The sequence below is a fragment of the Antechinus flavipes genome, chromosome 2 (assembly GCF_016432865.1).
Source record: "Antechinus flavipes isolate AdamAnt ecotype Samford, QLD, Australia chromosome 2, AdamAnt_v2, whole genome shotgun sequence".
In the NCBI taxonomy this organism is placed as follows: domain Eukaryota; kingdom Metazoa; phylum Chordata; class Mammalia; order Dasyuromorphia; family Dasyuridae; genus Antechinus; species Antechinus flavipes.
The window spans coordinates 315,771,562-316,059,919 of NC_067399.1; the positions used below are offsets into that span (position 1 = coordinate 315,771,562).

At 37.7% G+C, this 288,358-nt stretch overlaps 3 protein-coding genes across 11 annotated transcripts; 1 reads left to right on the plus strand and 2 right to left on the minus strand.

Moving 5' to 3' along the window:
• The first annotated feature begins 47,475 nt into the window (after window positions 1-47,475).
• ANGEL1 (angel homolog 1) lies at window positions 47,476-164,489 on the plus strand. 7 transcript variants are annotated; one of them, XM_051977533.1, is made up of 12 exons: window positions 47,476-47,634; window positions 78,369-78,471; window positions 144,758-144,872; window positions 151,893-152,480; window positions 153,961-154,187; window positions 154,687-154,756; window positions 155,190-155,623; window positions 158,883-159,009; window positions 159,334-159,444; window positions 160,562-160,631; window positions 161,094-161,266; window positions 162,256-164,489. In XM_051977533.1, the coding sequence occupies exons 3-12, from the start codon at window positions 144,770-144,772 to the stop codon at window positions 162,414-162,416; spliced, it is 2,064 nt and encodes a 687-aa protein (XP_051833493.1). In that variant the 5' UTR covers window positions 47,476-47,634; window positions 78,369-78,471; window positions 144,758-144,769; the 3' UTR covers window positions 162,417-164,489. The 7 variants fall into 7 exon arrangements, with proteins under 7 accessions (XP_051833493.1, XP_051833492.1, XP_051833491.1 ...); XM_051977532.1 differs by lacking the exon at window positions 47,476-47,634 and adding an exon at window positions 50,333-50,719; XM_051977531.1 differs by lacking the exons at window positions 47,476-47,634; window positions 78,369-78,471 and adding an exon at window positions 138,152-138,718.
• LRRC74A (leucine rich repeat containing 74A) lies at window positions 73,339-138,015 on the minus strand. Its single transcript, XM_051977538.1, has 14 exons — window positions 137,658-138,015; window positions 134,902-135,030; window positions 128,669-128,844; window positions 123,490-123,597; window positions 122,753-122,849; window positions 122,047-122,096; window positions 121,068-121,149; window positions 120,898-120,983; window positions 119,693-119,887; window positions 116,154-116,249; window positions 109,150-109,290; window positions 84,247-84,354; window positions 78,296-78,381; window positions 73,339-73,515 (listed from the first exon to the last, which is right to left on the minus strand). Exons 1-14 carry the CDS (start codon window positions 137,698-137,700, stop codon window positions 73,485-73,487), a joined length of 1,428 nt encoding a protein of 475 aa, XP_051833498.1. The 5' UTR covers window positions 137,701-138,015; the 3' UTR covers window positions 73,339-73,484.
• VASH1 (vasohibin 1) lies at window positions 164,114-198,870 on the minus strand. Of its 3 annotated transcripts, none has more exons than XR_007950623.1 (8): window positions 197,013-198,870; window positions 188,727-188,815; window positions 187,168-187,224; window positions 184,755-184,829; window positions 183,006-183,387; window positions 180,073-180,185; window positions 172,990-173,136; window positions 164,114-164,617 (listed from the first exon to the last, which is right to left on the minus strand). XR_007950623.1 is itself a non-coding variant. In XM_051977539.1 (7 exons), the coding sequence occupies exons 1-7, from the start codon at window positions 197,295-197,297 to the stop codon at window positions 173,064-173,066; spliced, it is 1,074 nt and encodes a 357-aa protein (XP_051833499.1). In that variant the 5' UTR covers window positions 197,298-198,870; the 3' UTR covers window positions 168,379-173,063. The 3 variants fall into 3 exon arrangements, 1 of the variants encoding a protein (XP_051833499.1); XR_007950624.1 differs by lacking the exon at window positions 164,114-164,617 and adding an exon at window positions 168,379-172,900; XM_051977539.1 differs by lacking the exon at window positions 164,114-164,617 and having other exon boundaries at window positions 168,379-173,136.
• Between the last annotated feature and the right edge of the window lie 89,488 nt (window positions 198,871-288,358).

Sequence of the window (288,358 nt, forward strand, 5' to 3'; positions counted from 1 at the left end):
GGGTTTCTAATCACTGCCAAAGGGATCAATGACATAAAAAGAGTAAGAACCCCTAGTTTTGAGAGACCAGCAATCATGCCCTGGGCAGAATAAACCTTCCCATGACCGATTTTAAATCAATGTTTCTAGGTTTAGAAGCACTGACTCCTTCTTCCCAGCAATCCCTTTACACACATATTCTCACAGATACAAAGACAAAGACTTGTGTGTACACACATGTACACACAGAGAGGTCACTAATAACTAACCATCCTCAGGATTCTTTACTTTGCAAGCAGCTAGAAGCAAGGTGTGGGATTTAGAAGGAGACAGATTAAGTTTATTTTAGGCAAGGGAAAATGTTCTAACAGATTTGTTTCAAAGTGGAATGAACTGTGTTAGGAGCTAGTGGGTCTCCCCTCAGTGGAAGTCTTCATGCAAAGACTGTATGGTTATATGACAACAATACTGCAGAGGGATGCTATGCTCAGGTACTGATGGATGCGATGACCTCTGAGGACGTTTCTGGCTCTGAAATTTTCTGAAAGCTTCACTGGGTGCTGACAATAGAATTCAGTCTCTACTTTGGATGAGAGGATGAGGGAAAGGGACTTTGGCAGGTGAATTTTCTTAATTATTCTGCAAAGTTGAGCTCATTTTGTATAATTTTGTAGCCCTGAGTGGTGTTGGGAAAATGGCATTTGCATTGTGAAAGTAGTCAGAGTGGGAGTTGTCTGTTACTGAGGAAAGCTGAGGCTGGTGGAGTGCTTGAATTGGGAGTTCTGAGCTGCAGTATGTCTAAAGGGATTGGATGTCTTTCATTTCCGAGCTGGGCAATCTTGAATAAGTCACTTCAAATTATCACAGGAATATATATTTGAACTGGAAGACAACTTAGAAGTCACTGAACTCCATCCTTTCACTTTACAGATAAGCAAAATGAGGCTCACAGAAGGGAAATAACTTCCCAAGGTCATATAAGGCATAAGTGACAGGTGAAATTTGCATCTAGTTACTCTTATTCCAAATCCAATACCTGTTTTACAATGCTCACCTCTCTGAGTCTCAGTTTTCTTATCTATAAAATGATGAAATATTCTCTCCTAGATTTAATATAAAAATGTCCAGAGTGAATGTCCAACATTCTCCTCCCTCTCCTATTTCTGGTTCTCAGGCATGCCTGTTTTTGGCAAAAAAGAGGATCAGTTTGAATTTTAATTAGTACTTGGTTTAGTGTGGGGTGAGCATTCTCTCCCTTCCCCTTTTGGAACAGGCAGGAGGGATATATTTTGTTTTTATTCCTTGACTAAAATAGTGCTAAGGAATAATAATATTTGTAACACTATATCTTTTATTCATTATCTCTCTTTGTGGCACTGAAATGAGTTTTATGGTCCCATTCCCATTCATCCTCATAGTTCTATAAGGAACTGGAAAGAAACTGTATTGACTAACCTGTGTTGCCAATGGGGAAACTGAGGAATAGGTAGGGGAGATTTATTTATTCATGTTCATGAGAGAGCCAAGAAATAGCTGAGTTGGGAGAAAGACCTAGATCTCTATTCACTGTTAGACTTCTTGCTATCTTTCTGCATCCCATGTGGTGTGAAAAAAGGGTGGGGGGTGGTGGTAATGGTGAGGAGGCTGAGACAGGGAACGAATGGATGGGGGAGGGAGAAGGAAAAGGGAAACGAATCTGGTTTCCATGACAACCACACATGTGAACCAGCTGCTGTCACCATGGAAACAGGAGGAAACTGCTCAGAGGCAGGAGAAGCTGTCCCAGGGGAGAAACAATTTTGACAAAAATACCCTTTGATAAAAATAAAAAAGAAATAATGAAAGCCACTTTCTCTGGGACTTGGGGGCACAGCTGAGTGAGGTGACAAAATGATGGGGACCTGGGCTGGGCTATCCAGTCTATCCCAATCTCTTTCAGCTTCTCCTTGTCATTTTATGAGTATATTTCAGAGAATTACAGACCTGTGCTATTTTCGATCTGGAAGGGACTTTAGAGACCATCTAGTCCAACCCCACTGATTTTACATGTCAGGAAACTGAGGTCAAGAAAAATGAAGTGACTTACATAAGATCACATAATGAGTCACTGATAAGAGAACCTGGGTTTCTATCTAGTGATAGAAGTATTTAGTTTCATGGAAAATGGGAAGGAAAATGCTGGGTCATATTGGTAACCAGGGATAGACAATCAGATTTTCTAATTTGTACATCTGCTTGTTGAAAGCTAGGTGGATAGGAAGGAAGCACGAAGCACAGAGCTGGAGAATAAAAGGAGGGGAGAAGTCAGATTCCAATTCATGTTTGCCAAAGGAACCAATCTTTAGCATTTTTTTCCTGAATACTTGTCCAGTTGAACATTTTCTTTTGTGTGGGTGCTGGCTTTCTTTGTCTCTCTTTGTCTGTCTCTGAATCTGTCTCTGTCTCTTTCTATCTCTCTCTGTTGTTCTGTCCTTATCCTTGTCTCTCTGTATGTCTTTGCCTCTGTGAATGTCTGTCTGTCTCTTGTTCAGATCACTTAGGATAGAAAGTCAAATCATGAACAAGCATTTATTAAGTGCCTACTATGTTCCAAGCAGTGTGCTAAGTGCTGGGGATACAAAGAAAGGTAAAAGACAATTTCTGAGAAAGACAACTTGCAAATAACTATGTATAAACAAGCTAGATGCAGACTGAATTGGAGATAATCAAGAGAGAAAGCATAAAAGTTAAGGGGGATTTCTCAGAGAAAGTGAGATTTTTAGCTGGTACTTGAAGGAAGCTGGGAATCCAAGAGATGGAGGTGAAAAGGGAAAGGATTTCAGGCATGAGGGATAGTCAGTGAAAATATCTAGTTAGGACATAGTATCTTGTTCAAGAAACAGCAAGGAGGTCAATGTCACTGCATCAAAGAACTTAAGCATAGGGTATAAGGTCTAAGAAGACTGGAAAGGTTGAATGGGGGGCAGATTATGAAAGGCTTTGAACACTAAAGAGAGGATTTTATATTTGATTCTGGAGGTCATAGATTATCGTTGGGGCTCACTGAGTATGAGGGTGACATGGTTGGATGTGCATTTTAAAATGCATAAAATAAAATACATGGGTTTACAAAGTAAACCAAAGGTTAGTGAAATTAAAGGTGTACTTTTTTTTTTAACCATCTAAGTTCAAAGACTCACTGGAATCTATCCACAAATCTAGACTCCCTATTATGAACTTCTTGACTAATTAGAGCATAGTATATAAGGAGATAGGGCTGCCAAGCAGGACATAGATAATCAATATCTTGTCTTATGGCGTAAGGTTTCAGAGAGGGCAAGTAGGACTAGGAGGAAGAGGTAGGCACTGTAGACCTAGGGAAAGATCAAGAAGATCATTTAGGCATCAGAAGCCCAGTCCAAGAGACTGAGAATGAAGGGAATAAAGTATCAAGGACCTAGAGAAATGGTCTGGGAAATTAGGAGTCAGGAACTATTACCAGAAAATCTGGGTAATGAGAATATGATCTAAGCAAGGACTCTGGGTAATAGGCACAGGTATCAGTAATAAAAGGCAGCTAAGTAATAAAAAAAAAGCTCCAATGGTTAGAGTACCAGATTGGAAGATCTGAGTTCAAATTCAGCCTTAGACACTTACTAGGTGTGTGACCTGCACAAGTCAGCCTCTATTTGCCTCAGTTCCTCATCTGCAAAACAGGAACATACTAGGGAAGGGAATGGCAAAGTGCTTCAATGAATTTGCCAAAAAAAAAAAACAAAAAACAAAAAACAAAAAACAAAAAACCAACCCATGGACTCGGTAAAAATACTGAGTCAAAGCTGCTCACTTGTCTCCTGTCCAGGCAAGGGTGGCTAGAATGACAGAAATGTAATTCTTGAAAACCTCATGGCATCTTTTATACAATCTTCAGGGAAGAGGATAGAGGGCAGGGAATGGGAATCCAACCTGTTAATTCCAAGGAAAAACCCTTTGCTTCCATGTAGCTCTCCCAGGGAACCAAGAAGACTATGCAAGTATGTACAAAAAGGGAAGTTAAGGCATTGCAATAACAACGTGATTTGCCCAGGATTTTCCTTTTTTTCTTCCAAAGTTCCCTGAGACTTGATGCTAAGAGAAGGAGAGGGAGGTGACCTTGAAACAAAAAGGACACAGTGCTAGAGAACAGAAGGTATTTCACATAAGCGAAGGCTTCTGCTGCCTCTTGTATGGTGGACTCCCTTACAGTACAGGACATGCTATATGTAGCAAAGAATGATGCAAGGGAGATGGTACAAAACAGACATTTTGTAACAGTGACTGCAATGACTAAGATATTGGATTTCAGTTTTCTGTCTTGGGTTATGTGTGGCCTCAGTCTCTTTAGCATCTCCATGGGATGCTGGAAGTATGAGGGGCTGGAAGGCTGGAAAGCTTCCATTAGCTTCCTTGCTTGGAGCTGGGGTATAGGGTGATGGGTAGGTGGGTGAGGTTGCTGGCCCAGCTGGCATTTCTCAAATCCCTCTCTCCATCACTCTTGTCAGCTGCCCCTCGCTGCCACGGCTTCCTCTCTCCCCTCCTCCCCTCATCCTCCAAGGCAGCTAACACATGTGCTGTTACCATGGAAACCATGTGAATTCCATTCTCAAGCTATCCACATTGCTATGCTCGACAACTGAAAGGGGTGGGAGTGGGGGATTGGAGATACAATAGGCAGCAATAACACCTGTGTGGAGAGAGCTTTCGTTACCCACCTCTCCTAAAGCAGGCAGTCTTCTGTTCTTTAACCCCAGAATCCTTTTTGTTTCTCAGAAAGCCTCCTTCTCTCAATTTTCCACCCCTCCCCTGCCATTTAAAAATTCCTTTTTGTTTGTGGTCACAGGACAATAAACCATCAACTTGCCCCTAAACACTGGAATCATCCGTAGAACAAAAGATTATCTCATATATACATCTCTGGGTGGTACCAACTATGGAGATTTGCTGGATTATACAAAGTAATGGGGGAGGGCAGTGTGGGTATTGCAAAGGAGATGGGATGGGGAGAAAGGAGATTTTTTTGTTCTCTGTAACCCAAAATGCTATAACAGTCCTAGAAATGATGCTGATAGTTCATAGTAAGGAGACTGACTTGGGCAATTTTATGTTGTCCTCAGGGACCTTGAGATCTAAATTTCACTTTGGCATAACAGTGGCTGACTCTGGTGAGTAAGTAAAATAAGAATTATTATCATTAACCCATGTTTTCATATACTTTATCTTCACAGAAATGCTATAAAGTAAGTACTATTATCATACTCATTTCTCAGGTAACAAAACTGAGGCTGATCAAAGTTTAAATGATTTTTCTAGGATCAGATAGTAAGTGTATAAGGGATGATCTGGACTCAGGTTTTTCTGACTTAATGTTTAAATACCATTCTATTCTCTATAACATCTACCAAATTAACCAGTGAATTTAAAATAGGGAATTTGAAAACTGCCTTAATTGCTCTCTTTCAACAAATTCCCTAGTCCATCATGCTCATTCTTCAGTCTTGACCTTCTATTCCTCTTTCCCCCCATTTATTTCTTCTTCTTGGACACCAAATTATATCCACTCAAGCACCACTTCCTCCATAAAGTATTCTTCAGCTATTTCACTTTCATCAATCTATACAATCACAGAAATTCCTTTTTAGTCAACAGATTTGGGGTCAAATCCAGGCAAGTCACATCTCTCTGAACCTCAGTTTCCTCATTTATAAAAAGAAGTAGTTAGACTAGATGATCTCTTTCTACTACCAGCTTTTTGTCTACAACAGTCTACCTTAAATTCATAATCAATAAATATTAAAAGATATTATGTCAGCAACAATATATGTAAAGTTCTTTATAAACCTTAAAGAATGCTAGGTATGTTTGTGTTGCTTTAAAGATATTGTGTATCTTTTTTTTTTTTTTTACTCACCAACTCTTTACAATTTATTAAAGTACCTTCCTCACAATCCTGTAAGATAGGCAGTATAAATGTGAGTATAATTATTTTACTGGTGAAGAAACTGAGCCTGAAGAGCTTTGACCTTTCTCCTCTACTCCAGTTCCATAACCCCAACTATTTGCTGGATATTTTTACTTAGAAGCCCCATTGGCAATTCCAACTTATCATGTCTAAAACATAACTTATTATAACACATATACACCTATCCATTCACTCATCTTTTCTCCAAACTCATGAGAGCACCACCATCTTTCCAATTAACCAGGTTCACAACTGTGTTGATATCTTTTACTCTCCCATCTTCTTCACACTGCATTGTGTTATTGCCAGATCTTGAACATTTTTCTTTTCTATCAAGTCCTCATCACTTCTCATCAAAATTACAGCAAGAGTCTCCTAATAGATCTTTCTGCATCCAGCTTCTCCCCCTCTCCAAATAATCTCATAGCTGCCAAATTGATGTTCCCAAAACTTAAGTCTGCCATGTCATCCCTCCAAGCTCAAAAACTTTTGGCAGCTCTGTATTTCCTACAATGTCATGACTCATTATCAAAGTTTTGTGCTCACAAAGACTGGACTCAATATAATAGTCCTTTTTGATTCATACCTTCACTGAAGATTTCCTCTGGGAACATCAATCAATAAAAAATTCATTACCTGTTATGAGCCAGGAACTGTGCTAAGTATTGCAAATGCAAAAAGAGGCAAAATACAATCTCTGCCTTCCAGGAGGTTACAATCTAATAGGAGAGACAATATACACGCAAATGCATGTAAAGCAAGCTATATACAGAATAAATAAAAATAATTAAGGGAAGGCATGAGAATTTAAGAAGGCTTGGAGAATTTGTTTCATGTCTAAAACAGACCAATGGTTTGGGCCTGTCTGGATAAAATCTAGATAAAGAAATTCACTTTATCAAAACATCAGATTAATCCAACAGAAAATACAAAGGATTTATATCTGAGTTTACAAACTGTTAAAAAAAAAAAAAAAAAGAAAACTCCAACTGCACTAATACATTGTTGGTGGAACAGTGAATGGATCCAACCATTCTGGAGAACAATTTGGAACTATGCTCAAAAAGTTATCAAACTGCATATTCTTTGAAACAGCAGTGTTTCTTTTGGGTTTATATCCCAAAAAGATCTTAAAGGAAGGAAAGGGACCCATATGTGCAAAAATGTTTGTGGCAGCCCTTTTTTGGAGTGGCCAGAAACTGGAAACTGAATGGATGCCCATCAATTGGAGAATGGCTGAGTAAATTATGATATATAAATGTTATGGAATATTATTGTTCTATAAGAAATGATCATCAGGATGATGCAGAAAGGCCTGGAGAGATTTACATGAACTGATACTGAGTGAAATGAGCAGAACCAGATCATTGTACCGGCAACAACAAACTTATATGGCAATCAATTCTGAGGGACATAATTCTTGTCAACAATGAGATGATTTCAACCAGTTCCAATTGTTCAGTGATGAAGAGAATCAGCTACACCCAGAGAGAGAACTATGGGAAATGAGTGTGCTTCACAACATAGCATTTTCACTCTTTTTGTTGTTATTTGCTTGTATTTTATTTTGCTTCTCTCTCTCTGTTATTAGGTTGATTTGATTTTTCTTGTGCGACATGATAATGGTATAAATATGCACACATATATTGAATTTAACATATATTCCTACCATGTATAACATATATTGGACCTTGCCATCTAAGGGAGGGTATGGGGGAAGGGGAGGAAAATTGAAACACAAGGGCTTGTGTTGCCCTTGCAAGGGCTAATGTTGAAGAATTGTCCATATATATGTTTTGAAAAATGAAAAGCTTTAATAAAGAAAAAAAAAAAACAACTCCAATAAAACAAAAGTCAAACAATGCTGTATCACCTCCTATGGGACTTTGCTAGAGACCTATAAGATCTTGACCAAGGAACAGCTTCTCTGGACTTCAGTTTCCCCATTTGTAAAATGGGAAGGTGAGTTGGATGTCCTCCAAGTTGTCTTCCAGCTCTTGGTCCATGATCTGATGACATCTAAATCCTATACCCTCTAAGTCTGTCTTCTTACAAATATGGTTTCCTTGACTTGTAGTACAACCTTATATCCTAGTCAATGTCATTCAACATGCATGTGCTTGAAATATGCTATGAGAGAATGAAAAGCATTTGCTCAACATCATGTGGCAAGCATCGTGCTATATTCTGAGGATACAAATACAAGTGAACAAGACATCCCCTCCCCTCAAGGAGTTTACATCCTAATAGAAGTTAACACAGAGAAGGAGGACATGACCCCCTTTTCTCACACTCTGCCTTCTAGTCATACTGAGCTTGCCATCCATCTCTTGCCTTTATGCATTTTGTAGAGACTATCTTTCCTTCTTGAAATCCAATCCACTCTCATTTCATAATCCTTAATCAGATTCAATTCATTTCAACAAATCATCCCAGCTCAAGGACTGCCCCTCAACAAACCTCTCTGTGATCTCTTTCCATGCCCCAGTTTTTACTTATCTCTTCCTCTTGAAATCAGCTTGACCTTGTTTATCTGTGTTTTATGTTGTCTGTCATCTGCTTTCTATCATTCCCCTAACTCTGAACATGACAGTACAGTAGAAGCTCCCTGAGGATAGGGAATATTATGCTTTTGTCCTTTCAAACTCCAGTTCTATGGAGTGATTCACTGAGACTTGATATTTGAATCAGAAAGCCCTAGTTTTATGTCCTTTGTCTAATATACTTAGTCATTTTGGGGGTTCCTGATTGACCCAGAGTGAATGTGTAGGTAAAAGAGGTCATTCTTTGCCTCAATTCTTATCTACCTTTAATTGCTGATTGGGCGTGGCCCCAGCCAAATTGAGACCCATTAAAGACCTTAGTTTAAAAGAGCCAAGGTCTGGAACCGATTCTTTGTCCTTTACCATTCATCCTCATCTATAGCTTGTCACTGAACTCAGATAGCTCTGTAAGAGAAAGCGAAGCTGATGATTTTGCACAGCCCTACCTTATTTCATTTCAGTTTACATGGCATCACCTCCCTGATGTCGTGGTCCTTTTCAAAAATAAAAGATAAACAACAATAACAAATAACAATAACATTATCTATATGATCCTGTGCAAATCAGGCAGTCTTTAAAGCTATAATTTGCAGAAAAATGTAGATTCTCAACTACTTTGGTAGATGAAATTTCTTTATTGGAATTTTCCAATATTAATGAAAACATGGGGACAGTTTAACAGATGAGGAAACTGAAGCTAAGAGAGTTTTCATGACTTGCCTAGAGTCACACAGTCTTCCTGGATTCCTGACTCCGAGCTTTGTGCTCCATTCCTTGTGACACCAGCTACCTGTAATAGGTACTTTAATTCAACTCCCTTTTATTATGAAGAAAATCTTCTTGGCTCTAAACTCTTTGTACCATTCACTTGGCACATACTTTTGCTTTGTATTGTTCTTTAACTATTCCATCTGCTGGTATCCCCAGTGGACAGTATGTACCTTAGGGATTTCATACATACTGTTTTTTTTTTTTTTTAAATTTCTGATAGTACTGAACTCACTTTTGAAGATGTAATTAGTAACTCAGATCATCTTTTGATTTCTCAGTTTCATCTGTAAAATAAGGTTTGGGTAGATAAGGTGATCTACAAAGTTCTTTCCAGTCCTAAAATTCTATGATTCTATTCTTGGTATGGAGTAAATACTTGTAGAGTTGATACCAGGTGCATCAAATAGAAGGGCCATAAGTACATTTGCATATGTTTTGCATGTATGGTAATTTTCTCACACTTACCTTTCTCAGGCAATTTTCCCGGTTATTATTGCTGCCTTGCAGCCTGCTATTTCTCTCCATGTTCCCTTTCTCCTAAAGGATGTCATTCATCTCGATTGCTCACATCCAGAATTCAAAGCAAAAAGAAAAGGAGGAAGCCCAAATAGTCAGGCTTTTGGTGAAAATTCCAGACTGGATCTGTTCTGGGATGTCTAAAGACTGATTCTAGAAAACTAGATCCAGTTGTAATCTAGAAAGCATTGATTTAGGATAATTTAGCAGTTTTTATGACTCAGTTTTCCATCATTAAACCAAGTTCTTTGAATTTATGGGTTAGGGCCTTTACAATTGTATTGTTCTTAGAACTTAACTCAGTGTTCAGCATCCAGTAGATACTTAAACATTTGTTGTTATGATTCACATTTCCTTGGGGGGAGATACATCGGGAAGACTAAGAGGCTCCATAGTATAGTAGAAAGAGCCTGCTTCTGAAATTTGAACACATGCCCTGTTATATACTAGCTAAGTGACCTTGAGTGAGTCAGACCTATTTGGACCTCAATTTCCTCATTTGTAAATTGAGGAAATTGGATCCAGGGACCATTCTTGACTATAAATTCCATGAGCTATAGCATCTAGGACTTATCAAAGAGCTCAACTTCCGGGCTCCTCCTGATCATTCTTTGTTCTCTTTGTTTCCTTCTTCCTTGTGTGCTCCCGTGGCAAGATTGCTGGATTTGGAAATAGCAGAATTTGGCTCAAATCTTGGCTTCATCATTTATATCTTATGAGACCTTGGACAAACCATATCATATTTGAATCGGAGCCCTGCCCCTCAGTACCTGTAGGACCTTATGCAAGGTTAACTTCTACAGACCTCAGTTTTCTCATTTGTAAAATGAAGAAATTATACTAGATGGTGGATAAAGGTCCCTTCTGGCTCTAAATCTGTGATCCTTTAAAAAGCACAGAACCAGGATGGAGAGGGTTAGGAAGCTGAGCACAAACAGGTAGAATTGCTACTGAAGGATGACCTTGACCTGGTTTCTTTGCCTGCATACTAAACCTGCATTCAGTCTCAAGAGGAGGGCTGCCTCCTTCCAAGAGAAGGAGGTGGGGAGAGGGGAGATTAAGCAGAGAAGAAAAAAAGAAAGGATGAGAAGGGCAAATAAAAAGGCTTTACTGAGAGGATGAAAGAAGAAAGAGAGAGTATGTGCTGGGGGGAAGGGAGGAGGAAAGGGTGGGGAGAGGCGGAAGGGAAGAGAGAAAGAGGAACAAAGAGAGAGCTTCAGCAGATGCAGCAGCAGCAGCATCTTGAGTGAAGGGATCAGTGAAAGATGAATGAATGAACAAATGAATGAACAAGTGAATGAGCTCTGGTGACTCAGCGTCTAATGCTTTCCCTTCCCCACCATTAAATCCTTTATTGCTCAGCCCAGCTTCCACATGACACCAGTGGGGGAGGGGATAGAAGTGGCCGATTGCTGGGGGACTCTGGTTCCCCCTGTCCCTAAGCAACCTTTCTTTAAAGCCCCTGACCAAATCTTTACCCAGAAATGCTTTCTCTACTTTCCCTCAGATTGCTCCCTGCTGAGCCTCTTGGGCGAGATTTGGGGACTAGCAGAGGAGCAGTCTGTGACTAACCCTGATCACTTGTCTCTTTCCAGACCCCTCATTCCTACCCTGTTTGTAATGGATGATAATAATAAAAATAACAAAAAGAATCAGAACCTATCTCTTCCCCACTGTTAGATTTTGTGCTTTGCTACATATAACCAACCACCTACAGACTGCAAATGTAACCAAGGGCAGGAGCAAGTATGTATTTATATACCTGCCTGATATAGAATGAAAGTCAGGAATCCTAGGGACAATTGTGTGTTGGATATGAAGCAACTCTTCTGAGCTCATTCATCCAACTCATATTACCCTTTCCTGTCTGACAGTTCTTCCTGGATGAAAAGGCATTTTCCTTAGAGAACGACCCCACCCTTACTTATGGTGACCTGAAAGTTCCATTTCCCAGATGCCTTTTGCAGTCTTAAGCAAAGATAAGTGGCTTGAGAAAAATGTATCGGGGCAACTTTTATCCTGGAAGAGGCAGGGTGGTAGGAGCATTGGATTTAGGGCCCATATCCTATCTGTGATACTCACAACTTATATGACCTTAGACAAGTCACTCTGTGCCTCAGTTTCCTCATCAATAAAGTGAAGTTATATTTGATAGCTTCTAAATTCCCTTTCAGTTCTCAATCTATCTCAATATATAATCCTATCATCTATATCTTCTTCTTTTTTTTTTTTTTTTTGCTGAGGCAATTGGGGTCAATTGACTTGCCCTGAGTCACACTGTTAGGAAGTGTTAAGTGTCTGAGGTCACATTTGAACTCACGTCCTCCTGACTTCAGGGCTAGTGTTCCATACTAGTTGCCCCTATCATCTATACTTCTAATAAAATATTTCATTGTTATAAGAAATTTGCAATAAGGAAGTTCTCCCTGACTATACCATATGGTGGTATCTATCTTTATCTATCTATCTATCTATCTATCTATCTTTTTTTAATCCATCCTTTTATAATCTTTGTTGACGTTATTCTATCATTTTTCAGTTATGTCTCTTTGAGACCCCTTTTGAGATTTTCTTGATAGATGAGTATAAAAATATACATTCATATATAATATATAAATATATTGTTATTGTTGAATCATGTCTTTATAATCTCATTTGGAGTTTTCTTAGCAAAGATACTGAAATGGTTTTCCATTTCCTTTTCCAGGTTATTTTCCGGATGAGGAAATTAAGGCAAATCAGGTTAAGTGATCTGTTCATAGTCATACAGCTAGTAAGTGTCTGAAGTAGAATTTGAACACAGGTCTTCCTAACCATGTCTACCACACTACATAGCTGTCTCATAATCTCTCTACTTATTTATACTTTTCATTTATCACATATTTACCTATGTTTCTCTTTCACTCTCGCCAATCTTGCTACCTATCCCTTTATCTATCCATCCATCACCTATCTATAGTTATATGTATATGTATATTTATGTGTTGGGTAGTTAGAAGGCACAATGGATAGACTGCCAGGCCTGGAATCAGGAAGATCTGAGTTCAAATCAGTCTTCAGACAATTATTAGCTCTGTGATCCTGGCCAAGTCACTTAGCCCTGTTTGCCTCAATTTCTTCATCTGGTAAATGAGCTGGAGAAGAAAACCATCCATATCTTTGCCAAGAAAAATCCAAATGAGACCATGAAGGGTTGAAAATGACTCAACAATAACAACAACATATTTATGTATTACATATAAATGTATATTTTATACTCAGTTTTTCTCATATTAAAACTTTGAGATAAACAAGACATTACAGATAAAAGGAACAACCTGAGGAAGCAAATGTTTTAGGATTACAAGATTAGGGCTAGAAAAGAATTTAGACATCATATGGAGAGACTGACTACCTCATATTTACAAATGAGGAAACTGAGGCTTTGAAATATTTCAACTTGTTAGAGATTAGTCATGACAATAAGTATCAGAGAAAGAATTTGAAACTGGGGAGTGTACAATAGGGGGGGAAAAAGCTGTTTTGGGAGCCTTACGGATTGAGTTTATAATCCTGCTTCTGTCATTTACTTTCCTAGCTTTTGTGAAGCATAGTTCCTCATCTGTAGGATAAGGGTCCTAGATGAAATGACTTCAAAATTCCCTTCTATTCATAAATCAATGATTTTATGATCCTCTAACTTCAAAGCTAGACCCCTCCATTACATCACACTGGCCTTAGGTTACTCAGATAGTTAGTGGTAGATCTACAACTGGGATTCAAGTCTTCTAATACTCAATTCAGAGCTTCTTTATTAAATCCCTTAGTAGGGTATCAGGCAGAACGTGAGCTTCTACTAAGTCAATGCAAGCTTCTTTTTTCCTCTTTTCATCATAATCTCCAGAGGCACCGTATTGTCATTCTGGTTGGGGAGAGTCTCCCCCTCTCTCCTGAAGAAACTTATCAGCTGGGAAAGCAGTCAGGCTCCACTGGGCTGAAACTACGCCCAGCTTAGGTCACAAGGAGTGTGGTCTCTGGGGATGTTGCCTAGATCACAAAAGCTATTGTCTTGAGGGATGCCAGGAGGTTTCTTGGAGACTTATTTTTGTGCCTGGGGCAAGTTCATTGAAGGGATCAAGGGAGTTCTGGGAATGAGAGAGGAGGCAGTGACGGTATAGTCTCCAAACTAGCAAGAATGTGTCCCAGGGGCAAGGAGGACCAGGGACCAAACTGATAATAGGACCAATGGGTTGTCTGTGTATAAGGAAAGAGCGATAGCTTAGATGAGATTTCTTTGACACTTCTCCCTTCTTCATTTTCTCAACCTTGTACCCCTTTCCCATCACATACATGCTAGAGGTTCATTCTGTATGAGATGACTTTTGGTTTCAATCCTTCTGAGCTACATCCTGTGAGAATAAAATTATTTACCCTGCTGTATTTTTATTTTATTATTATTATTATTTTTTTTTTTTTGCTTTCCTACCTGACCCTTCCCCCATTTTCTGGCCTAGATTCTTCCCTGCAATGGAGAGGCTTTCTGATTTTCATGTTTTCTGGTACTTAGAGAAGGTTATACAAACCCCAACTTACATGGAGTGGCAGGCATCCATATGCCCTCTTATGTGCAAAGATTCAAAACAAGAAGTCACTACTTCTACTCAAGACTAACCCCAAGACCCTGGATCCTGTCTAGCCACCACCCCTCCCCCTGGATGTTCTGCTGAAGGTGGTACTAATGCTATCCTCCTAAACCCTGCTACTACCATCCTTTCTGGTCCTTTTCTCCCCAAATTAATAAGGAAGGGCTTCTATTTACTTGGCATGGGGAATCCTGTGACTTTGCCCTGTCAATTTTGCTCTTGTCTCAGGTTACATGTGTGCTTTTGGACAAGGGTTACCCTGGACCATACCCCTACCTCCCTCTGCCCAGACGACAGTTTTGTTTCCCCAGGGAGTTGATGATGCTGAAGTGGAGACAGGCCTCTGGTTGCTATGGTAATGTTCCTCTCATGTGCTTCTGGGATTGTAGGACTAGGAAAGCAGTGTGTGTGTGTGTGTGTGTGTGTGTGTGTGTGTGTGTGTGTGTGTGTGTGTGGAGCTAGGGGAAAGTTGTTGAGTGAATGAAAGGAGAAATGCAGGGGAAGGTATATAGTAGTTTCTAGGGATGCAGAAAAGCATACATGAGAGGAAGTTATTTAGAGGTCAAAAATGAGGGTCAATACCCTGCCCCCACATGAAGAGAGCCTATGGGAAGCTCCAAATTCACGGGATTTCATATCCTCATAGGATTTTAATTGATGTCAATTTATTCCCAGGGTTCCTTTGGGCAGGTTTTGAGACTGGAAAATTCCTCCTCCCTTTCCCACCCTTGAGCTTTCTCTCTGTCTCTGGTGATGGTTTTGGTGGAAGAGATGCTGGCAAAAGAAGGGGCAATGGATTTATACAGAAACCATTTTGGAAAGTTGCCTTTTTTATTTTTATTTTTTTAGCTCCCAACTGTCCTTCATGATCTAATGACTAAAAACATCTTTTACTTGGTGACCAAACCTTAGATCAAGTGTCCTCTGTACTTCAGAAGGCTGGCTGTCAGACAGCAGACTTGGGGACTGTCACCAGCTCTTGCCCAGTTTTGTAACAAAGCTTCAGAGCTTGCCCATATCCCAGATGAGGATAAATTCTGAAGAAAGTCAGCTGCCAATCTTCACTGGTAGACAGAGAGCCTCCCTTCCCTCCCCCATTTAATGAATATGGAGTGGTTGATTGGTGGGGTAAACTCCTCTCCAAACTCCATCCTCTTCTTTCGATCTCTTAGGTACTGAGGGACAGCCTATGCCTTTAGTCTTCTTGCCTGCAAAAATCTAAAAGACTCACCTTCAGTTCTCTAAAGTTGTGACCCCAGAATCAATTGCTGGCATTTTCTCAGGACATCATGATGATTATTTTGTTATTGAGGTCAGGATCTGTTTCAATTTTGTCTTTATATTTTCAGCATTTCACACAGTGCTTGGCACAATGTAGGCAATTACAAAATGTCAAATAATTGGTTTGCCTTTCCCGATTCCACCCCTCTTGCCCGCTCTTCCATTCCCCCCTTCCTTTGTTCTTCCTTCCTTCTTCCCACCCTCTCATCCTCCCTCCCTTCCTTTTTTCCTTCCTTCCCCTTCCTTCTTTCTCCTTCCTTCCTTTTTTCTTTTCTCCTTTTCTTCCTTCTTTTTTTTGGGAAGGGATATAGCTAATGTGGGAATTTGTTTTTGCATGGTTATACATATTTGTAATGGTTTGTTTTTCTGGCCTTCTCAATGGGTAAGGGTAAGGGGGTGGAAGAGAATTCAGAACTGAATGCAAAATAAAATTGAATTTTAAAAGTATTTAAAAATGAAATGCTTGGTTTGGTGAGTTCTTCTGTCCCTGTGGAGATGCTGCCTTATGGAAGAGTTTATTGAGCAGATCTCTAATTCAGATTGTGGGTCTTCCCCACATCCTGTACCAATTTTGTTTGCTGTACTAGGATCATTCTATACTCCAATTCAGAAAATGGAAGGAAGCTCAGAGATCATTTTGTCCAACTCCCTAAAAGGAAGGACTCATGCCACTAAGATGGTGCAGAATAAAGAACAATGAATGGATTTGTAGAAGAGGACCTGGCTTTTAAATCCTGCTCTGCTGTGTACTTTGTGTGATCTTAGATAAACAATTATATTTTTTCTGGGTCTCAGTTTCCTCATCTGTAAAACAAAAGGAGGGTATTGAGCTAGAGTTCTTTCTAGCTTGAAATCTATGACCCTAATGCAAATTAGCTTTAGCTTGAGGAGAGTGGAACAGAAAGAAAGATTCAGGGAGAAACCGAAAGGCTCAGAGCTCTGAGGGAAGACCAGAGGAAAAAATAAGGGAGAAGATTTGGTGATGAGGGAGAGAATGAAGGAATCCTTGAGGGAAGGAGTGAGGCTGGTGGTGTGGGAAAGGGAGGTGGTCTAGAGCTCTGGAAAGAGAAACCCTAGGGAAGACAGGCTGCATATTTCCCCCCAAATCTTCCCCAGGGCTCCTGCTGTGCTCCCCAGTCAGAGAAAAGGCCCCCTCTGCTCAATACAACATGATCTGTAATTTCCGGCAGACATTTGAGGTCCCTGACATCTGCATAATGTGTGCCAGTCTCTTAGCAACAGGGAACAGCTGTCTGGCATTTCCAAGATTAAACTGTAACTATACACGGCCCTTGCCAGGGGGATGGGGAGGGGGGAGGGGGATAAACAGTGCCTCCTGGCATTTTCAAACTCATTTAGCTTTTATTCATTTCCTGCTCCCAGTAATGAGGCCAGGGATTCAGGCTGCTGCTGAGATAGCAGATTGTTCTTCAGTTAGATCTGCTCAGTTCTAGCATGACTCGGTGCTGCCAGGACGAGGGGTGGGCGGCGGGAAGGGATGGAGCAGGGTAGCTCAGGGCAGTATGTGTGTCTGTGTGTGTTTAAGGGGGCTGGGGGGGAAGGGGAAGGAAGGACCGAACAGGTTATGCTGTGAGTGCCAGAGAGGAACGATGCTGTGTGACCTTGTGCAAAACATTCAACTCCCCTCATCTCAATGTCTTTGAAGTGATGGAGCTGGACCAGACGGCCTTGAGAGGCCCTTCTAAACTCCACATCCCCAAATCTAGGATAGCTGTTGTCCTCAGGAAACCATTCTCGCCACCGCCCTTCCCCAAGCCCTTCGACAAGTTCGCTTCTGTCTGTGCAGCCAGAGTCTGCACGACCGGGTCCCCTGTGAACCATTTTTAGAGCCTTCCCCAGCTCCCTGTCCGTGGGGCTCTGGGCTGAAGCCCGCAGTCACCTCCCCTCTGTAGGACTGAAGCCTATGGATGCCTCTCCCTGGCCCTTCCAGGATGCCCCGCAGCGGATGGGAAGTGAGTAAGAGGACCTCTTTTAGAATTTTGGCTTTGCTGCTTAAGCCTGTCTGACCAAATTCCTTCACCTCCCTCCGTTTGTAAGAAGAGGGGCTCGGATTAGTTGACCTGGAGAGTCCTTTCTAATCCTAAGATTATGCTTGTATGAACTTGGTCCTCTTCCCAGGTTCTCTGGGCCTGCTTGGATACCCGGCAACTCCAACTTCCCGGCCCCTCTTTGCCTCGTCTCCTGCCATCTGGCTATGGCTCCCCAACTCATGAACACGGTGTTTTGGTTTTGCAGTTAAAGGGAAAAGTATGTGTGTGGGGGAGGTGGGGAGTAGGGGGAGCGTTGGTTAGGGCTGGGATGGATCGGGAGGGAAAAACCCTCCGTCTTGGCCTTTGGTCCCAGTCGCCTGCGCTCGCCAAGGCCGGCAGGATCCAGGAATCCATCAGCGGGTGCCAGCCCCAACGCACTGACCCAACGGAGCCAGCCAGAACTGGGGCTGGAGCCCTTCCCGGGGAGGAGAAAGCAGAGGGCTTCAGGCAGCCAGCGAGCTATTGCTGCCGCCGCCGCTGCTGCTCCTGCTGCTGACTCATCATCGATCCCAGCTGGAGAACACTTTTTCTGGGGATAGCTGTAGCTAAGATTCCTCGGAGATGACTGATTGCTTGTGGAGCCGAGGGAAAGCGCTTTTGCAGATTGCACACAAACGGGCTTGCACTTAGGTGGGAATGCTTGCCTTCCCCATCCCTGCCCTCACAGTGCAGGGAGCAAGGACCCCGAAGAGTCACCAGTGCCTGGTCTCATTCAGAGCTGAGACCTCAAGGAGCCGGAGATGCTTCCAGGGCATCACGCTGCTCCAAGCTCAAGTCCCCAGGTGGCCCTGAAACATGACTGGCCTCTCTCCCCGCTTTTCCTTCCCTCCTCAGCCTCTCAGTTCCCTTCATTCTGTCTAATGACCTAATCTGCCCCGTCCCTGAGCCTGGCCAACTTTTTAATGTCTACTTCTGACCACAGAACTGGGAGCCCGGCTCGGACTCGGGCTGCTTTGGGGGCTCCTAGCCAGAGACAGGCTTTAGCTTTTGTGCCTCTGTTTCCCCATCTGTCAGAGGGGAAATAACAAAGCTGCCCCCCCTGCCTGGAGAGGCCCCTGCTGTGAGGATCAATGAGTTCCTGTTTGGAAAGTACTGGGGCCTTTCTCGGATTGGCGCTGAGGGTTAGGCTGTTGACATTATTCTGGGAATGTTTGTTATTTTGCTGTCTATGTGCCCAGAGCTCTTGGCACCAGACGAGTATGAGCCTTTAGCACTGAGGCTCAGGAAGAGGGGGAAGGGCTCATGGCTTCTATTGTCTGTCCAGTCAGTGACCTAAGTCACACTGCCCTCTCATCACCTCAGTTTACCTATTTGTTTGATGGAGGTGAAAATCCTTGGGAATGGGAGCACACTCACTTATGAAAGGACGGGACTAGGAAGGGACGTGTGAACCAGGCCCTTTTATTTGTCACGAGTTCTCTGGGGTGGTGGGCGGGCTGCCACCACTGATCCCAGGTTCTTCTCTCCCTCTGGCCCCTGTACTAGCACCAGTTCAAGCACCTCTCAGTCACCAGCTCATTTCCGGACCAGGTTCCATGACTACTGCAGATCAGGCCTAAGATTTGCTTTGGCTAATACCTCCGGTCTTCTCCCATCCTCTAGACTTTGGAGGAAGGGATCTGGCCAGTCTAAATCCTGGCTGACTTGATTTGGCAGCTTGCAGTAGCTCTTTTACCTATTCTTCCTACCTTAAAGGGTTAAGGGATCCAGCAGAAACAAAACAGAACAAAACAAACTCCCTAACACCAAACTTGGTGAGGGACTCAATTAACCCAGCTGTACAATGAAGAAGCTGGATTACAGGTTCTCTAAGATCCCTTGCATACAACCTATGAAAAAACTACATACAAATGTTCAGAAGGTGATGGAATCATAGTTTTTAGGAACCAGAGGGATGTAAGAGATTTTTTAACTCCTCACTTCACAGATGAACTTACTAAAAACCTGTTCAAGGTCAATTAGTGGTAAATGAGAGAGCTTGGATTTGAACCAAGATTTTTTTTTTAAATTTTAAAACCCAGCACCCTTTCCAAGATACTGTGTTCTTCTATTGGTCCAGACTTGTAATGTCATCAATAAGATATGAAACTACCTATTGATATGGGTAGCCATCCATTTATGGCCTATATTCTTAGAGTTGGCTGGAGCCTTGAGAGATTAAAAATATTTGTCACTGATAAGACTCAGACCCATGTTTTCCTGGCATTCCTATATATAGTCATGCTGCTTCTCATTTGACCTTGGTTTGTAGAACAAGGTCATATTTCATTTTGATGTATGTCAGCTTAAAGACTAGAAGCTCCTAGAAGGTAAGAATTGTACTAACTGTAGTTAGTTTACAAATGAGTATTACCTCCAAAGCATTTAGGTCAGTTAATTATATATTATGCTTAACTATTCTTAACAGGAAACATTTGAACTCTGCCAGGTTAGAGCACTAAATTTCCTTTTCTGATACTTATTTCTATGCCAGGATTCTTGTTGTATGTCATTTTTTAGTCATTTCTAACTTTTTGTGATCCTAGATGGGGCTTTCTTCACAAAGATACCAGAGTAGTTTGCCATTTCCTTCTCCAGTTCATTTTACAGGTGAGAAAACTGTGATAAACAGGGTTAAATGACTTGCTCAAGGTCACACAGCTTTTAAGTGTCAGTGGCCATTTTTGAACCTGTGAAGATGAGTCTTTCTGACTTCAGATCTGGCACTCTATCTACTTTGTTTCCTAGCTGCCCTCTAGGGTTCCTTACTTCCAGCCAATGAACAGAGTCCTTCAGCAAAGCAAATTATCCTCATTCTATTTTTACCAACAGCTGGTGACAAAATTTCCCATTGCTGGCAAGGTCCAGGCTCATCCATGTTCATTTTAACTCTTGTTAAATGTTTCAAAGGAATTAGAAAGAGAGACTGTCATTTTCCTTTGAACTTTGAGAAGAGTTCTCTAGAGAGAAAGCTGGGAGAGTAGATTCTAAGGAAGAGTACTTTGGCTTAGGCTACCGTGAAGGGTGAATCCCTTAGTGAAAGGCAGTGCATTTCCATACAGTGAATTCCAAATGACAGGGAACAGAAATACTTCATGTCTGAGGCTGGCACACATGCATGGGGGCTTCCATTAGAGTGACATTACCATCCTCCCCAGTCATGGAGAATGAAAGACTGGGTTGCAAATACTACACAAATTCCATTTTAAATGAGTCTCAGTTCTTTACTAGAAAGTGAGGGGGTTGATCTAGGAGGCCCTTTAGGCCAGTTCTAGTTCCAGCTCTATGATATCCCAGAGATTTGGCACATTGGTGAAATCACAGCCACCATAATATGTTTTTAAAATGATACTCATCATATGACCTTGGATAAGTGACTTTTCTGTCCTCAATTACCTCATTCCTATAAAATGAGGCACTTGGACTAAATGGATGCTGAAATAATTTATGAATCTATGATTTGAATTACCCTAAGCAGTCACAAGTTGTCACATTGTTATTATTTTTTAATTTATTATATTTTAAATATTATTTATTATCTACATTATTCAATTATTTTCAAATTTTATATTTTATTTTCCCCAGTTACATGTAAAATAATTTTTAACATTTGTTTTCAAAAACTTTGAATTCCAAATTTTCTCCCGTCTTCCCCCTCACCTCATTGAGAAGGCACATGTGAGGTTATGCAAAACATTTCCATAAAAGTCATGTTATGTCACAACATTCTTAAATCCAAACCTCCTAAGTGTCATACACAGACACACCGACACACAGACACACCCACCAATGCAAGGTTTCAGATACGGTGCCTCAATTTTTTAGGTCAGTAATGTCTCATAGGTTGAGATGGGTAGAGAGAAAACAGCAACATAATAGAAAACAATGTGAAAAAAAGAGGAGGACTTGTATTATCTTGTACTGTTCTAGAATTGTTATGTTATCTCTCTCAGTACATTGTAAGCTCTTTGAGGTCAGGGACTGTGACTATGTTTTTGATGCTTCTCCCACAAAGACAGATATTGAGCATAGTCGATGCTAAAGAAATGTATAATATGAAATAGATAATTTGTATAGCTAAAACAGGTGGGTGATTATTTCTAAAGAGACATATTGTCTGTTTGCAGGGGGATAGACTGGCTGACTTCTCAAGAGCCCTTCTATTCCTAGAACTTCGGGTATTAGTTCTGACCTCAGCTCTTAGAGGTACCACTGAGATAGGGTGGAGCAGAAAAACATCTCCCTCCTATCCCTAATGTTTCCTTAGCATCTACCCTGGCCCATACACAGTCTGGTATAGTGAAAATAGCCCTGGCTTGGAGGTCAGGAGACCTTATTCTAGTTCCAGTATTGCCCCTAGCTAGTTGTGTGAATTTGGCAGGATATATCCCTTTTATGCATTGGTTTCCTCATTTATAAGGTAATAGAACTGGGCTTCAAAGGCCCCTTCCAATCTTAACCTGCTCTGGTACTAAGTTTTTTTGTCAGTAGTCAAATTTCACTTAAAAGCAAATGCATAGAAGCACATAGTCTGCAACAGAAAATCCAATAGTATTGGATTTACCCTCTTTGTATACAGAGAAAGAATAATTACAATCTAAAGAATGAAACTCACTTCTGCAGACCAACCCTCCTCTCACATCAGAGTCTTTTATCCACCATTATTATCTAAGTCAATTCCTATAAGTTTGTGCTCTGTGTGTGTGTGTCTCTCTCTCTCTCTGTCTCTCTTTCTCTCTTTCTCTCTCTTTCTCTCTGTCTCACCCCTCTCCCCTCTCCCCCCCCCAACACATATAATGCTCACATTGCTTTCCACCCTTGTTATGGCTGATGATGTACTCAGAACATCTCTTCCTCTGGGTTTTCTAGCTCTTTCAGTTTCTGCCTTTTCCTCTTCAGCTGCTTTTCCTACACAGAGGAGTTTCTTGCCTTTCCTCCCTTCCCCACCCATTTTCTTAGAAAGGAAAGACCATGTTCCCTTAGCAGGAACTCACCCACATCCCCACACTGGTCAGGTGATGAGAAGGGATTCTCAGAATAGTCCTACATAAAGAATGGATGGACCTTATTAATGGGCCCATATATTAACCCTCTATACTTTCTCTTCCCAGAAGCTAAAAGGATTGGGGCTTGGAGAAATCAGAAGGGCTAGAAGAGAAAGGAGTGAATGAAAACAGTGGCGTGAAAACTGAATTGGTTTCCTTGGAAGTGAGAGGACTTAAAAAGTAGAAATAGGTACTCAACCAAGCTAGAGGTAAAAAAAGCAAGCTATCAATCATTCCTTCATTTTGAATTGCCTTTCCAATACTAAGGGAAGGGAAAGGTTTCAAGGTGAAAGTCTGGAACTGGTTGCTAGAGGAAACATGGGGAAAAAAATAAAATCTGCCCCCTGAACAAAAGGAAGGAGAAGAGATGACAATATGAAAAACTAAGATAGGTAACATCTCCTTCAACAGGTCAAACTATTGCTGAAATCATCAGACAATATTTCTCATCCCAGTATTTATGCACATTCCCCCTTCCTTTCTCCTCCCCCCGCAATACAAGTCCTACTCTCCATAAGCTTACGTCATTTTAAAAAATTCCTTTGTCTTAACAAAAAATAACAACTCACATTTATATGGTGCTTTGCAGAATACTTTTTTCAGAACAGTTCTGAGTATTATCATGGAATGATATAGTAAGAGGACCCATGCTGGAATTCTGGCTTGTCTATTTATTACCTGTGTGATGTGGGGAAAATGATTCCTCTTCCCTCTCTGGATAGATCTCAGCTTTTTTGACTGTAATATGCAGTCCCTTTGAGTTAAAAAATCTTATGATCCAGGTAGCTAGTAACTGTTACCTCCATTTCATAGAGAAAGAAGCTAAGACTCAGAACAGTTAACCATCTTGCTCAGGGGAAATGTGTGTAAATGATAGAACCAACAGTTGGATCCAAATATTCTGCTTTTTCTACTACATTGACCTTTTGGCAATCAGGATTAGGACCGTATAGTCTATTCCTTCCTTCTTCCCTCTCTCCCTTCCTTCCTCACTCCCTCCCTCCCCTCCTTCCTCTCTCCTTCCCTCCCTCCCTTTTTCCTTCCTTCCTTCCTCCCTCCTTCCCTTTTTTCTTCCTTCCTTCCTTCCTTCCTCCCTCCTTCCCTTTTTTCTTCCTTCCTTCCTTCCTTCCTTCCTTCCTTCCTTCCTTCCTTCCTTCCTTCCTTCCTTCCTTTCTTCCTTCCTTCCTTCCTTCCTTCCTTCCTTTCTTCCTTCCTTCCTTCCTTCCTTCCTTCCTTCCTTCCTTCCTTCCTTCCTTCCTTCCTTCCTTCCTTCCTTCTTTCCTACTTCCCTCCCTCCCTTCCTTCCTTCTTTCCCTGTCTATTTATCTATTTCATCATATTAAGGTTTAGAATAGAAAAGGACTTTAGTGGCCATCTAGTCCAAGTCCCTCTTTTTTATGGATTAGGAAACTGAGGTCAAGAGGATTGCACTATGGCCAGTGGCACAACTGGAATTCCAATCCAGTTCTTTATACCCAATGTGCTTTGTACTTTGCACTTCATTTTCTGTATCTGTCGGTTTCTCCTCTGCTTTCCTATCTGCTAGCACTGGGGAGGAAATCCCACTGAAGTCTGTAGTGAAGGAGACCCAGAAGAAGCTATACTTGGATAGGCTGATAGAGGAGCAGAGCAGGAAGGGTGGGAGCAGATCCTCCCCTGGGGAGGAAATAGGAGCACGAGCTCTAGTCTCTGAAGGGGTAAGATTGGGTGAGAGAGCCCGCTTAGACAGCTGAGGAGGAGGTGGATGACTGGGGCATTCTGGGGCCACATTATCCTCATGTTCCCCTACCCTTTTAAGCAAGGTACTTCATTATGAAGTGAGGCACCTGGTTAATTTTAGAGACATGTCTTAGGATGTAGGCTAACTTCCAGTTCATGTAGATAAGGCCTCATTGCTGTCCTAGAGATGTTTTTCTGCCTGGACACCAGCCCCCAATAAAAGGGGCCTTTCAGCTTTGCAGACTGAAAACCTGCACCCCCCAATAGCCCTTCCTTCAGATTCACACTGACACCCAGTGGACATGAACAGCATCACAAGGAAACATTTTCCTCCCCCCACTATCTTTTGGGATGCCCCTACTCAAGCTTCTGAGTTGTTTTCCTTGGAGAAGTGAGGGTGAATGCTGTTAAAAGCCAGAGAAGTATTTCAAGCTCCTCTACGGTTAAAAGTCATTTGATACCCACATTTCTAGAGCCTATTGACAAAGGAAGCAGAGAAAGACTTGGGGAGAGGGGGAAATGGGGAGGGGGAGAAGAAATCTTGTGGAATAAAAAGAGTTTTAGCAATCTTTTTATTTTACATTTAAGGAAACTCAGGCTCAAAGAATTTTGATGATGTTTTCAAAAACAGATCCTAGAACCTAGGATTATTTAGATCTGGAAGAGATCTTTGAAGTCATTTTGCTTAGGCGTCTCCAAAGCAGAAATATTACCTGACTCTAAGGTGGAAGGTGTTACCAACCAATAGGAGACTGGGAAAACAGGTCATCTCCCACCCTTGATGTGATAATTAAGTGTGGAATTTGTTTGTAGTCCGACCACACCCTATTTTATCTTCCCAATATTCCACCATTCATTTCCTTCCATCTGTTACACAATTTACAGACTCTTCATTTCCAATCCTGGTATAGACTTCAGATCTATTATAATCTAAACTGATCATCATCCAAAGCAGGTGTGCAGGTTCCCCAGCTAACCTCAGGGCTACAGTAGATATCCCTTCATTTTGGATGGGAAAGAGTGAGTCATATAGGATATGCTGGCTTGGATGGATTATTGTCTAGATAATTACATCTTTCTCCCTAAATTTCCTATTATTGTTGAGGGTCTCAGCTTATATCTAGTCACTTGATCTTCAGACTCTTAATGTTATCATTGGCTCTCTGGGCTTCCCTATCATACATATCCAACCAATTGCCATTTTTTGTCATTTCTTCTTCCCCATCTGTGTCCTTTCCTACTCATAATCCCCCTCTCTATCTTTAGTCCTTTCAGTGGGTCTTGGAAATAGCCTTATAATCAACTCCTTCTCCGAATGGCCAATCTGATCGCCAAATGTGATATTTTTCTAACCACAGATCTGGCAATATCATTATCCTACTCAATAAACTTCCATAACTCCCTGTTGATTCTAGGATCAAATATTATTTCATCCTTATCTTATCCTTTTTCATTTCTATTTTTGTTTAAGTTTTGTAATATGCATAATTATCAGGACAAGAATACATGTATACAATTTATAACTAAGTAAATATACATATAATAGAGGTTTATGCTCAATTTATTTTGTTGTTAGTAGTACAGATTTTAAAAAGTTTGGAGACTGCTCATGCAGTCCAGTGCCTTGGAAAAGACTAAGGTGAGTTTTTATCATATCGGATTCTGAACCTACCCTGGTTACATTTTAGTCATTTCTAAAAGATGGTGCCTGTATCCCAACTTCCTACTTACCTTTCACTCACCAGAATTCAAAATCCATCCCCTACATACCTTAGGCTATGATTGGTAAGCTTTCATCTTATCTTCTCTGGTCTAGAACCTACCACAATACTTTTAGATCATCTTCAAGTCATATCTCCTGGCACTTAACCACACTTTCCTTTATATGTATTTTCTTCCTTATTAGAATTGTTTCTTGAGATCAGGGTCTGTCTTCCTTGCTTGTATTTATGTACCCAGGGTTAAGCACAGTGTCTTGCACCTTATAAGGGCTCAAAAATTTCTCATCCATTTATTCATGCACTCCATGGTCATGTATTCCTCCTTGCTGTTTCTGGAACACAGCACTCTATTCCCTGTTTCTATATATCTGTGTACTGGCTGACCTCAATGCTTGGAACATTCTTTCTCACTTTTGCCTTTTAGAATCCTTCATTTCATTTGAGAGAGTTTAAGGGCCTGTGTGAAATCTGTCCTGATTCCCAAAGCTATTTTCGCCTTTCTTCTTCAAATTACTTTAAATTTATTCTGTCATGTGTATGGTATATACCTATATAGGTACAAGAGAAGTTGCATGGCTAGAATGGATAGAAAATTTACTTTGGAGCTAGGAAGTCCTGGATTCAAGTCTTGTCACTGATGGCTCTTGGCTATATGATGCTAGGTGAGTCCCTTGACCTTTTAGTGCCCTAGAAGACTTTCTAAAACTGTAATTTACAGAGTGGATGCCCACCTGCATTGAATTCTTTATATTAAGGAAATTACAGGTGCATTCCCTCTTCCCCTTATGTTGTCCTCTTTTGTATGTTGTCAAATTTTTTTTGAGAGGAGGGACCATTTTCCTTTGATTTTCCTTTGATCTCTGTATCCCTAGTTTCTAATACAGTTGTAGTATATTTTTTGTGGTTGATGATGATTGCATAGGAAGTTCTTAATAAATTCTTGTTGATTGATTGATTGGTAGATTCATAAATTCATACACTGCTTCACAACAAATTGGGCCATCCCATCAAGAAAGACAGAGATATATATCTACATCTATCTATCTATCTATCTAGATATATATCTATCTGCCCATCTGTCTATTTATCTATCTGTCTATATATCTATATCTATCTGTCTGTCTAGATAAATCTATCTTTCTATCTATCTATCTATCTATCTATCTATCTATCTATCTATCTATCTATCTATCTATCTATCTATCTATCTATCTATCTATCTAGATATAGAGGGGAATGTAAGGCTGTTTACTCCCTGATAATGAACATAAAGCTTAGTCAGCACTTCTATCCCATCAGGGCATTCACAAAAAACCCAGGCTAAGCAGGGGATTCCTTAGTCAATGGCTTTCAGTGCCACCTGGTGGTTAAAACTGTTGAGTTCACCAAGGTCTTTTTTCCTTTTAACGTTGGCCCATAATACCCAATTCAACATATACATGTTCAATTTCTGTTTTTAACTGGCTGAGATCAATACTAGGTATCATTACTATGGTATACTCCATTCTAATTTCTTTTTGGAAACGGATTTCATAAGGTACTAACAGCAAGTCCTGAGAATCTATTACCATTATTCAAATGGTACCAAAGTAGGCTTTTGCCATCTTTGTGACAATTAGACATTTGCCTCTGTCACAGTCTAAGGCACTGGTTTTGGCATCTAAAATGGGCACTGCAGAAGAAGTAGATCATCCACACAATGCTGAAAGCAACAAGCCTTTGTTTCATGTGTTTTAAAGGAAGGTATAGCATTTAGAATAGTGGACCAGTGGATAGATGCTGGGCCTGGAATCAGGAAGCTCATCTTTAGATTTCAGATCTAGCCTCAGACAATCACTAACTTTGTGATCCTAGGTAAGTCACTTAACCCTGTGAACCTCAGTTTCTCATCTGTAAAATAATCTGGAGAAGGAAATGGCAAATTACTCAAGTATCTCTGCTAAGAAAACCCCAAATGTGGACACAAAGTATTAAACATGACTGAAAAATAACTAAATAAGAACAAAAATATAACAACTAGAAACACTTATAGATGGGAGTCCTCATAGAGAAGAGCTTTAGGGTAACTTTTTCTTTTTGAACTATGATATCAGCAGGTATTTTCAAAATGTGACAGGAATAAATACAACAAAAGATGTCTCCAAAATCTTTGGTTTGATCTTTAGGTGATGGGTGTTGTCCAGTGTAGAGCTGTGTGGAAGGCACTAAGCCCAGAAAACCATTGTCACCCAATCATTGAGTATAATATAAGACTTAGATGGAGGAAAAGAGAGGATTGGAAAGAGGACCAGGGATAAAGATTGTAGAAACATGTAAAGTTCTTGTCTGAAAAATTTAGAACCAAGCAAAGGTTCTAATTATTCTGCTAAATCTCCTTATTAAAGCTATGGTTAATTCACTAAGTGTGACATATGGATTGATTGTATAACTCTGCTTTAAATATTGTTCTACTAATAATTTCTGCTCCGTCATTTTCTTCATCATCCTCAACATGAGGATTTAAAATTAGAAGGGATCATGAACATAATTTACAGCAATACCCCTTTATTTATTTATTTTTTTACAATAGAGGAAACTGATAACAACATAAATTAAGTGACTTTCTCAAGATCTCAGAGACACACAAAGTTGAGATTTGAAACTAATTCTAATTCTAGTTCCTCTAAAGTGAAACTCCCAATTCCTCTTCAATGCAGCACATTTTTTCATGCATTTATAATATTGTATAATATAGATATCTATGATGCTATTTTATTTCTCCAATACAATGTAAGATCTTTGATTAGGATATCAATAAAATAGGTTCTTTTCTCTTTTTTATAGAGGCATCTACATGGTCCAGTGGATAGTGCTGGACCTGGAGTTGGAAAAAATATGAATTCACCTCATACATTTACTAGCCTTAGTGATTCTGGGCAAACTACTTAAACTTCTGTTTCCCTCATTTTCTTCTTCTGTAAAATGGAGGTAATAATAACACCTTTCTTTCAGGATTTTTGCCTTAAAGTGCTTATTATTATTATTATATGTTTTCCAATAGTGATCTATGACTTTGGATTCAATTACTGTTTCTACTTAGATAATACCTTACTTTATATATTTGGCTCTAAACTCTCTTCAGCAGTACTCCAGTTTCATATCATCACCTTCCTTTAGGACATCACAGATACAACATGCCCCAAATGTAACTTACTGTCTTCCTCTTTAAATCTGCCCATCCTCCACACTTCATTTCTGTTGAGATCGCCAACATCCTCCTTGGTCACCAGTTTGTAACTTCTGAGTCACCCTTTACTCTTTTTTCTGCCTCATTACCCAGTCAATCAGTTGCCAAGTTCATCATCTGTACTTTGACAACCTCTATCAATATAGGACAAGCTATATTTCATTCTACATCTCTCAAACCTTTCTCTCCACTGATATTCCTACCAACCTAGCTCAAGTTGTGATTAGAACTTTCTTAGACTAATCTAATAGCCTCCTTATTGGTCTCTTAGCTCTCTCTCTTTCTCTCTCTCTCTCTCTCTCTCTCTCTCTCTCTCTCTCTCTCTCTCTTATATTAGGCAATGGGTATGTCCTTGCCACTCTTTTTTCAAAATGCTTCACTATTCCTCAATTTGGCATTTGAAACACTCACAATTTGATTCCAATTTACCTTTCTAGTCTGTATCATATTATTCCCCTAAACACATTCCAAGAAAACAAGCCTACTTGGATTTCACCAAAGTCTTCTCTGATCTCGGTATTTTTTTCAATGGTTATTGCATGCACTCCCTTCTCATCTCTGCCTTTTTATAAGTTAGTCAAGAAACATTTATTATGCACCAGCACTGTGCTAAGTACTGGGATTACAAATATGAAAAATAAAGATTGCCTTAAGGACCTTATAATCTGATGATGGAAGATGACACTTGATAGGAAGATAGGAAAAGGGAGGGAAGAAGGAGAGAGAGGGGAGTAGAAAGGAAGGTGGAAGACAGGGGACTGAAGGATAAGTCCAAAGAAGTGATGCAGACAGAATGAGAAAAGAAGAGATGATTGTCTGGAGTCCTTCCTTAAATGAATATTTTGGGAGGAGCTCTCAATTCCATCCTCCAATCAGAGAATTATCTTCCTTCAAGGCTCGACTCAGATGCCTTTCCTATATAAAGTCTTCTCTGATTCCTCTTCCATTTATTAATATTCTCTCCTTCCTAAAATTACCTGATATTATCTGTTTAAGGATAAACTTAGAGAAGTTTAGAGAAGCAGTGAGTAGTAAAAAAAAGCTCTGGGTTTGGAATTGGCAAGATCTGTGTTCAAATTCCATCTTAGACATTAACTATCTCTATAACCCCATAAATCATTTAATAGTTAAGTCTGTGTTAGGCAATTCTCTGGGTCTTAGTTTTGGCTGTTTAAGCACAAAATAGGCACCTATTTGCACAAAACAGATAACATGACCAATATCTGTGATACTCTATAATTGTATCATATGGTTTAAAATAGTAGATAGAGAAATAACCTCAAAGCTAGGAAAACCTGAGTTCCATTTTTTTTTCTCCATCACATACTCTTTGTGGAATCCCGCACCTTCACTTCATTTTTAGTTGCTCTTGGCAATGTAAGATGCAGAGAACATCCTGACCTAAACTTACATATGGAATTTGACAAGTCTAGTCCCTATCACTATTTTTAGACAATGATATTGCCCAAAACTAGCAGTATGATTTTGGGCAAGTCACATCACCATCCTAGTCAGGCAAGACTCTGAATGACAAGGGCTGAGACATCTTTCAATGCTTTATTCATAGTAGATGCATTTTATTGAATGAATGGTGAATGAACGAATGATTCCAGTGAGATGAAGATGGCATTTTTCAGTGATTAGTGTTCATATAAGGGAGGATCTTCTGTAAAAAGGAGAAGTATTTGTACACTCTTATATAGATGAAAAGCCTAAATCAGAGAGTAGTAACATTACTTGTCCAAGGACATATTGCTGCCTAGAGATGATGGTGCTGAAATTTCTTCATAAGCTACTCTGAGGGGCACTGAATTCAAAGTAACCTCCCAGACCACCTTCAGTTGATCTCGCACACCCACTTAAATTTTCCCCATAGTTCCCAGTCTCCTCCTGATCCTGCCTTATTTTAAACCAACTGTAGGGTTAAAAAGGCAATAGAGATGATCATGTTGTATTTTATAATTGTATTTAAATAGCTCCATCTCCCTTTCCCTGAAGATTTTTCTTCTCAACTTTGCATGACCCCAGTGAAGACACACTTGCAATATATTTTGAAATATATTTACTTCATAGAAACAAAAATATAATAAAACTTTTGAAAGACTAGAAACTCATGCATGAAGTGAAGTTTGAATTCTCAACTTCAAAGTAGTTGCAGTGTTTCTGGTCAAGTTCTGAGGTCTTTATTTTCTCCAATAGACTGTTCATGTCCAGAAATTATTTGCAAAGGAGATTTAACAGAAACTCCCCATATTCCTCATATTAAAGTCATAAAGAGAGAAAAGAGATAGTCTTGTCCCATGGTGAATGTTAACCACCTTATCCCCTACTCCTGCAGAACTGCAGTTGCTTCCTGGACAATACCCTGTTCAGACAAATATCCTTTATCCCCAAAAGTCCTTCTGGTGGAAATGGCTCTTAGATGATTCCTACTTGACCATGAGCTTCCTTCTCCCATTCAACACATTTCACCTCTAGGGTCTCATGAATGTAGGTAGAAATTTTTCTATCCATGCTGCATTTCAAACTGGTTTTCTAGATGACTTCATTTTCAGTTTCTCCTATAAGCACTCTATTCTCTTTTTAAAATTCTCCAATACAATTTGACATTGCATAATCTTGGTCTTTATATTAATTCCTTGAGGTTTCTCAAGTCACAAATATTCTCCATTTGTTTACTGTCTTCCAGGTGGGGAAAAGAGGAGAATGCTGAAGAAAAGACAAACCTGGCAAAGTAGGCATTGGAACTATAAACTGGAAAGTTGGATCCAATGTGGATGCAATGCAAAGAACCTTGGATTTGGAGTCAGAAAGAGAAAGGGAAAGAGAATATCTATACAACACTTACTATGTGCCAGATACTGTGTTAAGTAATTTTTTAAAATTATGAACATTATTTCATTTTATCCTCACAACAACCTTATGAAACAGATTTTCATATTATTCCATTTTACAATTGAAGAAAGTAAGGCAAATAGAGGTAAAGTTACTCAGGGTCAAATAGCTAGTAAGTGTGTGAGATGAATTTTAATTCAGGTCTTCCTGGTTCCAGGTCTAGGAAACTTACATTTTAAAATTATTATTATAGCAAAAAGCTATAAATGTATTTATAGTTATATAAATATATTTTGTAAACAAAAAATTTACAAAACATATGCATGGGTAATTTTTCAGCATTGATCCTTGCAAAACCTTCTGTTCCAAATTTTCCCCTCCTTCTCCCTAAATGGCAGGTAGTCCACTACATGTTAAATATGTTAAATTATATATTAAATCCAACACATGTATACGTATTTAGACAGTTATCTTGCTGCACAAGAAAAATCAGATCTAGAAAGAAAAAAAAACCTGAGAAGGAAAACAAAAATGCAAGCAAACAATAATAGAAAGAGTGAAAATATTATGCTGTAGTCCACACTCAGTTCCCATGATCCTCTCTCTGGAAGTAGATGGCCCTCTTCATTACTAAATAATTGGATCTGATTTGAATCATCTCATTGTTGAAGAGAGTCACGTCCATCAGAGTTGATCATCATATAGTCTTGTTGCTGTGTATAATGATCTGGCTCTGCTCATTTCACTTAGCATCAGTTCATGTAAGTCTCTCCAGAACTCTCTGAATTTATTCTTCTGATCATTTCTTATAGAACAATAACATTCCATAATATTCATATACCACAATTTATTCAGCCATTCTCCAATTGATGGGCATCCACCCAGTTTCCAGTTTCTAGCCATTATAAAGATAGCTGCCACAAACATTTTTGCACATGTGGATCCCTTTCCCTCCTTTAAGATCTCTTTGGGATATAAGCCCAGTAGTGACACTGCTGGGTCAAAGGGTGTGCACAGTTTGATAACTTTTTGAACATAGTTCCAAACTGCTCTCCAGACTTGTTGGATTTGTTCACAATTCCACCAACAATGTATCAGTGTCCCAGTTTTCCCACATCCCCTCCAACAATAGTCTTTGTCTTTTCCTGTCATCTTAGCCAATCTAAGAAGTGTGTAGTGGTATCTCAGAGTTGTCTTAATTTGCATTTCTCTGATCAATAGAGATTTGGAGCACCCTTTCATATGACTAGAAATAGTTTCAATTTCTTTATCTGAAAATTGTCTGTTCATATCCTTTGACCATTTATCAATTGGAGAATGGCTTGATTTCTTATAAATTTGAATCAATTCTCTATATATTTTAGAAGTGAGGCCTTTATCAGAACCTTTGAGTGTAAAAATGTTTTCCCAGTTTATTGCTTTTCTTCTAATTTTGTCTGCATTAGTTTTGTTTGTATAAAACCTTTTTAACTTAACATAATCAAACTTTTCTATTTTGTGATCAATAATGATCTCTAGTTCTTCTTTGGTCACAAATTCCTTCTTCCTCTATAGGTCTAAAAGGTAAACTATCCTATGTGTTTCTAATTTATTTATAATCTCATTCTTTATGCCTAGATCACGAACCCATTTTGACCTTATCTTGGTATATGATTTTGAGTGTGGGTCAGTATCTAGTTTCTGCCATACTAGTTTCCAATTTTCCCAGTAGTTTTTGTCAAATAGTTCTTACCCCAAAACCTGGGGTCTTTGGGTTTGTCAAACACTAGATTGCTATAGTCATTTACTGTTTTGTCCTGTGAACATAACCTATTCCACTGATCAACTACTCTATTTCTTAGCCAATATCAAATGATTTGATGATCGCTGCTTTATAATATAGTTTTAGATCAGGTACAGCTAGGCCACCTTCACTTTTTTTTTTTTTCTATTAATTCCCTTGAAATTCTTGACCTTTTGTTTTCTAGATCAGTAAAATAGGGAAACTTATATTTTAATCCTACTCTGCAACATCCATCCCTGCAAAGCCCTGTGTTCCAAATTTTTCCCTCCCTTTCCCCCACCCCTTACCACACAGCAAAAAATCCAATATATGTTAAATGTGAAATTCTTCTACAAATATTTCTACAAATATCACGCTGTGCACGAAAAATCAGATCAAAAAGAAAAAAATAAGAAAGAAAACAAAATGCAAGCAAACAATAAAAAAGTGAAAATACTATGTTGTGATCTATCCTCAACCCCCACAGTCCTCTCTCTGGGTGCAGATGGCTCTTTCCATCACAGCACCACTGGAACTGGACTGAATTACCTCACTGTTGAGAAGAGCCACATCCATCAGAATTGATCATCATATAGTCTTGTTATTGCCATGTACAATGAAATCCTGGTTCTGCTCACTTCATTCAGCATCAGTTCATTTAAGTCTCTCCAGACCTCTCTGAAACCATCCTTCTGATCACTTCTTACAGAACAATAACATTCCATAACATTCATATGCCAATAATTTATTCAGCCATTCTCCAATTGATGGGCATCCACTCAGTTTCCAGTTCCTTGCCACTACAAAAAGGGCTGCCACAAACATTTTTGTACATGTGGGTCCCTTTAAGATCTTTTTGGGATAAAGACCCAGTAGAGACACTGCTAATTCAAAGGGTAGGCACAGTTTCATAGTCCTTTGGGCATAGTTCCAAATTGCTCTCCAGAATGGCTGAATCAGTTCACAACTCTACCAACAATGGTATTAATGTCTCAATTTTCTCACATCTCCCCCAACATTCATCATTATTTTTTTCTGTCATCTTAGCCAAACTGAAGGTGTGTAGTGGGTACTTCAGAATTGTCTTAATTTGCATCTCTTTGATCAATAGTGATTTAGAGCATTTTTTCATACAAGTAAAAATTGTTTTAATTTCATCTTAAAATTGCCTGTCATATACTTTGACCATGTATCAGTTGGAAAATAGCTTGTATTTTTTGTTTGATTCTGGAGGTATAAGCAAGAAGTATACACCACTATATTTTCTGCACTGTGTTAATTGTCCTAATTTAATGTGTTAACCTTGTATTGGTGAGAAAGTATGTGAACTGATGCAGAATGAAGCCAATAGAATCAGGGAATTAATACACTATAATGATGCAAATGGAAAGAATAAAATAGTGGAACTGAGTGGTGGGTGATCATAATAAGCAAGTTTAATTCTGGAAAAGAGATGAGAAAATCTACCTCTCCCCTCTCTCCTCTTTGCAGAGATAGAGAACTAGTAGAGAGTTGCATAAATTGTCAGTTGATATGTTTTGTTGGTTTTGCTGAATTGTTTTTTCCCTCTGTTCTTTTAAAATTTTTACTGCAAAAAATAGCTTACTGGGTAGGAGAGGAGGGGGAAGAGGGATTTATTTGGAAACAAAAGTGATATAAATCAAAATACAGCAATAACAATTTTTTCAAAAATTTATCATATTTCATCTTGTACAAAACCTATGTCTTGGACATAGGTTACTAATTATATCAAGTTACTTCAGACAGTGTGTTTTGTGTCTCTAACTATTAAACTCCCAAGTTTTTTCTTTTTATTTCCCATCCCCTATCCAACATCCTTCTTCTTCCACGAGTATTCTGTAGGTTTTCCTGGTTTGATGTTTGGACTACTTAAAGGGTGCCTTGATGAGAAGAACTGTCATCTTCATCTCAGTGGAGTTATTCATTCATTTACCATTCATTCATTCAATAAATTGCATCTACTGTGTGTTATCACATTGTACTATGCCTTGGCCCTTGTCATTCAGAATCTTTCCTAGGGGTGGGCTCAAAGTCAAATCATAGGGAAATCCCCTATCTACTTGGAAATGATGATGACAGTAGGTTGGCCAGAAACCATGGCAACCAGTTAGGGAGGGGAAGGCAAGCCCACCAGAAACCTTTGCTATGACGCATGGGTGACCAATCAAGATACCATAGCAACTATTGAGGGTGCATGGAATCATTGTGGTTGCCAGGACCCACAGTTCACAGAGCAGACTGGGGATAGACTCCACAAACTAAGCCTAGCAGAAAAAGGACCACAGAGCAAATGAGAGCTCTTTTGAGAGATCTTTTATCCAGTGAGAACTGACAATAAGAAAGGATTCTTGCCTACTCTTCCCACTTAAATATTAACTATTAAAATATATATATTTTTAAGGACTGAGGATATGAAGAAAAATAAAATGTGAATTATACCTTCAAGGACCTTAGTGATATCATATATGACCTCACTTCCTCTCCTACCCAGGGCTCTTTTTTTTTTTTAATAATTATAACTTTTTATTGACAGAGTCCATGCCTGGGTAATTTTTTACATTATCCCTTGCATTCACTTCTGTTCCGACTTTTCCCCTCCCTCTCTCCACCCCCTCCCCCAGATGGCAAGCAGTCCTTTACATGTTAAATATGTCATAGTATATCCTAGATACGATATATGTGTGCAGAACTGAACAGTTCTCTTGTTGCACAGAGAGAATTGGATTCAGAAGGTAAAAATAACCTGGGAAGAAAAACATCATTGTTTTTGTACATCATTGATCAATAGATCTTCTCTTTATCGAAGAGATCCACTTCCATCAGAATACATTCTCATACAGTATCCTTGTTGATGTATATAATGATCTCCTGGTCCTGCTCATTTCACTTAGCATCAGTTCATGTAAGTCTCGCCAGTCCTCTCTGTATTCATCCTACTGGTCATTTCTTACAGAACAATAATATTCCATAACGTTCATATACCACAATTTAGCCAACCATTCTCCAGTTGATGGGCATCCATTCATTTTCCAGTTTCTAGCCACTACAAACAGGGCTGTCACAAACATTTTGCTACATACAGGTCCCTTTTCCTTCTTTAGTATCTCTTTGGGGTATAAGCCCAGTAGTAGCACTACTGGATCAAAGGGTATGCACAGTTTGATAACTTTTTGTACCCAGGGACTCTTGACCCAAACTTTCTGTAGTTGAACTTGAGTGTTGACTCTAAAAATCAATTCCCCACTTTCTTTTTCTATTTCTCCCAATGGGAAAATCTCTAAAATCAAGATTAAATATACTTTACACCACTGTTTTATCCAAATATGTTTATAACATAGAATTATAGATAAAGAGTTGGAAGGATTCTTAGAGCCCTTATTTTAGTTCCCTCCTCAATCCTTTTTATAACTAAAAAAAACAGACAGATAGATTCAGTGCCCTGCCCAGGGTCACACAGCTACTAGTATCTGAGGCTGTATTTGAACTCAGGTCTTCCTGATTCTAGGCTCAATTCCCTATTTGTTGGGTCATACTTTGAGCGGGCTGAATGGTATTCTCTATTCATTTGAACCTGGATTGCCTGAACAACTCAGAGCAATAGCAAATGTGAGTGGGTGGGTGGTGTTTGGGTTGGCATGATTCAGATCCTATGGCATGGCTTTAATTTTTCAGCTGTCTTCTTTTCCAAGAAAGAGATTGTTGAGAAAGTCTTCTCTCGATGGGAGGCAAGAATCTGAACATTCATCCTTTAAAAGATTGAATAAAAAAAGAAAAACACCAAATAATACAAGCATTTCTACATACAAAGTAGAACAAAAAAGAGGATTGTATATGAAACTGTGAATCTCTACTACATTTTGCCTTTTCCTTTAAGGATAATGGAGATGGGGGAAAATATTGACTTCAGAAGGCCCATTCCTTAGAATATGTACACTATTTTCTGCTTGGTTTCAAGCAGAGGTGTGCTGGAGTCAGCTCATACCAATTTTTGGAGGTGATTGCTAAATTTTCAGTGTGACAGTAATAGCAATGATCAACTCTGAATGATTTACCTATTCTCAGCAATACAAGGATCTAAGACAATTCTAAAAGACTCATGTTGTAAAATGCAATCCGCCTCCAGAGAAAGAACTGATGAACTAGGAATATAGATGAAAGAATTCTCTTTCACTTTTTTTTTAAGTGTTTTTTGGGTTTTTTTTTTTGTCTATGACTTCTTTCACAACATAATTAATATGGAAATATGTTTTGCATGATTGCACATGTATAAACTATATCAAATTGCTTTACTGTTTCAGGAAGAAAATTTGGAACTCAAAATTTTTAAAATGAATGTTAAAAATTGTCTTTATGTGTAATTGGATATGTTCAATTGGTGTGTTCAATTATATCTCAAAACTCAGCAAATGCTACAAATTGGGGCCTGATTTATTGTTTTGTTTATTGTTTAGACTTAGGAAAGTGATGAACTTGTTATAATACACATTAAATTTAAGAATGTGTTTTATTTATGTGTTCCCCCCCACATCCTCAGACAGTTACTTATTAAACATTTACCAGCAAACTCTTAGTATCAACCTATATAGATGCTTAGTAAAATGCTTTTAGAGATTCATGAAGGAAGGATTCTTTTCCTCTCTGATACAGAGCATGTACAGATATTTTGTATTTCTTATCAATTTATTGTAGTACTGGAAAGCCTTTCAGTTGGTTGCTGAGTGGGAACTCAGTGATGATGAGGGAGATGAGAATTGCTAAAGACTTCTACATTAGGAAGAGGATTTGTGGTCTCCATTCACCTGGGCATCATGTTGTTGCAAATATATGGTGCCTATGTGATTTCTTTTTGTTGCATTTATTCTTTTCTGATCTTGGGTGAATGAATGAGCAAGAAGGAACAGAACAGATTATAACTTTGGGAGCTTTGGAAGTTTGGAAGAACCACCAGAAGCCCAGCAATCGGAATTCCAAGCAGTTGAGTAGTGACAGTAGCTGAACCCAGAGAAAATGAGCCCTGTGGAGAAAGCTACTTGACTCAGCACAGCAAAGGACCAGATGGTCGGTCAATACATTTACCCTGTTCTATAAGTCACAGAAGTTCTCATTCATTTATTGACTATGCTATACCCAGAAATAAATTTAGTTGGGGGAAATATTCTTTTTTAAGTGTGAGTATACTCTCCAGAGAAAGAAGTGTTTCTAGTTAAGAAGTTTATATACTTCAGTTCTTGCTATATCTTGTTAGTAAATATTCTTTTGTAAAATTGGTATTAACTGGTTAATTGATATTGAGGATACTTCAATTAGTCAGAGTGACAGAGGGGCTTAAATCCCCAGTGATGGACAGCTGAGGAAGCTGGAGAACAATATTAAAAAGGGGAAACAAAGCCAAGATGTCCAAGTACAAGAAATCAACATAACTGAACTCTCACCCACAATTCTTCAAACAAATCTATAAAATGAACCAGATAGAATCCTGATGGATAAATCCAGAAAAAGTTACAGTAAGTCCTTTGTCTGGCTCAATTCAGCATCGAGAGACAGATGGAAAGGTTTGTTGATATATAAGAGACAAGGTCAGGCAGGAGCATTGCAAAATATATAGATTAGACCTCAAATTTACAGGAGGGTTTCACTTCAAGTATTTAGCCTAGGCTACAGAAAAATAATCAGAACCAAAAGGAAACTTACAGTTCTGCCATTTTGAATCAACAGAGCTTTCCAACTAGTTGATGGGGATGGAATCTAGTGGCATTTTGTATTATTAGCACAGAGCCAAACACAGATCAAGAACTTGCAGAACTCAGACTAGGGGGACAGTAATCAAACTTTCCCTTGGATTAGACCCCGTTTGGAACACTGAAAGCTTTCAGATTCTCAGTCTGTGCTTAAGATCCTGGAATAACACAACATTCAGTAGGGCCAACCCAGACCTTTGCTCCAAAATTGTGGCAGAGTCCAAGCTTAACATCAAGTCCAAAGTTAAGAAGTGGGCTGGAAGAATGAGTAAAGCAACAAAGAATCCCACCATAATGAGTTATTATGGTGGCAGGACTCACAAGAGACAAACTCTGAAAGGAATGACTCCAAAACATATACAAGCATTGCTTCAGAGAAAAACATAGCTTGGGCACAAACTCAACTAGAATTTTTGGAAGATATGAATGAAGCAAGAGTTTTAAAAAGAGTTAAAAAGCTTTTATAAATGGAGTAAGAGCGCTTGGAGAAAATTGGAAAAGAATTAAGAACTATGAAAGAAAGAATTGGAAAGGGAATTAACAGAGCTTGGCAAAAGAGGTATAAAACCTTGCCCAAGCAACAAACTCCCTGAAAATTTAAATGGGCCAAATAGAAGCCAATGATTTCATGAAGTAATAAGAAAGATCAAAATAAGGAAAGAAATCCCCAACCAGTGAGGGTTACTCCTGGGAAATTGAGGGGAAAGGAATGGTTACTTTGGGGACCTGACTTGTTAGTGTAGGTTTGGGTTGAAAAGAGTAAGTGTAGAATATATACACTATGTCAATATATAGGAAATTCAACATGTAACTTTCTTTTAAAAAATTTATTATAGCTTTTTATTTACAAAATATATGCATGGATAATTTTTCAGCATTGACAATTGCAAAACTTTTTATTCCAACTTTTCCCCTCCTTCCCTCTACCTCTTCCCCCAGATGGCAGGTTGACCAATACATGTTAAATATGTTAAAGTAACATGTCACTTTCAAAACTGTCCTGTTAACCTGTGTTTCCTTCTGGTTCTCTTTTAAGCATTTAGAAAAAGTATATTCTAGAAGACAAAAAGATCAAGAATATCAAGGGAATTAATGAAAAAAATGCAAAAGAAGTTGGCCTAGCTGTACCAGATCTAAAATTATATTATATAGAGGTAATCATCAAAACTATTTGGTACTGGGTAAGAAATAGATTAAGTATCCAAAACATTAGTAAATGACTATAGTAATCTACTGTTTAGTAAACCTGAAAACTCTGGCTTCTGAGAGTAGAGTTCACTACTTGACAAAAACTGCTGAGAAAATATGGCAGAAACTAGGCATACACTAACATCATATCCTAAGAAAAAGTCAAAATGGGTACATGATTTAGATATAAAGAGTGATACTATATGCAAAGCAGGAGAGCAAGAAATAGTTTACTTGTCAGATCTATGGAGAAGGGGAGATTTATGAACAAACAGGAGCTAGAGAACGTAAGACAGAAAGAAATCTTGTTTTGTATTATGAAATGTAAAATGGATAATTTTGGTTACATTAAATTAAAAAGATTTTGCACAAAGTCAATGCAACAAGATTAGAAGGAAAGCAGAAAGATGGGAAAAACTTTTACAGCCAGTGTTTCTGATAAAAGCCTCATTTCCAAAATATATAGAGAACTGAGTCAATTTTTTAAGAATACAATTCATTTCCTAATTGATAAATGGTCAAAAGATATGAACAGGCAGTTTTCAGATGGAGAACTTAAAGCTATCTGTAGTTGTATGAAAAAAGTTCTAACTCACTATTGATTAAAAAATGAAAATTAAAGCAACTTTGAGAAACTACCTCTACCTATCAGATTGTCTAGTATGACAAAAAAGGAAAATGATAAATATTGTAGATGTGTGAAAATTGAGACATCAATACATTGTTGGTGGAGTTGTAAACTGATTTGACTATTCTGGAAACCAGTTTAGAATTCTGCCTAAAGGACAATCAAACGGTCCATACTCTTTGATCTAGTAATGTCATTACTAAATTTGTATCCCAAAGAAATCACCAAAAAAGAGGGAAAGGACCTATGTGTACAAAATTATTTATAGCAGCTTTTTATGTGGTGGTAAAGATTTGGAAATTGAGGGAAGGCCCATTAACTGGAAAATGCTGAACAAGTTGTGGTATGCGAATGTAATAGACTACCATTGTGCAATAAGAAATGATGAGTATGCATGTATTCAGAAAAATTTGGAAAGACTTACACGAACTGATATTAAGTGAAGTTAGCAGAACCAGGAGAATATCATATATAGTAACAACATCATTGTGCAACAGTCAACTTTGATAGACTTGGCTCTTCTCAAGAAGATGAAGATGCAAGACAATTCCAAAATGCTCATGATGGAAAATGCTATCTCCATCCAAGAAAAACTATGAATTCTGAATGCAGATCGAAGCATATTATTTTTACTTTTTTTTGTTTTTCATGATTTTTTTTCCCTCTTTTTTTTCTTTTTTTTTTCACAGCATGACTTTATGTGGAGATATATTTAACATGATTGCACATGTATAACCTATATCAGATTTCTTGCTATCTTGGACAGGGAGAGAGGAGAGAGAGAGGGAGAAAGATTTGGAATTCAAAATATTATAAAAATGAATGTTAAAAACTATCTTCACATGTAATTAGAAAAATAAAAATGCTATTTATCAAAAAAAGGAAAATGTATCAATGACTTTTAGCAACCCTGTTGCTAAATCTCCTCTTTCTTCTATTTTCCTCTCTCTTTACTTTTAAATAAAAAAATTAATTGAATAAAATAAATAAAAAATTAAACTAAAAAATAAAAAGAAAAACTTTGTAATAAATATGTATAGACAAGCCAAAGCAATTTCCCCACTATACTTGAACAATTGAATCCTGGAATTCTTTAATTTGGGAGGTAGCTTCTACAGATCTCATTTCATCTTTACAACAACCCTGGGATATAGGTGCCATTTATTATTCAAATTTACAGATTAGAGAACTGAATCAGACAGAAGTTACAAATTTTTTTCAAAATCACAGCTAATAAATATACAATACTCCCTAATACTAGGTCTCATTTTCTTTCCTCTGTACTCCCTATCTATCTCAGCAGTTCTTTTCAGAGTATCCAAATTCAGATAAAACATCCACTGGTTCCACTTCCTATTATGGAAACTTATTCAGTCTCTATTAAGGCAGAATGAAATTATGGTCTGCATTAGTAGGAATATCCATTCTTGTGGAACCAGATTCCTGAAGAATCAAATTTCTGACAAGAGACATGTATAATCTTTGCATCAGCATGGCTAGGATTTTAAAAACTTGGAAGTGAGCTGGAATGTTTCTATTAAACAATTCCTCCATGGAGGAATCGAAGAATATGAGGCAAGAGGATCTGCATTCAAATCCTCCCTCAGATATTCTCTAGTTGTGTGGCACTGGGCAAGTTAATTTCTTTTTCCGACAAAATGAGGGCATCTGGGATTCGTGATCTTCAAGGTTTTTTTCCAGCTCCAAATCTATGCTCCTGTGATAGGGTCTCTTCTAGCACTCAGTGTAATGATGAATGAAAAATTATTTATCAAGCATTTACTCTGTGCCAACCACTAGATCACAATGAAATGGTCTGTGTGATGTCGGTCAAGTCAATGAACATTTTTGAGCTTCAGTTTTCCCAATTATAAAATGAATTCTTTCTTTTATAATTGTTAATTCATTTCTATTTTTTTTTTTCATCCAGATATAACATGGATTAGATGATCTCTAAAGCATTGGCCAGCTCTAGCCTTCAGTGATAATTTAGAATCCCCAAAGCTGATGGAGGGAATTCTCATAGATGATGCAAAAAGGCTTTCCCAGTACTCCTTCATCTTAGTGCCTTCCTTCTAATGATTATCTCCATTTTATCCTGTATATATTTTATTCACACATAACTGCTTGTATATTGTCTCCTCAAATGAACGGTGAACTCCTTGAGAGCAGGGACTGTTTTGTTTTGTTTTTGTTTATTTGTACCTCCAGTGCTTAGCACAGTGCCTGATACATAGTAGGTACTTAAATATTTATTGACTTGATTTGACTAAAGAATAACAAGTGAGGGAAACTAGAGAAAAAAAAATCTGGGTTTGATGAAAAGATCCTAATTAGCCCTGTTTCTTCATAACATCTTTAGCAAGTCAGTTCTTCCTAAGCCTCAGTTTCCTTATCTGCTAAATAAGGAGGCTGAGAGCTGATTCAGGTCAATTCCAATGGTCTTGTGATGGAGAGAACCATCTGCACCTGAAGAGAAGACTGTGGGAACTGAGTGTGGATCACAACATAGCATTTCCCATTTTTTGTTGTTGCTTGCATTTTGTTTTCTTTCTCATTTTTTCTTTTTTGATTTGATTTTTCTTGTGCAGCATAATAAATGTGGATATATAAATATAAATATAAATATATATATACATATATATATATATGAGAATTGCACATGTATAACATATATTGGATTACTTGTTGTTTAGAGGAGGGATGAAGAGAAGGGAGAGAGAAAAAAAATTTGAAACACAAGATTTTGCAAGGGTGAATATTGAAAAGTATCCATGCATATGTTTTGAATATAAAAAGCTTTAAAATAAAAAAAAAAGATTAAGAGGCTGAACTAGGAGCTCTCTATGATCAAAATTTCTTGTTCAGTTGTGTCTGTCTCCTTGTGATCTCTTTTGGAGTTTTCTTGGCAATAACACTGGAGTAGTTTGACATTTCTTTTTCCAGCTCATTTTACAGATGAAGAAACTGAGGCAAATAGTATAAAATGACTTGCTCAGAGTCACATAGGTAGTAAATGTCTAAAAATGGATTTAAATTCAGGATCTTCTTTAACTTTAGGTCTGGTGCTCTGTACACTGTGGCTACCCTGGTCAAAATCTATATTCCTATTAAATTATCCCATAAGTACAGATTGTATGGGACAGTCTTTTCGGAACTCCAAAACTGGACTTTCTGAAGCTGCTCTTGAATAATAACTTTGTTATTCATTGCCTGTGAGACTTAGGGTAAGTATTAAGACTCTGTGGGTCTTAATTTTTTCATTTATGAAATGAAAGATTTCAGATTAACCAAGCTCTAAGATTCTTCCCAGCTCTTCTGTTTTTGATCCATAGCTTCTCATCCAACTCATTGGAGGTTTGTGTTCTTAGTCTGGGCTTCAAGCAGCAAAAGCAGCAGTTTTCAGAGTACCCAGGCTGGGTATCACAGGGTGTTCATCTTTTTACTGACAAGGTAGTTCGTGCTATTGCTAATCTTCTTTATGTCCCACTATACATTTGCAGACACAATCCCCTCCTCACCAAAATTTTACCCAGAACCAAACAGCAGAGGCCAAAGTGATCACAAGCAGTTGATGTCATGGGGACCTAAGCCAGGGGCTGGGTGAAAAAGGGTGAGTTAGGAAAAAAGGTGTTGGCAAACCATTTTTCTGCAGAGAACAGAGCTAGCACTGAGCCTGTCCCCAGAGAGCAGCAGGGGGAATTTGGGAATGATTGAGGGGCTAGAGGAGGAGATCTGTAGCCACTGTCTTCCATGTTACCTCAAATCATCTCTAGCTGTTCCCCATTGATGATCTGAACTTTGTCCTGGATCCCATAGTCCTGAAAGGTCAGCTTTTTTCCTATCTTTTCAGGGCCTGAGTCTCTATGATTCAAAACATGCCATTCTCACCTCTTTCCCCTTCTCTGCTTTCCTCCTTCCTCCTCCCCATTGACTCCAGGATAAGGATTATTTTACTTGCTTGTATACATGCTCTCAGTGCTTGGTACAATGCCTAGTCCATAAGGGGGACAGCTAAGTGGTGCTAGATCAGGAAGACCTGAGTTCAAATGTGCCTTAGATAACTTACCAGCCGTGTGATGCTAGACAAGTCACTTCACTCTTTTTGTCTCAGTTTTCTCATCTATAAAATGAGTTGGAGAAGAAAATGGCAAACCACACCAGTAGCCTTGCCAAGAAAACCCCAAATGGGGTCATCAAGAGTTGGACATGTATGACTGAAAAAGGATTGAAGAACAATACATAATAAGAGCTTAATAAGTACTTCTACCTACCTCCTTATTTACTGATCTCTCTCTGTCTCTGTCTTTGTCTCTGGGAATCACAGAGATTCCCTGTCTCTCCTTCTCTCCTTCTCTCCCTCTCCCTCTCCCTCTCCCTCTTTTTCTTCTTCTTCCTTTCCCTCTCCCTTTCTCTCTCTCTCTCTCTCTCTCTCTCTCTCTCTCTCTCTCTCTCTTCTCTCTCTCTCTCTTTCTCTCTCTCTCCTCTCTCTGTTTCTGTCTCTTGTGTAAGTCATAAAAACCCTTTCCAAGGTTCTAATCCAATGCATGGTATGTAAGTAACCCTGGGCTCCAGAAGGCTATACCAGTGGAAAATAAATTCTGGCCTATTCTGGTAAACTTGAAGTACAACCTTAGAGTGTAACTCCAGTAACAGATGGAATCCATTTTCCACAGACCAACTTGGCTAATAATAGAGAGAGGTACATCACCCATTGGCTGACCACCTGATGAGGAATATTTTGGGCCATTACAACACATGAAACAAAGAGAAAAGCACATGAGACTGCAGATCTCTATTACATAAAACTTGTTTTTCTTTTTAAGTATATTATAAGATCCACTTGTAAGATCTGTCTTGATTATTTGGCCTTCTTAATGACCTATCTTTTATTCTTTTCTCTCCATTAAAAAAAAAAGAGGCCTAATGACTCTACCTTCCTTCCTTCCTTCTTTCCTTCTTTCCTTCCTTCCTTCCTTCCTTCCTTCCTTTCTTCCTTTTTTCCTTTTCTCTTGTTCTCTCTCTCTCTCTCTCTCTCTCTCTCTCTCTCTCTCTCTCTCTCTCTCTCTCTCTTCCTCTCTGTCTCTCTCTCTCTCTCTTTTTCTCTTTCCTTCCCTTTTTTTTTTAACCTGGTACATAATAAGTGCTTAATAGATTCCTATTGACGGATTGACTTTTCATTGGGTACTCATATTTACATAGTACTTTCAAGTTGACAGAAAACTTTATATAGATTATTTTATTTGATCTTCATGTAAATTCTATGAAATAGTAATTGGAAGGACTAAACCTGTGATTTCAATGGCCTAGGAAATTCCTACATAAGGAAACTCTAATAATTCAGCACCTCTGTAGTTGAACTCATATTCCTCTATTTCACTAGCTTGCTAGAATAATTATTACTTCCATTTTATTGATAAAGAAACTGAGACTCAGAGAGGGCAATTGCTAAAATTCACACAGATAAGCAGTCCTTTTCCCTCCACATTACTCTGATTTTCTCTCTGTGGGTTAATATAATGTTTAGGATGGGAGTGGGGTGAAATTAGCAACAGCAAATGTTATGAAAAAGTCTACTTGTTACTACACAGACACAAAGTAGTCTATTGCTTTCTTTTCAAGGTTCTTGAAAAGTATCATCTATCCTGGCTACAATTTCAAGTCTTGTCCTTGGGAGTTGTCCATTACTTCAGTGTATCCCACTAACTATTCCACAACTTGTTACATGAACTCAGATGAGATTTCATCCTCCCTGCAGCACCCTACTGTCCCAAGATAAATAAAATCAACTATGTAATCTGGCTTTCAAGCCTGGAATATTTTGCACAAGTCTTTCTTAATTGGTGGCGAGAATGCGAAGAGATGACTCAATGCATCAAGTCTCTGTAGAGTGGAATTGGTGGGAGAGCTCTGGAGAAGAGAAACATTCTTCTTCATTATTCTTTTAAGAGGATGCACATGGTTTCAGATTTTCTTCAGAATGGACTCCAGTGAGGAAAAAGACAAAAAAAGCTTTCAGAAGTGGCAAACATGTAAGGGATGTTGATGTCTTATCATGTTCCCGATTTCCAGCCTGCCTCCGTAGAGAATTTGAGAATTTCTCCTTTGGTGAGATTGGAGTCTCTCTTGGTTAAATGGGAGCTTCTTTTGCTCTCATCTAAAGAACTCATTCACTTATATATTTTATGATATACTCTAATCTGTAGTACTTCTTCAATTTCTCTTTATTTGATTTGATAAATGGTCTAATTCAATATTTGTGATCTTCTTTTGTGTAGCATTAAATGGAAGAGTCAAGTGAGTAGGTATAAACTTGGGGATACTCTCTTCCCTTAAAAGTGTAGTGGCCAGAAGGATGTCTTGAGCTTAAAATTGTGTTTTTCGACTAGGTATTTTTAGGGGAACAGATGAATATAGTTTTAATATGGTAAGCATCTTTTTCAGAGGAGAACTTTTTGTTACCTTTAGCAAGAATCAGTCTTCTTTGAAGAGAATTGGGAAATATTTCTGAGGTATTTATCCATGACAACCTCTCATATTTCACCTGTTTATATATGTTTAGACATCCCATGCATGTATATATAGAATATGTGTGTATATAATATATATATACTCTATGTGGGCAACACAGAGCTTACCTGTACATCCAATACTCCTTGAAAAGAATAAGAGGTGAAGCTCACTTTAGGCAGAGGACAGGAGGAACTGGAGAGATAAGAAAAGCATGGCAGAAAAAGAGGTAACATTTAATATTCAAAATAAATGAAGGCCCAGGAAAGGGAGGGAAGGTATGAAGGTGTCATTTTGTTAATGATTCCTGATCACAGACAATAGGGAGGTACTAGTTAAGAATTTTAATCAAAAATGATTCTGGAGAAAACCAAAGGAGTGTAATGGAGTGACAAGAATATTGGAGCTGGCTTCAAATTCCAGTCAAGATACGATCTGTGTGACCTAGGGAAAAATCAATTAATGCTCTAATCTGCACTTTTTTCATCTGTAGAATAAATGGGTTTATAGGATGAAGAACTAGAAAATTTTTTAGCAATTTCAGTCCAACCAACTTATTTTATAGATGAAGAAAGCTTGGTCATAAAATAAAAATAAAATAAAACTAGGATCTGAATCAAGATCCTTTAAGTATGCAATTCATTAATGATCTTTTCACTATGCCATACTGATAAAGATTATGTTAAATTCTATTGAGCTCTTTCTAAGGTAGGACTTGTAGAACTCAGGATTACTTTTTGCTCTGGTAACTGACTATCCTGTGGAGTAGGGAATCAATAGGGAGAATTTTCAAAGAGAAGAGTTTCAAGAAATTTTCTTCATCTTGATGGTGACATCTTGATCTTGTTGGCTTAAACCTCTTTCCATCATGTTTTCCCAGCAAATAGATACAGAACCATGGAACTCCAGTGATGGGTGAGATCCAATTCTCCACACACCCACCTATGTCAGTATAGCAGCTGAGAGGGAAGAACTGGGTTACGATCCAGGAATTGGATCATCCTGAATGGATGTTCTTAGTATTTCTGAACATCAAGGTTCTGTTTCTGTGAACTTGGAAATAGGGAGAAGTATGGGAGACTGTTTAAAGAATTCCAACAACTTTTGTAATGTTACTTCCATTCTAGAGCTTTGGTATATCCTCAGATAATCTTTCTGGCCTTTCCATTTAATATCCCAGTTTTCCAGAGTCCTAGACCTGCCAGAGTTCATTGCTGAGGGACTTTAGTGATGACTTAGATGAGTGTGAAAGCAATAGTCTTTTTTTCTATTTCCTTTATTAAGGAAAGGTTCAGAAAGAAAACTTCATAGCTTAAATAGAGATAGCCAAGGAAATGAGAGGCAGAAAGAATCATGGCAGGACATTAGGTAGTCCAACGAACCCCTCATACTATGGCCGTGACTGACACCTTTGAAGGATGAGACCATCAACTTTGACATACTGGGGACAGGATTGCTACATCCCAAATAGGGAGAGGACTCCAAATTAAAATTTGAATATTGACTCAGACACATTGGAAACAGAATTATTGCTCCTACATTAGGGAAGACTCAGAGAAGAGATCCATACCTAATGCTATTATTTGAAAACTTTCAGCCTGACAGTTTTCAGGGCATGGTAGGATACAATGGTTTAGGATTCTTTGAGTCCCTGATGCCCCAAGACAGCTGGGGTTGGAGTTTGTCAAAGCAGCTCCAAAATCAGAGCTGCTTAGACGTTTTGTAGGGATAGGAGGGGTTTTCTATTCAAATGTGTCTGATTGATTTCCAATCTTTGTATGGAACTCTCTTGGCAGGGAAGCACCCATCAGCTAAAAAACTATAAGTTTCAAATCTGGGAGCTTGCAGGAAAAATCCAAATATTGGGAGAGTAGGCCTAGAAAAGCAGGAGGATTAAGGAAGCATCCAGAAGGAGGTGGGAGAATGACTATAGAATCGCAACAACAACTAGCATTTAAATAACACCCTAAGATTTGCAAAGCACTTTAAAAACATCTCATTTTCTTCTCACAACAACTCTGGAAGTTAGGTACTATCACTGTCCCATTTAACAGATAAAGAAACTGAGGGGCAGCTGTCATTAAGTCACTATAGGATAGAAAAAGACTGGGCCAGTAAAAAACAGAATTCTGTCTATCCTATGACATAATTTTTATACCCTCAGTTTCCGTACTGATTCTTAGTGATCCTTCTTTTTCTGTGTTCCTATAGTCTTTTTTATTCCCTTTAAGACTGAACTGATTTCTGTTCATTGCATTGTGGGCTTCTCTCCAAGGTCTTGTGGATGTCCCAGGGTCGAGCAGGAAGCGTCTAAGTTGGGGGAGGTGGCAGGAGAGTCACAGTTGTCTCCTCCCAAAGCCAATGCCAACGTCTTTGCAGGAACATAGTCTGCCCCACAGCTAATAAGTGACCACCACCTACTGGATGCACCAATACCAGAGATGCTGTCTCCATGGCAACTGATACCTTTTTCTCATATGCTTCCTCCCTTTTTCTTTTCCGAACCCGAGTGTTAAAGGAACAGAAACACTGAATCTGGACTTTGGAGTGGCAGGTTTCCCTCCCCCAAGCTGGTGCCAGCAAGAAAGAGACAATACCACACCCTGGGTATGTTTCAAATTGAATTCACTACCAAACAGACTGAGAAAGCGATTAGACTATGAAATGACTGGAAGCTCCAGTCTCTTATGACTCTTTAGAGAATTCATTTTTTTTAACACCTTTGTACTAGTCACTGCTTGGGAGTGACAGGTTGTCAGAGCCTGTCATGATGTGGGTAATGATGTGGGTGAGAGAGACAAGCAGACCAACAATCAGATCTAGAGCCATAGGCACGTATATGCGTGCGTGGGTGTGTGTGCATTCATGGATGTGTGTGTATGTGTGTGTGTGTGTGTGTGTGTGTGTGTGTGTGTGTTCTTATGCAATTAGAGTAGATTTACAAAGTGTTAGGAGTTGACTCTTATCATATTGATTTCTATGTCTGGGGAGAGTGCTTGATTTGGACAAGAGGCTTGGAGAACATTAAAAAGTGAAAGAATCAAAGCCTGCGATACTGGTGGGAGAAGTACAAATTCAGGGAGATATTCATGCATTCAATTGTTCAGTGCTTACTGAATGTAGGACATTGAATGTAAAGTTTAGAATAAGTCACCGTCATTGCCTTCATGATCTTTGTGATTGAATAGGTCACTGAGACAAAAAAAAAAAAACAACAGATGATGCGAAGGCCCCATGGTGGGGTGGATGAGCATAGTCTGGAAACCTAGTGGAGCCAGTCCCCTACAGAAACAGGAAAGTTTGGAAGAGGAACGGGTTTGGAGAGAGAGGGAAAGATCATGAGTTACAGTCAGGTTCAACAATGGACTGAGTATCAGAATTGGACTCAAGAACACCTGAGTTCCAATCCTGTCTTAGACCTCATTAGCTGTGTGATCTTAAGAAAGTCATCTTCATATCTAAATTGGTGATAATGGTAGTAGCCGTTTCACAGGATTTCTATAAGAAAAAAAAAAGAAGTATGTATGAATTATAATCCATAAACCTTAAAGCACTATGTAAATACTGTCATTATCATTATTATATTAAGTGCTTTACACTAAAATATTATATTTGTTGTGGTTCAGTTATGTCCAACTCTTAGTGAGTGCATTTGGGTTTTCTTGGCAGAGATGCTGCAGTGCTTTGCCATTTCCTTCTCCAACTCACTTTACAGATGAGGAAACTGAAGCAAACAGGTTGAAGTGACTTGCCCAGGGACACAGGGCTAGTAAGTGTCTAAGGCTGGAATAGAATTTATGTTTTTCAGGGATTTCAAAAATTCAAATTCAAAACAAATGATTTGCAAGGTTGAAAGGACAAAATTATTATTGATAGCTGTGGTCAAGGAAGGCTTCAGGGAGGAGTGGACATTTGAAAAGGGCTTTAAAGAATTAACTTTTGATAAGTAAAGCAAGGCATATAAATGGTAGGATGCATGTATCTTTGAGGACACAGGTAAGTGGCTTAGTTTGGCTGGTGTGTAGAATAGCATAGATGGGAATAATATAGGTCCAAAATTGTAGGGTGACACCAGGTAAATGAGTATGCCAGATAAAGGAGTATAGACTTTGCTTGGTAGGCAAGAAAGAGAAATTGAAGATTTTTGGACACAGGAATGCTATAACCCAGGATGATAAAGTTAACAACAGATGCTTTTATTTCTTTATTGCTTATTTTAAATAATCTATTACTTGGATATTTTAGATCCCTCAAGAATTTCTGCTGCCTAAATGCTTCAGTGGTCCCCTTTTACCTACAGGATAAAGGAGCAGAATCACTGTAGAGACAATTCAATCGTTTCAGTCACAACCAACTCTTTGTGACACATTTGGGGTGTTTTCTTGGCAAAGATACTTGACTGCTTTGGTATTTCCTTCTCCAGCTTATTTTCTAGATGAAGAAAATGAGGTAAACTTGGTTAAGTGACTTCCCCAGGATTACATAGCTAGTGAGCGTCTGAGGTCACATTTGAACTCATTTGAACACATTTGAAGGATGAATCTTTCTGATTCCAAGTCTTGGGCTCTCTCCACTATGCCCTCTAGCAGGGGGGAAATATGACATAAAAAAAGGAAGCTCAGAGTGGATGAAGGGGGAGGTAAGAAGAAGAAGAGTGGGAGTACAATAAAGGAGTGATTTTGGTGCTTGGGTTCCAGGAATAAGTAACTAATGAGAGGAAGAGATTGCAAATGTAGAGGGATCTTTCACAGTAAGACGGCTTCTGGGATATCCAATGTCCCTCAGTGTGGCATCTATATGTTAAAGACTACTTTTTTGGGTCCAGTTACTTAATTGTTCTACAATCTCTATGAGAAGTTAAAAGGGACTAGATGCAAGAAATATTATAGATGTAGAAATGGCAAGATTGGATGTGTGGGGTCAGAGAGAATGAGAAGATGAGAATAGTAATGAAATTACAAATTTGAAAGATTTGAAAAATGGTGGTAACCTCCTTCTTTCCTCAGGATATGATTACATGACCATAACAGCCTGTGATTATGACCTCTTTTCATACACCTTTTAGTCCATTGTTTCCCATTTTCTTCAGAAGATTGTCCTCTTTACCATTCTCTACTCCAATCTTTACTCTCTCTTTATCCACTTCCTTCACATATGCCCAAGTCTTCTCATTCTTAAAAAAGGCCTAAACTAGATGATACTGTCCCCTCAATTTATTGTTCTATATCTCTTCTCTCTTTTCCTGTCACATTCCTTGAAAAAGCTGTTAACTCCTTCTCTCTTCTCACTCTTAAGCAATCTGTCTTTCAACTTCATCTCTTAACTGAAATTGTTCTTTCTATAGCTACCAAGAAACTCTTAATAGCCAATTCTGATCATCTCTTTTGAGTCTATTCTTTTTCACTTCTCTGCCACATTTAACACCATTGCACATCGTTTCCTCTGGGGTATCCTCTCCTCACCAGGTTTTTGTGAAAATACTCTTTCCTGGTTTTCTTCCTACCAATTTGACAACTCCTTCTGAACCCATTTGCTGGCTCATCAGACATTTCATTCTCTCATTTGTGAGTGTTAACAGAAAGCTCTGTCTGAAGATTTCTTGTTTTTTTCCTCCCTCTTTTTTAATGATCTCATTGGCTCTCATGGGTTTGTTGATCATCTCTTTATTTAGACAATTAGCATGTGTATTCACATATATATTTATAGGCACATGCACAAATATACACACATATTTTTACCTACATATACACATACCTATATATATATACACACATACACCTGTATAGATGTATAAATACACACACGTACACACACACATATATGTATAGACCTATGTATTTTTATACTTATATATATAAATGTATATATATAAATAAATATAAATACACACACACACACATACACTCAATTCATTATTCTCTGCTGAACTCTAGTTTGGCATCAGCATCTGCCTATTGGTCATTTCAAATCAGTTGTGCCAGACACATTTCAAATTTATTATGTCTAAAATAATAATAGCTAATATTTATGTAGCATTTTAAGTTTTGTTGCTTTTTAATTTTTCCAGCTCATTTGGAGTTTTCTTGTTTGCTATTTCCTTCTCCATCTCCTTTTCCAGGAGAGGAAACTGAGGCAAATAGTTAAGTGACTTGTCCAGGGTGATCCAACTAGTAATTATCTGATGCTTGATTTGAACTCAGGAAGATGGAGTCTTACTGGGCATCTATTCACTTCACTATCCATCTGTTTACTTTAAGGTTTACAAAGTGCTTTATCTATATTATCTCATTCTTATTCCCACACAAGGAAAGGTTTTGATAAGTGAAGTTATTTGCCCAGAGTCACACAGCTCAAAAGGCTCTGAGATAGGATTAGAACTTAGGTCTTTACTTCCTAGCTCTTGATCCATTGTGACCTCTATTTAAAATTCATTATATTTTCCCCCAAACCCAACACTCTTCTAAATTTATCTGTCTCTGAATGGACTTTTAATATACTTTGAGACTCAGTCTCAGCATTATCTTGAACTTTTCATTCTCTGTGACTATCTCATTAGTTGAAATATCTTGCTGTTCCTAATTCTACACATCTTGTGCATCTGACCCCTTCTCCCTACTCAGACAGCCACTATCTGGAGTATTATAGTAGCTTCTGAATTGGGCACCCTGCCTTTCGTATCTCTCAATTCCAATTCAGTCTCCACAGAGCTTCAAATGTTATTTTCTTGAACCAACAGATGTGACCATATCATTCTCTTATTAAATAAACTCTGGGGTTCCTTTCTCTCCCTCCCTCCAGGATAAAATGTAAACTGATCAAATGAAATAATCATATGTAAAATGCTTTGCAAACTTCAAAGACCTATATAAATGTCAGGTAAATGTTAGCTATTATTATAAATTCCCCTCTGGCTTTTAAAACTATTACTCAATCTGTCCTCAATCTATCTTTTTAACCTGGTTGATCATTACTTCTTTTTTTGTAATCTAAGGGACTGCCAACATTTTCTTTTTTTTTTTTTTTTTTCCATATATGGTATTCCATCTCTGCCTTCAAAGCTTTTGTACTGGGCTCTCCTCATCTCACAAAATCTCCCATTTCTTTCTTTCTTTTTTCTTTTTTTGCTGAGGCAGTTGGGGTTAAGTGATTTTCCCTGGGTCATACAGCTAGGAAGTGTTTAAGTGTCTGAGACTATATTTGAACTCAAGTCCTCCCGACTTCAGGGCTGATGCTTTATCCACTGCACCACCTAGCTGCTCCTTCCATTTTTTTTTTTTTTAAAGGCAACTAAAGGACTATCTTTTACATACAGAGTAGGTGGGAAATAATCTGAAAGGAAAAGGCATTAGCAGCCTGAGGGTTGGGAAGGAACAACCAGAAAAAATGCAGAAGATGCAGAAAGAAGTTGAGCTGAGTTTTGAAGGAATTCTGGAAAATTAAGAGGTAGAGCATTCTGGACACTGGAGATATCCAAAGTGAAGGTAAAGATATGAGAGATTGTAAGATCATCTTGAGTAAGCAGCAAGTATGCCAATGGAATGCCATGAGAGAGAGAAAATGTAAGAGAACAGAAAAGTCAGAATAGTCTTCAAGAAATGTTGAATGAAACTGGATTTTTCAGATGTAAGAGTTAGTATGGGGGCCATCTAGGTGATGTAGTGGATATAATGCTGGTTCTGAAATCAAGAAGAATCATCTTTGTGAGTTCAAATCCAGCCTCAGTCACTTATTATCTGTGTGACCCTGGGCAAATAACTTAACCGCATTTGCCTCAATTTGCCAGTAAAATGAGCTGAAGAACTATACCAGTACCTTTCCTAAGAAAATTCCAAATGGGGTCCCCAAAAGTCAGATACAACTGAATATAAAGTATTATTATCATAATAGACATTATAGATAAGCTTCTTGTACTTAGCAAACAGATGGAAAAATGGAATTTGAGTGATTAGAGAGGAGATTTTTAAGATATACAGATGCTTTTGAGACAGTGGTAAGTCTAGAATTAACAGAGATGTTTTTAATTTCCCTCTGAGAAGCTCTAGTGAGGGGTTAGGGGGAGGTATTGAAGGGGATTGGTGGGAAGAGCTCACAAGGAATTCTTATTTAGTCATTTAGAATGTGTAGAATCCAATGAAGAAAGATTGTGGTGTTGCTCTCTGAGGAGGCCAAAATGATGAGGGTAACAGTTCATATAAAGACATTCCTTAAAAAATGAGTGGGAAGGCCATGGATCAGACCACCTAAAGAGTAGAGGGCAGGACAAGGAAAGCAAATGGATGACTATTTTGCTTCCCTCTACCTTCCCCACTCCCTTTCCCCATGGCTGACTCTGGCCTTGCCTAATTTGCACCAAGTTTATCCTATGAATCTGTTAAGATTCCTATAGGTTCTGGCTAAGGTTCCTACTCTAGAATCTGGTTTTTAAAAATCCAATGGAATTTGGAAGTTTTTTTTAGCCAATGGTAATAGGAACAAATAGAGTAAGGGGTGTGCAGAGAGGTTTTTCTAGATACACCTCCATCTAACCCCCATCTCACCCCTTCATGATATCCCATTTTCCAAAATCACATCTATTCTCACCACTCTGGGATGTTTATATCGCTGAGAATTTCATGCCTAGATTTGTGTTCACAGAGGTATCTTGGTAATTTTTCAGGACTGCAATGATGGGATAAACCGACCTTTTTCATCTTTAAGTAGAATAAAAGGGAGTACCAATTACTTATAGGATCTAGAAGGCCATCTAGTCCAATCTCCTAATTTTATAGATGAAGAGACTGAACTCCAGGGAAGTTAAGGTACTTGCCCAAGATCACACAGGTAATGAGTTTTAGAGGGAAGATATGAATCAGGTCTTTTGATTCTGGAGCTAATGTATTTTCTATCTCAGTTTCTTAAACTGTAAAATGGAGATAATAATAATATTTGCCCCTCAGGATTGTTGTGAAGATCAGCACTTAGCACAGTGCCTGCCATATTTTTTCTCTTCCTTCTACCTTCCTTTCCCTTCCTTTCTTTCCTCTCTTCTTCCTCCTTCTTTCTCCTTTTCCTTCCTTCTCTCCCTCCCTCTTTCCTTCCTTCTTCTCTCCCTCCTTTCCTTCCTTCCTTCCTTCCTTCCTTCCTTCCTTCCTTCCTTCCTTCCTTCCTTCCTTCCTTCCTTCCTTCCTTCCTTCCTTCCCTCATATTCTCTCGTGCTCTCTCTCTCTCTCTCATGTTATTATTTGCTTGGTATCATTTATATATATTTGAAGAGGATGTGGGATGGCAGTAGAAAACTTGCAGTTATGTTTAACATCATGATCTACAAAGAGCAAAGGGTCATTGTTGCTTCATTACTTTGTAAAGACCATGAATAAATTCCTCTTTAGTTCTCCCTTTCTATCCTCTTACAGTGGAGTCACTGAGCAGAGGGAGAAGAAAGGGCTGTTAGGGTGTTGAGGAATAACTGGAATAGTTGTTGGTGGCAAGTTGGGGATGTTTTGGATGAGAAAAGAAAAGACTGATGGTTGTCTTCAAGTGTTTGAAGGAGCATCATGCAGAAAAGGGATTGTGGTTGTTTTGCTTGACCCCAAAGAGCAGAACTAATTAGAAATAATAGGCAGAAATTGAAGAGAGAGAGAGGTTTCCATTGGGTGGACAAAAATATATCCTAACTTTTTTTTTGTTTCCCCTAAGGCTGGATCAGGAATTTCATTTGTAGAAAATAGAGATTTCTTTTATGTCTCCTGGATTATTCTGGAGGTCTGATGTTTCATTTTATGGATGCCATCTCAGCATGGTATTGTTAAACACATTTTAAAAATACACAAGATTGCAAAGGAAATTAAATATATTGAAATATAGGTATAAAATATATTTTAAAAAAATTTCCTAATCCCAGGTTAAGAACTTATGCTTTAGCGTGCTCCTGGTATGGATATTCCCTCTAATTATCTAGATCTTCTCTCATCTGTAATTTAAAGTTACATAGAGGGGCAATGAAATGATTCAGTAAATAGAACACTGGCCCTGGGATCAGGAGAACCTGAATTTAAATCTGTTCTCAAACACTTACTAGCTATGTGATCCTGGACAAGTCACTTAATTCTATTTGCCTCAGTTGTAAAATGAGTTGGAGAAGAAAATGACAAACTACTTCAATACCTTTGCCAGGAAAACCCCAAATGGGGTCACGGAGTATGGGACATCTCTGAAAATCACTAAATAAAAACAAAAATGAAATGAGTTGCCTGCAGAAGTAGTTACTTCCCACTTCCTAGAGGTCATAGGGATTTATATTTAGAAGAGACCTTATTGATTAAATAGTTTCACTATTTCATTTTATAGATAAGGAAACCAATATACAGAGACATTAAGTTACTTGTTCAACGTCAAAAATGATAGAGTTGGGGAAAAAAACAAAGGCAGCTGGGTGGACTTGGTGGATTAGAGTATTGGCCTGGAGTTAGTTCAAGTTGTATTTTTTTTCATTATTGGCATGCAATATAAATAGGATGAGGATCAAAGGACCTTTCTCCTTTCCTCCTCCTCCTTCTTTCACTCCTTATGTGGTATCAGGGTACAAATGAAAAATAGAATTTGGATTTACTGAATTTGGTGACTTAGAGAGCCACCTGGAGGCTGTCAAACTTTAAATCCAACCTGCCTGATCCTTCTCAAGCTCTATCCATTTTATGAATTAAAGAAAGGCAAGTGACACTGATATCCCACTCACTGGATAATAGGAACACCGATAATCTGTGGAAGATGAAGACAGATAGTAGCTAGATACCCAGATAGCTAGGAAGATAGAGTCCTTCCTTCCCAGGAGAGTTTAGCCCCTAAAATCTAGTGTGTCTAGCTTGGGAATCATCAACCTCCGTGGCACCTAAGGGGGAGACAATAGGGAAGGAAAAGCAGCAATTTATGCAATAGGTAGAAAAGGAAGGGAGAAGAAAGAGAATGTAGGAAAGGAAAGAAAGAGCAGGAGTTTAGGGGAAAAGAGGTTTGTATGATGGAGAATGATAGGGAGAAGGTGACAATTTATTTTCTCTGGTGTGACAGTCACAGCCAAATTATCATTGTTAAGTCCTGATGGGACTGATCACAGCTGTTTCAGGAGCTGCTTTTGTTTAAGGGCTGAACATAAGGGCGTGGTGAATTCAGCATGTATCATCTGAACAGAACCAATTATTACATTTTCAGCATGAGCATTCACACCTCAGAAACTGGCAAAAGTTACATTTGAGGTTTGATTTATTGTTTTGATGATTGTTAAGAATTAAAGTATTGGAGAAAATGTTAATAATGCAGATTAAACTTAAAAGTATGTTGTGCCTACGTTTTTCCCCTCAGAAAGCTGGTTGTTAAACATATACTGCCTAGACATCAGGGCTGGTCACATATAAAACATTGGAGTAGTGGATTTTTTTCTTCCTTCTCTCTCTCTCTCTCTCTCTCTCTCTCTCTCTCTCTCTCTCTCTCTCTCTTTCTCTCTGTGTGTGTTTCTCTCTCTCTCTCTGTCTCTCTTTTTCTCTCTCTCTCTCTCTCTTTCTCTGTCTCTCTCTCTCTGTTTCTCTCTCTCTCTCTCTTTTTCTCTCTCTCTCTCTCTCTGTCTCTCTCTCTCTCTGTCTCTCTCTCTCTCCCTGTCTCTCATCTTTCCTCTAAATCATCTCTCCCCTTTCACCTAGTGGGAGAGGGAAAAAAAAAAAAAACTTCATCTCTGAAGTATCAGCTAATCTCTCTCAGGAGCCCAAGGGATTAGTTTTGAGCAAGCCCCCAAATCTTCAAGTCTTTGAGGAATAGCAGGCAGCTATTTAGTGACAATGCTGTCTGCTTGGGGACTTTAAATTCAGAATTCCTGCAGCAAGATGGAATAGCAAGAATACCAGACTTTAAGCAGGAGAGTTGAATTCTGAAACCTTGTTCTACCATGAATTTGCTACGTGACCTTAGACAAAACAGTTCTCCTCTTTGGGTCTCAGATTTGTTCTCTGTAAAGCTGTGGGGGTTTGGGGGTTGAACTAGATGGTGTCTCACCTCCTTCCAGCTCTGACAGCCTCCTCGGAGCTGGCCTGCTGGACAGATCCTTTCTGTGCTGGAAGTCTCCCACATCCAACTAAGAATCCCTTTCTACCTCTATGTGCGCTAAATATGCAACAAGCAGCGTTCTAATCTGGCCCTGGGGCCTCCGCCCTGGCTCCTCTCATGAAGAGCCTGTGTGAAACTGGAGCTTACGAGAGCCCTGGCCCCGGCCCCTCAGCCCCTTGGCCCCCATCCTCAGCCTGCTCATTTCCCGGCATCTCCTTGCAGGGAGCTGGGCCCCTTGCCCTGCTCCAGACGGCCTCTGCCCTGGGCCAAGAGAAAGAGCAGCGGGGGAGGCATCCGCTGGAACAGGCTCAGGGAGCTGGCCCCAAAGCAAGGGGGATGTGGGAATAAGACAGGAGCCAGAGCTGGCTCCAGCCAAGGCAAACTGGCCCGAGCAGGAGAGGGAAAACAAAGCAAGACAAAACCCAAACATTCCTGAGGAATTTCTGAATTAAAAGCTGGAAACAGCGGGCCAGATTTAGTCTGGGGACTATGATGCCAGATCTCCAGCCAAAGCTCTTTTACAGAGCCTGTCTCTGTGCTCTAAGGTCTGGGACTCTTTTCCTTCTCCTTCCCTCTTGGTCCCCCTCCTTCTTGTCCCTCCCTTCCCTTCCCCCTCAACATTGGTCAATGGTACTTTCTCTGTCTCCCCCTCCTCTCCATAGACGTGACTATTAGATCGGGAAAGAAGCTAAATGATGTTTTGGTTCAATTCCTCCTTGCTTTTTGAATTAAGGAAACTGAGGCTCCTTCCCTCCCTTCCCCTCTTTAAAACCCTCTCCTCTCCTCTATATCCAGATCTCTCCCTTCCCGGCTAGTTAAAGGGGAATGTATCTGTTATCCTCTCCCCTCCTTCAGCAACACAGGTTGTCCCAGATCCAAAGTTGTGAGGAGCTGGCAGCTTCTCCGCCCTCCTGGGGCCCAGTCATCCCCATCTTGCTCCCCCAGGGAAGCAGCTTCCTTGGATCTGAGAATTATTTAGTAAACAATCCCAGAATGTCTGTTTGTCACAGGATGTGGTCATCTTTAGACTTGGCCTCCCTCTTTCCATATTCCCCATCACCAGGCAATAAAATGTAAGTCTGTCCTTGGCTGTTGAAGGGACTCAAGCAGATAACCCTGCATCATCTTGGGGGTAACCCTGCCTCCTAATGATTACATAATCTTCCCTGGAAATGTGTGGTGACTCAAATGGTTTTTTCCAGACTTCACTAGCATTTATATGTCATATTAAGGTTTTTAAAACCCTTTGGCCTTGTTATCTCACTTGATTCTCACCACAATCCTTTGGGGAAGGTGCTATTTTACATTTTACAGATGAAGAAGCTGAAACAGGCAGAGTTAAGTGACTTGTCAGCGGTCACTCATATAGTAGCACTTGAGACAGAATTCAAAGTTCAGTCTTCTACTCCAAGTCCAACACTATGCATTATCACTTAGCTGCCTCTCTGAGAAATGAAGGTAGCATGTGAGCCCCTTTCACGCATGGAATAGTTAGAGCTGGAGGGAATCTTAGAGTTTACATACATACACACATTACAGAGAGAGAGAGAGAGAGAGAGAGAGAGAGAGAGAGAGAGAGACAGATAGACAGACAGACAGACACACACACACAGAGAAGTCCCATTTTACACATAAAGAAACTGAGATGTTGTAAGTGTGTATGTTTACCTAGGTAGTAAGTAGGAAAGGCAAGATTTGGATTCATATCTTTTGATTTCAAATTCTTTTTTTTTTTTTTTTGGTCATGACATCATACTGCTTTTACAAAAGGACCAGAATGATATAAATACTGTGGACAGAAAAGATTTGTGTTAGAGACATCACTGTCCCTGTGTCATGGTATCTTTCTTTAGCCAGAAACTATCAAAAAACATCAAATGCTCCAACTGGATTTGGGGGAGGAAGAGTAGGTCCAAGAAGGGGGGAATTCCTTTAATTCTGGCTCAGAGTTAGCCCTTTCCATCTGTTCTTCATTAACATCCTTCCATCTGCTGAGAAAAAAGGTGGAGGGTGTGGAAGGGAATGATTGCAGACCCATGGTCCCTAAGCTCAGGGAGTTCACTCAGACTGGTTTTCCTTGAATCTAGATCAGACCCCTCCAACAAGTTGGGAGGAGGTTATTTTTCTTCTTGGCTGTGCAGCTGGCTCAAGTCAGGAGTAGCATTAGGTTACTATGCTTTGGAAAACTGAAGAGAGAGAGTCAGAGAGAGAGACATTAAGACAGAGATAGGGAAACAGAAGAGGAGAGACAGACAGAGAGAAACATACAGACAGATGAAACATACAGAAACATACAGAGAGATGAAGAGAGAGCAGGAGCCAGAACTGGCAGGGCCAGGATACCAAGGAACTTTGTCTAATTGGAGATCTGCCCTAGAGAGCAGTTGGTAATGGGATGAAGAGGTTATGCTTAACACAGTGACTAGAAGTCTTCCCCCTCACTTTTTATAGGCTGAGTCTTTGGGTCTTTAGAGAAGGCAATCATGAAGGGAAGCCAGGAGGACATAGCATAGGACTGTAGTGGGAGTGATGAAGACCCAATTTTAAATTCTGCCTGAGACAATTACCAGCTGTGTGATGCAGGGCAAGTTGCTTAACCTCTCTAAATCTCAATTTCCTCATTTGCACCTGTCTTAAAGGATTATTGTGAGGATCAAATACATACATATAGAATTTGCATATATCATTATATATGTATTCATATGTACAAATATATTATGTGAGTTATTATAATTAATATAGTTGTGTCTGGGCCCAGCTCCCTGCACTGGTAGGTCAAGTCAAATTCTATGAGACATCTTCCTGAAGACAGCTTGGGTCTAGCTCCATTCTGAAGATGAGGTTCCATTCACAAATGGAACCTCCGTATTTGGAAAGCACTTTAGAGATCATCTAATCCAATGCAGAGCTCAGCCTCAGTTCTTGCTTGTTACTATCCCAACAACCCATCCTGCTTTTGTATAGTTTTAATGCTTAAGAAGTTTTTTTCAAACATCAAGTCTAAATTTATCTCTTTGCAAGTTCCATCCATAGTTCCTGGTTCTGTCCACTGGGATTAACTTTAGCAAGCCCAATCATTCTTCCACCCAATAGTTTTACATAGACTTTAAGTCAGCCATCCTCCTGGGTCTTCTCTTCTTCTGGCGAAACATCCTCAGTTCCATCAGTAGATCCTCAAACAACACGAAGGCAAGTCTTCTTGTTTTGTGAACCCTGAACTCCTCTTAGCTGCCACTAAGATTATGCCTTATGCTTTGAGCCTCATCCTCTTCAGGATTCTCTGCTGCTCTCTACTTACCATCAATTATAGTGACTAGTAAGTAATGACTGGAAAGCCTCTTCCTAGCAAGCAAAAGCTAATGCTCTGTTAGCACGTAGCCCAGAACTATGGGTTAGCATAGCTAGTCAGGAAGTCAAGAAAACTCACAAGAATGCTCCAGATTAGTATTAACTATATTTTTTGATTACTATTCCAAGTGCTAATCTGAAGTCTTTAGCCCCAACCAGTTATCTGACTTGAAATAGGATAGTTTCTTTCTTTCTTTCTTTTTTTCTTTCTTTTTTTCTTTCTTTCTTTCTTTCTTTCTTTCTTTCTTTCTTTCTTTCTTTCTTTCTTTCTTTCTTTCTTTCTTTCTTTCTTTTTTTTTTTGTAATTGTTGAGTCATTTCAATTATGTCTGACTCTCCATGACCCCATTTGATGTTTTCTTGACAGAGATACTGGAACGGTTTGCCATTTCTCCTCCAGCTCATTTTATAGATGAGGAAACTGAGGAAAATAGGGCTAAGTGACTTGCTCAGGGTCACCCAGTAAGTGTCTGAAGTCAGATTTGAACTCAGGTTCTCCTGGTTCCAACCCTGGGGCTCCACTTACTGTGCCATCTTGCTGCTCCATAGTTCCTCTTAACTCCTGTTAAATCCCTGATTATTAATCTGCATCCCCCAAACCCACTTCAGAGTTTTCACTTAACAAAACTTCACAAGAGTGATAGGGATATTGGGGCAACAAGGGTCTCCTCAGCTCCAGTAATTTTCCCTGATTGGCATGTAAATAAATTTATGGGCCCAAACAAAAGGTCTAGGTAAAATTAGCAGGGCTATTACCCTTTGTCCTCATTTGACTTTCTTGTTTTTATTATGTGCTTCTGCTTACAACAGAATCACTGACTTGCAAGGTTCGTTGGTTTCCTTACACAAGAAAAGTGAGACAATCTTTGAGGAAGTAATGGTTTAGTTGGAAAATTGGACACGTGCAACATCCATATTTGATAGATATCCATATCCATTGATGGATAAATGGCTAGACAGATAGAGGGAATATTTATTAAGGTTTTACTATGTGAAGCAACTAGGTGGTACAGCATTGGGCTGGGAAGTGAGAAAACTCACCGCCATGAATTCAAATCTGGCCTCAGACTTTCTAGCTGTGTGATCCTGGGCAAATCACTTAACCCTATTTGCCTCTGGAGAAGGAAATGGCAAACCAGTCTAGTACTGTTGCCAAGAAAACCCCAAACAGGATCACGGAAAATGGACGTGACTGAATTTTAATATGACTGGTATTTCCTGCAGGCAGTATGCTAAACACTGGAAATATAACTAAGCAAAAAGAAAGACAAATCATGCTCTCAAAGAGTTTTAATTCCATTCTAGCCAAGGAAGACAGTACATAAAAGCTGAAAAGGGAGGAAGGAGTGGGAAAGGTAGCCATCATGAAGTAAGGGAGAGAGATGGCCTGAGCGTCTACATTTGAAGAGCAAGTTGGCTAGTATGAGTGCTTCTTCAAATGGAGTTTTGGAGAGGAACTTGTCAATCAGAGGAAGAGGTTATAGGTATGGGATATTGAAGAAAGCCAAGGAGTTGAAGTAAAGAGATGGTTTAGGATATCATGAGCTTGTCTAGGTTTAACTGAGGCAGCATCAAATAAGAATTAAGTGAGCAAAACTGGTAGCAAGTCATTTCTTTTTCCTGGGTCTCCATTTCTTGACACATACAATTATTCAACTTTCATTAGTTGATAAGCATTACTAATTAGAACTTTAAGATCCTTTCCAGGTCTGAATTTCATGATCCTAAGTAAAGTCCTAAAGTAAAGGATTTCTGGGGATAATATTATCCCACAAAGCCCTCTCTACCCTTATTCTCATTCTCACATGGGCAGTAGAAATGGATTTGGTCAAGCCTCCAAATCTGTCTAATGTCCCAGATTTTCATTCTTATACATATTTCTGGACTGGATGTAGGTGCATCTTCAAAACATTATATTTGAAGAGTCTGCATTTAAGACATACAAAAATTATTCGGGAGGATCCAACATTTTGTTCTGAAGTCTTTTTATAGCATACAAGTTCCTTGAAGGCAGGGGTTCACTTCATTTTTGTCTTTAAATTTCTGCTGTCCAGCACAGTGTTTGGCAAATAGTGAGTGCTTAATAAGTATTTATTGATTGATTTATTTTTTGGCTTCCTTTTCTGTGTCTAAAGAGCTAGGTGTAAGGAAAGAAAATAGATTAAGGATGTTTGTACTAAACAATTAAACACAGATACTAGTGGTTCAAAGGAGCTGTATTCAGTTCTCTCTCTTCCTTTAGGAAGAGGCCCTTTTGAAGAGAATTAGCCTCAAGGAATGGTTCTTTTTTAGGGGTAATAGGATTTAGCATGGGAAGGGATTTCAGAGATTATCTAGTACAAACCCTTTATTTTATTTTTAAAAAATATGTTTTATTGATAACTTTTGTTTTTATATTACAATCATATTCAGATGTACTATCCCTTGCCTATCACAAAATGAATCTTTTTATTGATATAAAGCAAAATAGTTAAACAAAAGCAATTGTACTGTCAGATAGTGATCATGTCTGAAAGCGTATGAAATATTCTTCACCTGTAGTCCTCCACCTCTTTACTAGAGGGAAAGATGATTTTTAAATTTCTTTTCTAAGTCTAAGATTGGTCATTATAATTTCTCAGCATTAAGTTTTAAGGGTTTGATGCCCTTTTTGTTTACATTATTTATTTTGTTTTATTTTTTATTATATTCATCATTATTTTGTCATCATTATTTATATTATTTTCTTGATTCTAGTTTTTTCACTGTATCAATTCATATAAATATTTATATTTCTCTGATTCTTTATGTTCATAATTTCTTATAGAACTCCAGTATTCCATTATAGTTATAAGGCACCCACCCATTTTTTATCCTATTTTTTGTTGCTAACACAAAAATGCCACACATATTTTTGTTACATATGAGACAAATCTCTAATTTTGAATATGAAGAAATAGCGGTCCAGGGAAGTAAATTATTTGCCCATAGTCACACATTTAATAAGCAACAGAATAAGGATTAAATCTTTTTTCTCTCCAGTACAATTTTGTTTTGCCACCAGCAATCCTTCCTGAATCTATTAGTGGGCATAGTGGGTAAAGCATTGAATTTGGAGTCAGGAAAACCTGAGCTCAAATCCTCAGACACTTCCTTCCTTTTCTCTTCCTTCCTTCCTTTCTTCCTTCCTTCCTTCCTTCCTTCCTTCCTCCCTCCCTCCCTCCCTCCTCCCTCCCTCCCTCCCTCCCTCCCTTCCTTCCTTCCTTCCTTCCTTCCTTCCTTCTTCCTTCCTTCCTTCCTCCCTGCCTTTCTTCTTGCCTTCCTTTTCTTTCTTTTTTTCTCTTTCTTTCATTTTCATTTTTGTAGTACCTTATTTATTTTTTACATGTCACTTAGCCTCTCTCAGTCTCAGTTTCCTCAGTTGTTGAATGAGGGGGTTAGATTTTATTATCTCTAAGGTTTCTTCCAGCTCTAATAATAGTAATTAGTATAGCATTTTAAGATATGCAAAACATTTTAAAATGTTGTCTTTTGATTCACCCAACAGCCTTGAGAGCTAGGTGCAATTATGAACTTCATTTTTAAAAATTTATTTTTTATTAAATCTTTTTATTTTCAAAACATATGCATGGATAATTTTTCAACATTGATCCTTGGAAAACCTTGTGTTCCAAATTTTCTCCCTTTTCCCTCCACCTTCTCTCATAGATGGCAAGTAATCTGTTATATGTTAAACATGTTAAAATATGTTAAATCAAACATATGTATATATAGTTATACGATTATATTGCTGCACAAGAAAAATCAGATATAATCTTCATTTTCAGATGAGGAAACTGAGGTAGAAAAATGTTAAATGACTTGTTTGGGATCACACAGCTGGTAAGTGTCTGATTCTACATTTTAACTCAGATCTTCTTGACTCTAAGATTCAGTGCACTATTACTCAGAAAGCTTCCTCCAAGCCTCTGAGCTGTGGTAGAGCACCTCTCTGTCCCAAAGCCTGCCATTTGGCTCTATTTTCAAGACACTTAAAATTATTTCATTTGGGAGAGCTGGTTTTGGTCCTGTTTGTAATTCCTTTCAAGACAATGTAGATTTGGTATAGCATGAGCTATCAGGGACTTGTGAGAGCAGACCTCCCTCTGCTGGAAAAACTGGAGAAGAGGTAGGAGCAGATCAGCCTAGTCTGGTGGTCTCTTAGAGACGAGTTGGTGGAGAGCTCCTCCTGGCTCTTTCCATAAGATTTCTTCCAAATATAATTTCTTTGATTCTGTTGCTCTTTCTCCAGGCCTCAATTTCTCTTCTTATAAAGTGAAGAAATTATTGGACTACATTGATGCCTTCTATGATTTTAGACATTTGCTTAAACGTGTCAGTTTCTCCACATGTTTGAACAAATGTCTAAAATCATTTTTTTTTTTACTTTCAGTTTTCTATAAAAAAGGAAGTTGCCCTAGATGACTGCTAAGATCCATTTCAACTCAAAATTCAGCATGTATTTATGCATCTTGAAGATGTATTTGCATGCAAAAATTCATCCATTCAATAAACATTTATTAATAAATTATGGTGTAGTGAGAGAGCAATGGTGCAAGTGTGAATTGGGAGTCCAAGTATTGGGTCTGGAATCAATAAAGACCTCAGGCACTAGTTATATGACTGTAATCAAGTCACTTAAGGTCTCAAAGCTTCAGACAATGCTAGAGATTTGGGAGCCATCTCTAGGGAAACAGTTCTTCCTGAAACATAGACCTTTGATATATACTATGGGCCAAGTCAAATAAGAAGTATTTCTTAAGTACTTGTTTTGTAGCAGGCACTATGCTGATACATATAAAGAAAGGGGGAAAACAATAGTCCTTGTCCTCAAGAAGCTCACAATTGAATGAGGGAAACAACATAAAAACAACTACACATAAACAAAATAGTGAAAGACTAAGTTGTAGATAATAACAGACAGAAGACACTAGCATTAAAGAGAATTAGGAAGGATTTTAATTGACTGCTGATCCAGGGCTGAAAGTTTCTATAAAAGGTTTGAGCAGATGATTTCTGTCTCTGTCTCTGTGTCTCTGTCTGTCTATATCTCTGTCTCTGTCTTGGTCTATGTCTCTCTGTCCCTCCCCCGCCCTTCCCCTGCCCCTTCCCTTCCTCTCTGTCTGTCTCTTTCTCTTTCCTTCTTTCCTTTTTGTTTCCATCTCTTATTCTCCTTCTCTTCTCTCTCATTCTCTGCTTTCTCATTCTCTTCTGTCCCTCCCTCCCCCCTCTCTTTCTCCCTCTCCCTCTTTCCTTCTCTCTTCCTCTCCCTTCTCTCTGTCTTCCTCTCCCCAATCCATACCTACCTCCGCAGTGATTTTCAAATGATGAGGAGGAATTGCTTTGGAAGTTCAGGAGTAGGAAGTGCTTTGGTCCCTATGTCTTACCTGGCTAGCATGTGTCCATGAATGGCACCTCTGTTTTTTTTTTTTTTTTTTTTTTTCCTCTGCTTGATTTTAAGTAACCCTGTTCTGGAGATAAAACAGATAAGATCACTTCCTGGTATATCACTACCTGATAAACCTTGAAAAAATCAGGAGAGTCATCTTGAGTCTGGAGTCAGCAGTACAATTAACTTGGTGGCCAAAGAAGCTGAATCTAGTGAGTACTCAGCCCTGAAGAGTGACCTGCTTGATCTAGGTCAGCAAGGAGTCTATCCTGAGCATTGGAATGATTCATCTACTGGGTATATATCTAGAAGTCAGCTTGGTGGGAGCTCTGTGAAAGGAGAAAAGAGCCCTCCAGCCAGGAACTATCCCACTTCCTCTCTCTGGGTGATGGTGGTATAGAGGATTATTTCATAATAATTTATTTTGAGTTCACTCTTCCCAGAACTAAGTGCATATCTCCACAGCTTGAAGAATATTGTTGTAAGAACTTTGCTATACTTTCTTGATAAATACCTCTTTATATAAAAGCTAATTGATGCTTATTGGCTAATTGATGTTTAGGACATGTTAACTGACTAGATGTTATTGGAGAATACCCTGGTTGGGGGACTCCGGGTCACATACTATTACGTTATATTATTAGGAGTTAGGAATTCTTAGACTTCAGAGGGGGAGAAGTAGTAGCTGTTCCCTGGGGATCCAGCCAGCTAGGGGAGTTGGCAAAGTGAATTCAGAAATGGCTGACTGAGTCTCAGTTTCTTCAACTATGATTTTGGATCAATCTTTATTTTCTCTAAGAAGCGACTATCTTTGACCCTGAACTTTCTTCTAATAACTTCATTCCCTCTAGCCAGTCTAAGTTTATGGAGGAAACTCACCATTCCCTACTATTGTCTTCCAGGTCCCACTGATGGTCTACGCTTTGTACTGTCATCTTGTCTTAGTGTGTAACTCACACATGATGCTTCATTTTCTCACTCTGCTTTTTCATTGGTCGGTCTCTGTGCTTCATGGTCCTCCATGTTGGAATGCTTTCCCTCCTCACCTCCAAGTTCTGTTTTTCCTGGCTTTCTTCAAGAAAAATCCAAGCCCCGTCTTCAAAAAGCCATTCTTTTCCTTGCTCCTCGTGCCTGTTCCTTGGGATTACCCACTCTGTCTACAGCTTAGTGTAGGTACTTGTCTACTGTCTCCTCTGTTAGAATTGAAGCTCTCTGAGGTCGGGGAACGCGTTGTTGCCTTTTTCAAAGCAGCCGGCAATCTGCGTAGTATTTGGTACACATTTAAGCCTCAATGAGCGCTTCTTGACTTGACTCGACTTCCCCTTAATGACTTTTCCAAGCTCTAGTTTCCAAAATCTTCAGTTCCTGAATTCTGTTGATATTTTTTTCCTTCTCCAGTAGGGAGATCTCTGGCCTCTCGGACTGGCTGGGTTGGGACGATAGGGATGAATAATTCTGGAGCTAAGCGGACCAAGAAGCTGTTCCAGCATTTCTGGAATTAAATTTCACAGAAGCTTCCCAATCATGGAGAATAGACTCCTATCAATGATAGAAGTGAAAAGAAAGGGGAAAAAAATAGACCCACACCCTCTAGAGAACTCAGAAATCATTCCGACAGAAGTAAAAACTCAGGGAAACTTCTGTCATCAGATTACTTCTCTGCCAACCTTAATCAGCCTGGACTTTTGAAGCTGCCCTGACACCTAGTGGCCACGGTGTGGAATTACCTTATGTTGGGTAAAGAATCTAGAAAGCAGAATCTGAATTGGGAAAGTTCTGTATTAGAGGGGTCTTGTACAACCTCAAAGAGAATAGGAGAAATGATGGAAGCACGGCAAGCAACGAGGAGATGCTTTCTGGAAGTATACAGGCTAGTGTTCAGTCACTTCGGTCATGTCCCGTTCTTCCTGACCTCATTTGGGGTTTCCTTGGCAAAGACACTGGAATGGTCGCCATTTCCTTCTCCAGGACATTTTACAGATGAGGAAACTGAGGCAACCAGGGTAAATGGCTTGCCCGGATCACACAGTTAATAAGTGTCTGAGGTCAGATTTGAACTCGGAAAGTGTACTTTTCTTGCCTCCAGGCCCCGCACTCTGTATAGTGCACGTGTTAGGCTCATAGAGAAGCTACTTTTAAGAGTTCCAGACGTGGCCAGGAGAGCACCGGGTCTGCTCTCAGCAAGCCCGTCATTCAGTCAGGCGGGGATGGAGTTCACATTGACAGAACAGCACTATCAAGAGCCCAAGCGAAGTACAGGCGACCCCTTTTGTCCCCCCTGCTATGGGTCATCTCTTGATAAAGGGCTAGTTCTTTGCCATTTCTTTCTCTTAGTGCCCTTTCCAAGCTTTATCTTTTCCAGTTCCATGCTTTATAGAATTCACTACAATCACAATAACGTTTGTAAACACTTGAAACAAATGAATAAGAATAGTAAGAGGCAATTTGGAGAGAAAAGTTGATGGAAACGTATTCTTAGACTTGAAAATATAGAAAAAATTATTAATCAGCCAATCAATCAACTATGAATTAATTAATATGTAATAATTACAATATAATACACATAATTAATGGCTAAATCAAATAATCCACAAGATTTATTAAATGCTTAACCATTCAATCTATCAAAACTACCTGGGATAGGGGAAGAAGCAAGGGTAGCTCTGGGTATAGAGTGCTGGATCTGGCATCAGGAAGACCTGAAATCAAATTCAGCCTCAGACCCTGACTAGTTGTGTGACACTGGGCAAGTCACATAATCTCAGTTTGCCTTAATTCATTGGAAAAGAATTCATGAATAGTATGGGAATTCTATGATCTGTGGGATCATGAAGACAGACACAATAGAGCAACAAATGGGGGAGGGAGGAACAAAGTAACAGACCAATGAAACAGAAGTTTTATTTATTATTATTTAGAAGAGACACAGCAGACAACCACTCAAATGTATGTAAAATATTGTTGATAAACCAGAGAATAAAAACTTGATAAAAGGATTTATTACTTAATAAGTATATTTAGAAAATTGGCTGGCAATCCAATAGGAAAGAGATTAAGATTCTCTATTTAAACCACATTCACTCGAGTGAATTTGAGTTGAATGATTTTTTGAGTAAGGATTTTTTTAGTCTTTGTCCCCAGATGTCCACCATGGTCCTGAGTACATAGTATGTCTTATGTTAAAAGTTGCTTCTGTTTTTCATTAGGAAGTACCTAGTAATGCACTGGGCAGCTGGGTGGTTCAGTTGGTAGAGACTAGTAACCATAGGCATATTCTCTATCCATTTCCTTTCCTAACCATCATAAGATTTTTGAGACCCACCCCCCAATTTCCCAGAAGTTAATTAATTCATTTTTATTAGCTAAGATATTAAAAATCCTTCACAGAATGTTAGCAACATAAGAGAACAAGCATTTATTAATTAAGCACATACTAAGAGCTTTATAATTATTCTCTCTCTCTCTCTTTTTTTTTTTTGGCTGAGGCAATTGGGGTTAAGTGACTTGCCCCAGGTCACACAGCTAGGAAGTGTTAAGTGTCTGAGACCAGATTGGACTTCAAATCCTCCTGACTTCAGGGCTGGTGCTTATTATTATCTCATTTGATTTTTACAACCACCCTGAGAGGTAAGGGCTATTATTACCGGCATTCTACATTTGGGGAAACTGAGACAGTTTAAGTGATTTGCTCAGGGTTATATAAGAATTATTAACAATAATACCTATACAGCACCTACTATATGCCAGGGACTGTGCTAAATCCTTTACAATTATTATTTTATTTGATCCTCACAACAATCCTGAGAGGTAAGTGCTTTTATTATCCCCATTTTACAGATGAAAAAATTGAAGCAAACAGAGATTAAAGGATATTCTAGGGTCACACAGCAAGTAGCCAGCTGAGGCTTGAGATGAATAGCCTTTCTGATTTCAAGCCCAGGGGAGCCACCTAGCTTCCTTGAGGAGCCTTAGAGATCTCCTAGATTAATCACTTCCCTTGAAGGATGAAGAAACATGTTAAGAAACAAACTAAAGCCTGGGAGGTGACGTGATTTTCTCCTGTGGTGAATGGCAGAAATGGGACTAGATCCTTCATCTCCCAGTTCCTATTCTGTTCTCTTCACACTGTCCTGTGCTGTCTCAATGCCATTCTCTTAAATTACTCAGAGAATCAGGCCTGGATTTATAATTGGTCATACTGGCTTGCTCTCTAAAATCCATTCATCTTCTTATCCTATTGAGAATCCAACAACTACCCTCCACTGTAATAACTTCCTCCTCCTCTTTGACCTTCCAGCAGCAGAAATTCACCCCCAACTTTGGGCCTAATTGTCCCTTGGCTGGCTGTTTCTGCTTGAGACTGTTCATAGCTGCTGAAGAGCAAACCACCAGCAACCCAGACACAAGACGAAACTCAGTGTATTATTTCCTCATTCCAAGATTCTGCCTTTTCAGTGACTGTCCATAAGGTTGTCTACAAGGTTTTAGTCTAAATTTCCTTGGTTTCTTGCTTCCTCTTAATTTTTTCTCCATAGTGTGGCTTCTCATCTCATTGGGGCTTTGGCTGTTCTTCAAACGCACTGTTTTAAAAGGAAGAAAACAATAATGAATGGTGGGTACTCCCAGAATAATTGATGATAATTATAACAGATTTTAAATAATTAAAAAACCAGGTTTTAAATAATCATATTGCTTTTTGGTCAACTCTTTGAGATAGCTACTGAGAGAAAGACACTGAAGACACTTGCCCTGAAAAAAAATCAAATAAGCCCATAGTTCTTGCTGAGGATCTAAAGAAAATGTTGAAATTGAGAAATGTCACAAGTCAGTTGTTACCTTAATAATTAGAGTTGCTTCACGCCAGAGAGATGTCCTTTGGGACGCCAGTCCAGAACGTGGTACTGCAGGAGACTATAAGAGCAGGGACTGGTTCATTTTTGTTTTTGCATTCTCAGCACTATGTGCATTTGTACATTTCAGTCATGCCTGACTTCGGTGTTTTCTTGGCAAAGATACTAGAGTAATTTGCCATTTCCTTCTCCAGCTCATTTGCCAAAGGAAAAAACTAAGGCAAACAGAGTTAGTTAAATGACTTGCTCAGGGTCACACAGCTCATATGTGACTGAGGCCAAATTTGAACTCAGGTCTCCCTAACTCCTATCACTGCACCATCTAGTAGCCACCATGCACATAATAGGTACTTAATAAATGCTTGCTTGTTGACTTCTAGACACTAATCAGATCATTAAAGATTTTTCTCCCCAAAATAGGTTATAATAAAAATCTAAGCCCAAGGCCCATACTGTTACATCAAGGCTACAGTAGGCTTAGCTAAATTATAATCGTAATATAAAAGTTAGCATTTACATAGTTTTTTTTTTCTCAAGTGGGCCATAGCTATCAGCACTTTTAATTCTCACATCCCTGCAGGGACCCTTTAACTCTCCCATTCCTACTATGATTTTCTAATCATGAGGGCTACTTCCATCAGTGCCTATGTTGCCTGATTGTAAACTAACAGATACATAATTTTTTTCTTTGTATTTTTCCCCAAATATATGCAAAGTTTTCAACATTCAGCTTTGAAAAACCTTGTGTTTCAGATTTTTTTCTTCCACTTCTCCCTTCTCTTCCTCCCCAAGACAGCAAGCAATCTGATGTAGGTTAAATGTGTGCAGTACTTCTAAACATATTTCCATATTCATCATGTTGAACAAAAAAAAAAAAAAATCAGAGCAAAAGGGAAAAAACGCGAGAAAGGAAAAAAATAAGCAAACAAACAAACAACAAAAACCACAAAAAAGTGAAAATACTATGTTTTGATCCACATTTATAGTTGTTTCTTTGGATATGGATGGCACTTTCCATCACAATTCTCTTGGAATTTCCTTGAATCATCTCATTGAAGAGAGCCATGTCCACCAGAATTGATCATTATATAATCTTCTTGTTTCTGTATACAAAGATCTCCTGGTACTGCTCATTTCACTCAGCATCAGTTCATGCAAGTCTCTCCAGGCCTCTCTGAAATCATCCTGCTGATCATTTCTTATAGAACAAAAATATTCCATAACATTCATGTACCATAACTTATTCAGCCATTGTCCAACTGATGGGCATCCACTCAATTTCCAGTTTCTGGCCACTACAGAAAAGGGCTGCCACAAACATTTTTGCACATGTAGGTCGTTTTCCCTCCTTTAAGATCTCTTTGGGATATAAGCCCAGTAGAAACACTGCTGGACCAAAGGGTATGCACAGTTTGATAAATTTTTGAGTATAGTTCCAAATTGCTCTCCAGAATGGTAGAATCAGTTCACAATTTCAATAATGCATTAGTGTGCCAATTTTACCACATCTCCTACATTTATCATTATCTTTTCCTGTTATGTTAGTCAATCTGAGAGGTGGGAGGGGTACCTCAGAGTTGTCTTAATTTGCATTTCTCTAATCAATAGTGGTTTAAAGCATTTTTTCATATAACTAGAAATGGCTTTAATTTTGTCTGCAAATTGTCTGTTCATATCCTTTGACCATTTATCTTTTTTTTTTAATTTTTATTTAATAATTACTTTATATTGACAGAATCCATGCCAGGGTAATTTTTTTTTTTTACAACATTATCCTTTGCACTCGTTTCTGTTCCAATTTTTTTCCCCTCCCTCCCTCCACCCCCTCCCCTAGATGGCAAGCAGTCCTTTATATGTTTGATATGTTGCTGTATATCCTAGATACAATATATGTTTGCAGAACCGAACAGTTCTCTTGTTGCATAGGGAGAACTGGATTCAGCAGGTATAAATAACCCGGGAAGAAAAACAAAAATGCAGATAGATCACATTCGTTTCCCAGTGTTCTTTCTTTGGGTGTAGCTGCTTTTGTCCGCTTTGACCATTTATCAATTGGTTGTATACTTATACATTTGAGTTGATTCTCTATTTTAGAAATAACCCTTTATCAAAAACAATAGGTATGTCATAAAGAGAGTTTCAGGAGACCCAGAGAAATTAAATGACTACCACAGTTACACAGTTGGTTAAAAGTCAGAAGAGAGATTGATGACTCCAAATCTAGCTGATAATGATTTATTATCATTTATTGTACCGACTGCTAGTGGGGCAGCCCCAGGGAATGTCTACTCTTTTCTTTGAAAATCAGGGACATGATTGGAATTTGTCAAGTCAGCAAGCATCTTCTGCTAGCCTTATTTCTCCTCTTAGAGCTAACATGGGATAACAGTATGATACCAGCTTTGGTATAAAAGATTGGTCCAATTATCAGTTCTGCTATCTTGATAATGATAGCACCTACCATTTATATCTAACACTTCCTATGTACTAGGAACGGTTCTAAATGCCTTACAAATATTATCTCATTTGATCCTTATAATAATTTTTTGGAGGGGGTTTGATACTATAATTATCCCCATTTTCCAAATGAGGAAACTGAGGCAAACAGAGTTTTAAGTGCCATGCACAGGATCACACAACTAATAAGTATCTGTGGCCAAATTTGAATTCAGGTCTTCCTGACCCCAGGTCCTGTGTTTTAACCACTGCACTGCCTAGCTGCTGATACCTTAGCCCCTATCACTTATTATTTATATGACCATGGATAAGTATCTTAATTTCTCCAAAGCTTAATTTTCTCAGTAATGAAACAAACACATTGGATTAGAGGCTTCTCAAGTACTTTTTTGTTTTAAATCTATGATTTTAGGATCCCAGGAAAAGCACTCAGGTGAGATTTTCATATTTTGCTTTGTTAGAAGAATGAGAAGGATAGAGGATAGAAGAAATTATAAGAAAGGGGAAAATGTGAGGGATCTGGAAATACACATCAAGAAAGACATCTTGTATATCTTCTGCATCAGGAGTGAGCTGTTTAATTACTGGCTCTCCAAAAAGACAACTTTTAAGTTTAATTATTAATACTTTCTTCATCACTTTCTTAGGTCTAGGCAATAAAAATCCCCAATAAATCAAGTCTTTGTACTATTTGTACTTTTGTACTATTTGTACTACTATTGTAATATTTATACTTTTTTGTACTATTTGCTGATTTCTGAGATAAAAATGCTCACACTGAAAATTTAACAATCCACTTTGGTAAAAGCTGACTCCAGTACAGCCAGCCTCTGGGAGTATGCTTCTGGTCCTTGGTATCCTTGGGCATACAGTATACAGTGCTAAGGCAACTGTTGTGGTTAATACATTCTCTGGTCTTGTGTAAGAGAGTGGCCAGACTTTTATTTTGGCAAAAGAAAAAACTCTAATAATAATAATTCATATTTAGTTAGTGTTTTAAGGTTTATCAAGTACTTTCCTCATAATTAATATGTGAATTAGTAAGTGAATATATTGTTATTCCCATCTTGCAAATGCTTGAGGTTATCTCAAACAATTGGTGGATAGAGATCTGTTTTCAGGGTCAGGAAGACTTGGATTTGATCCTGCCTCTGATATATATTGATTATGTGACTGGACAGGTTACTTATTCTCTCAGACATTCTGTAAATTACAGGACATTTTCCAGTCTGCACTGGTAAAGAGAATTCCTCCCATTAGGATTTCTCTCTCTTTCTTCCCCTCCCTTCTTCCCTCTCTCCCTTTCTCTCTCTCTCTCCCTTCTCTTCCCCCACCCACCTCTCTCTTTTCTCTCTCTCTCTCTCTCTCTCTCTCTCTCTCTCTCTCTCTCTCTCTCTCTCTCTCTCTGTCTCTTTCCTCCTGTCTTTTCTCTTTTTCTTTTTTCTCTCTGCCTCTTTTCTTTTTATCTTTGTTTCTTTTATCTCTCCATCTCTTCTCTCTCTCTTTTCCTTTAGTGGTAAAGCACAAGAATGTATTTTTGTATCTAGGTCTTTGTTCTTTTTAAATTAAAAAAAGTCTTTTAAAAAAATTAACAAGTTTTTATTTTTTTTTTCATCCCTCCCACCTTCCTTAAAGAAATCCCCAGTGGAATTATAGTTCTTATCCTCATCATTATACCACAAATGAGGACATTTGAAGGTCACATTGCTTGAGATAAAATGGAATTAAATGATTTTTCCAAAATGGGCAATGGACACTGAAACAATATCAGTTCTCTGCTACTTGTGGGATAGACAGTGATCCATCCTATCAGGGACTTTGAAAAAGGCAGCTGGATCCTGGAGAGTGGGTGAGGTTGGCACTCCCAGGTAACAGAGTGAACAGAATTCTCAGTTCCCTTAGTTCTAATAAACCAGAACAATTTCTTCAGAGAGGAAATGGATAATCCCATATAACAAGCAGTTAGGAGTGGATGAAGAAGATCCCAGACACATGCCATATCACCAAGAGATCTCACTATCATAATAAGCCATAGAACAGGATTGAGGCTTACCTGTAGTCTACTGTCCCTGTTTCATATGGGTCTAGTGTCTTGATTAATTCCCTGATTTGTATTCTGTTCAAAGGAACCTTCTTTTGCTGCAGAAGTGGAAGGAAGAAGAAAGCTGTGTTAACCAAGTTCTCTAAACCCACCTGTGTTCTATCTTAAAGTCATATCTCACTGCTCAGGTAGGTTAACTTTCTTTGTTGAAATGGGAGTGAAAGGCTTGGAGGATACTGAAATTGGTGATCAATCTAAGGCAAAACTCATCATGGAATTGAGGGTCAAGAACAATCCTAAATTTCCTGTGTTTAATGGCCATGTCTATAATGGAGCAGTAAAGGAAAGGATCCAGAGGAATTAGTGGGTAAGTCCACAGAAGGCAAAATTCTAGGAAAGGTCAAATTTGTTTTCCATGTCCCGCTTCTGTCTCTTTTTAGAAATCCTTCAGTCCCTTTTCTTTTTCTCCTTTCCTTGCAGAAAGGGAGTCTCTTACTAGAGAAGTCCACCCCAGCTATCCCTTTCCTGACTTCTGTCTGCTTAGCCTTTATATCAAAACAAGATTTATCTTCCCTTTGGGCTGTGCTCTCAATGTGATGTTCAGGTTGATAAAAATTTGTGCTTTACCTGTTCAAATATTTATATTTTAATTGGATCTTCTTTATCTTGATCCAAAGAAATGATTAATAAGATAATTTAAGACATCAAGGCAGGGCTATTAGAATGTGTGTATATATTATATATACATACATATATTATATATAACATATGACATATAATATATTTTTGTCGTTTATTCATTTTAATCATGTCTGAGTCTTCGTGATGCATTTGAGGTTTCCTTGGCAAAGATACTGGAATGTTCTGCATTTCCTTCTCCAGCTCATTTTCAGATAAGGAAACTGAGGCAAACAGGATTAAATTACTTGCCCAGGGTCATATAGCTAATAGACATCTGAAGGCAGATTTAAAATCGCAAAAAATGGTCTTCCTGACTCCAGGCCTGGCACTACGCACTCCATCATCTAGTAGCGCCCCCCCTTTTTTTAATAACCTTTTATTGATAGAACTCATGCTAGGGTAATTTTTTTTACAACATTATCCCTTGCATTTACTTCTGTTCCGATTTTCCCCCTCCCTCCCTCCACCTCCTCTCCCAGATGGCAAGCGATCCTTTACATGTTGAATAGGTTACAGTATATCCTGGATACAATATACGTGTGCAGAACCGAACAGTTTTCTTGTTGCACAGGGAGAATTGAATTCAGAAGGTATAAATAATCCGGGAAGAAAAACAAAAATGCAAGCAGTTTATATTCATCTCCCAGTGTTCTTTCTTTGGGTGTAGCTGCTTCTGTCCATCTTTGATCAATTGAAACTGAATTAGCTCTCTTTATCGAAGAGATCCACTTCCATCAGAATACATCCTCAAACAGTATCATTGTTGAGGTATATAATGATCTCCTGGTTCTGCTCATTTCACTTAGCATCAGTTCATGTAAGTCTCGCCAGTCCTCTCTGTATTCATCCTGCTGGTCATTTCTTACTTACAGAACAATAATATTCCATAATGTTCATATACCACAATTTACTCAACCATTCTCCAATTGATGGGCATCCATTCATTTTCCAGCTTCTAGCCACTACAAACAGGGCTGCTACAAACATTTTGGCACATACAGGTCCCTTTCCCTTCTTTAGTATCTCTTTGGGGCATAAGCCCAGTAGAAACACTGCTGGATCAAAGGGTATGCACAGTTTGATAACTTTTTGAGCATAGTTCCAAATTGCTCTCCAGAATGGCTGGATGTGTTCACAATTCCACCAACAATGTATCAGTGTCCCTGTTTTCCCACATCCCCTCCAACATTCCACATTGTCTTTCCCTGTCACTCTAGCCAATCTGACAGGTGTGTAGTGGTATCTCAGAGTTGTCTTAATTTGCATTTCTCTGATTAATAATGATTTGGAGCATATTTTCACATGTCTATAAATAGTTTCAATTTCTTCGTCTGAGAATTGTCTGTTCATATCCTTTGACCATTTATCAATTGGAGAATGGTTTGATTTCTTATAAATTAGAGTCAATTCTCTATATATTTTGGAAATGAGGCCTTTATCAGAACTTTTGATTATAAAAATGTTTTCCCAGTTTATTGTTTCCCTTCTAATCTTGTCTGCATTTGTTTTGTTTGTACAAAAACTTTTCAATTTGATATAATCAAAATTTTCTATTTTGTGGTCAATAGTGATCTCTAGTTCTTTTTTGGTCATAAATTCCTCCCTCTTCCACAGGTCTGAGAGGTAAACTATCCTATGCTCTTCCAATTTATTTATAATCTCATTCTTTATGCCTAGGTCATGAACCCATTTTGACCTTATCTTGGTGTACGGTGTTAAGTGTGAGTCAATGCCTAGTTTCTGCCATACTAATTTCCAATTTTCCCAGCAATTTTTGTCAAATAGTGCATTATTATCCCAGAAACTGGGGTCTTTGGGTTTGTCAAACACTATATTATTAAAGTTATTGGCTGTTTTGTTCTTTGAACCTAACCTATTCCATTGATCAACTAGTCTATTTCTTAGTCAATACCAGATGGTTTTAGTAACTGCTGCTTTATAATATAATTTTAGATCTGGTACAGCTAGGCCACCTTCATTTGATTTTTTTTCATTAATTCCCTTGAAATTCTTGACCTTTTGTTTTTCCATATGAATTTTCTTGTTATTTTTTCTAGTTCATCAAAGTAGTTTTTTGGGAGTCTGATTGGTATAGTGCTAAATAAATAAATTAATTTAGGTAGTATTGTCATCTTTATTATATTTGCTCGCCCAATCCAAGAGCATTTAATATTTTTCCAGTTGGTTAGATCAGACTTAATTTGTGTGGAAAGTGTTTTGTAGTTTTGCTCATAAAGTTTCTGATTTTCCCTTGGCAGATAGATTCCTAAATATTTTATACAATCAGTAGTTACTTTAAATGGAATTTCTTTTTATAACTCTAACTGTTGGGTTTTGTTAGTGATATATAAGAATGCTGATGACTTATGTGGGTTTATTTTATACCCTGCTACTTTGCTGAAGGTGTGGATTATTTCTAATAACTTTTTAGTAGAGTCTCTGGGGTTCTCTAAGTATACCATCATATCATCAGCAAAGAGTGATAATTTGATTTCCTCATTGCCTATTCTTATTCCTTTAATCTCCTTCTCAACTCTTATTGCCAAAGCTAGCATTTCTAATACAATATTAAATAATAATGGTGATAGTGGGCAACCTTGTTTCACTTCTGATCTTATTGGGAATGGTTGTAGTTTATCCCTGTTACACATGATGCTTACTGTTGGTTTTAAATAGATGCTACTGATTATTTTAAGGAAAAGTCCATTTATTCCTATACTCTCAAGAGTTTTTAATAGGAATGGATGTTGGATTTTATCAAATGCTTTTTCTTTATCTATTGAGATGATCATATGGTTTTTGTTAATTTGATTATTAATACAGCCAATTATACTGATAGTTTCCCTAATATTGAACCAGCCCTGCATTCCTGGTATAAATCCTACTTGATCGTGGTGTATTATCCTGGGGATGATTTTCTGTAGTCTTTTTGCTAATATCTTATTTAAGATTTTAGCATCAATATTCATTAGGGAGATTGGTCTATAATTTTCTTTCTCTGTTTTCAACCCACCTGGTTTAGGTATCAGTACCATGTCTGTGTCATAAAAGGAATTTGGTAGGACTCCTTCATTCCCTATTTTTCAAATAGTTTATAAAGCATTGGGGCTAATTGTTCTTTGAATATTTGGTAGAATTCACATGTAAATCCATCTGGTCCCCGGGGATTTTTTTTTAGGGAATTGATTAATAACTTGTTCTATTTCTTTTTCTGAAATGGGACTATTTAAGCAATTTACTTCCTCCTCTGATAATCTGGGAAGCCTATATTTTTGGAGGTAGTCATCCATTTCGCTTACGTTATCAAATTCATTGGCATAAAGTTGGGCAAAGTAACCCCTTATTATTTCTTTAATTTCCTCTTCATCAGTGGAAAGGTCTCCTTTTTCATTTTTAAGACTGCTAATTTGATTTCCCTCTCTCCTTTTTCTAATCAGATTTACCAAAGGTTTATCGATTTTATTGTTTTTTTTTATAAAACCAACTCTTAGTTTTACTTATTAGTTCAATAGTATTTTTACTTTCTATATTATTAATTTCTCCTTTTAATTTTAGAATTTCAAGTTTAGTAATTGATTGGGGGTTTTAAATTTGGTCTTTTTCTAACTTTTTAAGTTGCAGGCCCAATTCATTGATCTTCTCTTTTTCTATTTTATTCAAGTAAGCCTCTAAGGATATAAAATTTCCCCTTATTACTGCTTTGGCTGCATCCCATAAATTTTGATATGATGTCTCACCGTTGTCATTATCTTGAGTGAAATTATTAATTGTGTCTATAATTTGCTGTTTCACCCAATCATTCTTTAAGATGAGATTATTTAGTTTCCAATTACTTTTTGGTCTATTTACACCTAACTTTTTGTTGAATGTTTTTTTTTTTTTAATTTAAATTTTATTTTATTTAATAATAACTTTGTATTGACAGAATCCATGCCAGGGTAATTTTTTACAACATTATCCCTTGCACTCGCTTATGTTTCATTTTTTCCCCTCCCTCCCTCCACCCCCCCCAAGATGGCAAGCAGTCCTATATATGTTAAATATGTTGCAGTATATCCTAGATACAATACATATTTGCAGAACCGAACAGTTCTCCTGTTGCACAGGGAGAATTGGATTCAGAAGGTAAAAATAACTCGGGAAGAAAATCAAAAATGCAAATAGTTCACATTCGTTTCCCAGTGTTCCTTCTCTGGGTGTAGCTGTCTCTGTCCATCATTTATCCATTGAAACTCAGTTAGGTCTCTTTGTCACAGAACTCCACTTCCATCAGAATACCTCCTCATACAATATCGTTGTCGAAGTGTATAATGATCTCCTGGTTCTGCTCATCTCACTTAGCATCAGTCCATGTAGGTCTCTCCAAGCCTCTCTGTATTCATCCTGCTGGTCATTCCTTACAGAGCAATAATATTCCATAACATTCATATACCACAATTTACCAAGCCATTCTCCAATTGATGGGCATCCATGTTGAATGTAGTTTTTATTGCATTGTGATCTGAAAAGAAAGCATTTACTATTTCTGCCTTCCTGCATTTAATTTTGAGGTCTTTATGTCCTAATATATGGTCAATTTTTGTGTAGGTTCCATGAACTGCTGAGAAGAAAGTATACTACTTTCTGTCACCATTCAGTTTTCTCCAGAGATCTATCATGCCTAATTTTTCTAATATTCTAGTTACCTCTTTAATTTCTTTCTTATTTGTTTGTGATTTGATTTATCTAAATCTGAGAGTGCAAGATTGAGATCTCCCACTATTATAGTTTTGCTGTCTATTTCTTCTCGCAACTCTCTTAACTTCTCTTTAAGGAAGTTAGATGCTATACCACTTGGTGCATATATGTTTAATACTGATATTGCTTCATTGTCTATAGTACCCTTAAGCAAGATATAGTTTCCTTCCTTATCTCTTTTAATTAGATCAATCTTTGCTTTTGCTTGATCTGAGATAAGGATAGTAGCCCTAATACATACTTACATATCCACATGTCAAGATATAGATATAGATACATATGTATATACATATAGAGTATGTATACTTATACAAAGAGTATATATATACATATATATACATGTATGCATATAACTATATATTTCACATTTGTGTAAATGAATAAAGTATTTGGCTTTGACTTATACACAAATATACAAATGTATGCATGTATAAATATACATGGGAGAAATATATAATATATATACACTTGTACACATACATATGTGTATTCACACACATAACACACACACACATCTATGGAAATCTACTGCATGAGAACCATACCACTGTCAAAGCTTTCCGAAATTCTGCCACAGGCATCTTCGTCATTCCAAGATGATCTATAGTCTTAAAGAATTCAAACATTGTAATCTTCTGCGACACCACATAAGCCTGAGAGAAGCAAGAGAAATCAAGAATGAAAACGCGATTATTGGAGAGAATCCATCTTAAGCTATTACTTCATCTTAGACTCGTCCCAACCTGGCATTTGGATTATTGAGTGACATACTGAGGCCGGGGTTTTGTAAAAGCTTTTCTTGAAATGGTAAGCTTCCACATGCCTTAATAAAATAATCAAGAATTATATAGTAGGAAAAGCACTGAAGAGTTTAGGGATCTGGGTCTAACACTCATTAATTAGCAGTGTGACTTTGGCAGAGTCATTTCACTTCAGTTTTGTCCTTTGTAAAATGGTTTAAGATTACCCCTGAGGTGTCTGTCTCTGAAAGTTCTGTGCAAATGTGATTCCACAGAGGGTTTATGCATGCATATTTTGGATTATTCTAAGGATTATCAAGAGATATAAAAGAAATATGAAAATAGTCCGCATTTAAACAGGGCTTTGAGGTTGCAAAGTGAATTATACACACCATCTCACTGAGCCTCGCAACAACTCCGTGGGATGGACGTTATTATTATCCCCATTTTTCAGAAAAGGAAATTGAATGCAGAGATGTTTAATAATTTGCCCAGTTACACAGCTAGTAGGAGTCATAAGTAAGTTATGAATCTGGGTCAGCTTCCTGTTACAGATTGCTTATAGGCTAGTTAGAAATAAGTATGTGCCTATGAAACAATTAGAAAACAACAATAGATATTATATACATAATACGTACATTGGATTTGCATGTATATATTCACACATACATATATAATACATATATACATACATACATGTATATGTATATGTATGAGAGAGGGAGAGAAAAAAGGAGACAGAGAAAGAGAAAGAGATAGTTGGAGAGAGAGGTAAAGAGAAGGATATAGACAGTGGGAGAAGAAGAGGGAAAAATGGAGAGAGGGAGAGAGACAAACAGGGACAGAGACAGAGATTACTGTGGGAAGGTACACTTGATATAGATACAAATGTGGAACAGGAGCAGAGGTTTATGGCCCTGACAATTTTACTTCATAGCTACGTTCTTGATTCCAGGCTTATTTGCACACTAATAAGGGAGCTAAACCTCCTCACAGCTCCCACCCTAATGCTGTGGGGTATTGTTGGGTATGGACTCATTGTTGGGGGAACTCAAAACTAACAACCAGGACCTAACTTTTAACACTAGTTAAAAGGATTAAAATCAACCAAAAAAGGGACTATAACCCAACTCAGAAAGTTGGCTGTTGGTAGGCACCAGGAGAAAAATGTTTTTAAAAAATCAGGCTTATTTTAGTCTAGGGACTTCTGTTGTTGGTCTTTCTGGGTCTGACAGCTCCCAGACTTCAGCAATGTACTAAAATAATTTACCAAGTGCTCTCTGTTTCTTTCTTTCTTTCTAGAATAAAGCATTAAATGTAAGATATAGGTAAGCTCAACAGAAATTAGGTGAGGGAGAAATCAAAGAAAGCTTTGTGGCTTAAATGGGATTTGAAATGGCTGTAGAAGGATGGGCTAAATTTTTATGGTAGAAAAGAGATACAAGGCTTCTCCAAACAGGGGAACATTTATTCTAAGCTTTAGGTTCCTTGGAACATAAGTGGGTATATCATGCCAGATCTAAATTCCAATCTATGAATAGATTCAAGGGAATGAAGAGATACTGACACAGATTTTTTTTTTAACAAAATGAAAGAGCAAGCCTGCAAGCACATGTTGATTTCCACCCCTGAGTGCTGTCTGTTGTTGATTAAAATACTTATTAGATACCTGTGATCTTAGATTTGCTGCAAGAGCAGCAATTTTAGAGATCGTCTATTCTTGTTCTTTCTCAAATTTACAAATAAGGAATCTGAAGCCTGAGAGGTTATTTGAGTTAAGTGCAACACTGTTAATAGGTTACCGAGCCAAGATTGAAATCCAACATTTAATCCAGTAGACCAGATGGCCCTGAATGTGGGATTTCTGGGTGGAGTTATATAAAGCCCAAATAGTTGTATTCCAGTCACAGTTAGTGCTGATCACCTGCACTCATAGACAGGATACTTTTGAATGCCTTCTATTGTTCTTCTCTCAAAACAACTTTAGCTTCCTAAGTATATTTTTTTGTATTCTTTTGCTCAGTCATTTTTCAGTTGCGCCTGACTCTTCATGACTCCATTTGGGGTTTTCTTGTCAGAGATACTGGAGTGGTTTGCCATTTGTTTTCTCCAGCTCGTTTTTCAGATGAGGAAAATAAGTTAAATCGGGTTACCTGACTTGCCCAGAATCACACAGCTACTAAGTGTCTGAGGCCAATTTTGAACTCAGGAAGATGAGTCTTCCTATACCAGGCCCAGCAATCTACCTACTTTACCACCAAGATGTCCTATATTTTGTTTAGGCTGATAACAAAATAAGATTTAATTCCTTATATGTATCAAATAAAGGGAGGGGGTGATGGGACATTTTGCTTGTACCCCAACCTTTGTATTTGCTATTTCTTTTGTGAATATATGCTTTGTGAATATATGGCAGATGTGGAATCAGGAAGATCTGGTCCTAATCTCTCTGACATTTGTTAGCTGCATGACCATGCATAGGTCACCTATACTTTCTGTGCCTCAGTTTGCTCAATAAAATGTGCCTTCAGTGAAATATCTTCCTTATGGGATTATTGCAAGGTTCCAGTGACATAATATATATGAAACACTTTTCAAAATTTAGAGTTTAAGTTTTTAAGTCCCAAATAAAATCCCACCTTCTACAGGAACTTTTTTCTAACTCCTTTTAATTCTAGTGCCTCCCTTCTGTAAATTATTTCCTATTTATCCAATGTATAGTTTGTCTATATTTATTTTTATGTTTCTCTCTTATTAGACTGTGAACTCTTTGAGAGTATAATAAATAAATATGTCAATTTCTAATTATAATTGTTAGATAATATACCAATATATGTAATGACCATAAATAAATGAATGAATAAAGCATTTATTAAGCACTTGCTACATTCAAAGTGCTGTGCTAGATGTTGGGGATATAAATAGAAATGCAACTTGGCCTGCTCTCCCTGCTCTCAGGAAGTTCCTGTTCTAATCAGAGAAATAGCACAAATGGAAGGTTTCAGCTGCAATTTGGATGGAAAGGTCCCATGGTCCCTATGGCACAATGGCAAAGCAGATGCTAATTTTTTTTTTGCCATTTTCACTGATAATATCATATCAATTTCTGGTTTTGAACTATTTGGTAGTTGCAAGAACTAGATCCACCAGGTGATAAGGTGGTGGCAAATTGTCCCCATACGATTTCCAGCCTGGGTGCCATAGATTGCTGGCCCCTAGTAGACAGTGTATGTCCAGCATTAGGGGGAAATAAAAATACAAAGAAGGAAAGTGGAGGAAAGAAACCATAGTTAACAAGAGAACCAGGAATGGATGAGAGCAGGAAAAAAAAAGAAAAAAAGAAGGGTGTTTATCTCTCAGTTGGCACATTAATTTTTCCTTGGTATAATGACAGTTTCTAAGGATTAAGTAAGACATTGTAAGATTCTGAATTGCTTTTCACCACAAAGCAAGATATTATGAGCAGAGTTTCTGTACCAAGAGTACATTTTGTTCCAATTTGAAAATTGGTAATCCCTGCCTGACAATTATTCATTCACAATGATATTTGATGGACTTGAGTATCTAATTCTCTAATCACACCAAATTAACTAGTCTACTTTTCACATGCAAAGGGCCAAGATATTCCTTCTTCTAAGACAGAAATATCTTCTCCAAAATACTTGCAAATGTCTTTCACTATAATAACCCAGAAAGAGCCTAGTTTCATAGGCCTGAAAAGTCTGAAGGATAATGAGGGACTTTAGTCTGAACATCACATGGTTTTTAGTACAAAGGTTGGTCTGGAGCATGGATGTCATAAATTCAATTTAACATTTCTTTCACTATGGGAAAAGTGATGAAATGTATAGATGGTGGGCCTCAGAATCAGGCAAACCTATTTTATGATATATATTGACTGTGTGATTTCTGGGCACTTACTAAGACTACTTACTAAGACTATAATCTGCAAATATCCAACTTACCCTGTTCTAGTGAAATCACAATTTCTATCTCTGAGAGGTATAAAACACTGGCCTAGGTCCCAGGGAAACAAAGGTTAAAAAACAAAAACAACAATGAACAAACAAAATCCTAGAAGCTTACTTTAGATGTTTAAGTTTTCTTATGTTGAAGTACAATGATAAGTAAATGTGTACAAGATGATACAAGGTAATTTAAAGAGGTATTAAGTATGAACATTAAGGGATGAGACAAAGCCTTTACATAGGAAACCTAAATTTTGTCTCAAAGGAATATGGACATTTTAAGAGGGAAAAGTGAAGAGAGGGCCAGGGATAGACTCTACAAAGACAAGACCTTAAATGTCACACACCTGGAACATTTAGTAAGCCTTTTTGATTGGAATGAAGAATGCAGGAAAGAGAGTACTATGACAGATTATAAAAGACTAAAGACTTTCTATTTCATCTTAGAGACAAGGAGCTACAAAAAATAAGCATTTATTAAATTTGTTGAATGCCTACTAAGTGCTAGGCATTATGCAAAGTACTTTACAAATATAATCTCAAGTAATCCTCAGCATTTATTCAGTACCTACTATGTGCCAGGCACTGTGGTAATAAGCATTGGGATTACAAAAAAGGCAAATGACAATTCTTGACTTCAGGGACCTTACAACCTAAGTCGACATGCCAACAAATATATAAAAAGCAAGCTTTATAAAGGATAAGTATGGAATAATTAATAGGGGGAAGGCACCAGAATTAAGAGGGATTGGTGAAAGATTCCTGTAGAAGGTGATTTTAGTTGGGACTTAAAGGAAATCAGGGAGGTCAGTAGTTGGAATAGATGAGGGAGAGTATTTCAGGCATGGAGGACAGGCAGAGAAAATGTTGAGGAATGAGAGATAGAATGTCTTATTTGTGAAACATCCAGGAGGCCAGTGTCTGAATCAGAGTACTTGTTGAGGATCAAGGTGTAAGAAGACTGGAAAGGTAGGAGAGGGTTAGATTATGAAGAACTATGAAGGCTGAACAGAGCATTTTGTATTTGATCCTGGAGGCAATAGGGAGCTGGCTGATTTATTCAGTACAGGGGTGATATGGTTGACTCTGTGCTTTAGAAAAATTACTTTACTGCTTCTTGTAAGATGGATACTGCTATATTACTATCATTTTATAGTTGAGGAAACTGAGGCAGATAGTGATTATTAAATGAATTACTTGAGATCCCATAGTTGAGTGTCTGAGATTAGATTTAATCCTGTCTTTCTGACTTCAGGCCCAGTGTTCTATCCACTATGCTACCTAACTTCCTCCAGAAATAGAGTGACATGGAACAGATATGTGTTTTAGTAATCTCAGTCTGGAAGCTGTGTAGATGATAAGTGGCAAAACTGGAAGGAGCCTTGAACCTAGCATTTGCAAATATTATTTCATTTGATCCTCATAACAACCCTGTGAGATAGAGACTATTATTCCTGTTTTACAGCTGTGGAAACTACTTGTCTGGATCACATAGTTTGTAAATGTATGAGGCTAGATTTGAATTCAGGTTTTTCTAATTTCTTAAATACTCTTATCCACTGGATTACCAGCTGTCCCTAAATTAAGAAGCTAAAGAAGGCCAGAAATCAATTCTTAGCATGTGTGAGCATATAAAAGAAGATGGATGGGAAAGATGAATCTGAGAGATTATCGTTAAATTCAATATACATTGATCAATCACCAACCAATGTGCAAAATAATAAATATTCCATTGAGCATTAAATGATGGTCTAAAGATATTTATGACAACTGTGAATCAGATAATCCCACAGAATGAAGCTTTTGGGTTGAAATGTAAAAGAATTGAGCTAATTAAAAATTGGACCTATTGAATGTTCTGATATGAAAATGAGGTGAGGAGGAAGAACTAAGGATCATTTTATCAGAAGTTTTGAAGTGATTTTTTTGTAAGACTGGTAAAATCTATATATTATATATGAGGTAGAATTTGGTTTACCATATCCCAGATAACAAACTTAGAGTTTATCCCATATTCTGGCATTGGGATGGAAAGATTTAAGTAATCCATAAAATTCCCATGACTCTTAGATAAAAACTGAACTAGCTTACTGATTTACTTTTTAGTAATGTCTTTCTGGGACAACCCAAGAAGACCCAAACAAAGACTCTAGGACAGAGGTTTGGCTCAAATGATTCCGGACTAGTCCCGAAAAACAAACAAACAAACATTCCGGCAAGCAGGGAGTGTGGGGCTAGCGGGGTTGGGACAGCATTGAGAGTACAAAGATTGTGTCCAGAAAGATTAACAGAATCTATTCCTGATAAGGAACACCAAGTCCAGCTGTGCTACTGAGAAGCCACCTTGGGTGAGAAGCAACCAGCACATGCCGGGAGAATGTAGAATCAGTGGTATAGGGACACTGCTGGCTGCACACCCTTGCAGGAGTGGAGAGCTTTTGGTTTGCGGTTCCAGGTCAGAGGGGAGAACTGAAGTGAAGCTAGAGGCACTATCCTCCCACCCCAGAACTAGAGGTGATTATACAAATAAGTTCTTCTTATTATTTTTTTATAATGAGCAGGCAAAAGAGAAAGAACCTGATTATAGAAAGTTACATAAGAATAGGAAAGACTATGATTCATCTTTAGAGGAGAATACTGAAGTTAAAAAAAAGCCTCTCGTATCCCAAAGAATAATGTTAAATGGTACCTGCTCTAAAAGAATTCATAGAAGAACTAAAAAAAAAGGAAAACATATAGAAATATCATAGTTAAATTTTAATCAGATCAAAGAAAAAATTTTACAAGCAACAACAACAATTCAAATATGCTGGAGTTACAATTAGAACTGCACAGAATTCATCATCAATTACAATAAAAGATTATGTGCTCTGTAATATATCAACAATCAAAAGAACTAGGGTTGTAACCAAAAATATTATAAACAGTAAAATTAAATATAATATTAAATGAAAAAATAGACATTCAGTGAATTGTCTGATTTTCAGGATTTTGTTTCAAACAGATCAGAATTCAATAGAAAATTTAACATATGAGAGCCAACATCAAATTTCAAGTACTCAATAAGGACAAACCGTTTATGTTTTATATGTTAAATATAATTCTTATGTCTAAGATTGTGATTAGTAATTGGGTAGTCCAAAATAAAGACTGGCATAGAGCAGAGTATGATGTGACTTTAAAAAGCAAAACTGTCTAGGAAAAGGTAAAAATAATAATTGTGCTATACAAATGAAATATGAGAGCAAGAAATGACATAGGAATTAGATGGGGGAAGAGAGGTGGTAGTTCTGAGAACTTACACGGGGAACAGGCTAAAGAAAGAACAATATATAATATATGTGTACATGCATGTATATACATATATATGTATAGGTATTTGTACATATGTAATATGTAAATGTGTGCATGTGTATACCAAGAAGGGCTAAGCATCTTCTAAAATCTATAAAGAAATAAGGGGGAAGGGAATAGGATAAGGTGGGGTATATTCTATTAATGGGAGCAAAATAAGGTGTATAGAGTAATAGGAAAGGAATAAAGAGGGAGGAAAAGGGTGAGGGGAGAAGGTAAGGGAGGGATCCAGAGGAGGGGTTGGGAGGGTGGTGATGGAAAGTTAAGTAATAGCAAAGCAAGTTAACAAGTAGAAATGAAGTAAAAGAGTTAGCAGGAATAGGAAATAAAGAGATAGACACAAACATAGTAATAATGATAAGGAGTAGAATTAATACACAAAAAAGTAAGTATAGTAATCAGTGATCTCAAAGTCAAACAAAAAAGATTCAATCGAGAGCTAAATTACATTATATGTCAGCCATATTAATATTGTTTCAGATGTATGTGCATGCATGTGTAGATTTGTATATATACACATGTGTTTATATGTATATATGTGTGCATGTGTATATGCACTTCCTGATGTTCTATTGAACACGTGACAGTGTTTTCGTTCTTTTTCTTTTTTTTAAATTTGTATTTGTTTTAAATAAAAAATTAAAAAAGAAAAACATGGAAAGACTTGAACTTATTACAGAAGATGCAATTCACTTTCAGAGAAATAGATGATAGAAAAAATATGCATAGTAAGGCCTTGACATATACATATGAATATATAGTTTATATATGTGCATGTTTATAGATATCTATATTTATGTGTATATACGTACATATATGTGTGTATCTCCATATTTAATTTGTCTTCTTTAGGGTGGTGAGAAAGGGAGAGGAAAAATATAAGCTAAAAAGTGCACAGCAGAGAATAAAAGAAAACCAACAAGAAAGCAAAGAAAAGCTGGGCGGTTTTGAAAACAATGTGTAGTATTTATTATATAAGTTTTCTTGAAATGGACATTTACTGTTTTATGTTAAATCCTCTCTTATGTCTGCTGTACACATGGCAATCTTTTTTTCTTTTCTCATTTTGTATTTAAGTGTAAAATAAAATTTAAAAATTCCTTAAGTACTCCCAATTAAAAGGCTAAAGTGGGCAGGTTCTGCTGCATAGGAGTGGGAGGAAGAAAGTGGTTATCAGGATTAGGATGGGAGTTATAGAAAATTTATAGAACAAAGGATTAGATTAGCCCTGTACTCCAGGGAATGTCTTAATGCATTTGTCATTAAAGGTGATAAAATCATCTTTAAATCATTTAATCTTTAAAATCATTAAAAATGATAACTTTATATCTGTTGACTCCACCCTTGAAAAGCCAATCCTTTGACTCGTCTTACTTGTGTCTTGGTAGATGCAAGTAGCATCACTTGCCCCAAAGGCTTTAGCATTACTTTCATAATTACTAGGAGCTATGTGATATGTAAATTTGTGAAGTCCTTATCTTGTTGTTTTGCCATCTGTTGCAAATCCTAAGCACAACTACAACTTTCTGTGCAGCTGAAGAATAATTGAACTCTACAAAGCCCAAGTCTTACATTTATTTGTGGGCTTGCCCATATAGCCTTAATAGAAATAATCTTGCCATATAATTGACAGAACTTGACTAAGTAATGGTCCATGCCACTTGGTTGCATCCCTGAGATATTGGTTCTGCTCATCTGCTCACCTCTTTTACCCTCACAGTTCTGTATTCTGCTTGTATAAGGTGGTACCATCTGTCCACCAGCAACACATAAGGCTACTTCTAATTGCTCTTATTGTGTCCAAAAGTCACAATGCCAGGCTTGGAAGGCACAGAGAGGGATGTTAGGGAATAAGAATGAAGACATTGAAAGGAAGAAAGAAAGAAGGGAAGGGGAGAGAAAAGAGAAAGAGAAAATGAGAGAGAGAGAGAGAGAGAGAGAGAGAGAGAAGGAGGGAAGGAGGGAGAGGGAGACATAGAGAGAGAAAAGAGAGACAGAGACAGAGAAAGAGAGACAGAGACAAAGATATAGAGACAGAGACAGAGAGAGACAGACAGAGAGAAAAGAGAGAGAAGGAGGGAAGGAGGGAGAGGGAGACAGAAAGAGAGAGAGAGAAACAGAAAGAGAAAGAAACAGAAAGAAAGACACAGAGAGAGAGAGAGAGAGAGAGAGAGAGAGAGAGAGAGAGAGAGAGAATTGTTCACTTGCTTTAAATCAATTTCTCATGGTGATGCTTCCCTATTCTTACAACTTCTGCAGAGATCCACCAACAAAGCATTATTATTTTCATGAAAATTATTTTCATGGGAACAAGCATAATCTTTCTTACCAGGAGTGGATGGGGAGATTTGTGGGTATGTACAGTGTTTCACCAGGAAAGGGCCTCTTCACTTTATGGTTCAAGTCCAAACTTGACCTGGGAATGACCAGGCATATATCTCTGGTCTTACCCAGCAGTTTGCAAATAAACAAAGTAAGAATGTCAGACTCCTACGTGAAAATGCATGGGTATTCTGAGCAACCAGATTGTAGCTATCAGACTAAAATCTGTAAGGATAACAGAGGAGTATGCCCAAGGAGTTTTAATGACTATAAGCAAACAGGAGATGATAAGTTTTGTATTTTAGCTGAAAAAACTGCCACCTCTATTGGTCTACCAGTCTCTAGCAAATATTTGTTAGATATATTCTCAAATTCAGAATGGAGGTCCTAAACAATAGAGCCTAGGTCTAGAGGGCAAAAGCCATTGGAGGCAGATTATCTGAATTAAAATCCCAACTTCTTGGAATTTATGATATTGGACAAGTGACTTCACTTTTCTCTAGGATTTAGCTTTCTCATTCAGTTCAACTTAAAAAACATTTTTAAAGATCTTATTAGGAACCAGATCTTAGTGGGGAAAAATTAAAAGAATTCCTGTTTTTAAGGAATTTATATTCTACAGTATGAAATATCATGTATGACAAATTAATACAAAATATATTGGAAATAAGTACAAAATAATTCGGGAGGGGATACTAACAACTGGTGAAATGATGAGAGGCTGGACTAAAGAGCTCCTTTCAAGCTTGAAATCTATGATTCTATGATACTTACAAAATCAGTTCACACTTTAAATTCAATGATTACTTAAGAGCAGGGAAAGAAAAGAAAAGTAGATAAATGTTGGGGTCTGGAAGAATTGGATATATCTAACGCATGGCCAAGGGCTCAGTGATAATTTAGACAGATTTTTGCCCTGAAGTATCTAAGTTCACTTTATGGGTTTTTCTTGGATCAACTAACATAACTCAAAGCACAATTAAGAACATCTTAGCGAGACCACAATCCAGGGTAGAATGACTAAACAGTATAATCAATTATAGGGAAATTTTCAGATGGATCACATTGAACAGAACTGAGGGAACATGAAATGTTATAGAGAGAAAGGAAGGTGTGAGATTTGCCATCTTCATATCATATCATCAGAACCTATGACAGGCAGGATGGTTCTGTGAGTAGAAAGCTGCCCTTGAAGCAAGGAAGACTTGAGTTCAAGTCCTTTGAACTTTGTTACATTGGCTACATCTCAAAGCTATAAGCATTTAACAGCATACACTGATAAGGAATTCCCTCTCCCAATACAACTGGTCTAGTCCTCATCTGCCTATACAGTTTTTAGTTATCTGCAATGTAGCTTCTTATCTTTAAGTGGATTCATAATTTATTGGGTGTCATAACTAAGAGAGTTTATTAATGAATCAGTGAAATTCAGGAAGGCCTTTAGAGATATCATAGTTGTCTGGCTTCAGCCACAGGACAGAGCCCTGGGACACTTGGCACAGACTTGGAGAAAAATATCAATGACTTGTTTACCAAATTTGTTAATAACACAAAACAAGAAAGGCATTACTGATATACAGGATCCAAATCATAATCTAAAAAGATTAATCTGAAATAATGAATATAACATAATAAGAGAGAATCAAAGAGTTTTAATGCAGAATTCTTCTCAAACTATAAATTAAAAAATGCAATTGCACAATTATAGGAAGGACATACCTGACTATACAGGAATTTATGTGAAAAATGACTAAGGTATGTTAGCTAGCTCCATGTATGAATGTGAGGAGACTGTAGGGAGAGAAGTACAAAAAACTGAATAAAGGAATTATAGTGTCCAAAATGAGGGAAATAATAATTCTGCTGCCTTCTATCTTGGTCAGTCTTTGAACATGATATTTGGTTCTGGGCATCAAATCTTATAAAAGACAATGGCAAACTGGAGTATATTTAGAAGATGTTGAATAAAATGGTGAGGGGTTTCAAAATCATGCCATTTATGGACTGATGGAAAGAAATGAGAATATTTATCCTAGAGAATAGTGGAGTTAGAGAGAAGGTAGTTATTGTCAACTCTTTTAAGGACTTCATATGGAAGAGAAATGATGCTTGTTGGGTCTGTCCCAATACATCAAGACTAAATAAGAGCAAAGAATTTAAATTGCAGAGAAGTATAATTTACCTTTATAAGAGAAAAAATTCTCTATCAGAGATATGAAAAAAAGTGAACTGAGCTACCATAGAAGAAAATAGGCTTCTTATTAGTAATCTTCAAACAAAGGCTAGATAACCAATTTGTGGGTGGGTTACATAATGGATTCTTTCTTCATGTTCTTTGAGGTCTCTCTCAACTAGAAGACTGATGATTCTGAATAGGGAATATGGAAGTATTGCTGTCCCAAAGTTGAAGGAGTTAGGGAGCTGGGTGGCAAGTTCCTCATTACCAGATGTGTTTAAACAGAATCTGGATGACATTTTGTTATCATAAAAGGATGCATCCATCTCATGTGGTCAGAGTATATGATTTTTAAAAGTTTTTTCAACTTTAAGATTCTTTGATACCACCTATCCTTTGTTTACTCCATTCTGTGCCATTCAATCTAATCAATCATCACGTCTTGTCCTTCTTCCATTTATTATTGTTGTTCAGTTATTTTTAATCATGTCTGACTCTTTGGGACTCCATTTGGGTTTTCTTGGTAAAGATAGTGGAGCAGTTCACCATTTCTTTCTCCAATTCATTTTCCAGATAGGGAAACTGAAGCAAACAGGTTTAAGTGACTTGTTCAGGGTTACACAGCCAGTAAATGTCTAAGACCAGATTTTAACTCAGGAAGATGTCTTCCTGACTCTAGGCCTGGCATTCTATCTATCACCAGACAGACTTGAATTCAAATCTAACCTTAGGTACATACTAATCATTCAAAATCATTCAAACACTATCTCCTAGGGTTGTTGTGAGGATCAAATGAGATAATATTTTTTAAGTGTTTAGCACAATATCTGGAACATAATAAGTGTTAATAAATGCTTTTTCCTTGTCCTTCTTTATGACCTTGGAATATATGCTTTCCCTCTATGAATATTTTTATTTCCTCATCTGTGATATGTGAGGATTAGACTAGATGATTTCTAATGCTTCTTCTGGCACTGAGTTCTATGAGACTATGATCCATTCACCCTATCCTCTCTATTTTTATTGCAAATAATCTTGTCATCATCTCACACCACATTATTTCAATACTTTCCAACCAATCTTGCCTTTACTTTTTCTTCTCTTTCACTCATCCTATGGTATCAAACTCAAATAAAAGCAGATCCCTCTGGATTACATATTGACTTAGAAAATCACAAATTAACACAATTTATATTTTACTGTATTTTAAACATTTTGTTAAATGTTTCATAGTTATACTTTAATTTGATTCTGTATACATACAGATGTTTTGCCAGGCCAAAGGACCATGAATTTGATATCATTCCAGATTAACCTTAACATTTTCTTTTGATTTGCTTTCCCTGCTAAAAATTAAAATAAAATTTTAGGGACTCTAGATAATCCAAAATTAGCAGATTTCCAGAGCTGCTTTTAAATACCCTGACTCTCTTGTGATGAAGAAAGCCATTTGCATCTAGAGAGAGAGGACAATGGGAACTGAATGTGGACCACAACATAGTAGTTTCACTCTTTTTGTTGTTGTTTGCTTACATTTTGTTTTCTTTCTCATTTTTCTTTTTGATCTGATTTTTCTTGGGCAACATGATATTTGTGTAAATATGTTTAGAGGAATTGCAAATGTTTAACATATATTGGATCATTTGCTGACTGGGGAAGGAGGAGGGAAAAATGAGAACACAGGGTTTTGCAGGGGTGAATGTCAAAAATTATCCATGTATATATTTTGAAAATAAAAATCTTTAAATTAAAACAAATACTCTGACCCTAAAATTGATTGGGGCAGTCACAGGCAGTTGCCACCCTCAGGGATATAGACTTGGCTTTCTGAGAAAAGCCTTACAAGCGGAGACTCATCTATGCTGGGAAGCTGATCAAGCATAGCCACAACAAATAGACACCCTGGAAAGGGGAAAAAATAAACGTAGTTCTGTTGATTGTTTCTCCACAGGTCAGCCTATCTGGAGAGACAGAAACATATTTTTATTAGGGAATATCTCCAGCAGATCATTAAAGTCACACCCTTTTCCAAGTCATGGAGGCTAGAATTAGAATAATTTTCTGAAAACATTTGAAACTGCAAAAAGCTTCACAATAGTGATCACTAAAAATTTCCAGTTATTTTTCTTTCTTAAAATTCCCAATACCTGCTCTGTCTCCAACACTCACATTTGCCCTAACTGTGGTACTTATTGAAACAATCATTATACCTCTGGCCATGGTGCTGATGTTAGCTTTCAAGAGTTCCAAAATCTAGTTGGAAATTGCCTTTCTGCTTTTATTTCCTATAATTGCACTACATAATTGGTTCTGTTCTAGTCTGCCCAATTTATTCACTGTAGTCCAGACACATGGGACACATTCCTGATTGCTAATGATGTTTCTCTTGCCAGAAAGGCACCCACCCATGTAGGTTCTTGATTTTCTCTAAAACACACAAACAAAACAAAACAAAAAGCCAAAATTCATTCTATGGCCCAGTTCAAAGAGCACTAGATTTGAAGTCAAATTCCCATATGTCAATATCTGGTTTTCTATTTAATACCTGTGTGATATTGGGTATCATTTTCCCTCTCTTGGCCTAAAAATGCTGAGGACCTGGGTTCAAATTATTACCTACCTGACTTGTGTCATCTTGGGTGAAACACTTCACTTGCTATGCCTCAGTTTCCTAATTTGTAATTAGGGGCTGGACTAGATAACTCTAAGGTTCTTTTCAATTCTGTAATACTACTATCTATTTTTGATGACTGAAAAGTCTGGATGTTTTCTAAGATCTCTATCACTTGTAGATTTTATGATCTTATAATTCTCATACCCTCTTCATAAAATCTTCTCTGATTACTGTAACCCATCATGAGTTCTCTGAATTCTATTTCCAAATTTTGGATCTATTGTTAGTCATTTATTACTTATTATGTACTAGTTTATTTTCTTGGTTACTGTGTATGATTTTTATCTCCACCTATGTTTTAAACATTAAAGAGCTAGAATAGTATCTTATATATTTTTTATTTTTTCCACACCTTGTACAACATCTCACCCATGATAATTAAGCAGTAAGGTTTTTACAGAATGGAATTCTCTTGCAAAATATTGATTCAAATCATTCTTTTGACAATTTCTAGTATACAATAGCAGGGGAATCATTTAAGTCAGTCTACTAGCATCTATAAAATGTATACTATATGCCAGGGACTATGCCAAGTGCTGTGGATACAAAGGTAAACAACAACAATATTAGCAGTAACATAATCAGCATCAATAATAGTCCCTGATATCAAAGAGCTCATGCAGAAAACCATATTCAAATAATTACACACAAATAAGTTTGTATATACATAGATACACATATGTGTATATATTGGGAATAGTCTCAGAAGAAAGCACTAAAATTAAGGAAGATTGGGGAAGGCTTCTTGCAGAATGTGTTTTAAGTTGAGATTTGAATCTGGGGAGGTAGGAGGTAGAAACAAGAAGAAAGAACCCCAGTTTCCTCAAGTATAAAATGGTGATAGTAATGCTTGTCCAATTTCCTTTAAAGTTTAGAGACTCAAATGGGATAATAATAATAATAATAATAATAATAATAATAATAATAATAATAATAAACATTTTTATAATACTTTAAAATTTTCAAAGTATTTTATCCTTATAAAAATTTTGGCAATGTAGGTGCTATTACTATCTCCCTTTATAGAAAAGGACAAGACATTAAGCGACTTGTCCAGGGTCTACATAGCTAATGTCTAAAGCTAGATTTGAGCTCAGGTCTTCCTGCTCTCATGTCCAGTGTCTTATTCATTATACTATATAGCTCTCTGCATAGTTGAATATAGTTGATCAATACAAAGTTTTTGGCAAATTTTTTCTTCACTTAATAGTATTTTCTTTTTTTAATTACAGGTAAAAATCTCTCTCTCTTTCTCTCTCTGTATGTGTGTGTGTGTGTGTGTGTGTGTGTGTGTGTATGTATGTATTTTGCTAAAAAAAAAAGTGGGGTTAAGTGACTTGCCTAGGTTCATACAGCTAGGAAGTGTTAAGTGTTTGAGGCCAGATTTGAACTCATATCATCCTGACTTCAGGGCTGGTGCTCTATCCACTGCACCACTATAGCTGCCCCAGTAAATATAGTTTTCAATATTGATTTTTGTAAAATTCTGAGTTCTAAAATTTTCTCTCTCTTTCCCTTCCCTCAGCTTTCCCCAAGTCAGCAATCTGATATGTTATACATGTACAGTCATTTAAAATATATTTCCATGTTAGTTATGAAAAATTAGAACAAAAGGGAAAAACTGTGAGAAAGGAAAAAAAGTCAAAATACTATACACTTTGATTCACATTCAGTTTCTTTGGATGCAGATAGCACTTTCCATCCCAGGTCTATTGAAATTGTTTTGATTCACTCTGTTGTTGAAAAGAGCCAAGTCCATCACAGTTGACCATCACATAATCTTTTTGTTGCTGGGTGTACAATGTTCTCTTGGTTCTGCTCACTTCACTTAGGATCACTTTCTGTAAGTCTTTCCAGGCTTTTGTGAAATCATCCTGTTCATCATTTCTTATAGAACAATAATATTCCATTACAATTCATATGCCATAACTTATCCAGCCATTTCCCAAATGATGGGCATCCACTCAATTTCTAGTTCCTTGCCACTATAAAAATGGTTACTACAAACATTTTTGCACATGTGAGTCCTTTTCTCCCTTTTTATGATTTCTCTGGGATACAGACTCAGTTGTGACACTGCTGGATCAAAGGGTATACAATTTTACAGCTCTTTGGGCATAATTCCAAATTGCTTTCCAGAATGTGGATCAGTTGACAACTTTATCAACAATGCATAAGTATCCCAATTTTCCCATATCCCCTCCAACATTTAATGTTATCTTTTCCTGTCATCTTAACTAATCTGATAAGTGTAAGGTGGTACCTCAGAGTTGTTTTAATTTTCATTTCTCTAATCAATGGTGATTTAGAGCATTTTTATATGACTATAGATAACTTTAATTTCCTCATCTGAAATCTTGGCAAACTTTAAGATACCATATAAATACCAATTATAAGTGATATAATTTAGTCTAGTAGATAGAACACATGACTTGAAGATAAATGGACAAGTTAAAATCCTGCCTCAGACACTTACTGGCTATGTGATACTGAAGCATGTATCTCAGAATTTTTTTCATCATTTAATAAAATGAGTATAATAATGACATCTACCTCATGAACATCTAGTATTCTTGAGGAATCAAAATACAATATGATAAAAGCCTTTGGCAAAACTTTAAGCTGTATATAAATGTGAATTATTGTTTCTTGTAAATCTTGTTCCATAGGATTGAGCTGGCCTTCTATAGGAGGATGCTAGTCACAGTTCATTCCACCATCACTACATCACTACACAATGCTGAGATTTAGGATGCAACAGTTGCAATGTTGGATACTACAACGTGCTATAACTATTTAAGGGTTGAAGATTTTAAGTTTCTGCTAAGGAAATGTATAGAAGTCCCCCTTAGAGATGGGATCCTCAAGGGATAACAGTTTTAATAGGAAAGACAAGATAGAATGAATTCCCAGATCTTTTTCTCTCTTAGACTATCTGAGGATAGAGTTTTGGGAGAGATCCAAATGGATACTTCTTTTTCTTCTTTCTTGGCTTATCATTATAAGTATCTCACTTTAGGGAACAACTATTGTTCCAAAAAAGTGGAATGTTGTATGTACTCTTAAGGTGAAGAATGTTCTAAGCTTGGTATTGAGGATGAAGAACTAGCCTTCAAGCTGAAGATTTGAATTCTGGTCTTAGCTGTTACTCATATTAGCTTTGTAATTCATGGGCAAGTCCTTTGACTATTCAGGGCTTCAAGACCATTAATTATAGAGAACATATAGACTTGCATTGGTAGAGAGTTTCTTTTTCTAGAAATTCCCTATATTAGAGAAATAATAGATCATTGATTTATGTTTTTTTAAAAGAAATATGTTTCCCCTGAAGATGACAAAAGCAGGAGACATGAAAATTTATGATGAAGGAAAAAGTTAATTTGATAGTCTCATGGCATTCTGGGTATGCCGCAGTATTAAAAAGCAAACTATTCTTATTACTGGTGTCTTTAACAATGTCAAGAATTTTAGATCATGGTGGAACTACTCTGGGTTAAAATTTTTTTTTCCCACAATTGATTCCTTTTTTCATTTTGTACTTTCTGTGAATCATAGGATTTTCTCCTACACAGAATGATTTCTAAGTCCACATTCTTAGCTTCTAGAATTTAGTTTCTTTTTCCTTTTTATCTGGATGTTTATGATTGCCATTCATTGTTCCTTCATGTTCCATTCATCCTGATTAGTCTCTCAGGATGGACAGCACAAGAGAAAATATGGAAAATCATATAACTTTAATTAGGTAAAATGTTTACTCTTAGAACCACTTATCTCTTATCTTACTAGGGCTGGGAGACTTAACAGGGGGAAATATGGAGGTCAAGGGCTTAAAGGCAGCCCTAAGCAGCCTCTTCTTTCGCTCCAATTTAGTCCCTCTAGATTTTTTGTAGGCAAAATGTTGCCAAATTCTTCAGATCTCCTACTTTTAGAATTTTTAATTTTTTTCTTATTTCTTTTCTCTTCTTATCATTGGTCCCCATCCTCTAATCTTATGATGCTTGTACCTAAGAGAGGAAGATGTCTTCTTTTCCATTCACCTTACAAGATGGAATATTGTTCTATCTCCTAAGCTTTTTCTTCTCTCCATGTCAAATCATGTAGGTCACTGTAGGTATTCACTGTATGTCAATCAATAATCATTTGTTAAGTGCCTACCATGTACTAGGTCTTCTACCAAGCACTGGGGATACAAAGAAAGGTGAAAGACATTCCTTACTCTCAAGAAATTTATAGTTTAATGGAGGAGATAACACGTAAACAACTATTTAAAACAAGTTGTATACAGAGTTTTTACATTTTCATAGTGGTTCCTACTTCTACCCCTAATTCTGTGATGTGTCTTTGATGCTGAGATTCAAAACAGAAAAGTTGGGGGTTAATGGGAATAGTATAGAAGGTTTTCCAGGCAGCAAGATGGCACAGTGGATAGAGCACTGGACCTAGGGTCAGGAAGATCTAAATTCAAATTTGGCCTTAGATCTTACTAGCTAAATGACCCTGGGCAAGACCTCTGTTTGCCTCAGTTTCCTCATTTGTAAAATGAATTGGATAAGGAAATGGCAAACTACTCCAGCATTTTTGCCAAGAAAACCTCAAAGGGGATTATAAAAGAGTTGGACATGACTGAAAAACAACTCAACAATGAGAAGATTTATATTTATTACCCTTAATAGAACTGATCAGCAATACCAGGCACTGCCAGTGGGTGTTGCCATCTGACACACAATGGGAATTCCTTAGGTTCAAACCTGATGTAAAGCAAGCCAGTCTTTAACTTTATCAATTATTTGGCATCCTGTATTGTTGAGCTCTAGCTTGATATGTAATCTGAGGATTTCTTTTCTAGCTGCCTTTGATTTGAAGCTTTTGTTTCTCTGCATTGAACAGAATATACTCTTATCCAAAGACACAACAGGATTGTTACTTCTATGTAGCTCCCATTTACTCTCATTTTCAGCTGCCTTAATCTCCCAGGAAGAAAAGGCTTCCTATCCCACTAATAGTGTTAATCTTATGCTACCTTCTGTTCAACATTACTGGAGTATTGAGTTTGTTTTCCATTGTTTAGTCCTGGATGTTATGGCACAGGTATTGATGAATCAGTTACAGGTGACAGCTCTAGGTAAAATGACTGTTTCCCAGTAACTGCATTATGTCCTCATTGCTATTAATCTAAAAGTAGCTGATGTGCATGCAGCAGAAGACTTCTTACATTCATGAGTTAATTCATGAGTAATTCAATAATCTTGATCATTATTGTTTGTGACTTAGGGCAAGAGGCATAGTGGTGAATAGCAGATAGAGAGCTGGCTTTGTAGGCAAGAACAGCTGGATTTCAGTCCTGCCCCTGATAGGTAGTGGTGGATAATTCTGGGAAATCACTTAATCTGCAAACACTTCAGGCAGTTCTCTAAGGCTACAAATATTAGAGAGTGCCAACTTGCATTGGTAGAGGGAGTTTTTTCATCCTAATGCCAACGAAACTATGGGTTCAGTTTTACTGAGTCCTGTCCTGTGTAGTACAGCTAAATATTCAGATTATGCTGGGGTTTGGAGGAACAAATATAGACCAGGTGTCAGAAAACCCACAATTATAATATTGATTCTTTCCATTTCTACAAATATTCATTAAGCACCTGTTATTTTTTATATCATTCTCATTTTATTTTTTAAAACTTTTATCTTTTTTATTTTAATAGTATATTATTTTTCCAAATACATGCAAAGATACTTTTCAGCATTTACTTTTGCAAAACCTTGTATTCCAAATTTTTTCCCCTCTTCTCCTTTCTCTCCCTTCCCCAAAACAGCAAGTAATCCAATATGGGATAAACATGTGCAATTCTAAATATTTCTATATTCGTCATGCTGTATAAAAAATCAGATCAAAAGGGAAAAAACGACAAAAAAACAAGAAAACAAACAACAAAAAGGTGAAAATATTATGCTTTGATACACTTTTGTTCTCTATAGTTCTCTCTCTGGATGTGATTGGCACTTTCCATCACAAGTCTATTGAAATTACCTCGAATCACTGCATTGCTTAAAAGAGACAAGTCCATCACAGTTGATCATCTCATAATCTTGCTGTTACAATGTACAATATTCTCTTGGTTCTGGCTCACTATATTAAGCACCAGAATTCAGAGTAGAGAGACTGAGGGTCACTGAGAAGTTTTGATTAATTTTCCCAGGGTTACACAATTAGAATTGGGATTTGAGGACTTTTCAAATACCATACCATGCCTCTTCTCCACGCAACTGGGGAATTAAAAAATTCTTTTAATATCTCAAATATCTCTATAACAAAAGGCCTATTTTCTCTTAATACCAATATTCTTCTACTGTTATTATACAGCTGCAAGCCATGGAATATTATAGTCTTTGAAGAAATTAAATTGAAGATTGCTTAAACAGCAATCAAAAGACAAATAGGTTGTATGAACAGGCTGCAAAACATTTCAAATAAGAAATTATGAAGGGGAAATAGTACAAAGAAGTCTTTTATAACCTGGTACAATGGTGAGAAAAAGAAAACTATGAAGATAGTCCAACTGCTTTATTGTGATATTAAGAGAAAATAAGGAAAAACTATACATGACCCCTCCCCCACCTCAAATCTTGTACCAGTTGGATTTATAAATGAGTTATACCAAACATTTAAAGAATAATCTATTCCAATAGTATATAAGGTGTTTGAAAAAAAATAAGAAAAGTACATTTTCTCTGAGACACAAATATGGTCTTAATACCCAAACTAGGGAGAATTGAAACAAAGAACAAAAACTATAGACCAATATTCCTAAGGAATAGTGATGCAAAAGTTTAAATAAAATATTAGCAAGGATACTGGAGCAACATATCACAAAGGCAATGTACAGAATTTGCAGGACCGGGTTAGGATTAGAAAAATTATAAATATAGTTAACCATATACCATATGACCATAACAAAAACAATAATACATTCAGAAAAAGTTTTTGGCAAATTATATATCCATTCCTCTTAAAAATACTAGAAATAATAAGAATAAATGGTGGCTTTCTTTAAAAAAAAGTATCTATCTATAATCAAAAGCTAGCATTATTTGTGATAAGAACAAGCAAGAAACTTTTCAGGAACAAAGCGAGGATGTTCATTATCATCGTTATTCAATATTATACTATGAATATTAACTATAGCAATAAAATAAGAAACAAAAAGAAAAAATAAGTTTAAGCAATAAGGACAAAATTATCATTTTGGTTTACTTAAATGATTTTTTGGATCTTTTAAAATTTTTTGACTTCTCTTTCTCTATAAGAGTTTATTTAATGTTAACAGCATTAATATTTCTAAGGATTTGTCAATTCTATTTTTTCTAAACATATTTCCACATTTATCATGCTGCACAAGAAAAATCAGATCAAAATGGAAAAAATGAGAAAGAAAAGAACAAGCAAGACAACAACAAAAAAAGTGAAAATAATCTGTTGTGATCCACATTCAGTCCCCTAGACCTCTCTCCATCACAATTCTATTAGAACTGGCCTGAAACACCTCATTGTTGAAAAGAACCAAGTCCATTACATTTGATCATTGCACAATCTGGTTGTTGCTGCATACAATGTTCTCTTGATTCTACTCACTTCACTTCCCATAAGTTCATGTAAGTCTCTCCAGGACAAAAATTATGGTTTTTAAAGAATCCTAGAGATTTAACTAAAAAACTTAGTGAAACAAAACTTTTGACAAAAGACAAAATATACCTGAGTATAATAACTTTAGCAAAATTTTAGAATACAAAAGAAGCCCCCATAAATCATCAGTATTTCAATATGTTACCAACAAAAAACCAGCAGAAAGAGATAGAGGGAGAATTTCCCTTTAAAGTAATTAATGTGGAAATATGTATAGAAGAACATGTATAACATATATTGAATTGTTTGCTATCCAGGGAATAGGGTGAGGGAAGGGAGGGAGAAAAATTTGGAACACAAGATTTTACAAGAATGAATATTGAAAACTATTTTTACATATATTTTGAAAATAAAAAGCTATTGTAAAAAGATCTTATAAAAAATAAAGTAAGTGCAGAGAGTGCAAAATACTTGGGAATTCGCCTTTTAAGACACTCACAGGAACTATATGAACATACAAACCTTTCTTCACACAAATAAAAATATATTCAAATAATTGGAGAAATGTTAATTGCTTGTGGGTTAACTGAGGCAATATAATAAAATGCCAATAATACTTAAGTTATTTTATCCATTTAGCGCTACATCATTCAATTTATCAAAGTGTTGTTTCATAAAGCTAGGAAAAAATAATAGCAAAAATCATGGAACCAACAGTTAAGAATATCAAAAAAATGAATTTTTAAAAATTGGGAAGGAAGGGAGCCTAGAAGATTCAGATATTAAACTACACTATCAAGTGTATTTATCAAAACAATTTGCTAGTGGGAAGAAAAAGAGAGGCTGATTAGGGGATTGAATTAATTATATAATATATAGAAGGAAACATGCACAATAGCCTGGGGTTTGATAAATTCAAAGATCCCAGCTATTGGGACATGAACCTACTATTCAGCAAAAACTATTGGAAAAACTTCAAAGTAGCCTGGCAGAAATTATATATAGACCAACATCTCACATGATTTACCAAGATGAGTTTCAAATGGTTACATGTGACATCATGAAAAAATTAGAAATGTATACAAGAAATTAACCTATCTTCTCTGTTAAAGAGATTCATAGGAAGAAAAGTAGACAATTTTAGTTATACAAAATCAAAACGTTTATATAAAACAAAATCAATGCATCCAACATTAGAAGAGAATCAAGAAGTTGGAGGGGGAAATCTTTGCAGCAAGTTTCTCCGATAAAAATTTCATTTACAAGATATATTAGGAACTGATTCATATCAAGTGTCAGAAGAACAAATCCACACTATCCATTGCCATATGAAAAAATGTTCCAAATCACTAAGAGTTAGAAAAATGTAAATTTCAAAATTCTGATATGTCATTTCACATTTGATTGGCAAAATCTGGGGGAAAAAAGAAAATGAAAAATTCAGGAGGAACTGTGGGACACCAGGTATATTAATAAATATTCTGTTAGTGGAGCTGTGAATTGTTCCAGTCATTCTGGAAAGCAATTTGGACCTATATCCACAAAGCTACAAAACTGCAGTAATTTGAGCCAGTAATATCACTACTAGCTTTATACCCAAAGAGATCAAAGAAAGAGAAAAAGGATTCATGAGCACAAAAATATTAAAAGTTGTACTTTTCATGGTGATAAAGAATTATAAACTGAGGGAGTTTCCATCAATTGGAGAATGGCTGAACAAATGATGTTATATTAATGAATAGGAATGCTAATTATGTTGTAAGAAATCAAGGGAAAGGGTTTCAGAAAGAAAAAAAAAAACCTAGCAAGAATTGTATCAACTGATGCAAAGTGAAGAAAGCAGAATCAAGAGAATAATTTATATAATGATAACAACAATATTGTAAAGATAACAACTCTGAAAGAAGTAGGAATACATATTAACACAATGATCAGCCACAATTCCAAAGGATTCATTAGAAAATATACTATCCACTTCCAGTTAAAGAACTTGTTTAATTAGAGACTCAGAATGTATATTAAAACACATTTTCTTTTTTTTTTTTTTGGATAAGGCTAATTCAGATTTTTGCTTTATTTGAAACTACATATTTGTAATGGATTTTGTTTTTCTAATTTACTAAATGGGTGGGTGGATGGAGGAAAATGAAAAGACAACAATTCAGATATAATTGAATTAAAAAACCCAAAGAAAATAGGGAAGGTTGGGTATGAAGGGTTGCAGTTGCATCTCTGAACAGAATATTCATAATAATGAGATCAAAGATGTATTTAACTATTCCTATTGCATAACAAAATATCTTGCATATAGAAGCTATTTAATATATATGTTTGTTTAGTTAAATTAAATTGAATTGAAGAGGTAACACTTGCCAGCATAGGCTATGATAAGCACACTACCTTTACTTTTCAAAACTTTCTAAAGTGACTTCAAGTTTTTTCTCTTTCTCTGAGAATGGTGAGGCCCTATAAAATAATTTCATAGGATAGAGGTACAACCTTAGTGTGTCCTAAGAAGCTGAAATGGGTTTGAAAGCAAGATTTTTTCTTTTGCCAGGAGTCCCAGTAAACAAGAAAAAGAGAAAGACAAACTTACCCTGATCAACTTTAAAGCAGATGGTAATATAACTCTCTTGCTGATAGTGCCTATCACTTCACCATACAGCACATCTAGTTCAGGATGAACAGAGAAGACGCCATTTAGTTGTTTCACAAATCCTTCAGTCACCAACACATTCTGATGGAGAAGGGAAAGGAGAGGGGATATAGATCACAGAAAAGTATTGTAGGGATCCTCTCTTTCGTGTGTGTGTGTGTGTGTGTGTGTGTGTGTGTATTCAACTTAATCAGTGAAGAAGCATTTATTAAATATATGTTTAGCCATAACTCAGGTAGGCACAAGACTACAAAAACAAAAATGAAACAATCCTTAACTTCCAGAATCTTTCATTTTAGCTAAGTGTATATATACAAAATAGATGAAAGATAATTTTTGGGAAAAGGAGACTAACAGCTGGGGTGATAAAGAAAGCCTTCATTTAGAAGCTGGCCCAGAGACTTGAAAGAAATCAGAGTTTTTAAGTGACAGAGATGAGGAGAGAAAACATTTTAAAGAAGCATAGGTGACAAGCAGGGCAAAGACATGGAAATGGAAAATAGAGTATGTGAGAGAGAATTAGTGTAAGTGTAGTATGAGGAATAGTAAGAAAATCTATTTGGTTATACTACAGTCCATGGGAAAGGTAATAAGTCTAATAAATTTGGTCAGATAGGTTAGGGCCTGACTGCAAAGATCTTTAAATGTCAAACAGGAATGTCTATCTGATCTTAAAGACAATAGGGAGCTGTTGGAGGGGAACAACATAGTAAGTAAGACCTGTGCATTATGAAAATAATTTTGACAAATATGTGGAGAGTGGGGAAAACTTTGAGTTAGGGAACCCAAATCAGAGGACACAATAAAGATGTCCACATGAAAGGTGATAAGATCACAAAGATAGTGACTATGTGATTGAAAAGGAAATTAATGGGAAAGATGCTGTGTAAAAACTACAAAATCTGGCAACTGATTAGAGATGTGGGATGAGGGACTTAACTATATATAACTATATAAAACTAATTTAATTTATACTTATAAAAGCTATAAAACTATCTTTGATATAGAAATCTATAACAACATAAAGAAATTACTCTTTTATCTGTCCCATTCCATTATATGTTTGTTACCTCTGTCCTGAATTTGTACATTTTTTTTTTCCTTTGAGAAAGGCAAGAATGGGTGTAGTGGACAGAGGACTGGCCCTAAATTCAAGAAATCCTGGCTTCAACTTCCACTTTTAACACATTGGCTATGTCACTCTGGGCAAGTCACTTAAAACACTAAATACATGGACAACTCTCTCCTTATCTCCTTTATCTCCAAGATGCAGAGAAGGGTCAGACTTTCATTGGCAAAAGGTATTTCCTTACCCTAGAATTCCCTGCACCAATGAAATCATAGGTTCAGTCCCTCTCCTTTTCCTTGTATATAACCACAATCAATATTTAAATAGTAGCTAACATTAATAATAATTTCTAGTATTTCTATTGCTCTATAAAGTTTGCAAAACACCATACAAATATGATCATTTTTAATATTCACAATAATTCTTGGAGGTAGGTATTATTATTCTTCTCACTTTATAGTTGAGGAAACTGAGGTAGACAGATTTAGTCACCTGCCCCAGATTATACAGCTGATAAGTGTCTGAGACCAGATTAGAATTCAAGTCTTCCTTATATTCCACTCAGCACTCTATCCACTAAGCCACCTAGTTGCCTCAAAATGGATTATTTGGTTTTTGCTTTCTGTGGTGATGCTATTTTGTTTGACTAGGTTACTTTCCTATAATGAATTTGTTCTTCTTCCAAATAATAAGTGGTTTTCATTCCTCTTTTTCATAATAAATTCAATCTTGGCATTTAAAGCCCTTTACAGTCTTCCATTTCCACATTTATTTTATGTTGCTCTTTTTCATACACATTCAATTCCATTCAATTCTTCTATTCGTCAGATTTAAAAGGTGGTGTTCCCCATAGTTGCCTTCATCTGGGATGTCTTCTATGCCTTTCTAGGTATATCTGCTCTTGCCTTAAACTCTTAAAATCCTTAACCTTTCTTTAAAGTTCAGCTCCAATATAATGTAAGTTGATTGAAGAGAGAAATTATTTCATTTTAAGTCTTTAAAAACCCAGTCCATAGCACATAGCTCAGCATATAATAAATATTTGATTAATTGAGCTAAGTTACCAATTCCTACAAAAGTCTCAGGAGAATATAGATTTCTTGAGTTATTGAGGTATTTTTTCCCTTTTATTTTTCTCTCACAAATGCCTAATTTAGTGTCTTGCTTGTAGCAGGCATTTAATAAACACTTGCTACTTATTGTAGTTTGTATTTTATTGATTGGGAAAGTTCATTTTTCTTTGATTTGTCATCTTTTGATCAGAAGTTCTCAACTAGGAGTCCATTAAGCTGGATGGGGAAAACATCTTTATTTTTTTTTTTTACCAACTTTTGGTTTCTTTTTGTAATCCTATGCATTTTACTATATACATTTAAAAACATAAATCTGAGAATGGTTCCATAGATTTCACTAGACTGCCAAAAAGGATCTGTGGCAAAAAAAAGGTTAAGAAGCTCTAGTCTAGATATAAGCCCTCTTCCTAAATTTGATCATTGGTTTGGTATTCTATTAGTATCCTATACAGAAACACATTATTTATACTACCTGTTACCATAACAATGATGATACTGTATTGTACTATAATTCTAACTATACTCTTAAATTTTGTGTGCAAATCATATCACATAAGAAGTAATGTCTTGAGAATGATGCTTTAGCAAACATACAATAACTTGCAGCATTCAAGGTCATGCTCTCTTCCTTAGTTTCAGTATGGCATGAAAGTGACATGCAGTCCTTTTTCCCCCATTTAGTAGTATTTAGTTTTTTTCCAATTACATGTAAAGATAGTTTTCAACATTCATTTTTTAAAATAACTTTTTATTGATAGAATGCATGCCAGGGTAATTTTTTACAGCATTATCCCTTGCATTCATTTCTGTTCCGATTTTTCCCCTCCCTCCCTCCACCCCTTCCCCGAGATGGCAAGCAGTCCTTTACATGTTGAATGGGTTACAGTATATCCTAGATACAATATATGTGTGCAGAACCGAACAGTTTTCTTGTTGCACAGGGAGAATTGAATTCAGAAGGTATAAATAACCCGGGAAGAAAAACAAAAATGCAAGCAGTTTATATTCATTTCCCAGTGTTCTTTCTCTGGGTGTAGCTGCTTCTGTCCATTTTTGATCAATTAAGGCTCTCTTTATCGAAGAGATCCACTTCCATCAGAATACATCCTCAAACAGTATTGTTGTTGAGGTATATAATGATCTCTTGGGGTTCTGCTCATTTCACTTAGCATCAGTTCATGTAAGTCTCGCCAGTCCTCTCTGTATTCATCCTGCTGGTCATTCCTTACAGAACAATAATATTCCATAACATTCATATACCACAATTTACTCAACCATTCTCCAATTGATGGACATCCTTTCATTTTCCAGCTTCTAGCCACTACAAACAGGGCTGCCGCAAACATTTTGGCATACACAGGTCCCTTTCCCTTCTTTAGTATCTCTTTGGGGTATAAGCCCAGTAGAAACACTGCTGGATCAAAGGGTATGCACAGTTTGATAACTTTTTGAGCATAATTCCAAATTGCTCTTCAGAATGGCTGGATGTTCAACATTCATTTTTAAAAGATTTTGAATTGCTAATTTTTTCCTCCTTCCTTTCCCTTCCTCCTTCCCAAGACAGCAAGCACATGCTAAAGACATTTCCACATTAGTCATGTTGTGAAAGAAGAATCAGAACAAAAGGGAAAAATCATAAGAAAGAAAAACAAAAAAGTATGCTTTAATTTGCATTCAGACTACATAATTCTTTCTCTGGATGTGGACAGCATTTTCTATCACATGTCTTCTGGGATCCTTGAATCATTGTATCACTGAGAAGAGCTAAGTCATTCATAGTTGATCACTGCACAATATTGCTGGTACTGTGTACAATATTCTTCTGGTTCTGTTCACTTCACTCAGCATCAGTTCATATAAGTCTTTCCAGGTTTTTCTGAAATCTATCTATTTATCATTTCTTATAGTACAATAGTATTCCACTACACTCATATATCACAATTTCTTTAGCTATTCCCCAGTTGGGTGGGCATTCTCTCAATTTCCAATTCTTTTCCACTAGAAAAAAAATCTGCTATAAATATTTTTTGTACAGATGGGTCCTTTTCCTTTCTTTATGATCTCTTTGGGATACAGCCTTAATAATATATTCTTACATCAAAAAGCATGCACAATTTGCTTGTCTTTGGGACATAGTTCCTAATTGCTCTCCAGAATGATTTTTTTTTTAGTCCACAACTCCAGCAACAATGCATTATTTAATATTTCAATTTTCTCATATCCTCTTTGACATTTATAATTTTCCTTTTCTGTCATATTAGTCAATCTAATAGGTGTGATGGGGTACCTCAGAGTTGTTTTGATTTGAATTTCTCTAACCAATAGTGATTTAGAACATTTTTTCATATGACTATAGATCACTTTAATTTCTTTATATGAAAATTGCTTGTTCATAATTGTATTCTAATAAATTTGACTATGTTCTCTATATTTGAGAATTGCAATTATCAGATACAATGCCTATAAAAATCATTTCCTGCATTCTGCTTTCCTTGTAATCTTGGTTGTGTTAGTCTTGTTAGTGCAAATCCTTTTTAATTTAATGTAATCAGAATTGTCCATTTTGCATTTCATCAAGTTCTTTATCTCCTATTTGGCCATAAGTTCTTCCCTTTGTCATAGATCTGACATAGATCCATATTCTTGCTCTTCTACTTTGCTTATGGTATCACCATTTATGTACAAATCATGAACTCATTTTGACCTTCTCTTGGTAGAAAATGTGGATTGTTGGTCTATGCTTAGTTTCTCTCATACTGGTTTCCAGTATTCCCAGGAGTTTTTTTTTTTTTTTAATCAAATAGTGAGTTTCTTATGCCAGAAGCTGAAGTCTTTGGGTTTATCAGAATAGCCATTTACTACTGTGTCTTATGTACCTAACTTATTTCATTGATACACTACTCTAGTTCTTAGCCTAATGCCAAATAGTTTTGATGGTTGCTGCTTTATAAAATAATTTTCAATCTGGTATAGACCACCTTCCTTTGCATTTATTTTATTAATTCTCTTTATATTCTTGACATTTTGGTCTTCTAGATAAGTTTTGTTATTATTTTTGCTAGCTCTACACTTTTGTTTTTGGAACTTTGAATGGTAAATTAAGTAAATTAATTCAGGTAGAATTGTTATTTTATTATATTAGTTTGGCCTACTCATAAGCAATTGATATTTTCCCATTTATTTAGATATGGCTTTTTGTTTTATAATTATGTTCATATAGCTCCTGAATTTGTCTTGGCAAGTAGACTCCAAAATATCTTGTATTGCCTACAGTTATTTTAGATGTAATTTTTCTTTCTCTCTCTTCCTAGAAGGATTTGTTAGTAATATCTAGAAATGCTGTGACATGGAGTTCTTAATGGTCATAAACTCTGGCAGATACAACCAAGTTGGATACACTACCATTGGTATTAGAAAGAATGTGACAACTGACTGCCCCATGGTTCCACTCAGAATCCCTCTGATTTCCCAGGCCTAAACTCTTTCCCCTGGGGCCCCACTGTTATACACATATCTGTGTACATATGTCTGTATATACATATATGCATACATATATGTATATGCATATACTAATATGTACATCTCTAGCTATCTATTTATCAATCTATCAATCTATCATAGAATGTAAGCTTCTTAAGAATAGGTACTCTCACATTTGTATTTGTATTCTTAGTGCCTAGGCTGATAGTAGGAGCTTAGTGAATGCTTTTTTACTTATTCATTCATGGGGTGCAAAAACTTGAGTTCAAGGGACATATGGGAAGGGAATAAGCATTTCTGTAGCATTGGCTATGTTGTCCAGCTGCTGTGCTAAACATTTAAAAATGTGATCTAATTTTATCCTCACAATTACTCATGAAGTTAAGTGTTATTATTACCCCATTTGACAGTGGAAGAAACTGTGGCAACAGAGGTTTATTGACTTGCCCAATGTCAAACTGCTAACAAGTGTCTGAAGCCAGATTTGAATTCAGGTTTTCCTGACTCCACACCTGATTCTCTTTTCATTGTATTACCTAACTACCTCTGTATGATCAGTGTGACCTTGGACTCTAAGCCTGTTAAACAGTGGGTATGAGTACCTAGCAACACATAACCGATGCGGAACTTTAAGAACAGGAGTAAAAGATGTGATCTGGGAAATGTGTATGATAAAAAAAGACAAGAGTAGTCACTTGTGACAACAAAGGGTAATAGATGAATGGCATCTTCTGGATGTTGGGAGGAAGGAAGGAAGGCCTCTAGCATTGATTAGCTCCTCTCTGGCAAATCTATTGGAGGCTGTGCTCCATCTGGGCAAATATGGATGAGTTGCAAGCTGCATTGTTGGAGGGAAGTCCAAATTTATGGATCACAGAAATGTTTAAGTATTTGAGTCAAATGGAGGTGAGGTAATATCATGAGGTAAAGGGCTATTTTCAGAGTCAGGAGATCTGGGTTCAGGTTCCATGTCTCGCATGTGCTGGCTGTGTGATCCTCTCCATGCTAACGAAATCCCAAATACATAGTGATATTTAAATCCAGTCAGGTTGGCGTACTAGTTCAAGTCTACAGATATGAGTTCATACTAGCAAATTGTGGGACTTTGAGCAAATTTGTTAACCCTTCTAGGTAGCCCTTTACCTTATCTGTGAATACTGATAGCTACTTTGCTTACTTTACTAAGTTGGCATAGGGCACATTAAGATGATACACCTGAAATAAAAGGGGGCAGTCCTGCAGTGCTCCTTAAATCCCATTATGTAAGCAATTGCCTACTCTGTCAGTATGTTAGCCTAGGCTGGTGGGGTCAATCAACCTACTGAGATGTCGATCTCCTCCAACCTGCTTTTGGGGTTCCTCTTGACAGCCAAGATAATTGACAGTGCACCCTCTAGAGTCACAGGATTATGGGACATCTGCAGAAGAAATGAAATAGGAAAATGCTGAAGTTAGATAAAGATTTATCATTCAATTCTTGAGAAAGAATTTAATAAAATTCAATTTTATTAAAATAGAACATAGTTTAGAATGAGAAAAGTAAAAAAGAAATGTCAAACAGAATCATGAAAGATTGAGAAGAGAATACTCTCAAGCTGGGAGGAACCATTGAAGACAATGTAGGAGGTGGCCCTTAAAATAGATCTTAAAGGAAAGGTTTTCAAGAGACTGAGATGAAAAGTGTTTCAGTATTAGATATAAGATAGAGTACCTTATGCAAAGACTCAGCAGAGGGCAAGATGAAGATGGGGAGCAGCTAGTAGTCTAGTTTGATTGGAATTTAGAGTACATGAAGGGAAAAAATGCTGAAAAAGTGATTTTACACTGATTTAGTCTCTTTAGCTATGAATGTTTTTTAGGGCCAAGATCACTTGGTTTGGTCTGTGGTTTCCACTTTTTCATCAGCATGAAACTGTCTTTTTTATATATGGATATTTTGGTTGTTGAAAGAAGCAATAGCATTTGTGAAGGGAATACTGATAAAAATCAACTTGAAGAGAAGTGAAGTATTCTGAGGACCTGAGAGAAAACATATTTTCAGTAAATTCCCTTAGAGGACTTCTTTGAAGGCAGAGCATTGAATGGGTTAAAGATGGCTGTAAGGTATTGTGGTCCATTGGCTCATTTGTTGTTGAATCATTTCAGTTGTGTCTGACTCTTTATGACCCCCTTTGAGGTTTTCTTGGCAAAAATACTAGAGTAATTTGCCATTTGCTTCTCCATTTCACTTTATAGATGTGGAAACTGAGGCAACCAGGGTTAAGTGACTTGCTCAAGGTCATAAAGCTAGTAAGTGTGTGAGTCTAGATTTGATTTCATGAAGATGAATTCTCCTGACTTCATCTAGCTGCACTTCCATTGGCTCATTTACATACGTACTATTTTCAATGTTTTAAAGGCTATAACTAAGAAATTAAGGATACTGGGGACTACTTTAGCATGAATTATATAGATAAATAAATGTTGTTGGAGACAAGTGTAGCAGAAAGATGAGTTTCATATCATAAGTTAGAGATGGGTCACTGCTTATGAGTTATTAGAAATTATGGGGGAAGAGACAGGAAATTACCAGATGAAGACAGAAAATAAAGAACATCACAGAGTTTGGAAAAGAAGACACTGAAAATATAGGAGGTAACAAGAATTGAACTGATACACAGTCTCTGCAGTTGTTTTTCTGGGAGCCTTTGACCTTTTTGTAAATAAAGGTTGTGCTTATTCCCCCTCTTGCCTTAGTAAATTATTTTATTTTTGAATCAATGGTTTTGTATGAATAAGAAGCACACCTGTAGGGGCTTAGGATTTAGAGTATAGAGTCCTATGAATGTATCTTTCTTATGTGAGGGTTATCCCCCAGACCCTGAAAGGGTTATCCCCAGGACCCTGAATTGTAGAAAGATGGGTGAGATGTGACCATCCCATCCCTATATAGGAATATCTCAAACTTATCAATGTGAAGTTAGATTTTGGTGAGTGAGCCAGCAGAAAAGGGGTGTGTATGAGAGAGACAGACAGACACCCAAACAGAGGGAAAGTGAAAGTTCTATGGGACATCCCATTTTTGGGTAGGTACATTATCCCTTCTCTCCTACTCTGCTCTTCCTTCCTTTCCCTTCTCTTTCCCTCTCCTTTCTTGATTCTACTATGTTCATGCTCAATGTAGAATTTGTTATGTTCCGGGCATGGTTATTTATTCTTCACTTTCAAAGAGGACCAGTAACATCATGTCTTAACGTGCTCATGCAGGTACTATAACTCTCATCTGTCCATTGATTTTCATGCTTTAGCTCAAGTAAAATTATTCCATTTGGACTACTCTTCCAGCCCCAGGTCTATCCTGGCCACCCATTTTGATAGAAATTTTCTAATCTATTAAATTCTAACTTCTATTCTCTTTCCACAAAGACACTAGGGAATCCCATCCTTCCTTTTCCTCCCCTCCCTTCCCTTTTATAGCTTTCTAGCAATCAGAAAAAACTCATACATTATGAATTAACATACAAAAGATAAGCTGCACAGACAATTTTTTTTGGTCTATGGCAAAGAAGCATTCACACCCATCCCAGTAAAAACCCAGTACCCTAATTTCAAAACTCAAGCCTGAGCTCTTTATCTTGCTACTGGTCTCTAATGAATGGTAGGAGCCACCTCAGATGGCATTCAGGTAAGCATCAGCCAGCAAAGGCTGGGGTTAATTTCCTCATTGTCATGTTGTTCTCACAATGGCATATCTAACTAGACCAAGTCCTTAGCTCCTTCCTGTAATGATCCCAGGGATAAATAAGGAGAGGCTCCCTAGACTTCTTTACTCTATGGGAAATGATAGAAATCCCACAGACAGAACTTTCCACCTTTGTAGTTGGATCAAAAACAAGGAGTCACACAAAATTCACAGGAGAGTTATGGAGACTTGGTTCTCCTGTTAACCAGTGCATTGACTTCTAGGCTCCATCTTAGCCTATGATCCACAAAATGCATCCTGGTAATGCTGTAACTGCTCGGGCACGCCTAGAAACAATGTAGCCAGTTTAACATTCCCTGGCAGTGATGGCTTTCTCAACTTTTAACATGTGTCTGTAATTATATCCTTCAGGCTGCAATTCTGAGCACCTGCCCACAAGGCGGTTGGCACATGCTTCTCTGCAGTAACAAAGGCAAGCTCTTCAGCTGCACACTACTAGGATGGGGTGGTTAAGAGTTTGCCTCGGGGTGCCAGACTTAGCAAGACTTGCAGCCCAAAAGCACCATAGATATAGCAAAGTTCACTTAGCACCTACATGACATGAAAAGCTAGTTAAAATAGTGATAGCTACCATTAATCCATTAATTTTAGTTTCATAGAGTGGCTTACATTTGTTTTTTTCATTTGGTCCTCACAACAACCCTGAGAAGGAGGCAATATTATTTTTATTTTGCAGATAAGAAAACAGGCTAAGAGGTGATTTGCCTAAGTCATGCAGTTAGAAATTTATCTGAGGCAAAATTTGAAATCTGTTGTCCTGACTTCAAGTCTAGCCCTTTATCCACTAATAGGAAGTATCAGGTTGTATGCTGGACTTAATTCTTTCCTCTTTTCCTATGACTGACTTCCTTTGTAGAAGCTTTCATCCTGTGTGTCAGGGTTTCTGTCTTGTTTGCTCTTTTCCTCCTCCAACTAAGTGCACAATTCCTGTTGTTTATCCTAAATGTGACTGGTGGCATTTACCCCATGTACAAATATTCCTCCTCATGGCTTTCCTCCAAGGATAATGAAGCATGTTTAATCTTGACTTTCCTGAAGTGATATTATAGATATCACTGACTTTTAGTTATTGACCTCAGATTCAACTTATTTGTGTAAATCTAATTCAGAAAACTTTACCTTTAAAATTCTGAGGGTTTCATTGAGTTCCAGCCCATTGCTCAGACTGTTGGCCCCATCATTGTTCAGGTGGTTGCTGCTGATATCCAGATAGGATAGAGTAGAGTTGATTTTGAGTACTTCCCCCAAGACCTGAGCCCCTTCATTACCAAAGCCATTCCAAGAAAGGTCCAAAGTCTTCAGTGTAACATTGACCTCCAGGGAAAGAGCAGAATAGCATCAGAATAAAGGTTGTATATAACATATCAGCTGGTGATTCCATTCTCTGTAACCACCTATCCCACTTCAATAACATCCCAGAGGGACAGAACCAGGAAGAATTTGTCTTTTCTAGACACATCCTTCTTGTGTCCAGGCTTTAAAATGTCTAGACTCCTAGCTGTAAGCTTAGTTAATCCCTTGTGGTTACTGTGAATTGCTTTTCTGAGACTAACTCATCATCACTGCCTGGGCCTCCATCAGGGTGAGTTTCTCTACGTCAGGGATGTATTTCTAATATATAAGGACTTGAACTAAATGGCAAATGTACTTGCTATTCATCTGCCTACTGTCTGAGAAACGGCATGTTGATAGAAACTGTTAGCACACCAGGCAAGCAATGCACTGGAACAATAGAGATGGGAAGAAAATAGATATGGCAGTTTGCCTTTAAAGAGTGCCACTGGATTTCTGCACTTAGAGAGTTCGATTGTGAATATATATTTAAGAGGGAGGCTTGATCCAGTGTTTTCCCATTGTATGGGAAAATGAACAATTACAATCTTTTAGGGACACAGAGCATTGTAGCATGTTAAAAGTAAAGGGGGAAAGGTCCTGCTTTTTCAATCAGTGCTGATTGACGTATTGTTCTCCAATAGAAGGAGCCAAGGGAGTCAGGGGCTTATGGGTTTACCCCCCAGCATACTTTGTGTGTCTGTTTATTTACTGCACCAGAGTCTAGACAGTTAACATGATCAGTGAATGGTCTACAATGACCATGCATTTAGATTATGTGGAAGCTATGCTTCTTTTAGAACTAGGGGACACTATTCTTTACACTAAGGGTGAGAGTGCAACAGAGTACAATAGAATCATGACAGCTGTCCAGTCTCAGGTACCTGAGAAGAGCAAAGAAAATAATGATGATGATGATAATGATACAGGACTGGGAGATGCACTGGGACCTTCTTAGAACCCTTCTCATCACCATTCAGAAAGAACCTTACCCGGAGACTATAACACACTGCCACAGCTCCCCTTGAGTGCAATTGATTCCAGCCGAGGTTCAATGTCTGAAGTCCTTCATTGAGGACTGAGAATGAGAAGATATTTTAGCATGAAACATATCCAACAGTATCACATTTCCCAGTTACTGTGCTCTGTATAATGATATTACCCAGCATATATCCCAACTGCTCTCCTCCTTTTTCAGAAAATGAATTGTGGCTAAGGTCCAGTTCCTTGATTCGGTAATTAGACTGGGGAAAGAAATAGTAAATAGTAGGTTTTTAAATTTTTCTTTTTTACTTTCTTTTTTCTTTTCATTTTTGGCTACTTTTACTTTTTAATCTACTTAAGGAAAAGGAGAAGGAATGTTACAGAGTGATCTCAGATCTTGGACATTTCTTTAAAAAAAAAACCCTATCATTTCCTCCCCCATGAACATATATAAAAACAATGCTAACATTCATTTCTTAACATTTTGAATTCCAAAATGTCTTCTACTCTCCCTCCCCTGCTTCTTTCATTGATAAGGTAAACAATTTGACATAGATTATTCATGTGTAGTCATGAAAAATACATTCTATATTAGTGATGTTGTGAAATTGGCCATTCCTTTTTAATGAATGATGGGAAGTAGAAGAACTAAATTCAACAGGCTTGGGACTCATTCTCTTGCTTAGTAGTTACACAGCCCTACTAATGATATTAACAGCTTGCCTTCCACAGATTAGTATAAATAAACACTGGTTGAATAAAATTCATCCATTCATCCATTCATTGATTCAACCAACATTCAAGAAGAGTAGCATGCACAATGGATGCACTGTACAATGTGCTAAGGGAGAGAGAAAGATAAGCAAGATATATTCTCTGCTCTCACGACGTCATAATGTAATAGAGTGATCAGACATGTACATAAATAAATATAATCGTATTAGAAGGTGCTAAGTATGTAGGAGGTTCCAAAGGAAGATGGGATTAACTAGTAAGTACTCTAGCTAAAATTGGAACTTGTCTTTCCCTCTAAAACCAATGCTCTTCCCTCTATGCTCCACTACCTCCTAGGCAGCAATGGAGTGGTGGGATGTTTCTCAGGTGTAGGAGAAGAGATAGAAGGGAGAACATGCTTGAGGAGCTTTCTCATTTCTTACCACAAGTGCGTTGCGGAACATCTCGGCCGCATCATCTTTGAAGTTATTCCCTGCAATGAAGAAGTTGCATTGATGGAATTCATCAGGTCTCTAACTTCCCCCCATTCTTTTTTTTTTGGTCTCCCTTTCCAACATCTCTAGTCCTCCCCCCTTTCTCCAACCCCATCATTGTTCTTTTTCTTCTCTCTCTATCCCCTTGGGTTATTTTGGGAGCTGTGTGTGTGTGTGTGTGTGTGTGTGTGTGTGTGTGTGTGTGTGGAGTACCAAATGGAAGCATTAGTTCCACATCTGGGTCCAACCTACAAGCACTGAAATGTGCTCGGTCCTTAGCTCTTTCTACCTAACGCTTCATTGGTGTGAAGTGTAATTCAACTGTTAAGTTTGTCTCTAGGATTCAAACAGTGTTTGATTCTTTTTTATGACATTGATAGACTGACTATATGGAAGGAAGAAGGGGGTTACCAACTCACTTACCTTTTCAATTTCTTTTTATGTGATATTTCCCCCCATTAGTATGTAAACATCTTTATAGCAGGGACTTTCTATTTGTATTTGCAGCACTTGAAAAGGCTTAGCACATAGAAGGTTCTTAATAAATGCTTGGTGACTAACTACTGACCAATTGCTTTGACATCACATCATAGCCCAGAGGATCAAGAACCTCCTTTCTTGTTTCCCTCCCCCCATCCCCAATCTTGAACTTCACCTGCAAGTTGAATTGACCAGAGTGAAGAAGTATTTTCTAAGAGAAAATCTGTGATAATTTTGGCCCCTCCAGAACCCAGGTGATTGTAGGAGACATTCTAAGAGCAAAACGAAAAACTCTATGAGAAAAATATAGCAGATTGCCACTTTCACTAACAAATGCAATGTGATAGAAAAAAAGGGCATTAGAAGATCTATGTTCTGAGTTTGCTATGTGACCTTAACCAATCTTTTGACCTCTTTGAGCTCTATTTAATAATCTGCAAAAATGAGGAGACTGGATTAGATGGTCTCTAGGGATCTTCCTTTAAAATCCTACAGTCATATGAAGGTGGTCATGGTATTTTTTTTTAATTTAAAGTCTATAAAGAGATGGATTATAAGAGAGGCCTGCAGAAATAAAAATGCTTTAATTTTCTTCCAAATGATTTATCTCTCATTGCCTTTGAAAGATTTTTCAACAAGGAAATGGACAATAAGATCAAGATACTTATGCATGTCTCCCTGAAGTCTGGGCAGGAAATGTTTGTTGGAGCATTTCATTGGAAAATAGGACAAGAGCCCCATGGACTTCCTTTGATACATCAGGTCCTAATTTGAATCTACCTCTCCAAAGGAGAGGAGCCAGTGATGGGTTGTGGTGAGGCTGGTAGTAAACTTTGGATTTGTCTGGACCTGCTGTGGCCTGCTCTGCCTGTGTTCTGACAGAGGGGGAAAACTGAAAGGAGGACAGTATACCAGTTCCTGAATATAGTAGTTCTCATGTAGCATCTGCATCAGGGATAAGATACCCTCTTCTAGTATCCAATTATCTTCTAACTCCAGGCGGGTGATAGTTGTATTGGACTTGGGCCATCATGTTGGAAAGGACAAAAAAAAAGTTAGTGACATTTCTCATTCCTCAAGCACAACTAGAACTCAACCCTCTACTTGACCCTTTGTTCTAATGCAATTTAATAGAAGCATGAACTTTTTGGGGTAGAAAGCAGGAAGTATTCAGTATATAGTCAAATTCTACACTCTCTGTCACCTTGGACAATTCATTTTTTACTTCTCTGAGCCTCAGATTCATTATTTGTAAAATGAGGAGATTGGGTTAGATTATCTCTGAGGTCCTGTCCATTTATGATCCTCTGAGGCAGCTGGGGAAATGGTAGAGAGTGTGCTGGACTTGGAGTCAAAAATTTTAAATTCACATCCTATCTCAGATACTCTATGCCCTTAGGAAAGTTGTTTACCTTTTTTCAGCTTCAAGTTTCCTTCTCTATAAAAGAGATTTAATGATAGCATCTAACTTGAGATTGTTGGGAGAATAGAATGAAATAGTTTATTTAAAGTATTTTGCTAGCCTTAAGGCATTATATAAATATATCAGCTATTATTATCAACTATATCAGCTGTGAATAATATGGGAGAATCTTTTGGTAATATTTCTATATTATAGTAACAATGACAATGATATGGTAATATTTCCATATGCACAGAATAAATCTGGCTAGACTTATACTGTGTATATGGAAATGAATTAGAAAAAAGGGCCCATTCTGGGATCCTCTATTAAAAAAGATGAGAATATTTACACTGATGTGGGCCTACGGATGCAGAACACATATATCATCAGGTTCTGCTGACACATTGGTTAGTTGTGCTGAAGTGCTCCCCACACCATACTCCCATACTTTTTTTATTTTTTATGAATGGCTTTTAGAAAGGAAAGAAGATAAGATTAAAAACAAAACTGATCAATAACTTTAAAAAAAGATAAGAAGAAAATTTGAAGAGTGTTTGCAAAAGCCCTTAAAGTGATTAAAGGACTAGACAATAAAATCTTGGGGAAGAAAATCAAGAGATTACAACTACTGGTCACTTAACCTAAGTTTTAGTTTCCTCATTTATAAAATGGGTATAATAATACTTGTACCATGTATTTCACATGGTTGCCATGAGAATCCAGGGAAATAATATATATGAAATCTCTATATAATTTAATCATAAAAAAGCATCAACACTATAAGAGTACTTTATCCACCACTATGGATATGGATCATCCTCCCCAATCCTTGGCTATAATCTCCCAAAAATTCTTCATAGAGAATTTATCCAAAGATCTAGAGGAGGCCTCTAAGTATTTTAACTTTTTATGGCTATCATGCAAGGACTCAGGTTGTACATGTATTGTGTTCTAGATGTGTGACCAACCCCATTTCTTTTTTTTTTCTGGAAATGCATTTCCTTATGTTACTTCTTATGTGACAATCATCCTCAGTAATATGTGACAGCCTTTTCATGTCCACCATGTGTATCTTTCCATTAACCCTTCATGGCACCCACAATTTTGGTTAATCATGGAGTTCCATGATTAGTAGCCATAAAAAGTTGCCAAAAGGATATTTTTTGGTCCAGACCTATGATTTCATTTGTGTAGGAAGCTTGTTAAAAAAATTACCTTTAATTAATACTAACCAGTATTTTGCAACTTGTGATCTTAAAGAATAGTGTGAGTGACTTGCCCAACTTTATCCAGACAGTTAATGTCAGAGGTGGGATATGAATTGAAGTCTTCCTGACTCCAGAGTTAATTCTCTATCCATTCTACCATGCAACCAATCTTCCAGGAAAATACAGATGTTTAAATGATGGGGTTTTGGCACTTAGTTCAAAACAGTTGGACTTTTTCTGTGTAGATTGTAAGGCAGTTCTCTTTTTAATGACCACAGATCTCACTAAGGAGTGATCCTGTGGTCTTCTAGGACTTGATGTAATAGAGTGTTACCACAAACAGTTTATGTCTACAGGATGTCCCCTCTCTTTTTCTGTTCAGACTCTTTACTGAATATCCTTCATGTAAATAATGAGCATTTTTGGTAACCATATATTCCTCTCTTTTGTGCCTCATTCAATATTGATATAGTATAGAATAAAATTTTTTATTCTTCCCAGGACATAACTCTCTGGCCTTCCATTTTAGCCCCTTGGAACTCCTTGAATGTTTTGGAAAGCAGTCCTTAATAATTTGAATTGACTCACTAATTGAATCCAGAATAAATCATGAGTATGAGAGACAGTTGGGAGAAGTGGGAACTCTACCTTGCTTCTTGTGACATAGTAGGAAGCTTCTTGAAGAAGAGAGGGAGAAGGGGACACCATCTGAGTACTGGATAAAAGACAACAAACTATGCAAGTCAACCAACCCAATTTGGTGCTTGGGATCAAGACCTGCTTGAAGATATGAAAGAGCAGTGCATTTCTGCTTTCTTTGAGGTCTAAGTTCAGAAGAAACTCTATTGTAAGGGAGAAGTCCAAATGTAGGGTCCCTTGTTTGACACTGCAGGAGAGTGGGATTCAGGGAACCCAAGTGTCTCCAGTCAAGACAAAGACACTCTGGAGTATACCCAGTGGCTACTTAATAGGCTTCTAAGGGAAGACTTTACTGAGAAACTCACTGGGATCCAGTAGGCTGAGAACTGCAAAAGATACTGGTAGGCACTATTTACTGGAAGACTAGGGGAGAGTAACGAGTTACATTCTGCACAACAGCCAGAATTTGTAGGCAAATGACATTATTTTCCATGAGCTCTGTTTTGTGAACCTTATTTGTTTTCTTTACCCTGTGTTAATGAGACGGCCTGACATCCATCTCCTCTGTTACCTAGGCTGAAACACCTTAAGTCTGTGAAGCACCAATATCCTTTTCACCTAGGTATCTTTTTTAGTAATGTCACTGATAGGCTGGCAGGCAGAATTCTACTAAATAAACATGTGGGGGGTGGGGGGTGGGGGTGTGTGTGTGAGAGAGAGACAGAGTCAGAGACACACAGAGAGACAGAGGACAGAGAATTTAATGAGGACTACAAAGCATATAGACTCTAGCGAAATTGCTAATTCATTTTATTTATTAAGCACATGTGCTACTGTACTAGGTGATGGGGATATAAAGACAAAGTCATTTCTCTGCTCAGGGAGCTTATATTCTACTCAAGGAAAAGTAAATGCAAAATAGACTTTAAAATAAATTCAAAATAATTTGACAGTGGGAGAGCACCAAGTATTGAAGAGAGTCTTAACTCATTACAAACTTGCAAACCTACCCAAAGTGACTTGTATATAATGAGCCTAGAGTCCTGTATAATCGCATCTAGTTGGCACAGTAGATAGAGTTCTGGCCTGGAGCTGGAAAGAACTGAGTTCAAAACCAGATTCACACATTTAATAGCTCTGTAACTCTGGAAAATCACTTATCCTCCAAATGCCTCATTTTCTTCACTATAAAATAGGGATAGTTAACAGCATCTATCTTCATCTATCTCCCAGGGTTGTTATGAGGATCAAAAGAGATCATAACTGAAAATCATCTAGCACAATGCCTGGGACATAGTAGGTGCTATATAGATTATTATGCCCTCTTACTCCCTTCCCCATTTAAAAAATACAAGGTGCATAATTATTTCTAAAAAGAAGATGGCAATGGATACCCCCAGGACCTGGCAGTACCTACTTGTTGATTGATAGATTGGTTAATTGACTTCATCTGCCATTGTGGGAATGGACAAAGGAAAAGTTGTCAGTCCAATCAATTTCCTGTCATACCCATGCTTTTTTGTCCTCCTAAACATCAGTTCAATTCAATTAAACATTTAATAAGCCCATACTACAAGTAAGGCACTGTGTTAGGCACTAGAGATATCAAGGCAAAGACAAAAAAGCCAACAAAAACTCAGCAGTCCCTGACTTTAAAGAGCTGATATACATTTTCCTCAGGATTTATTTTTGCCATACTTGGTTCCCAATGAACCAGTTCTAGAACTCTTAAAAAAAAGGGGGGGGGGGGGAGACAGTGAATAGGATATCAGTCATGAATAGCACTATAATGCAAGAAATCTATTACAATTATCCTCATAATACTCAGTCCTATATGTGCCATAGAAGTCAGCATAAACATAACAGATGCTGGACAGAATGAGAAGCATAATGAGATTAAATTTGGCATATTTTGGTGGAGGAAGTAACTACATTGATGGTTTCATTGATCCATTAAAGTCTTTTCCTTTCTTTTCCTTTCCCCTTCCCTTCCCCTTTCTCTTCCCCTTTCCTTTCCCCCATTTCCCTTCCCCTTTTTCTTTCCTCTTCCCTTCCTTTCCCTTTCTTTCCCTTCCCTTCTCTTCCCTTTCCTTCCTTTCCTTTCTTTTCCCTTCATTTCTCTTCCCCTTTCTTTTCTTTTCCCTTCCCTTCCTTTATCCTTCCCTTTCCTTCCTTTCCCTCTCTTTCCTTTCCTTTCCTTTCCTTTTCCTTCCCTTCCCTTCCCTTCCTTTCCCTTCCTTTTCCTTCCTTCCTTCCTTTCCCTTTTTTTCCCTTCCTTTTCCTTCCTTTCCCTTTTTTTCCCTTCCTTTCCCTTCCCTTTTTTTCTTTTCCCTTCCCTTCCCTTCCTTTCCCTTCCAATGTCAAAAACTAATAAATAAATTAAAAAAGAGAAAAACCCATTTACAACAACAACAAAAATAAATGCTCTGGTAAAAAAAAGAAAGAAAGAAAGAAAGAATATTACTCTGGCATCTGTGTAACCCATTTGTTGGGTGGTAACTCAGTTTGATTCCCAGTCCTATTCCTTGCTGTTAGAAATGTTGATGGGGATGTTGATTTATTTTCCTGAATAAGAGAGCACAGTGCCAGATAATAGCACAGCCCCAGTAATCAAAAGAGAGGTATGTCTCAGACTTAAAGGAAGAAATCCTTCCTTCCTAGCATCTGCAACCTATTTGCTGTGGTAAAGTGGGGAATGCTGATGGAAAGAAGGAGGTGTTAATCATCCAGAATGTAATTGGGATAAAGGGAAGATTGTGCAAATTCCAGGCCCTCCTCCCATGGCCACCATTTTACAGCCTTCTTTCCTGCCTCTGAATCTTGCTTTGGTGATACTCACCACTAAGGCTATAGCAATGGCTTTGGTACCCTTGGGTCCCAGCCCATGATGACTGAGGTTCATGTGGGCTTCCTCCATGTTTCTGATGAAGTAAGAAACAGGAATCACTCCTACAAGCTTGCAGGCTTCTCGGTAGAGATCCTCCTGTCCTGTGGTGAAAGTCTTCTCCGAGTCAGCTGAGAAAAAATACAAGAAGCAGAGTCAGAGCACTTTCTTTTCCAACCTTCCCCTTGCTTCCCTTCCTCCAGGTCTACCCCACTTCTTTGCTCTTTTCCCTTGGACACAAAGGATCTGGGTTCAAATCAGCTTTTCTGCTCACTACCTGTGTGACCCTGAACAAATCACTTAGCTTTTCTGAGCCTCAGTTTCCTTGTCTGTAAGAATAAGGGAATTGGATTAGATGGTTTCTAACCTTTGAAGCTGGTTCAGGACCCATAACCATCCTTGAAGGGAGAAATCATTTTGGAGAAGACACCTACCTTATCATCACCAGCCTGATCTCCTAAGGCCCAGACCAAGAAGGTTTGGGAGTAGTAGCTCCTTCCAGAGCAGCCCTTATAGCAATCATCCTAAGAGGCCTCTCCTATTGGGAAAGGGCCAGCCAGTCCCACCAAGTCCCCATAGGATAGGCAAGTCAGCCTAACAGAAGCAGCAAGTATTAGAGGGAGAGATAGGAGGCAGAATGTGGCTGGGCAAGTTAGACTACCACCATCACCTTGACCACCACTTTCCCTCAGTCCCTGATGAAGGCTGTCAAGAACCCTAAGTCCAAGAGCTTTGGGAATGGCAAATGCTTCCATCCCAGGACTGATAGCCAACATTCTGGGAAGAAACCATTGTCTTACTTTTCTATTTGCATTCCCAACATTTAATATAGTTCTTAGTACATAATATTTAATAATTTTTTTATCTATCTATCCATCTATTAATATGATTCTTTAGGATTTATCACTATGAGTGAGCCTCTTTAGGGCTGCTATAAGACTGAGAGAACAAACCTAGAAGGTGCAACCTAACAAAATGCTTCCTTGGGGAATAAGGTTAGAGGTACTCCAAGCTTTCAAAGAAAAAAAAATAGGTGATATCCTTCATCCAAAATGGAGTCATTTAGAGTGGGCTTTCAAGGTTTTGAATCTTTATAGGATCATAAAAGCATTATAGAAGAATCAATCAATCGAGTATTTATGAAGGCTTTGATGCAACTGAGCCTTTGTACAAGGTGTGGCTCTAGAGACAGAGGCCTTTGATGCTTGCTACCTCGGTGAACTTGGGTAAATCTCAACTTCTCTGGAACTCAGTTTCCTCATTTTTAAAAAGAGGGGATTAACTTAGAGGTCCTCTAAAGTCCCTTTCAGCTTAAGATCCAATATCTTATGATCTTTGGAAATACAAAGACAAAAGTGAAACAATTCCTGCCCAAAAGAAGCTTTCATCTTAGGGGAATAAAATAAGATTCATATATAGAGATAAATAAAAATATATCTACAAAATAATTTCAGGAGGTTGTAGAGGCAGTAGTAGTTTGGGAGATTAGGAAATCCTAGAAGATGGCACTTGGAATGAGCTTTCTAAGAAGTGAGGGATTTTAAGAGATGGAAAGGGGAAGAGACAAGTCTCTGCAAAGTAATAGAGAAAGAACTGAATGGAATACTATACATGGAAAAGAGCAACTAGGGTGATTGCATTAGAATGCAGCATACATTAAAGATATTCATGTATTACAAAGTTGGAAAAACAAACCCAAAGCTAGATTATAAAGGGTTTTAGATAAGAAATAAATAGGTTGTACTTTACCCTAGAAAAAATAGAAAGACACTGAAGTTGCTTGAATCTTAGTGACATGTATCAGATCTGCACTTTATGAAAATCATTTTGGTGGCTGGGTGGAGGATGAACTGGAAAGGGAAGAACCTTGAGATTATTGGCTGATATCTCTGTGTCCGACTTGGATCTAAATTTTGCGTCTGTTTTCCTTCTAATCCCAAGGATTTTGGCCAGTTAAGCACAAACATTTCCAAGAAAGAGAGGGTTGCCTTTGTCAGGGAAAGGAAAACATCTACAGGGTAGCTTACCCAGTAGGTATAGGTACCGACATACTGACCTTCCCTTTCAGATCCAAAATGATCATTTTTTGAATGTGAAGGATGTCATGGCACAGCTGATGAAGAATAGCCCTTTAGGGGAGGTAACCTCTTATCCCTGACTGGGCATTGTTCTGATTTGGCCCTCTTGCTAATGCTGCCCCATCTTACCAATGTCCAGCAATGTCCTCTGATGCCAACTGATTCTTCCCTCTTGGGATAAAAGGATAATGTTATTTGGGGCTCCTAGTGAGGGGCTTTTTCTTTTAAAAGCAGGTATTATTACCATAGGGTCCACAAACTCGTTTTAAAAAATATTTTGACACCTGCATTCTAATATGCTTGGTTTCTTTTGTGATTCTATGTATTTAATGTTATATATTACAAACAATACTCTGAAAAGGGGTCCATAGGTTTCATCAGACTGACAAATGGGGCTATGATTTAAAAGAATTAAGAACCCCTGCTTCAGATGGGGCTTACAGCCCCTGACGTGACTGCAGGGATACAGATGAGACAGAGCAGCTGTCAGCTTTGTCTGTCACCAGCCATTGTCTGAATTTCCTAAGCCAAACACAGCCTTCAGAGGTTATATTCCATGAGGTTGCATCTGTCTCCCGGTTTGTCCTTGGGACAAATTCTATTTTTGTTGTAACGCTGGCACCTGATGCTTTTGGCCTTATTCTTAGCTTTCTTCTCCATGGCTTCATTTCAAGGCAACCTTCAGCGTAGCAGGTCCATTCCCCTGAAGAACCACATACACACCGAGTAATGTGTCCTTCCCACTTCTCAACATTTGTTTCCAGGTAAAATCAGGAGCATTAAAATAAAGCATGGGGAAAGCGCCTCCAAACAAACAAAACAAACAGCATGCAACCCCAAGGGCTATATGAGGAAGTGGAAGAGGTAGGAGTTTTAGCTTGTGTGGTAGAGACTAAGGAGCTGATTGTATCAATAAGAGCCTCAGGAACTTTAAAAAATAAACTGGCAGAGTAAACTGTTTTCTATTTCACTGGTTGTGTCCCTGAGTCAATGCTCAACTCCTGCAGCAAAGAAAGGTGAATGTAAGGGTAGCTGTAGGACACTTGGTTTCTAGGGAGACTGCTTGGTTCTTGGGGAGCCATGGTCAGCCATCCTGACCTAAGTCTTGCGACTGGAGGAGGAAGTGAGGCTCATGACTTTGAACAGCCTTCTCACAATTCGCTTGTAAGCCAAGACATCCCTCTTCTAAGGTCACCCATCCTCTTGGAGAAACAAAGGACAAACAATAACCATCCTCTTATGGCCTTTCACACCTGCTCTTTAGCCTATTTGTTGCCTTCTGGCAAAATCTAGCTATGTCCTGGAAGTACATTCCTGGGAGCATGAGAAATATTTCCTGGAGCAGACCTAGGAAGGGACAGCATAGTATGGTGGAAAGAATGCTGGGGCCCTAGATTTGAAATCTCTAGTTAGGTGACCTTGGACAAGTGCCCTAACCTTGGCGAGCTTCACCTTTACCTTCAGAAAAATGAAAAAGCTGGATAAAGTAACCCCTGAGGGGCCGGTCCTCTCTGGCTCTAAACCCATTGCCATCCATGTTCTACTTGCCTCTGATTATAATTGAGACACTAGTCCACAAAGTTGAGTTCCTCCTATTGCTTTTGTGATCAGATTTTGGGGAGAATCCATAGACTTATTTGTTTTGTTTATTACCTGTACTAGTATTATGCATTAGAATGCAAGCTCCTCAAGGGGAGGTCCTACTTGGCTTTCGTCTTTGTATGTCTGGTGTAGAACAAAGCACTTATTACAGGGTAAATAGGTGTCTAATAAATACTTTTTTGTTGTTGTTGGGTACTAGAAGAAAAGTGTTGGAAAAAAGATAAATTGGGTCCTTTCTGAAATTTTAGCAATGAGATCCAGAATTTGAGCTTATCACATTTAACTCCAGCCAACTCTGTGGAGATGAGGGGCTTGCTGGCTACTCCAGTGTATCTCGTAGTCCTCTCCTTTATTTTTATTTTCTCCCAAATACTTTTTAAGTGGTTTATATTATTAACTCAGTAAACCATGAAGCCAGTTCACAGTTCATGAGCACTCCATATACATGGCTCTTTTTAACTCACGCTGCATTGGGTCATTGCTCTAGCCTGAACTCCCATACCTAGGTCAAACTCAAACTCAGGATTCTTTGGGCTGAGGGGTGTGTGTGTGTGTGTGTGTGTGTGTGTGTGTGTGTGTGTAACTGCCTATAAAAGTCCACTTTGCACCTAAACTGGTTTCATATCTAAAACACTCTTGGGATCCAGTTTGCAAAAAGGATCCCCTTGTGCATTCAAATTTGTTGAGGAAATCATTGTCATATCCATAATCTAGTTGTATCTAAATGCACTCTAAAGACCAAGATCTGACCTGGCCTCCTTGGACTCTTTGGAACAAAGCCAACTCCAAACTGGACCAGATTTCTTTGGATTAGAATAAGCCCCCCTTTCTCCCTGGTTTATCTCTCACTCTGTCTCCCTTTTTTTGATACAGACTCACATGTATAAAGCTCTAAATGATCTCAGGTACCCTAAGCTTTTGGGTATAGGTAAACAACTTACACAAAATTGGATGGAAAAATTCACATGATCCTGAGAGACTAAGTAGAGTTTCCAAAGAGAAATTACCAAGCCTTAGCATAGTGCCTAGCACATGGCAAGTATTTAATAAATGCTTATTGATTTGACTTCATTATATTTTGATGCTAACTTCCCTAATATTGTACTTATTTTTCCCTTCCTTTTCCCTCATAATCCAAAATGTAAACTAAATAGATGGATAAATTAAAAAAACAGCAGGTTTCTTAGGCCACTAGGAAAATGCCTGATTGGTCCATTGGGGTATTGTGACTCTATTGAAGAGGGTCAGATGGTCAGTTGGATTAGAGGATCTTAAGAGAGGTAGCTAGGCAAATTCTCCCAAAGCCAGGCCAACAGGTAAGGCTTTCCATTGGTGGTGGGTTTCCACCCCCAGTCAGTGAGCCATTATCTATTTAATGATACTAGATCATGCTGACATATAAGGGACACCTTTATGTCCCACACTTTTCAGTTTAGTAGATATCAACAGAAGAAACTTGTTAGTGACATGAAAATAAAGATTTCATGGGAATAGACTTCAGGGCTCTTTAAACAAACTGACAAATCCTGAAGACCCTTCCTGGCTTTCCTGAAATTTGTCATGGAAAATAAATATGTTCAGGTATCCAGGTCTTAATTGTCAGGTGAGTGAAAGCAGGTTGTCACTGTGCTTGGTCCAGGTAGATGTTTAATAAATGCTAATTGATTGAATGACTGACTGACACTTGTCATGTAAAACTTTTCAAGTCATCAAGTTGTATAAATATATTTGATAGTTGCAACAGCAGTATGGTGATAGAGAAAGCAAAGCATTTACTATGAGCCAGGCACTGTCCTAAGTATTAAGGATACAAATGCAAGCAAAAAAAAACCCTAGCCCCTATCTACAAGGAGTTTATATTTTAATAATGAAAGATAATGCATAGGATAGCCATTTAATGAAACACATAGCCGCCCCAAACCAGCAACATCTGCAATTTGCTATCAAGGCGTCTGTTAAGGCAGACTAAATTGTCAGTTCCTTGTGGCCGAGGCACCATGTCTTGCACACTTTTGCTTCTCCCACAGTACGTGATTTGTAGTTGTTGAACAGAGCCCTTATGTGATTCAGGGTTTAAGTGCTAGGTTTGGAGTTAGGAAGATCTAAGTTCAAATCCAGCCTCAGATTCCTACTAGCTGTGTGACGTTGAGCAAGTCATTTAACCTTGACTGCCTCAGTTTCCTCATCTGTAAAATGAGGATTATAATAACATCTACTTCATGAGGTGTTGTGAGAATCAAATAAGATAATCATTGTAAAACATTTTGCATAGTGCCTGGCACATTGTACCCACTATATAAATGTTAGCTCTTGTTATTCATTAAGTGATTTCTATGGCAGGGACCATAGGATCTACCCTACCAATGAAGACATACTAGCATCTTTTACTCTGAGGAAGAAATCATATTCCCTTTTCGCTCCACCCCTCACCCCTGTAAATAAAATAATGGGGAGAGGTCTGTTCTGACACAAATGCTGGGGCCCCACCCAAATGTGCTGCAGGCTCACCTTCGATCTCAAGGTCTGTTTCGTAGCTCTCAGGCTGGGCTTTTTCTTTTTCAATGACTGGAGTAGATTCTACCACACAGATGATATCTTCTTCAGAATCACTTTTCTCTATCTGTTGGGTGGCCTCCTCTAGAAAGAAAAAAAAAAAAAAAGAGGGAAGAAATGCCCATCTCCCTCTGTACTTTTCTCCAGATCAATCAGAAACCATCCAAATCTACCTCTTTCTCAAGAACTCCTTGGGAATAAATCTAGATCATTATGTCTAGTCACCCGATTCCCATCCTTCCCCTAGCCCTCTATCTTGATTCTGGGTTTTTATTTATCTTGATGATAAAGTGGCCTATCTTTGAAGAAGAAGTATTTTTGACTTCTGACAAGTTATCTGTAAACAAAGGGGTTGAGTAAGAATATCTCTAGGTACTTTTGATCTCTTAACACTTGGATTCAATGACAGATGCCTGTCTAAATATTTCTCTTCTCCACACCTATGCCTCCCCCTCCTCATGTCTTTGCTAGCAGTAGTCAATTCAATTCATAAGTATTAAGTGCAAAACTAGCCTTTGGTCTATGCTAAACTTGTCTGGGAAGACCTGAGGGCTTCTTTCCTGCGTTCCCTGGTTACTGTTCATCTGAGAACACTGGAAAATCTGCTAACAGGTCTTGATTTTGACTCTGCATATATATGACTTGGCCGATCACTTTTCATCCTTCTTTCCATGATACTGTCTTCGTGATTTGCTCAACTTACAATTTTTCTTTTGGGTAAAGAAAAAGGAAAAGCAGGGTAATGCAGTGGATGTATAGGCCTCTCTTTAGAGTCAGGAAGCCTTGGGTTCAAGTTCTTCCTTCAACATGTCTTAGTTGTGTGACTGTAGGCAAGTCATGTATCTTCTCACTGTTCCAAGTGAACTCCCCATAACTTTAAGTTATGGATCAACATCTATAAAAGGAGTTTCCTTAGTGGGAGTTCCCCAAGTTTATTATTATTATTTCTAATGTCAGACATGGACTGAAAAATTGGTTTGGATCCCAAATACAATTGGAGAGGAATAAGAAGTTTAATTTGGCTTCCAAATGATAACAGCCTGCACTTATAAAGCATGTTAGCTTACTTGATCCTCATAATACATTTGTGATATAGTTGCTATTATCATCCTCAGTTTATAGTGATTACATGACTTGCCCAGAATCACAAAGCTAATAAGGGTTTGAGGAAAAATCTGAACTTAGGTCTTCTTGACCTAAGTTCAGTTATCTAGCTACTATATTGCCATGCTACCTAACCAAATAAGATTAACTCCTTTCCTTTTCAATCTTTAGCTAATATTTCTAGGGGAATGAGAGGATGGAGAAAAATCTTTCAATTGAAATTAAATGTTAAAATATCATGATTTCGTGCTTATTTCACTGTTCACTGTTATTGATGAAGAAAACAAGAAAGTAATGGGATTTCCCCTTATGTTTTATGCTCTTATGTCATTTGAGTAATCATTTGAAATTCTTGAACCTGTTTAATTATGGGATTTTTTTTTTTTGTTATATGAAAGTAAAATGCTGAATTTCTGGAACCAGCATCAGAAGGAATGACTGGATGGTATACGGAAGCCATGATGTTGGCATTTAAGGGGCATGCCATCATTATTTGGAGTCAAGAGGACTCAGGTTCAAATCCTGTCTCTGCTTTTTACCTGTGTGATCTTGGCAAATCATTTAAACTTATTGAAGCCTGATGATTATAAAATGAGGAGTTTGTATTAAAACATTTCTTAACCCCAGGGTTGTGATGGGGTCATGTAATTGAATGAGTGGGGTTGTGAAATTATGATTTATTGTAAATATTTGATTTGTATGCCTATTTTATATATCTATATACCTGGGGTTATATAGAAAGTTCTTTGGTGAAAAGGGGTTGTTGAGTGGAAAAGCTTTAAGAAGGCTTGTATTAGATGATGTTTAAGGTAGCTTCTAGCTTATAATGTATGATACTCTGATCCTAGCCTAGGTATGGAGTTCCACTCATAGTAGGCTCTGGAAAAGCAAGGCCCTCACAATTCCGCAGCTCTGATTTGAAATGAAATAAGAGAGCTTTTATTTCTTGCATGAAAGTTATAGACTCTTGGAGCTTCTCACCAGCCTATGAGACATACTATAATGGGGTAATATAAAGAAAATTGGCTTGGGGACAGTGAATCTGAGTTTAATCACTAAATCTCTGTGAATCATTAGACAAATGAATTCATCTTTCTGAGCCATGGATCCTCAATGAATTTTTTAAAATGTATATATATGTGTGTGTGTGTGTGTATACACACAACACACAAATACATGCACATATGTCTACATACACATACATTTTCTATGTGTGCCTGTGTATATCTACACACACATGTACATACCCACGTATGCATTTTATGTATGCTGGTATACATACACTATATATGTGTATGTGTATATATACATATTCATGTACACATGAACACACACACACATACACACACACACACACATATATGGAATTTGGATTGGGTCTAAGGTCCTGTCTAGCTCGAAAATTCTACAATTCTAAGTCCCTGTTGACCAGTTCTTGACCTTCCCTCCAACCCCCAAATCAATGTGCTACAAATCCTGTTCTAGAGGGAGACGGAACAAGGGGAGAGGAGAAGCCAGCTTTCAGGACACATGGAATCCATCCCCGCATTTCCAGCCGAGGCAGCAGTCAAGAGAACTGAGCGGTGATAAAAGTTACGACTTTTCACCTTGTTCAAGCGTATCCTCATCATCATCATCATCATATTCCATGTTGTCAGTGCCCTTCCCAGGGTTGCTGCCGGCTGCTGACCACCTTGCTCGTCTCTCCCCCAGAAGCACACTGGTACCTTCACTTTTGTTTCAAACTTTGTTCTCCTCAACCTCCCATTAACCAGTCCTGGTGACCTGTTGTGACTTTCCTATCATAGCAGGCCCCAGAAAGAGCTGGTCCTTGAGGTGACCTGACATGCGGGAATATTGTCCCAGTTCCCTCAGTTAGGAGAACGCTTGCTTCCCCTGGTCATAGGGGCAAGGACACCTGCTTTACCCCAGAGAAATTTCCCTAGGGCCCTGTTTCAGTGGGAGCCTCCCATGCCTCTTACTCCCCCCCCTCCCTCCCTCCCTCCACTTTTCATTTCATCTCCAACATTCCATGACCTCACCTAGTCATTGTGATCTCGGAGGGTGAACCTGGCAACAGCAGGCCTCGCAACCTCCCGTCGGCTGAGGCAGTCATCTTTTCTCCTATGTTCATCGGGATCAAACCAAGGCTTGGCTGGGAGTGCCCAGGTGCTGTGGGTGGGTCCCTCACAGGTGCTATATTTCCCTCTGAGTTAGGACTGAACCAGAGCCTCTTAATCAGGTGACTGTCAGGAGCTGCCATCATGTTCTACTCTAGAGATGGTGGCTGTACTTCAAGTACAAAATATTTCAGTGGAGGGTGAGGTCAGTTTCCTCCTGTACAGGTTTTTTGTTTTTTGTTTTTGTTTTTGTTTTTTTGTTTTTAAATTTGGGAAAGTATCCTGAGGCTTGGAGAGGAAGATCCGTATCTGACAAACACACACGTTCTATCGACACAGCCGACGGCAGCCAAAGCATTATCGGAGCTAAAGCTGCTTTTCCGACTTAAATTGAAGTTCCCCAGAGATCATCCCCATCCCAGGCTGTATTTCATGTCTTGGAGTTGAAGTTCAGTTATAGTTTACTGGTTGGTGAATCCAGAGACGTTTTTGTTTTTTGTTTTTATTTTTACTTCTTGACAAGTTCTTCCAGCACTTCAACAGGTCAGGTCAGTAATTTGGTGGTTGATTTCAAATGATTCAATTTCCATATAGTTATGGTGATCTTTTCCATATGGTTATTTCAACAGTGCAGACTGCAATTTCATCTGTGAGATTCTTGTCCATGAACTCCAACAAATCTCTCATAGAGTGTCTATGGCTTTCTTCTATGATTCAACATTTTGTGGGCACCAATGCAAGCTTTGGGCTGTGCATTCTCACTGTATATGATTGACCTACCCTCATTTCTGATCATATATTTCTCAGATATCTTTTAGGTCCTTCTGGGTAGGTCCTCCATTTCAAGTTTAGTATCAAAGATCTATGCTGCTTAGGCCCATCATGTAAGTTTTGACATTGACTTTTTAGTTACCTGCTTTTTTAATTATCTGGAGAATCATGGTATTCCACCATGCACAACCACATGGCTTCCATGAAATAATATAGTGATATAGGGACAAAAGACATGGAGAAGAAAGTTACTAAGCCAGAAGGAAGACAGGATGCATAGAAAAAGAATCAAACAATTTGTTTGAAAGAAGTTAGATGTGTGCCCATTCTCTAGAAGAAATCTATTAGTTGAATGGAATAATTCCTGAAATATAATCTCTTGGTCCTGGGTTCAATGACTTCTCAGAACCCTAGATGATTATTACAAGAGGCAAGAGTTTAGGAATGAGAGGTAAGAAATGCTGTAAGAGGTGATGAGAACATTTATATTCTTAGGCATTCATTATGCTAGCCACAGCTCTTTGTTGAATAAGAGAATACAAATACACCTTATTTGACTTTATTTCCAACTGTCGGGTCATTTCCTGAGCAGAAGGAATCCATTTCTCCACTAATGAGAGTCAGTAGGTATTTAAAAGGTTAGATAAGTCCATCTTAGACAACAGGTTACTTCTGCAAAGCAAAAGAAGTTGGAAATATCTCCCTGAAGGGGAAAAATGTTGTAGGCTATTATTTTGGCATGCTAATTTCCTCTTGACCAATGGAGTCAGTCACTTTCCCTTTGATTCCTAGCTAATTCAAAAGCAACATAGTTATTTGAGACTAGAGTCAAGTCAAAGAGAATTTTTGCTCTAGGAATACCACTGGCCTTAGCTTCCCTGACCTTCAGGGTCAATGAAGCTGTAAATGAGGTTGTTGTGAACTTGAGAAACAGCATGGCCTAATGAAAAGAACCTGAATATTGAAGTCAAGATTTTGTAGGTTCAATTCTCAGCACTGATGTTTCCTAGCTATGTTACCATGTCATTCAGCACCACTGAATTTGTTTCCTCATCTATGAGATGGAAATAATATATTACTTCTACCTACCTTCACAGAGTTGTGAGGAAGGTATTAAAAAAAAAAACTTAAAATATTATATAAAAATGAATTTTAATTTTTATTCTCATGATTCCCTTGAAGCAAAGGGTAGGGAAGCAAACCCAGATTTCTCCTATAGAGTCTAATCAGTAGGGTTTGAAAACTATAATTCTGGGATTCCTTAAGCTATTATGGTATCTGTCACTTGGAGAAGAGTTATTGATAAAGTTGGAAAATAACTCTATCTCAGTGTATCCTTTAACATTTGAGCTTTCTTGACCTACCCTAATATAAGCTAAATACTTCTAGATAATAATGCTTTAATAGTCTTAAGTAATTTTTTATATTTATATATCATTCAGGCCTCTCTTCTGCATATCTCATCATCTCATGATATAGGAAAGGGCAAAGAGAAGGGAATAAGTATTTATAGTATGACTACTATGTGCCAGGCACTGTGCCAAGCACTTTACAAATATCTCATTTGATCCTCACAATAACCTTGTGAGGTAAGTACTGTTATTATCCCCATTTTACAGTTGAGGAAACTAATGTAGGAGCTGCAAGCTCTCCTCAGAATCAGGAAGACATAAGTTCAAGTTCAGCTTTGATAAGTATTGGCTGTATGACTGAGTAGCCCACCTAATCTCTCACTTCCTCCAGGCAACTCTCTTTAAGAATCTAAATTGCAGAGAAGATGTGATTTGCATTGTAAAGGAAATTCTTTAACTGGAGTTGCCTAAGCCAATGAAATAACAGGTTCAACAACAACAACCAAAAAACCCAGACACACACACACACACACACACACACACACACACACACACACACACACACACACACACCCCTACCAAATCAACAGCTCACTGTGTGAAGTCTTTGGATGCCATGAAAGCCAAAATCATGGGAGTTTGAATTCTAATGGAGGAGACATAGGAGCCCCTATGCTGGAGTTCTAGTCTTTATTTACAAGTTCGGCAGATTCAATGATAATGGCTTTTAAGTTACAAATTTGTACTGACTCGTTAACTGGAAATCATTCTTCTGGGATCTAGTTCAGTATCTAGAAATACATCCTTTGGTACCAAAGGGAAATAATCTTTGAGTGAACAATTCACATTTCTTAATTAGGTACCCATATAAAAGGGACGAAAGATGTCAGGTAATACAAGACACTCTTCTGTTTGGGAATTTATCGATACAAATTAAAAGTCAATCTATGTCCGAGTAGATTAGTTTTAGTAAGTTGTATGGGGACAAGAACAGGTTAATAACTTCATCATGGGAGTATACAGCTAATAAGTAAAAAAAAAAAAAAAAAAAAAAAGAAAGAAAGTAGGAGAACCATGGATTTGGGTTTAATTCTAACTTGAACAATTCCTGTCTTGGTGACCTTGGAAAAATCACTTATCTCCTCTTAACTGCTTTTCTTTCCTCATCTATAAAACAGGATTGGACCAGATGACCTCTATGGTCCCTTCTAACTCAAATCTATGACCCTATTATAAATACTAAAGATAGAACTCAAATATAGATCCAACACTTTGAATGCGAGCACAAATGAAATCCCATTCTTCCAAGTTGAGATAAAAATAATTCCTTCCTGATTATATCTACAAAAGTTAGAAATCATCAGAGACAGACAAGACAGACACTGAGTGAAGATCACCTCATGTAAAAAGGTAAAGTAAAGTAAAGGTAACTGATAACAAATGCTGATATTAAAATGATTTTAAGATAATTTTGAGGACAAAATATGGATGACACATTAAATGAGTTATCCTCAATAATTTACATACTTATATAAACACAAAAATAACTATATGCATTATTTATATGTAGGACCATAGAATTGTTCCTATCATGTCTTAAAGATTTCTTGACAATCTTAAGTCCTTCAACACCTTCAACAACTTCAATAATATATTCAACTGAGATAGTCATTAATAAAAGTAAATCCCTTTGTTTTCAGCTTGTCCAACAATCAAGTATATTTGAACATGTATTTGTTCATTATTGTTCTAGGTCAACTTCTATCCCTTAATGTATGTTTTGGGGAAATGATCTATCTAAAGGACAATAATAGCTTATATCATAAATTCTATCGATTATTGGGAGTAACTCATTTAATCTGTCATCCACACTGTATCCTCAAAATTATATTAAAATCTTCATAATATTGATGATTGTTATTTATCAGCTATCTTTATTCTTGATTACTATTGGACTGATGTAAAATAGTTCACACAGGTTACCTCACTGGAGAATTTCTTACTGTTTTGTAAACATGATAATGAAGAATGTGGGTTATCCTCTGAACTTGGAAGATGGGGATGTCACTATGCTATCTTGCTTGAAATGGGATAGTTGGCCATCTGGATCACCTCTCACCATGACGCTTACATTCCCAGTGCCTTTTCATCTGAAGACACTCCTTTACTCCTTCACTTGTCTTACATTGTTTTTGATACTGGTATCAAGTGCAAAATGACTCTGAAAGAGATGTTTAAACAAAACTTCTATCAGCTAATTAAATAATGCCTATTCAAACCAGAGGGAAGGGGTCAAGTAGAAGAAAGATGCGTGCCCAATAGTAGGCAAAGTCTATGATAAAACACTTCAATACAGGGGTATTCAATTTTCTGTAGACTAGATGGTCTCATTTCTCTTTGCTAGCTCTACAAACCTGAGACATGTATAGTTGGATAGAGAATATGGAGAATATGGTTGGAAAATGGAAACAGGCAATGGAATTTGGAAAGGTCGGGGAACATCATATGATTGGTCACCTTAAATGCACCCTGAACAGAAAACTCTGGAGAAGTAAAATTAGGGCAAATGGCCACAAGAAAGATCTCTAAAATACTGTCTCATGAAGATGGCTTTATGTGTTCTTCCCATTAGGTGGCAGTGGAGTATATATGTATGCACTCTGCCAAGAGAGCATATAAGTACAGGGAAAAAATTTGGCTAAATTACCTGATTTATTTCTGAAGTGTTGTCTCAGGATTTGTCCAGTGCCTCACCAAGGGACCTGACTGAAAAATAGTCTTCTGTGTATACAATTTTTTGGTTATTCAAGGATATCAAAAAATACTACTGAACTTTTTCTTTAATCCTGGAAGTTATTTTGGGGAAGGAAAGTGTTAATTCTTATTGTTTTACAGATGTGGAGCAACAGAGGCTAAGACAGCTGACAAATTCAGCACTTGGTGGGTGATTATTGGATTCTAGATTATGAATTCAAAGGACCTCATCTTATTTTACAGATAAGGATGAAACATAAACCCAAGAAAATCCATACACAAAACCACAATAAAAATAACTCACATTTCTGTAATGCTTGATGATTTGCAAAGAGCTTTTCAAATATCATTTCATCAACCCTGAGAAGTAGGTGTTATCATTACCTCCATCATCTAGATTAGGAAAATGAGACTAATACAGGTTAAGGGACTTGACTACAGTCACACATCTAGTGACTAGATTTGAACTCAGGTCTTCCTGACTCCAGGTTGTGGTCTTTACTGCCAACATTCTTGGTGAAGCTAGAGTTTGAACTTAGGTTTTCTTTCCTCCAAAAGTCAGGTCTTTTTTTCTCCTGCAACTACATCATGCTACTATTAAAATGTGAGGAACAAGAATTAGAACACTCAAGCAAAACTGGTAGGACTAACCATACAGATTCTACAGCAAAAATGGCTGTTTGTAGAGTTTAGGGGAAAAAGTTTTCAAAATAAAATAATTTGAAAGTGGTGAGGACATACATTGGGAAAATATAAAGCCAAATCTTCTTTAAATCCCAGAATCCCAAAGATGCACAAAGTTGTGATGAAAACATCATCTCCCTTCTTTTTCCATCCACTTTTCCCTCTGAATCTCACCTCCTTATGTCCAAACCATTAATAAGGGGATTCCTGGATAGGAACCAGCTCATAAGATTAGGAAGTTGAATATCTGGGCACTAGGACAGAGGCAAATGAGAGATTCTGTCAAAATTAAGCTGCTAAAATGGTGACTTTCTTTTGAAGTCTTTTTTTTTTTTTTTTCTGAACATCAACTGTCTAAAGTGGTTGATTCCACAAAAATGTGTATCAAGTAAAAGTGTATTATAGAAAATTGCACATGAGCAATGGTATGATGTTTTCTAGTGAAGGATTTGGTTATCATGCATTGATGATTTTGTTGCAAAACAAATTGATGCCTATATAAAAGAAGACTGAATATTATTATTTTCACTCAATAAGCCTTTCAGCATTTCAGATGGCACCTGTAGTCTTTTGTTGAATGGGCACGAAGACACTTGTTACCTTAAGATTTGCACTAGTTTCAGGTACTAAAAACAGACAACATGTACATGCTGTGCTTTTTTTTTACATAGAAAATGATAAATGAATGTGGTGTGATTCCTACTACTGGGAAACTGAAGCTTTGTTTGAACAGTTCTGATTTGTCTCAAGTCAATCAGGTGTCAGTATTAAGTCTGATAAAGTTATCTTCAACCCTTGAAAGCAAGGGACCACCATGCCATATAAGAGAGGGGCAAAGTGGGCTAGGTCGGAAATAAAACAGATCAAATCTGGCTCCAGTGACAATTAGAATTGCTGCCTATGAATGGTTGCTGTACTTTCATCCTTGGCAAGAGGCAGAAAGAGACGTAGTCTCAAAAACAAAGTATTACAGAAATGTTATCATCACCATCACCATTATCATTATCTCTGTCTTTCTTTTTCTAGCTTTTCTGTGTCATGATGTACCCAGCCGGTCCTGGGTCTGGAGACTCCCCAGAAGGCTTTCCTGAACAACAGAGACTCCAGCCACAAATTGGAGACTGCACAGCCCGGACACTGGGTACTGAGATATGAAACAAAATAGAACTTTCTGGGTCCACGGCATGAGGTGGGAGGAGGGAGGGAAAAGAATATGTGTAAAATGGGGTTGAAGGGGAACTGAAAAACAAAGTGCCAGAACAACATACACATTGAACTTAAATAGCTTTTAGTCTGTGTTAGAGTCCCTTTTATTTAAGGGATTATAGAATTTAGAACTAGAAAGAGCCTTTGGGATCACTTAGCATTTTATGGATGAGGAAATTGAAATCCAGACAGATAAAAGGATCCTAATGACAGAATTATAGAATGTCAGAGGTCATATAATCTCATCTGAACAAAATAATCTACTCACAACATATACCCATCAAAACGGGGTCAGCCAGCTTCTAGTTTCAGCAGCCCATTCCAGTTTTAGACAGCCCAAATTTTTAGAAAAATTTTCTTCATGTTTAGTTTAAATAGGCCTCTCTACAACTTCTACCTAATGCTCTTAGCTCTACCATCTGGGACCAAACAGAGTAAATCTAATCTCTTCCTCATGGCAGTACAGAAGTGAATAAAACGTTCCAGATATAGTTTGACCAAGAGTAGTATACGGTGAGACTTAGGTTAAAATGTCCCAGTTCTGGGACAACATGCTTTTCTTATTGAGATGTAAGGTTGCATTACTTTTGTTTGTGTGTGTGTGTGTGTGTGTGTGTGTGTGTGTGTGTGTGTGTGTGTGTGCTGCCATATGGATAATGTTTAGCTCATTTAGGCTTTTTTATCTTCTAAAATCTATTGATCATTTTTCCCATATAAAAAAGATATACCTCTTGTGTGTCATCCCCCACCATGGAATAAAAATTTAGCTCTGTTAAATTTCACCACATAAAATTCAATTCAAGGTTCTATTCTGCTTTTGATAGTTTGAATCCTGACTTTCCCATTTAAATTAATCTTTTCTTCCTAGTTCCATGTGATACCCAAATTGGATAAGTATAATACTTATGTCTTTATCCATATATATATATGTATGTGTATATATATATATATAAATGCCACACAGGTAATAAAGCAGGATTTCATGCTAGACTTTTGCTCCCAATTCAGCAATTTTTATGTTGTGCCACAACATTTTGGCCATTGCACTTTCTCATCCCTTGGAGAATGACTTTCCCATTATTTCCAGGTAGAGAGTTTTGGAGGTAGAGGTGGGAGTGGGGAGACAGGATAAAGTCCAAGTGGTGGAGTGGAGGGGGAGAAGGAAAAGGAGAGAGGTAAGTGACTTAAATGTTTATTTCTGTTAGGTGATGCTTTGTATAGCATCCTGGACCCAAAGTCAGGAAGATCTGAGTTCAAATCTCAGCTTAATTCATTTACCAGCTGAACAATTGTGCTAGCTTTAGTTTCTCCTCATGTGTAAAATGGGGATTAAAAAGAGAATGTACTTCCCAGGATTTTGTGAAGAGGAAATATGAGATATTTGCAAACCCCTTTGTGAAGCTTAAAATGCCACATAAATAAATACTAGCCACATAAATAAATACTAGCCACATAAATAAATACTAGCCACATAAATAAATACTAGCCACATAAATAAATACTAGCCACATAAATAATACTAGCCACATAAATAAATACTAGTTATTTTTCCATCAATTAACTAGGCCTGGGGCCTTAGACAAATCCTCTCCCCTTTCTGGGCCCTTGAGATTTTGTGAGGGTAAAAATAAGACATCTGCAAAGTAGTTCTATATAAATCCTAGTTATTGTTCGTCGTTATCATTCTGTCAGTTAACCAGGTCTGAGGACAAATGGCCACGCCTCTAGCCTCGATTTCCTCATCTGTAAAACGTGCGCGCCGCACTAGGGGGTCTCTACGTTCCCCTCCCAGGGGCAGGAGGGGGTGGGGCGTTTGTGGAGGTTCTAGGCTGACGAGGCAAAAGAGAGGGGCGGGGCCTGCGTTTGAAGACGCAGGCGGAGCTGCGGGTCGGTGGTTGATTGATTGGGCACCGCAGCGCCCCATCAAGGGTGAGACAAATCTATAACCGGGAAGGGGGCATCCTCCCAGAGGGAACTGGGAAAGGGGGTGGGGGTGGGGCAGATGCCGCCGGTTGTTTTGGTAACTTGGGCACAACCGTGGTCCCCTCGCGCCCGGCGCGCGCACTCCCAATAAAGTTGTTGTTGAAGGGCGAGCGGCGGGAGTGGCCGGCGGCGGCGGCGGCGGCACCACGTGGGCGCGGCGGCTGAGGGGAGACCCGGTGGAAGGGCGGGCAGCCTAGTCCCGCAGCCGGGGATGATCGGGTCGTGCCTGTGCTACCTGCTGCTGCCCGCGGCGCGCCTGTGCCGCGTTCTCTCAGGTACCCGGGACCCCACGCCTCCGGTGCCGCCATGCAGACCCCTCCCCCAGAAGCCCGTCCCCGCCCCCATCGCGGGCCGGCGCGCTAGGAGCTGTCCGCGGGAGCTGGAGTAGCACAGTGGCCACAGCCTCTTCTCCTTTGGTCCGGGGCGGAGGGATTTTCGCTGCTGTAACAGCTGTTCCTTCTGAGTCGCGCGGGGGGCCTGGCTCTAGGGGTTAGTGGCGGAGAGGAGTACTATTTGGGTGGTTGGGGCGGCTCCAGGGCAGTACTGCGGGGTCGGAGCTGCCTGATTCTAACATCCCGACCTCCAAGAAAAAAGCTGAGCTGAATGAACAGCCAGTAACTGAGGGCTTTGTGATGAATAGCATCACTTATATATGGAAATAAAAAACGAATCCATCCGAGATTTTAAGCGCGAGGATATTGAGGTGTTCTTTGAGCGCTTTAATAAAGATTTAAGTTTTAAGAGTGAGCTTTAATAGATTTAAACTGACCATGCTTTTGGAAGCATCTTTTATCTCAGAAAATTTACAAAGCTTTAAGAACAAGCGTTAATAGGTTTAAAGTGCATGTACAGTTTTGAAAGGCATCCCTGGAGCTTAGGAAAATTTTCCAAAGCTTTAAGAGTGAGCTTTTATAACTTAAATGGGTAGATTTTTTTCCAGAACTTTCAATTGAGCTTTAATAGATTTAAACTGCATGTACTCTCTGTCTTAGGAAATTTTATAAAGTCTTAAGCTTTAATAGACTTAAATTGCATACAAAGTTTTGGGCGCCCTGTGCCTTCGAAAATTCTACCAATCTTTAAACGTGAGCTTTAATAGGTTTAAACTGCACTCAGACTTTGGGAGCACACTGTATCTTAGGAAATTTCCATCTTGACTAAAATGTTTTTTTTTAAGAATTTGGACACTATTTTCTGGAAAATTCGCAGATGTGAAAACAGCTTCTTGATGACATCATTATCTTATTGTAATACAGGGTGTCTTGTGAACTTAAAAGTTTTTTTAAAATTGTTATATCAATATAATCGGTTTCTTTTGTGTTCTTGTGTATTTTATTCATTTAAAAGCATTGTTCTAAGAAGGGGTCCCTAGACTTCAACCTAGCAAAGGGACTTAGATTAAAAAAAAAAATTAAGAACTCCCTTTACCATAATAAATGATTAATAATCATTGGTTCTATTTGTATGGTCTCAGGTTGACCTTCACCTTAGCTAACCAGGCTGCCTACCTTCTTCCCTAGCAGGTTTCTTGCCTCCTTTCCCAGGCTAAAAGGAAGAGGAAGAAAGTAGCATATATTGAGGGCCTACTATGTGTTAGGCATTGTGATAAGGATTTAGAAATATCTCTTCTCTTAGAGGGAAAGTAGTAAAGGGGAGAAAGGAAATCAAGTTTAAAACTTGTTCTCCATTCTCTTTACTTTGGAAATAGCTGCCCATAGTCCAAAGTCATCCCAGCATTTATACAGCTAGAACCATCAGCCTAAATACCTTGTGTTAGTGGTATGAATCAATTAATAAAAAGGCATTTTTGAGCACTTATTTTGTGCATAGCCCTATGTTAAGCACTGGAAATTCATAGAGAAAAGTAATCAGTGCTTGCCCCTAAAATGCTTACATAGTCTGATAGGGAAAGACAACATAGGCAGAGGTTTTATAGCAGCAAGTCTAAAGGACAGGTCATATGTTCTATAAAGTGCAATAGCAGAACAAATGGTGTGTTGAAGATAGATGTCTTGAAGAAGCTGGATTTGAACTCATGAAAATGAATCTTCCTGATTCTAAGCTCAGTGTTCTATTCACTGTTATCTAGCTACCTTGAGCAGCTAAACGTTAAAACAATATTGTGTTTGTTGATTAACATTTCCTACACTTCATCTTCTTGAATGTTATTTCCACTGATAAAATCACGTCCATTTGACAGTACACCATAAACTGTACGGCTTCCTTGTCTGTCACTGGTCCTTAGTTCTCATTTCAGTGGATGGGAACATAGATTGTCAACTGCAAAAAACCTTAGAGATTATTTTACCTAAGCTAACCTCCATTTTTAGGTTGCAGAGGCTTGGGAAGGCAAAGGGATTTGCCCCAATATCATCACAGCTAGTTAGTGACATGGCTTAAGTTGACACCAGAGGTTCACACTGAATCTTTGTGTCTTTTTTTTTTTTTTTTTAAAAGCTATTCTCAACTTCCTAAAGATTAGATTGGGAAATTCCTATTTAATTATTCTTATGGGTACTAATTTGAAAAACTGATTGAAGAAAATGAAGTGCTTGTTTCTTGGTCATTATTCCTTTGATTCCCAGATTTCATTTGCACTGTCTGCTTTTACTTTTGTCAGATCCCTTGAAAGTTTTTGTAGAGCATCTGTGGTGATTGTATTGAGCATGTCCTATTCTTTATGACCCCCATTTGAAGTTTTCTTGGCAGAGATATTGGGGTGATTTGCCATTTCCTTCTTCAGCTCATTTTACAGATGAGGAAACTGAGGCAAACAGAGTGAAGTGACATGACTAGGGTCTTACAACTAGTAGGTGTCTTGAAGCTGTATTTTAAACTCATGAAAATGAGTCTTCCTGATTCCAAGCTCAATGCTCTATTCATTATATTATCTAACTACCTTGAGCATCTAAACTTTAAAACAATATTATGTTTGTTGATAGTTTAACATTTCCTACACTGCTGAATATATCCGCTCAAACCCTGCTCCTCAGCTAAAGATTTAAAAACAGGAACCAAAAATAGTTCCCCCAGATCTGTGAACACACTAATCCTGGCTGTAAGTATAATATTCAATACCCTTAAGAGACCCACCTCTGCAAATAGAAGAGGGACAAATTCTAAGGTATTCTGGTGCACAGGAGTAAATTCTTGAATAAACCAACATTTATTGAGCATTTATTCTATCCAATATCTCATTTATTTGGGTATTGGTGTCATCAAAGAAAGAGCTGTTTCCCACATAAATTATTTTTCCGTGTAATAGGCTTACCTCATGAGGTGCCAAAATGTTTAAAATTGTGGTCATTATTGAAAGAAAGATTTCTATAATGCATGTTGTGATTTCCTGCCTTCTTAAATAGAATAGAAGATAGTTCTCTTGCTTGATAAGTCAAGGTCATGATTACAAATATCACTTTATTGTAATCATATTAAAATACAGTAATGCTATCACAGAATGACTCATTGGGCTTGTTTGTTTCAGACTCTGATTTTAGTTCTTTTGTGTATTTTTATTATTCATGTCTCTTCTCTGTTACCTCTTTGGTTGTATTTATTTAAATCCTAGAATTTATTTAATTTTAATATTCATTTAAGTTTTTTTTGAGTTCCAAATTCTCCCTTTCCAGCCCTTACCCCATTCATTGAGAAGATGTACAACATACCAATTATATGTGTGATGTCATACAAAACATGAAATCATAGAATTTAGAATCAGAAGGGAACTTTCAAGATCATCTAGGCCAACCCCCACAATGTACAAGATTGAAATGTGGAGCCCAGAGAAGGGACTTGACATTCTTAAGTTCGTATAAATAAGCGGCTGCATATTAAGACTAAAAGCCAGATTTTCAACATATGGTACCTGGGTAAACACTGTCAGGGACCTTGCTTGGTCTTGAATCTCTGTTATTTTCTACTGTTTTACCTTAATATCTAGCTGGGTCTTAGTTTCATCATCTGAAAAATTAGAGGGTTGGACTAGAACAACACTGAAGAACCTCCCAGCTCTATATCTGTGATCTGATCATCTGGATTTCTTCTCTGGAATTCTTTCTGCTCTTCCATCTCCTTTATTTCAAAAGTTGAAGTGGTGTTTTTTTTTTTTTTAAATGAATGGACTGTTGCTATTTGTCCCTTGGATTATATCAGGAATTCTAGAAATTCCAAAAATATTTTTATAAATAGATTTTTATTAGTCTGTTTTGGTTTTGTTGTTATATCATTTATGTTTCTTATTTGCCGTATTCCTCTTTGTACATTTTCCTAGTGAACTATTCATTACAATAAAGGGTAAAAAATAGGAAGCAGGAAAAAATAAGTCCTGTAAAACTAACCAACATATCAAAAAAAGTCTGATATCATATGCAGTGTTCCATACTCATGGGTCTATGAACTTGTTAATATTTTGATAACTATTTCAATACAATTAATTTCCTTTGTAGTGTGTATATATTTTAGTCATTTAAAATCATTACTTTGAGATGGGGGTTTACAGGGTTTACCTGCCAAAAGGGTCATGACATAAAAGAAGGTTAACAACTTCTGCTGTAGTGAATAATCAATAAATACTGGTTATATTTAATTTACATTTTTATTTAAAACTTGTTTTCCCTGAAAAACTCTGCAAGTTATGGTTGTATTTTGTCATCTTCCAGTATTAAGAGAGAGCTTTAGGTTGACCAAATGGCCTACTTTCTTCCCTCCTAGGCTTTCTTGCTTCTTTTTTTGGAGTCTCATGGTCCTACATGGTATAGCCATTGAAGGACAACGTATATGTCTTCTCATCTCTTCACTGGGGCTAAAATGAGGCATTATATTTTCACAGCTTTCTTTTTCAATTGCTCTCTTGTTGGCAAGTAAAATATTATAGAGGATTCTTAGCCTCCTGAAGTTTAGAGTCAGTCTGGGGAAGAGTGAGGTTGAGTGATGATAATTATTCTGCAATCTAATATGTTGACTTTTTTAACAGATGCTTTCTTCACGTGTCGGAAAAATGCTCTCCTGGCCAAGAGCTCGTCCCCCCAGGTGGAGGGTGGCTTTGCCATGGCCCCTCGGGGCCTAGACCAGGAAGAGCGGGAAGGCCTGCTGCACCAGTGGCGAGAGGAAGGGGCCAGCAGGCTGCCCACATCTGTCAATGAGGGGCCTCCTCTAGAGAAGGGGCTGGCCTCAGGCAGCTTGGCTCTTTTGATGGCCAGCCCTGAAGAGCAGCGGGATGCTGCTTCAGAGGATAAGTGGTCCAATGTTCAGCTGAGTGACTTGCGGGCTACAGAGACCCTGGAGGAGCCTTTCTCCGACTTGGCTGGGATTCCAGGAGAGGAGCAGCTGGAAGGTGTGGATGGCACAGTATGGACTGCTGTCCCAATGCAGGCAGGACCCCAATTTGCAGATTGTGCTGTCCTGCCTGTGGGCACCCTTACTACAGAGCGGTGGGAAGAGGACCCTGCAGTTGTGGCTTGGAGCATAGCACCAGAGTCAGTGCCAGAGGAGGAAGCACCAGTTTGGCCCTTTGAGGGTCTTGGTCAATTGCAGCCTCCTCCAGTTGAAATACCTTATCATGGTAAGTAATGGCTGTCCTGAAGGTTGGAAAACAGGGAAGGGGTAGGTTGGAAGGCAGTCTTACTATGAGACAGAGCATGAGCTACCAAGTTTTAAAGCTGGCAGGAGATTCTGCTTTTGACAACTGTTAAGAATGGGGTTTATAAAACTTTTTCTACTCTACCTCTTTTTGCCCAGGAAAATTTTATGTGACCTTGCCTATTTAGGCATATAAAATAGATATATAAGTCAAACCCTTATTGATAATAAATTATAATTTTGCAACCTCCACATTCAGTTGTGTGATCCCATATAGGGTCATGAACCACATTTAAAAAAACTTTATAGAATCATGGAATGTTAGACTAGGAAGGAAACTCTAGAATTTATCTTACCTCACCCTCTCATTTTATCAAGTAGAGAAGGTGAGTTCCCAGAGGTCTTGCACCTCGTTAATGAAAGAGCTACAAGTGGAACCTGAGTTTCTTCGATCCAAGGCTTTTTCCATTAGACCATGTTGCACAGAAAAATTGTGAAGAATAGATGAGTCATGACTTTCAACCCTCCTTTTTCTTTAGTGCTGAGCTGCCAATTTTAAACAAAAGGGAACAAGCTTTGCCTGGAGCTGAGGTCATAACAGAAAAAATTACCTTTAGCATCAGCTCAGCTTTGACCTCATCAATATGTACAACTGTCCAATCAGAAATAAATCAGTGAGCATTTATTAAGCATCTCCTGTCTGGAAGGTAATGTGCGGATGAAAACAGATATTTGTGAGAAGTGACTTTATAAAGATGTATTATGTTGATCAGAGGTGGTCAATTTTTAATTTTTTTTAATTAAAGTTTTTTGTTTTTAAAATATATGCATAGATAATTTTCAATATTCACCCTTGAAAAAATTTTTGTTACAAATTTTTTTCTTCCCTTCACCCCACTCTCTCCCCTAGATGGCAAGTAACCCAATATATGTTAAACATGTGCAATTCTTCTATACATATTTCCATATTTATCATGCTACAAAAGAAAAATCAGATCAAAAAGAAAAAGAGAAAGAAAACAAAATTGCAAGCAAACAGCAAAAAAAGTGAAAATACTATCTTGTGATCCCCACTCAGGCCCTACAGTCCTCTCTATCATAAGACTATTGGAACTGGCCTCAATCAAGAGGTGGTCTTTCAATTCAACATTTATTAGATGCTCACTGTTTTCAAGGCATAGTGATGATAAGCAGTGGGGAAACCACAAAGATGACAATCCTTTTCCTGAAGGAACTTAAAATTTAATAGGGGGAAATTTCTGTGCAAGTATTTTAAATTACCAGATGGGGTTATGGTCCCAGGAAAAAGGAAGGAAAGTAAGGCTGTCAGCAACTGTGGATAGGCTTGGAAAGAAGGATCACCAGGAGGCAAAATTGGAAACTATTTGGGGGAAGGAAGAGTCTTGTCCTTCCTCTACATCAGGTAACAAATAATTTGCCTCGGGTCTGTCTATTGTCTCTAGAAATCTTATGGCGAGAATGGGAGGATCTCTCTGTCCAGCCAGATCCTCAAGGCCTAGACTCGGGGGAGGTTCCTCAGTTCCAGTTTACTGTCATGTCATATAATATCCTGGCCCAGGACCTGGTACAGCAGAGCTCTGAGCTCTACCTGCACTGCCATCCAGACATTCTGAATTGGAATTATCGATTCTCCAACCTTGTGCAGGAATTCCAGCACTGGGACCCTGACGTGAGTTGGGAATTGTGCCCTACCATATTGGGCTTCCTCACATTGGGATTTTTCCAGGACCATAATACAGTTACATTTATTCCATTCTTACAAGACAATTGGGATCACATTGAATCCCTCCTCTACATTAGTTAGGCAGCATCCTAAGAGAAACCTTGAGGATTCCAGAGCTGACAAAGTCTGTATGGTCATGAGTGAGGATGGAATTTGGGGCTATTAAGGGAACAGAAAAATCCAAACCTTGAGTGTTAGGTTGACTTCTGTTTTAAGGTGGGGTATGCTGATAGGGATTTAGGGGAAATGGTCAGTGATTTGGGGAATTTTGTTGCTTTCCAGTGTATCCCCCTTACTCCCTTGGCATCTTCCACATTGTTCTCAGTGTCACATCCTAGAGTGGAGGTGTCCCCAGAACTTTTCCTGCCAACAGGAGGTGGGGACCCCTTCTTTTCTTCATGTACCTGTGTCCTCTGAGTGATTGATCTCTTCATCGATTTCCCAGATTCTTTGTCTCCAGGAGGTTCAGGAAGACCACTACTGGGAACAACTAGAGCCAACACTGCGGATGATGGGTAATGTAGTCCTGTGGGGGCAGTTGGCTCAAGGGCTTTTGGATGGAGATGTCTCTGAAGTTCTTCTGCCTCCTTCCCTCTATCTGGAGGGATCCCTCATTTCCTCTCTGGACCTTAGCATCCCATATTCCTTAGCTCTCTTGAAAGTGAGCGAGTTCCCTCCTCCTGTGGGTAAGCCTTTCATTCCCAGTGAAGGAGGGCTTTCCATTACCTACCCATTCTCACACTATTTGCCCTCCTATCCTTTCCTATCATTCATTCATCTGAATATAGTTCTAGAGAAAGCCTTGCAGAACTAAGAAATTGGCAAGGGCTACAAACCCCAGAGGTGAGTAGTAGAAATGCTATGATGCTTTACTAGACTGATATTAGACAGTGGACCCTAGCCTTTGACCTCTGTGACCCATCTCATTGGTTGTGGTTTCCCTCACAGGCTTTACTTGTTTCTACAAGAGGAGGACTGGGTGTAAGACAGATGGCTGTGCTGTTTGCTACAAACATTCCCGGTTCCGACTGCTTTGTGCCAGTCCTGTGGAGTATTTCCGGCCTGGTCTGGAGCTCCTTAACCGGGATAATGTGGGATTGGTTCTGCTGCTACAGCCACTGGTCCCAGAGAGCTTGGGACAGATAACCGTGGGTCCCCTGTGTGTGGCCAACACCCATGTGCTGTACAACCCCCGTAGGGGTGATGTCAAGCTGGCTCAGGTGGCCATCCTCCTGGCTGAAGTGGATAAGGTGGCAAGGTTAGCAGATGGCAGTTACTGCCCCATCATCTTGTGCGGGGACCTCAACTCTGTCCCTGATTCACCACTCTACAACTTCATCAGGAATGGACAACTCCAGTACCAAGGCATGCCAGCTTGGAAGGTAAAGTGATTGTTGACCATGGGGGTCAGGGAGAGAAAAAGAGGGTGCTTTAGGGTAGAGAACAGCAGGGAGGAGTGGCAGGTTACTTATGGGATGGCTCCATCATGCCATCAAAGATATAAAGGGCTTTTATATGGAGACTACTTTGAGTTTTGCCCCTGAAGAGCAGAATGTGAAGAAACTGACTTTGATTAAAAAGGGGGCAACTTCCTTTGTGCCTGAGGAAGAACCTGATCACCAGGGCATGAAACACTGGACTGAGATGACGAAGGCAGGCCCTAGAGATTGAATGGAAGAAAATGTTTTGTTGGTCAGGTCATATCTAGAATATCATATTAAATTTTGAGCATCTCATTTTTTTTAAGGTGTTTAGCTTCTCTGTTTTTTTTTTTTTTTTTTAATTACAGCTTTTTATTTACAAAATAGATGCATGGGTAATTTTTCAGCATTGACAATTGCAAAACCTTTTGTTCCAATTTTTCCCCTCCTTCCTCCCACCCCCTCTCCCAGATGGCAGGTAGACTAATACATGTTAAATATGTTAAAGTATATGTTAAATACAATATATGTATATATGTCCATACAGTTATTTTGCTGCACAAGAAGAATCGGACTTTGAAATAGTGTACAATTAACCTGTGAAGGAAATCAAAAATGCAGGCGGACAAAAATAGAGGGATGGAAAATTCTATGTAGTGGTTCACACTCATTTCCCAGAGTCCTTTCGTTGGGTATTGCTGGTTCAATTCATTACGAACTTCTCATTTTGAGATTCATTCAATTAACAGTCATTTATTAAGCACCTTCTGTATGCTAGTCACTGTGTTGGGCTGTGGAAGTTCATAGACAAAATAGAAACAGTTCTGTCTTTGAGGAACTTAACATTCTGTCAGGAAATAGTATTTACACATGGGTCTTTATGGCATTATACACAGATATATTGACCAAGTAAATTCGAGGTAATTTTAGTAGGACAAGCTAGAAGATGTTGATGAGGGTTTGGAAATAATCTTATATAAGGAATGGTTTCAAGGAGCTTAGAGGATCCTGGAGTAAGTTATAGGGAGAAGGCCTAATGGCTATTTCAAGGGGAGAATAGTATATTGTGTGGAACTAGGAGCTGACTTATTTAATACTAATTCAGAGAGCAACACCAGGAACAATATGTAGAAATTATAGAAAGGCAGACTTTGACTCAAAATGATGATGATTGGGCTGTAGCTATGAAATTAAACTGTGAGCTTGTCATCCCAGAGTTATACATCTCTGGATTACTATAAAGATATATACAATATATGTAGTATAAGGGATTCCTGCCTTGGATAGGAGGTTGAATTAGATGTCTTCTAAGGTCCTTTCCAATTTAATTTAAGGAGACACAATCACTTACTTCATATGAGAAGATGTAAATAGTTACTAGTTAGAAGGTGGGAGTTTGGGGTAGGACTAGATTTTTCTTGCATTTCTTTTTGGTTCTTATCTTAGAATTTCAACATTGTTACTGTGAAGACGCTGAAAAAATACTTTTTCATATTCATACAATGAAAGTCCTGAAAAGACTCCTGAGAAGTTATCTAGTTAAGTCCTTTTCCAACCTTAAATGGGTCTTAGGTATTACCTTCAGAGGAAAATAGCTCTCAGTTTCCCTGGTGGCTTTGACCCCTAAAACCCTAAGATACATAGAGCTGTCCCAGATAGAAAGGACCCTAACCCTAACCTGCAGTCAGGGAACTTGATTTTAAAAGATGTTTTGGTAAAGCAAATTTCTACATAACTTATTTCCTTGTAAACCTTACATATTTTATGAATTTAAAAACATGATTCTGAGCAGTGGCCCACAAGTTTATCAGAATGCCAAAGAGGAACCATGATAGAAAAAATGTTAAGCACTCTGCTGACAGATAAGCAGACTGAGGCTTGGACAGGCTTCTTGTTGGTCAGACAGCCAGATAGTAATAATGTCGGGACAGAGAATCCTAGCTTTTATTTTAGGATCCTTTCTACTATATTAGATTGCCCCCTTAGTATGACCAAAAACTTCCTTGCTATAGCTTTCTTATTTTGGCTTCAGCAAGCTGGTCACTTTTTGAAAGGAGTCCTTGCTTTTCTTCATAGTTTTTGTGCCTTCCTTCCATTCATTGCAGCTCTTTGCCTTGTCTGACCCTTCCAGAAAGTGAACCAAAAGGAATGCCAGTAAGACTGGCTGAGTGGTATATGTCCAGGGTGGGGGAATGGGAATTGACCTCCTAGATGATGATGCTGGCTCATTGGAATCCTAGGCAGGACACTTGAGCTTTCTCTTTCTCTTCTGATTTAACATACTGGGTGTCTTTGGCAGAGCAGAGTGGGAGGAAGGAAAAGAGAATTCAGTGAATGTTCATAGAGCTTACTGAGCTTTTATTGTAATTAGGCAGGCTACTTAAATTTTTATTAAGCGACAACATTGAACTGGCTGATAGATTTCTTGCTGCAAATTTTTGAGTTTATAGTCTTGAGCTAAACCAGTGCATATAGAGTAAGTAAGGGACATTTGCTGCATTTTTAGAAATATGAGGCTGATTAAAGTAAGGAAATGCTTCCCATGTGGTGCTCTGTTTGTTCTGGTTCCATTTACTAAAACATATTTTGTTAGCTCTTATCTAGACAGGTAATAGAATCTAGACCAGGTAATAGATAGAGAGCCTTTCCTTCCAAGATTTGTCAGTAGGGTGGCTTCCTGGTTCTTGAAGTTGATCATAATTCTTGGAGACAAAATTCTGTGAGAATAAGAGGAAAGAACCAAGTATGGAGTTTTAACTGCAGGAAGGGTACAGCATTTCTAAGGATGTCTTGTTCCTTCTGGCAGGTGATTATCTAACAGGAGGCCTAGATGATTATAGGACCCTGATCTGGGATAAAACAGATTGTTGGTCAGGGCCTTGCTTTTAAATTATCTCTTCAGCCTATAACTTAAAATGGCCAGACCAAGGCCTGTGGAGCTGACTTATTGTGAAGTTGAGAGTTTATCCAGAGGTGAAATTTTAGTCAAGTTCAAGCTTTGTCTTTCCTTCCTACCTGTCTCCTGGACAGAAGCCGATGTTTTCAGGGGAAGAATGGTATGTTTAACTAGCTCAATCAGAGGTGTGTTTTAAAGCCTCACAAGGGAGGCTTATGCAATATTTATGGCATATATGGATTTGTGTGCATTCATTAGCTGTCATAACAGCCATTCCCTTTTCTGTCTCTCTCTCTTTACCTCTGGTCTGCTGTTTTCCTGCAGGTGTCTGGGCAGGAAGACTTCTCCCATCAGCTTTACCAGCGGAAGCTGCTGACCCCACTGTGGCCTAGCTCCTTGGGCATCACTGACAGCTGTCAGTACGTTACTCCCTGTCACCCCAAGAGATCAGGTGAGTCACTATCATGGTCTATTCTATTTAGGGATGGTAACCTTTTTTTTTTTTTTTTTTTAAATAATATAGTATAGAAGAAAGCTCTGTCTCTTTAGGAAGATAGGGAGAAGATCATACTTTAGGATCCCCTACTATATTCCTTGATTTTTTGGTAGTCCTCTCTGAATTCTCAGTGCTTCCAAATCTAAAATATATACGCCTCAAAAAGCCCTTTGTCCTCTGAGTCAAGCCTTTCATCTCTCTTTTGTCCCTGGACTGGATGCTCTTCTGTTTGGAGCCTTTTGCTTTTTCTTCACCCAGTACTTATCCTCTTATCTATAGAGAGACGCAAGTACGGCCGGGACTTCCTGCTGCGTTTCCGCTTCTGTGACAGTGCCTTCCAGCGGCCGATGGGACTGGTCCTGATCGAAGGAGTGACAGATGCTAGACCAGGTGATAGAGATAGAGCCTTTCCTTTTATCTCAGATCTATCATTGGTGAAGTTTCCAGGGCCTTTCACTGCAGCTGTCATAATTTTTGGAGACAAAATCTATGGAAATAAATGCAGGGTGGTCATTAAGTCTGTGTGACTTTTAGCTTTAGTAACTTTTGCTATAAACATGCTAGAAGCACACCTTAAATATAAACTATAAAAAGTGAATTCTTAAAGAGTTTTATGTACTTATTGGGTTAATTTTTCTCTTCACAAATCAATTCATGAAAATTCTGAATGCCAGCTGAAAAAGATTGGAGAATGTGCCATAAATGATGATGGTTATGGTGAAAAACAAAACAAACTATGTATAGCTTTAAAACTAAAATTGAAATTCTAAGGATGAAATGGATGAAGAAGCAGTGCTGCTGAGCATCTTGAGAGTCAGGAAAGCTCAGCTTGGTGTCTTGTCTTTGATCCACGGTTAGTTTGGCAACTTTACTAAGTTGCAGAAGTTGCTGATTTGTATTGGAGTAAAAAAATGTCTATACCTAAAGAAATTCCTAAAGAAATGAAAGGTTCATATCTACTAAAAAGGTGACTAGTACATGTGATAATGCTTTGCCCCTCATTTCAAATGTTCTCTAAAGACAAGATGGCATTCTTATAATAGCAACAGTGAGGCAGCTTGGTCTCTGAGACAGAAAGGTTTGGAATCCTGCCTCCAATACAGATTGGTTTAATGACACTAGGCTAGTTAATTAATCTATTGGTATCCCCAGCAATGCTCTTAGCTGATAAGTTGCAGAATCATTGCTAGCTATATTGGTGAAGGAAGATTCCTTACTGGGAGTTCCCTATACCAAGGAAATTATAGAGCTGAGCTAAAAAAAAAAAAAAAAATTAGCAATGAGAATTTTTGTGGTCTGGGGGACAACCTCTGCTTTTGAAGGTACTTTGCCTTTCCTCTCTTGACTTTTTCCTTATTCCTTTCCTTAGAACTTCCCACTATCATCATCCTCTTCTTTCATTTCTGAGAAAACCAGATGGGATTTTCAGAGGAGTTTTAGGACAGGAGGCTGGACCACTGCCCCTTTCCCTGGGGATTCTCAATTCTGTGCCTTGTCTCCTTTATAGAGCGTCCTGCTGGCTGGTCCCAGTCTCTCCCTGAAGCGGACCCACCCGATCCGGAACCCTTCTTCCCCAGGTAGCCCTCTCAGGCCCCAACCTTCTGTTCTTGCTCCCTGCCTTCCCTACAAGTAAGGTCTGCCCTTCCCCAAAGTGCTGGTGAGTGCCAGCCCTAAGGGAGGCTACTCTTCGCCTGTTCTCCTCTCATCCTTGCTTGGCTTGGGCTAGTTCATAACTGTACTAGCCCGATGTCATTCCTGTCAGCAGCTCCGGGGGAGGATTGAGGACTAAGGGAAGCTGGACCCCTTGGCTTGGGGTAAGCCCTTCACCATTGCCTCAGGCCAGTGGAGCTGAACCTGCCATCTCTTCTCCTCTTGGCTCATTGATCACTGAGCTGTCAGCCTCTGGTTGTCTTGTGTGGGAATTTACCAAGGAGAAAGTTCAGCTGAATTCTCTGAGGCCTTTTTGAAGAAAAGTTAGAGAATTTGGGGATTGCCACTGTGATATTTCTGCCTGTTTATCTTTCTTGTCCTTTCCCCAGGGCTTCGGGCACCATCCAGCATAGCCTCAACCTGACCTCAGTTTATAGCCACTTCCTGCCCCAGCAAGGCCGCCCAGAGGTCACCACAATGCCCTTGGGTCTTGGAGCGACAGTGGATTACATTTTCTTCTCGGCTGAACCCTGCGAAAATGGACACAGAGCGAGTGAGTCTGGTGGGTTGTGGGTGCTCGGAGGTCTTGACTGCTGCTCCTGGCAGCAGTGGATTGGGGGTCAGCCATAGTATTCTGGGCTCCCGAAAGCTAGCAGTACCTGGCATTAGCAGGGGGGTTGTTATTGAAAAAGGATTTCACACTCACTTTTGAAGGTAATGCTGTGGAAACAGATAATGATGGAATTTTGAATCAGATGATCCAGATTTGAAACCTGGCTCTCTGATACTCTGTGTTAGGGGGACTTTTGGTGAGTCACCTGACTGCTGGCCCCTAGCCAGTTCGCACCTGCTTGATTTTTCCGTGGTGGGGGTGTGGCAGTAAGGGGGGGAGGTGTTGTATGTGCATTTGTGGTGTCTCCCTGGAACTCTCATGTTCTTGATATTTCTAATTAAAAAATTGAAATAATGATAATAATGATGATAATGCTTATTAAACTGCCTACTTCATTGGGTTTGTAAACCGTCAAACAATATGGACATGTGAATTTATCATCATCATTATTATTCTTTGTTTAATGTTGAAAATACTTTTTAGTTGCTTTATCTCATTTGATCCTCCTGATGTAAAATGGAGTTGTTTAGAAGAACTCTCAGGTATCATAGCTTCTGTAAATGTCTTTGAAGTGAGGACTCTTGAGACACCCAGACAAATGATTTTGTTGCAATTTAGATCTCTTTGCCTTATCCTATACCCTTCCTCCACCATCTACTTTGGGTAGGTTCAGATGGGGAGTCCCCTTATGTCTTGTGAGCCAGAAACAGTAGAAAGAGAAGAGGATGAATAGGAGAGTGAAAAATATTCTATCCCCTTTAAGTATAATATGTTCCCAGAAAAGATTCATGGCTCCATCACCATTTGTGTGACCATAAATAGTAAGTACTTTCTTGAACTGTATCATGCCCACACTAGCTTTGGGAGCTGGCAGATGCATGTAGGTTTATATTTCCAGGTGCCAACATGCCTTACACTTGCTTCCTTTCATAACCCAGGTCGCAGGCTATACCGGGACGGAGCCCTCAAGTTGCTTGGCCGTCTCTCCCTCCTCTCCGAAGATGTCCTTTGGGCTGCCAATGGCTTACCCAACCCCTTCTGCTCTTCAGACCACCTCTGCCTGTTGGCCAGCTTTGGGATGGAGGTCACCGCCCCATGATGGGGCTCCTAGGGGACAGGGGGCTTATCCTCCAGAAGAGCTCATTGGATCAGAGACTGTGGAAATCCCAAGCTTCTGGAAACTTACACCCAAGGAATTTCCCTCCCCCACCCCCCTTTCACCCTCCCCTTCTCCTCAGTTGGATTTCCTCTTTCCCTTTTCCCCAACCCGTTATGCCCCTGCTCCCGCCCCAACCTCTTCCTAATCCTGTGCCTCACACGCAGTGGCCCTGGGAGAGACAGGAGGGGGGCTCCCCTTCCTACCATGTATCCAGCGCCTCCCCCTTGATTTTTAATTACCAGGGTTGCGGGAGTTTTTGATCTCATTGATTATTTGCTTTCAGGCTGCAGCTTATTGACTCCCCATAGCAGCCACTGCTGCCTGCAATCTCCCCTCCTGTCAAGCAGATTGCCCACTAGCTTCCCTGCCCTCTGCCCATATGGTCTAGCCTCTTATACAGCTACTGTATATAATGTATAGTTTTTTTTTTTTCCCTTGGTGTTCTGGTAAGCTGCAGGAGCGAGTGCAGCATTGATTTCCCCTCCTAGGGTGGGTCTAACATGAGCAGGTGAAGTTAGTAGACTTCTAAGTGACCTGCTTGCTGTAGAGTCCCTCCTCCCCTCCCGTTTGCTCCTTCCCTCCTCCCCAGCTATTACGTGTAGGTTGCCACAGAATTGTGTTCATCCAGCTTGGCCCTTGTGAACAAAGTGGACCCCTCAGCCTGGAACAGCAAGATCAAGAGGGCCTGGTGATCCAAGATGATCTGATTTGCCTCACTCCACAGCCCCCATTCCTGAAGCCAAGACATGGCCCTAGTATATTTCTCTTGGGTTCACCCCTACACCCTTACATAGGAGAAGTTGCTTTTCTGGTGTCAGCTTGGGGAAGGTGAAAGCTTTGGGAGCTGGGGGAGTGGGGGAGGTATCAGAGGAGCTGAGTATTTTCTAGGATGAAAAAATTGGGTCTGAAGGGAATGTTCTTCTGCCCTGGTGGTATCTGAAACTGGCCCAGAGTGATGGTTTCAGTGGGAAACAGTATATGAATTGCTTCCATCATTCATTTGAGGGCTATCTCTGCTGAAGCTTAAAATCCTAAGGAAGAACTCTGTCCTTTCTCTTACTCCGAGAAGCTGATTCCTGCTGCTTTTCTGACTCTCCAGGGCCCTCCTTGAGAAACTGGTGGGGGGAAGGCATCTGGGAAGCATCTCTACTGTTCTCAGTGGAGTGATTTGGTTGGAGAATTAAGGGATGGCAGTGAAGCCAGCTGGGTGGGAATGAAGAGTAGAGAACATGTCCCCTGGCCAGGTCACACCAATGTAAAACTCCTGCTTGACTCTTCAGTAGCGGGGGTGGTAGTAGAGGGTTGGGGTGTGTGTACGTGTGTGTATGTGTGTGTGGCGTCTCCCTGGAACCTTCATGTTCTTGCCCTGCCCTGACTGTCACTCCTGTGTGCCTTAATCTCTCACTTTTAGGAATGTATTCCCAGGTCGTCTCCCTGGTAATCCATTCCTCTAAAATCCCCCTAACCCACGGCAGATTCTGAAGATGCTTCTATCCCCATTGGGTCTGAGTTGCCTTTGTATTTTTCCAAGCCGCCTCAAATGGGCCCGAAGAGATGCTGAGGAGTCGCCTCATGCCTATCAGAAGAATTTTATCTTAAAAGGAAAGCCAAAGACCCTGCTTGAAATGCCCTATAGCGTTTTTGTTTTTGTTTTGTTTTGTTTTTTTTAAAGCATAATAGACTCCTTAGCTCTGCTTCCTTTACATGAACATTGGCTTGCCTCATGTTTGGGGGCCTCTTTTTGCCTGATCCCCTCCACCTGATCTTTCACACTCCCACTGTGTTTGCTTCTCCTGGGTCCATCCTCACAGAGCCTCAGGATATCCCCCTATTTGTTCCACAGCTGCCCCTTGCCCTGTTTTCCCTTGATGGGAAGTGCCATGGCCCCACCCTGGGAAAGTTTATTAGGGAATCTTTTGGTCTCTGGCTTGTTGATGTTTTGAAAAGTGAAGTAGGAAATTTTTCATGCTAATTTAATTTTTTTTTCTGAAATAAAGGTTTGTCTTTTTTTTTCTTCTGTTTTTTATTTCACTGGGATTTTGGAAGGTGTAGCATAGCCAGACCAATTTGTGGCTGGATTGGCTCCAGGCTCACCTGCATGTTTGGAGATGAGGTTTGAAGTAAAAGGAGTCCTGAAGAGGCTGGGGAAGGAAGGAAATAAACATTAAGCACCTACTATGTAGTAGGCATTGTGATAAAGGTTTTCAAAATTATTTGATCAAGACAGTCTTTGGAAGTAAAGTATCACCATTTTACTGCTAACTTGCTCAAGGTCAGATAGCAAATGTTGGACTAGATTTAAATTCAAGACTTTCCTGGCTCCAGCCCCACCACTTTATCCAAATGTCTCACATAGGGACCTTTGCCTCTCAAAGGAAAATGAAAGTATTGGAATCTGGAACACTAAAACTACATCTTTTAAGTGAGGGAAAAACTCAGACTGTGAAAGCCTCTGAGGAGCAGTTGATCAAGTAGTCCCACTGCCCCGAACTCTACAGAAGACAGGTCTGGACTCCTGGCCAGGGGAATTCAAGAGGAGGATCTATGTAGGGATATCTATGTCCTTGTTTCTGTTAAACAACTGGGGAATCTGACAGCCACTCAGCATGCAAGGGCAGACTGTCAGGTGTTTCCCTAGCTGAAGCCTAGGCTGATGCATCCCCACTCTATTTTTTGATAATCTGTTTTGCATTCCTGAGCTAGAGCTGATTGAAGGGCCATCTGTTGCTGGGCCTGATCCCCTCATGTCTGGTTCTGTTGTACCATAACCTTTTCCTTCTAGCATAGTTTAAATAGGATTAGGACTCAGAAGAGCTGGAGTTTGAATTCCGGCCTTGCTGTGTGGCCTTGGACAAACTGACTTCTCAGATTTCTCATCTTTAAGAAGAGGGAATTGGTTAATGTCTCAGTTCTCTTTCAGCTTCACATCCTATGAAAATTGCCATTGACATGGACTTGACTGTATGGAAGCTAGAGTTTTCAACCTATTGCAAACCACAAACTGCAGGGGAAAAGCCTCCAAAGTAACTACCATTAGTGGTATTAACCTACTTAATGGTGGATTAAAAAAGCATTTATCAAGCATTATTGTGTGCTAAATTCTGTGATAAGTGCTGGGCACACAAAAGCAAGACCATTCCTGTTCTCAAGTTCCTGTATTCATGGAGACAACACAAAATTTCATCAACATAGCAGATAGGACGGTCTGAAAGTCTAGGTTTCTACGGTGGAATGAATGGCAAGGTCTCGGAAGTCCTTAGGGTCTATAATTAGAAGATTGACTCCAAAGTTACTTGGCTTTGTTTACTTTTGTATTTGTATCAGTAGGGCATAGCACTGTGCTTGGCACATAGTAAACATTTAATACTTTCCCCTCCCTTTTTCCTTCCCCATTTCTCCCTCTCCCTTCCCTGCTCTTTTTCATCCCCCTCTCCTTTCCTTCCTCCCTCCCCTCTCCTTTCCTTCCTCCCTCCCCTCTCCTTTCCTTCCTCCCTCCCCTCTCCTTTCCTTCCTCCCTCCCCTCTCCTTTCCTTCCTTATTCTCTTTTTCCTCTCTCTTCTCCCTCTAACTATTCCTTCCTTTCTAACTTGACTTTGCTGACAAATGGGCTTATTTCTAATAAGATATCCAAGTGGTAAGATGATGTAGGTGGTCCCCGGTTCAGAGTTTAACAATTCTGATCTTCTACCCACCTCCAACAGAGACTGTGTGAGATAACTTGTGGGCTCCAGAAGCTGTGTTCCAGAAAGAAAATAAGCATAGCGACATTGCACTCAAGTCTTGGGATTCCTTGCCTTTCTCACTAGCTCATTGTTCTTAACACTGCAGCTGGGAGTTGGATGAGAGTCCAGAGATGCAAAGCTATTTCTCCATATGCTCTGGGGTGAACTTGCCAGGTACTGTCTTCAGGGATTCCAGCTCTGGGAACTCCATAATGGATGAGCATTGGGGGAGTTTAGGATGTCATGATTATGACCCCATTCAAAGGTTTCTTCTGTGTCTGGTTTAACCTAGGATTCTCTGTCTCCATTGCTTTTCATTTGATGACAGTGTTTTGATTGGAACAAGAGAATGGAAGATGCTTCCTGTCTTTGTAAATGTTAAGCAATGGCAGTGAGTACTAGGTTGAGGGAGGAAATTGAAGTAAATGCTTCAACCTCTTCTAGCATAAATCTGGAAATGTACCCCTCAACCTCATCCCCATTTAAAAAGGCAGCATAAATCAGTAATGTAAATGAGTGATTGATGAAAATCTTGATCTCAACCAAAAAAAGTTCAGATATAAATTTAAGAAGAATCTGAATACTTCATTAATTTCTAATATATGATAATCCTCAAGAGTTAAAACCAAAATTTACCTTTGTATCATTGGTGAAGAAAGTCCTGCCAAACAAACTCATGGAGTAAACATCATAAAGAGAATGATTAGCTTGTTTGAGAAATTAACATGTCTTCAAGTACAAATGAGCAGTATTGATTTACATATGAATTACTATGCCAATTACAAATGTCTTTGTATGAAAACATTTCCAGTAGGATCTTACAAGTGCTTAGAAATTATCTGTGTATACCTGAAAGTAATAAAACTTGGTTTCTTTAAAAGTTTTCTTTGAATTCAGGCTGTTAATTTAAATAGGTCCTTAATCTCCATCTCCTCTACAAACAAATCAGAATTAGTGAGGCCTACACTCCATTTCTCTTTTCTCTCAGGAATTTATGAAAATCATTAGGTTGAGATAGGGTGGTATCTTTTTTTCTCTCACAGAAAAGTTTTTCTTTTTAGGATTTGTACAGCTGAGAGAGGTTAAGGAGTAGCTTTTATCTGAAGGAATGAGGCTGATGCATAACTTTGAAAGTTGGCAAATATTTTGGCAGGCCAACTCTGTCTCTGTCTCTGTCTCTCCTCTCTCAATTTGATGTTGGGCATAGTGGTCTATATTCCTGTTGCTAGGTGGGCTGAGGCTAGCAATTCACTTGAACTGAGCTCTGAAATGCAGCAGATTTAACCAGTTCATCAGGTCTATGCACTAAATGTGGCACCAATAACACGAGCCCTGGAAATAGAGGTATCACCAGACAAAGGAGGAGGTTCAGATTGGAATATGCAAGGGGGTCAAAGCTCCTATGCCAATCATAATAGGATGGGGTCTCTGGGTGGCTGCTGCACTTCAGCAATCTGGGTAAAATAGGAGACCCAACCTTAAAAACATCTTTTAACCAGTCTGGAAGTCTGGAAATGGCTCCAGGTTTTAGTTTGGCATGTAGTGTTAACATAAAGGAGGGTAATAATGAAGTGAGATGAGAGAAGGGCTGGGCAGAAAGAGCCAAGGGATAATAATCCTATAGATTCCAATGTCTATTATTGCCATCATCTCCCTGAAGGCTTCCTTTGACCCCGCTTTTACCATTACAGGCTTATTTGGAGATCTACAAATGATGGCCAGCAAATGCAACTCGCTTCAGAGGGAAAAGTTTCCTTTCTGTCCCGTACAAGACAGAAACTGTTGTTGAATAGGATAGGAAAATTGGAGTGCGTTCTAGAGAACAGGACCAGCAGACAAACCGTGGCCTTCCTTAACCCTGCCCTTTGCTCCTTGGGCATGGGAAGCTTCATCAGAATCCTTCAGGCTATTCACAGGAGAGGAAGAGAAGTGTTCCTGGGTGGAATAGCATATCTGCTACAAACGATGGTTGGAAAGTACAGATGTCTGAGGAGGGCTGAAGGGTACTTTGAAAAACTTCAGCATCCCAAAGACGGAAAATTTAAGCTCCCCCTTCATTGCCATAGCCAGCTGCCTTCCCTCCCATCCTCTCCCCAGAGACAGAGCTGATGGGGGAAGTGGTACAGAGTTGGAAGGTAAGGGGAGAGGCCCCGGAAATTCTGAAAGAAAAGGCAGCAAGGTTGTTAGGTCCTGGTTTCTGCCCAGTCCAGGTAACAGGAGCTGGGTAGACTTTATTAATTGTGTAAAAGTGACAAGAATGAGGTAAAGCATAAAAGTGAAAGGGGTTTCAATACTGATATGAAGGGATGGAAATACAGGGGATCAGAGAGAACTAATTCTACATATGGTACATAGTTGGATACAAAACACGAGGGGGAGAGAGATTCCATCATTTTGTCAGGCACGCCTGAGCTCCTCTTCCATCCTTTTCAAACTTCATGATTAAGGGAAACTTCGGTGGCTCCAGAGCACCAGGAAGTAACTTAGAGGGGACCAATACTGGTTGGCTTGGGGCTAGCACCATGATGGGGCCTACCCTACAAATGGAAAGGGTGAGATGGAAATAGAAAGTCAGGTGCAGAGAAGCAAGGGGAAGGGCACAGACGGTGTCCCGGTCCGGTTCTCTTGGTCAAATTCCACAACAGGCCAGTCCATTCTCCCTTGGCTTTTCAGTGGGGCTGAGGAAGGTGCTGATGGAGAGTCCGGGTCTTTGTTGGCACAGGCTATGGCACACCATGGATATTCACGGACTGTCAGGGATGGGAGGAGGCTAATCCCTGCTCCCTCCACCCTTCCAAGCACACACTACTGCTGGGAGCCACTGCTTACGGGGGCTGAAGCAATGGTGTGGAGCATGCCGGCTCTGGTACTGCTGCAATCAAGAAGACAAGAGCCAAAGCCCACAGACGCCCGACTGTGCATCCAGTCAGACATGCCTCTGTAAGAGCATGGGAGTGAAAGCACAGGTGCTCAAAGGGGTGGGGACACACCGGCCGTGGGCGCAAGAGCTGGGTCTGAAGCAGGAGAACTCAAAACTATAGAGTGCCCTGTAGGCTATCCACCGACTACTCTACAGCTCGTTCTGCCCTTGAGAAGCCAGGCACATGAGGCTTCTGTTCCCCCATCGGGGTCTCTGGTGATTCTATTATCCCCTTCACTCTATGATGACCGATCTCCTCTTGTGGCAACCCCATGGCAATAACTGCTAGCAGAGATGGTTAAGATAAAACAGACTGTGTGATAATGGTGCCTTTTTTCACGCCCATAGTTTTCCTTATCATATCCTGGTGGAGTCATAGGAGATAATGGTATGGTTAGAAAAAGTCATAAACAATGTGGTGATGGGCATATGGGCTGATGATTCATAGGGAAGGGGGAGAATGCCATGAATCCTTATATATTTCATGGGACTGGGACCAAGAGCTTCCCGAGACAGAGGGAAACTCAATTAAATTGACACTGGAAGGAAAAGGCAATAGGGCTGATGTTGTCTCTCCTCCCACTAGCTCCAAACAAACATTGGGCTGGGGTGGATGCTTTCCCCCAGCTGGGAAGCTAAAAAAACAAAGGATCCTGCTTTCTCACTTAGATTCCAGAGGGCTGCTGGTCCTTTTCTCCCACCCTCCCCAGGGAACAAAGTGTAAACATAGTCGGGGAGGGAAGGGACCTGGGATTGCTACATATAAAAAACCCTTTAAAAATAAATAAAAAGCACCAGTGGGTTTTGTTTTGTTTTACATGATTTTCCTTACATCACCCCCAAGCCCAGAGAATAGTCTGGGGAAATCACCGACAGGAAAGACTAAGCAGCTGCTTTGCTCGTAGTTTTAACAGGAAGAGGTTTCTTTCCTTCTCAGAGCTAGGGCCCCTAGCTTTACATGTTTGGATTATGGGGAAAGATAGGGTGGGAAAGATAGGGTAGCTTCCAAGTGTATTCTCAGAGCTCTGGTGCCACGGAGCCTGGCCAGTGGTCTTAAGGTCCATTTCACACTGAGCCTCCTATCCCCAAATTCCCCCCCCATACCTCCTCTTTATTAGAGGCAAATTTTAAGGGGCCACACTGTACCAATGAATCACTTGTTTTTTGTCTTCGGGCTCATCCTGCCAAAGGGAGTTATTATTTTTATCATTATTATCTTTTTTTTAGTAATTATAAAACATGTCATGACCATCATTACCTAACTGTTTGGGAAACCACTGGGGAATGGTGGGTAGTGGTGGGGGATGGGGAAGATGAGGTTCCTTCCCAGTCCTGGGAAATAAGATTCCTGGATGCTAAGTGAGTACAGACACATCTTCGGGTTCCTTCCTCGGGAGGGTTGGGTGAGAGGCTAGCCTAGGAAGTAGGGCTGCCTGTTAGTCCTGGGGCTGAGCCAGGGAGACCAGGCTCTCCCTAGTCCCCTTCCTCTCCACCTTCCCTCCAGCTCCTGGGGCCGCCTTTGGCTATGGGTGCTGAAGCAGCCGGAGGGCCCTGGCCCGAAGGACAAGCCTGGTGGCTGTCTCCTGGTCAGATGGACCAGCTGTCACCTCCAAGCCTCTTGGCAATCTCTGGGTTGGACAGCTGCTGAGAAAGGCAACTGTTCCCTCTGGAGCCCAAGAACGCCCTCCCACACCCACAGAGCAGCAGCAGCTGTTACCAGGTGTAACTCCCCCTCACCAGGGCCTGCAAAGGCAGCATTTGTTCTTCTGGACTAAGGCTGCACTAGACCGCCGCACTCCCCCGGGACAGACTCAGCCGGATCAGGGAGGGAGCCCCACTGCACAAGCCTGAGCCCCGGGCTGGTACCCTCTGGCTAAGGGCATCCTCAAGTGCCGCTGGCTTTCCTGCCTGCCCGGTGGGTGCAATGACTGGCAAGTGAGTTCCCACCAAGCACCAAGCTTGCTTCCTCTGTCCTTATCCTCTTCCTGGGCCTGAGGCTCCTCTCCCTTTTTAGGCCCTATCAGTTTTTCCTCTGCTGAACTCTGCCCTACATCCATTGCTGCTCTATCCCCTACCCCCTCTCAGTGACACAGCAACCACTTCTGGTCTGCTGCCGGGATGAAGGGAGCAGGATAAACAACTCCTGGGTCATCACCAGGGCCCCTTCTATTCCCACCCTCCTATCCACATCTCTCGGACTAATATAATTTTCTTTTGAATTCAGCAGCATGAATGATGTTTCCTTTTTCCTTTTTTCTTTCTGGAAAGTTAGGGATTTTATGTTTCCTCTTCATCTCCCCCAAAGCATCACTTCATACTTGCCCTGCCCTGCTGACTTTACATCTCCCACCGGCCCATTTTATTCTGGGTTCTTGTCTGTAAATTCTGAGTACAACCTTCCTCTCATCCCCTTTCAACCCTCCTTCAACATTCCCACTCTGCCACATGCTCCAGTCCTTCCTCCTGGCCTTACAACGACACACAACATCGCCCCTGAGCCCTCTAGATTGGCCCCCGTCTCCCAGGACCCCTGCTGCTGTAATGGGGCTTTATCCTGCAGTCTCCTTGCTCTGTGAGTTCTTGGATTCTCTCTGTCTCTTGCCCTGGCTTGTTTAATGTCCTGCCGCTTCCTCCCACTAACTCTTGACCTCTCAACATCCCTTCGGCCTCTTGCCATTATGTCCTGGCCTTCTCATTCTCCCATTAACCCTTAACCTTCTGAACTGCTCTTTTTCTTCCTACTCAGCCTTGAATTTCACTCAACTGAAACAACTCTCTCAGTCCTCCAACATGTCTGGTTGCTCCTTCTCTGACTTTTGCTGGGTTTTCATTCATGTCACACCCACTAATTATGGAAGCCCCCATCCAAAGATGCTTTGATGCTCTCTATTTTCCCCCTGCCTCAGACCTGGGTTAGTACTTCCTTTTACAAATGCACCCCGTGCCTGATGGACAGAGCTCAATGATTATTCCATTACCCATCTCCTTTCTTACTAGAACTAGAGGGCTGCTGAAAACCTCATCCCATGGTGGAGGTTTCTTCCTATTACACACAGCTAGGATCACGGTTACCAAAATTACTAAATTTAGCTGCTAAAAGAGAAAGGACCAATCAGCTCCAGACATCATCTCCAGTCCCTGATTCTCTGTCTGAGGAAGAAGACTAAAAATTGTAAGGATGCTATGGGAGAGGGAGAGGAGGAGAATTTGGCTCCTGCCCAAGAAAAGGAAGGAGAGCCAGAGCTAACACGAGACTCTTCGCCTTCCATGGTGTCCCGTCTCTCATGAGTTATGTGCTTGCCTCCCACCCCCACTTTCTTCTTGGTCTGCCCTATTTTATGTGCTCATCTATGTCCAACCCAACATGACCGGGGCCCTGGGGCTCCGGAGAAGTCCAAATCCTGCTGTAGAGAGAGCCATGAGTGGATGGCCACAGGGAGGGCTTGAAGCTGAGCCCTGTAGCTGAGGCTTCTCAAAGCCTCGAAGGCAACAGCTACCAGAGCTGGGTATGGGGGGCTCCTCCTCCTTATCTCGGGTGCAGTAGCTCCAGTCTTTATGCTGGGCTTGTGGGCGCTGTCTAGGCTGGCAGTGCTTCCCATGGGGCCTAGGTGGTCACGGCCACTTATCTCTGGCATCCCAGAGATAGGTGGGGCCTGTTCAACATGTTGCTTTATGATCTGTATTAAACAAATCTCTGGGATCATACTGACTCCTCTTCCTCTTCCCTTTAGGGTCAATGTGCCTCTTCCACAAATGCTGGCTGAGAACCATGTTCTTTCTGCCTGAGGGAAGCGGTGTTGTCAGATGAAGGGGAGCTCCGGGCTCCTCCTACTGTCCCCTCAACCCACACCTCCCCTCCATCAAGGCTCACGGTGGGCGGCTTGGTCCTGTGGCCGAGGGGGCGGTGGCAAGTCTGTGCAGCAAGTGGTCTCCTCCCCACCCACCTCACACCCGGATCTGGTACCCGTTGAGGTCTGGCATGGCTTTGGGTTCAGCAGGCTTCTTCTCACCAGATGGTCTGCAGGGAAGGAAGGAAAGAAGGAGCAGGAGGTGAAATGGATGCCTATGCAGGAACTGAAGGATGGTTAACAAGGAGAAGATATCAATCTAATATCATCTCATTCCCTTCTAAAAAGGAGAGAAACGGACCTGACATTTTCTGCTCACCCTAATCTGTGCCCTTTTTTCCTCTTCGTCTGTCTGTTCCCTCTCCGCTCATGCCCTTTCAAGTGACTGCTCTGTGTCCTGTTAGTAGGATGGAGCATTTTCTCTTCTTTTTAAAAAATATTATTTTTATTTTCCCCAGTTATATGTGAAAACATTTTTTTTGTTATACATGTCCATTCATTTTTTTACATGTTGGGAGAGAAAAATCAGAATAAACTGGAAAAACCATAGGGGGAAAAAAGGTGAAAATAATGTATGTTTATCTATATTCAATCTCCATAGTTCTACTCTAGATGTGGATAACATTTTTCAACCAAAGTTTATTGGAATTGCTGAACCACCAAGAAAAACCAAGTCTATCAAAACTGATCATTGAACAGTCTTGCTGTTGCTGTGTATAATATTTTCCTGGTTTTGCTTGCTTCATTCAGCATCAATTCATGTAAATCTAAAATCAGTCTGTTCATAGGATAGGCATTTTCTAAAATAATTTAGCTACATTACTTTTCTAGGGCCACCAGGAGTGCTTGTCCAAGAGTCTGAAAATTCATATTCGTAAGTTCAAATCTCACCTCAAACACTTACTAGTTGGGTGACCCTGGGCAAGTCACTTAGCCCTATTTGTTTCAATTTCCTCATCTGTAACATGAACTGGAGGAAGAAATGACATACTACTTCAGTATCTTTGCCAAGAAAACCCCAAATGGAGTTCAGTTGGACAAGACTGAAAAATGACTGAACAACATAATCTTTCTGGACTTGTAATATAATTATGGAGCCCACAAATGCTAGTTTTAGGACATAAAAGGAGTTTGGGAAAGTTTTAGAACAAAAGAGGAACCCATCTTTTTTTTTTTTAAACAAAAGAGCTGTTCCTTGTAACTATAATACTATATTTCATTCCTTATTAAAGCTATTCCAAATCTTTTCTCTTTAAGCTTTCTATACCTTTTCTTCCTTATTCTCCTTTGGAACAGGACCCTACCTCTTACTTTACTGAAAATAAAACAAAAACTGAGGCCATTCTCCATGAGATCTTTTTCTCTTTCTCTTGACCTCATAAGCCTTTAACATCAAGCTCCACTCTTTTAGACTTGATAAGTTTTTCCCTTACAAAGACTGACCCTTCAATATGTGCTCTTAATTTCAACTTACATACTCTTCTTATATACTACATAAAATTGCAACATCAATGATTTCCACCTTCTAATTTTCAACTTTTCTTCTCTCTACTACCTTCAAACATGCCCAAATCTTCCCCCACTCATAAAAAGCATTTCACTATATCCTACTAGCCCCTTGAATTACTGTCTTTTATCTCTCCTCACTTTGCTAACCTACTTGGAAATGTCTATAATCATTCTTCATTTCTCTCTCATTCTTTTCTAAATCTTTCCAATTCTCTCTCTCTCTCTCATTCTCTCTCTCTCCTTCCTTTCCTCCCATTTCCTCTTCTTCCTTCCCCTCTTCTCTCTCTCAACAGAATTTGTTCTTTCCACCATGCAAAGAGGCTTAAAATAATGTGCTGGTTGAAAGATGAGTAGAGAGAGGAGAAATATTTTTTCTTAATCTATTTTGAGGTGGCTAGTGGATAGAGCACTGACCTGAAGTTAGGAAGACTCGAGTTCAAGGCTGATCTTGGACAAATAATGCTAGACAAGTCTCTTAACCTCTGCTTCAGTTTCCTCATCTGTAAAATGAGAATAATAATTATAGTTCCCCAGATTATTGTGAGGATCAAATGTGAAACGTTTTATAAATCTCAAAGAACTGTATGAATGATAGCTATTCTTTTTATTTTCTAAAAAAAAGTATTCCTAAATTTTGCTTTGACAGTATAGAAACTTCCCCAAACACACTCAATTACTCATAAAATTCATTTTCAGCTAGCCATCAACTAATCCTTGCCAAGGTATTAAGGGATAATTAAGATATTAATTAACAATATCTTAGGGGACATGGGTCTTATCCCAGGGCATTGGCATTTTAAACAGGGGAGTGTTCTTAAAGACAAAAAGCCTTCAAAACAGAGAGATGAAATTGAACTGATGAAATTACAGGTGCACCAGCAAGAAGTAGGGGAAATCACAGAGCAGGAAGGGAATCTTTGAGATTATCTCCAGAAATTATTTTACAGATGAGGAAATCAAGTCTCATCTAGGTAAAGTGACTTGCTGGTCACCGAATTCAATTCTTCTGGGTAGAATGTAATGTTCTTTCACTCTTGCCTCTATCTTGCTTTTGCATTTGTTATCTCCAAGAGCCTAATCCAGTTCATGGTGCTTAATAAATGCTTCTTGATTGATTCAATACATTCTTTCCTCTCTGACAGACTTTTGGGTCAGAACCTTGTTGGGTGCCTTTTTCCTTATCTTACAGTGTTTTGACTTTACTCCTCTTGATTTCTTCTTTTACTCCAGTCTTTGGAGTAAAGTCAACCCCTCTACTTGTACTTTTAGTTCTATTCTCTCCCACTTTTCCAGAAAATGCCCCCTGCTTTGTTCTTCAGTCTCTTTCTGTGTCCTGTTTCCTTGAATGTCTCCTATACACATATAAAGTCTATCCCAGTTTAAAACAAAATAAAACAAACCTTCTCAAAAGACCCCACCATGTCTTTTAATTATATTCTCATCTGTTTTCTTTCTCAGCCAACCTCTTTGGAAAAAATTGTCTAAAGTGGCGCAGTGGATAGATCTCTGGCCTGAAGTCAAGAGGTATGACTTGGATGATGAGGCAGCAAAGGAGCTTGATAAGGAAAAGCTAAGCTGGTAGGGGAAGAGTGAAGTCCAAGGCTCTGTCTTTTTGCCTCTTTTTTTCTCTCTCACTTGGTGCTTTCATCAGTTCCCATGGATTTAATGATCTCCATGCAGATGAAACTTGGCTCCAAATAGCAAGCCCTACATTCTGTCCTTAGCTTCATTCTTATAGCACCAACTACAAAATGGAAGCATCTCAAACTCAACAGAACAGAACTCATTATCTTTCCCATAAAACCTACCTCTCTTCTGAACTTCCCTATTAATTTCAAGGGCATAATCATTTCCAGTCCTACAGGTTTGCAATCTTGGTGTCATCTTAATTTTCTCATTTTCTTTCACTCCCCACATATCCAATCAGTTGTCAAATCTCTTTTCATTTCTGTTTTCATAACATCTCTCTCCTCTCTCTCTTTCTGTCTCTCTCTCTCTCCTCTCTCTCTTTCTCTCTGTCTCTTTGTCTCCGTCTTCCTCTCTCTCTTCCTTTCTCTCTCTTTCTTGTTTTCTCTCTCTCATCTTTTTCTATCTCCTTTTCTTCCTCCTTCCTTTCCTCCCTCTCTCTCTCCTTCTTTTCTTCCTTCCTTCCCTCCTTTTCTTCCTCCTTCTTTTCTTCCTCCTTCCTTTCCTTCCTCTTTCCCTCTCTTCCTTTTCTCCCTCCTTTCATATTTTCCTTCCTTCCCTCCCTCCTCTCCCTTCCTTGTTTCCTTGTTTTTTTCCATTGTCTCTTCCGTCTTTCTTTTTTTTTTCTTCCTTCCTCCCTGCCTTCCTTTTTCTCTCCTTTCTCTTTCACATTTATTAACTATGTACCTGGCACTTTGTTAAGCACGTTACAAATATTATCTTAGTTAATTCTTACACTTACACTTTGGAAGAGAGGAGCTATTATTATCCTCATTTTACATTTGAGAAATCGGAGACAGAGGTAAAATGACTTGCCTAAGGTCATATAACTAATACTACATTTCTAAGGTTGTATTTCAACTTTAGTTTTTCTGACTCCAAGTCCAAAGCTCTCATCATCTCTCATTTGGACTACTATAATGGCCCTTTTTCAACTTTTAACCTCCCCTTCTCACACACCCCTATTCCATTATGTACTCTACTCACCTACCAAAGGGATTTTCATAAAGTTCAAATCTATGTCACTTTTGAATTTAACAGATCTTTATTACCTCTAAGATCAAATAAAATAAAATTGCCTTTTGGGGACATTTAAAGTTCTTCACAATTTGGACCCATGCTACCTTTCTAGCCTTTTTAAGTGAGAAAAGCTAGTACAAGGTATAGAAATGAGATATGTATTGTTGATGTGAGGAAAGCAAGTAGACCAGTTTATATGGATAATATAGTGAGTGTGTTGTGTATATGTGAATGTGTATTTATATACATACTCCTCTATTAAAATATAAAATTCCTTAATGGTAACTCTGTGCAATTATAATTGATTTAGCTCTTCCAAAACACTTTAAAAATGCTATCTAATCCAGAGAAGGAACTGATTGAATTTGAATGCATATTGAAGCATGTTATTTTTACTTTTGGGGGGTTTTGTGTGTTTTTTCCTTTTGTTCTATTTTTTCCTTCACAATATGACTAATATGGAAATATGTTTTATCTGATTGCATATGTATAACCTATAACAAATTGCTTTGCCATCTTGGGATGAGGAAAGAGAAGAATGGAGAAAAAATTGGAACTCAAAATCTTTCAAAAAATGAATATTGAAAACTGTTTTTACATTTAATTGAAAAAGAATAAAATATTAAAAGCCAGCAAAGAAAAAAAAAAAGCGAAGAAACAAGAATATAAGCTTCTTGAGGGAAGAGACTGTTTTGATTTTGTAATTGAACCTTTGGTGCCTATCACCTAGTCTTTATTTATTAAATGTTTATTGTTTAACTGAGCTTACTCATATCTTACAGTCCTCTTAATGTTTTTGATTTGTTTATACAACACACACACACACACACACACACACACACACACACACGTATTTTTCCCTCAATCAGCAAAATTCTCTTCGTCTCCTACCATTGAGACTGAAAGAAAAATAAATTCCCTTTATAAGTTTATAGGCCCAGCCCTAATTTTAAAGGCCTCAGTTGTTTTTGACCTCATGGAGAAGCAACAAGTTTTAAGATTTTTTTTTGGGGGGGGGTCTATTAATTGCAAAGTCTTTTCCTCCAAAGCACAGGGGAAACAGCCACACAGAGAGTAGCTGAGATTTTCTTTACGAAACTACGATAGGCATAAGTAAGAGTCGTAAGAGAGTAATCAAGCTACTCTTGAAATTGCTAGTACTCACAAGACTTTGTAATCACTTTTTAAAGATATTGGATCCTAATTCAGGAGATAACTGTGCCCAAATCATATAAGAGCATAGAATATTATTCCAACATATACCTGAATACAAATCCCTTTTACAATATATGAAGTGCATAGCCTTTGCCTGGAGACCTCCCGTAATTGGGAACCCACTACCTCTGGAAATAGCCCATTCTACTTTTAGATGATGCTAATTGTTAGGAAAGTTTTTTCTACTCCCTTGACATCGAGTCTAAATTTTTCTCTTTGAAACTTCTATCCACTAATTCTAGTTTGACTTCCAGCAGGTCTTTTCCTACACAATGGATGTTCAAAAACTTGAAGAGAATTATATATCCCCCAAATTTTCTTTTTCTCTTCTCCAAGACAAACATTGCTAAGTTCCTTCAATCAATCCTCATAAAGCATGGACCCCTTAGTTGCCCTTCCCTTGATGGTCTGTAGCTTAATAACCCTTCCTAAAATGTGGTTCAGTACTTCAGATGTGGTCGGATCAATGCAGAGAATGATGAAACTATCACTTCCTTATTCCTAGAAATGCTTTTCTTAATGTAGCTTAAGATTGTGCTAAATTTCTTGGCTTCCATTGTTGACACATATTATAAAAAAGAAACCAAGAAGTTTTCTTAGCAAAGAATCTTACCTTTATTAATAGAAACAAAAGTAGTAATCTGCAGTCTACTCACTTGGACTGAAATTCCGACCTATGGGGTTCACATTTACTTATAGTTCTCTTGATTCATGTATGATTTAAATGGTCAATTCATCATGTAAAGGCTTAAGTAAACTATGGCTTAAGTAGGTCTTTTACTCAAGCATAATTTGATTATTTTTACAGTCTTATATTTTCAGATTTATCTTTTACAACATAGGTCTAGTCCATCTTTTACCCAGTATATTTTAATATAAAGATGATTATAGTTACATTCCTAAGATTAGCTAACATAGGTATTTATTTACCTGGGATTATATCATAGTTTCAGTTCCATAAGGCTTTCACTCAGTATTATATTCTTACTATAAACTGCTTAGTTATTTCTTATGATTATGCAAAGTAATGCAAAGTAAGGTACTCAAGGAATTTTAAGTTGATTACTGATTTTTCCCATAGGCAGTGAGGATAGAACATTGAGTCCTGGAGTCAGGAAGACCTGAAATTCAATATAGCCTTGATCATTTACTAGTTATGTAAACCTAAGTAAAACTCTTAATTTCTGTTTGCCCCATTTTCCTTAACTGTAAAATGGGGTTAATAACAGTACTTATCTTGTAGAGGTTGTTGTGAGGATCAAATGAATAATATTTGTGAAATACTTGGCATAACATGTGGCACTTAGTAGGTGTAATATAAATGCTAAGTGATATTATTTTGACTTTGTGTCTACTAAAATCCTCCCAATATTTTCTCATTTAATAATTGTGAAGTTTATTTATTCCTTGAACTTCTCTGAGTCTCAATTTTCTCAGCTATAAAATCGGGAGAATAATGTTTATATATTATCTGATGGTGATTGTAAGACTCAAATTCTGATGTGGACAATGCAATGTTCTAAGTAAGCATTTGCAGACATTTAAGCACTATATATGACATTAGTTGTAATTATTATTTACGCAGGATAAAAGAGAACAACAAAACAAAGCAATTTAAGGGGGAGAACAATTCCTTGTCTCTGCTCTGTCTTGTTACCATTAACTGATTTCCTTACCGTCTCTCTCCTCGGCTGTTGCGGCGATGTGGACTGGACTGGCTCCGCTGTGGGGAAGATACATCCTTTTTCCGATCCTTGGTAGGAGAGGGTGGGCCGGTTCCTTTGCTGATCTGTAAGTATCAGGAGAAAAAAGATAAGAGAAATTAAAAATGTCACCTTAGGATGCTAGACCACACAGCCCCAATGAGCACCAAAAAGGCCAAAGAAATTCAGGGAGGCTTGGGGATTCTGAGACTCCAGAGCATCCTCTGCTCAGGGCCCTTTCAGCTGTTCCTGATGCTTATACTACAAGGGACCTGGTAAAGCCTGACTCTAGTCTCAGCATCAGCTGCTCTGCTACTGCGAGAGTCTCAACAGCAATCATACTCACTCTAAGGCTGAAGTGGACTAGAATCCAGTTTTGAGGGGGATTTCATTATATTTCTTGTTTACCCAAAGATGATTAACATCACTGTCTGAGTTTGCCTGTCCCTGTTCTCTTCCCTTCTCTATCTCCAAAATTTCTCCATATTTTTCCATATTATGTCAGACAGGAAAGATAGTTTGTCCATTAAGGGCCACATTCTGATGTTACTCAATATTTCTTTTCTGGTAAAAAAAATATTAGTTAATACACATGCCTCTTGTCTAATGTGACTAGAGACACTGGTTTAGTTAGTATACTTCCTAGGACTATACCGACAGAGTATATATTGAGAGAATAATTAAAAATACTCTTGTGAGTGACTGTAATTAAATTAAACTAATTTAGTTTACTAAGAACAGTTTGAATCACTTCAGCTTTTATAGGAAATGATAGTGGAGGTAGCCAGAAGGAAAGGTACCCTTCAGCCCTGAGGTCCAGGGCATATGGGAGCTTAGCTTGAAGATTATGGAGAAAAAGAGGAAGGGACCCTCTCTTCACTACACTATATTCTAGCTACCCTGGATTATTCATATGATCTAATCCTGGGGAGTACTACTATCTGTCTGTCAAGTCAGTGAGCTACAGTACCATAAAGAATCACACTTATACACACATAGACACACACACACACACACACACACACACACACACACACACACACAATCTCAGAGTTTAAAGGATATCAAAACCATTTAGAGGTAGCCAGGAGACACTATGGAAAAAACACTGGGTCTGGAATTAGGAAGGCTGGTTCAAATTTGGTCTTAGATACTTATGAGATATGTGATTCTGGGCAAGTCACTTAACCTCTTCCTGACTCAATTTCCTCAATTGTAAAATAAGAATAATAGTAAAATTTCCCAGGGTGGTTATAAAGATAAAGTGAGATAATTCTAAAATATTTAGCATAGTTTTCTGGCATCCTTTCTTCCTTTCACCTTTCTTTCCTTCTTCCCCTTTTCCTTTCTTCCCTTCCTTCCTTCCATTTCTTTCTCCTTTCCTTTCTTTCTTTCCTTTCCCTTCCTTTTCCTTCCCTTCCCTTCCCTTTCCTTTCCTTCCTTTTCCTTTTTCCCTTTCTTTTCTTTCCTTTCCTTTCCTTTCCTTTCCTTTCCTTTCCTTTCCTTTCCTTTCTCCTTTCTTTTCCCCTTTCTCCTTTCCTTTCTTTCTCCTTTCCCCTTTCCTTTCTCCTTTCTCCTCTTTCCTTTCTCCTCTCCTCTCCTCTCCTCTCCTCTCCTTTCCTCCCTTCTCTCTCAACTTCCCTCTTTTCTTCCTTCTTTCCATTCTTTCCAGGGTCATTCAATTCCCCTTGAAAGTCACTAGCAAAAGGGAGTTTAATTTACCACCTCCTGAAATTGCCCATATCACTTTGAGATAATCTTAAAATTAAAGGAACCTTGCATTAGATTAAGCTAAAATCTGCTTCTTTGCAAGATGCAGTCACTGTTTCTAGTTCTGATTGAAGTTGATTAATAGTTCCTCTGTCAAAAATTTAAAACAATCAATTAATAAACACTTATTAAGTGCCTACTATGTGTTAGGAATTGTGATTAGCACTGTGAAGATCATAACCATTTTCTTCTTCAATTCCTAACCCTCAAGTCTTCTCTTTTCTAGGCTAAACATTCCTGGTTCCATCTGATCCTCAGATGGTATGGTTTCCAGTTATTATACTATTTTGGTTAATCTCCTCTAGATATGTCATACTTTATTAATGTTCTTTCTAATATATGGTAAACAGATTTTAACATGGTATCCCAAATATGATATGGTTTAGAGTGTAATGGGAGTCATCTTCCTTATTCCAGACTTATTGCCTGATTAAAGAATATTATGTTTGTCTTGTAGTACACTGCCTAGCACACAGTAAGTGCTTAATAAATGTTTATTCACTGATATCACTGATGTTAATGCCTATTGAACTTGTAAGATTCCAAAACTCTCTTGATAGTGCCATAGATATTGTGATCTACTTACATCTCTGTCATTCTGTATTTCTGAAATTTTTTTTCCCCAGAGGCAATTGGGGTTAAGTGACTTGCCCAGGATCATACAGCTAGGAAGTTTTAAGTATCTGAGACCAGATTTAAACTCAGGTCCTCCTGACTTCAGGGCTGGTGCTCTATCCACTCCACCACCTAGCTGCCCCTTGCAGTTTATTTTTTGAACCCAGGTATAGAACTTTATATTTATTTCGGTTAAATTCCATCTGAATGGTCTGGAGTCCTCTGTGGCAATCTTTTTGGATCTTGATTCTGTGGCTCAATCTATTGATTAATTCTCTCTGTGCAGACGGATTTTCAGACTCACACACTATTAGAAGTAGAAGGGATTTTTAATATCACGTAAGCTAGTTCCTTCATCTTATAAATGGAAAAACTGTGGCCCAGAGATTTTAAGTGGCTTCTGCAGCTAGTCAGACACAATTTAGGTATTTTAGACTCCTAGGCTAATACCAATTCCAAAATATCAAACTGCCTCCTCTTCCTCTCCCAATGGCCCCAAATCCCTCTTTTCCATAACTAACCTTCAGTCTCATGTCCCGGGCATGTCGCTCTAGCTCTTTCCGAAAGTCCTCTCGCCCCAGCTTCTCCACATCCAGGATGGAGTGTTTCCACTCAATCTGCTCCACGCTATGGGGGTCATGAGAAACACACTGGCCGAGTTTCACTTTTTTCAGGACATGCCAGCAGCGCTGGTAGGCAGCCTCATAATCCAAGACCAGCTCACTGAGCGTGCGGAAAGTGGGGGGCTTGTACATGAGGTCCTCCCGACGGCTCATGCCTAGCGCTCCGTAGCGACCCCCAAAGTTCACCCCCAGCACGATGTGTCGGAAGTAATTCCCTGAGAAGTGGGTTTTGAAGCTGATGGGGAAGCGCTCCAGTGTGGGCATGCTGTTGGTGAGGTAACTGGCCACGACAGTCCCGCTCAGGAAAACAACCAGAGAGCCAGCCACCTGAGTATAGGACATTACCCAGGGACTGGGTAGATTTCCCAAGATGCTACTGCTACTTAATGGAACCTCTCCAGATGGGGCTTTCAGTAATTGGAAAAGAGTTGAGTCGCAGATCCTTTTGGGTAACAACCCCTCTGTTTTTATTGCCTTTTCTTTGAGGTAACGGATTGAAGGCATTTAAGATGGATGGAACTAGAGATTTCCATCTAGTATAAAGTACCCCCTAGACCCCTCAGCAATACCTGGTAAGGTAGTCTAATGACTACATATACCATCAAAAGGGAAGCACTTTGCTTTGATTGTATTCAGATCCCAAAGCAGGAACTTATCCCATAAATGAAGGTCAAGCCTTTTGTCCTTGGTATCAGTCTCCTGTATTTTATAAATTATATAGATTTATAAATCTATGATCCTATAAGAACTGGAGAGGAGGAAAATATGACTAGCCTGAAAAAATATAACTACAACTCATGAAATTTTGATTTCCTGTTTTTTTTTTCCACTTCTTTGAATCACCAGAGTCCATGATTCCCACCTTTGACCAAGACAAATTCTTCCCAGATCCTGATCCTAAGAATAAACTGGTGTGTGTGTGTGTGTGTGTGTGTGTGTGTGTGTGTGTCTGTGTGTCTGTGTGCTTGTTTGTTTTGGTATTCAGAGTGCTCCAAAAATGTAGTTCTCTTTCTGATTCTGATGATGGCTTATCCTTTCTTTAATCTTCCCCTCTCTTATAATGAGTTTTATTCTTCTTCTTTCCAACTCCCTTTTAAATGATGAGAAGTTAGAGAGTGAAGATGAGCTTCTGCGTTATACGCCCCACTCATGAACACGTACACACGTGTATTCATATATGTGTACACAATATACACATATACACTCAAACATATGCATACATACACACAGATGCCCTCATATTCCTTTTGTCCTGTGACTTTTTTCCTAAGGATCCCTTATAGTTTATAATCCAGTAATAAAGTACCAAGGGTTAGTCTGTGATGCAGATTGCACTCAGTAGAAGTCTATGGACTTAGAGATCTTGTCACTCTTGGACTGAAAATACATGGGGGAGGAGACTGGAATTTTTGGAAATGAAAAAGTCCTTAGACATCTGACCCAATCCCCTTATTTTATGCAAAGGTATAAATCCAGAGAGAAAAGAAACTTGCATAAAGTCACATAGATAGGAGGAGATAGAGCCAAGACATTGGCATTTCTGATTCATAACTAGTGCTCTTTCCACCATGTCAAAAGTAGGCTTGGGTAGAAGAAAAGGCGGAGCAGTGATAGGAGAGAAGGACATGGAATGAGAAGAAAGGATACATTCCCAGGATCACAGCTTCTAGGCATTTGATTGGCAGAGCCTCTTTGGTCATCTCCTTAGCCAGATCCATCAGCCTGTGGGGAAAGAAAGAGAGTCAGAGCCAGGAAAGATCCCAGTTGCCCTTAGACTCAGAGGAAGATACTTCTGAGGGGGGAGATGGAAGTGAGAGAGACTGAAATGGGCAAGAAATGGAAAGGACAAGCAACAGGAAAAACAGATTAAAACATAACTATCAATTTCTTGGCTGATTCTGCTTTGGCTTGACATGTCTCATTTACATGTCCTTTCCTTTCCAAAAGAGGAGAAGAGACTACTACTCTTTGGAGTTAGATGGGGAATGGAAGAAAAAGAGAAAAGGGAAAAGTTTTCAGTGTAATGATAAAGAGAAGAAGCTGTTCCATTTCTTTCTGTATTACATGTCCTTTCTCCCCGCCCTCTCACCCATATCCCCTGGACTCCTGATCTAAAAGACTTCCTGAGGAAGGAGTAGGGCAAGGGGAAGCAGGGCAATCAGCAGTGTTTTTTTATATCCCTCCACTCACCCTCATGCATAAGATACTCATTAACAAAGGGTGAAAGCCCCCAACTTAGATGGGTGGTCATTCAGGGAGGCTGGGGGAAGAAAAGAGGAAAAACCTATTATGCTTTCCCCAAGGCCTCAGAATTGATCTCTTCTCTTTTAATAACTGTGTCCCAAAGGGACCAAACCAGGTGGTTTACCACAGGGAAAGAAGGAGTGGAGGTAAGAACATTTAAGCCCTAGTGACCCAATAATGGTTTGTCTAAGAAGGATGTAACTGGGAGCAATCACTACTTTGCAACTGGCAAAGTACATTGTTATGTGCTTCATAACAATTTTAGATAGTCTAAACTCAGTTAATCCCAAGCCCCATTGTTCCTAGGCCCTTGTGTTTGGAATTCATTGGGGTTTTATTAGATTTTATTTGTTCCAAAGCAACTTGGATCCCTTCCTCTAGTTAATCAGACCTATCTCATCATACTAGGTTCCTGGGAACCCAGACTCTGACTAATTCTTTTACAAAAAAAGGGAACAAGCCATTCTTCATATTCATTCATATCTAATCAGATAATCCATTAAGAAATAACAAATGAGGCTACTCATAATAGATACTAATCTTGAAATCTTCTCCAGAGTGCCCTCACAGGGTACCAACCTCTTCTTAGGTATTGGTAGGCTTAGAAATGAGGAGGGAATGGAGGGAAGGGAAAAAATAGGCAGGCATAGACTATCAAATGGATTTCAAATCCTTGTAGAGCAGGGGTTCTTACACTTTTTTGGGAGGGATAAAAATCTTTTGACACTTTGGTGAAATCTATGCCCTTCTCAGAACAATATTTTTATAAGCATAAGTAATGTAAAAAGATTTTGAAAAAAGATTATAAAGACAATAATATTGAAATTCAATCATCAAAATGTTGAAAAAAGATCATAGACCATAGGTTATGAACCCCTATTTTAAAATTTCTGCTAAAGTAACAGCCTTCCCTAGAGCACAGGAGAGCTACTTCCTGCCTCTCACTTTAGGATATTGGACTCTGGAAGGAAGACCACAGGAGGTAGTTTTTCCAATGAATAATAATAATAAAAAGATCTGATATGTGTGTGTGTGTGTATACATGTTGACTTCCATTACCTACTAATAAAATACAAACACTTTATCCTGACATTAGAGGGTCTTCATAATTTTCCTTCAACCTATTTTTCTAGCTGTATTGCATTCTTCTACCCTTCATCTATTCTAAATTCTAGTCACAATTAACCACTCATTCCTTACTTACCTAATTCTTCCCGAGAGGGAAGACCACCTCTGGTTTTAAGCACGTTACTTCTGTCTGCCTCACCCACCAAGAATGAATTCAGCATCTTTCTACTCCTTCAAAGTCCTACTTAGGCACTGTCTCCTCCATGAAACTTCACTAGAACCTCTCTATTTGGTCATATGCCTTTCCTCCAATTTTCCAGATTCTCTATCTCCTACTTGCTTAATCTTTTCTATTCTGTAAAGTATAAACCTTTAGAGGGCATAGACTGTGTAATTTTTTCATCTTTATGTCGTCATCTCCTGATAAATGTAATTAGCCCTTAATCCTATTCCTTGTGCCCCATCCTCGAAACTACCAAAGTAAGAAGGTAAGATGGCTCCACTCCAGGCTGCATATTACCTCTCTGTGGATCCATTTTCTCTTCAAGGCTACCCTTGACTTTCATTTAATCCAATTCCATTTGTATGGAGATCTTGGCCCCACTACAAATGACCTTATATTCCTACAGAAAAAAAATGGTCTAATACATCCCTGTTGAAATGCATAGTTGCTAGGAAGGCAGGAGGCATATTGAGTCTTATTCAGTGAAAAACAATTCTGATCAGAGCAGTGGAAGGAAGTACTTACCCAGTCAGAGGTCTGCTCTTCTTAATTTCAAAGAACTGTGTTCCTGTATGATTGTACCTGGAGGCAAGAGGTTAAGGGCCATTTGGTTTCCCCTAAAAGGAAACAGAAATCAAAGATGGGAATGCAAAGTTGTCTCTTAGACACATCTGCCCTTCCGTCATGGGCATAATTCATTTTTAAAAACTTGTTTTTTTCAGGGAGCAAGTGGTTGAATCAATGATACCTTTGCTGCTGTGAAGGGCACAACAATCTACTTCCCTATGGCTTCATTTCAAGAGCCCCTAAAATTCTGAGTGATAGTATAGTCAAAGCTACTTTCTCTGACCACAATTCTCTATTCCCTCATAATCCCTCTAATGTCTCTATCCCATTGTTTCCAGTCCTTTCATCTTGCTATTTGGAGTTTATTTTTTATTGTTATTCCTCTTCCTCTTAGGTCGGTACTTTATTCCTCAAAGTTACTTTGTATCTATTTAATATACAAATTTCTATAAATATATTTGATACACAAGTTTCTATAAATGTGTATATGTTGTTTTTTTCCAATAGAATGTAAGCTCATTAAAGTGAGGAATTGGTTTGCTTTATCATTGTATCCAGGGGAGTACTTTAAGACAAGTCAAATCGGGAGAGCTGATTGTTAAATGTTTTGTGAACATTTACAACTTGGAAATCTTCAAACTTTATGAATCAGAGCTTGATAGACTATTTTTTTTTGGTCTAACTTAGAGAAAGTGAAGGGGGAAATGTTAATTAATGAAGATTTAGCTTAAAAATGTGCAAGTATATTGTTCTTTGGATCCCCAAAGCCTACCACAGTGACTAAAAAACAGTAAGACCTTAATATATGCTTCTTAAATTGCATTGAATTAGGAATTCCCCAGTGAAAATTCCCCAGTATAGTCAGTTTTCTCCCTAACACTGGGGAATCTGGAATTTATAAGATATCTTAGAAGATATCCACAATTCTAATTCTTCCTGAGATGGGTACCGGGTACCATTGCTAAGACAAATAAGACAAAAGCAAATAGAGTTTAGGTTCCTTGCTCAGTAAGTTTCTGAGGCTGCATTTGAACTCAGGTCATCTGACTACAAATCCAGCACTTTATCCACTAAGCCCATAAGGCAAGGAGGAAGGGAACAAATCTTTAATAAGTTCCTGCTATGTTTCAGAAATTATGCTATCTGTTTTAATCCAGAGTTTCTTAAACTTTTTCTACTCATGACCTTTTTTTATCTGAGAAATTTTTATATGACCCTGGGTCTCTTTTATATAAAATAAATATATTTTATGCCTATTTTTGATAATAAATCATAATTTCATGATCCCCACACTCAAGTACAAAACTTCATATGTAATCATAACACATAGTTTAAGAAGCTTTGATTAATCCACAGCAAAATGGGATGAAAACAAATTGCTTTCCAATGTCCTCCTCAACTACGGCTCAGCTTTGACTTCAGGGGAATGCAATAGATAAGGGAGCTTTCTTTTGTATAGGCTTGAGTGGTCCCAGGGAAAGAACATGAGATACACTACTTAGTATGGCAAAGGATACTGCAGCTCCCTGATATAACGCTGTATGGCTTCCAGGCGCTCAGGGATAGATGTGGACGGCTGGAATGTAGGCACACTTGGTATGGGAGTCTGGGAAAACAAAAGAAATAGAATTATGATCACAAGGAGAAAAGAAGCTTAGTTCTTGAATCTTCCAGTAAGCCAGGCTTGATTTGAGAAGGTACAAAACAAATGAAATTGATCTCTTCCATTCTACTGCTCAACCTCCTCTTTCAGTCTGTTCTTATTTCCTTTGGTGATGACTTCTGATTTCTTCCACCCCTACCCAGGTAGATATCCTCTCTCCTTCTACCACAGCATCACTTTCAGATTTGCCTCCCTTAGGCAGATTGTCTTTACCTAGACCTCAACTATCAATAACTGGGACTATATGGAAAACAACAACAACAACAATATCTTGGTTTGAAGAACATTTGAATTTCAGTTTTGTTTTGATTAATTATTTAGTTTTAGAATAAACATGCTTAGGTATAGTTCAAACTGGTTCTCTGGGATTAAAAAAATTTTACTTGATGCATGTGATTTTGCAGAAATTTACTATTTGGATTTGGAAAACACAGGAGAAACAACACAGCAAAGAGGATCAGAGAGACATGGGAGTTTATAACTTGGACTTATAAACGCCTAAACTCAAATCCTGCTTCTGACCAAACTAGCTATGGGACCACAGGCCACTCACTTGACCTCAGTGCCTTAGGCAACTTAGTAGCTTTATAAATTACAAACCAGTTGTTGCCTCTGCATCGATAGAAGGAATTTTGTTCCTTCCTGATTTCATCTTCCTCTTTCCTCACACTCTAGGGACCAAAACAGTGAAATCTGTTCCGTGTTTGAGTTTAGCTACATTAAAATGTATTTGCTCTATGTAGCATGCTCTCTGGAACCTAGTCTGTGCCAGATGACAGTCTGCTAATCTACCTAATGAACAAACTCATGTTCTTATGTCAGTGGATATGAATTGCTTAATACATTATTCCCTCACAGATAAAAAGGGTAAATATATTAGGGTTTTTCTGGATGTATGATATTTCATTCACACTAACAGTGAGAATATTTGATATTCTAGAAGACCGAGATATGGGAAGAGGGAGGCAGAGTTTGGTCAATTATATTCTTCTGTGGCCTGAAAAGATAAAGATATGGATCATCCTTGCTTTTCACATTCCCTTTTGGCAAGACTTTTTATTATAATGATGTGATTTGTGGAATCCACAAAGCATAGAGACCATGACTTGAAAAATGAATCATATGGACCTATTTTTCTTTAGTGTCTTGCTTCCATCACTAAGTGTTGTGGGGAATGGGGCCATCCTGGGCAACTCCAGCCCTGGAATCTTCCCCAGGAATGGGAATAGGCAGATCCTGTATTTAAGACAGGAAGAACAGGATAGGAATCCTTTTGAAGGAGTGGAAGAAGCTCACTGGAAGCTTGGGACTGACTCAGTGTGAGTCACAGGAAAATATTGTGCAGCAGACACAATAGGAAAGTTTAATGTTGGGTCAGGTTTGACCACCAAATTTCCTTGGATTCTGTCCTTTCCACATTTCATGCTGAGGTCTCTCAAGAAAGCAGGAAATGAAGTCTTAGCCTTCCTTACTATTGGATGCTATTTTTAGTCACTGACCTCTCTGGGATTCCCCTCCCCCTGAAGTATTAAGACCCACAATTTGTCAGGGAAAAATGAAACAGAAGATGGGGAGGGCCCCATATAACCTAGGTATTTTAATTAACCCCAAAAGAGAAGGGTGGCACACGATACTGGCTAACCAGGCAGATCCATTCCCATTAGAGAATCTAATTTACATCTGTTGCTTACACTAGGAACAAGGCCCATTCCTCTTTGGTTTCCCACTTAAAAAAAAAGGTCATTCTATCCCATCCCATCCCATGTATCCATGACTCTGCTTTTTATTAAATGATGCCCAAGCTGTCCAGGACATTTCTTCTCTCATGCAGTCTTTGCCAGATCCAAGGCCATAGAGCACCTGGATTCCTGGATTTTTGATCCCTGACAGGAGAGAACTAGTGACTGCTAAATGATACAGTCTAACATATCTATAAAAAGGGGAAGTGAAAAAAGAAACCTGAAGTAGAAAAGAACCTAGAACATCCCATGGTGGTGATCTTTCGTTATTCTTTTCATCACAAACCTTTAAATAACTGGGGTTACCCAGAGAGAGGCTGGGCTTTAGCAGAGAAAGGAAGTGAGCTGCCATACTCAGAGATTAGCAGATTAATGTTTTCCTTAATAGATATACATGGAAAAGCTTTGAAATGCAGGAGGGCAGAGGCTCCAGAGAGATTGGCCGTCTGTCCTGTTCCCTCCCTGTGACAGCTTTTCCAGCCTGCGTTGTCCCTAGCAACAGATCTGGCTCCCCAAACAGATGACATCTCTGCTGGGGAGAACCAGCTTCTGCTTTTTTTTTTTTTTTTCTCTTTTCCCACTGACATGGCTGCTGTCATAAGTCAACAAAGATGAAGGTCTGGGGCCTTCCTTTTCCAATGTCAAGTGAGCTAAAGACCACTGTGGATCTGCTTTTGTCATTCCAAGTAAATATAGCCTATACAATGAAACTGGGTACAGCAAGGTAGCAGAAAAAGAGTTGCTTCCCCTACCACCATTGCTATCAACACTTCATATTTATGTTCTATTTTATAGCTGTCAAAATGCTTCCACACACATCATCTCATTTAATTCTTAAAACACATCTGTGAGTCAGGCCAAGCAAAAGGATTTGGTGCTGGAACAGATTTTAGATATCACCTGGTTTTATAGATAACGAAACAAGGTTTGGACTTGAGTTCTAGTCTTTTTTCCTTTGTGAAACTTATTTCCTTATTTGAAAATTAAAGATTAGAAGAGGGTATGATTGGACTAGGTCACCAGTAAAGTCCCTTCCAATTCTACAAAAGAAACTCTACAGAAGATTGTTGGCTGATTCTTTGGGGATCTTCAAGGAAAAACAGGAACAACTTCATAAAATTTTCTGTAAAGACAGAGAGGTAGCCAGGCTCAAGAGCATCCATGTGCACACATGTACACACCCCTTTCATAACCCTAAACTATCTTAGTCCCAGGTTCTTCTGGTTATATTTTGACTTCAGTAGGACTCTCTTTCTCTCTGGACTTTCATATTCTAATATCACATAATAAAGAGATCCAGAAATCTATCTGTAAATGATCTGCTAAAACAGGAAAAATTCCCACCCATGCTATTTTACCAACTCAGGTAAACATTTTTTCATAGCCAATAGAGATTAGGAAGTCTACCTTACTTCTGATTTCATACTAGTTGTGTGACCATGGGCAAGTCAATTAACTTTAAGATCCTTGCTTTCATCCTCTGTAAAATAGAGCTAACGCCTTTTATGCTTACCTCTGAAGGCTATTGAGACATTCAAGTGAGATAAAACTCCTCTGCAAACTTCAAAACGTTATATAAAAGCCAGTTATGATTTTGTTTTCCTTTCTATTTCTGATACCATCAATGATGTTCAAGAAATAAGACAGAAATGGGGAAGAGAAAGAAAGTTATTGCCAGAGAAAGAGTGAAAACCAATCTCAAGGACTGATGAAGTCCCAGTGTGGAGAACTCTGTTTTAAGTCTAACATAAGAAATTCCCCCATAATTTGATAGGATTGTCCCTGATAATGTCTGGATGGCAAAAGTAAATCCATGTTTCCCCAAGACTAAATCAGGATGAGGGCAAAAAAGGCTCAACCTTGAATCAGCTAATAGCTTCTAATTGATTGCTAAGCTGTTGGAGGTGCTACAAATTCTTGGCAGGCCTAAGGCTTCCAAAAGATTATATTCATCTAAAGATAAGACTAGAGTTAATAGTTAAGAACTGTTTACAAATTATTACCCTTTCTCATTTAGCTTAAATCTACACATTTAAGTGATGTTTATTAATAATTTATTTGTTTTTAAGTATTAAGTCAATTGCATTTATTAGTACTTTCTATATCCCTGGAACATAGAACAAATGGATTAAGGATATGGTAAGGGAAAAAAAGAACATTATTAAAGCTATTTCTTGTACCTCTTAGGACATAGCCAAATTTCTTTACTTTTCAAGACCTCAGTTTCCTTATTTGTCACATGTGGTTACTGTACTACAGGAACTCTAAGGTCCCTTCCAGCTCTAATGTACACTGATTCTCTAGTAATCCATTGGGTTTTTTTAGATTAAGGCATGCTTAAAGGACCATTATAACACAACATTGAGTCAGGTATTTTAATCCTAGGTTGGCCATTAATTTTACCTGTATGACTCTGGGTCAATTACTCAACTAATTTGGGCTTCTTTTTCCTTATTTGGAAGAAGAGGAGAAAGATGAAGGGAAGTAGTAAAGGGAGGAAACGATGAAAGTAAAGGAAAGGAAGGGAAGAAGAGTAAAGAAGAGGAAGCAGGAAAAGTTGTTAAAGAGAAGAAAGAAGGAGAGGAAGAAAAAGAAGGAGAAAAAAGAAGAAGAAAAGAAAGAATAAAGTGGAGGAAGAGGAGGAGAAGGAAATTTGGCTAAATTATCCCTAAAGTTCCTTGAAGTTTAACATTCTGTGATTTTAATCTCATCCCTAGTGGAAAGTTTGTAATGTTACTATTTCAGTCCCATCCTCAAATCATGATTTCATAAACAACAACAACAAAAAAAAACAACAAAAACAAAAATCTTCTACCAATACAGATGAGCAACTAGCTATAGACTGGCATTCCTTCTATAACTTGCCTTTGACAATTGTCTAGGATACTAAAAAGTTAAATGACTTATCCATGATTCCACAGCTAGCATGTTATAAGAAGCAGGATTTGAATTTAGATCTTCTAGAGCCATTAATTCCCTACAGCAGGATGCTTCTACCGTTATTATTATCAAACCCCTAAGCTGACATTTTCCTTCTTAAACTTTCCCCAGGTAGCTAAAGATAGCTTACTGCGTACCAGGCACTGTGCTAAGTATTTTACAATTATTTCATTTGATCCTTACAACAACCCTGGAATGTTAGTGCTACTTTATATCCATTTTACAGATGAGGAAACTGAGGCAGACAGTGGCTCCTTCTCCAAAGTCATATAGTTAGTAAGTATCTGAAGATGGATTTGAATTTAGGTCTTCCTGATTCCAGAGCCAATGCTTTATTTACTGTGCTACCAAGGTCACTGATTCCCTTTTGGCTAGCAGATGGGGCAGCAGATGTGTTTCTGATAGAAGTAAGTGTGGACACCAAAACTAGACCTAAAGCAATTTTCCTTTGATATCCAGGCTGTGTTACTTTTCTGTTCTCAGAAGTTGTTAGTAGAGAGATTCAAATTCTTCTAACCCTCCCCCAAACATCCTTCTAATCCTCTTTTTCCAGTTACCACCCCTGAACCAAATAATAACAAACAAACCCAACATTGTCTCCAACAAGCTACTGTACTGTCCTTCTTATTATATTTGAAGTCAACTATCGGTGGAATAGATGAGCTTCTTGAGGGATAGAGATTGTTTCATTGTTATCTTTGAATCATCAGACTAAGTTGTAGAAAACATGCACTTTAATGCCTGTTGAACTGAACTGCTGGTAGCAACTATTTTTCCAATGATGGTGTTAGGTTTGTGTGAGGATGTTCATGTTCCACTCCCCAGTACTCTTTGTGAGTAACTTTATACCTCTGCCTAATGGATAACTAGAGTTGGGATATGGCCTGGGTTATCTGTTCAAAATAGTCACTCACAAGAGAACAGAATCTGTGATTCCAATCTAACTATCAATCTGATGTTCAGACCTTCTCTCCTCTCAATAAACTTCAGTGGCTCCCTATTACCTTCTGGATCAAAGATAAAAGCCCTTTGATTGACCTTTAAAGCCCTTTATAATTTGGCTCCTTCTTACCTTGCTTGTATTCTTCCGTGGTACTTCATGCCCCCATGAAATCTAGCCATCTAGATCACTTGTCATCTTTCACATATGACACTCTAGATCTTATTCTCCATACTTTTACACTATCTCTTCCCTATGTTTGGTATTCTCTTCCTCCCTCAGCCCATGGCTTTTCTGAAGATTCATCTTAAGTACCACCTCTTCCAACACCAGGAGGCTTTCCTGGTCCCCGTCAGGTGCTAATGCCATCACTTTTAAGGTTACTTGTCATCTACCGTGTATTTATCTTTTATATTCTCACATATATGTGTACATATACACATATATGTATATGTCATCCCCCCATTAGAATGTAAGATTCTTAAGAGCAAAGGAAGTTGCTTTTCTTTTAGCACAGTGTGACATAGTAAGCATTTAATAAATGCTTGTTAGTTGATTTGTTTGAAGTATTCTAAAAAGCCATAGAATGTTAGAACTGTACAATTTATTTGAGATCACCTAAATCAAATTCTTCATTTCTCAATGAAGCTCAGAAACTGAAATACAGAGATTCCGATATTGGGAAAGTCATTTCATGACACATTCATTACTGATAAAGTCAGGACTAGAACCTAGGTCTCCTAGTCTAGAGTGCTTTCTACTATATGAAGATGCTTTTGATTTCATTAGAATTATGCTCTGGCCAAATGTGGGCCTCTTTCTGATGAAAGATACATGTGAAAAGATGTCACCTAATCACCAACATGCCATTACCAGAGAGCCATGCCTCAGTTTAAACCAGTTTCAGAGTTTATAATCAACCTTACTTAGTCGGAATATCTTATATCCCTGTATCCCAAACTTTGGTCACTGTTTCTTACATGTAAATTGACACCATTTGGCCAGTAATTTTTCCATGGTGGCCCTATCTCTGTCCTTATATGAAAAAAAGAAAAAAAGTCTTCTTGACCCAAAGCATTTACCAAAAACTACCCCCCAAGTTATCGAACTTGAGAGGCAGGGCATGCCTCTTTAAAAAGTTATACTATACCTAAGTGAGGACCACAGAAGCCCCAGCCACAGATGAGTCTAATGTTCAGAGAGAAAATAGGAACAGAGATATGCCTGTTGTCCTTTTATGCATGAGGCTCTGTTTCCTTTCAATGCTAAACATTCAGTTAGGACTTCTTCCTATCCAGTTTTCCATATCAGGTGTTCTATCCTTTACTCTGTGTGTGTGTGTGTGTGTGTGTGTGTGTGTGTGTGTGTGTGTGTATTTGGTAGACTGGGGTCTTCCTAGATCTCACAATAGTATTATCATCAAAGAACATATATCCAGAACTCATTTGCACATGGTAGGCACTTAATGGATAGAATGCCAGAATTCAAGTCAAAAAGAACTAGATTCAAATCTGGCCTCAGACACTTATTAGCTCTGTGACCCTGAGTAAATTGATTAATCCTCTTTGCCTCAGTTTCCTCATCTGTGAACTGAGCTGGAGAAGAAAATGGCAAACCATTCCAGTATCTAGCCAAGAAAACCTCAAAAGGCATCACAAAGAGTCAGACAGCTCTGAAAAAACAATTAAACAAGGTAAGGAATTTAGTACAATGCAATCTAGACACAATGCTCTCTGTCTTGCAGAATGTCATAATCTATGAACATTTATCTGATGGAGGCCCTATCTCCATCAATCTACCCTGGTCAGACAGGTGTAATTTATTTTTAGTGTTCATTTAATTTCCTTCCACTCTTGGACCCATCCTTTCATTTCTGATTACCCAGATGATCAGGACATTTATTCAGTTCTGTAGCTACCTTGCCCAACTTGTGCTCACTCCCCAAAGGACTTGCTAGTATCTTGTTCTGTAGACACCTGGACTAAAGAACCATAAAAGAATTCTAATACTGCAAGAGACTCAAGGGACATTTAGTCCAATCAAAAGCTGAAATCTTTCTATGCCCTCTCCACACTTTTCTGTCCCCCTTTATACTAAGTCCCCTGTACACTCTTGGACAAAAAGTCATCCAAGCTCAACTTATATGACAGAAAACTCTCTCCTCTCTTCTCCCTTCTCTCTCCACACTCCCACTTAGGGTTAGTTTACAGAAAATTAATTTGATGAACTAAATCATGCTTGGTGGATGAGTTACAGGGCTTAGTGTCTTATTACTCCCAATTCACAAAGGCATGGAAACATAGTTCCTGAAACTCAAAAGAAGTATCTTAGTTGTAAACATTTCAGACATTAGTGGAGAAGGTATATCTGGGTAGGTGGGACTTCTTTCTGTGCATCAAATCACCCATCACTCCCTTTATACATATATTTGATTCTAGTTTCATAGCCTTGGGGTCTGTGGAGTTCAAGAAGCCCATCCCACCATTCAGCTCCAGCTCAGTAAAGTTCCACACTGACTCACCTTGGGCAGGTCTGTAGCCCCACGGATCCTCTGTGCCACCTTCTCTCCATCAGGGTGAATCTTGGCCACGTGCCTCCACATCCTCTCCCAAGTGGCCTCATCCACGGGCAGCCCACCCCGGTTAACAAAGAAGGGGACACCTCCATCTCGAAGATCTTCATCCCCTTCTTCTTCTTGCTCTTCTTCTCTCTGTGCTGAAGCCCCTTCACTGGTTTCAGATCTCCTGACCCCAGAGGCAATAGTGGTACCACTGCCACTGGGGCCCACCTTTTTCCCCCCAGGCATCCCAAACTCTTCAGGAAAAAAAAATGTTTCCAGAAAAAGGAAAATTAGGTAGCTAGAAGGAAACTACTGACTGAATTGACTCACTCACTGCCAAAGAGACAACACATGACCCACCGGAGTGTAGGGCCCCTTTAAGAAACCAGGGTGTGGTTCATTTATAATAAAACAATAATTTAAAAAGAAAAGATAGAATCAGTGCAATATCAGCGTACACCCCGGGCAGAAAGGATCTTGGTTGTCGGAGATCAACCTTGCAATAATACTTGGATTTGTTAAAAAGAAAACAGAAGCGAGTAAAGAAAGCATAGCCTAAGAGGCCTGCACACAAACACACACGGTCTGTACAGCCCAAAGCACTCTGGAAGAACAATGACAGAAGCCTGGGGTTAAAAAAAGTCTAACGGGCCAGCCGCCTGACAGCTCGGATCAGCTTCAAAAAGAGAGGGCAAGGCACATCAGTGCGCGCTGACTTAGTGCCCCTCAGTTCCAGCTTCAGGAAGAACAAATTCCTCTACAAGGCACACAAGACGACATTAGCCCGAGGGACCAAGGCTCTGATGGACCAGTCGGCTTCAGGAACAGACGATTTGCTGGCAGCTTTTTCTTAGGGAGACTGGACTGGGTCTGGGAGGGGGGATGAGGGGGAAGAAGAAAAGAGAAAGGGAAGGAGGGTAAGGGGGGGGGGACTGGCTATTTTCCTCTGGAGATGGATAGCAAAGAGAGGATATACAGCTGTACCATACAGGGGGCTGGGCACCACAGGGGGCAAAGGGATGGGTAATCACACATCCCACTCGGTCCAACTACCTTTACAAAGTGGTCTTTGTCTCCAGTACCACCGTTCGCTGCCTCTTCATCCCTTCCAAGACAGCAACAAAACACACAGCGGTGGGAATTACAATTTTTTTAAAGAGGAAAGAGGGAAGAGTAAAAGGGTAGGGGGATAGGGCAGAGGAAGAGATAAGGCAAAAATAGAGAAGATCCTTCTTGTTTCCACCCTTCCTTTGCTAGCGGGAAGTTGGTGATTTCACAGTGCCAGGCTCCCTCACCGATGCCATTCCAGGGCTTCTATATAAGTCCCTTGCCCCGAACTCAACTAGTAGGACTCAAGAAGGGTGAAAGGAGCCAGAATGAGTGTCCGGCTGAGGTCACCAAGCTCCGAGCTGCGGCCACTGGGGCGCCGCCCGGGATTGGATGCAGCATGGGAGGCGGCGGGAGGCGATGCCCGCGGTCGCCGGGAGAGTGGAAGAGAGAGAAAAGAGACTGAAGGATGCTTCGGGTGCAGGACAGGGTGGCGGATGCGCAGGAGGGGCTCAGGCTCCTACTTGCTAGGCAAAGGGGTGGAGAGAGAAGGACGGAGGGTGAAAAAGCGGGGTGGGGGTAGGGTTGCAAAGAGAGGCTCAAGCTCCAGCTGCTGCAGCCAGCGGATGTTGCCAAAGGCGAGCTACAAAGCCCCGGGAGGGAGCGACGCTGCTCCCGGGTCCTTGGCAGTCCATGGGGTGCAGCAGGCGGGGATGGGAACTCATATGCCCATTGCGTCCTCTATGGCCGGAATGTTGCTGCCATCGCCACCGCCACCACCACCACCACCGCCACTGCCTTCTCCGCCTCTGGGAACAAGGGCAAAGCTGCCGCGGCGTACCCCAGCTGCTCCACCCCCCACCCCCTTTCCAGACTCCAGACTCCGCCCGGTGTCTCTTGTCTCCAGCTCTGGCAGTCCACGCGCATGCGTTCCTTATCCCCCCTTTTAAAGGGCCAGTAGACTACCGCATTTGGGCTCCCTCCAGCTCCGAAATTGTCTCGGAGTTGCACATGCTTCCCCTTTCTTTTACCACTCATTCCCAGACGCCTCAGCTCTGGAAATTTACCTGGGACTCTCAGGAAAAGCCGAGGAGGAAGTTAGCCACTGACAATACCAAGTGGGAAGAATGAGCAGAACATTTTGGGATTATAGAGCTGTTAAGCTAATCATCTTTTTATGAATGAAGAAACTGAGGTATAGAAAAGCCACGTGACTTACCCGGAGTCAAATAATTAGTGACAGAACTAGGACTATATATAATTTCTTACTTCCATTACTCTGGGAAGTCTTGAGGCGTCTACCCCAGAGGCTCTGGCTCTTTTCCCAGAGCAGAGCAATATAACAGATAAGACTTTTTTTGTTGTTGTTCCATCGCATCCGACTCTTCATAACTCTATTTGGGGTTTTCTTGGCAAATATACTGGAGTGGTTTTTGCCATTTCTTTCCCTAGCTCACTTTTCAGATGCAGAACTGAGACAAATGGTGATTTTCAAAATGACTCCCAGGATCACACAGAGTAACTGAAGTCAAATTTGAACTCAGGAAGATGAGTCTTTCTACTCCGAACCAGGCACTCTTATTTACTACGCTACCTAGTCGCTCAGAAGTGGAGTCCCACTTCTATTATGTAACTGTATGATCTTGAGTAGGTCACTTGAGTAAGACTCTTGGTTTCTCATCCATAAAAAGAAGATGACTTCTAAGAATCTTTTCTTCTCTGACATTCTGAATGACTGAAGAGTGGATCAGTGGATGTAAATTGTAACAGTTTTAGCACTACTTACTCTAAGTCCTTCTACCGTTGATACTCAGAATCGATACTCAGAGACCTTAATAACTCATGTCCCAAAGGGAGTGATAAACCAAACAAAAAACACTTTTTCAGTGCCAGACACTGTGCTAAGTTCTGGGAATTCACAATGAGGCAAGACAGTTCCTGACTTCAGGGAGTTTATAATCTAATGGGAGATAACATGCCATATATACAAAGCTAGCTATTGTTGTTTATCCCTCACTATGGTAGAGAACCTTGACGTCAGGGACGTGATTTTATGATGGATTTAGGTGACGGAAGGCTGTGAAAAGTCATCAACCTCATTTTTCCCTCCAGAGCCATCTGAGTCCAGTGGCAAAACCGTGAAATCAGAGAGGTGACATTTCTTTTGAATCAATACTAAGAAGAAAATATTATAGGCTATTTAGTTCATCAGCAAATTTTCAATAGATCACAGGTGTCAAATATATAGCCCTTGGATTTGCCACACTCCTGAGTGTGGCCTAACCAGGTTAAAAAATGTTTGGGAAATATTTAACAAAATATTTAAAGATCAAACAACACACATATTATGTTAATATGTGGTTTTCTAAGTCAATATGCTGCCAGTAAGGATCCTTATGTATGGTTTAATGGTTCCTGTTCCTTATTTGAATTTGACACTCTACATTAGCTGTGTATTCCAGTTAGAGGCATGATATGGTAGGAACTGTGGATTCAAAGACAAAAATGAAATAATCGCTGCACTCAGAGAACTTACATTCTAATGGAGGAATACAATATATAAACTGCATGATATGTTAGAGTGCATTGAGCTTAAAGTTAGGATTTCAATCCAAAGTCTGCTGCTTATGACTTGAGAGGTCGTGGACAATTTATTTAAATTCTTGGTCTCAGTTTTCTTATCTGCAAAATTGAGAAGATTGGATTAGATGAATTCAAAGATTAATTTTGAATCTATGAAAGTCCTATAAAATAGCTATAAAGAAATTCCAGGAGGGGAGAGAAGTAACATTTGGTGGAGAGAAATGTGGGATAATCAGGAAAGTACTTGAGTAGGAGAAAACTAGCATTTGAGCTAAAACTTGGTATAATCAAAGAGTTCTAGGAGGTGATGGTATAGTGAAAGGTGGGGAGGAATTGCATTTTAAGCCTGTTTCTCAAAGTGAACCACCTACAGGTGGCAATTCCCTTTTGTTCCCATCTGAAGTTGTTCTCATGTAGGATCCAGGATTTAGACTGTTTCAGAAAAGGTCAGGAATCAAATGTGATCCTGACAATCCACAAGATTCCATAGTAAGTCAAGATTGCCTATGATTCTCCTCTAGCCACAAGGGACTACTGGCTATTCTCTGAACTCAACATTCCATTTCTAATGTCTGTGTCTTTGACAGGTCTGAGTATCTTGGAAGGCATCTTTACCTGGTGGTCAAATCCCTAGCATCCTTCAGAGCTCAGCTCAAGTATGACACAAAGCATATCTTGATTCCATTGGGATACTATTTCTTTTACTGTTTATATACTATATTTATGTGAAATTACTTTTTACAAATTAATTTTTTTTACTAAAATTACATTACTTTTTATTTACTTTATATGTTTTTACATTTCTTTATTTGTGGATATATTGCTTTTCTCCAACAGAATGTAAATTTCTTTAGAGCAGGAATTATTTCACTTTTGTCTTTGTCTCTACTGTTTAGCACCATCCTTGACATACAATAAGCATTTAATAAATGCTTAAACAAAAAAAAAATCATAGAAACATAAAGTGAGATGCTAGTATGTCAAGAAGGATGACTTCATTAATCTCATAGAAGCTTAGTCCTAGAAGGAACTTTAAAGATCATTTAACATATCCCCTTTGTTTTACATGTAGCAATAACTCACATTCATATAGCACTTAAGTTTATAAAGCATTTTCCTGGAAAGGGACCCACATTTGCAAAAATGTTTGTGGTAGTCCTTTTTGTAGTAGCAAGAAACTAGAAATTGAATGGATGCCCAACAGTTGGAGAATGGCTGAATAAGTTATGGTATATGAATGTTATGGAATAGTATTATATTTTCTAACAAATGATCAGGAGAATCATTTCAGAAACTTACATGAACTGATACTAAGTGAAGTGAGCAGAACTAGGAGATTATTGTATATAGCAACAGTAAGATTATATAATGATCAATTTTGATGGACATGGCTCTTTTCAACAATGAGATGATTCAGGCCAATTCCAATGGTCTTGTGATAAAGAGAGCTATCTGCATCCAGAGAGAAAACTGTGGATCACAATGTAGTATTTTTACTCTTTTTGTTTTCTTTCTCATTTTTCTCTTTTTGATCTGATTTGTCTTGTGCAGCATGATAATTATGGAAATATGTATAGAAGAATTGTACATATTTAACATATATTGGTCTAAAGGAAGGGGTGGGGAGACGGGAGAAAAAAATTGGAACAAAGCTTTGTAAGAGTGAATGTTAAAAATTATCGATGCATATATTTTGAAAACAACAAGTTTAATAAAAATTTTAAAAATAATAAAGCATTTTCCTTAAAATATTTTTGTGAGGTAAATAGTACAAGTGTTACCTCCATTTTGCAGATGGGAAAACTGAGAGATTTAAGTCAGTTCAACAATAGTCACATTGCTAGTGTCAGAGCAAGAATTCAAACCAAGATTTTCCAAACAAGTCTTAACTTTGCTACATATCATGATGGAGAAACTGAGGGCCTGGAGAAGCAAGATAATTTATGTAAAGTTACATAAAAAGTTAGTGCCAGAGCTAGGACTGCCAGATCCATTAAACGATTGTTAGTTAACAAACTATAGAATCTTGAATTTAGAAAGAAAAGAAAAAAAAAGGAAGAAAAAATAGGTCTCTTTTCTTGAATCATTCAATTTGACTCAATGTATTAAGGTACTAGAGATACACAGACAAAATACAAATTAGATCTACTTATGTTCTTCTGGGTCACTAGGAAGGTTGAACACTTGTTCAGGTCAGTATATCATCATGACTCTGTAAGGTCACAGTTTTAATGATTAGTATTTCTAACTCAAGGATGTATTCATATAGATTCATTGGTTCGGTTATTAGTTCTTTCAGGGCCTTTCTTTCCTTGTTCTCTCTTGTCCAGTCCTCACTTAAGCTCTTTTATTGCCTGTTTTCCATCCTCTCCACCCCTGGCTCCAGCAAGTTTCTTTGAGGCTTTGTTCCAAGACAGCTCCTCCATTCAATTCTTTCCATTCTGGATGCTTAGCACATTGCTGAATAATTTTACAGAGCAGTCTCTGAGCAACAGCTGGTCACAGCTGGCCATGAAGGAGACTGAGGTACCCCTTCCCTTCACTTTAATGGAGCCCTGGGAAACAAGGCAGAGTTTTAGATTTTTTTCTCCAGTGGCTTGAGGATAATAATGAGTCTCACACAGCATTCAACAGACAGTAAAAACCCCGTGCCATGTGAACAGGGCAAGGTGCCCATTTGGGTTGCAAAATAAACAGGCGACATATGTGCTCCAGACCAGCCCACAATGACTCCATTATCTTGCATTTGCCAGAAGTGAAATAACACTCTATTACTGAAGGCATCAAACAATCAAGTAAGCAAAATGTTTTCCTTTACTCACCCCATACTCTTCTTTCTCAATGTTTCAGGACCTTTGGAAACTTCAATCATGAAAATTCCCTATGATTTTGCTTCCAAAGGAAGCCCTACCAAAAACCACCAATAGAACAAATTTTGGATGAACCCCCTTGAGGGAATTTTTATATTTATGTTCTGTTCTGATATTAAAGAGCCCTTATTCAGTCCCTTGGGGTTGGAACAAAGAGAAGCAGGGATGGGTAGGAAAGGAAGAAGTTGTAAAGGAAGGCATCTAGAACTATGGGTCAGCTATGGGTCAGCACATAGTTCCCTGGTAATGAGTGCAGGAAGAAAGGGTGTTCCTTGTCCTCATTAAGCACAACAGCACTGTGTTTTAGTACAATACAGAGATAATTGCAAAAGTTGTAACTTATTTGGCAATGAGCTCTTCATAAATATTTCTTGAATGATTGAATGAATGAATGATAACAACCTGCAATGACATTAGAAGAATAGGTAAATAGCAGCATAGACTGTTTTGAAGACTGAAAAAATTTTGAAGTCCTTTAAGTTAGATGATTAATACTATAAGGCAATTAGTAGAAAGAACAATGAACATGAAGTGAGGAGACAGCTAACTAGTTTCAGATCTTGCCTTTGTGTGACCAGAGGTAAGCTATTTAATTTTTCTTAGTGTTTTCATCTATAAAATGGAGTAGGCATACTTGTCTCATAGGGCTGTTGCGAGAATCTTTCCTCAAGAAAGATATTTCTCTCTCCCCCAAATCCCATTTTTAAAATTTGAGTTACCTATTGATACCTCCTCAGTCACTTTGGCTTTCAGTTTATCAATCTCCCCAATTTCTGTGACATAGTCCTTTAATATACCTCAGCCTCACAGAGGGATAATTATGCCCTTAATCTTATTAACACCTGTAAGTGCTCCACCTCCTTGATCAAGCACTTAGATATTCCTCTTTTATCACCATAACCTCCTACCTCACATTGTGCCTCAATCTTCTGAAAACTATTTTTTGTCTTCATTATATCCTTTAGTTATTCTTCTTGGTGCTCTCTCATGTCACCACCTTTACTCTGGTCTCTCTCCCTTTCCCAGCCTTTGCACTGTCATTAATCAGTTCAATTATGTACTTTCTCAAAACTTCTGTCTTCTTGTCCTATCACTGCTCTGCCTTGTCACACTCTACCCCTGGCTTCCTCCTATAACTTCCCTTCTCCATTGCTACTCACATGCTGCTAAACAATTCTGGCAATGAATATGGCTGGTTTATATAATATCAGCTGGACTCTAAATGGTTCACAATAATCCTTTTAGTCTTCCTTGATTAATACTCACTATAGGAATTATTCTAAAACTTCTTTCTTTCATTCTCCTACATTCATCCTTCCTCTCTTCTTTTCAGGATTCTCCTCTTTGCTCTAGTCTCTGAGGAAGATGTAGCATTTATATAGCCAAGGTCAATCCCATTTTTTAAGACCTTTAAAAATCTCATGTCTTCCTTTTTTTTTTTTTTTTTTGGCAGTTTAATCCCTTCAATTGATTCCCTTCTCTTTAATTTTCAATCTTTCTCTATCTGCTGGCTTCTTCCTTGTCTATAAACATGCCCAGATTTCCCTAATCCTTAAGAAGAAATCCTTCACCTGAACCTACTATCTTCTCAACTGTCATCCCATATCTCTTCTGCCTTTCACAGACAGGACCCATTAAAAAAACCTGACATGTCCAAAACAGATCTCAGTGTCTTTCTATTTCTACCCATCCTCCTAATTTTACTATATCTCTTGAGGACCCAATGATTCTTACAATCCACCACAGTTCTTAATCTACAGCACAAATACAATTATGTCACCTCCTTAAGAAGCTTTATGGTTCCCTATTGCTTCAAGGATAAACTACAAACTTTTTAATTTGGATTTCAAAGCCCTTTAGTCATTTTTCAGTTGTATCTGACTCTTTGTGATCCCATTTAGGATCTTCTAGGCAGAGATAATGGAATAGTTTCCTATTTCCTTCTCCAGATCATTTTATAGAAGAGGAACTAAGGCAAAACGGTTAAGTGACTTTCCCAGAGGCACAAAACTAGAAAGTGTCTGAGATCAGATTTGAATTTAGGAAGATGAATTTTCCTAGCTGTGGGCTAGGCATTCTATCTACTGTGATAGTGAGTTTTTCAAAGTTTATGGTATGTCATTCTCCAATATATAATCTATGTTCCAGCCAAATTGCTATACTAGTTGTTCCTCTTACATTATATTCCTTCTACTGGTTTTATGCCTTTGTTCTTGCCTGGAATGCACTTCCTCCTCCTTTCTGTTACTTGGAACACTGGCAGTAACCTGTATTAGTCACATATCCAGCAGAGTAGCATCTGGCAGCATCTATCAGAAGCCTTCAGGAAGCAGACTTGGTAACACCTTGATGTCTAGAAGACATCAGCATCCCTGAATTGTCCAAGGCAAGAATTGCTCTTCTACTTGTCTACTCTGGCCATATGTGTCTATAGCTACATATATAAACCCTGGCCATAATATGATAGGGCTTTTTCACTGATATAACCTACATGTCTGTATTTTCCCCACTGTGGATATGTATATATGTGGGGGAGTATACCCCAAGATTTGGGGATTCATTTTTTATTTCTACTTACTGTATTAGACAATTTAATGCTTTTTTTTTGAACTAATTAGCTCTTTACTGTTAAAGGGTTATACATTGGTAGGGACTCATCAATAATCGTTTTAGTGATTGAACACCCAGAGTATTTTGAACCTGGAATAGCCTTCTCTGGAAGACCTATTGTACATCCAGCTATTATGTATGTATTGTTTCTCTAGTGTAATGTATCTTATTTGAGGGAAGGGACTAGTTTTCATTTTAACTTTGTATCTCTAGCACTTAGCAAAGAGACATGCACATAAGAGTCTAATGCATCCTTTTCCAGATTGTATCATATTGGGTAATGTATAGAAAACATTTTAAATCACATAAGACTTTTAAAACACTTAAATCATTATGTAAAGATTCATCATTATTATTATTCTTATTTTAATGACTAGAAAGAGGGCAGTAGGCTGAAATTTGAATGAATTGGATACAAATGACTTCAGTCTTTCTCTTGTGTCTACTTCAGAGATAATTTTAGCACTAGTGATGCTTTGGATACTTCAATCCTCAGGTTTGCTCTGTTCAAAAAGTTTGAAATGTGAAAAAAGGCAAGGATATCAGTTGTCTTTTGGAAATGATACTAGAAGAACAGGGAAAATTCCTGTACATTCTCAGTCCCTACAGAGAATTTGGATCCACTGTTAATCCTGGACTAAAAGATTATTGGGTGACTAGTTCAGGTGAAGAAAGGGTAGGTGAGTTGATATTTCAGAAGGCTATTCTTAGGAAAAAACTGAAAAAAAATAGTTATAGTTTGTTTTATAATAAGGAATAATATGGGAAGATAAAGGAGAAATGTAAACTAATGGAAGGATTTAGATGGTTGAAGGCTGCAAGGATGATTCAGATGCTCAGATGTTTAATTACTTGATAAAATACAAAGGGAATAAAATATACAAATGACCCATATCTGAGCTTTAGCCTTTAATCTCTGACAAAGAATGTTTCTGAAGCCTCTTTGAGTGCCATCTAGTGGCCACAGTTTTTTTACGCATTCTAGGACAACCTCTTAAACTAATAGGATCTCTAACAGATCTGGAAGAAACCTTAGAAACCATCTAGGACCCCCTCACCTGGCCAATTTTACACATAAAAAATGAGGCCCAAGGCCCCCAAACTGAAACAAAAAATCCAAGGGCATACGATTAGTGAATTGCTGATCTAGAATTTGAATTCAGATCCGCTTAATTCTTTTCCAATTCCAAATTGCTCCTCTGAAACAACTTTGGTTTCTTTTATATTTCAAGTTATGAGTCTCATTCAATAATTTCTGAGGGAAATGTCATCAGATAAAGTTATTTGTGAATTCACTTGTGAGGAGCCCTGAGTAATAAAGGCAACTCACTCATATAGTATGTTATAGTTATGAATTACCCACCTCCTTACAGAGATGTTCATTGTAGTTAAAGCTAACTCTAGGTCTTATTTGGATATAATAGTAGCTTACATAGTATTTTGGTTTTTTTTTTCGTTTTTATATTTATTTTTTCTTCTTCTCCCCATACCTATCTAAAAGAGAAAAAACACCTTATAATAAATATACATAGTTAAGCAAAACAAATTCTCATATTGTCCATGTCCAAAAATTCATATTATATTCTGAATTTTGAGTCTATCACCTCTATGACAGGAGGTGGACAATATGTTTCTTCATCTATCTTTTGGAATCATGGCTAGTCATTACATTAATCAGAAATTTTGTCTTTCAGAGTTGTTTGTCTTTATATTGTTGTTATTGTATAAATTATTCTGGTTCTGCTCACTCCACTTTGCATCAGTTCCTATAAGTCTTCCCAGGTGTCCCTGAAACTGGTGCTCATTTTTATAATGCAGTAATATTCTACTATATTCATACGTTGTAATTTGTTTAGCCATTCCCTTAATCAATGATCATGTCTTTGCCATTACAAAAAAAAAAAAAAAAAAAAAAAAAAAAAAAAAAAGCATTGTTATACATATTTATGCAAAACTTTACAAAACCTTTATGGATACTGTGTCATTTGATTCTTTTGTGTATGTTTCTTTCTAGATTTGTGTAAATTATATAGTATGAAGATTATTAACCCCATTTTCTAGATAATGATTGAAGGACTCATAACTAGATCTTGTAGATTATTTAATCCTGTGATGTCTAGGTCAAATAAAAGCAGGGCCCACTAAATCACAAACAACAATTCCCTAGGATTACATATTGTCTCAAAAAAATCACATATTACATTTTTACATATTTACATATATTCTATTGTAGTTTTGTTTATTTTGTTAAATACTTCTCAATTATAGTTGAATCTGGTTTGACTCTGCTAGGGAATGCTGCTAGTAGTACTTCTAGACTAGGTTCTAGTTCAACTCCCTTTATAGATAAGGAAACTGAGGCTTAGAGATAGAAGTGACTTGGCTAATTTTTAGTTATCTATTACCTAATTAATAAGATCATAAAATTTAGTAATGGATATTAGAGGTCATTTGGTCCAACTCTCTTATATTTTATAAAAGAAGAAAACAAAGCAAGATTACATAAAATGTAGGATTTGAACTTGTACTATTTGATTCTAAATCTAGTATTTTCCTTCCTTAGAAAGAGTGACTTATCTAAAATCATATAACTAATTAATGGAAAAACCAAAACACTAACCCAGGCTGTTTGACTTTGACTAGTGCTTTTTCCCATATAGTAGAGCAGATGTGTGTGTATGTGTGTGTGTTCTGGACCTTTTTTTTTTTTTTTTTTGGTAAGAATCTGGTAAAAGCTATGGACTCTTTATCGGAGTAATTTTGTTACCTATATTTGTAACTGAAGAAAATGCTAAATTTCAGTTAGTAAAATTAAAGGTGTAGATGTCCCCAATTTCTCTCCCCCATTCAGAGACACCCCACCCGGAAATCTATCCTTAGGTTAAGAAGTTCTGCATTAGAATAATACTGGATGTTTAGGATAGAGGGAATAGACTTTGATTAACTCTTAAATAAGTTAGATCATCATTGACTTTATTTCCCTAATATAGGTCTGGCTAGAGTGAACAGAATCTGAATGATAAATTGTAATTATGACTTCTTCCTTTTTCCTTTCTGATTGAGACTTGGGAATTTCTTTTGTTGTCCAATTATAATTCTTTCTAGACTTTTATTGACTTTTTTTTGTGTGGGCTAAAGCTATCTTTCTGAAGTTTAGTTTAACCCTCATTTCTTTTTCCTAGCTTTAAGAAACAGAAATACAGAAATTTATATTTTTTTGGAAAAAATGGGTCACTCTTGTCTAGAACTTTTAGAAGATAAATCTTTCCTGTCAGGGACTCTATATAACCTTAGGCTTTGGCTATACATGCCCAGTGTTTCCTGTGCCCTAGCAGTCTGGCAGAGACTGAGATGCCATTGTTTTTGCTTCCTAGGCTTCCAACTTGTAAATCAGCCAATTCAGCTGCTGCTGGGTCACCTTCTAAAGTTCTGAAAACTGCTTGAAAGTATATCTTGCAGTTTCCTCCAAGGTGGTTGTGGTTAAAACATCCTGAGGGAAATATCTTATCGTCAGAAATATGGGAGTCAGTTCTTTGTCCATAGCAGTTATTGAGGTACATTCAATTCAACAAATAATTACTAAGTCTCTGCAGACAGACTGCTATGTGTAAGGGATACAAAGACAAAAAATGAATATTCCCTGCCCTCAAGAAGCTTTCATTCAATTGGAACAGTATAAATTATTGTTAAAGAACAATTCAATTTAATTCACTTCAAATTAGGATAAGACCATAGACTTTGAGTTGATAAGGACTTTAGATGTCATATATATATATATATAAAATTTGTATTACATATATTATATGTATTTTTAATAATTGTTATATATACATATATCTATATACATACATACACAGATATCCATACATATACATGCATACATGACAAGATTCCATAGATTGATTGATCTGTCCTACTCTTTGTGACTTCATTTGAGGTTTTCTTAGCAAAAATACTGAAATGTTTGTCATTACCTTCTCCAGTTTATTTTACAGATGAGGAAACTGAGGCAAACAGGATTGTTGCTCAGGGTCACTAGCTAGAAAATGTCTGAGGCCAGATTTGAACTCAACTCCTCCTGCCTTCAGGGTCGGCACTCTATATACATTGTGCCACCTAGCTGCTTCACACACATACACACACACACACACACACACACACACACACACACACACACACACACACAGACATATAGATAGATAGGCAGATGATAATAGATGGAGAGAGACACACAGAGAGAGGACAGAGACAGAGAGAGAGAGAAGAAGGGAAGAAAAGATAGAAACATGTAGAGAGACAGAGAGAGACAGAGACAGAGGACATACAAAGAGAAAGAGAGGGAGGGAGGGAAAGAGAGATAGAGAAACACAGAGAGAGAGAAAGAAAAAGAGAGACAGAGATAGAGAGAGAAAGAGAGAAGTGAAGGGGATAGAATGAATTGGGAATTTCTTCTGTTATCTAATTAAAATTGTTTCTACACTTTTATCTAGAAATTATACATCTCTATATTATTATACACACATATGTATGTATAATTGTATAATATGGCACTGTGGTAGGCAAAATCAAAACAGCCTCTACCTTTAAGGAGCTCATATGCTACTGAAAAATAATAGAACACATATAAATAATACAAAGCAATGTCAAGGCCTGGGACAATAACTCTTATAGGAGGAAATATTTTAAGAAAGAAAATTGAAGAGAAATTTAGTTATAAGTGTATATAGAGGTAGAAGAGACTTTGATCAGTTTGAGGAAGTTTCCCTGATCACCATCAACTTGATGAAATTATAGGGTAAAGACCTTTGCCAAAAGGTCACTTCCCATATAGGAAGGCAGAAGTACTCCATCAACTTCTTGCTGAACTGACACAGGGAATTCCTCTGATTAATTCAGTGACTTATTGCCTCCAAAATGATATGTTGTGACTAAGAGTCAGTGAGGATGGATTTAAGTTATTTGTAAAAGCCATTCTTTCCCTAGTGTCTATAAAAGGGAGCTGTGAAATGATTCATTCTTTTTCTTTTTGTACAATTTCTCTGCCTTAGAATTCTAGACTAGAGTATAGCAGGAGGAATAGGGGAGGTAGTTTTTTCCTTCTTCACCCTTGGAGCAGAAAATGGAAGGTGAAACAAAGGCAAACTGCATCTGTTTGTCCATATGACTTAAGGAAGAAATTCATAAATCTTGAGTTACGGGTTGTCTTTTGCCTTTCTTCTTCCTTTTCTGAGTACATCAGAGATTAGTTTAGTACAATGTCCAGAAGTTGGCAACCTGAGCTAGATTGTTTTATCTGCTATCGTGTTTTGTCCAGATTCAACTCTGGGAAGCCTGACCTTTCCTCAGGTCATTTGGCTCCCCACTTTCACATTCATTGACTTATCATCCCCAACCATATTACGCTGAGAACAATTTTGTTTTTATCTCACATCTTGGATTTTTCCAAAAGAGGGAAAATAAAAGAGGTATTCAGTATACAAATATGAACTGGATATAGTACAGGCAACTTATTTCTACTTGGAGAAAACCTTGACAAGAACAAGAGAATGTAGCAGGCATTACAGAATGATCAGAACAGAATCCAGTATTTTATTCTTTACAACTAGCAGTTAGTAAAAGACCAATATCCAAGCTTCTTTGGCACATAGAATTGTTTCTAAAAGGCTGCTAATTAGCCACTTCACATGTCTATTTTATACTGACATTATTCATTCAAAAGACAATCTTGATCTTTCTGATGGCCTTTTTTCTATGCTGACCCTTGGTACCAGCCCACTCCTATGAATACTTAGAGGGTAATGGATTTGAACTTTTCCAAAAATATTCTTTCCATGAGTTGTGGGGATGGTGCAGGTCTAAAGTAAATGAAAATTATTTGTTCATTAGTCTTCCAAGTATTTCTATCTTTAGGGGTAGGGGAGACTAATGAACTATATGAATGCATTATGTTTCTATGGTTATGGATTCCTAGGATCCTTGAACATTTTTATGATGGGTAAAATAAAGATGTTCTTATATTTGACATGCATTAAATGAAGGAGTAAAGATCATGTTATTCACAATTGGAAAATCCCAGACCAAGCCATACCTTATCTTTATTTAGAAGATTTTCCCTAAATCAAGAGCCAAGAGGAAATATTCTGGAATGGCAACTTGAGTCAGAGACAGAAACAGACCCTAGGATTGGAGAAAGAGATGAAAAGAGAATTTTTAAATGCCTACTATGTACCAAGAACTATGGTAAACACTTTTTAAATATCTCATTTGAATTTGCTCATTTGAGCCCAAGTCTTTGAGAGGACATATTTATCCATGATTTATGGATGATTAATTCAAGTTGTTTAGAGAAAGGGTTGCTTAAGATACTGTTGTCATGTGTCAAATTCCTGCTTTCTCTAAATTTTACATGCAAAGGGTAAGCCATCCTGTTGACTAAATAAAACTAAAGCCAGATAGTGTTTCATATAAGTAGGAGCAAGACTGCTGGTATGTGGTAGTGTTGGTTTCAAATGATTCCAATAAATTGAACCAAATTGGATCTTCGTGGGAGATGAGTCATACCAAAGTGATCCATCTGGAAGAAAGGGGTGTGTGTGTGTGTGTGTGTGTGTGTGTGTGTGTGTGTCTATAGAATAAGGTTTTTGTTTTTTCAACAGAGGCTAAAGAACTGAACCCAAGGTACCAGTCATGGAGAATAGGGAATCTTCCTGTGTTTTGCCCTAGTCAGACTACATCTGGAGTATTGTGTTGAATATTAGGCACCATAATTTAGAGAGGATTTTGATAAGCTGAAAATCATCCAAAAGAGACTAATCAGGATAGTAAAGGACCTTGAATTCACAGTATACAAGAATGACACGGGAGAAATGGTAGCTATACTCAAATATTCTACATGTCATGTGGAAAAGAGGTTAGATGTACTCTGGTCTCAGAGAGAAGAACCTGGAGCAATTAGTGGAAGCTATAAAGAGGCAGATTCTGATTGGAATGAAGGAAAAACTTTTCAATAATTAGAATTGGTAAAAATAGTGTTGCCCATCTCTGGAGATAGTGGGATCCACCCAACCAGAAATCTTCTGGTAGAAACTAGATGACTACTTTGAAATCTGTTGTAATAGGGATTCCTTTGGTGTGTGGGGTAGACTAGCTTGCTTCTGAGTTCTCTTCTAAAACAGATTCTATGTTTCTGTGAGAGATCAAATTTTTCAGGAAAGCAGGCCCATGTTCAAAGTAGTCACAGCTAGAGTCTTCCTCTAGATTACCTGCAATATTCTCTGTTTGTATTTTGTATGGACCTATTTATTTACATGTTGTTTCTCAGCATGTAAAGAAGGGCAGGGATTTTTTTTTTTTTTTTTTTTGCTTTTCTTTTTATCCTCTGATCTTAGCATAGTGGCTGGTATACAGTAAGATGTGGATGTTTCCCTTTTAACATAATAACATATCATGGAGCTCCTGTTCTGTAATAACTATACTATGCATTAGAATTTCCCTTCTTCACAAGGAAGTAGGACAATGAAGTTACACAATAAATAGCTAATTAGAAGGATTTCTGAGATTCAAAGCTGCTTGACATACCAGTGATCCTTTAAGAGTGAACTCTAGCCAAATTTGGAGATGCCTATAGCTGCCAGAAGCCTAACAGGACCAGTCTTGATCAACTCAAGGGCAACCTTGAGCAGAAATTACAGACTTGAGACCTTGCTCAGGAGTTTCTAAACATTCTGCTGCCTGGTTTCCTGGGTCTACAGATGTCATTTTCTTTAATCCCCTCCCTCCACTGTCCCCTTCCAAAGAAACTATAATATCTCACTATTTTTCCACTCGTCTTTGATCAGCTGAGAGCTTTCCCTCTTGTAGCCTTCTTCTTTCTCTCCCTCTTGTAGCCTTATAGCATCTTCTTTCCCCTGAAAGCCTGTTCTCAGATAATAAATGTTTTGTAGTCTGTCATTAGACCCTGTTTCATTTCAGGTTTTGTTAATATCCTTAAGGTTTTGTCATAAGCTCTCTCCTGGTTACTTCATCAGTTCCCAAGGGTTGGACTATTATGTCTATGTGGATGATTTACTGATCTATATATCCAGCCCAATCTCTCCCCTGAGCTTCTGTGTTCTATGTCATGAATTGCCTATTGAATTTTTCAAATTGTATATCCCAGAGACATCTCAAATTCAACATGAGTGCCTTCTCCATGAAGGTGCTGTGAAGCACTTAGAGCTTGGTCAGTCATCGAAGGCGCCAAGGGTCATCCTGGGGCATTGCAAGTCATCCTGACTTTGTTTTCCTACTAGACTTTGATGACTCAAGAAGATAAAATGAAGTTGATTTTACAACTCTGCCTCACAAATCTAATTCACTTACAAGTTAAAACATCCCCTATGATGACATTGGTTCTCTTCAAAAATGAAGAACAAACAAGAACAATTTGGTCTCCTTTCCTCAAGATTCTTTCTATATCAGCCATCTTCATCATTGTTGTCAACGTGATTTCCCTTAAACTCAGATCTATCAATTTCAACTCAATCAACTTCAGTGATTCTGAATTGTCTAGAAGGGTAAAACATGAACTCTGTTTTAAGTTTTAAAATCCTTCACAACTGCCCCAGCTTATCTTTCCAGCCTAATATGAACATTGCTCCCCCTTCCATATTTTATGATCCAGCCAAACTGGCTTTTTCTTTGTTCCTTACATATGATACTCCATCTCCCATGTACTCCCTCCTTTCCTGTTTCACATAGCATTCTTCCTTTCCTTTAGAATGCAAAAATGTTTTCCACATATCTCTCCACATTTACTTAACTACTAATGCCCTCTTCTAAAACTATCTTCTATTTTAGATGGCTCACTTAATAGAACAATGGGTCTAGAATCAGGAAGACATGATTTCAAAATTAGTTTCAGATACTTACTAGTTAGGTGTCTTTGGTAAAGCCACTTAATTAATAAATTTCATATGAAATGGGATTAATAGTACCTACCTTCAGGTTGTTGTGAGGATCAAATGAGATAAAGGTTGTAAAGCATTTAACACAATGATAATTACATAATAAATTGTGTTATTGTTAAATTTATTGATTTTCATATTTATATTTATTTTGTACATATTTATGATGTAATTGTTTTGTTTCCCATTAGAACATATTAGTTATGAGTGGGGATGATTGTATTCTTTGTACTTTTATTCCTCTTAGCTCATTCAGTGTCTGTAACATAATGGTGTTCAATAAATAATTTCATCAATTAAAGCACTGATTTATGCCATATATGCTATGTTCTGGCATTGCCCTCTGTCCTTGTGTTCCTCATTTAATACTCTGTAGGAGTAGTTATAGGACAGCTAGTTGTTTCAGTAGATAAAGTACCAAGCCTAGAGTCAGCAAAATGTGAGTTCAAATGTGGCCTTAGACACTTAACTATCTGTGTGACTTTGGACAAACTTCCTGCCTCAGTTTCCTAATCTATAAAATGATTTAAAGAAGAAGAAATATCATTCAGGTATTTTTGCTGAGAAAACCCCAAATGGAGTAACAAAGAGCTGCACACAATTGAAATGATTGAACAACAACATGCAATAGTAATAATAATTAATAACCAGTCACCTTTTCCTTACAGTTTTATGTAACAGTATTTTTCTCACAACAATTATTATAGAGGAAAGTATTATTAATCTCCAATTTTTAGAAGAGAAAAACTTTGGCTTAGAAAAGTGAAATGATTGGTCCACATGGATCCATATGACTAACAAATGTTGGAGCTGAGATGCAAACTAAGATCTTCTGACTTCAGTACTTTTTCTGCTACATCATACTATTCAGCTGGGTGCAGGCTAAGACCTAAATAGACACCACTCAACCTAGGCTAGTTACCGGAATTAGAGATAAAGTGACCAAGAGAAAATATTCAGCTTCTATCTGCAATACTCAGCAAAGCCTATAATACCAAACATCAGTGTTAAAAAGACCAATCTCTGGCTCAGTTAACCCTATGCATGCAAACTGTTTTTTTTTTTTTTTCCATTGTTCTACTTTCAGAGATTGTGTTCTTACCCACTCAGATGGCTTATGAAAGGAGGGCCAGAGCTGGCAAGAGAAGGTGGTTTATCAGATAGGTGTTCACCAATCAGCATATCTGGAAAACCAACCAATCTACTTACAATAGACTGAATAACATTCTCTTTGTCTATGAAGAACAAAATGTATTTGTTTTACTCTAACGGATCTGCCAATTAGTGCTTTGGTTTGAATTGTAACGTGCTAAAAGTGATTAGCATGTGAGACTGACAGGGCTATTGACGTTTTTTGATGATTTATAGTATTGAAAGGAAACCAGCAATCCATCCTTGGGCTATTCCTGTAGCCCCATCCAGAATAGCCAGATTTCCTCTTCAGCTTCCTGCACTGATTTTTATCTTAGTACGGGATCTAGCACATCATAAATGCTTAATAAATACTCCCTGACTGATTGCATTCCAAAACATATCCTGGGTGTTTTTTGTGGTTGTTGATATTGTTATTATTCAGTCATATCTGACTCCTTGTGACCCCGTTTGTGATCTTCTTGGCAAAATCCTGGGGTGATGTGCCATTTCCTTCTCCAATTCATTTTACAGATGAGGAAACTGAGGCAAATAGCGTTATATGGCTTGCCCAGGGCAATAAATCAATACATGTTAGGTGCTGCTGTGTATTGCCGGGCTGACTTGTGCATGAGAAGTAAGATGTAAAGCATTATGTAAGAAAAGGAAAAGAAATTTGGTTAGTTATTAGATCTTTTCTTGCTGTCCAAACTAGCATTGTCTCTCATGCCATCTGACATGATTTTGCCCCAAGAAGATTTATAGGTATCTTGAATAAGGAAAATAAATCTTAAAGCAAAGCCTAGGAATAATATTCCACAAGTGAGCACCCATTTTTTCTAGACCATGATGTTACCCTGAAAGTTAAAAGTCCCCCTTCCCAATATGTTCCTTAAAACAATATTGTTGTTACTGTATACAATGTTCTCTTGGATCTGCTCGTTTTGCTCTTCATCATTTCATGCAAATTCCTCCAAGTTTTTTTCTAAAATCAACCTGCTCATCATTTTTTATAACGAAGTAGTATCCCATTATAATCATATATTACTATTTGTTTAGCCATTCTCTAACTCATGGACATCCCCTCAAGTTCCAGTTCTTTGCCACCACAAAGAGAGCAGCTATCAATATTTTAGAACATTTAAATTCTTTCCCTTTTCCTCTGATCACTTTGGCAAACTGATAGTGGTATTTCTGTGTCAAAGGGCATACATAATTCTATGATTCTTTGAATATAATTCTCCATTGATTTCCCAAATGACTGGATCAGTTCACAGTTCTACCAACAGTATATTAATGTCCTTCCCACCCCCCACATCCCCTCCAACATTTGTCATTTTCCCCTCTATCATTTTAGTCAATCTGATAGGTATAAAATATGTCAAAGTTGAAACTGCCTGTTCATATCCTTTGATAATTTATCAATTGAGGAATGATTCATATTTTTATAAATTTGAAAAAGTTTTTTTAAAAATATATTTGAGATAGGAGGCTTTTGTCTGAGAAACTGTCAATAAATCTCCCCCCAATTTTCTGCTTTCCTCCTAATCTTGGCTACATTACTTTTATTTGTGCGACCCCTTTTTAACTTAATGTAATTGAAATTATCAATTTTACATCCCATATACTTCTCTCTCTCTTGTTCATTCATAAATTCTTCTCCTCTTCATAAGTTTGATAGGTAATATGTTCAATGTTCTTCTGATTTACTTATGATATCTTCCTTTATGTCTTGATCATATATTCGTTTTGACATTATCTTAGTAAATGCTTTAAGATAGTTGCTCTACATCTAGTTTCTGCCAGAGTATTTTCTAGTTTTGTCAATAACTTTTATCAAATAGTAAATTCTTCTCCCCAAAACTTAAATCTTTACATTGGTCACACACAAGGTTACTATAATTTTTTTGTTTTTTAATTTTAATTTTTAAAAGGTAAAAATACTATGTTGTAATCACATTCAGTCCCCATAGTCCTCTTTCTGGATGCAGATAGCACTTTCCTTCACAAGTCTATTGGAATTGGCCTGAATTACCTCATTGTTGAAAAGAGCAAATCTAATCACAATTGATCATCATGTAATCTTTTTGTTCCTGTGTAAAATGTTCTCTTGTTCTATTCACTTCACTTAGCCTCAATTCATGTAAAGTCCCTCCAGGCCTTTCTAAAACCATCCTGCTGATTATCTTATAGAACAATAATATTCCATAACATTCATATACCATAACTTATTCAGCCATTCTTCAACTGATGGGCATCCCCACAATTTCCTGTTTCTTGCCACTATAGAAAGGGCTGCTACAAACATTTTTGAACACATAGATCTTTTTCTTTTTTTATGATCTGTTGGAATACAGACCTAGTGGAGCAAAGGGTATGCACAGTTTGATAGCTCTTTGGGCATAGTTTCAAATTGCTCTCCAGAATGATTGGATCAGTTCACAACTTCACTAAGAATGTATTAGTGTCCCTGTTTCCCCATATCCCATAAAACATTTATCATTATCTTTTTCTGTCAACTTAGCCAATTTACGAGGTTATGTGGTGGTATCTCAGAGTTGTCTTAGTTTGCATTTCTCTAATCAAATAATTATTTAGAGCATTTTTTCATATGACTAGAAATGGTTTATTTTCTTTGTCTGCTCATATCCTTTGACCATTTCTCAATGGGAAAATGACTTGGATTCTTATAAATTTGAGTCCATTCTTTATGTATTTTAGAAATGAAGCCTTTATCAGACCCCTTGGGAATAAATTCTCCCCCTCCCCCCAGTTTTCTGTTTCTCTTCTAATCTTGGCTTTATTGGCTTTGTTGGTACAAAACTTGTTGATATGATCAAAATTATCCATTTTTCATTTCATAATGTTCTCTACTTCTTAGGCATAAATTCCTTTCTTTTCCCCAGATCTGAGATATAGACTTTCCCTTGTACTCCTGATTTTTTTATTATATCACTCTTTATGTCTAAATCATGAACCCATTTCAGCCTTATCTTGGTATAGGGTGTTAGGTTTTGGTCAATGCCTAATTTCTGCTATACTATTTTTCAATTTTTCCAGCAAATTTTGTCAAATAGTAAGTTTATCCCAGAAGCTGGGGTCTTTGGGTTTATCAAACACAAGATTACTAGTCATTGACTTTTGTGCCTTGTGAAACTAATCTATTCCACCGACCAACTATTTTATTTGTTAGCAAATTGTTTTGATGACCGTTGCTTTATAATATAGTTTTAAATCTGGTACAACTAGACCACCTTTATTTACATCTTTTTTCAATTAATTCCCTTGAAATTCTTGACCTTTTATTCTTCCAGATGAATTTTATTATTTTTTTCTAGCTCTATAAAGTAAATTATAATTATTTATTATTATATTGTATGTTTACTCTGTTTCACTGATCCCCTTTTCTATTTCTTAGCTAGTATCAGATAGTTTTCATAATTTCTGCCTCGTACAGTTTAAGATGTAGTACTGTTAAGCCAAGGTACCTAGATATTGCAGTGGATAGTGTGTCTGGATCTGAAGTCAGGAAGGTTCATCTACAAGAGCCTTAGGCACTTATTAGCTTTGTGATCCTGAGCAAGTCACTTTTTTAGTGCCTTAGTTTCCTCATCTGCAAAATGAGCTGGAGAAGGAAATGACAAATCACTCCAGTATCTTTACCAAGAAAAACCCCAAATGAAGTCATAAAAAGTCAGACACAACTGAAAAACAACTGAACAGCAACAACAAAAACATGTGAAACTTTCCTCCTTTATATTATTTCATTAATTCTTTTGATAATTTTGACTGTCCTTCCAGTAAATTTTGTTATTATTTTTCTGACTCAATAAAATAACATTTTAGTAATTTAATTGGGATGGCACTGAATAAGATTAGTCTAAGTAGTTTCGATAGTTAAGTAGTTTAGATAGAATTTTTTGTTATTTTATTATATTTACTTTGCACACCTGTGAACAATTACTATTTATCCACTTTTTAAAACCTGATTTTATTCTTATAAAAAACATTTTATAATTATGCTCCTCTAGTTCCTGGGTTTGTCTTGGCTGGTATACTCTCAGGTATTTTATATTGCCTATGGTTATTTTAAATGGATGTCTTTTATTATGTCTTCTTACATGGTTTTGTTGGTGTTACAGTAAAAAAAACAAACAAAAACTAATGCTTTATGTGAATTTATCTTATATCCTGCTACTATACTAAAATTATTAATTGTTTCAATTATGTTTTTAGTCAACTTTTTAGAATGTTCCAAGTGTATTATTATGTCATCTTCAAAAAGAGATAGTTGGTTTTTTTAACCTCCTTCCTTATTTTGGTTTCTTCAATTTTTTTTTCTTTTCTTCCTATTGCTAGCATTTCTAGCACAATATTGAAAAATATTGATGATAATGGGTATTTTTATTTCACTCCTGATTTTATTAGGAAGGCTTCTAGCTCATCCCCATTACAAATGATGCTTTTTGATGATTTTAGGTGTATATTTCTTTCCATTTTAAGCGAAAACCCATTTATATCTATGCTTTCAAGTGTTTTAAGTAGGAATGAATGTTGTATTTTGTCAAAAACTTTTTTTGTATATCTATTGACATAATCAGATGATTTTTGTTACTTTTGTTGTTGATATTATCAATTAATAATTTTTCTTATATTAAGCCTTACCTGCATTCTTGGTCACAATGTAAAATCTTTGTGACAAAGTGTTGTAGTTTACTAGCTTGTATTTTGTTGAAGATTTTTGCATTCATATTCATTAACAAAACTGATTTCTTTCTCTGTTTTTGTCCTTCTTGGTTTAGACATTAGCACCAAATTTATTCCATAAAAGGAGTTTGGTAGAACTCCTTCTTTTTCTATAATTCTAAATAATATATTTGATATTGAAATTAGTTCATCTTTAAATGTTTGATAAAATTCATAATCCATTTGATCCTGGTGCTTTTTTTCTTAAGAAACTCAATTATTGCTTGTTCAATGTCTTTTTCTAAAATAGACTAATTTAGATTGTATATTTTCTTTTCTGTTAATCTAGACAGTTTATATTTTTGTGGGTATTCTCCCATTTGACTTCAATTGGTAAATTTATTGACATGTAATTGCACAAAATAAATCTTAATAATTGCTTTGATTTTTATCTTCATTAGTGTTGTATTCACCCTTTTTATTTTTGATTCTAATGATTTGGTTTTCTTTTCTCTTAAAAAAAAACTTATAAACCAATGCTTTATCTATTTTATTTTCCCCTCATAAAACCAACTCCTAGTTTTATTTATTAATTCAATGTTTTATTAGTATCGCTTTTAATTTTTAGAATTTCCATTTTGGTATTTAATTGGAGATTTTAAATGTATTCTTTTCCTAGATTTTAAAATTGCATAGCCAATTGGTTGATTTGCTTTTTCTATTTTATTAGAGTGTTTAGAGATAGAAATTTTCCTATAACAACTGCTTTTGCTGTATGCCATAGGTTTTGGTGTGTTGTCTCATTTTTTTATCATTCTCTTTAATAAGATTATTTATTGTTTCTATGACTTGTTCTTTTTTTAAAAAGCTTTTTATTTTCAAAACATATGCATTGATAGTTTTCAACATTCACTTCCTGCAAAACCCTGAGTTCCAAATTTTTTCTCTCTCTCTTCCCCTCACCTCCTCCCCTAGACAAGCAATTTAATATATGTCAAACATATATAATTCTATTATACAAATTTCCACAATTATCATGCCGATAAAGAAAAATCAAATCAAAAAGGAAAAAATGGGAAAGAAAACAAAAAGCAAGCAACCAAACAACAACAAAAAGAGTGACAATACTATGTTGTGATCCATATTCAGTCTCCACAGTCCTCTCTCTGAGTGCAGATGGCTCTCTCTATCACAACACCATTGGAACTGACTTGAATCATCTCACTGTTGGAAGAGTCACATCACTTGTTCTCACTTAATCTTTAATATTAAATTATTTAGTCCTCAATGACTTTTTATTCTGTGTTTCCCTGGGCTCTTATTAAATAGAATTTCTAGTTCTTTATGATATGAAAAGATTACATTTAATATTTCTGGTTTTTTATATTTAACTATAGAATTTTTATGCCCTAATACTTGGTCAATTGATGTAAAGGGACCATATACCAGTGAGAAAAAGGCATATTTCTTTCTCTTTCCATTCAATTATCTCCAGATATATCTTAATTTTAGAAAATGATTATTATTCCAGTTACTTCAGGTACATGAGGAAGCAATGAGATGAACAAGATGAGTTAAATTTTGCTATCATTCTTAATTCATTCATCTAATGAAGAGCCTTCACCCACCCTTTTTGTTTTGACTTCCACCTCTCTTCCTAAAGGTCTTTTCTCAAGAGGCTGTAATAATCTTTAGAGAAAAATATTGTTTTTTTAAAAATTATTTTCTACTTTATTATACATGAGATTTTAAATATGCCTTCACAATAATTACATGATAATAATCATAATTTTTTTGACATTTGCACAGGATTTGGAAATGACTTATGAGACCATCTATTCTAACTCTCTCATTTTATATTTGAGGAAACTGAGGCCCAAGGAGGTAAAGTGATTTATTTGTATAAGGTCATGTAGGTATTAAGTATTAGCGATAGGATATGACCCTGGGTTTTCTGGCACCCAAGCTAGTGCTAGAAGCTGTATTTGAATTCAAGTCCTCTGACTCCAAGGTCAGTGTTCTTTTCCTCTGTATCTTGCTGCCTTTATAAAGGTTTGCAAATTATGTTCACATTCATAATTTCCTTAGTTCACATTCATTATTCCTCACAATAGCCCTCTGAAAGAGAGAACACAAATATTATCACGCTCATTTTACAGATGACTACTCAGAGAAAATGATTTACTCAAGATCAAACAACTACTAAGTGTTGTCTCTAGTTTCTCCTGATTCCTTTTTCAGTGTTCCTTATGCCATATTACTTGGCTTCTGAGGAACAGCAGTCCCAGGGAGTGCCAGCAGCTTTCAAAAGGACAGCTTGTAAATGGGCCAGTCTCTGCAAGTTACGGCATGTGATGTTTGCTACACTCTCTGCAGAGAGTATTTTGGGGCTGGTATTTTGTCAAATGGATAACTTATGCTGATGACTATTGTAATAAATTATGTGGGGAACCCAACATTATCTTGGGTCCTTGCTTCCCCTATAAACCATACAGCAGATGCAAGCAGTCTTTTATGACCTGAAAAGGAAAATACAGCCTGTATAATTATAAAATGCCAGAATTTAGATGTGTAGGTTTCAAGCAGAAAAGAACAAAGATCCAAAACTCCAGAGTTCTCATTTTAAGGTTTACTAAAACTTCCAATGCCTCATATCCCACCAGGGCTTGTCAGTTGAGTAGAGAGAAGGATACCAACATTCTCCAAGTTTGTAATGTAAAAAGCTTTTTTTAACATTCTTCTTCTTCTTTTTTTTTTTTTTTTTAACATTATCCCATTACATTATCAAGACATAGTTTTCCCTTATCCCATTTATCCATTCAGTTTTCAACTCTACCTTTCCAACATCCCCCACATTTATCCTCTTTTCTCCAGTCACATAGGTTTCACCCTAATTTAGATTCTTGTAACTTCTTGCCTGGGATATTGGAATAGATTGTCTCTCAGTTTCAGGCTTCTTCCCAACCAATCTATAGTCCAGTGGAAAGGTCACTACCTAAGACTTATATACAAATGGTATATCTTTGATTTTCACTTTATATGTGAACTTGGACAATTCACTTAACTTTTCTGAGCATCACTGTCATTATCTATAAAATGGCAACTTCTGAGTTCCTTTCTGGCTCCTAATTTACAATCCAAAAATTCGGGTGCCAAAGTGATTTTCTTAAAGCAAAAGTTTGACCATGTCACTCCTTTCTTTACTCAATAAACATTACCACTGCATTATTTTTAGAATAAAATATAAATTCTTCTTTTTGGCAGAGTAATTTGAAACCTGCCTTTTCCAACTTTATTACATATTTTTCTCCTCCATACACACTATAGTCCAGTTAAACTGTAATCTTTTTATGTTTTATTTCTATTTATTTATTTTTTTTACACATGACATTGCATCCCCCATATCTCTGTTTTTGTAGTGGTGGACTCCTAATCCTGAAATGAACAACTTTGTTTCATCTTTCTCTCTCTCTCTCTTAGAATGCCTAGTTTCTTCAAGACTCATCTTAAGCAGACTTTTCTTAACTCCATTCAATCCCACCTCCAACTACTAATACATTCCTCAAATTTATCTTTTCAAAAATCAATATATCAAAATTATCTTTTATTTATTTTGTATATACTATCTGTATATGTATATATTGTCTCTTCTGGTTAAATAAAAATTGGAGCTATTTCACTTTAGTCTTTGTATCTCTGGTGCCTGGCATAATCCCTGACATAGAGTAGGTACTTAATACATATTCATTGATCAGTTGATTTACAGAGATTTCTCATGATATATTCCTCTTCTTCTTTCTCCTCCTCCTCCTCCTTCTCCTCCTTCTCCTCCTCCTCTTCTTCTTTTTCTTCTTCTTCTTCCTCTTCCTCCTCCTCCTCATCCATCCTCTCCTCCTTCCTTCTCCTCCTTTTTCTTACTTTTCTTACTTCGTTTGCATTACCTATTCTTCTTTTCTTTTTCTGTCTCTGTTATTCTTCTCCTTGAATCTCTTTTCAAAACCTTACTATAATTCCTCTTGATCCTGCTCATTCTCTTTCTACCTTTTTTTCATAGAAACCAGAAATAAAAATTTAGACATGGAGATTGTTTTCCATAAATTTTCCTCAATTTCTTCCAAATATCTCTTCCCTCAAAATCAACCCCTGGCCTTTTTCATAGGTCCATGTCACTTCAAATCATTTCATAAGATGTCTATTCTTGCCTCCTTCAGTACCATAACAGTCAAGAACACCTTTTATTACCGGAATTTGGGGCAGGGATAGGGTGTGGCTATGGAGCAGTTGAGACTTAGAAAAGGAAGTTAGGTAAGACTATAAAGTTATTAAGAAGTGGTAATTGACTATAAAAGTCTTAATGAGCTATTTAGAAGTGAAGTATAAGCCCTGACAAAGACAAAAAATAAGGTTGAAAGTCAACAGGGTAAACAGGGTAAAATTTGTAGTGACTCACACTTACTGTGCAATATTGGTGTTTCTGCCATGGTCAAATGACTGTTAATTGTGTTTCTAGTACTGGATGTTTTTCCTCCTGGAGGAAAGATTGAAAGTACTTGAATATTATATCTCCTCATGAAGATAATTTTTTTCCCCACATTCTAGGTTGATTAGGATCAATGCAATTTTCCTAAAGGCTTCAGGGCCTTCATAGTCCTTCTACCCCAAAACACAGTACCTGGCCCATAGTGCACACTAATGAAATGCTTCTTGACAGATTTATGTGATTTCAATATGGAAAAATGGGATCTGAGGAGGAAACAATCTCATATCTTATCATGAGTTTGCAGAATGGAAGAGCGTTCCACAGAGGATGAAGGAAAGTAATCAGATCATTGCATACATGAAGAGTGAAAAAACAGGCTTGAGGTTCTACTTGATAAGGAGAAAGCTGGATGCTCCAAAGAAGAAGTATCTGATTTTTCTCCAAGTAATAATAGAGTTGAACAACTGAAATCTTCAGGGAAGAGATCATTCGGTAAACTCCACTTTAGAAGAAAGACAGTGGTGATAGATGATTCCATGCTCTGGAGTGCTGAGGGAGCTATTTCTGATCTAATAACAACAGAGGAGTCCAGGACATATTCTGAGACATAACAGACTTTTAAGACTCATCAAAATGGAATCACTTGTGCTGATTCTCCTGGGAATAAACCACACTCCAAGAGTGAATCTAAAAAATATTCCAAAGATTATGAAACCTTGGGCAAGAAACACATAGGAACTTTTAAAGTAGGACACTCACAATTCATTTCATAGCATCTGATTTGTGATTTTTTTTGACCCTATGATGGCATAAAGACATAGTTGTTTCTCAGAATTTTGTAATTACAAGGCATCCTTTTTTGACGTAGAGTGCAGGAATACAAAATGAATTTATGTTGCTTCCTAAGAACATACATCTAGAGAAGAAGAGTTTATCAGTAAATCACAGTTTGATTAATTTCCTTATATTGTTATCTTACATGCTTATGTAAATTTAAGTCCTTTTCAACTTTCTTTTGCTTTCATCATGAAAACCAGCTAAGAGCTTCCCTTATCTCCCTAATTATGAATTCATAGATAGTGTTCTCAAAGGTCCAAATGGTTCCTGGGATCATAGAGAAAATCCTTTACTCTCTCTTGTTAGCTAATCTCAGGTAGATAGGAGATAGTCTTTAATCCTTATCAACCATTTATACATTCAAAGATTCCAAAATACATATCTGGAATTAAACAGAATAGGAAGTATCTTGCTTATCATCAATCATCATCCTGGAACTTCTGAAAATGGAGTATTCATAACACATTGGGGATAGGATTTTTCTCATACAAAAGTGGAATCATACCACATCAATCTGAATGCCAATTTGGAGCACCAAAGGACCAAAGATACTATTATTTTTGATCCTGCTGATATGTCAATCAACTATATAGAACATTCTTTAATAGATCTCATTTGGACAAGTAAGTCTTGTACATGATTTTTTCCCCTTCTTTTTTCTTCCCCAGCACAGGTGATGCACTGTCACATAATAATTCATTTGGAAATGCCAAATATAAATATTAAAATGGGTAGAGGAAATTAAGCAAATCTTTTTCATTTCAAAACTCCTAGAATTCACAGAAAATTCTCATGGAAATCACTGCAGTGAGTGGTACTAATTTAGGGGTACAGCTTGTTTTTATTATGGTCCATTGAAGAAAAATTATACAAAAAAGAAAAAAAAATTAATTCAGAAGGTGAACAGTTGGCTAAGAAATAGTTTTAGAATAGAAATTGAAAGTCTGGATTATATCTTAAAATATAACAAAAACACACTCTTAGGGAGGAAGCACACTTAACAATCTATTAATATATTTGCTGGGTGTCTTACAAATATAGTGAAAAGGGCTTTAACTTAAAAAGAATGAGAGAGGAAGAAAACTGGCAATCTCTATCCACCAAGTCAGACATGGTGGAATGTAGCAATAATGAAAGAAAATAATAATTAATATATCCAAAAGCTCACAGGAGATTCAATAAAAAAAGGAACCAATAGTAAATACTTTAAATGTCCATACACAAATGCCTAAAGTTTAGGCAACAAAAAAAGAGGACCTAAAGGTTTTAATACAAGAAGACAAATCATACTTTTTTTTTTCATTTTCTCAAACCTTTTCTATGCATTCATCTTTTTCCATCAATTAATTATTAAATTAACTTATTATTTATTAAAGCTTTTTATTTTCAAAACATATGCATGGATAATTTTCAGCATTCTCCCATGCAAAACTTTTGCATTCCAAATTTTTTCCTTCCCTTCCCCCTATACCCTCCTCTAGATGGCACAATTCTTCTATACATATTTCCACAATTATCATGCTGCACAAGAAAAATCAGATCGAAAAGGAAAAAAATGAGAAAGAAAATAAAATACAAACAAGCAACAACAAAAAGAGTGAAAATGCTATGTGTGATCCAAACTCAGTTCCCACAGTCCTCTCTCTGGGTGTAAATGGCTCTTTTCATTACAGGATCATTGGAACTGGTCTGAATCATTTCATTGTTGAAAAGAGCCATGTCCATCAGAATTGAACATTGTATCATCTTGCTGCTGCTGCATACAGTGATCCCTTAGCATCACTTATCATCAGTTCATGTAAGTCTCTCCAGGACTCTTTGAAATCATCCTGCTGATTGTTTCTTATAGAACAATAATATTCCATAATAACATTCATATACCATAACTTATTCCACCATTCTCCAATTGAGGGGCATCTCTTCAATTTCCAGTTTCTTGACACTTCGAAAAGGACTGCCACAAACATTTGTGCACATATGGGTCTCTTTCCCTCTTTTATGATCTCTTTGGGATACAAGTCCAGTAGAAACTCTGCTGAATCAAAGGCTATGCACAGTTTAACAGCCCTTTGAGCATAGTTTCAATTTGCTCTCCAGAATGATTACATCAGTTCACAACTTCACCAACAATGTATCAGTGTCCCAGTTTTCCCACATCCCCTCCAACATTCTCATTATCTTTTCCTATCTTAGCCAATCTGAGAAGTATGTAGTGGTACCTCAGAGTTGTCTTAATTTGCATTTCTCTGATCAATAGTGATTTAGAGCACCTATTCATATGACTAGAAATAGGTTTAATGATCTGTTCATATCCTTTGACCATTTATCATTTGAAGAATCACTTGAATTCTTATAAATTTGAGTCAATTCTCTATATATTTTAGAAATGAGACCTTTATCAGAACTTTTAATGTTAATATTTTTCTCAGTTTATTGTTTCCCTTCTAATCTTGTCTGCATTGACTTTGTACAAAACTTTTTAACTTAATGTAAGCAAAATTATCCATTTTGTATTCAGTAATATATTTGATAATGTTCTTCTTTGGCCACAAATTCCTTCTTTCTCTACAGATCTGAGAGATAAACTATCCTTTGTTCTTCTAATTTTCTTGTAATATCACTATTTATGTCTTAATCATGAATCCATTTTGACCTTATCTTAGTATAGTGTGTTAGATGTGGGTCAATGCCTAGTTTCTGCCATACTAATTTCCAATTTTCCCAGCAGTTTTTGTCAAATACAAATCATATTTCTTAGGTATCACTGAAATTTGGTAGGATAGAACTCATGAATTCTGCGCCTTACTTAGAAAAAAAACCAAGATATACAAAAGAATGGAAGAGGTGGTGGTAGGAAAACATTGTACATTAAAAAGTTATACCCATGTGAAAAATTATGAAGAATAATTGGATAATGTCCAATGGAGAGAGCAACAGAATTGATTTTGTCATAGATCACCTGAACAGAAAGGTGAATCACATGAAGAATCTGGAAAACAAATAGTAATCCTTGAACAGTATTGGAAAACTTCAATTATCCAGGGATCTATTTGATCTCTTCTTCTTTCTCTCCATCTCTCCCTCCTTCCCTTCTTCCTTCTCTTTCTCTTTCTCTCTCTGTCTCTCTATGTGTGCCCCTGTCTCTGTCTTTATTTCTCTCTTTCTGTGTCTCTCTGTCTCTGTCTCTCTGTGGGTCCATCTCTCTCTTTGTTTTCCCCAACAGCAAAGCATTCCATAGTGTCTTGACCTGCCTAGATGATAATTTTATCCTTCAGAAGTTGAAGGAACTAACATGAAGAAATTCTATATTGTATTTGATTTTTTACTACTAGGGAAGAATTGCTTGCTGGGTGAAAATAATGGGGAAGTTGGAGAAAAGTGACCTCCAAGAGTTTGTGATGGAGAAAGAAAATCTGGGCAGAATCCAGACTTGGGGGAAAGCAGATTTCAAAAGGTTGAAAGAGACATTAGGTAGGCTCCCTTGAACTTAAAGTCTGCAGGGAAAACTGTTCCAGAAGGGATGTAAAACTCCTAAGAGTGAAATTCTGAGGATATGAAACAAAAACTACACCAAAGGGGAATTATCTGGAGCAAACATTATGAATGTACAAGAGACTCACTAAGTAAGTTAGACTAAAAAAAGAATGTGCAGAAGATGGAAGCAAATTCATGAAATCCAAGAAAGGGATCCCCCAAGAAAGGGATGAATCCAAAGTATGACACTGTTCCACAAAATTAATGTCAGGAATGCTAAAGCTCAGAATGAGTGAAAGTGGCAAGAGAAGCAAAACAAAAATTTTGTGTTCATTTTTTAATGCTATATATTGAGCTATTTAAGAAATTACCATCCTTTCTCTGCTCACTTCTGGGTTAGGGATGCTTGGGATGCATTTTCAATTCTTGCATCTTTTGCCTCCCTTCTTATATCTAACTAGCTTCCTACTGTACAATTATCCTTGCTTCTTCTGCCCGTCACCTAAGAGATTTGGAAGGGCAATCCTTTCCCATTATAGGTAGGCTATTAATTGTTCCTCCCTCTGTCTTCCTTTTTCTTATCCCAAAAAGGGGGCAGGATAAAAACACTCTAGAGACTAAGGAAAGAAATAGGGATGCCCTGGACCCCCTTAGTAGTTAGGACCATAGAGAATATCTTCACTGGTTTCCAGAGAGGTGGTATAGATGAGGTTACAGAAAGCAGACCAAATCTAGGAACCATAAGACTGAGTTGGGTCTTGGCTTTAACATTTCCCTAGCTGCATGATTCAGAGAAGTCACTTAATCAACTGTTCTAGGATTCTATTTCCTAATCTATAAATAAAGGGATTGGATTACATGAACTCTAAAGTTTCTCGTTATTATAAACACCTACATTTCCCCCAGTTTTATATTTTTTTTTGTGCGTGTCTTCTCTTTAGAATGCAAGTTCCACCCATCAATTTATCTATTTATCCATCTATTTATCTTCTAGCTCTAGCATTCTATTGGACTACTGACTGAAATAATTCCATGATTCATCTTTCTCTTGCTTTTTTATTCTCTGTTCCCTTTTCACTCTTCTTCCTTCTGTATCCCTTTCTTTTAAAGTTTTATACTAGTGGGCAATGGAAAGTAGTAGAAAGAGAACATGTCAATAAAGTTTACTGGGTATTAGCCACCAATAGAGCAGAAGAAAGCCAGCTCCCCCAAGCTTTTTTTCTTATAGCCCTTGTCCTTTCTCAGTGACTAGAAGAAGAAAGACTGGTCCTTCTTTCTTTGTTCACTTTGAAGACTTACAGGGTTGTTTATTTTTCAATATTTATCACATAAACTTTGCAAAACAGTTCTTTGTTAGCACGTTTCCCAAATTCAAAGGCAAGAGGAAGCATTTTTCTTCTTTTCTTAGCCAGAGCCAGAATGTTTTAGATATTTGTGCCAAAGAGTACAGTTGGTTCACTTTCCCATCCTCTTATACTGGTCTCATGAAAAGGCTGGTGTCTCCTGAGGGTGATTAGTTAGTTTTGGAGCTCAAGGGAAAAGGCCTTGCTTCCTTGCCAGCTTTCTGGGGGGAAAAGTAAAAAAAACAACAGCACTCGAACCTTTGCAGATGGTTCCGCTAGGTCCCAAGACACTAAAATGACTTTTGTAAAGGTCATTTGCAGATACAGGGTCTGTAGAGGTAAAATGAATTGGAGAGCTGAGCAAATATCACATGAATTGAATCAGTGTAGATGGAATCCAGGGATAATTTGTACTCGCTTCTTCTTCTTGTCATTCTTTTCTTCAGTAGTACTTCCTCTCAATGTTAATTTTGGTGTGTTGATTGGTTAAATAGAATCTTAGCTTATGTGAAGATTTAAAGGAATTCTAATAACAATAAATCACTTTCCTTTAGAACTTTATGATTTATGGAGTACTTTCCTCACAATAATTCTGTGAAGAGAGCAAGTATGATCCACATTTTACAAATGCAGAAACTATAGGGACAGCTAGGTAGCAGTGTACAGAGTGCTGAGTCCAAACTCAGGAAGACTCCTCCTCCTGAGTTCAAATCTGATCTCAGATATTTACTAGCTGTGTAATCCTGGGTAAGTCACGGAGTCCTGTACACTTAATTTCCTCATTTTCAAAATGGGTTGGAGAAAGAAATGGCAAACCATTCCAGTATTTTTGCCAAGAAAACACCAAATGGGATTATGGAGAGTTAGACATGACTGAAATAGCCCACAACAGCAAACTGAAATTTTGAGGGGTCAAAAGACTTGATCAAAAGACAAAATTAGTAATTGTCAAAGCTGGGAGTTGAACTCAAATCTGCTGGGGTCAAATCTAGAGCTTATTCTACTACTAGAAAACATTGTAGTTCAATTTAATTGTTCAATTAATTAGCAAGTATTCAGTAAACACTTACTGTATATATCAGGCACTGTTATAGATACAAATGCAAAGAATGAAACAATTCCTATGCTCCACGAATTTAAATTATAATGAGATAACAGGAACATATAAAAATATTTATAGCATAAATGTAAAGCAGTAAATACAAATATTAATATAGTAATTTAGGAGAGAGGACATTAACAATTGTGGGGATCGGAATAGTGTTTACATGCAAGATGGTGTCTGAGCAATATATTATTGAAAAAGAGGAAATCTATGAGTTGAAAGTTAAGAAAAATTGTATTTCAAAAATGCCTAATCAGGGCAAAGGCATGGAGATAGGAAACAAAGTCTTATATGTGAATGATAAAGATCAACTTGGCTAGATTGTGAAGAAAGAATTATGTTCAAAGAAGGTCAAAAGATAAAGCCAGATTGTATGAGTTTTTGAAAGCTAAATAGAGGAGTTTATATTTTATCCTAGAGGAAATGAAAATCCATTGCAGTTGGCTGAGTATCAAATGGTCATATCTGCCCTTAAGGAAAATTGCCTTGTCAGCAGTGTTAAGGTGGACTGAAATATAAAAAACTTGAAATAGAAAGACCAATTAAGAAATGGTTGCAATAAATTAGGCAAGAGGTGATGAGGTTCTGCATTAGGTGGGACAGAGAGAAGAGCTTTGATGCACAAGATGTGCTGGAGATAGAAATGGTAAGATCTGGAAACTGAATATGCGAGATAAGGGGGAGTGGGTAATTTAGGAAAATGCTGAGATTATGAACTTGACAGATTAGAAGTGATGGTGCTTTTGGCAGAATTAGTTAAACATTTATTTATGTTAGACAATATAAAATATGCACATATATGCATATATGTATGTATGTATACATATATGCACATATGTATGTGTGTATATTATATATATCTTATTTTGCATCCTGAGTTCATAAACTCTGTCAGGATATGGCCACCATGTATCATCATCAGTCTTCTGGCATTATGGTTGGTCATTGTGTTAAGTTTCTAAAAGTTATTTATCTTTATTTTAAACAATTTGTGACTTAAATTGTTTTCTAGATTCTATTTGCTTCACTTTTTCTCAATTCACATACATCTTCTCATGTTTTTCTGAACCTATTTCTTTTATTTCTTAAAGCACAATAATATTCTTATACATTCATATTCCATAATTTATTTAGCCTTTCCCCAATCAAAGAATATCTCCTTGGTTTATGGGTGTTTGACACTACAAAAAAAATTTGCTATAAATCTTTTTACACTTATATGTATATATTTTTGTATGTACTTTTTTATTCCTTTGATTTTGGGAGAAATATAAGACTTGGGGTTGTATTTCTGGGTTAAAGAGTATACCTAGTTTCGTAACTTCTAGGTCCATAATTCCAAATTATTTTCCAGTATGGCTGAACCAATTCACAACTTCACCAATAGTACATTAGTGTGCCCCATTAATGAAATGAATGATAGAAGAGTTACATCAAAAGAGAAAACTGAAATTTCAATCTCTCCATAAAATTGGAAAATTGTTAGACCAAAAAATATCCATAATTATTGGCTCAAATGTTTAACAATAAGGCAAATAGACCAATGTTATATTAAAATTAGACTATAATCACAGATAAGACTGTTCACCATAATCACATGGATATGTGGTAAACCATCAAAATATAAGAATATCTTTTATGGATGTTGCCATATTGAATATGCATAACCTCCAATTTAAAGATATGAAAAACTTTCAAAATATATAAATCTAGTCAAAGAAATCAAAACTATATGAGAACAGAAAGAAGTACAAATCATTCATTTTATTATTATTAGCTTGTCTACTATTGAAATTGTCCCAAAGACAACTTTTTCAGTAAATCTATGGTATATGAGCTTCCTTGTCAATTCATTCAATTACAATAAATCAATCATTTAATCCACTTGCAGAATAGTTCATCAAATAATAAACCTAAAAGCAGAATGACTTGTCTCAGGATCAGTTTTTGTCTGAATCCCATTCATTGAGTACAAAGATAGCAAGAAGGAGAAATAACCATAATACTTAGTTCTATAAGGTTTGCAAAGTGATTTAAATATGTTATTTCATTTGACTCTCAGAACATCGGAAAGATCATTGGATTTGGAAGCAGAAGACCTGAGAGTAAGTCCTCCATTTACCACCTACTAACTATGTGGATTTGGATAGATCACTTAACCAGACCTCTTCCTTTCTCTGTAAAATGAATGGATTATATTCCTTCAGGTATCTTCCATTATCTCAGTCTTTTCAATTATGCAATTAGAGAATTCTATGATTCATTTTGCCAAGATTCAAAAAGGTTGCTATCTGCCCATGGTTATAGTTAGAATCAAAGCTAATTTTGAAGGTGGGTCTTCCTGCCTCTAGGGCTATTACTCACAACACACCATGCTCATATTTCCTCATTACCAGTCTTCAACAACATTTCCAACAATTCCAATTTAGAAACTAAAATTCATAGCCAGTGCATCGAATCATGAAATCTTAGAGCTCAGAGAGAACTTAGGAGTCACCTAATCTAACTATCTCATTTTATATGGGAGGAAACTCAGGCCCAGAGAGGTTGTAACTTGCTTAAGATGGCACAGTTAGTATATGATAGAACTGTATATGATATGTATATGTATATGATACATAGTATCATAGATAGTATCATAGCTAGATATATAGTATAGTATATGATAGATTTGAATACAATCCTTTTGAATTCAGGAAATCCAGGGCTCTGTCATTATGTTATACTTTCCTAAGTGATATATAAATAATAATTATTTATTTAAGAAATTATAAATAATTTAATGAAAAAAGGACTATTTGTGCCCAACCTGTGATGGGATTTTCTGAACTCATATTGATGTGATCAGCCAGAGTTGGACACACTGTACATTGATCCAGATATAGTGATGTAATTTTAGTCCTTTTTGAATACAAAGAACAACAGTCATTTAATAACCAATCTCTGTGAATTTTCTTGTTTCAATGACTGAGAAAGCCTGTTAGTGGCTTGTGTCCTTTTTTTATGAGCAACTTAAAGAGAGGCTTTGTATACACAAGCATTTAAGATTATTCTGTCTAGCAATGTTGCTAAGATCCTCGTGATTCAGGATGGACAAAATTTCACCATTTCCAAAGCAGTCATCCTGGTTGTTTTATCTCAAGCCAGAGGCTCTCTTTTCTAGAGAACAGAGCAAATTTACCAGTGGGTGCTCTCTGCTACTAGATAGATACCGGATGATGGAAACATCTCATCTTTTCTTCCATCCTCAAACACTGAATTGCATCAGTGGAAAAAAAAATTCATGCATCTGAACAGATTGTTTAAACAGAGGGATAATTATGGCAAACAAGTTGGGGAGGGCTTGTGTCTACCGATTATGACATTAGGATCAAAGTTTTCTTGTTAGGAAAAAAAGTGTGTTCCACTGTGTATGCCAAAATTAAACTAATGACATTTTATTGTCATTTCAAAAGAATCCACCCAAGAACCCTGTGTATTTGGCCAAAAAACCCTGCCCATCATCCTAGAGTCACACAATTAGCTTATAATAGAGCTTAGTGTAGAGGGGAAAAAAGACTTTTTAAAATTATTATTATCTATTTCCCTCTCTCATCTATTTAAGAAAAACAAGAAGGGAAAAAAGAGAACATTCCCAAGACGCTTCATCAGTTTGGGGACTATATATGGTTTTCATTAAACAGCCAGAAAGACTAATAATGTATAAAGCAATAGGCCTTTATTATAAGAAAACTCAAGATCTAACATGGAATTTTGAGAGACAGGGGCATCTAGAAATAGGAGCAAAGGAACAGACATTCAAAGGAGGAAATATATTTCGGCTCCTTTTGCTGGAATTGAGGATGAGGATATTAGCTCAGACATATTGCTCTTCAGACCAAGATGTAAGAGGATAATATCTAACAGTAATTTTTTAGAGAGATTGCCCTTTGACTGGCATACTCAGATTCTATCAAGTTTCTTGCCTTTCTTCCTCTTTGACATGTGAGATAGTAAGGATTGTGAGATAGTAAGGATCACATAATCATAGAATCTTAGATTTGGAACTGAAAAAGAAATTAAAGGTCATTTAATTCAATTTCTTCATTTTTAAGATGAAGAAATTAAGACAACTAGAAATTATTTTATGGTTCTTGTTACTGTTGTTATTTGTCTTTTGTTCTCCATGAGGACCAATGACATCACAAGGGTGATATCTTGACTTGTAAGGGAATTGAATTTAAGTGAGGCAGAGCTGCACAAAGTCATCAAAGTAAAAGTCAAGATAATATAGAAATCAAGTAGTATGCTCAAGATCATATAGCTAGTAAGTATCTGAGGTAGGATTTGAACCCAGTCTTCTGCAATTCCTCTTGACTATTCTATGCTGTCCCTCAAGTCATCACTATCCTAGAGAATTTCCACAAGGAAGCTAAATTCATGGGTTATAGAGAGGGGGAAAAGTGTGTTTGGTTGTTGTCCCGACCAAACTCTGATGTCACAAACAGGCACATGCTTGGGGAGTGTCCAGCTGAGTGAATATAAAGCAATGCAGTTTCAAGAAAAAGATGGGGAGAAGTTATTAGTTAGAAGGTGAGGTCTAGTTCAAAGTAGAGGCAGAAAGCGAGTCTTGTGAGTCTAAAAGAAGCCTTTCAGGATTTTCTTTTTGGACTACTTAGAAAACATGGGGAGAGAGTAATAGAAAAAAAGGAGAAAGTAAAAGTAAGAAAGAAGAAGAGGAAAGCAGAAGTTAGGAAGCACACTGGTCAAAGATGTGCATTTCAATTTAGTCCATTTTATCAGATTCCATTTGAAACAGTCATATGATCAGAGCTGTGCTTTAGAATGATTGGCTGTATAGGATAGATTGTGTGACAGAAAATCTGGAGGTGTGGAGATTGGATCGAAGGCCAATGTAGTCAAATAGGGAGAGGAGCAAGGGCCTGCATAAAGTTGGTCACAAGAATGATCAAGAGGAAGGGACAGAGGCAAGAGATCCCAAAGAGGTAGAACTGACAGATCTTGATATCTGACTAGATGTAGGGGAAGATGGTAAGAGAAGTGTACAAGACGACACCACATTTAGAACCTGGGTGATATGGAGAATATCAGTGGTTTCAATAGATATAGGAAAGAAATGGAATTAAAAAGAACTAAGGTACTGAAATATTGTCCTCTCTTTTCTGTCTCCATTTCCACCTCCTTCTATTATCATTTACTCCATATATATGAAATTAGAGCCATTGGGATTCAAGGATAGAGACCAACTATATCCAACTAGAGCAAGCCAGTTTTTGGGACGAACTGATACATGATTCAGGCATTTGAAAGTTTGAGCAAAGCTCTTTTGGGAGGAATAGGAGAATCACATTGGAAGACTTTTTGGAAGATGTGAAGATAGGGTTAATCAGGGAGCTTTATCCATTTATCATCAATCTTACCTCTAGCAAGTTATTCACTTCAAAAGCCGTGGGTTCAAGAGGGATCATTTTCATAAGCTCATAAAATAGACCACAAATCCACTGAGGGCTTGCAGAATCTCAAGGAGAGAGTTAGATGAGCTGTTGTTTCCATTACAACCTTTTCTTTCTTGTTGGATAAGCAACACACCAAAATAGAAGGTAATGGCTCCCCATTCAACTGAGCCTTCCTTCAGGTAAGATTCTTCCTGGGTGGAACAGTCAGATGAGTTCTTAGTTTGTAGAGCTCTTATCTGTCAGGACTGTCTCTAGGCAGGTAAGTGGTGACCACTTGGACTTGAATCTATCTTTTTAGTCGGAGGAGTATTTAACTTGTAAAATGGGAACAGAGACTGCTGGCTTCTGTGTCACAGCTCATGTTTACTAACTGTTTTACATCTTACAAAGCATTTGCCTCATAATAACTCTATGATGGTGGTAGTGCATGTGCATGAATCTTGTTTTCTGGAGGAGGAAACAGACTCAGGTCCTTGCACAAAGTCTAGCAAGGACTTATTGGCATAGCTGAGACTTGAATCCAATTCTTCTGAGCCTGAATGTTTTTTTCATTGCATTACAATGACTCAAAAAGGCCCTGAGTAGATTACCTATGGCTATACATCCCATTAGGATATATACTCCTTGAAAGGAGGTACTATGTTTTTTGTTTTTCTTTGTATCCCCAGTGCTTAGTACCGTACCTGATATACTATATACTTTTATCAAATGTTTATTGATTGATTTATTATATTAATACTCCCTGAATTATCTTTGGTTTCCCCTCATTCACAAATGAATTATTATGTATATATATAATTTTTCAAACTTTTCAGTACTATATATTTTGGGTGTTATTATTATTAGCAGCAGCTTGAACTACCCCTCTCCTTATCTCCTCAGAATGATGCTGCTATCAAAGTGAGCACTATGATCTTCCCAAAAGATATGTAGGAGGTTTGGTCTGACAGGTCTGATGAAATTTACCCTGATGTGGCTTGGAGTGACAGAATGCCACTTTCGTTGTGTTGAAATATCTTGGAGATACTGCTGTTTCCTAGAGCCAAGGCTTAGAAAGCAGGCTATGTGCTAAGCTTGACATAACAATAATCCTTTGCAAGCTTGACCTAACAATAATCCTTTGCGCTCAGAATGATATTCCCTCTGGAAAAGCATATTGCTTGGATCGGCACCAGTTGTACACTGAAGGATTTAGCTCCCCTTATTTCCCACAGCCATCCATCATATGTTCCCTATCACTGACAGGTACTACTCTCCTGTTCCTATCATTCTGTGCCCCACAGGGTGGCCATGATACCTCAATAGTTGTTCCCACTGGACCCAAGACCTCTTGTCTTGTCCAAGAAATGCTAACCATGAGAACGATCTCAAGAGCTAAGAATGATTGTGTTGTGAGCCAACCCCTTTTTTTTTTTTGTATTGGAAGAGGTTGCCATCAGCAGCATTAAACCCTCTTTCTTAGAAGGTGAACTTCTATCTGCAGATGTTTCTTCATGCTGAAATTAGTTAAACTTAGTTTGTGACCTGACTCTCCCATTTCTAATCTGCTTTGTGTGGTTCTAGCTATCCATAGGTTAGTGGTTGTTTCTGGTCCTGTTAATAGTTCCTTCTTATCCTTGGTTCTCAGACCCATTCTGAGTTGTTTGTAATTCCCTCTTTATCCTAATATCTTGGCCAGGATAAAAGTGGGCCTAATTGTCTCCTCTTCCCCAAAAAGGATCTCATCAGTATTATAATCTGTGGGGACAATTCAGTGTAGTAAAAAGAACTTGGAAAAATATCCAGTCACATCTCTGCTTTGGGCCTGTTTCTTTCTCTGCACAATGAGGGAGGTTAGACTGTGACCCCTGTAATCTCTGTCCCATACTACTTTAGATCTATGAACCCCATAAGAGCACTCGTATCAGGCCCAAGAAGAAGTCTTTCTATGACTAGGGGAGATATATTCTGTGCTCCTCTGCCTGGGAACATTTTTTGGTCCACAGGCAACCTGTATTCATAGTGAGTTAGGTACTTGTTTGATAACTGGACATTACTTCCAATGGAGAGAAGGAAGTTGTAGGTGGCAATAAAGGAGTTCATTTACGAAAGCTTTAGGTTATACTTTCCATTCTAGCCTACATTCTGCTGCCAAATTAATTTCTCTAATGTACAAATCTGATCTTGTCACTCCTCTGGTCAAACCCCATCAATCATTCCTTAATACCTACAGGATAGAATTCAAATTACTCCACAACTCAGTTCATTTTAACTCATTTCAATTTAATTCAATTCAATTAAGTTCTATTCTGATTTACTAAGTGCCTATTCTATATAAGGTGGAGTGGCGGTGAGGGAGGAGGGATATAATAGTTTAGTAGCTAGAGAGCCTGCCTTGGAATTAGGTGACTAGTGTTCAAATCTTTCTTCTGATAGATTCTCAGTGTATGACCTTCAGCAAGTACCTTAACCTCTCAATGGCCTAAGCAATTTTGTAAGAGTGTGAGTTGAAGAATAGAGGAAACTTCCTTACTTAGGGACTTCCTTCACAGATTCAGACCAAAAAAAAATGTGTAAAATACTGTCGTAAGGCACTAGAAATGAAAAAATAAAAAACAACATGGTCCTGTCCTCAAGGAGCCAACAATTGTTGATTATTACCTTCATTATTAATAATCACAAAATATTTTATCCTGAACCTATCCTAAACTCATTATTAATAATCATAAAATAGTTTATCCTGAACATAACACTAAAAAAAATAAACATTTCCATATACATAGTAGTATAAAAAAACAGTATTATTCCTGAAACTACAACTTTTTATAATATATATAAATGGATATTGTTTTTAATACAATAAATTCAACATGTAACTTTCTTTTTTATATATAAATCTTTTTATTTTCAAAACACATGCATAGTTTTCAACATTCACCATTATATAACCTTGTGTTCCAAATTTTTTCTCCCTTTCTTCCCCCCCCACTCCCTTCCCCAGACAGCAAGTAATCCAATATGTGCATTTCTTCTATACATATTTCTACAATTATGCTGCACAAGAAAAATCAGATCAAAAAGGGAAAAAAAAGAGAAATAAAACAAAATGTAAGAAAACAACAACAAAAAAAAATGAAAATACTATGTTGTGATCCACACTCAGTCTCCATAGTCCTCTTTCTGGATGCAGATAGTTCTCTTCATCATAAGACCATTGGAATTAGCCTGAATCACCTTGCCAACATGTAACTTTCAAAGCTATCCAGTTGTCTCTGATTCTTTCTAGTTTTCCTTCTATTCCCTTGTATACGGTTAAGAAAAAGGCTTCAGATGTTTTTCTTCCTCCTTCCTTCCTTCCCTCCCTTCTTCCCTGCTTCCCTCCCTTCTTCCCTTCCTCCCTTCCTTCCTTCTTTCTCCTCCTCTGACTAAAGTTTTATAAGAAAATTTGAGAAAGGCAAAGCACTCTCAGTTGTGAAAAATTAGGGAAGGTTTCAAGGAAGAAGCAGGACCTGAGCTGGACCTTGAAAGAAGAGGATTCCAAAAGATAGCGAGATAGAGGGAGAGGTATGGAAAAAGGACAGACTGTGTGATTAACCCAGGGCAGAGAAATGCAGTCAGTTCAAACACATTAACTCTTAATCTAGTTTAACTCGAAAGAAAAATAAATCTGGAGATATATATCAGAGACAGATTATAGAGAACTTATATGGCAGGCTAAGGATTTATTTATTTATTCATTCACTCATTTATTTACACATTCTTTCATCTATTTATCCATTCATTTATTGTATTATATGTGTGTGTATGTATATATGCCTGTGTGGTGATTTTCTTCTTTTAAAATAATATAATGGTTCTCTCTGGGAGCAAGTTTCTTGGGGAGGTTTTCTGGAGGCAGCCTTAGTTTCAGTTAAGAGTAATAATCACCCAAAATGCAGCCAGCTGGTAAAAATGCAAATGTTTATTTTCTCCTTCCAAAATAGCCCGGTTAGTTGAGGCCTATCTCTCTGCTTGGTTGTAAGAGCTCTTGCAGCTTTGTCCTTTGCTTCTGCCTCTGCTTCCTTCAGCCTCCAACCAGCACAAAGGTGAATCTGTCTTGCCTCCGAGAGAGGGCTTGTAGGCTTCCTCCCAGAGTGCCCCTCTCCAACCCCTGGCTATGCTCCGAAGTAATTCTCTTCAGAGAGAGGGCTTCTGGCTGAACTCACTTGATGCTCCCCTCTCAATCTAATTCGGCTGAACTCTCTGACTGGGCTCACTGAAGCTCTATTTATGCTCCTTCTTCGAGAGAGGGATTGTGGGATTTCTCCCAGAGTTCTCTGGCCCTAAGAGCTTCAAGGGAGGTGTGAATTCACAAAGTTACAAAGTTTACTTTGTGAAGCTCCCATACTTGTGAATTCCAATGAGTACTTAAATACTTCTTGCTTATATGAGCTCTCTAAAGGTGTGAACACAAGCATTGTTTCTATTAGTTCTACTTAGTATTTTGTTTCAGGTTCTGGCCCAAAACATCTCCTTGTAAGATCAGATCAATGATACTGAACCATGCTAAATTAGATAATTATTGTCTCTATCAACTCTAATGACTTAACAGTTTGTAAAAATTCCAATATGCCTATATATATTTTGTCCTACAAATTTGATCCCATCATTCTCCCTCACCCTGTTCTCATGTCACCCTCTGCTAACCAATTAATAAGTATTTTATTAAGTGCTTTCTCTAAGCCAGGCTTGTGTTAAGTTGTGTGAACACAAAGACAAACCTGAAACTGATATTTCCCTCAAGAAATTTAAATTCTATAGGGGGTCTAAATTCATTATATAGATACCAATATATTCAAGAAAAATAAAGCTAATTGAGAGGAGCTCTAGAAGCCAGGGGAGAATCAAGAAAGTCTTCAAATTATTTCTGAGTTGAGGTCCAAAGGTATCAGGATCCATGAATTGTGTGATCCAGGTAAGCAGAACAAATTAATTAATCAATCAACTGGCATTTATTAAGCCAGGCACTGTACCAAGCACTAAAGTTACAACAAAAGGCAAAATAACAGTTGTCTGTTCTCACAGAGTCTCTAGTCTAGTGGGAGAAAGAGAAAGAGATCACTTGCCATTACTCCTTACTCTTATTACATAATTAGCTTATCTTCTTTTTTAAGTCATACAAGTCTTTAATGTCCATATTGGCAATGAAGAGCACATTGGTTTTGGGATCAGAAGACTTGGATTTGAATTCTGCATCCTATAATTATTAGTTATGTGATTTCAGGTAAGTCAATTAGTTTTGTCACTGTAAAATGTCAGAGTGGGACCAGATAGCCTCTGAAATCTCTTCAATTTCATAATCCTATGACTATGTTTTATTTCTCACCATGTCTTTGTCACTATCAGGGACACTGCATTGTAATAATAGACTCTTAATAAATAAATGTCTAACTCTTAATAAATAAATGTTTGTTGAATGAATGAATATGAAATGTCATGGGCCATAATAGCCATAGTAGAGTTGATTTAAGGTTGTGCCCTATTCAGGGAAGCTAAGATGCTAACTAAAAGTCCCTTTACTTCCACCCTACTCCTTGAGATATTTATACTTGTATACGTTTGATATTTTGGGTGCTTGACTGTGTTTCATATATATATATATGTATATGTATATGTATATATATATATATACATACATACATAAGTATGTTTATATGTGTGTGTGGTGTGTGTGGGGGGTATATGTATATATATACACATATACATTTTTATACATACATATGCATTTTTATTATATACATATATATATATATACACACATATACATAGAGTATAAGCTTGGGAGTAGAAAGTTACTATACTGGGTTCTTAGAAGATCTTGTTTAGTTCATATATTCAGAGCTTGTTGGAACCTTCGAAGTCATTTATTAGTTCATCTTCCACATTTTAGATATGAGACAATTGAGACCCAGAGAGGTTTAGCTAACTTGCCACAAATCACACAAATTGTAAGTTGTAAACTTCCTCCCTCCTATTTCTTTGAGCCTCATCTGTGATTTTTATCGATATAAGGAACTCCTGAGGACTAAATAATTTTCTCTATTTATGAAAACTGGTACTCATTCCTCAATTTATAATTTTAAAGAGTTGCACAGGGTTGTGAGAAGTTGATTTGTTCAGGGTCACATGGTCTGTAAACCTTAAAATGCTGTATAAATTCAAGTTATTATTACTGCTTATTTAAGACAAATTTTATTCTCTCAGAACACATTATTTAAAGAACATTATAAACTGCCTAAAATGTCTGAATAGAAAATTAAAAATATATAAAATTTTAAGAAAATTATTTTACCTTAGTTTATGCAGTGATGACCATATTCTAAGAGCTAATAGTAGTATCCCAACAATCAGGCTATTGTAATTTTCATTGTACCTGGTTGCATTCTCAAGCATTTATATATTTATATATGATACATGTACAATATATGATCTCATTTATTCCTTATAATAACCTTGGGAAGTAGATGTTATTATTTTCCCATTTTACAGTTGAGGAAATGAGGCAAACAAAGGTTAAGTGACTTGTTCACAGTCATATAGCTGGTAGATGTCCAGGGCTGGATCTGAATTCAAGTCTTTCTGTTTCCAGGCTTAGCTTTCTATCCATTGTACCACCTAGTTACTTGTATGCCATTAACATGTTAATACATGTTTTGTGAAAATTCTTCTGTGAAAGAAATGGTGGTATAGGATAGATTTCAGGACATGATTATGAGCAATGACGTTTTTTTTTTTTTTTTTTAAACTGACTTTTGAGTCAATTGACTTTGGCTACTGCTAGGACTATATTTGGGATACATAAATAAGTTGGTCAGGTCATGCAACTCCTGGCCTTGACAAAGTGAGTTAAAATGCTGGACTTAAAATGAAGAAACTGGAGTTCAAATCCATCCTTAAATAATTAAATACATACTTAGCTGTATGAATCTGGGCAATTTATTTAACCTGTTTGCTTCAGTTTCCTTATGTATAAAATAGGAATAATAATAATAGAATTTAACTCCCCAAATTGTGAAGATTAAATGACAGTTTATTTGTAAAAAGTAATTCTTAGCTTAGTGTCTGGCACATAATAGATGCTATCTAGAAATGCTTGTTCCTTTTCTTTCCTTAATTTTCTCCAAGGCTATGGTATAAGGGTATGGTGGCCCATAGCTCCTAGTGCTTCAGATGATATACAATAAATATGCCATTTCATCTTCAAAAAGACTTGAAGTTTGCGTTTCTAAAAGTGGGTGTTAGAAAGGTTGTAGCTTGTGAATTATTGTAAAAGAATACACTTTTCTGAACTTACTGTTATCCTTCCTGCCCTAAGAAGAAACTAAGCTAAAACTCAATAATCTTTTTTATTAATTTTTTTATTTTCAAAACATATGCATAGATAAATTTTCAACATAGACCTTTGCAAAACCTTGTGTGCCAAATTTCCCCCCCTTCTCTCACCCTCTCCCCTAGATGGCAAGTAATTCAATATATGTTAAATCCAATAAATGTATACATATTTATGCAATTATCTTGCTACACAAGAAAAATCAAATCAAAAAGGAAAAAAACGATAAAGAAAACAAAATACAAGCAAACAATAACAAAAAGAGTGAAAATGCTATGTTGTGATCCATACTCAGTTCCCACAGGCTTCTCTCTGGGTGTAGATGGCTCTTTTCATCATAAGATCATTGGAACTGGCCTCAGTCATCTCATTGTAAAACTCAATATTCATATTATGCTTAAAGTGTTCCTGATATAACAATTTTTGTACTTAAAATACATTCTAGCAGAACTGTCTTTATTCTGAATCAAAAATTAGGAATTCTGTGTTCAAGTTCTAATTCCCCTACCAAATATAATTCTGCAATTAACTTCTTTTTTCTAAATCAGAGCTTCATCTATAAAATGAGGGAACTGGATTAGGTGACCTCTCAAATCTCTTTCTATGAGTATAAATACTTGTGTAGGTTATTAATTTGTTTTTCTTTTTTGAATTTGTATAGAAAAGGAATAGATCAGGGAGACTGCCATCTAGTGGTCTATGCAGAGATACGGATATTCTTGATGCAAACTTCCAAGATTAGACTTTTCTTCATCTGTATAGTGTAACTGAATGACTGACTCGTGTGTGTGTGTGTGTGTGTGTGTGTGTGTGTGTGTGTGTGTGTGTGTGTGTAAATTGAATGAGTCTCAGAGGCAATTTAGCCCAAATCTTTCATTTTAGAGTAGAGGAAATTGCAACCCAGAAAGAGTGATTTGCCCTCCCATTAAGTCTCACAAATTGTAAGGTATCAAAACCTGTATTTGAACCCAAATTACCTGACTCAAAGTCAGAACTCTTTCATTTCAGGAGTTTGCTACCTCATCTGTATGAGGGGGTTGATAATACAAGTTCCATGGTTAACCTGCTAAGGTCAGAAGGATAAAATTGCTGTTTTGGGACTTTGATTACTTTCATCTATGACTATATGGAGACAGATTTTTTGAGCTAGAGTTACTCTTTTATACTAAACATATTAAAAGCAATAATAGAACTCTTTCATCTACCAGCCTCTCCCCCTTCACCTCTTCTTCTCCCCTCCCAGTCCCTCCTTTTCCTTCTCCTTTTTCTTTTCCCTTCTCTGGATGTTCTTAAGAGAGCTGAATACTTCAGAGACTTGAAATTGGGTTTGTCATTAACTAATATTGATAAAGCACTTTAAAATTTGCAGAACACTTTATAACATTTCATTTCATCATCCAATGGCCCTGTGTTGTTGTTTTCAGTTGTTTTCAGTCATCTTTGTGGTACCTTTTGAGGTTTTCTAGGCAAAGATACTAGAATGGTTTGCCATTTCCTTCTCCAGTTCATTTTCCAGATGAGGAAACTAAGGCAAAATGAGTTAAATAATTTGCCCGGAGTCACACAGCTAGTGGCTTGACATTTTCTTCTCCAGCTCATTTTACAAATGAGAAAATGGAGGCAAATGGGGTTAGGTGATTTGCTTAGGATCATAAACTGGCATGTAAATGTTTGAGGCCATATTTGAACTCAGGAAGATGAGTCAAGTACTCTGTGCATTACATTGCCATCTGTTTGCCTTCCTGACAAACGTTTATGAAAGTATAATGGGAGGGGGCATTACCATTATCTAATCCTTTAAACAAGGACGAGAGAGAGTCAGCACTGCTGTCCTGTAGTTTTGATTTTTAGTTGTATGAAACAAATGACAATAAGGAAGATAGCTGACTCCAAACAGGCAACCAGAGGGAACTTCAGCAGTTATATGATGTATAATGGAGAGAGCAAGGATGCCCATGACATTGCTGAAATAAGTCATAATCCCTTTCCCTCAACTAGGAAATCAAGCCACAGACTTTCTTCTAGGCAGAAAAGAAGTAGAAGAAAGGAATAGACTTTTAGTAGAGTGTAGCTATAAATTACAGTGGGAAATCCCTGAGTGATCAGCCAATATAACTCATTTTGACTTAATTACGGACAAGGATCCTTAATGATATCATCAGGAAGACAAGATTATACACAGTTAGAGACAGAGACTAATGTAGTACAAGAATAATTTCTGAAGTTTTGGTAAGAGCAAGGAGGGCTGGTGGAGCTCAAAGGGCAAGTTAGTGGTGCAGCAGATAGAGTGTTGGGCCTCATCTTTGAGAGTTCAAATCCAGCCTCAGGCATTTATTAGCTGTATGACCCGAAATAAGTCTGTTTGTCAAAGTTTCTTCACCTGTAAAATGAGCTGGAGAATGAAATGGCAAATACTAGTTGTGTGATCTTGGGCAAGTCACTTGACCCTGTTTACCAAACCTGAGGATTTTCCTCATCTGTAAAATGAACAAGAGAAGGAAATAGCCAACCATTCCAGTATTTTTACCAAGAAAACCCTAAAAGTAGGGTCATTAAGAGTCAGTCATGACTGAAATGATTGAATAACAAAGAGCTCAAAATAGGGAAGTTCACAGAGAACATGAAATTTTAACCTGATTAAAAATTAGGAAGCTTTATAGTTGCTTGGAATAGTATGAACAAGATATGACTTAGTGAGATTGTCAGCCCCTCCAAGCACACAAGATCAAGAAGAATTATTAAATTTAGGACCATGGATTTAGAGCATAAAGGAAATTTAAAGGTCTTGAGTCCAAGTCTCTTTTTACAGATGAGAAAACTGAGATACAGCAAGGTTAAGTGACTTGTTTAGAATCAAAACTAGTAAGATAAGAATCTTGACTAAACATTTTGCCACCTGTCACTTAAAATTTTGTCTCATAATTTAAGAGTGCATAGATGCTAGATAATTGCAAAAAACCTGTTCTATTCTGGAGCCCAAGTTATCAAGGCTTTCCCTTGTTGTTGTTATTGTTTTTATTTGTTTTGTTTTAATTTGTAAGAATCTATCTTCAGGTTGTAACAAAGTCTCAAGTTTTGCTGTCTCTCCTTTCTTTGACCTAGATTAGTCATAGGAAGGAACTGAAGTAAGAATCAATTGTATACTTCAGAATTTCTGAGCATCCAGAATTTTTTACTATTATCCTCATGATCATAGGTTAATTTAGTCCTTAGAGAGTAGGCAGGAATGTTCTGGAACCACAAAGAGCCAATTGTTCTATTTCCAACGTGAGTATTTAGACCTTAGTATCTAAATAAAAGAAAGTAATGGAAAAATGTTAATAATACAGATCGCATTACATTAGCTTTCTCCCAAAACCCATCCCTCTTTTGAAGTTCCTTATTACTGTCAAGGGCAGGTAAGTGGCACATTGGATAGAGTGCCAGGCCTAGAGTCAGGAAGAGTCATCTTCCTGAATTCAAATGTGACCTCAGGCACTTACTACCTGTGTGCCCTAGGCAAGTCACTTTGCCTCAGTTTCTTTATCTGTAAAATAGCTGGAAAAGCAAATGGTGAATTACTCTAGTGTCTTTGCCAAGAACATCCCAGAATGGACTTACAAAGAATAAGACACAATTGAAAAAGCTGAAAAGCAACAATTACTGTTGAAGATACTATCATCTTTTCAGTCAGCCAGATTCTTGTGAATTGGTGACTTCTGGATTCTTTGTTTTCACTCATCCTAGGTATCCAAACAGTTGCCATATCATGTCCTTTTTTCCTCTACTACACCTCTCACATCTAATCTCTTATATTCACTTACACAACTACCACCCTATTTCAAGCCCTTATCATCCTTCCTCCAGCCTATTATAGTGACCTCTAAATTCATCTCCCGCTTCATTTTTCCTTATTCCATTTGCCATACAGCTGCCAAAATGTTTTCTTAAAGCACAGATTTGTTTGTGTCACTCTTCTACTCAGTAAACTCTAAAGGCTCCCTATTAACTCTAGGATTAAATATTATTTTATATTTATCTCAACCTTTGAAAATTTCATTTTTTGCTTAACTCAGAATAAAGAAAATTATTAGTATGACAATTTTTATTGTTCAGTTGTTTTTGTTTGACTCTTTGTGATCCCTTTGGGGGTTTTCTAGGCAAAGGTACTGGAGTGTTTTGTCGTTTCCTTCTCCAGCTACTTTTAAAGATGAGGAAATGAGGCAAACAGAGTTAACTTGTCCAGGATCACACAAGTATTAAGCATCTGAGACCATATTTAAATACATGAAGATGTCTTCCTGACTCCAAGCCTGTTGTGCGATGATCAACTATTAGTTCTTCTCAACAATTCAGTGATCCAAGGCAATCCCAAAAGATGGGATAATATTTACAAATTGCTATATAAATTCTAACTAACTGATAGCAATGTAAATGTTTTGCTCTTGAGTTATTTTAGTTGTGTATTACTCTTCATGATCCCATTTGGGGTTTTCTTGGCAAAGATGCTGAAGTGGTTTGCCATTTCCTTTTCCAGCTCATTTTGCAGGTGAGTAAACTGAGGCAACTGAGTTACATGACTTGCTCAGGGTCCCACAACTAATAAGTATCTGAAGCTAGGTTTGAGCTCAGGTCCCCCTGCTTCCAGGCCCAGCACCGTATTTACTGTGCAATCTCACTGCTATAAGAATAATAAAGGAAGAGCAACCTAATGCTGAGAGGTGTCCACAGATGAAAAGTATTACATTGGGAGGTGTTGTTTGTTCCTTGAGGAGCTCAAGTAGAAAATACTTGACAGCTTGTCAGAGATGTTCCTGAGAAGATTCATATTTCAAGTAGAGTTGTCTTAGATAATCTCTCAGCACCTTTCTAACTTTTTAAGAAGCTAGGATTCTGTTATGGAATATTATTGTTCTGTAAGAAATGACCTGCAGGATGATTTCAGAGAGGCCCGGAGAGACTTACTTAAACTAATGCTAAGTGAAATGAGCAAAACTAGGAGATCATTATATACCTCAACAACGATACTATATGAAGATGTATTCTGATGGAAATGGGTCTTTCCAACAATGAGATGATTCAGGCAATGATCTTGTGATGATGAGAGCCATCTACACTCAGAGAGAGAACTGTGGAAACTGAGGATAGATCACACCATAGCATTTTCACTCTTTCTGTTGTGATTTGCTTGAATTTTATTTTCATTTTCTCTTTTTAACTTTTTGATCTGATTTTTCTTGCGTAACAAGATAATTGTATAATATGTATGCTTATATTGGATTTAGCATATATATATTTTTTATCATATTTAACATATATTGGATTGCATGCCATTTAGGGGAGGTAGTAGGAAGAAGGGGAGGAAATTGAAACACAAGATTTTTCAAGGGTCAATGTTGAAAAATTATTCTTGCATATGTTTTGAAAATAAAAAATTAAAATAAAAAGAGAAGCTAGGATTTTATGAATTTCAGCATAAAATGAAATGTGTGATAAGGCCCTCCCTTGTTCAGGCTAGGCTGTTTTTTCCTTAAAAGGTATTGAGGCTATCAGCAAGATTTAATTAGCTTAGAAACATAAATGTAAACGTAAAATGTAAAATCATTCTTAGTTCACAAGCCATACCAAAGTGGGTGGCAGGCTGGATTTAACACTATGGGTCATAGTTTGGTGATCTGTATTCTAAAGGTTTGGCTCATTTATTAACTTAGTAGTGTTGCCAATAAAAAAGCCAAGGCATAAATAGTCATCAGTCTTGCCTTCAGGTTTCTGTCCAGCAGCTCAGTATGATCAAAACTGGAACAGGTCAATGAACAAAACTATAACATCCAAATGAATAAATGTTGTATCCCTGCTGAATATTCTTTCCCTTCAATGGCTAGATAAATCTTTTGATCACTGTCACCATGCCAAAACTTCTTAAACTGTGAATCACAACCCCATATGAGATCATGTAACTGAATGTGGGTATTGCAAAATCATGATTTATTATCAGTAAATGTTTGATTTGTATATCTCTTTTATATACCTAAATAACCAGAGTCATGTAAAAGTTTCTTGCATGAAAAGAGTCATAAGTGAAAAAAAGGTTAAGAAGCTCAGACCTAGAACATGATCATCTCATTTATTTGATTCGATATTCAAATTCTTTTTTTACTCTTAGATCAAAAGGTAAATTTTTACCCTTCAAGTAAATTGGTAGACTAACTGAATCCAGATGGAATAATGCTAGCTGCTTCTTATACTGGGGTCATGAGACCATTGACTACTAAATTCCCAAGATCTCTAATAGACAATCATGGAAAGTGGGAAACCATTCAAGACCCTTAATAACTTCCATTATTGTTAACTACACAAGCTTATACCCTGAGGGTTCAGACAATGTTGTTACTTGTCCTTCATCCTTTAAAGGGAATGAATGACATCACAAAGTGGCAAAACAAAAGTCAAAATGACGACTGATGACCTGGGTTGCAGTGGGTGACTTCAATGCCTCACCAAGATCTTAGCACTCTACAATTCCTGCTTTATGTGCCTTCATGGGCATTGGAACAAATTATTTTCACTTGGTCATTCCCACAAGAAATATTTTCACGTGCTTGGGATAGACATCTCTTTAACTTACCCATAGATTTGAACCTGTTAGATAGTCTCAGCTTGCTTTAGCCTGTCAGCCAAGTTGGTTTTTAAGGTGTGGCTGTTGCACATGCTACAGCTTCTTGGAGGCACAGGTGAGAAAGGTGGAAACCAAAGGTGAATGAGCAGCCCTGGAAAGGAGTTGGTGAGTGTGATGACCACAGAGCACCCAGAGTATATTAGAATCAGAATAAGGGAAAATGCTTGATCTTTATTCTTTGCGGAGCTGAAGGGGAATGGCAATAGGAAGTGAGAACAATTGTGACATCAACCTGGCCAGCAGTGCCTCTGGCTCTCACACCCCACTCACCAAATCCTCTACATAATCTTCTATATAACATATCAAACTTGCACAGTGTGGGTGGGGCCATTCTTTCTCCAAGCCTATATTAATAGAGTATTGCTAATTAGCCTTAAATACTTGGGACCTCAGTGCAACAAGAAACTTCAAGAGCTTCAGCCCATTATAGGTGAGTCCTTACACCAGAGGTGCTCGTGGATCCAAATGCCATCTCATCAATAGGGGAAACAACCTGCTATTTCTCAGACTGGCTTCTCTGCTATCGCAAAGCCTCCGGAACTGATTTTGCTTTTCAGCATTCCAAAATACATAATCACCTCGGACTAATGTGGGCCAGCCTTCCACCAGACCAGGCTCTTCCTACTTGTATATGCACATAGGCAGTTCAGAAGTGGGGAGAGGTTGCCTTGCAGGGTCTATTGGCAACTGCTGTCTTTTCCCCACCTTAGATCTCCTCCAACTGGACGGCTTTCTTCCCTCATTGTGACAATCCTCTCCTTTCTTCAGAGAATACCCAGGACAATCTTTTGACAACTTTCTTTGAATGAATCCTCACAAAGCTTAAGGAATTTCTCATATGCCTTAAGTCTTTTTCAAGAGGCACTTATGTTTCCACCTAGTGGTCATAAGCAGAACTTTCTTAAACAAGTTGGCTTCCCCTAAATTATCATGAGTGCATGATCACTAGTAATTTTGTAGAAATTATAGTGACCTCAAGCTTTGTGAAAAGTGGTATGGAAGGTATTTCTCCTGTTTATTTATCTCCTCACCATCAGAGTCAGTTTTCATAGGGCACTTCTGGACTGACTGATTTTTGGAAGAAATGTTCTTAAGAGCAGGTACAATGCCATTCCAAGGCATTTATCTTTTAATACTTTGAATAGACTATAGCTCTAGGGTTTTACTATCATGGGAATAATCTTTGTCACCTGGTACCTGGTGATAGGAACTACAGCTAAGACATTATATCATTAGAGTTCCTTCTGAGTTGCGAACAAGATACCATTTATATAGAAAGCTTTAGGTTTAGAAAAAAATTATATATGTTATCTCATTTCATCCTCAAACACTATTGTGAGATAGGACTATTATCATAATCATTTTACAGATGAGGAAACTGATCCTGAAGAGGGTCAAATGACTTGTCCAAAATCACACAGCTAGGCAGGTTGCAAATTCCAGCCTTTTTGACTCCAACTCAAATTCTCTATTCATTGTACTTTTTCCACCCCCACCCCTGCTGCCCATTTCCTCAAACAACGAGTATTTATTAAATACTCATTATGTGAAGGCATCAGAGGCAGAATGGTGTAATGGAATTAGAGCTGGTCTCAAAGTCTGGAAGTCTTGGCTTCAAAGCCTGCCTCTGATCTACACTAGCTCTGTGATCTTGAGCAAGTGGTTTCACTTAAGTTTCCAGGCAACTCTACAATATATAAGAGAACTTCTTAACCTTTTTGTGTGTGTTATGAACCCCAATGGTACTTTGGTGAAGCCCCTTCTCAGAATGATTTTTAAATGCATACATTAAATATTTTTTATTATAAAATTATAAAAGAAACCAATTATCAGTATCAAAACTTTTTCTTAAACAAGGTTATGGATCCTAGGTTAAGAATTCTTGTTTAAAGATACTCAGTTACAGAAAAGGTAAGAACTTTTACTGATAGAAGTTTTTTTTACCAGAGAGTTTCTTATAACAGTGAATACAAGTCAAGTCCCTGTCCCAAGAACTGGAGATTAAAAAAAAAAAAAAAACTCCAACAATGAGACAGACAGTCCTTCTTCTCAAGAAGATTGTGGAGGTTAACATGCTGTGTAGCCCAACAAAGAACTCTAGAATTACACAAATTGGATTCTTTCTAGGACGGATCAAACCTAATGATATGTTATCTTTTCAATTATCCAACCCTAGAGTAACTCTGGATAAATCACTGAAACAACAATTAGATATGGCTCATGCTTTCAAAATCTGGGTAGCAGTGTTCCTTAGAAAAAAAGAAAAAAAGATTGTGTCTGATTCTTTGTGATCCTATTTGGGGTTTTCTTGACAAAGATACTGAAGTCGTTTGCCATTTCCTTCTGGGTTTGAACTTAGGTCTTTCTCATTCCAAGCCCAGAACACTATCTACTATGACACCTAGCAACCCATTAGTTCATTAAGGACAATCAACCAACACAGAGGAAAAGAATGTGGCTGGAAAGGGGAAATACATAGAGTAAGATAGACACCAGAGTGGCATTCTGTGCTAAATTAGAGTTTGTGAGTGTAAGTAAATCTAAAGGGTTAGATTGAGCTCGATCAGTGTAGAGTCTTATGTAAATCCTCCCATATGATATAAATTTATTCCCAAAATACAATAAATCTGTTGAAAATTTAGTTGATGGGGCATTTCCTTAGTAAATTTGCAACATAATATGCAGATATAATTGAAGATACACATTTAATGTCTCTTCAATCACTCCCAAAGCAAAATAGAAAGGTTTTTTGGTCCAAATGATTGATTAGAAAACTCTTCAGGAAAATTCTCCTTTCTGTTCTGACATCTTCAAGTATAACCTTTTGAGTTTCTTTGTACATTTTACCAAGCAATGTTTCAACCAAATCGATAGCTAGTTGTTACTCTGTCATAGCCAACTCTTTGTGACTCCATTTGGGATTTTCCTGGCATCTACTGGAGTATCTACTGAAATGGTTTGCAATTTCCTTCTGCAGCTAATAAATGTCTGAGGCCAGATTTGAACTCAGGAAGATGAGTCTTCCTCATTTCAGGGCTAGTTCTCTAACCACTATGACACCCAAATGTGCTAGTAAATGTTTAAGAATCAACTCTTTGTGGGGAAAAGGAGGGGCACACTTTTAAATTTAATCTGTTTAGTTAACATTTTCCCATCATTTTAAAAAAAGTCTAGACAACCAATGAAACAATAAACTAAGTTCTAAATTGTAGCCTTTTGTCTATTTCTGATGTATAAATATTCACAATGATAATTTAACAATAGTCTCTAATTAACCCTTAGGAACTGGTTTCTATATCTCCTCTCTGCAAGTAGCAACAATGTTACTCTTACTGCAAATTGTTTTGTAGCCACTTGGCTTGGAGAGTATAGAAACCAGCCCCATCCCCATCCCCAGCAATATATGTGTATATGTGTGTGTGTGTGTGTGTGTCTGTGTGTATGTGTGTGTATGTGTGTAATTGTATAATATATATATGTATATACATATATTGCTGTGAGGTTGTTGCTATTATTATCATTTTACACATAAAGAAAATGAATCTGGGGGAGTATAAGCAACATAACCAGTAAGTCTCTTAGTTCTAGTGCCTTTCTTCTAAGGACTGTCTCCAGGTTTTTTTGGTACATAGGTTGTTTGAATATTGATGTTTGTATGTTGTCTCCCCCTTTAGACTGAGCTCCTCAAAGCATGGACTAGCACTTTTGGTGTAAAAGTTGCTAAGCTCTTTACAAGGCTGCTTATTCACTTTTGATCTCCATCTGGCACTCAACTCTCACTGTGGTGGCATTAAGTTGCCATAACATGCACAGTGACCATAACTTGGTAAATTGTTTCAACCAATGGGCTAAACCAGGTTGAGGATAACAATATCCTGTCAGTGAGTTAGGGGGATGTCTATCCTAAGCATGTGAAGACTTCTGGTGAAATGGCCAAGGGTAAAAAGTTTGTTCCAATTTCCATGAAGGTGGCTACAGAAGATGCTATGGAATGCTTAGGGATTGTTTAAAGATAGAAAACTTCAAGATCATCCACTACATCCTGGGCCATCCTCAGTTTTCCAGACTTTTGTTTTAGTAATAGACTTTGATCTGCAAGATAGAAGCAGGCAACTTTGTACAACTCCACCTCACGTAAATCTAGGGTACAAATATGTCAAGGGATCATCTGTAATTTCACTGGTTCTCTTCCAAAATGGAGAATGAATACATATCTGAAGATTTGGATTCAGGTGTTCCTGTTATCATCACCAGCACTTTGTTCACTGCAATGGCAACCTTACAGAATATAAACTTTTTTTTTTGAATGTTACAAACTTTTTTTGTGTGTAAAAGTTTGTGCTTATTAGAACAATTAATTTTCTCTGGGAAAATTATTTTGTCTAGTCAACCTATTTTGTATGTAGACTTTTAATATGCCATTTCAATTTATTAGATTTCATGTTGTCTATTGCTGAAGCATTTATAAAAAGTTAACTCAGAAACATCAGTGATAGCCTAGATGAGTCTTAATAATATAGTAAATACATTTTTTGAATTTGGACTTTCATTTGAGGTTTCCATATTTTAACTATTTAAGCAGTCTATTTTATTTGCCTGTTTTACATAGATTTTTCTCTTCAAAGCAGTTATGTATTCATCTGTTATGAAGGCATATAAATTCATTTAAAATTAGAAATAATATATTTGGCACAATTAAATTTTATTGTGGAAATTTTAAAGTGAATATCTCTTAAAATTTTCTCATTGTTCCTGAGTTATTTCAATTTTAAAGTTTGCAGTTTCTTGGAGTATCATACTTACTAAAATGAATGGCATTGATAAATATATAACATATTATGCTATATTTATCTTTTATACAAGAATTGACTTCAACCTTACATACTTCTTACTCAAATGCCATGAACAGCTGAAGACTTTTGTATCATGAACCTATGCTGGCTGATGATCATGTTTGTGTCAAGATTTGACATGTGCTGACTCAAATTTGACTTCGTTTGCATATATCCCATTAAATAATAGCTGTGTTGCACTCGCTGTCATTCAGTTGGAATGAATTTATGGCTCTAGTCTCATTTTTGTTGACTTAATGAGAACTTTATTATAATTTGGAAAAAAGTAGACATATTTACATGGGAGTTGTGCTAAAAAAAATTCAATAATTTTGGTGACTGATTTGTGACCCCCTTCTGTGAGAGGGCCTCATGCTCTTTCTTCTTGGAAGGCATACCTCATGAATTAAAAAAAATAGGAAATGCTCTATTTGTAATTATACAGCCATTATTTGATTAGTAGGAAATTTTTTGAGCTATTAGATATTGCTTTTTGACTTTTTCTCTTGTTCCTTACATACTATCATCAAGAAAAGCCTATTCTACCATTGATGATGTGGGACATTGTACATCCTAACATAAGTAGAAGTCATGAAATTGACTTCTGGCAAGATCTAAGTGATCTGCTCCACACTACTTAATCCTTCTTTCATTAATGTAGCTTTTGTCAATGGGGAATGGAATGGAGTGGAGATTTTAGAACTAGATCTTGATCAGTCAAAAACAAGGCAAGGACCTATATTCCCCCAATATTTTTCTCTCTCTATTTACTATTCAATCAACTGACAAACATTCATTAAGTGCCTTCCATGAGCAGGTACTATGCTGGCTGCTAAGATATAAAGACAAAAGTAGAATAATCTCTACCTTTAAGGCTTCTTTCCATTACAGGAAATAATATATACATATAAAAGCACGAATAGTTAAGTACAAGTTTGGGTGAAAAGGCACTAGGTATTGGAAAGATCAGAAAGGGGAGATGGTAGGGCTTGAACTGAATCTTGACTCTATGAAGTAGAAGCAAGGATGGCATATATTTCTGATCTTTGATATAGAGTACAAAAGTGTGGGAGATGGTTCATCATGTAAAAAGAACAAAAAGAAAGCCAATTTCATTGATCTGTATGGGAAGGAGAGTAACAAGACTGGAAAAAATTTGGGAGCAAGATGTGAAACACTTTGAAAATCAGAGGAGTTATATTTTCTCAGAGGGAATGGGAAGCTGCTAAAGTTGTTTGATTAAATGTATGACATGGTTTGAGTTATCGCTAAAAAAAAATTACTGGCCACTGTGATTATACTTAAAAGGGGAGAGATCTGAGTCATGAACATCAATTAGTAGGTCATTATAGTAGTTCAAAGAAAGTAGTGAGGGCTTTAAGAACTAAGGATGTGACTTTAGGAATGGAGATTGGGTGGAATGGCAGAAATGTTATAGAGATGGGACTGATAAGATTTGGCATTTAATTGGAAATACATGGTGAAGTGTGTGAGTGAGTGTTAGGACACGGGGTAAGTAGAAGGTGGTGGTGCTCTTAACAGAAATAGGCAAATTCAGTGTAAGGGAGAGTTTTCCAGGGAAAAGAAAAGTAAAATAAATTTGAAACCAAAGCTGAACCATTGAGATTGTAAAGCATAAAGAACAAAGCTAACTTCAGCTTTGACATTTAGCCAACTGCTTTGTCCTGGGCAAGTCGTTTGCACTCTGTGAACCTTATTAAACCTCAAAATGGAAATCCTAAGAACAAAAAGAGCAATTAATAAAACTGAAAGCAAAAAAAAAATCCATTGAACTAATAAACAAAACTAGGAATTGTTTTATGAAAAAAACCAATAACATACCAACTAAAAATAGATAAATTAATAAAAATTAGCATAAATTTAAGACCAATAAAATAAATAATTTTATTAAAAAGAAGAGAAAAAAGAAAACTAAATTATTAATATCAAAATTGAAGAGGGAATGTACTACCAAAGAAGATGTTGTTAATTATTAGGAGCTATTTTGTCCAATTTTATGTCAGTAAAACTAATAATCTGAGTGAAATGGATGAAAATTTAAATAATATGAATTACTCAGGCAAACAGAAGAAGAAATAGAACACTTAATCCTACCTTAGAAAAGTAATCCCATATTAGAATACACCCTTATCTCTTCCTCATAGATTCCTTTCTCCCTAAGAAAAAATTTTCAGGGTCTGATATATTTACAAATGAATTGAGGTGTTTCAGTTATGTCTGACTCTTTACAATCCCACAGATTTTCTTCTCAAAGATACTGGAGGGATTTATCATTTTCTTCTCCAGGACCAGAGGTTAAATGACTTGCTCAGGGTCAACTAAGAAATTTCTGAAGCTGAATTTGAACTCACTCTTCCCGATTCCAAGTCCAGTGCTCTATCCACTGTGCCACCTAGCTGTTCTGCCTTCCCCCCAATATTTTAAAATATAATTAATCTCAATACTATGTAAAATATTAGAGAAATAGACAAAGAAGGAATCCTCCCAAATTCCTTTCATGACACAAATATAGTGTTGAAACCTAGACTAAAGAAGTCTACATGTCAATTTTCCTAATGAATATTAATACAAAAAATTTGAATAAAAATACAAACAAGGAGATTATGACAATATATCACAAAAATCACAAAATATGACCAAATGAAATTTATGCTAAGAATATAGGACTGCTTCAGCATTAGGAATACTATATAACATGGTGGACCATATCAAAAACAAAAACATCAAAAATTGTATGATTAGATAAGTAAATGCAGAAAAAGCTTTTGACAAAATACAACAACCATTACTATTTAAAAAAAAAAAAAAACCACTCAAGAGCATAGGGATAAATGTAATCTTTCTTAAAATGATAAGAAATATCTATCTGAAACCAAGAGAAAGCTTTATTTATAATGGGAATAAACTAGAAACCTTCCAAATAAAATCAGAAGTGAAATAAGGATGTTTATCATCACCACTACTATTCAATTTTGTATTGGAAATTCTAACCATAGCAATAAGATAAGAAAAATAAATTGAAGGAGTAAGAATAAGCAATGAGGAAACAAAATTATCATTCTTTGCAGATTAAACGATAAACTTAAAGATATCTAGAGAATTAACTTAAAAACTGGCTGAAGCAATGAATAGCTTAAACAAATATATAAAACAAGCTCACAAATCATCAACTTTTCTATATATTACCAACAAAATCCTACAGGAAGAGATAGAAAGAGAAATCCATTTGAAATCACTACAGACAATATAAAAACTGCTGACATAAACCCAGGGACTAAATGAATACAATTACAAAACATTTTTCAAACAAATAAAGTCAGACTTAAAAAATTAAAGAAATATTGATTGCTCATAGGTAGGCTGATCCAATATAATAAAAACATGATCCTCCCTAAATAATTTACTTATGCCATAACAATCAAATTTCCAAAGAATTATTTTATAGAATTAGAAAAGATGATAACAAAACTCATTGGAAGAACAAAAGATCAAAATTATCAAGAGTATTAATGAAAAAAAGTGTGAAAGAATATGAACTGGCAGTACCAGATTTCAATCTGTATTACTCGGTGATAATCATAAAAATAATCTGATACTGGTTATTTTTTTAAGTAACTTTTTATTGACAGAACCCATGCCAGGATAATTTTTTACAGCATTATCCCTTGCATTCACTTCTGTTCCAATTTTCCCCCTCCCTCCCTTCACCCCCTCCCCAAGATGGCAAGCAGTCCTTTACATGTTAAATAGGTTACAGTATATCTTAGATACAATATATGTGTGCAGAACCGAACCGTTTTCTTGTTGCACAGGGAGAATTGGATTCAGAAGGTATAAATAACCCAGGAAGGAAAACAAAATTGCAAGCAGTTTATATTCATTTCCCAATGTTCTTTCTTTGGGTGTAGCTGCTTCTGTTCATCCTTGATCAATTGAAACTGAATTAGCTCTCTTTATCAAAGAGATCCACTTCCATCAGAATACATCTTCAAACAGTATCATTGTTGAGGTATATAATGATCTCCTGGTTCTGCTCATTTCACTTAGCATCAGTTTATGTAAGTCTCGCCAGTCCTCTCTGTATTCATCCTGCTGGTCATTTCTTACAGAACAATAATATTCTATAATGTTCATATACCACAATTTACTCAACCATTCTCCAATTGATGGGCATCCATTCATTTTCCAGCTTCTAGCCACTACAAACAGGGCTGCCACAAACATTTTGGCACACACAGGTCCCTTTCCCTTCTTTAGTATCTCTTTGGGGTATAAGCCCAGTAGAAACACTGCTGGATCAAAGGGTATGCACAGTTTGATAACTTTTTGAGCATAGTTCCAAATTGCTCTCCAGAATGGCTGGATGTGTTCACAATTCCACCAACAATGTGATACTGGTTGAAAAATAAAATTAATCACTGGAATAGATTAGATGCATAATGCACAATAGTAAATGACTTTAATAATTCAGTGTTTGATAAATTCAAAGATCCAAATTTTGGGGGCAATAACTCACTTTTGACAAAAATTTTGGGGAAAATTGCAAAGCAATTTGGTAAATACTAAGCACAAGCCAACATCTAATACCATATACAAAGGTAAAGTTAAAAATGGTTATTTTAGACACAAAGAGTGATATAACAAATTAGGATAGCAAGAAAAAATTATTTATCAGATATATGGATAAGAGAAAAGATAGAGAAGATCATCATAAATAAAATGGATAATTGATTACATGAAATTAAAAAGTTTATGCACAAACAAAACCAATGCAACCAAACTTAAGAAGGAAAACAGGAAACTGGGAAAAAAAGTTTTATATCAAGTTTCTCTGATAAAGACCCATTTCTCAAATATATAGGGAAGTGATTCAAATTCATAAAGATAAGGGCCATTCCCCAAATAATAAATGATCCAAAGATATGAACAAACAGTTTTCAGAAGAAGAAATCAAAACCATTGATAGTCACATTAAAATTTTTTTTTCTAAATCACTATTGGTTAGAAAAATGAAAATTGAAACACTTCCAAGGTACCACCACTCACCTGTCAGATTAGCTAACATTATAGAAAAGAAAAATAAGAAATGCTGCAGGGTATGTGGGAAAATAGAGATACTAATTTACTATTAGAAGAATTGTGAACTGGTCCAGCTATTTTGGAGAAAATTTTGAAACAAAACGCTACAAAACTATGCATGTCCTTTTTTAAAAATAGCTTTTTATTTACAATTTATATGCATGGGTGATTTTACAGCATTGACAATGGACAAACCTTTTGTTCCAATTTTTCCCCTCCTTCCCCCTCTCCCCTCCCCTAGATGGCAGGATGACCAATACATGTTAAATATATTAAAGTATAAATTAAATACAAAATAAGTATATATGTCCAAACCGTTATTTTGCCATACAAAAAGAATCAGACTCTGAAATATTGTACAATTAGCCTATGAAGGAAATCAAAAATGCAGGTGGGCAAAAATATAGAGACTGGGAATTCAATGTAATGGTTCTTAGTCATTTCCAGAGTTCTTTTGCTGGGTGTAGCTGGTTCAGTTCATTACTACTCCATTGGAACTGATTTGGTTCATCTCATTGCTGAAGATGGCCAGGTCCATCAAAATTGATCATCATAAAGTATTGTTTTTGAAGTATATAATGATTTCCTGGTCCTGCTCATTTTATTCAGCATAAGTTCGTGTAAGTCTCTCCAGGCCTTTCTGAAATCATCCTATTGGTCAATTCTTACCAAGCAATAATATTCCATAATATTCATATACCACAATTTATTCAGCCATTCTCCAATTGATGGGCATCTACTCAGTTTCCAGTTTCTGGCCATTACAAAGAGGGCTGCCACAAATATTCTTGCACATGCAGGTCCCTTTCCCTTCTTTAAGATCTCTTTGGGATATAAGCCCAGTAGTAACACTGCTGGATCAAAGGGTATGCACAGTTTGATAACTTTTTGAGCATAAAACTATGCATATCCTTTGACCCAGAAATATCACTGCTAGATCTCTACCCCAAAGAGATTAAAGAAAAGGAAAAAAAGGACATTTTTGTACAAAAATATTTATAGCAGCTCTTTTTGGGATTAGCAAAGACTGGGGAAAGGAAAGGGGTTAAAGGGAGGAAGAGAATTTATAACTCAAAATTTAAAAATATGTAGTACTATATAGTACTCCAAATTCAGTCTAGTATGACTAAACAGAATTAAACTCAATTCTGGGACCAGATCTCTTTCACACACACACACACACACACACACACACACACACACACTGATTTAGACAAATTATTTCATGTATATAGGGAATTCCTAGCTCAGAAATTCCTACTACCAGCCCAGATTAGCAATTTTTCTATAATTGCCTTAGAGATTGTTCTAGAGCACTGAGCAGTTCTTCATTTGTTGTTCTGAGTCACACAATTATTGTGCAGAAATCAAACACAATTCTTTTTTAGTCTCAAACAATCCTGTATCAAATTGTCTTTGCAATGACTTTAGCGCCTTCATCTTATTTGATTCCTCATTGTTGAAGCATTTCAGGTGTATCTATCTGTTGGAATCCTTACTAACTGCTAAGTAATTAGAGTTGATCTAATCTTACAAGAAGTTGTTTTGGCCAGAACCTGAAACAAGGTACTAAGTAGAACTAATCAAGACAAGGCTTGTGTTCCCACCTTTACTCAAAGTCCACACCTTAAAGCTCTTTGGGCCAGAGAGCACTATGGGAGAAAACCCATAATCCCATTCTCTCAGAAGGTTCAGAGATAAGGCGAGACAGCCATTCCAGAATACATTTTTTTTCCTCTTGGCTGGCTGATCGCGCTAGACTCGAGAGAAACGACTCTGCTGCAGAGAACACTTTTGACGGACTTCAGTGGAGCTACGCCAGAAGCCCTCTCTCCGCGGCAAAAGTGTGGCTGGGCTCCCCAGAAGGAGATAAGAGAGATCTTCCATCTCTGTTGGAGGCAGAAGAAGGCAGAGGCAGAGGCTGAAGGCAGAACCTTTGGATTTGGAGACATCCGAAGGGCTCTAAGCCTCTAAACCGGCTGTCCTCTGAGAACAAACTCCAACATTTGAACTCTAACATTTGGCGCCCAACGAAGAAGGGAAAAATGTATTAGAATTTCAACACCACATTTTTCCTGTAATTCAACAGTTTAATTCTTCAGGTCAAGAAAGTAGAAGATACTCACCTTTTGATATAGAAATCCTCAAAGACCTGAAAAAAGCTTGCACTCTTTATGGGGCTACATCAGCTTATGTTAAGATGCTATTGCAAAATTTGTCTTTTGAAATCTTGACCCCTAATGACTGGAAATCGATAGCAAAAATATGCCTAGAACCTGGACAGAACTACTTGTGGCTTTCTGAATATAGTGAGCTCTGTAGGATACAAGCCCAACAAAATATTCAAAGTGGAGTTCATACTGCAATCACCTGTGACCTACTAACAGGTACAGGTCCTTATGCAGATGTCGCAGCACAAATTGGTTATTCTGTAGCAGCATATCAGCAAATTGCTGATAATGCTATCAAAGCGTGGGCTTCTCTTCACAATAAAGACGACAAAGGGGGGGCCTTCACAAAAATAACACAAGGGCCAAATGAACCCTTCGCTGACTTTGTGGGATGCTTGCAGACAGCTATCATAAGAACAAATGGAGAAAATGCAATAACAGACATCTTGATAAGGCAACTTGCTAAGGAAAATGCTAATGAGGTTTGCAGAAGAATTATACTAGGACTGCGCAAGGATGCTCCTTTAGAGGAACTCATAAGACGCTGTGCCACAGTGGGCACAGGTGCCTTTTATAGCCAGGCTATGATGCAGACTTCCCAAAATCCAAACATGAGAAGACAGAATCCCTCTTGGCAAGGGACTTCCAGAGAGACTCGTAGATGCTTTCAGTGTGGAAAAGTAGGACATCTGAAAGCTCAATGTTGGTATAGAGATAGAATGGGAAGACAAGGTGGGAGAACAAGACCCCAAACCCCATGTCCAAAATGCAACAGAGGCTTCCATTGGCCTCAGAATGCAGACAGATTCAGGGAAACGGGATGAGGGGCCCAGCCCCAGGGCCCAAGGCAAAAAACACTTGGGGCATGATGGCAGCCAATGGTGCACCCAGAGAGTGCCTAGAAGTCCAGTACCCAGACATGACCAATCAACCAGAAAGCCATATGATGGGAGAAGGGGATTACACAGTCAACCAGCCAGGAAGCAACCTGATGGCAGAAGGGAATTACAATTGGGGAGAATAGAGCTGTATGCAGCTGGGACAACTGAGATACCCCCTGGAGAGGTGAAATCTGTTCCTCTCCAGCCTATGGATCCCTTACCTCCAGGCACAGTAGGCTTGACCATTTCACCTTCTTGTATGTACAAAACAGTGTCCATCCACACACTGATGTGGGAAACTGGGGAATGTGTAGATAATATCCCAGTCACTAATACAGGTAGTCAATGTGTGACTTATCACCCAGGAGACGTAGTAGCATCAGGGTTACTCATACAGAATCCTAATAAGCAGCCTCGTGATAGTCACCCAGGTTCTGACTCCAGACCACAAAAACCAGAAATATACTGGACAGCAGCAGTAACGGCTGACCGACCTATGCTCACTATCTATATAAATGGCCTACCATTGGAAGGATTGGTAGACACAGGTGCGGATCGTACAATTATTAGAGGTGCCAGTTGGCCCAGTCACTGGCCAGAGATTAAAGCAGATACCTATATGTCTGGAGTAGGAGGATCAATAGCAGCTGAAGTTAGTGCTGCCCCTATGAGATGGACTTTTGAAGGCAAAACAGGAGTTTTTACTCCTTTTATAGTTGAAAAAATCCCCATCAATCTGTGGGGAAGAGACGTTTTACAACAATTGGGGTTAAAAATGAGTACTTCGGTTTTTTAAGCAGGGCTGCTGTTGAAGGCCAGCCAACACAGAAGAGCCACGGGTAACCCTAGAGAACTTCTAAATTTAGTTCTCTATACCATTAATTTTTTAATCTTTGATAAAGATGCACTGGCTCCAGCAGACAGGTTTTATAACCCACCAGAAGAGCAGTGTCCAGTGCGAGCAGCTCCACTATCTTTAGATAATCGCCAGGTGATGTGGAGAGACCCAGAAAGTGGTGAATGGAAGGGACCAGATAGACTAACTGCTTGGGGGAGAGGATTTGCTTGCATCTCTACAGGTGGAGAAGGAATCAGATGGGTGCCTACGAGCCGCATTCGCCTTGTCCATCGCAGAAAGATGGAGCAGACCCTTGAAACAAAGGAGAAGACCCAAGAAATATCGGGTGGTTCTGTTGCTGATTGTGCTCATAAGAATTATTAGATTCCTGGCACATGAACTAATGGACAGTGGAATCCTATTGGACTGTTTCTAGGACTTATGGATATGTGTAAATTTTCAGATTGATTCTTGTTATTTGTTACATTACTACTAGCCTGTGTTATATTGCTATGTGCTCATGTAAATTATGTATAATGCCTCCCATATTGATGGATTTATGTATACCATGTATATCTGTTACAAAGTTCTGGCCCATATTGATGGATTTATGTGTACCCCCTCAGAAACCCCCTATGTTTTAAAACAAAAGAAAGGGGGAGATGTTGGAATCCTTACTAACTGCTAAGTAATTAGAGTTGATCTAATCTTACAAGAAGTTGTTTTGGCCAGAACCTGAAACAAGGTACTAAGTAGAACTAATCAAGACAAGGCTTGTGTTCCCACCTTTACTCAAAGTCCACACCTTAAAGCTCTTTGGGCCAGAGAGCACTATGGGAGAAAACCCATAATCCCATTCTCTCAGAAGGTTCAGAGATAAGGCGAGACAGCCATTCCAGAATACATTTTTTTTCCTCTTGGCTGGCTGATCGCGCTAGACTCGAGAGAAACGACTCTGCTGCAGAGAACACTTTTGACGGACTTCAGTGGAGCTACGCCAGAAGCCCTCTCTCCGCGGCAAAAGTGTGGCTGGGCTCCCCAGAAGGAGATAAGAGAGATCTTCCATCTCTGTTGGAGGCAGAAGAAGGCAGAGGCAGAGGCTGAAGGCAGAACCTTTGGATTTGGAGACATCCGAAGGGCTCTAAGCCTCTAAACCGGCTGTCCTCTGAGAACAAACTCCAACATTTGAACTCTAACATCTATCCATGATCTTATTTGGGATTTTCTTGGCAAAGATATTAGGGTGGCTTGTCATTTCCTTCTCCAGCTCATGTAGGGTTAAGTAACTTGCACAATATCACAGAATTGTTAAGTTTCTGAAGGTGGATTTGTATTCAAGTTCTTTTGAGTGCAGAGACAGTGTTCTAGTCACTGAAGCACCTAGCTGCTCCTGGAATAGATAATTTGTAAAAATTTTATTTTAGCTCTTTTACCTCATTGCCTTTGCACACTTAGTATGTTCTTCCCATGGATGCTGTATGATTTGTTAGAGAATGTGTCCCAAGGCATTTAGGAAGAATGTACCAGCTACTCTTATATCATCTTTATTATACGCTTTCCTAACTCAAATTAAATCTTCTGGCTGATTTTATGGAAATCCCACCAGCGGAGACTTATGAACCACAGTAGCCACTGGGTTACCTCTGGTGGCAAAGGATGCTGCACTTGGTTGCAAAGTTTGAAATAAGGTGCTACAAAAGAATCAAAATAACAATATTGGAAAAAAAATCAGAAGTTCTTTCTTTCTTTCTTCTTAAAATAGTATTTTTTTTTCAAATACATGCAAAGATAGTTTTCAACATTCACCTACACAAATTTTTTTCTTTGTCTTTCTCATGACCCCTCCCTAAGATAGCAAGCAACATATTTCCATATTCATCATGGTGCACACACACAAAAAAATCGGATCAGAAAGAAAAAATATGGAAAGAAAAAACCCAAACAAGTAACAAGATGAAAATGCTATGCTTTGATACACATGAAATATTCATAGTTCTCTCTCTGGATGCAGATGGCATTTTCCATCTCAAGTCTATTGGAATTGTCTTGAATTGCCTCTTTGTTGAAAAGAGCAAAGTCTATCACAGTTGACCATCACATAATTTTATTGTTACTGTATTCAATGTACTCTTGGTTATGTTCAAAGGGCAATTTCTTTCAACATATATCCCTACTTCTTCTAAGATTAGAGGACCTGGGTTCAAATCCTACTTTTGATACATGTATAATCTTGGACAATTCATTGAACTTCAGTTTCTTAATTTAAAAAGTTTTATTTTCTTTGTTTTTCATACTTTTATTTATTCATTTTAGTTTTCTTGTTTTTAATTTTTAGTTTGTTTTTCAAACTTTTATTTATTTATTTTAATTTCCTCATTTTTAAAGTGATAGGATTGGACTAGATTGCCCCTGAGATTTCTTTCAGTTTTCAAATCTCCAAATCATGAATCCTTAATACAACGGTAGGAAGCAACATAATGCAAGAAAAAGAAAAGAACATTAGATTTGGAACCCAAGATCATTAAGGAGTCCTTAATGCCATTTTTGATGGTTCTAATTGATAGGAAGATCCTCTTTCTGTTGGCACAATCCTCCAGGCAGTTAAATGGTATAGTGATGGGATACTGGTCCTAGAGTCAAAAAAATATGAGTCAAAAATCCAGCTTTAAATGCTTATTATCTGTGTAACTTTGGGCAAGTCACTTAATCTTTATTTGTCTCAGTTTCCTCATCTGTAAAATGAGCTGGAAAAGGAAATGGCAAAACACTCAAGTTTATTTGCTAAGAAAAACCCTAATTCACAAAGAATTAGGCATTTCTGAAATGACTTAACAACAAAATTTCACCTACCTCCCATGTATATTGTGAGGTTCAAATCAGATAATATTTGTAAAATTCTTACAACAATGCCTGAAATGTAATAGGCTCTTAAGAACTATTTATTCTTTTTCTTTCTACAGGTATTGTAAAGAGGAATATTTTGAGGTAAAGCAGGAGAGGTGGAATCATGGAATCATCTAATATTTTATATTCTACAGTTTTAGTCTCTTTTCATAGTATTCCCTTCTCAATGTTTCTGTACTAGATTATAAGACTCAATTTAAAACTAGGTCAATTCAAATAAGTGCCGATTAAGACTTAGTCTCATCCCATCTGTCTGCTCTCTTTCAGATGGGGTAGTGTAATATAAAGGGGAGAACTGAGGGAGGGAGATTCACGCTCTGTCAGAAATATTTTGAGTAATCTTTTATTTTTCTGGTTTCCTTGGTTACTGTTAGCAGCATAACACTAATATTAATAGTCATTTAAATACTCCTCAAAATGCATATCAAAAAATTCTTCAAATAGTTTATGAAATTAATTCTAGCTAAGATTTCTAAGTGTTAAGAACTTTTCAATTGTGGAAGAGGCAAAACTGTGAGGATTGTGGGGTGGAAGTAGGGAGATAGATGTGACTTTTGCCTTAAGTTTTTAGCTTACTTAATCATTCTTTTCTAAAATGGATTTCAATTTTCAAATCTCCAAATCATGAATCCTTAATACAACAGTAGGAAGCAACATAATGCAAAAAAAAAAAGAAAAGAACATTAGATTTGGAACCCAAGATCATTAAGGAGTCCTTAATGCCATTTTTGATGGTTCTAATTGATAGGAAGATCCTCTTTCTGTTGACACAACCCTCCAGGCAGTTAAATGGCATAGTGATGGGACACTGGTCCTAGAGTCTAGGACCTTTTTCATTCTGTTTCAAGTTTAGGGAAGCAAAATTATATAATAAAAGGTGTATTGGATTGAGTTAGTTCTGAGGATTTGAGTTTTGGATCCAATTCTGCTATGTGACTAATACTCCACCACCTGGCCTTGGTTTCTTATTAGGAAAGAGGACCCTCACCAAAAGAATTTGGTACTGCCTAAGAAACAGAGTAATCGATCAATGGAATAGGTTAGGTTCATAGGACAAAATAGTCAATGACTATAGTAATCTAGTGTTTGACAAACCCAAAGACTCCACGTTTTGGGGTAAGAACTATTTGACAAAAACTACTGGGAAAATTGGAAACTTGTATGGCAGAAACTAGGTATTGACCCACACCTAAAACCACATACCAAAATAAAGTCAAAATAGGTTCATGATTTAGACATAAAGATTGATAATAGAAATTAGAAGAACATAGGATAGTTTATTTCTCAAATCTGTGGAGAAGGAAAGAATTTGTGACCAAAGAAGAACTGGAGCTCATTATTGAAACACAAAATAGATAATTTTGATTATATTAAGTTGAAAAGTTTTTGTACAAACAAAATGAATGCAGACAAGATTGGAAGAGAAGCAATAAATTGGGAAATCATTTTTACATTTAAGGGTTCTGATAAAGGCCTCATTTCTAAAACACATAGAGAATTGACTCAAATTTATAAGACTTCAAGCCATTCTCCAAGTGATAAATAGTCAAAGGATATAAACAGACAATCTTCAGATGAAGAAATTAATATGATTTCCAGTCATGTGAAAAGGTGCTCTAAATTACTATTGATTAGAGAAATGCAAATTAAGACAACTTTGAGATACCACTAAATACCTCTCAGAATGGCTAAGATGACAGGAAAAGATAATGACAAATGTTGGAGGGGATGTGGGAAAACTGGGACACATGCATTGTTGGTGGAGTTGTGAAGGGTTATCAAACTGTGCTTAACCCTTTGATCCAGCAGTATTTCTACTGGGCTTATATCCCCAAGAGATCTTAAAAGGTTCTACATGTGCAAAAATGTTTGGGGCAGCCCTTTTTGTAGTGGCAGAAAACTGGAAACTGAGTGGATGACAATCAATGGAGAATGGTTGAATAAGTTATGGTAAAGGAATGTTATGGGATATTATTGTTCTGTAAGGAATGACCAGCAGGATGATTTCAGAGAGGCCTGAAGAGACTTACATGAACTGATGCTAAATGAAATGAGCAGAATCAGATCATTGTACAAAGCAACAGCAAGATTATATAATGATCAGTTCTGATAGATGTGGCTCTCTTCAACAATGAGATGATTCAAGCCAGTTCTAACAATCTTATGATGAGAAGAGCCATCTACTCCCAGGGAGAGGACAGTGGGAACTGAAGGTGGATCACAACATAGCATTTTCACTTTTTTTGTTATTGTTTGCTTGAATTTTATTTTCTTTCTCATTTTTCTCCTTTTTGATCTGATTTTTCTTGTACAGCAAGATAAAAGTATAAATATGTATGCCTATATTGATTTACATATACTTTTTACCATGTTTAACATATATTGGATTACTTGCCATCTGGGGGGAGAGGATAGGGGAGAAAGAGGGGAAACATTGGAACACAAGGTTTGCAAGGGTCAGTGTTGAAAAATTATACTTGCATATGTTTTGAAAATAAAAAGCTTCAATAAAAAATATGAAAGGACCCTTTTGGTTTTAGTAATTTATATTCTATCTTTGTAGCCTCATTTCATGGTACTTCTCTTCATACTAACCTATTCACTGTTTCCTGAACTTCTCCTGACCTCCTTTGAATCTATGCTTAAGATTCACTTCTTATTTTCTTTCTATTGAAAACCTATTGATCCTTCAAATTTCAATTTAGTAGTCATCACCTCTGTGAAAGCATTTGTTGAACTCTATAATAAAAATTTCTTTTGGAAACATTTATTCCTACTTTTTTTTCTTACTCATATTCTATTTTGAATGAAAAATTCATGGATATGTTAGCTTCCCAATTAGACTATACATTTCTGAAGGGCAAAGATCCAGCATTCATTTTTGTATCTTCCTCTAAACTAATATAGTGTCTTCAATAGATTAGATATTTATTAAATGCTTGAACTGAATTAAATTAAGTCCAATTTTTAAAAGAATATCCTAGAATGTTTAAGAATATCCTAGAAAACTGGAAAGTAGTTGATAGAAAATAGGTTTAGCTCACGTAAGCACCAATATACACATAAACTAAGAATAGAAAGTCACATGACAAATAAATTAAATAACAAAAAGAGCTAATACAATTATGTTTTGGGGAACAATATTAAACCCAAAAAATCTTTATCAAAATGGTGTGCACCAAACAATATCACAAAAAATGAAACTGACTATACATTAATAGATAGGAAAAGGATATAAATGAATGTAAGAGTGAGTATAGGTAGACTATTGCTTAGTTAGACACAACATCAAATAAGGAGGAAAGAAAAGGTGAAGGTCTGCTGAATTCATTGACAATAATCTTAACCCAATTTATTGAAACAAGTTATAAACTCTGAAAAATGAGAAATGCATAAGAGTTTTGCTCTGATTTTTTTTTTATTATCATAAGAATGAAGCTGCTATTAATACTGAGTTTCTTTGTCAGATAGTAGCCAATGGCAGCAGCAGTTTACAGTATAATCAATGCAAATCAATATAAGATGCTGGAAAGTTATTAATAGTATTCTCCTACAAAATGTCAAAAAGTAGTTGGGAAAACAAGTTTTCAAAAATCTTGACATGAGATCCAACTAAATCAGGAAGACATGCAGATTAAACTTAGAGGATAACAAATAGGTATAAAAAGGAACAGATCAGATAGTTTTTCTATAGGTAACTATTAGTGTGATTGATAGCAATGAAATCACAATATTTGAACTCCAATGTCATAGTACTTAGTGAATTCTATGGTGATGTAGAAACAGCACTTAGAAAGTCTAGAAGAGGAGTTGGAAGTGATGAAATGTGTATAAAAGGAATCTTTATTGGAAGCAATATGATTTTAAAGCTAATCAAGTGTCAATTTACAAAGTAACCAAAATTCAGAGAGATTGAGTAATTTGCTTAAGATTTTATAGATAGCATGTAATAGAGGCAGGTTTCTAAATTGAAACCTAATTTATATTCTATACCATGATACCTCTCTAAAGAAAGCAAATCAAAACAATAAGGAGAATTACTAATGATAATATTAACCCTACTTTTCCAGAAAGTTTTTCTCATCTCTCTAAAAACTTTTGTAAGAATCATATATGCTTTATTCATTTATATGAAGTATGAACTATCTGCTCACGTGGAGAAGGTATTTGGTGGAAACAGCTTTTCAAATATGTTTTAATATAAAAGACATTATTAAAATCACACAAAATTAATGAGAGTTGCAATAAACAAAATTTAACTTGTTTTTCAATTGTTTTAGTCATATCAAACTCTTCATGGCCCCATTTGGAGATTTTTTGGCAAAGATACTGGATGGGGGATAGAGAAGTGGGGGTAAACAGAATTCCCATTGATTTTTCGCTTAGAAAGGTTTGTCATTTCCTTCTCTAGTTTATTTTGAGGATGAGAAAACTGAGGCAAAAACATAGTTAAGTAACTTGCCTTAAGTCACACAGGTAGTGAGTATCTGAATTCAGATTTGAACTCAGACCTTGTTGACCTTAAGCCTGGTACTCTATGCACTGTGTCACCTAGCTGACCAAATTTTAGCTAGGTACTCTCATTTATTTATTTATCTATTTTTGCTCGTCCCCTCAACATGAAAATAGAAAAGTAGAGTCTTTCCAAGTCATACCTTTATCTTCCTAATCCAGAGGTATGGCCTTTCTTATGATTCCCATTCACTGATGATACTTGTAGCAACTACATTTAAATGACTACAGCAGCTAGGTGGCACAGTAGACAGAGCACTAGATCAGGAGTCAGGAACATTTACTATTTGTGTGAACTTGAGTAAATCACTTAACACTGTCTGCCTCAGTTTCCTCATCTGTAAAATGAGCTAGAGAAGAAAATGGCAAATCACCCCAGTATCTTTGCCAAGGAAATTCCAAATAGGGGTATGAAAAGTTGAACACTATTGAAAAATGAGTAAACAACAAATAATGGTGAAATTATAGCTTGATTTCTAGCTCAGGGTATAATGCCTCACAGGGATTTCTCAGTGAGAATAATCATCATGAGATCCTCTTGCAAATACAAATTATGGAACCCCCAACTAGTTTTCTTGGATAGATATTTAAATATCTGAACTGGTTAAATTCTGTTTTTTTCTGGCTAATCACTGACATTCTCCATTTGTTCCACCTTGGCAAAGAATAAATGTGAAGATATATGGCTTAAAGCAGTTATGCTGGATCAAGAATTTTATATAAGAAAAATAAAAAATAGAAACATAAAGAAGTACCTGCTAACAACAGGCACAAGATAAAGAAAGTCATCCCAAAAGGGACATTTTGCAGCTTTCCTTAGTTCTGATGGGACAATTACAATTAGAGGTTTTCAGTGTGAGTTCTTTATTTCATTAAGTGGAATATTGAAGCCAGCCTTAGTTCTTGGTCCTGGAACTTACATTGCAAGATGCTTACAGAGATATGATCACTTTCATGTAAGATGTTTTCTATATTTTTATCTTTTCTTCTCTCTCCATAGAGTAATCTAGTTCAAAACTCCTAGTGCAACCAATCTACTCCCTACCCCCAATTTAAAAGTTCTCATAGTTTCTGTCTTTCTCAGGGTGGGGAGGACACTATCCTCCCCACAGGATAGGAGACACTATCTGTGGGACTATACATTCCAGTTTCCTGATTAGGGTTTCAGAATTTTTTTTTCCCTTTGGAAATCAGTCCCAAATCCAAAGAGAAAAATTTAGTAGCACAGGTCAGGGGAAGGAGAAGACGGGAAGACTGGGGACGGGGGAATTGGGGTAAATAGAATCCCCACTAGTTCTTCTCCTGGTAGGGTCACTGGGATGTGTCAGCAACCTAGTTTACACTCGATGCACACTTGTGTCTTTATATATATTCCATTATTATAATGAACACTATACACATGCCCATATTGAGGGTATGCTTGCTGATAATGTGTGAAGGGAGAAGGCAAGCTTTTACATAAGCTTTTCTCCAGGAGGCAACATTGTTACAGTTATACCCTTGAAAGAAAGATACAGAGAATATAAAACCTTGTGGTATTTATTTTAGTAGATCACAAAAAATACTTATTGACATCAAGTGATATATGAACTATTCATTCATTCAACAGGTATTTATTAAATACCTACTTTATACCAGGCTCTGTTCTGGAAGGGAGAGATAACTCACGAGATATTTATCACTGTTATGAATATCTTGCATTAAGTCTAAATAGAAGGATTTTCTGCAGATCGTTGAAGACCTCCAAATAAGGCTCTTTTGATAGATGACACTGTGAGAACAGAACATACCTCCTGAACGTTGTGGTACCTCACCAGTGATCTCTAACTGTTAAAAGATATCAGATTCTCAACCCATATAGGGAAAATCAGATATATGAATGTGTGTCACCTTGGTTATGGCATATAACTGAATTCAGAGACTAATGTGTTCATCTGGGTAATGGGCAATGATTTTGTCCTAGAACTGAATAGGAGATGGAAACATTCTGTATTTCAGTTAGAAAATCATGGAATACTTTTAATGATCCCAGGTTGCTTTCAGACTCCAAACTCTATTCATCTTAACATCAAAATTCTCTCTATAATGCTATATGGCTAGCAATAATGGAACACTACAATCTCTGAAGAATCTCTTACCTGTGAATACAAATGTGCATATATGTACCTGCACATTCATAGATTGGTTCTTGGAGAGGACCAAAATGACTTCACTATGTTAGAGTCAGGTAAGTGTATTTAACTGTGGCTGATCAGACCAATACGAGCTTGGAGTGCTCCACCACAGATGGGACACAAATAGTCCCTATGACCATTTGGAGTGGACTCTCTGACTTTGTGCATCTCATGTTTCTTCTGGGCTAATTTAATTCTGTTTTGCTCACAGAGCACAGCACTTTCTCTGATGAGGGCTCATCATGCTGGGCAGTCCTGTGCCAGTGTCTCCCATGTTATACAATTAATTCCAAAGTTCTTAAGAGAGGCTATGAGAGTGTCTTTGTATCGTCTTTTTTCTGACCATCTTGTGAGCTTCCATTTGAATTGTGTTAGGAAGAATCTGAAGATCACCTGGAAAGATAAGATAAAAGATACTGAGGTCCTTTCTTGAACTAAACTGTCAAGCATTCCAACTCTACTGCAGAGAGTGCAGTTTCATCGGGCTGGCTACATTGTTCAAATGTCAAATGTATGCTTGTGGAAAAGATTATTTTATGAAGAACTCATGCAGAACAACGTATACTGTGTTGTTTATAGAATACATGTATACATACACCCATGCTCACATATATGTACGTGCGCATTTATACATATATGTATAAATAATACACATGCATACACATAATGTATCTATATATTTACATATATCTATATATGTATGGATATATTTACATATATAATATATAGATGCATGTTTGTGTGCATATATGCACACATCTATATAAATATGTGTAAGCATATATGTTTATACAAACATACATGCCTATACATATACATACATACATATATGATTGAGGTTTGGAGAGGGTTGTGACTTCTGGTCACACAACTATTAAGTGTCAGAAGTAGGATTTAAATACAGGTCTTAACTCAGTCTAGACCTCTGTTCATTATATTATCATCACATGGCCTCATGGGGTATTTATATTGGAGTTGCAGGGGTAAGAGTACAGTTTAAGAAATATGAGTAGATCTTGTAGGATGATAGGATCACACATCTGGAGCTGGAAAGGACCTTATGCTTCATCTGGTCCAATTCCTTCAATTTATTCATGAGGAAATATTTAGGTGATGTGACTTATTCACAATGTCAGCTGAGACTTGACTTGAAATCCTGTGTTCTTTTTACTTTATCATGCTGATTCTCAAAGAAAAGGGGAGGAAAAAAAGGGGCACAGAATCCAAGAAGGAAAGAATGTAGCAAAGAGGAATATTTGACTCCTATACTGTGTTGGAAGGCAGGAAGCAAAAATGATCTACCAAGTCCAATCTGTCCCCTTTCCTTAGCTACATTCATGTTCTTAAAGCAGGTGGAATGAATGAATGAATGAATGAAGCATTTAATAAGTGTTTACTGTGTACAAAACACTAGGCTAAGCACAGAGAATCCAAACAGAATAGGACATCAATGATCTCAGAGAATTCACAATTTCTTGGAGGAGGAAGCACTTAAAGAAAGTTTTTCTTGTAAGTCAGAGGAAAAGGTTCAATGGTCCCTAGGATACAGCGGCAAAGTGGATCATAATATTTCATTTTAATGTCATTTCCAATGATAAAACCATATCCATGTTGAACTATGTGACTGTGCCAAAGACTCTGGTAGTGAGAACTTTCTTCACTGGGTCTTTTAAAAAAGAAAACTGTTTTTGGGAGATGGGTAGGTGAATGATTCAGGGGCAGGAAAAAAAGTTGGGGTGAATGGAGTAATAGGTGGAAAGATAGAAAACATTTTGTATGTGGGACAGAGACTTTCTCCTTCATCAGGTTTTTTTTTTTAACAGCTCTTCTGCAAAAACCAAATATTAGATCTATTTATTTTTGCCTTACCCATGAACTGGATGGACACAGCAGGGAAATTGTAATGGGGGCCTCTTATTTATTAAACCCTCTTCTATACCAGACCTAAGGGAATGCCTTCTCTAGCAGAATGTCTTCTCCATTTACACATAGGTAAACAAGTAATCATCAACCTGGCTGTGAAAAGACCCTAAGTGTTCCTCCTCTTCATTTTTCAATTAAGAAAATAGATCCAGCAAAGTTAAATGCCCAATAGAGTCACTTAGGCAGAATAAGGCTTCAAAATTGAATTTGGATTTGCTAATGACAAATTGTGGGAGGTACTGCTTTATTGCCAGCCCCTCTTAGTTCAGTTTTGATGTTATGATAAAATGAGGCAATCGTAAATCATTGAACATTTAACAAAGAAGGTTTACTTTGCCCTAACACAGCAAGAATATGCAACAAGGATGTCACTTAGTTTCTTTGGATTCTGCCCTCCTCGTTTTGAAATGCATCTGGTCAATAAATCATCAAGTATGGTCACTTGCATGGTTTCAGACAAACACCAAGTCTGAGAGGCTCAGGTTAAAAATAGGAGGGGACTTATCCCCCTAGATGATCAGGAAGCTGAAAAAGGGAAAGTAGGGGCAATCAGGTTCCTGGGATAGCTTTGTCTTCCTTCTGATGAAGACTTACTTATTGTGGGTGAGAAAAAAGAGAAATGAGAGTCCCATCTCAAATCAGTAATTTTTTCTATTGTTCTATGATTAAGTTAAAATGATCACCAGAGACATATTTGAAAGGTGACAAGATGTCACCTTCTTTCTTTATCTTTGCCAGCTCCCTGATGGGGTAGCTTCCAGGAGACCAGAGAGATTTTCTAGTTGTTTATTGCATGTAAGGTAGGTAGTGAATAGAGCATCTTCCTGAGTTAAAATCCAGCCTCAGATACTTCCTAGCTGTGTGACCTTGGGCAAATCTCTTCATCCTGTTTGTCTCAGTTTTCTCACCTGTAAAATAAGCTGGAGGGAGAAATGACTCACCACTTCAGTATCTTTGCCAAGAAAAACCCAAATGGGAGTCATGAAGAGCTGGATTGAAAAACAACTGAAAGTGGTAGGTGAAACTTTTCTAGAGTAGAGATACTTTTTTTAAATTGTGAGGAGCTCTCTCTCTCTCTCTACACACACACACACACACACACACACACACACACACACAAACATAGAATACTGATGGCTAAACATTTACTAACATACGCTTGGATATACTCCTTCACTATGGACTAAATTGATAAAGTAGATAAATCCTCCCACATTCTCTATCATATCTGCTTGCTCTTTTGACAGTTTTCCTAACTTTCTTTGGAATAAAAATAATTTTTTAAAAGCTCACATTTATATAGCACTATAGACTTGCAAAATGACCTGCCTGTACTATCTTATTTGATCCTTACAACTCTGTGAAGTAGATTTTGTTATTATCCTCATTTTACAGGTAAGGAAACTGAGTTCAGATAGCTTAAGTAAGTTGTCCAAGTTCACTAAATTTGTATCTGTGTCAGAATTCAAAACTCCTTTCTTTTTTATTCCGAGTATAGTACTCTTATTTACTAAAACATCCAGAGATGTCAAACTCATGATCAGTTAGCTACAAAGCAACTTGCAACACATTCGGATAGGGACAGTAACATATTAAAATATAATTGGGAAATGTTTAGCAAAATAAATAAAAATGCAATGCAATACAGGTAATGTTAAATTGTGGATTTCTAAGTCAATATGTGGCAGCTATGTGGTAAAGTGAATAGAGTGCTAGATTTAGAGTCTGGAGAAGCTGAGTTCAGATTTGCCTTCAGTCTGTGTGACTCTAGGAAAGTCACTTAACCTGTTTGCTTCAGTTTCCACATCTATAAGATGAACTGGAGAAGAAAATGGCAAACTACTCCAGTATCTTTGCCAAAAAAAAAAAAAGTCATGAAGAGATGGGCACCACTTTAAAAAATTATCAGCTTGTTGACTCTCAGTATTCTGCTCATTGTCACCTAGTTACCAATTGAAGAATCTGATGAACTAATTAATGCCAGACATTGTCATTTGCCATATTTAAGGAAAAATGACATAGTCTAATTAGAAATACCCAGTGTAGTGGAGTGAGCAGCAAATAGTCCACCATCCTGGGAAACGTGACATCTCTGAAGAAGGCCTGGGAAGATGAAAGGAAGGGAGAAAACCAGGGATGTCACCAAGGATCCTCAAGCATCCTTATTTTCCAGCTGTGACAAGAAGAAGGAGTCCTTGCTGTTCTAGAACTCCTAGGTCTATGCTTTTAGGAAGCTCAGACAAATCTGTAGTTTCCAGGATTCTCGTCTCACTTGGGAAATAGCTACTCAAATGTTTAATGAGGAGAGCCCAAGTGCTGTTCAGGTAGTTCTGATTGGTGTCGTCTTTAACCCAATTGGAGAGGCAGCCCAAAGCTATGAAACCAGAAAGGCCCAACCTGGAAGATAAAACATTCAGGTATGAGTCAGAGAGAGTTTACCAGAATAAAACTAAAGAGAAGCCAAGTAGGAAGAAGGGACATGGCTAGGGAAGAGAGAGTCTGATAATTAGAGAAATTTTAGGTAAACTAGAAAAATCATTGTGTCTGTGTGTGTGTGTAAAACATACTTAATAACTGAAATTATTTGAGCCATTTTGGCTTTTATTTCCCTCCAGAGAAGAGTTCTTAATGTTTTTGGTGTCATGAACACTTTTGGCAGTCTGGTGAAGTCTATGAACTGCTTCTCACAATAATAATTCATACATTCATAATTGATGGATATGATAAATTTCAATTAGAAGGTATAGACAATAAAGAAATAATTTCTTCCCATCCATGTACACAGACCTCCTGAAATCTACCTATGGTTAAGAACCCTGTTCTAAAATTAAGACTACAAAGGACCCTATCATCAAGTCCCATAAGCCATCTCTGATTCTTGTCATCTTGACCTTTTTTCTTTTCTTTATTCTGTTAAAACAGAGAACTAACACTAGCTTTTGAGGGAAACTCTGTGACAAACAAGATAAGAAGGAATCCCTGGGTCCCTGTCCTAGAAAACACTCGTTTCTTGTTGATTCTTTCTATATATATTCTTGTGATTCTTGGGCTCTTTGGGAATATGGGGTGTAGTGGGGCTTGTGGGAAACAGGAAGGCAGAGTAAAGAGGGGGTGTCAGGGTTGGGGCATGGAATCAAGGCCTTAAAAGTCCTCCAGCATCTACCTCTCTGAATTAAGTGACATCTAACCTTGGTCAGCTTTTGGAAGGACACTTTTTGTTCAAAAAAGAAAAACGGTATAGTACACTGTGATAAGACCATTTCCTTTCTCATAGTGTCTCCTTTAATGTCAGGTCTGAAATATGAAGTCATTAGGGGATATTAAAACAGTGCTGACAAACTAATTAACAAAAGACATTACGCCGGATGGGCTCAATTTATCCTTTTTAATGGTTCTTATAAATGGGTGCCGCCAATTAAAATTAATAAAGATTTACCAGCGATTGCCCGGTGTACATTGCTAAGAAGCTCTGTTGAAGGTCGCCTTAAAGTCAGCTTTGTCAAAGCTGCAAGTTCAGCTCAGGAAGAGCAGGTCCTTTGGGTTTCCCTTGATTTTTTTTTTGTTTGTTTTTTTCCCTTGGTTTCTTCTCCTTTAACGTCACTGTCTGGACTTTTCACCATCTGCTCTGTCTTCTTGGTCCATCTCCCATCCCATTGTCAGCTCCATCCCATCTCTGGGCTGACTTGGATATCAGAGAGAGAGAGGAAAAAAAACAACTCACAAGCCGTGTCAGATTTGTCATCATTTGTTCCATGGGATTTTTACTGTCAATGCTGGGACATGTTTTCTGCTTTCGTTCAGTGGCTCAAGGTTATACCAACTTGGAGGGGCTGGTCCCTTGGGGCAGCAGGTGCCTTTCAGCACCTCTCAGGTCACACTATGCAATAATCTGAGTTAGTTTCTGCTGAGAGCCAGATTCCACTTGGCACCATTTTTTTCTTCCTTCTTGCCTTACTGGAGTCACTGATAGGTTAGACAAGGGAAAAGCATGGATCTCTTAGGTCTCCAGTTATAATGTGAAAAAAATATTACCTGGCCATCAACAGCTCTCTCACTAGTACACAGATGCTTATCAGCTTAGCTGGTTGGTACTTGGGGTGCTAAAGAGTAAATATTAGTGAAGGGTAGCATGACAGAAGAAAATCCTGGGTAGCAAGAGGCAGCATGAAGGTTTTGGGAGACAAATTGGGTGCTGAATAAAGTTTTGCATAGAGCTGGTTCTGTGTAGTGTATCTTTGATATGAAATTCCCCTGCTTTCATTCACTCTCAAGATTTCTCCATCTCCCAGACAACTATCTTGACCTTACCCAGGTACTCTTCCCCACCTTCCATTTCCCCTTTATCTTATCTGTGATTCTCTCCCATTAGAATCTATACTCCTTGAGGACAGGGACTGTTTTATTGGTGTTTGCATCCTCAGTGCTTTGCACAGTACCTGGCACATAGCAAATGCTTAATAAATGCTCTAAAGTTATCTATTAATCTATTGATCTATCTCTATCATCAATCTATCTCTGTCATTTATTTATCTTTCTATCTATATCATCTATCCCTATTACCTATCCATCCATCCATCCATCTATTTATTTATCATCTATCTATCCATACATCTATCTATCTATCTATGTCTTCTCTATCTGTTTATCTAATCATACTACCCATTTTGTATCCAAAGCAATATGAAGTTACTTGTTTTATAACTTTGAAAATTTTTGCTACTGCTTGACTTAACTTCTACAAGCTGAGATTTCTGGGAGAAGGTTGTAGTCTGTATTAACAACGGTTTAGTTTAGTTTAGCTAGAAGGTAACAATATGCTCAGTCAGTTCTATCACAGAACTCCATAACAAGAAATCTTCATCTTCTTTTTCTCTACCTATCTATATCTTGTTCTTCTATAATTTTTAATTTCTTTATTCATTTCAATTCTTCTAATCCATCTCCTGGGCTTTGGTTTTTCTTGCCTCTACCCCCAGTCTTGACTTCACAATATGCTCTCTTGATGTTTTATGTTTAATATTTTACTAGTTATTGCCATAGAATGATTCCTTCATATCTCTCCATTATATATTATTCCCAGCTTGTGATTCCTCAACTCTGGGAAAATCCTACTGTCTGATTTCTTTGCTTGTCTTCCAGAGCTACTGAACATCACTGAAGATAAAGTCGTGAAATGGGAACTGATTCCATACATTACACATTTATGGTATATAACCCTGATAATTTTTCAATGTATCTTGACAATTCTCCTCTTCTAACCTCCTTCTATTTATCAAAAAAAGTTTCACAATAACTATTTTGCACTTTTTTAAAAAATCACTTTTTATCCTATAGATCCCATCCTACATATGATTAATCTTCTAATTCAATGATAAGATTGAAGTCATTTTTCTATACATCATTTCCCCCTCAAGAATAGAGATTGTCTTGCTTTGTTGTTTATATCACTAATACTGTATAGACTAAGTGCTCAATAAATGTTTTTCATTCAGTGAAAGCTTTCTCACTTCTATATTCCAAAACTTTTTAACATCATTGTATGTACTCCCTTTCTTCCATCTGATAACTAAAAAAGAGGTGTTTCTACTCTTTACTAAGACTCATTAAAGTTCTAATTATGTCCTTGTGTTCCTTCATTCCTGCCCCTTCCAGGATCTTGATTCAGCAGTCATCTCCCTCTCTCTTGCATCTTCACTATCTTCCATCCTACTGGCACTTGTATATCCACTTATAAGTATTCTTAGGACTTCTTATTTTTAAAAAAGCCTTCTCTTAACTCTTCTAGCTACTGATTCATTTCTTTGTTCCTTATCTTCCTGGAAAATCCTTGAAAAATTGGTCTTTACTTGATGCCTTTTCTTTCATATAACACATTCTCTCCTTTAGCATCAAAAGCACTACTCTATCTTGCTTTTTTTTTTTAATTTCTCTTGATTTCCTTTCCTGTTTCCTCATCATCTTCCTTGTTTCTTAATGTGAATATTTTCTTAATTTTTTCTCTTGGCAATATCATTTCACTCTCATGATTTCAAAGACTAAATCTATGTAGATAATTCCTGTTCTGTGTCCCTATTCTTGATCTTTCTTCTAGACCCATATCTCTATCTACAGGACACATCCTTTGGAAGTTTAAGCTAACTATGTCTAAACTAAGCCCATCATCTTTCTTATAAGTCTGTTCTTTCTTTTCCTCTTGCTATTTATTTCTGTGGCACTACCATTATCTTCTCTCCCATGTTCAAAGTGTTGTGGCCATCTGACTTTCCCCTCTATCTCAGTTCTCATATACATATTGTTGTTGCTGTTGTTGTTCATTTTTCTTTCTTGAAGACCAACGGCTACAGGAGAGTAATGTCTTGACTTGCTAGTGAATTGGATTTAGGTGAGTCAAGAGTTGTGCAAAATCATAAACCTCACTCTCTCCTCTCCAACCTGTTAATGTTGATTCTGCCTTCATAAAATCTTCCCGTTTTGTTCCCTTCTTTCTCCTCTCACTTCTATCATCCTAATATATAGACTCTCATAACCATCTTTCTGGACTATTACAATAGACTTTTAACAAGTTATTCTGCCTCTCTTCTGTTATCCCCAATTCATCACTGCTTGATTAATCATCCTCATTCATGGGAAAGGCAACGTGCTATGGGGAAAGGACAATAAACTAGCCAACAGTAAGACCTCAGTTCAAATCCTGACAGAGATGCACTTATTAGCTGTGTGAACCTAGACAAATCATTTAACTTTTCTGTGGCTCAGTTGCTTCATCTGTATAATGAGAGGATTGTACTTTATGTCCTTTCAGAATGAAACCTATGATCATATGAATATACTCTTCAATTCTCTCTTCTGTATTCTTCCTATTGCATTGTAAAGAGATTTCATATGACTTTTTCTAGTGTTTGAGATTTCTGGTAGTTTGTTTATTTCCTTCTTCATCTATCCCTATGGGAATGTGGGGTCACATTTCTATTATAATATTCCACTTATATAATATATATTATTCCTGTCCTATATAATATAATATATATGATGACATATATTATAATATGCTATTAAATACATAATATATATTATTCATGTTATAATATCCTATTATATTACACATATTTTCTGCTCTCTTCCTAACCTTGCCCAAATGCCCTGTATTTTCCTATCTCCCAGACTGCTCATACTATGCCTAGAATGTCCTCTTTTCATCAACTATTCCTATTAAAGGAATTTGAGTTCTTTGAATGCGGAATCTTTAAAAGCTCAACTCAAATGCCATCTCCTCCTAATTATTGGTGACAACTTGCCCCCTTCCCCTGACCTCATATAACTTTCTAGTTCAGTTCCTTAACACATTTATTGCATAATACAGAGATTTATCATTTTTCTACATTGTAAACAATGTGAGGGCAGGAATAATATCTTTCTTTGTATTTTTCCTAGTGTCTATTGTTGTATTCTATACATAGTAGGGTATATAAGGGATAAGGTAGATATTGAGCCTGTGATTTCATTAGTGTGTGGGACTTCCAAGGGAGGATATTCCTATCTCCAGTGCAAGCTATTATCCTTTCTGCAACTTATGGTCTTAGGGATTGCCTGAGACATCAATAAGTTGAGTTACTTGCTCAAAGTCACACAGCCAGTATATACAGTAGATGCATAATTAATGTCTGTTGAAAGACATGACTCCACTGATAGGCCACAGGGTTTTCTCTCTCCTTTTCTTCACCCCTTCTCCCCTACCTCCATCTTTACTGACTGCAGTTCAAAAATGCCTGCCTAGGGGTGGTAGATACCTTGGCCATGGGGTCTACAACTAGATGTCCTGGAGAATGAGCCTATTAAAGACCCCATCTGAATACTGTGGGGACATTTTCCAAGGGTAATGAATTCATGGGGAAATGTGACCTCTAGAGAACAGGAGCTTTCCAGGAGGCATTAGCAACTCTTTTAATTGTGCATTTTATTGTTTCTTTTTCTAGCAATGCACAAACGTCAGGTCCATTAGCAACAGAGCAAGCAAAAATAAATAGACTTTATGCTCCAAAGAGTAACTCTGTCAGGGACTTGAGTTTGTATTCCTGACAAAGGCCTTGAGAAGATCTAAAGAGGACATTTTATTGCAAGTACTACCTTTACCTCTAATATTTTGAAGTTTTATTGTGAACAGTGTCATTTTTTCCTGGAAATATTAGCTCCAGGTACTTAGCACATTATTCAAATGAAATCAAAGCAATAAATATTTATTAAGATCCTACTATGTGGTAAGGCACAGTGCTAAACACTGGAGCTGCAAAAAGAGGAAAGATATAGTCCCTAATGGGGGAGAGAACATGAAAAGAAATATATACAAAGAGAGCTATTTAGGGGGAAAATAGGGAATGATTAAAAGAGGGAAGACACAAAAATTAAAGTAGTTGAGAAAAGTTTCCTGGAATTTTAGTTGGGACTTAAAGTAAGTGAGAGAGAACTTAAAGGAAGCCAGAGGAGGAATAGCATTCCAGGAATGGAAGACAACCAGAGAGAATGCCCAGAGTTAAGATGGAATGTTTTGTTTATGAGATAATCAAAAAAACAAGTTTCTAAATTGAAGAGTAAGATGTAATAAGGGGATTTTGAATACAAAATTTTGTATTTGCTCCTAGAAGTAAAATAAAGTTGCTGGAGTTTATCTACACTTTACACAAATCACTGTCTGGAAGATGCATTGAAGTAGGGAGAGACTTGAGGCAGGCAGATCCACCAGCAGGCTATTGCAACAATCCAGATTTTATAAGAATGGTGGCAATGTCAGAGAGGAGAAAGGAATGTATTCTGGAGATATTGCAAAAGTGAAATAGGCAGATTGTGGCAACAGCTGGGATATGGAGGGTGAGAGATAGTGAGGAATCCAGAATGAATCCTGGGTTCTAAGCCTGTGGGAATAGGAGGATGGTATTACCTTCCACAGTTACAGGGAAGGTAAGAAGGAATTAATATAAATGTTGAAGTCCCCTAATTGTTGGTACTCATCCTTGTTCTTGAAGAGGACCAATGACATCAGGAAGATGCAAATGAATTGGATTTAAGCGAGGTAGGATTGTACAAAGTCATCAACTTCACTCTTTCCTTCAAAGTTATCAGAGTCCATGGGCAAGACATAGATCAAGATGACTGGCAATGGTTCTGAATGCAGTGGGAGACCTTGGCCTTTCCCAAATTTCAGTAGTCACTGTACTAAATGCTGAGGACATAAAGTATAAATGAAAAACAGTTCTTGCCCTCAAGAGGCTTTCTTTCTACTTCAAGAATACAGTATTTACATAGATTAAAAAATGAATGAACCTTTGAGGAAGGAGAGAAGATTAATACCTAGGAATATAAAGAAAGGTTTCCTGTAGACTGCAGTATCTGAGTTAACCTCAGAAGGAAAGAAGGTAAGTATTCTAGGAGTTGGAAGTGAGGAGGGATCATGTTCTAGATATTCCAGACATGGAATGCCAAATTTGGAAAAGAGTAAGTAGACTGTTTGCCTGAATCATAGAGAATGTAAAGAGGGAAGTTTGAATTGTCTGGAAAGGGAGGTTGGAGTCAGTCAATGAGAGGCTTTCCATGACAAATTAAGGATTTTTTCCCCTAGAAGCAATAGGAAGCCACTGAAGACTCTTCAGTAGGAGAGTGACAAAGTTAAGTTTGTGAAGTTAGACTTCCAGTTACTTAACACCCTGAATTTATAACTAGGGCATCTATGTTGAAATTTTGGCTCTGCTACTTACTCTTGATTGATCCTGGGCAAGTCAAACTATGTCCCAGGGCCTCTATTTCCTCATTTGTAAAATGAAAGTGTTGTATGGAATAATCTCTAAAGTTCCCTCCAGCCCTAAAGCCTATGATCCTAAAACCTTAGTTTAAGGCTAAATATAAATTGAGCCTGATTTATTTGATTAAAATATTTGATGTTTTTGATAAAATACATAGGACAATGTACAAACCAACTGGAAGCTTAATATCAAGTAAATTAAGATCTTGGCAACTGGTCCCATTACTTTCTGGCATATAGAAGGAGAAGAAATGAAAACAGTATCAGGTTTTTGTATTTTTGGACTCGAAGATCCCTTCAGATGGCAACTATAGCCATGAAATTAAGACACTTGCTCCTTAGCATGGCAAATATGAATAGCAAAGGGATGTAAAGTCAAAGTTATGTTTTTTCCACTAAAATTTATAGCTGTGAGAGTTGAACTATAAGGAAATCTGAGCACCACAGAATCAATGTCTTTGACTTGTGGTGCTGAAGAAGATTTTTGAGAATCTGTTGGCTAGCAAGGAGATCAAATCAAGAGATTAATTCAGATTATTCACTGGAAGGTCAAATACCAAAACTAAACTTTACATACTTTTAGCCATGAGTTAGAATAAGATGTACTCATTGGAAAAGACCCTAATGTTGGGAAAGATTGAAGGCAAAAGGAAAAGAGGATGGCAGAGAATGAGCAAAATAGATAGTATCATGGAAACATTAGACATGAGCTTTGACAGACTTTGAGAGACAGTGAAAGACAGAAGGGCCTGGAGTGCTATGGTCCATGGTATTAAGAAGAGTCAGCTCAGTTGAATGACTGAACAACAAAGATTGAGGATCATGACCTCAGGGAGGTGATATAGAGTTAGGAAGACTCATCTTCTTGAGTTAAAATCTGGCCTCAGATACTTATTAGTTGGGTGACCGTGGGCAAGTCATTTAATCCAGTTTTCCTCAGTTTCCTTATCTATAAAATGAGCTAGAGAAGGAAACAACACAGCAGTTCAGTACCGTGGCCAAGGAATCCCCAAATGGAGTCAAGAACAACCACAACAAAGGATCCCAAGCCCTGCTTCCCAAGATCCACCTTCCTAACTTTCCAAAGCTTCTTTCTCTTTCTCCCAGTACATATTCACTCCCCAACTAATATACAACAGTTTAATTAGTAAATGACCTTCCCTTTAATCAACATTTATTTAGCACTTACTACATACCAGGCATTGAACTTAGTGCTTGCTATAGAATAAAGAAAGGCAACAACTGTTCTTGCTTTCAACGAGCTTACATTCTCAATGGAAAGACAACACAGGTATAAATAAGTCAATACAAAATACAGAGAGAGTAGAAGATGCTAGAGTGGAAGGGAAGGTTCTAGTGGATTGAGACAGAAAATGTTTCTTGTGGAAAGTGACATTTTAGTTGAACTTTGAAAGGCAGATGAGAAGGCAGATATGTTCCCTTTCTATTTTTACGTGGAAAAGAAATGCAATCATTCCTTCTCATTTCCATTCTTTCCACTTAATGCAGAGTATAATCCCATGGATACATATTTATTACTGAAGATACCATTCTGCTAAAGTAGAGAATGATGATAAGATGGTAATCATGGCAATCCAACTATTCACGTAGA

Bases quoted from the DNA above. Each gene is read 5' to 3' on its own strand.
- LRRC74A (XM_051977538.1), bottom strand. From the start codon at position 137,700: ATGGAATATGATGATGATGATGATGAGGATACGCTTGAACAAG. The intron at 78,382-84,246 runs GTATGGTTCTCA...CCACTTCTGCAG, and splicing joins TTCGGAAAGCTTTGACAGTG to CAAAAGAAGGTTCCTTTGAA. The intron at 73,516-78,295 runs GTAAGCCTCAAT...CTTTTAAAACAG, and splicing joins ACAGGGACAGTAGACTACAG to TGCGTTTGAAGAACAGCCAA.
- ANGEL1 (XM_051977533.1), top strand. From the start codon at position 144,770: ATGATGTACCCAGCCGGTCCTGGGTCTGGAGACTCCCCAGAAGGCTTT. The intron at 154,188-154,686 runs GTGAGTTGGGAA...TCGATTTCCCAG, and splicing joins TCCAGCACTGGGACCCTGAC to ATTCTTTGTCTCCAGGAGGT. The intron at 161,267-162,255 runs GTGGGTTGTGGG...TTCATAACCCAG, and splicing joins ACACAGAGCGAGTGAGTCTG to GTCGCAGGCTATACCGGGAC.
- VASH1 (XM_051977539.1), bottom strand. From the start codon at position 197,297: ATGCCTGGGGGGAAAAAGGTGGGCCCCAGTGGCAGTGGTACCACTATT. The intron at 183,388-184,754 runs GTATCCTTTCTT...TGTCGTGGCCAG, and splicing joins GAAGCTGTGATCCTGGGAAT to TTACCTCACCAACAGCATGC. The intron at 173,137-180,072 runs GTAAGGAAATCA...CCTTCCCTGCAG, and splicing joins AACAGCCGAGGAGAGAGACG to ACCATCTGGTGAGAAGAAGC.